This window comes from Lemur catta, chromosome 1 (genome assembly GCF_020740605.2).
Source record: "Lemur catta isolate mLemCat1 chromosome 1, mLemCat1.pri, whole genome shotgun sequence".
Classification (NCBI taxonomy): Eukaryota; Metazoa; Chordata; class Mammalia; order Primates; family Lemuridae; genus Lemur; species Lemur catta.
The window spans coordinates 210,752,854-211,041,211 of record NC_059128.1 but is presented as its reverse complement, the minus strand read 5'-3'; the positions used below and the strand labels follow the sequence as shown (position 1 = coordinate 211,041,211).

Below are 288,358 nucleotides of genomic sequence, written 5' to 3'. Positions count from 1 at the left end.
TGCCTGACAGAGCCAGATTCCAACTATGATCTGACTATGATCTGCTTCCCTTTGGACCATATTTGACATTCATAGCAAGCAGAGACTTTGCAGCCAGTGCAGGGGCAGAGAAGGCCAGGGAGGCACCTCCATTTGCACAGAATCACTGAAAGTCTTTTTATTTAAAGAATCTCAAAGAAAGGAGCTGAGGGAGGGCTGAACTGCCAGCTTCTGCACCCATTTGGTCTGCATTTCTTTCTTGCACGAGGGACCATCAGAGCCATGGGGCTTGGGACTTCCAAAATGAGCAGTGAGAGCTTCCATTCCTATAAGATTATTTGAGAAATCACACCCAGGTCCTCCCACATATCATAATTTTCCAAATGAAATAGCAGACCTCCTTTACACCCCTGCCTCCAACACACACACACACACACACACACCTACCTTTTTTTTCCTTCTAGCTCAGACAGTGTGATTACTTGAGGGAGGGGAGGACTGGTCTACACTGGTGTTGGGAAGTCTCGGTAGTGCTGTTCTTTCTCTAAGGGGGAAGAGTGTGGTTCTGGAGAAATCCAAGTGAGCAGCTATTCCCAACGGGACAGGACAGATCTAGGTCTTACCACTTACTAGCTGTGTGACCTCGGGCAAGTTACTAATGGAAAATGGGGGAGAATAATAGTGATAGCTGCTATATATTGATTTCTTACCACAAGCTAATACCCTCGCTGAACAACTCTCCCCAAATTAATCTCATTTAATCCTCATGATGATCCTGTGAAGAAGATACTATTATTATCTCTTCATAATATACTTTGTAAGGGTGGAACAGCCAAGAAATACAAACATATTATCAGGGACAAAAAAGTATATTGATTGATGTTTTAAAATATTATCCCATAAGAGGGAAGGACAAATTCTATTTGTGGTTAGCACAGTGTGCCCCCTCCATCCATCCACCCATCCATCGGGGACTTCACAGGCCTCATGCTACTGTTCTGCAATGCTCACCCCATCAATTATTGATGCTAAATTTTAGTATTTCAGGTTAATAGACAGAATTGAATGATCCAGAGACAAACTTGACATTTGCCCAATGGGTAGGCCAATTTATGGTCCAATAGTTCTAACAGAGGGCCAAGGAGAGAGCTAGAGTGGCCAGCTCCCCAGAAATTGTACCTCATGGCCTGGGGCAGTGGAAATTGCCACCATGGGGAAAGTCATCCCTCCTGGCCCCCTCACGGTAGAAGAGCCTCCTAAGTCCTAGCCTCTGTACATGTGATGAACTGATTTAGAAATTATTCTTCACCATCATCTTTCCCTAAATCTCTGTTGGGAATAGAATTGTAGGTTTTAGATAGCAGCCTCACAGCCTTAATTTTATTTATCTGACAAGTTTGACTCTGGGGACACCAGCTATAAGTTTATGCAAAATAGCATGAAAACTATTAATATTAACTTTTCAGCCAAGGGTTCTATACCTTCATAACAGAACTGCAGGGCTGATTGTGACAATCCTCAGAACTTTGGGAAAAAAACTCACCTGACCCCTGCATAAGAGGCTACCAGGGAAAACTGTGAGGTTGAAATCAAATTTCCTAGAAAGGTATTCTTACCTGGCTTTGTGGCCCTGTTCATGCCCTCTGAAGCCCCACCTAGGAGGAAACACCTGTCCCCGTCACGTGGTAGAAGAGCTTCCTGAGGTTGGTGTGGGGGATGGGCTTGCCACGCTATTTATTAGGCTTTCTATCCCCGCCTCTGGGGATGGCAGGCCTAGAGCAGGAGAAGCAACTGGAGATGAGACTAACACTAACAAAAGGAAGTAAAATAAAAAATAAAGTTAAGGAGAGAGGGATAAAAATAGAAACAAGCAGAGCTGGTTTCCTGGGCAGGTTGAAGTACCTATATATAGAGGTTAATGAGCCATTATGATCGGATGCTAACGGAGCTCGGGCTGAAGACGCTCTGAAGTGGACTGGGCAGGAAAGGGTTAAGCAACAGGAGGGGTGGAGCAGGTGCTGGGGGAAGGTGGGAGGGGATGGAGAGAACAGCCAGGCTGGAGGGACCCAGTATCCAGAGAATGTGGGGGCTGGCACGGAGCAGATAAGGGGAGCAGTGAGTCTGCAGCTTCAGTAGGACCTGGTAAGAGGTGGTAGGTGTCCAACAGGTGAGAGAAAGGGTAGAGTCTCACAACAGGATTCTCAGAGAAGGCAAGCGGATAGGACAGCAGGGGACAGGAAAGAGGACTAACAAAAACAAGGGAAGTCCAAGGCTAGAGACATTGGGCAATTTTCCAGAGGAGATACAACAAAGACTTAGACATGGGCACAATCCAACAATGAAGGTGCAATCAGATTTGTCAGAGCCAGAGCCACAAGGTCAGAGTGACGACAGCAGCCAAGGCATGGATGATGGGCCAGCACAGCTGCCCGGGGCTCCCCAGCCCAGCTTCCCAGACTGAGCTCGTGGGCCCAGAGCCTGGGGCCAGGACTGAGCTTACAGGGGTGAGGAAAGCAGGTGAGCAGGTTATCAACTGGGGCTAGGGTGGAGGGGCTTCAGGCTTGTCACCTTATTTTGAAGACTTCGCGCACAAAATTGCTATTGCTTAAAGCAGTAGTTGTCAGCCCTCACTACCCCTTCAAATCACCTGGGGAGCTACAAAATGTGTTGATATCTAGTCAATCCCCTTTCTCCAAGCGCCCTCACCCCACCACTGCATATCAATTAAAGAGGATCTATAATTGGGGGGGTGGTAATCCCATGTCAGCCAAGGTTGCAAGCCACAGACTTACAGGCAAGAGTTGCATTATCTGCATCCACTGCAGATGTGCTGTGCCATACAGTGCCACTGTCAACATGTGGCATCCAGCATTTGAGATGAGACTAGTTTGAATTGAGATGTGCTGTAAGCTTAAAGTATACACTGGATTTTAAACACTTACTCTGAATTCAAGAATGTAAAATATCTCATTTATAGTGAGATACTTGTTGAAATGATATTTTGGATATAGTGGGTTAAATATATTATTAATTTCACCTGTTTGTTTTGATTTGTTCTAATGTGGCTACAATGCTGATTTATGTGATTTGCTTTATATTTCTTTTAAACAGTGCTACACTAGAACTTCTTTCAGTTGTGATTCATAAACCACATAAATGAAATTGCTTTTCTAATATTGCTGCTGCAGACAGTAATTCATTGGAAAAAAATCACTTATCACAATTTGTAATGATATATTAATTTGTGTTTTTACTTATTTAGGATTTCATTTCCTCAGTGGACCATCTGTCTTATTTCCCTCTCTATTTCACCACATAACTCAGTGTCTAGGGCATAGTAACAGCTCAATAAATATTTGTTAAATGAATGAATTGAGGAATGAGTGAATAAGTGATTAGATGAACAAATATATCTCTTTTCTGCTGCTGTAATCCCTAGACATGCAGGTTGATCAGCAAGAGTCTCCTGCTTAAGCTAGTACTGCAAAGAGGGGGCCGTTTGCAGAGAAGGGCAGTGCTGCAGCAGAGGTGAAGTGCAAGGGCTTTGGAGGCAGATGAACCTGGGCTCAGGCACAGGCTCAGCCAATGCAACTCACTCAGCCTCTTGGATGCTGTGATTTCTCTTATCTACAAAATGGAGCTAATACTACCTCACAGGGTTATTGGTTGTGACAGGCGTAGCACAGTGCCTAGCACAGGGAAAGGCAGTTATTGGGTTAAGAGAGGGGAAAGAAAAGGACTAATCTCTGGGATGCAATCTGTTCTCCACAGGAAGTCAAAACAGCAGTGCTTTGCCTCCCAGGGAAAAACATGCTGCCCTTACCTGAACTAAGTATACTTAGTTCTTTAAAGCCTGATTCATTGTGTCTGTGGGCAGTTTATGACGATGGAGGAATTTCTGGAGGAATTAAAATTTCAAGCGACTTGATGCTACCTGAAGATGTTTGCTTTGGTTAATAGCACAGCTAAGGTCATTGGCTCTTCTCAGACTGCATCTGTCTTCTTCCCCCGTCGACTGAGCAGTCTCCTTAGACAGCGATTTTGGACAAGGCCTCAGCCCCACATCAGAAGCTTTGGAGATGGCAATGTGTCTTTTGCACACATACCTGGTCTGGTGTGAAAGGAATTTTCTCCTCACCTTGCTCATGGAGCCCTTGACACAATTCATGCGGATACAGAGATGTTAGGAAACATGAGACCTGACTGGTGTGTTCCAAAATGTTCTAATCTGGCCAAAGAGTATAACAAGAGCTGACCTATTTCTAAGGCTCACAGTTGAGGAGGGAGCAAGGAGGAACTGTCAAGAAAAAGAAAGCAGTTTATTCTGTTCCTTGGGGGCTATTTGTAATTAATATTCAAACTAAATTTATATAAAGAAAATGCTATTCGTATGGACATGTTTTGGTAATTTACGTGTCTCTTCAAGACAGGCAGAAGCATATCTATGTGCCAAGGCTGACACAGTGATGATCAGCAAAAGACCTCTACAAAACCTCATTCCCAGGTTTAAAATACTCTACAGCCATAGGGACATACATCTTACAGGTCCAGTCTTAAACTTGTAAAGCCTACAGAGTTATTAATGCTGTCAAAGTCCACATTGTCTGCAGTTAGCAGACGTAACAAAATATCAAAGTGGGATTCAAAAGAATAAACTGGCCAAGATTTGTGCAGAAACTGGACTGAAGAGGCCAGATGCACTGCCTATGGCTCTTAGGTTGATTAAGTCTACAACAAACAAATTCCCAAAACTTGACTGTCATGAAATATTAATGGAGGAGACTCTAGTTTCTTTCTCAGCAGCTATGACCAGCAGCACATTCTGAGCCAGATAACATTGTGTTATATTGCAGGCCACCATCAAGGGTGTCAAGAAATCATTCATAGGCTCACAAAACTCTATCCACCCATATAGACAGATGGGGCCATGATGTAAAGCCTCCTGCCTACTCAAGTTTCACCAGCAGAAATCATTGCTTAAACCTCCTTGGAAGGGGCCTTACCAAGTGCTGTTGTCTAAGAATGCACTTTGTAGTGCAGAGGCATTTGTCTTGGATCCATGCCTTCCACTGAAAAAATGCATGGAACACAACACCGAATTGTTGACCTTTATTTTTCTCATTGATACGGGCATTGATGACTCACTTCTCACTTGCAGACTCATCTGGATTGCCCGCAAGAAGCTCTTGGCAGTGACCTGAAACCACACATAAGTTGGCCAACCAGTTCTAACCATGACCTGCTGACTGGTAATTCATCCCCATGTTCCAGATTTGTCCAGCAGCCACCCTGAGCAACCCAGTTCCATCCTGCAACTCTCAGTCAGGCTCAAGAAAAGCTCCAGTGATGGCACTTAGCCTGTTTGACTCCATTTGACTCTCTCCAGCTTGATTCTAATTTGTCAGCTATAAGTGCAGACCCACACTTGCCTCATATGTTGAGATTTAGCCTCATCCACCTCTGAACTGGAACCAGAATCTATAAATTTTTAAAGGCAGAATGCTTGTGTTGATTCTGTATCAGTCAGGATGGGTAACATACAACCACCAAATCTCAGTGGCTTAAACCACAATAGTTTATTTCTTGCTCACCAAAGATGTCCAGGTAGTAGGAGCTTTGCTTGACATTTTCCTTCCTCAGCTACAGTGTGTGGGACAAACACCCCTACTCATGTCAAGAGCATGTAGGAAATTCTGGAGTCTTGGAGTCATGTTCCCTGGGAAAGAGACTCTGAGGCAGGTATTTGTGTGCAGGAGGTGTGCTGGAGCTTGCTCTTGGGAACGCCCCCTGTAAGGGAGTGAGGGTACAGGGGTGAGCAGAGAGAAGAGCTCAGCTGTGATGCAGATGCAACAGAGGCCTCCCCCAATTCTACAGGGTGTCCTGGAGCTGAGATGGTCCTGAATTGTCCCAAATGGAGGCAAGGGGCCCTAGGCTTTTGGACCAGAAGCTCCCTTCAGCGAGGGGCAATTCCTAGAAGGGCTCAGATGTGAGCAGTCAGCAACCAACACTCATGACAGCTAAGGAAGGAGGGCCCTGGGCCGAGAAGGAAAGATCTGGGTGACACCTTAGAGCAGCCACAACAGTCCACAGCTTACACTCATCAAATCTACTGGCTTTTCCCACCTGGGAACAGCTTTTCTAGGGTTCTGGATGGCTTCCTTACCACTTACAAGAGAAAGACTAGAGGGATGGTCTATGACCCGAGTACCTGCAGGTGGCCTCAAGGCCACCATTACCCATTGTCCATTCCTCTCACTGTTGACTTTGCTAGTCAAGGTGTCTAATGTGGTGGGATGACCCAAACCATCATCCCTGAGTGTCTGGTCATTTTGCTGTTCTCAGGCTATGTATGCTACACTTGCCAATTTACCATCAAAAGTAGGCAGGCGAAAAGCCTCCGCAGAGCACCTGAGGCAGCCTTCACTGTGTAACAGCAGCCCTACCTCTTCCTGACAGCAAGCATCAATCACCCTTGCTAGCAAGCAGTCTCCTTCCCTTGCCTTCTACTCTTTTGGCACAAGGACCTCAATATGACTAGGCAGCAGCAAGGCTTAAAGTTTAATGGAACACTCACTGTGGCCTCTGAGGAAACACTAATGGTACAGTGATGAGAAGCATTAATTGCCAAGTGAGACACTAGGAATAGTGGTATGCAGGGCCTTCCCTGCCTCCACCCCTTGGTTCCTGGACCCATGTATTCTGCCTATGGGGGATACCAACTCATATGATGGTCTTTGATTTAGGCTGGAGCCCCATCTTCACAGACCTTAGTGCCTCTTCCATGGTAGATGCTTCCTGGTGGACATTGACATGCAGTGCCAAAGTCTTCACTCCATATGGCCACTCCTATAGTCTACCTACATGCTCTTCCCCCAGTTCCCAGCCTTAAACTTTTTCTCCTTTCAGGCTCCTGGCCACTCGGCCTAGTCATTTCCCATAGCCCTGAGTTGCATATTCCTACATCAGGCCACTTCTCTTCCCACACCAAGTGGATGTGCTCTGCTCCATGAGAGGATTTCCCCTTACCATTGTTTTCCAAGACCACCCTGGGATGGTAGTGCCATAGCAATTCATTTTTGGTCAGCACCCCCAAACGTTGAGCTAATCTCAGCCTTTTTCCTTCTTTATTGCTTGTCTGTAAGCGCCGTGCCCCACAACCCCCACCATGCAGCCACAAGTTTTACCTAAGAGAGAGACATTGGTACAACAGCCATGGATGCCATGGTGGTCTGAGCCATCTACTAGTGCAGCTCACATTCTCTCTCTGGCCCTGCACACACCTGGTCCCGTATGTCCTGCTTCCATTAACACAGTTGCTGTTGGGCCTGCCAACCTTGTGATATGGTAGGTTGGAAGCCACTTGGCTCATGATGGATAGTTTTCACCACATGGTCACTTGTCAGATGCTCCATCTCTATCAGGGAGATGTCACTCCAGGTGCTGCTTTCCAATGGTGGAAAGGTCTCCTCTGCTGATGGCATGGCCTTGCTCCAGAACTCGAGGGTCAACTCTATGATTCTCTTACTGGGGCTTGCCATAAGCTCCACGTGGTGTCTTCATCCACCACAGATAACTATTACCGATAAGATCTTCTCAATCATTTGACCAAGGAGTATGACATTTTGCATTGCACCCTATACCTGCTATGACTCAAAGCTGACAGCCTTGTATGTTACCTGGTAAATGAGTTAGAGCAAAATCACTAAATACTGCCTTCAGAACCAGAAGAAACCTACCAGGCATTGGGCTTCTTTCTCAGTCGTGGGAGGTGTGAGATGCAATAATTTGTCTTTTATTTCCAGAGGATGTTCCTTCATGCCTAAAACCACTGGACCCCTAAATATTTCACTCATATGACTGTGGTGTTACATCCTTCTCAGGCCATTATATCAGGTGGTACATGATGTCAATATGTGTCATTACTGGTGATGTTAACTTTGACTACTTGGTTAAGATGGTATCTCCAGGTTTCTCTTCTGTAAAATTAAATTTTCTCCCGGTAATTAATAAGTATCTGATGAAGAGGTATGTTGCTACTATACAAATATCCTATTTATTATCATACTTTACCTACTGATTTTAGTTTCCATTGATGATCGTTGCCAACAATAATTATTATTGTGGTATTTGCCTGAAGGTAATTTTTCTATTTCCATATTTCCTCTACATTTATTAATTGGAAATACTCTATAAGGAAGAGATGTCCTTTCTTCCTCATTTTTTTTGATAGATTTAAGGAGTACAAGTGGTTTTTGGTTACATGGATGAATTTATGGTGGTGATGTCTGGGTGTTTGGTGTATCCATCACCCAAATAGTGTACATTGCACCCAATAGATAGTTTTTCTTCCCTCACCCTCTCCCAACCTTTTTTTTTTTTCTGAGTCTCCAATGTCCATTGTACCACTCTATATGCCCCTGCATACCTATAGCATAGCTCCCACTTATAAGTGAGAACATGCATTTCTGAGTTACTTCCATTCCTGAGTTATTGAATACTTCACTTAGGATAATGGCTTCCAGTTCCACCCAAGTTGCTGCAAAAGACATTATTTCATTCTTTCTGTTTTGTAGAGATAGAGTCTCACTATGTTGCCCAGGCTGGTCTCAAATTCCTGACCTCAAGCGATTCTCCCACCTCAGCCTCCCAAAGTGCTGGGATTATAGGTGTGAGCAACCATGCCCAGCCTATTTCATTCTTTCTTATGGCTGAGTACTATTCCATGGTGTGTGTGTGTGTTTGTGTGTGTGTGTTTGTGTGTATGCATATATATATCCACACACCACATTTTCTTTATCCACTCCTTGGTTGATGGGCATTTAGGTTGATTCCATATCTTTGCAATTGTGAATTGTGTGGTGATAAACATACGCTTGCAGGCGTGTTTTTGATATAATCCCATTTGTTTATTTAATCAATTATTTTATTTATATCTCTATAAACTCATGAATATTGCTTATGGGTTACAATCCATTACTCTCCTTACTCAAATTATCCCAGATTTGTCCATTGAGAGCTCTTTCAAGTTGTCCCCCATCATTTTTCGAGCACTTCCTGAAAAATAAACACTATTTTTTGCAATTGGTTGAAATCATTGTTTTTTTCCTTTGCAACTTCTCCTCCATCATATTTCCCTCATGCCAGTAAGTGTTGTAGTGCCCATGAACATTTTGGTCACCTGGTTAAGGGGAAGTTGAGTTGAAGGCATATTAACTTATATTTATTGGAATATAATTGTGTGGTTTGAAATCACCATCCCTTCCATATATAGATGAGTTATTGTCTGCTGTCTGTTTTATAAATGGCTTCCAGGAATACTTCTGCCCAAAATGTGCAGGACCAGAGGTTTCATTTCAACATGAATGTGTCTTACAGCACCCAGCACTTGAAGTATGTAGACAGTGCTTTGTTTACCATTATAAATCTGTTCAACAGTTGACACATGAATACAACAATCTTTAAAAGATTGTAAAAAATTATTTTTGAAGATTCAGAAGAGAAATTTGAACACAAATTAGAAGCAAGGTGTTTACTTAAAAGTTTATAAAGCTGAATAAATCTTTTTAGTTCAATTTGGAAAGACATTTTTGGAACATTTCAATAAAAGAAATAAAAGAGTACAGACTCCCAATTTTGGCATATATGAAGGGTATATTCTCTTATCATCTTTAAATATGTCTGTTCAGGAACTGAGGGAAAATTCGGAAAAAAGTTAATGAAGCAAAAAAGAAAAGAAATGAAATAAATAGAAATTATTCTGGCTTAAAGGATAGAATTATAACCAGAAAATATTTAATCACATGAAAAGCAGTAATTCAGTAAGAGGAAGAGATAACTTTCCATTTGAATGATAATGAATAGACTCTTGGATTCTTTGATAATTTTGTTAATGAAAAGAAATGAATCACATGAACGTATTGGAGAAAGATTTACAATTCTTAATGCTTTAACGTGAAAACTGACTCTTATAAGCATAACATACAGCCCATGATATATCTACACAATGAAGACATGGATGACTAACTGGCTAATGACTCAATGAGTAATTCTAAATTCAAAGAATGTTTAAGAAGAAGCCTGCAGAAGACAGCTTGATACGGTCTGAAGTCTTGCAATCATAAAGGAAGAAAATTTTGTTACAAGTCTTCCCCAAATTTACAACAATCCTAAACATTTACATGGCATTTTCAATAATGAGTCATAAAGCTGAAAGAAACCTTTTGAAACAATCAATAAATAAGAAAAAAATTTCAACCAAACATTCTAGAGACAAGACTAACTTGTCTTCTCTCTGCAGAACTATTACAAAATTGTTGCCCTTTAAAAAACTGCTCTAGAGAGTGTGTGGCCCAAAAAAGTAGGAAGAAAATATTTTAGTCATATGTCAGCCAGTTAATAAAATAGGCCATTTTATGAATTTTGTGATATTTATGTTATCTGTCAGAATTTTTAAGATTTAGAATTTATTGTGATTTCTTTAATCATTCTAAATAAATAGTGACTTTCAAATCTCACCTTGTAGTCATAATTTGGTATTCTTTTTCTTTTCTGTTTGTTTCTTTTTTTCTTCACGAACATCAGGTTCATCTCTGAGTTATTCTTTTTCTTAAAAGATCCCCAAATTGTACATGCACCAGGCCTTACAATATCAGAATCTGCCTCTTTTCTGAGATCTCAAAAATGGCAAGTGTCTAAAAGTATGCCCCACCCCCTGGAAAGGGCTTCCCCCAACCTGGGGACCAGAGTCATGACTTTGCCCCCAGTGCATGTAGACACAACACATGCTGGAAGTACGTAGGGTCATTCATGTCTTGCTCATAGCTGCCAGGCCCAAAGGGAGAGGGAATCCCAGCAAAACAGCTCTCAAATCTCCTATTGTGCCTTCCATCCCACATCCATTAGGCATAAAATAATTGCCGTGAGTATTTATGTGTGTTTATCCAACAGGCCTGTAAGAAGTATGAAGCTCTGTTGGCTGCCAGTTTTATTTTCGAAATGGAAACTTGGGGCGGGGGGTGGGGGGCAGTGCATAATAACAAGAAATTGTACCAGGCAGAAGAGTTTATAAATACCAATATTTCTCACCATGATAAATGAGTGTCCTCGGGGGCTCTGAGGGTCTGACAGTTTTTATTTGCTGCAGATGAAGGCCTCACAGGGCCTCTGCCTTTCCAGCCTGGGATGAATTTGCTGAAATCACAAACTAACAGCATCTTTAAGACCATGGGTCCTTATAAAATCACATCTTAAACGTGGAATTAGACTAAAAACACCCCAGTACATTGTTTACATTGTTTTCATCTTTCTATCCCATTGTTCTGTCTTCAGTTAGGGTGAAGCCTCATTATTCTCATCTTAACCTATGCTGTGATTCCCCCTAGAATGGCCTTGTCCCAACTCTGCCTTCCCCAACCATATCATCCTTCAACAACCAGCTCTAATTGCCGCCTATTAAAGAAGGCTACTCAGTGACATTTTAGGCTGGATGTTTACAAAGAGAGAGAGAGAGAGAGAGAGAAGAAACCTACTCAGGTACCACCATACCCTTATCTCCCTCTGTGTGCCATGCTTTTCTCAGTCCTTTCAGGCTGCTATAACCAAATACCACAGAGTGGGTGGCTTATAAACAACAGTAATTTATTTTTGATGGTTCTAGAGGCTGGCAAGTCCAAGACCAAGGTGCTGACAAATTCAGCATCTGATAAGACCTGCTACCTGGTTCTTAGATGGTGCCTTTTTGCTGCATGCTTACATGTGGACGGGGCAAATGAGCTCCCTATGGCATATTTTATAACGGCACTAATCCCATTCATGAGATCTTCCCTCTCATGACCTAATAACTCCCCAAAGGCTCCACCTCCTATACCATCACCTTGGGAGTTAGAATTTCAACATATGAATTTGGGGGTGGGACACAAATATTTAGACCACAGCATTACTGTGTCTATTCCTCTCCAAGGGAGCAACTCTTACTGTCTGCCTCAAAATATAGTTATTTATGTGCATAGTTTGTTCCTCCAAGACTAAAAAATTCTTGAGGGCAAGGCCCAAGCCTGTGTCACTGCTGTGTCCCCATCAGGATCAGCAAAGTATCTGTTTTTGACATATAAATGTTGAATTAATAGTTCCATTGACTTTTCCTTAACTTTTCTACCATGTGCAAAGTGCTCAGCCCAGGTCCCGACTCATAGCAGATGCCCAGTAAATGGTAGCTATTCTTGTTTCTATACCAGCTTTCAATGCATCTCTAGGATGGGCCTAGCTCATCCTAGAGCTGCAGGAGGGCAGTACTGAGTTGTAGTTAGGAGTATGGATTCTGAAGTCAGGCTGCCTAGCTTTAAATCCTGCTCTGGGGCTTACTGGCTGTGTGACCTGGGACAAGTTATAACCTTTTTATTCTCTAGTTTCCTCATCTGTGTAAAGGAGTGATAATTGTGAGCCACTGTCAGGATTAAATGAATTAGCGCATATAAAACACACTTGCACACAGTTTAAGTGCTAAGTCAGTGCTAATTATTATTATTACTGCTATTATTATCTAGTGGTTCAGGACTGGTGCCACCATTTTTTGAAGCCTCTAAGAATTCGTCCCTCTTGGATTGGTGCATGAAAGAATGTGAACTAATAGCAGACTATGATATTGTGATACAATAAGAAATACATGTTTGATCTCTGCTGCTGGTTCCTGGCACACAGCTCCTAAAACCCTTGGTGTCTCTGAAGTGATAACTGTCTTTCCGTATGCCAGTGAGAGGACAGAGGGCTGGGGACTCCTGGACAGCCTCAGGATGGGGGCTGGTTGCCAGGGAAGCCAACCACATGATTAGAAGTTTGGAATTTTCAGTCCTACCCTGTCCCTTCAACCTCCATGGAGGGGAACGAGAGCTGAAGGTTGAGCTAATCACTAATGGCCAATGATTTAATCACCCGTGTCTAAGTAATGAAGCCTTCACAAAAATTCAAAAGGACAGGGTTTGGAGAGCTCCCAGGTTGCCGAACGTGTGCAGGTGCACAGGGGGTACATACCCGGAGATGGCATGGAAACTGTGCTGCTTCCCCCTACCTTGCCCTTTGCTGCTCTTTGATTTGACTGTTCCTGACTTGTGTCCTTTGTAATAAGTGAGTAAAAGGAAGTAAAGTGCTTTCCTGAGCTCTGTGAGCCATTCTAGCAAATGATGGAAACCAAGGAGGCAGTTGTGAGAACCTTCACTGTATAGCCAAATTGGACAGTCGAAGTTGTGTGTAACCTGGGGACCCACTACTTGCAATTGGTGTTTGAAGTAGGGAGCAGTCTCGCGGGGCAGAGCCCTTAATCTGTGGGGTCTGCACTAACTCTGGCTTATGTCAGAATTGAATTAGATTGTAGGACACTCAGTTAGTGTCTGCAGAGCATTAGAGAATTACTTAGTGTGGGGGAAAAAAAAATCCACATATTTTGATGACCAAAAGTGTTGCGAGAGTATAGAAGAAAGAATAAACAGTTGGGTTTTTTTCCTATAGACAGACTGTCTCTCTGCCTGAGCCCCTAAAAATTATGGCCTCCCGTTCTCACTCCTTTAGCCCACGGAAAAGAATGCAGGCGGCAGGCATAATCACTAACTCATGTATCTGAAGGGCACTCATATGGAGGAGTGAGGATTCACCTTTGCTTCACAAGACACACCTTGAACCAGGGGTGGAAGTGACAGGGAATCAAAACCAGCTCAGGGAAAGCAGCACCTGGGAACAGGGTGGCCCAGCAGCAGGCGGGGCTGCGCCGAGAGGCAGCAAGGGCCCTGCCATGGGAGTGCTCAGCGGAGCCCATGGTACCTTTTGCATGGTTGCTATGGAAAAGATCGAGAGTCCTGTATTAGTCATCTATTGCTATGTAACAAAATGCCACAGAACTTAGTGGCTTAAACAACACATGTTTATTATCTTGCAATGTTTGTGGGTCAGGATTTCAGGAACGGCTCTGCTAGGTGGTTCCGGCGTGGGTTTCTCATGAGGCTGCAGTCGTTGTGGGTTGGCTTGACCAGGGCCAGAGGATCTGCTTCCAGGGTGGCTCACTCACGTGGCCATGGGGGAGAGGCCTCCGTTCCTCCCCATGTGGCTTCTCCACAGGGCCACTTTAGTGTCCTCATGACATGGCAGCTGGCTTCCTGGAGAGTACATGATCCAAAAGAGAGAGCCAGACAAAAGCTCAATGTCTTTTATAACCTATCCTTGGGAGTCATATTCCATCATTTTCACTACATTTCATTGATTAGAAGTGAGTCACTGCAAAGAGCCTACACTCAAGGGGAAAAGAATTAGTCTGCATTGAAGAGAAGAATTTCAAATAATTTGTGGACTTATTTTCAAATCACTACAAGCCCCTTAAGTGCTGAGTTATTGTGGTGACTTATGCATGCTCAGGCCAAATATAGATGTGTTTTTAATTAGCAGTGATGCTCAGCTCTTTTGCTAAAGTTACTCAGAAACACAGTAGTCACTGCATTAATCCATCTCTAGTAGGTGGCTTAACCAGCTCTATCTAGTCCAGTGTAATACAGACTTAGCAGTCACTCTCTGCCTCTAGGGCCTGGCTATCCTCGCCCCAAACCACTTCTTAGCTTTGCCTACTCTCCTAGCGTCAGAAGAGCCCATCCTCCTCTGGAGGCCTAGGCCTTGGCAAGTAGGATGACAGTGGAAGGGTGGAGAAATGGAGTCCTACTAGGCACTCAGGAGGACTAGCCCCCAGTGCTGCCCTGCCCTGCAGAGTCCTTAAGGAAGAGAATGAATGGAAGGTATCAGGAAGGAGCCGAAGCTCAAAAAATGACCCACCTAATGAAAAAATGAACAGTGGATTACTTGAGATCTTGAGCACACTACACTATATCATGGTTATCCACATCATGAGCATATTTAAAAGATGCTCCCCCTCCTTCACTGCAGTGCCACAAAGCCTTTAAAATAGTAGATGGTTTTTGTAAGGTAGTGTGGCTGCATTGTTATCGGGTGGAAATCATGAATTATACAGTTGCCATGTTTAAGGGTTAGTTTGTTTAATAGTAAAATTCCTATAAACCATAGGGTGGGGTGGTGGCCATAGCTCAGAAGGTCTCAGGGGGCCATGTGTGTCCAGTGCAATGGCATCCATTTATCCTGTCTTGCTCTGTTTGGTAAAAGGGCACACTGCTGATGTTCTCAGTAAGGGGTCAGTAGGGAAGGGAGATAGAAGTGGTAGCAGAATGTGCTTCCTTAAGTGACACTAGTGGAGCATGTGTGGGGGTGGGGTGGCGGGAGTGGTAAATGCATATTTAGCTAGAAAAACTGGCAGGCCTTCCCTTATGGTGTCTCTAAAATTAATGCTCATAATGACTGTATGAAGTGGGTATTATTATTATTTTCAGTTTAAAGTGATGAAACTCTGGGATTAGCATAAAATAAACTAACTATATTGCACGTATGTGTCAAGTAAAAAGGTGAGACAGCTCCCAGTTTACAAACACCTGACTTTAGCATTGTCCATTCTGTGGGTAAATTCCTCATTCTCACTGTACGAGAACAGTTGTAAGGACCCAAAAGCTTCAGAGCTTTCAAAGAACTGGAAGGTGATAGCATAATGAGGGCAAAAAGCAGATGTTGGCCAGGCGTCATGGCCCACACCTATAATGTTAGCACCTTGGGAGGCCAAGGTGGGAGGATCTCTTGAGGCCAGGAGTTTGAGACCAGCCTCAGAGAGACCCCATCTCTACAAAAAATAGAAAAATTAACCAGGCATGGTGGCATGTGCCTGTAGTCCCAGCTACTCAGGAGGCTGAGGCAGGAGGATAGCTTGAGCCCAGGAGTTTGAGGTTGCAGTGAGCTATGATGACGTCACTGCACTCTAGGGTCAACACAGGGAGACCCTGTCTCCAAAAAAAAAAAAAAAAAAAGCAGATGTCAACTGGCCAGGAAGCCTCCCAGTTCTGACACTAGCAGTGTGACCCAGGGCACATGGATTTCCCTCTCTGGGTCACTGGTTCCTCATCTGTAAAAAAAAAAAGTATGTGTGTATTGGGGTAGAGTGGGGATTGGCTGAGCACAGGAATCACCTGGGAGGCTTCATAAACACACAAAATGCCCACCCCACCAGCTCTGCCCTTTGAGTCAGAATCACTCTGGGTGGGGTACGGGTGTCTGTTCTGTTAAACCACTTCCCTGGGATTTGCAGTCACACAGCCCCAGGCACACACCAGTGTTTGGGTACCATGGGCCTGATGATCTCTAAGGTCCCTCTGAGCTCCAGCATTTAATTCCATCTTAGGACAGGGAAGGGGAAGAAGTTGTGAAAAGCTGGAATAGTTTGGAAACACTGATTTGGTAAAGGCTAACCTGCTCACCATCACCTGGCACGCTGCTGGCACTTCCTGCTTCATTTTCTTTTAAAGCCTTACTCTTAACTACTTGGAGACATATTTGAATGAAAAAAAGAGCTTCTGAAAAGTCAAATATCCCAACCAGCTTGAAAAGGTTCTCATGGGTCAAATCTGAGCCAATTTGAGAATCAAAATAAATAATCATCCTAATTTATTACAACCTATTGAATACAATAGAAATTCATGAGTCCATGTTTATATAAATAAATGAATAGATAAATGGAGGAGAAAGAAAAGTTTTCTCTTTTATATAGAAAGCCAACTAAATTTTCTAATTATAGAAGAAATGAGAAAGTTAGAAAATCATCATTTGGCAACCATGATAGCAGTCATGGATTCAGCCAAGCATTGTCAACGGATGCTGGAACTAATGGGTGAGAGTTTGATGAGGACTGGAATATTTATATGGTCTTACAGTATATCCCTATAAAATTCTTACTAATTACTGACAAAATACTTACTAACTTTACAGAGAAACCTGGCAGAAACCATCTTAACCCAGCGATGGAAGCTAAGAGTTCCATTTGGGTCAAGTGTGCCCTGCCTGGCAACTGATGGGACACACCAGGACACAGCATCACTTCAGTGGTGTTGCTGCCAAACACATGCAACCCAAATCTAAACATAAGAAAACCTCAGACAAACCCAAATTAAGGGACTTTTTGCAAAGCACTTGGCCTGTACTCTTCAAAAATATCAAGATGGTGGAAAACAAGTAAAGACTGAGGAACTGTTACAGATTGAAGGGACTACAGAGGTGCTATGGTGTGAATGTTTGCTCCCGTGGAAACTGACATTGAACCGTAATCCCCTTTGGAATAATATTAAGAGGGTAGAAAATCTGATGATGGTATTTGGGAGGTGGGACCTTTGATAGGTAAGTAAGAGTAGATGAGGTTATGAGGGTGGGGCATTAGTGGCTTTACGAGAGGAGGAAGAGAGACCTGAGCTAGCATATTAGTACGCTCAGCACTCTTGCCATGGGATGCCTTGCGCCACCTCAGGACTCTGCAGAGCATCCCCACTAGCAAAAAGGCCCTCACCAGATACGGCCCCTTGACCTTGGACTTCTTAACCTCCAGAAACATAAGAAATAAATTTCCTCTTTAAATAAACTACCCAGTCTCAGGTATGCAGTTATAGCAACAGAAAATGACTAAGACAAGAGGCACAACAAATGAATACCGTGTGTGATTATGTATTGCATCCTGGACCAGAAAGGAAAGGGGAGAAAGGAAAGATGTTGTTATTGTATTTCTATGAAAGATACTATCAGGATAATCAGCAAAAGTTGGGTGCAGTCTGTAGATTAGAGAGCAGTATTATATCAATGTTAATGTACTTATTTCGGTGAGTGTATTGTGGCTGTGTAGGAGAATGTTCTTGTTCTTGTTCTTAGGAGATCGTCTCAGTCTATTTTCTGTTGTTATAAATGAATACCTGAGACTGGGTAATTCATTTTTTTAAAAAAAAATAACTATATTTCTTATAGTTCTAAAGGCTGGGAAGTCCAGACTTTAGGGGCCTTATCCGATGAGGACCTTCTTGCTGAAGGGGAAATTGCTGCAACCTTGAAGTGGTGCAGTGCATCACATGGTGAGGGGGCTGAGTGTCCTCGCTCAGGTCTCTCTTCCTCTTATGAAGCCACAAATCCTATCATGGGGCCCCACCCTCATGACCATATCTAATTGTAATTACCTCTGAAAGGCCCCACCTCCAATCAACATATGCATTTTAGTCAGATTTCCCACCCTCTTAATATCATCACAATGGCAACCAAATTTCAGCACATGATTTTGGGGGAACAAATTCAAATCCTAGTGAAGATTTCAATTACACTGAAGTATTTCAGGATACACTTGCAACTTACTCCTGAATGGTTCAGAAAAATGTGTGTGTGTGTGTGTGTGTGTCTGTGTGTGTGTGTGTGTGTGTGTGTAAAAAGAGAGAGAATAAAACAAATGTATTTTAAAACAGAATACATAAGTTATTTTTAAAGAGGTTAGAAAAAAATTAAAAATAAAATACCCTGAGATGGGTTACTGGGTCATCAGTCATTCATATCTTAGTGTGAATTAATCTAATCAGATTACTTTTCTCTTACTCTATCTAGTTGACAGCAGCTGCCCTGAGGAAATGAAAGTTCACAGGGTCATGGGACAAGATAAGCAGTTTGAGAACTTGAAACACTTTGTGGGTGGACAATAGTCAGATAAAATAGGGCTGCTACCATGGGGAACTTAGAAGTAATAAAAACACAGAGAACTGAGGCACAAGGACCCAGGGACCAAGGAGGTGGAGTTGAGAAGACATCGCTCTGACTTCCCTTTCTCAGTCATACTTTTCTCAACCCAGGTGCAAATTAGAATCACCTGGGGTGCCTGAACCCACTTCTGAACAATTAAATCAGAGCCTGGGGAGGGCTGAGCTTTTAAGAAGCACCCCAGTGATTCCTGTGTGCAGCCAGGATGCAGCGCCTCTGAGCTGCACTGTGGGGTGAACAGGGCACTTGTTCATTGAAGCAGGATGGCCTTCCATTGGGCCGTCCTACTTCCAGCCTCGCCCGCTCTGACCACATCTTCACACTATCACCAGGCTGGTCCTTCTAACACATAGATCCAATCATGTCAGTCTCTCATTAGAGAAAAGTTTCCTGAATTTCTAACGTGCTGACCGTGGTATCTGAGGCTTCGCATCATCTATCCCTAACCAGCCTTCTCTACCACTATGATCATGTAGGTGCATGATCCCACAACCACTATCTTCTTTAAAATTAAAGATTCATTATGTTATTTTAATTGTTTTTAGTGACACTATTGTTCTCAGTTGCCCAGACCTGATGTACTTTCTCCTGCCTCCGTACCACCTTGCTGCTGTCACATAGCCATTCCCTTCATCTTGCTTCTAATCTGAGACCCTTGAAATCCTCTCATTTTTCAAGACTCACGTCAAATGCCACTTCCTACATGGAGATTCCCTAGATCATTTCAGCTGGGTTTAAAGCTCTTTCCCAGCACTCTTCATACCTCTACAATAGCACACAATTAGAATCTGCTTTTTTATATTACTATTTGTTTACAAGACTGTTTCATTCATTAAATCATACAATTATCCATCCAAGGGTGAGGATAGAGCCTAAAACGATGCAAAGGGCCAGGGCTTTGGAAGACGGTTATGGTAGTTTTAAAAGGTGTCCACAAATTCTTTGATACTCCTTCCTTCAAGAGGTAGAGCTTAATTCCTGTCCCCTTGAGTGTGGGCTGGACTTAGTGGTTCATTTCTAACAAATAGGATAAGGCAGAAGTACAGTGTGACTGAGACTGGGTCATAAAAAGGATGGGGACTTCCTTCTTGCTCACTCTCTCTTGAGGAGTGGATCAAGGCGATTCCAGCTGCCATGTTATGAGGAGACTCAAGCTGCCCACACAGAGGCCGTGTAGTCTCTGGTCAGCAGCAGGGAACACTGCCAACACCCATGAGTGACCATCCTAAAGTGGCTCCTTCAGTCTCAGCCAAGGTCGGGACCTTGAGAGCCAGGCACCAGGCTAGTTTTCCTGGGAACATCTTATAAGCCTTGGCCCCCTAAGTTCCATTAAATAAGGTCATTCTCAAATATGACAGTCCAGGCAAGACATTGGTTGCATAATTGATTTTCCCAATTATATTCTGATTTTTTAAAAAAGACTTTTTTTTTTTACTGAATTTATACAAATAACTATATTGCCAGGAAAAATGAGGAGACTTGAGTTTCTGATTTCAGGGGGATCAGCGAGAATCAGTTATCATTTCAAAATGTTACATTTCAGTATGTAAAAGCAGAGTCAACTAAACCATTATGGATTACAGAGAGTTTAAGAAGAAAAAGAAAGTGCTTGCTTGCTTTTAAATCTGGAAAATAGGACATTTCAACATCAACAATATTCTAAAACAATAACTACAATAAAATTTTTCTCATCATTCAGTCTGATATAATTAATTCCTGTTCCACTGGATCTTGAGTTAACAATCTCACGAACCTATATGCTTTTTAATTGAAGAGAGTCCTGGAAACCCTGACTCAGCCCACTGGGATGGCCTGCAAGTTGTCTAAGTGATGCATCAGAAGCCTGTATCTAAAAGTCTCTTCTCTGAAGTGTCAATAAGTAGAAGTCCCTAGTACAGTCCTTTGCCATGGGGCTTTGAGATGGTCTTTCTTTGTTGGAGATACAGACTCAGGCCTGTAGCATTAGCAGAACCTTCAGGCCAGCATTAGAGTAAATAAAACTATCTTATATTACAGAGAAAAATATCTGTGGTAATTTATTACTAATACTTTTCAAATGTAAAGGCCTGATGAGAAGTTATAAGAATAATGTAACTGACAAGGAAATTTGATTGCTTCTGCGGCATGTATAACAAGAAGATAAAACCATTCCAAGACAAACTTTTAGACAACATGTCTCTAAGAATAATGATTAAGCCTATTTTCAGAGAAGACAGTGAATGTTACATCTGATTTATAAAAATAAATGCACACAATTTTATAGAGGAAAAACCTTTGAGTTATAACATAATAATCCTGAGATATAATATAATAATATACCAAGATCATAGCAAACATACACTAAGAATATACTAAGAATATGGAGAGATTCAGTAATTTTGGCATAGGTCCTAGACATCTATATTTTTATATACCTCCATAGGTAAGTACGGTGTGCATCCTCAATTGAAAATCAGTGGTGTAGAATATACTAGGTTCAAATTAAAGAATTAAGGCTGTGACAAAGTTAACATTTTAAATAATAACAGAAATTGTGACTAATAGTATACTGTTATTGTCCAATACCATCAGACACCACACCACCATGATTCTGACAAATATAAAAAACCTCAAGGGTTTAGGTTAATGTTTCCTCTGAAGTTAAAACATATGTCATGCAAGTGCACTGGCAAATATCCAGGGACTTACCATGTATCATATAATTTCCAAAAATCTTTATACTAATAAAATATTTTATCTCTCCAAATTTAATTGTCTCTTCTGATTTGACAACTTTTCCCCTGACACTTTACAATAGTAACATATCCACAAACCCTAATTATCTCTAGCACTTCTTTTCCTATAAAGTGAAAGGAATAAATCTTTGTGATTTTTCCAGGACCCTCTGGGAAATCTCAAAATAGATTTTGATGTAAAAGGTATTCTGAAACATTCTTTTCTTTCCCCCTACATTTCTATATTTGGATCTGATATTGAGAAGACAAAATTCAAAAGTTGTCAGAGGAAATTTTGGACATTTGATTAAGGGGCTATATCTAGGGATTATGGGCACCTGAAAATGATATTTAGTTATCTATTTAATCAAGATAGCAATAATTTTTTTAAAAAACCATAGAAAGTAACATGATTGTAAAGGACATATAAGTTCTTTTATAATTGTGATTTTTTTCTTGAACAATCAAGGTTATAACAAAGTTAATGTAAAGAATCTTTGCTCTCTAGGCAGATTACACAGAAAGTGAATAACTCTTCATATTTTTGGCAAAGGAATTAATCAATAAGTCAAGGAAGCCATCCGATTACAGCAGACCAGACTTTACTAAAATTTTAACACCTTCCATAGTTTCTTTTAAGAATCAGGTATTACAAAGCAAGGCAAGCAAAATTCACTTACCAAGTTTTGTTCTTCATTATGCTCCTTCATATTTTGGAACAATCTAACACTTTAGGCCAGATCCCAGAGTTTCATGAGGTCAGGACGAATTTCATAATAACTATACTAAGATGTTATTCTGTTAACATGCAATGTGTTCCTCATTGCTGTCTTCAGATGAAAAGAAGTATTTTCATATTTTCTCAGTTTTAATATCTAATACAGTAAGTATTGATAATTACCACTCACATAGACAAAGCTTTGGGCTTTTGTTTAAAACTGATTTTAATGGTGTACAGAGGTCCTGAGGCTAAAAATTTGAAAGCCACACCTCTAAATCATCTGCCATCACATGGTCCTGGGTCCTCAGTCGGCAAAAGATATGGGTCCAGAAACCAAGGGAGAGAATAAGGAGTTGCCCCACTTACCATCACTCCCACCGACCCACTTGTGGAATTTGTTTCCCATTCCTGTAACTCCAAACTTTATGGATTTAGAGGTTCTGGTTTGCGGAGAAAAAATGCTTCCACCAGGAGATCCAGCAAGGTTCCCATTAAATGTTTGGCTGTGGCTGTCAGTGGGCCACTTTTGACTCCTTGTGCCAGCAGTAAACAGGGAAATCTGTCACCATCCTGGCTCAATTATAAGGAGGACGTAGGGCTGCTCTCACACAATGAGGACAGAGGAGAAAATGTTCAGCATCCAATTTAGATAACACATGGAAGTGCAGCAGTCAGGGCTATGAGGTTCAGGCCCCTCAGGTAAACATCTGGTCACCACATCAGATAAGCCACCTAGACCAACAAAGTTGCCACCTGCGGATGAGGGGATCCGAAATGGTAGCCAAGGAGGGAGACGAAGAGTATCAGTTGCAACTTCTATATGAACTGCAGTGGTGGGCTGTAGTTCCTTCCATTTCCTTTCTCTTGTAAGTTTCCCCAAGAAAAATGACCCACCAGCATTCTGGAGGAGCTGTTCCCAGAACTCAGTCTACAAAGCTCATGGGTCCAAGTGGCACACGGAGTGGGTGGGAAGGGATGCTGTGGCACTTCCCCACTTCCCTCTTTAGGGTTATGGCACTCAATCTCCAAATTGTTGGTGGCCTTTCTCAGAAATGGGGACTCCAGCTGAGTTTTTCTCCAGGAATTGCCTTCAACTGGACAGAGCCCCCAGCCCAGGATCACCGCCCCTCCCTGGAAGAAACCTGGAGATGAGGGTTGTCAATGCTTGGCCCCCTTGCCTCCGGGGTGGACAGTTCTGAAGGGCTATTGTAGCTTCTAGCATAACGTCTATCTTTTGACTACAACGTAGTTCAACCTCTCCCTCTACCCAGAGCTATGTGTCAAACTTGAGACCACCACGCAGTAAGCGTCCCACACAAGTCTTTACCTCAGGATTTGCTTCCTGAGGACCTGATTGAAGGAAAGGCCTATTCACTATCTTGTTCCATTTCAGTTCTACATATTTTTCAAAATTATACATTGGACTTAAAATTTACATAGATAAATATACCCTAAAATCAAGATCTGAGGAAGCATCAGGCAAGTTTTCTGTGTTCAGGTAACTTTGGAAAATGCTTGGTTAACGAAAATTAAAGCAAATTTCTTTACAATGAAACTTCTCAGGGCTTCAAATATACTGGTTGGAAAGTGAATATCCAAGAGGAGGCCTTTGTAGTAAACAAAACCCTCCCAAAGTTTTTTGACCATGGATTTAAGATTTTTCATTTATTTACTTATTTATTTTTGCCGTATACCTATTAACGTCTCCTAGAAGCAGCTCCCTACAGGACACAGTTTGGGAAATACTATTCTACATGTATACATAATTATCAATCATTCTGTGTGGCATCATTAAAAGTTAAAATAGTTTTTGGAGGATGCTCTTTATAAGTGTAAGTCATTTATAAACGCTGTTCGAGGGAGTTAGAGCTGATGCCTACATTTGCTCTCAACAAATGGCCCAGTAACAGAGATATTGAAAATCAATCCACTGAACTCTGAACAGCCTCAAAGCTGGAGTCATTACTTTGAAAAGTTAGCCCCACCTGGACTTCAGTTGTAACAGTTTATAAAGATGTTTCCTAAGAACAACTGTACTGAAGCAGTTGAAGGTGTTCACCCATTAATTCATGAGGGCTCCATGATGCCTGGCCCACAGGTGCACTTTGGCAAAAGGGACTCAAACAGGTTCCTTCCTGCATCAGTTGCTGTGGCTCTTGCCAAGGGAACTGAGTGACACAAGCCTGATGACCTCACCCCAAAAGATGTGAGGGGGATTGACTAAATATGAGGAGGGCTAACGCCACAGGGAGGGTTGGCATGAATCACTTCCCTGTAGAAACACTCCACGTGGGTGGTGGCCACCTGACTCAGTCAAATTCTCTGTTTTAGGAAGTCTAAATGCCAGGGCAGATCTCTCAAGCTAAAGTTGCAACCCAAATAACCCTGAGCTTTTGTTCTAAGGGCTTTTTTCTGGTTCCCCATGAGATTTATTGTACTTCTCTATCTTAGCAGCACATGGACCCCCAGTAGTTAGGCAGCTAGGGAGCGGCTTCCCTTGTTACTCCACCAGTGCTGTGCATCTTTGTATAAATTCCCCATACCAAAGGGGATCTTTGCAGTCACAGAAAAACCTGACTGATGTAACAGTATTAAGATTGGAGTTGCAACAGACCCTCAGGGAAAGTGAGAACTAGATTAACCTGCCACTGTGTGGAGGAAGGTGAGAATATCCACATCTTGGGGTGAAAGGCTAGCAGGTCCATGGTGTGTATCAGTGAAACAATTAATTAAACTCTCATGGTTGGGTCTCAGGATCTAGGTAAGGTACCCACCAAGGATGCGGGTTTGAGGCAATGACAGAGGCCATTTCATAGGATATGGAGAAGTGTCCAGGTAAGGATAAGTAGGCTGCCTTGGATGGCTGCAAGTAACTTCAGTTGGGAAAGGAATTGACTCTGGTCCTAGATGGCACTGCTCCAGGCAGATAAGGATTCTGACCCCATCCGAGAAGTACTCTTTCCTGGTGATTCGTCTCCTTGTAGACAGCTGCAGAGTGAAATCAGAAGCTGATTAGATTTAGAACTTGAGTGGAAGCCAAATTCCTCGATACAAGTGGCTACAGTCAATGTTATGGCCCTAATTGGCATAAACAAGAATTATGAAAACTAGAGTGATATCTGGGAAGTCTTGGATGAGCTCATGATTAGAAGATCCCCAACACAGCTCAAGTTACTTCAGATAATTCATCACCTCCTCATTTCCATTGGATGTAACAATCCACTCCAATAGAAAGTGTTATTTGTGATTGTGAAATAAGTGTAGATTCATCCAGCATACTATGTAAACGTCAGACCAGGGAAGAGAAAAATTATATTCAGAATTCATTGCAGGACTGTTGAGAGAGATAGATTACCAGATTCCAGGGGGAGTGTGTGGACCTGGGCATTAAGACCACATAATTGAGGTAGAGCAACAGCATAGTAACGTCGCACTGACTTTAAAGCTCTAAAGCTGACAGCTAATGTTGACACTGATGCTTGCCTGTCTGGCTGACGGCAAGGAGCCAGACCCAGCGCTGCCCCACACTGCCCAGCATGCGAGAGCCAGGCTGCTGCTGGCTCACTGCAGAGCAGCACTGCTCACACTGGGATGCCTTTCTCTAAGGTGGTAGTTTAGATACCTCTCAAAAATGCTCGAGGGCCCCCAAAGAGTTTTTGTTTATGTGCATTGTATCTATTGATATTTTCCATATTAGAAATTAAAACTAACAAAAATTTAAATATTTATTGATTACTTTAAAACAACAATATTAATAAAATCCCATTATATGTTAATGTAAGAAAACATATTTTATGGAAAAAACTCTACATTTTTCCAAAACAAAAGCTTGAGGAGGCACTGTTTTATATTTTTATAAATCTTTGATATGTGACTCAAATTAAAGACAACTGGATTTTCATATCTTCTCTGCATTCAACCTGTGAAATATATTGTTCAGTTGAAACATATGAGGAAAATATGGCCTCACAAAGATATGTTGTAGGATAAAAATAAGAGTATTTTAACAGTCTTTTCAGATAAGTGTGGGTATTCTGTGATAGACCAAAACATCACACTGTACCCTATAAATATAATAAATTATTATGGATTAAAAATAAATTAATAAAATAATTTTAAAAATAAAAAATAAAAGAATTCAACAAGTGTTAGTTTCTTCAAAGTTAATTGCAATGTGGAATCTGAAACTATGCCAATAAACTTTTCATACTGTGTTACATTAAAATCTGTTTGTCTGTCTTGCACTTTGAATTGATCTTTTACTATGTATGATTTTATAACAGCATGCATTGGTCAATAAGAAAATATTGGTTTACTGAGTTATGCAGATCTTCCAAATAGTGACATATTTCCTTATAGAATATCAAAAAGGTAAATTCATCAATATCACTACTATCTTATCAGAAAAGACTTTAAATATTTGGAAGCCATTAAGTTCATACATACAAGTTTTCTAATTTTCATTTGAAAACTTGAATTTTATCATTTGCTAAAAACATTGCCAGTTGTTTCTCTGGAAGCATCAAGCTAACTTAGCTCATTGGTGAGAAAAATGTGTCCAAAACACCTAAGTCTGGGCAACAATAGTGTGTCTGTTAGTAATTCTTTCAAATAAGTGTGGTGCTCTATGAAAAAAGCAGCTAGTTTGTCTCACAACTCAACCTCATAAGAGATTTGGCTCAAGACAATATCTCACTTCAGTATGTAGCAGAAGTGCTTTATGTGTAATACTCATTTTGTTGCTCAGAATATTATAAAGTAAAAACATATTTTTACTGCTTCATCATGGCCAATAGGTAAAACTGGCTTTTTTTTCTTTACAGGGAATGCATCATGATGAGGAACATAATGCCTTCTGGAACAGTTCGGTGCTATCTCCAGAATCTAGCAGTTTTACCCATTGCTATGATCTGAACCGTGGTGTCCCCCAAAATTCCCACATTGAAACCTAATAGTCAATGTTGTGGTATTAATCAGTGGGGCCTTTTGAGAAATGATTAAAGCATAAGGGCTCCCCCTTCATGAAACGGACTAGTGCCCTTATTAAAGAGCTTGAAGGGAGCTGCCTTGTTCCTTCTGCCATGTGAGGACACAGCTAGAAGTCACTGTCTGTGAGGAGTGGGCACTCAGCAGACAGAATTTTCTACAGCCTTAATCCCATATGTCCCAGCCTCCAGAACTGAGAGCAATACATTTTTGTTGTTTATAAATTACCCGGTCTAAGGTACTTTGTCGCAACCACCATTGCTTTTGCACCCTCAGTGCAAATGTCAACAGTGTGAAAAAGGCAAATAATATCTTAGTTTCATTGCAAACATGGTTTCCATCATGTAGACCCCAGTAATAGGTCTCAGGGTCCCCAGGGGATCCACCAACCACACTTGGAGAACCACTCATCTGAGGACACTTTGAAGTTTCCTGAGATACCCCTGAGAATTCATAAATTTTGTGTATTCATTATTATGATAAACTAAAATATGTGTATACAGACACATTCTGGGCCACCTCCCATTTCGAACAGTGCCGCATCCCCCAGGGCCTACATTATACTATGTCTGGCTATGTTGGCGTGATGTTTTGAAGTAGTTCCACTGGCGAAGTACCTGGAAGTACAGGGAGGCTGAACTAACAAGAAGCTGGGCTGTGGCAATCCCACAGTTTAAATGCCAGAGTCTTGAATCTTTTCCTGAAAAAAAGAACTGCTTTTGATTTCTGCCAAAGCCTGGTAATGGTGAGATAGAGTCTCTTAAGTGGAGAGGGGGCAGATGGAGACAGATTTAGACCATAGCAGCCTCCTGGGACACCCACCAAGAAATTTTCAAACTCAGCTGGTCAGCTTCTTGGGACACTTGGCCTCCAACACTCACATTAAACCAAGAAAATATCCTAAAGTTAGGATGGCATCTGCCTGGGACTCTGGCTGGTATCACCCACGCAGGGTGCCACCCATTTACATTGATACCAAAGATGGGAATTCCTATCGCAAAAGTTGAAGAGGATGTCACTGGCCCTGAGCCCAGAAGAGTCCCATGGCTCTTTCCCTGCTCGTGGCCCCTCCCAGTAGGACTGCTGCGTTGACAGGCCTGATCTGCAAAGCCCCAACCTCCTTGCATTGGCAGAACAGTCATTCTGAACCAGAGCACCCACTGTTTCTTCTTCCTTTGCCGAACTGCCAGTGTCCTCCTGGCTGCTAGTCCACGGAGTAAACAGGGCCTTCTCCGGAGACAGCTGGGTCCTTCCCAGAAAGACCCCACAGCAGACCCAGGACTAAAAGGTCCTTCGGTCAAGAATCATAGCAAACACACAACCCCCCTACCCCGCCCAGATCAAGCCAACGCAGGATTTATTGCCTTTGATTTTCCTGCAAAAGGCCAACTTATCTTCCATTCTTTCCCTGCCCCCTTCTCTGGCTGCAGAAGCTATTTTTAAATCACCCTAGCAACTGGAGGACACAGGCTGGGCCTCCTGTGATGCCTCAGTCACCAGAGACTGAGCAGGAGGGTGCGGGGAGAGCGTGGCTGCCCTGCCAAGAGCCACAGCCTGTTTCTCTCCTTCCCTGGAGGAAGGATGTCTTCACAGGACAAAAAGACCCAAGTTCTCTGCCCGCCTCTGCCTTTGTTCCTAACTTGGCCGTTGTCAGTTCATTCTGAGAAAACTTCTCAGACTTTAGGTCCCAGGAAAACCTGTGAACGGTACTCAGAAACATGCTCTGCTGCAGGGGTGTGCTAGGCAGGGGGTGGGCAGGGCTGATAGTGGGAGTTGCCCACACCCACGTAGTAAATAAAAGCATACGTTGTCTGTAGAGCATTTAAAACCAATAACGAAACCAACTTAAAGCTGCTTTGCTCTTTCCTACCATCGTGGGGCAACATTCCTTTGTCAGCAATAAATGTTCCTTGATGGTCCCCCTCCCTTGTATACCTGCTACGTTGGTGGCTCCCCTTCTGCTGGAAAGCTAGGACACTCTTCAGATCAAATTCTATCGAGTCCTTTGTGCTAATGCTTGGCTATGAGAAACAGAGACCTCCTGGCTGCACGGACAACTGCAACCACACACCCGAAATGTGAAGCGTCTGCAGTCTGAGGAGCCCTTCTTTCCACCCCCAAGACAAATGAGTTACAGGGAACGAGCCCTGCAAAAGGCCCTCTCCAACCCCTTGTGGGGGTGTCCAAAAGCCTACTGGTAGAGACTCACTCCTCTGGGTCTCTGTGAAAGGGGTTACCACTTGAGCCAAAGGCATTCATCCCTCAAAGGGGGTTAGATTGACCACAGGAGAGCAAAGAGAGGTGAAAAGGCGGGCATTGGAAGAAGTAGTCACAATAAATTTCCATTTGCTTGAAACTTTGGGATGAGGCCTATTTCTGCATTTTTTAGTTTTAACTGAGACCAAACATGTAAACACAACAAATATATGCTAAATGAATTAGATCTTACTGCATAGCCAAATTTCATGCCATACCCCAAAGGGATATTTTATCAGTGCAGTGAGCTCCGAGGATGCACATGCATGTGCTGAATTGGAGCCTCTGGTGGCATTTACTCTTTAAAGGAATTATATGCTCTTTTTGCATTTTTGTGCTACCCCATCTGGAACTGTTCCCTTAACCTCCCTAATATGTCCCTCAGTTGAGCTAAATTCTCTCTTACTTTGGTAAGAGCACCATTCACATCGAGGTGCGTAAGACGCAGGAGTTCAGGACCTTGGCAGTCTGAAAATACACTTGTGGTTTGGATTAATATTCTCTCTTTCTATTTTTAATCCTCTTGCATATTTACAGAGGACTTCCCCCTCTGAGGTTCCTATTGCTTCTCAGCTGTGATCTGCTCTCCTTCCCAGCTTCTCCTAGAGTGGTAAACGGGTATTGCTACACCACTCAGGACCAAGGGGAGTCCTTCTTCATACAGTGAACCCAGGATCCTTCAGAGCTAAGAGCCCCTCGCTCCCCACCCCAGGCAACCTTGGGCTTGTCTCTCCTTTTATCTCTGTCTACCTCCCTTGTTATCTTGTACTAGGGTTACTTTTATAACTCTCTGTTTTAGTCGCCATTGTCACTTATGACTATTGGCTGGGAGCAGATAGAATGATTGAATTATTTCATGATCAGTACAGCACAGGCACTGATTAGTCAGAACGGACCCTGCAGGGCTGCAGCAAGGTCCTTCCGGGCCACGCGTTCACCCTGTAGTGCTGGAGAGGGCAGAGCTCTGGGGCGTCCCAGTGGAGGAGCTGGGGCAAATGGGGTAGCTGGTGGCACTCTAGGTAGTTCAGGCAGTAGTTCTTTTCCAAAGGGTACAGAAATATTTCAATGTTTTTAACAATGGGGGCAGTCTTTCCTGTGTGTGTTGCCCTGCCGGAGAATAAAGCTTGGAATTCTTATTAGATATCCCTTGAGTGAGAGACCAAAGGTAACTTACTCAATTCGCTTGTTGGTTTTATGAAGCTAGGAGCCTTGCATACGTTTTTCCTTGAAAGGGGTTCAGAGCAGCCATTCTCTTCTCTGTAGTTGGCCCCAAAAGTTGTGCCAACCCTGCTTTGTATCTCCTTCAGTTGAATTCGTGTTGTACCTGGTTGTATCGCGTCCTCCTGTCTTTTTCTTCTCTTTTGTGGGGGCACAAGTAGCCTACTGAGGATTAGAACTACTAATACACAGCAATAGCAGACCTGGGTTTGTTACTTTGTATGTACTCCATACCCTTAGCACTGGTCAAGGATAAAGACACACTCAAGAAATACACTTTGCTTTCAGGAACTTCATTTTTTAGAGGAAGAAACTATATCGAGACAGCTCTCAGGACAGCTGTGTGTACAGATACAGCACTACAGAAAACCAGCCAAGCAGAGCCAGAGAGATGTCACCCACCCAAGACTGAGCTCTAGTTCTTCTTGTGTAGTCATGGTCACCACTGACCAAGCACTGCCCATCCACCCCTCCCTTCAGCCCGTCTGGGACCATCAGAGCCTTCTTAAAAGGATTCCAGAAAGAACTTATTTTAACACACTTGGTTTTTGACCACTCATTCTGTGAGTCTAATTACTCTAATCACAGTGACCTCACAAGAACCTAAATATGCATTGGGTTGCCTTTTGTTGCACGTTTCAAGTGATTATACTACCAAACTATTTGCATCCAGTGTCTTCTATTGTGCATGTAGCCACATCATTCCAATTGCACTTTCATTGTTAATTGCCTGAGCATGATATTGTTTTAAATTCTGAGCAAGATTGCAGTGATTCACTTGTGTGCTTGTTATAACTATCTAAATATTTCAGTGGGATCAAGACAGTGGTTAGCATAGGAATGTCCAACTGATGAACAGGCATTTGAGATTTCCTTTCTCTGGAAAGCCAGCCAGAACCACTGCTGGAAGGGGAGGGTACCACCTTGGGAGCTGCTTGTTCATTTCATTAGGAGGTTGGCATGGGAAAAGTAAATCTGCAGAAAGCTGTTTCTTCCAAATGTAAATTCTAGACTTGACGAACTGTGGCTGCTCCAACAGTATGAGATTCCTCAGAACTCAACAGAAAATTTACCACTTTTTTTTGATCTGTTGAATGTGAAAGGAAATTTGTTTGGCTCTTGGTTTCCTGAGACCAAGATGGCAATCAGCCCTTCCATGATATCATCCTGACAACGTTTGATTCCTTTAAGTCAATGGGTGACTGAGCCCAAAAGTTTATTAGCGAATTCTTATATGAAATTGTTCAAATTATCATTCTTGATCTCTTCATAAGGTAATGACATTCATAGCTCTAGGATCTATTGTGCATGTATTTTTAAGCTTCACTGGATCTTCCTCTACTTTCTGGCATTTTGCAAACATCAGTTCATTCTCTTCAGAAGGTTAATACTTTTATAGCTGACCATATTCCATATCAATCCTTTTTATTTCTAGATTGACTGCATTTTTTAAAAACCTAGCATCATGTGACAGTATTTCTACCCCTACATAAATCCTTCCACTCCACTGTGTCTTCCTTAACAGGAAGGTTCAGGATTTGGTTCACAGTCTCCTAGTCTGGAGGCTCCATGGTTTTTATAATGAGAGGATAGTGTTTCTGATTCATATCCCATTCAGAAGTAGCTCACATCCCATTAGGGGAAATTGGTGTTGCCCAGCCTGTTTTACTCATTTTGGCTACACAAACTCTCTAGAGTCCAGAAGCTACTTTCTTTTGTGAATAGGATGACCCCCAAGTCACTGCCCCTTGTCTTAACTGGTCCTTTGGTTGTCTATCACCTTATAAATATAATCTGCCTTACCTAAAACACCCAGATTTATAAGATTACACAGTGTTTGGTCTCATTGGATTGACATTCACAAACCAGAGATGTTTAATATCAGTTTTCTTCTTTTCCACATGACACATAAAAATGCTGACTAAGGCCAATGCCTTAATTGAATTTCTGCTTTTTCCAGTTCATCACTAAGAAAAATGTCTTTTATTTCATGCCTTTTACTTCCTGTCTGTTAGGCCCATCCTTGGACATAATGGGGGAAACTGAGTTACCATTGATGGGGGAAGAATAGTGATAAGCTTTTCACAGACCTTGTTACAGGGTTTTGAAAATACCAACAATGTCCACTCACTCATTTTCTCATGAATGTCCTTTACGTCTCTAAAAGTGGTGTGTAAATCTGGCTTCATTTTAACTTTTGAGAAATGTCCTTCTATTCCTTTACCACCCATAAATTATATTTACCTAAGGGTTCAGTAATTTTATCCTTCAGTCTACCATCTATGAGCTCACCTAAGGTGACCGCAACCTTCTATGTTTCAATGCTGGAGCACCAAACTTTCAAGTTTTTGTATTTTTTTTGCTGAAAAGAACACATAGAGCACCTGGACCAGGTTTCTCACTTTATGGATGTAGAAATTGAGGCCCAGGATGCTGCAGTGACCTGATTAAAGTTGCCAAATGGGTCATCTCCAAGATCAAGTTTCTCACTACCTCACCAGCATTTCAATAGGATCATTTAGGTTTTCAGGTGCCTGTCATTCAAACATTCTGACTTGGCATTCCTGCCATATCTCTTACTAGCCAGTTGTCCAAAGGGATGGGTCAGCTAGTCACTTCTATTCTTAGCCTATCATATAGCTTCTTCCAGAATATTCTAGTAGACACTTGGCATGAATCACGAAAAGATTCAGACTTTATGCTTGTTTCTCTCTGCATCATATTTTAGTTATATACTATTGCCACATATTTCTCCTACAGTAGATGGTAAACACCTTAAGACAGTGGTCCCCAACATTTTTGGCACCAGGGACCGGTTTCACGGAAGACAATTTCTCCACAGACTGGAGGCGGGGAGTGGCAGGGATAGTTTGGGGATGATTCAAACACATTGTATTTATGTACACTTTATTTCTATTATTATTACATTATAATATAAAATGAAATAATTATACAACTCACCATAATGCAGAATCTAATGCCGCTGCTGATCTGACAGGGGCAGAGCTCAGAGGGTGATGTGAGTGATGGGGAGTGGCTATAAATACAGATGAAGCTTCGCTGGCTCGCCTGCCACTCACCTCCTGCTGTGCAGCCAGTTCCTAACAGACCATGGACCAGTACCAGTCTGTGGCCCAGGGTTTGGGGACCATAGCCTTAAGAAAGTGGTTATTCATGATTATATTATAGCAGGTACTTGAGAAATCCTTAAATAACTGAATGATTGATAGATTTATCATAAGCACGTAGGTAAACACATTGTAATTAACTGTATGTGTAATTAACTGTCCAGTAAACCTATGTACCAGTCATTCAAAGTGGTTTTGGCAGTTGATATCTGGGACATCCAAATATATAAAAGAGAAATTTAATCCTGGCTATGCCTGGCATTATATACAAAAATTAACTTAAAATGAATCATAGATCTAAATGTAAAACCTGAAACAATAAGACTTCTAGAAGAAAACATAGGAAAAAAACTTTATGGCCTTAGATTAGATGAAAATTTCTTAGGTATAACACCAAAAGTATGATTTATAAAGGAAAAAATGATAAATTAAATCTTATCAAAGTTAAAACATCTGCTCTTCAAAAGATACTGTTAAGAGAATGAAAAGACAACCACAGAATAGGAGAAAATATTTGTAAAACACATACCTGATAAAGTCTTTAACTCTGGAATATATAAAGAACTCTCCAAACAATAATAATAAAGCAAAAAATCCAATTTTTAAAATTGGCAGAAGATTTTAGTAGATGCTTCAGCAAAGAGCATATGCAGATGGGACGTAGGTACATGAAAACATGTCAACATCATTAGTTACGAGGGAAATGGAAATGAAATGCACTTGAATGACATGAGTCTACTGTATAAGTCTATTCAAATGACTGGAAGCAACAAATGCTGGCAAAGATGTTAAACAACTAAAATTCTCACACATTCCTGGTAGGGATGTATAATGGTATAGCCACTTTTGAAAACCATTTGACAGTTTTTTATAGTTAAACATACACTTACCACATGATCCAGCAATCCCACTCCTGGGTATCAAAAAAAAAAAAAAGATTAAAAACTTATGTTTATATAATAGCCTGCAATAGAATGCTTATAGTAGCTTTATTCATAATTGCCAGAAACTGTAAACAATGTTCTTCAAATGTTCTTCAACCAGCAAATGGATAAGCAAACTGTAGTACATCTACACAACACAATGCAATACTAATGAGCAATAAAATAATTGATACACCCAACAAAGTGAATGAATTTTAATTGAATTATGGTAAGTGAAAGCATCCAAGTTCAAATGGCTACATACTATATAATACGTGACATTAAGGAAAAGGTAAAACATAGGAAAAAAAACTGATCAGCAGCTGACAAGGTCTGAGAACGGAGAGAGGGGTTGACTACAAAGAGACACAAAGGTATTTTGGGGGGTGATTTCGGCGGCAATTACACAACTGTATGCACTTGTAAAAATTCATAGAACTGTACACTACAAAGGTAAATTGTATAGCAAATAAATTATATTCCATTATCTTGACTTCAAAAACAGTGTATTTGGTTTTTCCTTTGTTTTTAGGTCCCTAAGTTTTGAGAAGCCCAGTTAGGTATTATTAGACTAGGAACATCAGAATGGGGTGAATGCCCCTCCACACCTCAGGTGAACACTGTGTTCCAGGCTTATGGTTACCCAAACATCTGTTAAATAATTAATACCCAGAAAATTGTTATGGCATGTATACTTTGGGGGTACAAGACCCTAAAACAATTTCATAACAAATGTCATGCTTAGCTTACAGAACTGAACCTGTTAAAGCTACTGATATTGGTTGTGAAGAAAACTCTCAGCCTTGCCAGTAGCTGGGCCTTCAGGCATGAGCCACGGCATAGGACTGTTTTGGTGCCCTTTATTGCTTTCAATTTCTAAAAGCGTAAATGTTCTTACATATTTCCAAAATTAATACATGCTGGTCATAGAAAATATTTAAAAATGCTGAAAAGTTCATGTGGATACACACATATACAAATAATTAAACATCACCACTTTGAGCATTTATTGCATGAGTTCCATTCTTTTTATAAATGCATGTGTATAAATATTTTTTCACATTCTTTTACTAACATGGACTCATCCTACTTCGCAACAAGCTCTTTCCACTTAATGATATTTCATCATCCCAGATTCCTCTCAGTCTGCACCCACCGAAACGGACCCAGCTGTGAGAGACTAAAGTGCACTGTCGCAGCCTGCACATTAAGCAGACTCTTTCCAGTGAAAATTTTCTAGGCTAATGCAGGAAAAATGTGTAATTAAGATAAATGCCCCCTGCTGTTTTCCCAGAATGCCATCCAGCTTTCCAGAGGCTTGAGCAAGAAAGAAGATTCTTTCCTCTATGTAGCCCCTGACTTACCTTTGCTATTACTGTGTTGCTTCTTGTGGAATCTGCTTTGCTGGAAGGGTTCAGGCCTTTGGGAAGCACCTGGGGAAGCTCACTGTCATTATGTGCTCAGAAGGTTGTTCTCGTCTAGACCCGTAACTCACCTCTGGGGCCCGAGGTGATGAGTTTGGCTCAGTTGGCTACAGGCCACCAAGAACTGTTCATAAAGCTGCCACTCTGTAAGGACAACCCAGATCACCTGAGTCCTGAGAGCTAGTTAGCTCTGTCCTGGTTGCAAACTCAGTGACTATGGAAACCACCCAGCATTCACACACCTCCTTCTTGGGATCCCTGACCTCTCCTACCTGAGAACTGTGACCAGACATATGACCCAGGAGAGTAACTGCTTGGGCAGCGGCTGACTTGAGCAGTTAATGGTCTGAGCTACATTTTAACCTGGCAGGTGTGTGCAAAACACCATGGAGCCAAAAGGGCTTTGAAGACCCTTTAGTGGCCATCAGGACAGTCCAGTGGTGAGGGAAAGGAAGGGCCACTGGGAGAGATGTCCTTTCCAGTGGACAAGAAGGATAAAAGTTTAGAATAATCTTTATTGCTTTGTATTAATATTACTAAAAATTTAATATGTGTTCATGGAAGGAGATCTAGAAAATATATAGAAACAAAACTAGATCATAAAAATCATTCATAACTCTACTACTCAGACTTAAGCATTGTTAATAGGTATAGAGTCTTCTGATCTTCCTGTGTATATGAAAAAATGGATTGTGCTGTTAGGGTGGAAAGCTCACTAGGTGCTCACAGAGCAGGTGGAGAAAGATTTCTCATGCAGAGACTAAGATATATAAAAGTAAAAAGTTTACTTTATCTTAGAGGAGAGAGAGAGAGTGAGAGTGAAAGAGGGGGAAGGGGGGAGAAGAGAGCAGTGAGACGGCAGGGCATCCCAAATAAAGAGAAGGGAGGTGCCAGCACTGAGGCGAGGTGGCTTGCTGATTTTAAGGGGGGCAAAGAGAAAAAAAATAGTGAGGACTGTCAGGTGATAATAAAAGCAGCGGCAGGATGTCAAAGTCCAAGAGTTGGTTTCCCGGCCTCTCCTTGGAGAAGAGATTATCCGGATCATCGCAGGAGATGTGACTCTGCCCTCGAGATATGGTTGAGGCTGTAGCTTGTTCTCTTGCTGTTTACTCAGGAACTCTGTAAAAGCAGATTCTCAAAAAACAATTTTAAGAGGAAAGATTTACATCCCTCTTCCATCCATTCAGCTCTTTTCAGAAGCTGTGCAAAACAGAACTCCCGTGGGGTACCTGTTAGTGGGAGAACTCACAGGGTTGATCTTTAACTGTTACTAGGAAACTGTAGGATTAAGTATTTCTTGTTATTTTTGCAAGGCCCTTTCAGTACTGTACACACTATGTTATAACTTGCTTTTATTTACCTAATTAGAGGGAGAACATCCCTCTTTGTCGTAAATGTCAGTAAATGGACAAAATGGACAAGTGTTGCCTTCAGCTCTTCAACACCTCTTTCTTTTCTGCCCTGTCTGGGTCCTCCTACCCAGGTCTCCACACTCAGACAGCTGTCAGCTCGCCTCTGATAGAGTGCTACCGTTTCCAAGGCCATTTGCCTTTTCCAAGAAAACATTAAGAGTAGATAATCTTCACACGCCCCAAATTAGTCACTAATGGCAGAAATATCAGGGTGGAGAGATGTTTTGGGTTTCTCAAAACTGTCTACTCTGTCAACGCTGGTTGAGAAGGCATCTGCAGATAACAGGAACACCCCGGGCCCTTGGCGAATGACGTAGAGATGTCTGACTTCTCCTACAGCCTGACAGGATGGTATAAGCTAATCCACCAGTGCATTAATGTTTGTTGCCTGTGGGGGAAAAGCATGGGACTTGGAGTCACACAGCCACAGGCTAAAATTCTGTCTCTGTAAATTTCTAGCTGTGTGATCCAGGGCAAGTTACTTAGCAACTCCATGCCCCAGTTTCCTTACCTACAAATGGAGACAGCAACACTTCCCTCACAGGGTTGCTTAAGAATTAAAATGGGGTAATATAATGTCCCATATACTTGTATTGAAATGGGATAATGTATGTGAAGCATTTAGCCAGTGCTGAGCACTCAATTAAAGGTAAATATTAATCAAAAAACAACAAAAATAACAACACATAGCTTTTGAAAATATTTTGGGCAGCGGTGAAGTATATAGGCACAAACCACATAAAGAAAATTTGATATATGAATATCTGAACTTACATAACAAAGTAAGGTGTGATTGGTTATACCATATAGAATAATTTTCTTTGCAAAGATTCAGTTAGTCAACAAATATTTATTGGATATCTACTATGTGCCGAGTATAATAAACTAGGTGTTGGGTACATAGAGGTGCATAAATCAGTCTCCCCTCTCAAGCTCCTTTCCTTTTAGTAGGGAAGACAGATAACTAACTCATGCTTTCATACTTGCAGCCATAGGTTTTGATATATAGATAGAGACACAGATATAGATACATAGGCATGAATATATTCCTCCTTGGTGGTAGATACTATGAAGAAGACAAAGGAGGACACTCTGGTGGAGGACAACTGGCATAGGATGCTTTAGCTAGAATAGTAACTCTGAGAAAGTGGCTTTGAGCCGAGACCTAAGTGATGAGGAAGCAGCCACATGGAGATTGGTGGGGAGGACAATCTTGATTTAGAGTTCTGAAGGCCTACATGAGGAACATGACTTTATTCTCAGTGAGGGTTTGAAACAGAGGAGTGCTAGGAACTGATCTGCACTTGGAAAGGATTGCTCTGTTCTACGGAGGACAGGCTGGGAGGTGAGAATGGAAGCAGGGCCTGGGAAGGAGGCTGTCAAAAGAGCCCAGTGAGAGATGCCAGTGGTGCAACATCGGAGCAGCAAAGGTGTTGAGAAGTGACCAGGTACTGATTATGTACTGGATTAGAACCAACACAATGACAAAGGAATTGGATGTGGGAGATGAAGGAAAGAGAGAAATCAAGGGTGATTTCTGGGTTTTTGGCTTTAGCAACTTGGCCAATGATGCTACATATACTGAGATGGGGACACTAGTAGAGAGGTATATTTTGAAGGATGAGACACAATATATCACTCTGGCCCCTGTTAAGTTTGAGATGCCTCTCAGACATGCAGCTGGGAATGTCCAGCAGGCAGTGGTATCTGCGCATCTAGGACTCAGGGCAAGATCCAGCTAGAGACAGAAATCTGGGGGTCCCCAGCGAGCAAGGATGGGCATCCTTCAGATTTACCCAGGAAGAAGGAATTGAAGGCAGGAGGACCACAGGTAGAGACGTGGGTCCCTCAAGTACACCGAGATCTGGTAGAGGCAGGGAGGACAGCAGAGGAGGCTGCGAAGGCACAGCCAGAGACTGAGAAGGCAAGCCAGGTCAAGGTCAAGGCGACACACCCGTTTCAAGAAGGACACCAGGGTCAACTGCATTGAATGCTCCTGAGTGATTCAGGTAAGAGGAGGTTTCTCCCTAGGATTCACTTAAGGAGTGAATCTGTAACTGTTAAACTGTTCAGGACACTTAAAATATAATTCGATTTACAAAAATCCCCCAAATTCAATTTACCCTCAACTTCTTGGTAACACAAATCTACTCAACACATATTGAGTTACTACCGTGACTCACCTTTTTGCTTAGAAATCATTGGGACAAAGGCATTTTAGCAAAATGTCTTAAATTAAGCACCCCACATTTAGAGGGAGAAAAGCCAGATAATAATTTTTCTTACTTCAAGGGCTGTATTGGTAATAAGGGAAAAAAAGAGCCAGTTTTTGATTATCTATGTCAGTCAGAAACAGACAGGGTAGGAATAATTGAATCCATCAATAATTCATAAAATCCACAGGTGATCTCTTTTTGGGCAATGGTTTCATCTCTTTCACCATTTAGATTCATCTTTAAATTAGAGAAGATAAGAAAGCTTTAATTTGAGCTTCCCTTTCCTTTTCCCTTACCGCTTTTGGGAGGGGTTGATAAGAAATGAACCGGGCCCAGGGTAAGGAAGAAGGACCAGCAGGCTTCTAGGTGGTCACCCTTCTGGCTCTCCAGAGCAGCAGCAGGTGCCCTCACCCACTGTTCCCTGGGGCCAAGGGGGGCTGCGAAGGTGCAAGCCAGGCATGCACCTGGCCCTGCTGCAGCAGCTATGCGCATTTCCTGACTTGCATTCAAAAGGTCGTTCTTTCCGACCCAATCTGGCCACCGGCACGAGGGCTTCACTGCCTCACGCCTTGTTCCTTTCCTCATTTCAATCCTCTCCCTCCCCCGACTCTGATTCTCTTCTTCCTGCCCCCAAGAAAAGCGGATAGGCCTCCGGAGGCCCCGATGGTGCACCGTGAGCGGAGTACCTGTTCTATGAAAAGAATTCTACAGCTTTCCCCAGCTCTCGCCTCAAACAGCGAGCTCTGCAAGGCCTCCCAGGGATCAATGAACTAAAAATAGCGGAGGCTTGTAAATGAACTGGAACCTTTTCTGCTGCGTTCTCAGACCTCTGCAGCCTGGGCAGGGGCACAGGGGAGGCGCACAATCCAGGGCTGTTTGTTTTTCCAGCCATGCCTGTTGGAGCAAGCGCCCCCACCCCCTGCTGCTCCGTGGATTAATGATGGCATTTCCACCCTCTAGCTTCCCGTCTCTGTGAAGTACAACGTGTCCTGTTCTGGAACGACACTTGGCATTCCTCCTGGAGGAAGTGGATTTTGAGCAGCATTTCAAAAGAAATGTAATGTCACACTGATATGCTCTAAATTAGCGATCTCACGCGGCAGTCCCCCCTGCTCCAGTTCTCCCTGAGGACACCTCCTGCCTGGGAGTGCAGTATCCCGCCATCTATCCTGTACTATTTTTGAATGCCTATTAGGTGCTGTATACCATGTAAAATATTGCTGGGTACTATCCCAGATGCCTGGAGTTCACAGATGAATAAATGTGGTTCATTTGTAATTCCTCATTTGCCCTGAGGGATACGGATGTGTTTCTGGGGTCTTTTGGCCCATAGCCCAAGAGGATGCAAGGCAGAGAGCACAGAGGGGAGGAGGCAGCCAAGGCCATCTCCAGGGGCTGCGGTAGGGAAAGTATTTTCCTCAGGTCCAAAGCCCCTGGGGATGGCCTTGGCTGCTTGTGTATTACGCTGTATTTTGGCACCTGTTGGGCACTCGACATATGATGATACAGTATAGTGCTTAAAAGCATGGGATTTCAGAGCTTTTGGAATTAGACAGACTTGGGTTGACACCCGCCTATGCCACTTGCAGGTGACCTAACTTCTCTAGGCCTCTGTTTCTTCATCTGTAAAACAGGGCTAATGTTAGGGTGGAATGAGACAATATATCCAAATTGGTTGTTCTCCTGCCTGGAATAGAGTAAATAAACAATAAATGGTATTGTTTAAAAATATAGTGTGTTAAGAGAACATGTGAGGTACAGTAAGGCAAACAGACCAGGAGATGATCGCCATTAGAAAGGTAGTTTGTTACTCACAGTTCCCCAAAAGGGGAGCACGCCATGTGGGGGGCACGTGGATAACTGTCAGGAGACAGAGGGAGAGGGAACCCCGGGCAAGAACCTTTGTTGTGGTTTCCCAGGAAGGGACAGATGAGGCAGGGTAAACAGGTTTAGGATTGACTAGTTTAAATAATGCCAGTGGCTCAGGTGCACGGGGGCTGTTTCTAGTTGCCTGGTACCTGGCCCTGGGGTGATTAGGGCAGGTGGATGGTGATGCAGCGCGTGACAGCCTATAGAGGAGGTGGTTGGGGTGGGCTTTGGCTTGGTTGGTCTGCATTTGTAAGGCATGCCCATGGACAAGTTGTTTGCCTTCTCTAGGAATGGACTTAATCCTGGGAGGGGCAGTCCCTGCAGGGTCAACAAGGCCCCAGATGATGAAGCATCCAGAATACAGAAAGTAATAGACATGATTAATACAGGTGTCTAGTATTTTTCTATACATATGTATAGAGTATGAAGCTTAGTCCATACAATTGGGACTTTTCTATTAAATTAAATCTGGCTTGAAGACTTGATTCTATTGGAGCTCTTCCCTTGTTCTATGATTTCTACCTCTAGGGAAGACAGCAAAGGCCTCTGGATTCTAAAGCAGAGCGAAGGTTCTGAGAGGCCTCCCTGGCCTTCAAGCCATAGTGATTCCTTCTGAGATGCTCACTGTCCAGGCCCTCTTGGTCCCTTGGGCCCAGGAAGTCCAGGAGGGCTGCTGTTTTGGTGCCACATGGACGTGAGGGTGTGCAGAGGCCAGGAGTCTCCCAGGTGCATGGTACAATCCTCTTCTAACACCAGGAAAATGTGGGCCACCAGCCCATAGCTGCTCCCTAGAAGCAGAACACAGATGTGGGTGTCAGCTGAACGCCAGAGCCTTTGCCCCACCCCATCCACACCGCCTGGCCCTCTTCCTCAACAGCTTCCAGAACCACTCCTCATTCTCTTTCCGAGTCCCTGTTGTTTCTCTGGGTGGGCCATGATGTTTCAGCCCTCCTTCCCTCCTTGCTATTCTCTTTGTCTAGAACCCACCTTTCTCTCTTCTTTGTCCACCTAACTTGAATTCACATTTACCTAACATTTACTGAGAACCTACCATGAGCCAGAGCGTCTATGTGACTCTACTTTACCTCATTACATACAGTAATTCTCACAACAATGCTATAAGAGGGGTACTCTTACTGATATTCATTTTATAGATGACAAAAACAAGGCTCTGAAAGGTTAAGTAATTTATTCGCAGCCATACAGCTAGCAAAACCCAGCTCTATCTGACTGGAAAGCTGCTGTTCTGAGCCAGCGTGCCAGACTGTCTCATGCCAAGGCTGCCTCCTCCAAGAAGCCTCCTCAGATTTCTCTCCCAACTGTAAACTAACAGTCTATGTTAGTTCAGGGCCAAATTGCTATTCACCAGACTATTTCCTCTTTTACCTGTACACAAAACTAAAGAATATTTCTCAGCCTTCCTTGTAGTTAGGTGTGATCATATGACTGTGTTCTCGCTAATAGAAAATTATTAATAGAATGTTAGTGGAAGTGGTAAGAGTTACTCCCAGCCTGGCTCACAAAAACCTCCCACGTGCACCCTTTCCACATCCACTGGCTGGATACCTCTTTCCCAGAGCAACCTCGGGGCCACATGTTAAACATAGCAGAGCCCCTGGCAGCCTGGTCACAGTGTTCATTGAAACACTTTCATGCCCACCACCCAACAACTCTGGGGGCTTTAAATTCTAGGATGCATAAAAATTACCTTGTAGTTAGGTGTGATCATATGACTTGTTACACCACACATTCCTGAGGTGCTCTTTCCCCAGGTTCTAACTGATTGAGTTGCATGTGGAGTCCAGACATCTCCATTTTCGATAAGCCTTGCCCATGGTCCTGAGGCACGTGGCTCACGCACAGATCAGATACCTGGACAAACACTTCTGTGATGCCACCTCTGAGATTTAGTTCCGTGTGTCCTGCCAACAAGCTGGGGGTGGCAGTCAGAATCCACAGGCAGCATCCATAGGGCCAGGGGCCTTAGTCTACCGTTAGGATTCTTGGCAACTACTTTATGAATGACACAGCATTCTATGTACTGTTTTCAAATTTAACTGCAATGCATGTAAGTGTTTCTATGGGAAAATGAGCTCCGGTTTAAGTACAAGCTAACTTTGGAAATAAACCTACTCTTAGTGAGTAACTGTCTACACAGGTAGAGAAGGCATATTTGTTGATACCTGGGTCCAGTGTGAGGCTTCTCTCAAGGGACGGAAATAAAGCATATACAAGGGCCCTCTGAGTGTTCACCCTAAAATCAGCTCGTGGATAGATGATCTGACGGGTGGCATGAGAATCCACCTTCAAGAGACAGCCCAGCACTCGGGTCTGGCAGACTTGACTGGTACCCAGTCGTGTGTGTTACTTCACTGTTCCCTAAGCTTCCATCCTTGTACCATCTTCTCAATTCCTGAAATATCTGCCTGTCCCCTACACCATTATTTTTGTAATATTTACCTTTAAATTGATGCACTCACACTTATACATTTTAAACTTTTTAAATACTGAAAAGGAAACTCTTGAATAATGGGGAAATATGTGTATGAACATTAGGAAGGATCCTGGACCCAGAAAGAAAGTGACGCCTCCAGAGTGAGCAGGCAGCGATTACAAAGAGGGGGAGCAGGGGAGCTGCAGCTGGTGGGGGGGAAAGGACAGGTGACGGGGGACGGGGCAGACAGGACAGAAGGAAAGAACTCCGACAGGGGAGGGCAAGTTTGCTGGGAGGTCATGGAGGAAGAGGGGGTCCGCAAGGCCCACCTGGGGTAGGAACCTTGGGCACTGGGAAAGTGCAAAGACCAGGAGCCAGGGGAGAGCTAGGGGACAGCTGAGGCCAGAGAAGGCAAAGGCTGGGAGCTGAGGAAGGGGCACAGCAGGGCGATCTGTGCGGGTAAAGTGTCAGGGAGCAGCTGCAGGATGTGGCCCCCACAACACTGGGCTGTGGGGGTGTCTCTCTGGGATTAGACTGGTGCTGCCAACAGCCAGGGGAGAGATAATGTGTTGGCATCTGCATTTCATCCTCGGGGAGAGGCTACATTAACACGTCCCAGGAAAACATCTGTGACGCAAGAAAGGAGGGCCGCTTGGCATAGGCTAAGGAGAGGGAGAGGGGTAGAGAGAGCAAATGCCAGCCCTGCTCACTCCCAGCACCATCAATGTGGGGCAGGGGAAGGACTTGCCCTGTCTGGTCCTAGAAAGCCCTCAGCTGCCAAGCTCACAGGCCCCTTTTGATCCATCTGTCGAAGGGAGAGAAGCCCGTATCATGCAGAACACAGATTCCATTCTGCAGGGACGGTCACACAGTGCCTTGGAAAGTGCACATCTCTTTTCTAACTTTAAGTATCAACCTTGGAGACAAATCCATTCTCAGTATTTTGGCAAAACCAGGCTTCTTAGTCTGCCAGATTAATGTTTGGCTCTGGACCATGAATATTATGAAAATAATAGTAATAAAATACCTACAATTACTGAGTGTTTATTCTATGCCAGCCATTGTACTGCAGGCTTAACATATATTATCTAACTTGATCCTGGCCATCGTGTGAAGTGACTCTATCACAGGGGTGAGGTTCCTGCCTGAGTCCACACACTGGCAGGTGGCAGCACTTGAATGCTGGCAGTAGGGCACACTCTACGTTCAAACATAGCCATGTTTCTTCTCCCCGTCTGCACTGACACCCCCTCTGTAGTATGGGCCCCCCTTAAAACTTTCGCAGGGTAGTGAAGGAGCCCTGTACTGGAGAGAGAACCTGGATTTGACTTTTCTTTCTAAAATTTGTTGACTGTATAGTTTTGAGCAACAAGTCACAGCTTCTTTATTCTGTTGCAAAATAGAGGTAGTGATGTTTGCTCAATGAATGAATGAATGACTCCTCCGCCTCACCTCCTTTGCAGTTCTTAAAGAAATAAAATAGATAGTGTAGATGACAACATGGAAAATATAAAACATTGTTTGTGTTTAAGGGATTATAATTACACAGCCTCAAGTTGTTGTTGTGATTGTTTTGATGCTAAGGGAACAGCATTGCCTCTTTCTCCTCCTGCACGGAGCCCTGACTCAGGATTGTCTGTCAAAGGAGTCTCCGGGTAGTGGCCCTGTCTCAGTGGAACTCCATCCAGGAGGGCTCTGAATCCGGGCAGGTGAGGACCGCAGGAGGCCAGAGGCAGGGAGGCAGGGAGGAAGGAGACGTCCATTTTCCTTCTGAGGCAAGGGTGGAAAATTGGCAACCCTCTCAGAGGAGGGAATTCTTGTGGGGGCCCTCCCTCACCTGACCCTATCTCCAGGTAAACCCAACTTCCCTGTGGCAGGGCTCTTTCTTCTGGTAATAATGGGACATCCTGACTCTGACCTGCTGGGCTTACGGGCTGAATAAGAGAGCCTGGGATGCTGCTTCCCAGACGCTCTACACCATCCTTAGATTTTCTGAAACACCAGGCTCAGGGCTGGATGCAAAGCCTGGTACCTTCTGTCAAGCTGGAGGCCTGTCCAGCCTCTGGTCACCTCCTGAATGTGTCCACTGGGCCAGGGGAGCTCGTGCTGTTCCCTGAAAAACCCCAGGCCTTGGCCCTTCTCTTCGGGGAGGCAGCCTTCACCTAGGAGTAGACACAGCCATCACCCCAGAGTGACACCTTATCTGTTGGGCAGAAACCTCAGGCTCCTTAGAAGCTTAGCTTCAGCTCCTGACCTGTCTAGCTGTTTTCTTTTTCCACTTAAAGGGCAAAAAATCTATTGCCAGGCTATTTTAGGTGAACTCACTGAAGAAAAAAAAAGGGAAAGAAGAAAATCAACGTTGGGACGTCACAGCTATTTTTGGCTAGATCTCCTCTCCCTCCTGGACTCAGGCTCTATCTGGGAACCTTGTGTCTTGGTGGGCAGCCAACCTTGTGTTTTTTCACAGAGTAATCCCCTGGCGTACGGCACAGGCTCCTGGTCCTTCTCACTCTTTTTATGGAGAGCAGTTAGTGGTGTTTTTATAGAGAGCAGGCCCTCTGTCCTGGCCTTGTGCTCAGTGTCTGTTACACTCTGCAGTTGGGACCACTGTCCTGCCTCTCCGGGCTTCAGACACACCAGGACGAAACAGCTTTTAGCAAATTAATCAGGTTGTGTCCAGGTCACATGTTGTTATGAAGAATCATTCATTATTCACTAGCCTAAGAATCCTGGTTAACCTCAGAACTAGCATCATGTGAGATGTTGCGTGATTGGGGACCCTTGCTCTCAGATACAAACGCAGAAAGTCACAGACGCCTTTAATTCAAGCAGAAGAAGCTACTTTGGTTCTGAGGTGGGTCACCATGAAAATTGGGGGAAAGAACAAACGTAAACAACTGAGATTGAAATCCAGGCCAAGGACCAGACCGAGGAGAGGTGAAATGTAGTTCAGGGAGGCCCAACATTGGTGAGAATGAGATTTGGTGTTGGGGTGCTCAGGCACAACACAGGGTCCCCACAAAATGGACCATGGAGAGACCTGATATCTGGGAGTCCCATCCCCAGAAAGAGCCCAGAACGATGAAGTCCTGGTTTCCCAGTTTCTAGTTAGAAGTTGATGGAGTTAGATGTTTCTGAGAATCAGATCTTGCTCATCAGGTATGAGCGACAACAGATAAAGCACTCAGAAATGCTGAGTATTTAGCCAAAAGGGACAATATTTCTTGGGGTACAAAGACCGTTTATTTTTCTTTTCTGAAATAGAAGTGGATTTTTGCTCCAAATATAAAATAATTTATGTGCATTTGAAGAGAGTGAAAATCATCCCAAACCCCACCACCCAGACATAATTATAGTTACCATTTTCAGGAATAACATCTAGACATGCATGTAAACACACACATATACAACTATCCCTGAACAGGTTCACAGAATTTTGGGAGGATGGCTGCATTTTGAATGTGGGAGATCCAGTTATCTGCTTTTGACTAAGTCAGAGAGGCAGAGGGGCCTACGTTCCCAGCAAGCGGCAGGGGGACAAGTTTGCTTTTCTTGACACCATCTACCACAGTGCAGTAGTTGGGGAACCGGCCCATTTACTTGGAGGGAGCTGCTTTTCTTTGGAAACACACTGATCCCAACTCAGCCCTTCCTCAGTTCTGTCTCAGATGAGATCTGCTCTTGAGCTGGGTGGCAGGGAGGACTTTTATTTCACTTTTTCCAGTGGCGGCTGGGAAGTCCTCCCTTACTCAGGTGCTGCAACACAAGATAGATGCCACCCCAGAGCTGGCCAAAAGGGAACCAAGGGCCTTAGAGTTCATGCACCTGGGACCAGAATGGCCATGATTTAAGGGCCTTTTACCATTTTATCTAGTAGCTTAGTGATGGAGTGGGAGAGGGAGAGTCTCCACTTGCGAAAGGGCTGTGGGCAGAACTCTGTGTTTGCTCAAGCAGCTGGTATTTATTTCCCTGAGCTACCCTCTGACCCAAGGTCATCCAATAATGGTAATAGTTAACATCTGTTAACTACTTACTTTACTTACGATATCTCACTTAGTGCTCACAGGAATCGTATAAAGTTGTATTATCCTCATTTTACAATTAGAAACTAAGGCCCAGACAGGTTAAGTGTCTTATCCAAAGTCACACAGCCGGGGGTAACCCCAAGTCCATATCCACCTAACCCCAGAGCCCAAACCCTTAACCACTGTGTTATTCTGGCTGCCTCAGCAGTGATGGACAGCATGGTTTGTGATGGTTAATTTTCTATGTCAATGTAAGGGCACCATAGGATTCCCAGATTAAAAACATTGTTTCTGGTGTGCCTGTGAGGGCGTTTCTGGATGAGATTAGCGTTTGAATCTGTGGACTCAGTATATTGCCCTCCTTGGTGTGGTTGGATACTCTCCAACCACTGAGGGCCTGCATGGAACAAAAAGGCAGAGGAGGGAGGAATTCACCCCTTTTTGCTTCCTGCCTGCCTGCTATGTCAGCTAGGATGTAGGTCTTCTCTTGGACTGGGACTTATGCCGTTGGTTCCCCCTGGTTCTTGGGCCTTCAGACTCAGACTGGACCTGCGCCACGGGCCCTCCTGGGTCTCCAGCTTGTTGACTGCAGAGCTAAGGCTCAAACTGGTTCCACCTTTTGTCAGTGGGAGAGCCTTCAGTTTGGCTTCTGGGTCCTTTTGACATAACCTCAGTAGTCTTTAATAGCTTTGTTGTTCTCTATATAAGATATTCTAGGCCTATCTTATATATTTGCTTCTGTACACCTGTAATCAGTCATTTCTCCAAGGAGACCTTGTTTCTTTTCATGGGAAACAGAAATTAGGATTCACAATCTGGGCATTAAGGATGCTCATTGCTACTGGTTGGTCATTGTTTCTAGTCTTTTTCAGTGGACTAGGAAATATACACTTTTATTGTGATAAAATGGATCATGAATTCACACCAATACTTTAATTCAAACTTAAGACTACTACTATATTGAATTGAACCTTATGATATTGCCATTTTGTAAGTCAAAAATAGTTAAATATGGGTAATTTCATTAGTTTCAAACTAATAAAGTTCACATGCTATTCTTCAGTGATAATATATGATACATAATTTTCTCCACCTTGCTTTTTTCATATAAGACAATAAGCTCTGTTTATTTTCTAGTCATCCTAGACAAAGCTCTAATACTTCTGGAAATCAGTAAGAAAGACCAAGAATTCAACAGAAAATAAAGGAAGGTTATTGTCATAGTCTACTTGGACTGCTATAACAAAGTACCATAGATTGGGTAGCTTATAAGCAACAGAAATTTATTTAAATTTATTTCTCACAGTTCTAGAAGCTGAGAAGTCCAAGATAAGGCACTGGCAGATTTGGTGTCTGGTAAGGGCCTCTTACGGGTTTATAGATGTCACCTTTTTGTGTCTTCACATGGTAGAAGGGTGAGGGATTTCTCTGGGGTCCCTTTTACAAAGGCACTAATCCCATTCATAAGGGTCCCACTCTCATGACTTAATCACCCTCCAAAGGCCCCACCTCCTACTACTAGCACACTGGTGATTAAGTTTCAACATGTCAATTTTGGGGAGACACAAACATTCAGACTATAGCAATTATTGACAAATAGCTTACATAAAAGAAAAAAATATGCTCAAATTTACTCAAATGAAGTGAAATGCGAATTAAAACTACCATGAGATACCATTTTTCACATAATCAGTTTGACATTACTGTAGGTAAGTCCACAGAGTAAGAGTTACTCTCTCACACTGATGGTAGGAACGGGGAGTTGGTATAACAACTATGGAGGACCAGGGGGCAATATCTACCAAGATAAAATATGCAAGCCAGCAATTCCACATCTAGGAATGCACCTTACGGATAAATTTACACAAGTGTAAAATAGCATATGCACAAGGTTATTTATGGCATTGATGTTTGTAATAGCAAATATATGGAAATAACCCCAATGTCCCTCAATAGAGGACTAGCTAAATAAATTGTGATTTAAAGAAAATGATGAATCTCTCTGTTTTCTGATATGGAAAAATATTCAAGATACATTAGGTGAAAACAACTAGGTCAGAATTATAAGTATACTCTGAAATATTCTGGGTAAAAACGGGGCAGGGGGATAGAATGTATTTTTAAATATGCTCATGTACGTTAGTGATATTCTGAAAAAAAAAAAGAGACATTCTGGAAGACAATACAAGAAATTGATGACAAGGATTGCCTGGAACAGGGATTGTGTGGATGAGGGCTAGAGATAGGGGAGGGACTTTTTGCTATATATATTTACATACATTAATTTATAAACCATGTGACCATATCATATATTCGAAAATAAATGAAAAAAGAAGTAAATTAAGTAGTTAGAAAGAACAGGAGGCCCAGCCCAGCTTCATTTCTGCAGCCCAGTCATCACTGCCGGGCTTCAGTGGCCACCTAGTGAATGAAATGCCGACCTTTACAAACAACAGGCACCGAACCATGCAGTGCATAACTAACAGAAATAAATTAAGTTTGTGGAAAATAATAACATAATTAAAAGTTTAGAGAACCTGAAGCAAGTTTTTGCAAGGGAAAATCATAAGCTCATTAATTTTCTCAAGTTATTAGAGCATTAATTAAATACCCTGTTATTGAAATAGTTTATTTTTTGAAAGAAAGTTGCTGAGAGGAAATAGAAATAGTGTTAGCCCACCATTCTTCTCACTGAACACACTCTTTGTGAGAATTTTTTTTTCCCTCTCTCAGTATTCTTCTGCATTGTGACGTGCTCTGGGGAAGTCTCCAGCCCTCTCTCCATGCTTCAGACTCACAGCAGTCTACTGGACTTCTCCCCCCACGTATCTCCCAGGCCCTTCAAACTCACCCTGTCCAAAGCTAAACTCAGTCCACATCTCCAAAGCCTGCTCTTTGTCACTGTGGGTAGTACTGCCATCTACCCAGTCCCAACAGTAGGAGCCTAAAGGTGGTCATTTATTCATCTCTCTTTCTTCTCTCCACCAATCATAAAATCCCAAAGAACCTCCTCAGTATTCCCTCACACCTTGATAAATCCCCTTCTTCCTCTTCTTACCTGTCACCACCACCATCACCTCCATCCCATACCAAGTCTCTCTGTGCTATCTTAACCGCCTCCTAAGTGGTCTTCCTGCCTCCAGCCTGTCCAGTCCATCCTGCCAATCCATCCTCCACACTGGTGTCAGGATGACCCTTAAGAAAAGTAGGTTCATGAGGCACTTGGGGGCAGGGGAGGGTGGAGGGGTTGCCAGCTACCCACCTCCATCCTGGTTTTCTTTGCCTCCTGCTCACAACTGTGTCTGAGCAGTTTAATAGGGTTGCCATGGGAACCTGCATGGTAGAAAGAACAGAAACAAGCTGTCGGAAGACTTGGGTTTGAGTCCTAGCTCTGCTGTTTTCTGGCTGTATGACTTTGGCCGTACTATTTAATGCCTACCACCCTCCCTCCACAATCTGAAAAATAGAGACCCTATGCCTTCCCTGCCCACCTTGTAGAGTTGTGGGCTTTGCAAAATACGCACATGAAAGCAATCTGTGTAATGTACTCTCCAAACATGACATCTTGTAATGTGATTGTGCTTGCTTAATGTAACCAGAATTTCCTAGAGCCACCAGCCATTAGTAGCTACTCTTCACGTTTCACTGGCTGCTACCCTCATAGCTCAAGCTGGGCTTTGGCACCTATAAAGAGCCATTTACGGACTTTTCACACTCCCTGGGGACATCCAGCAGGCACCTCACAGAATCTGAGTCTATGGGTACAACTTCTGCACTTCATTCTGCATCTACATTCTCCTGAGCATGCCTCGTTCCTCTCCTGCTCTGGGGCTGCCCCTGTGGCCATGCTGCCAATGCCCAAGGACCTCCTTGGTACCAGTGCAGCACTGCATCCTTCCCTCTGCTTCTACCCCATGTCCCATACTTGGTGCCCACAGAGCCTTACATAGGAACAACTCCTGTAGCCTTTCTCTCCCTAGGGTTCACACTCCAATCCCTGGGCCAGGTGGGGGACAGATATCCATCTGCCCTATTCTTCACTTATTTCTCCGCATCAGAATCTTTAGCATAAACCTTCCTTTTAGCCAAAACAAAAAGGCCTTGGGCAAGTGAATTTCACAAAAATTAACTCTTGCACGTGCTGTCCGCAAGTTACCCAGACATGGTTGGAGAAATCTGGATCTCATTTTGAGCTGAAGGTGGTATGCTCTACAGTAATATTTATTATGAGTCACCATTTTTATTACTGCAAGTAGCAACATCCCCTTCTGTGGTTCTTGAATTTAGTTGGAGTGATCCTGGCGGTGGGCTAACTACACCCCACACCCCAGGTGTGGCCCAGGAGGCAGCCCTTCTGTAACACCTCTGAAAAGAACCCAGGCCTCAGGACTGCACTCTGGCTGCGATGATGATAGAGAAGAACATGTGTGTCTGAAAGTTCACCACAAGGGATTTCAACTGAAATTAAAGGGAGTGGGATGAAAACTCTGGAGACCCATGGTTACCAGGATGGTTTTGTGTTGGTCATGGTTTCTTAAACCACAGATTCAATCTCATTAGTGTGTCATGAAATCAGTTTCGTGGGTTGTGACTAGCATTTTAAAAGATGAAATAGGATAGAGTATAAATATTTCAGTGCATTACATATAATAAGGGTAAGTATTATTTCATTTTTGTTTCTGTTTTACATAAAGACTAAACTATAAGAAGTTGCCATATTTTAGGTCAAAACAGTCAAATATCTGCAGTTTCATATGGTTCACCTCAACAGGTATATGTATATATTGGCCATAATGTAAAAATTTCTTTCTGTGAATTACAATTTAAAAATTTGAAAAAGACTATCAGATTTGGAGTCAAAAAATTTGCATTTCAATTCCAGCAGAGCTCCTCACTACTGCGCACTCTTTCAGCCTCGTCTCCTTCGTGTGCACAATGGCCTGATCAGCCTGCTTGATCTGACCAATGTTGAAAAGTGTGGGGGAGAACACGTGTGCTCGCACACAGCGGGTACTGCCCTCGCTAAGTATCAGCTATGTCTGAGGACAAGAGTCGACACAGAGTGCGTGTTGGTCAGGAACCTCTCGCTGCAAATGACAAACCCAATGCAGAGCAGCTAAAGAGAAAAATACAAGTCCAGGCATGGGGTGGCCTTGGGCATAACAGGATGCAGGGACTCAAACAATGTCGCCAGGTCTCTGTACCTCCCTCCGCACCTCAGCTCTACTCTCCTTTAAGAACGGTGCTCCCTTATACCCCAACCTGGAGGAGAGAGGAGCACTGCTGTCACAGTTTGAGTCTGTATCACCCCAATAATGATTCACAGGTGCTCACAGGGAAGGACTCCAACCCAGATTTGTACATGTGCTCACTCATGAGCATGTCTCTGTGACAGGACGACGGCATGAACCGCCCAAGCTACTCACCCTCCCCTTCCACCATGGTGTGGAATGTTGCAATTGAAAGTCCTAGCAGGGACACAAGGGATGGGTGGGGACAGTTTCCAGAGGAAGAGGGAGGTGTTATCTCCAGAAGCAGGAGAAGGAAAGGAACACTGGGCAGACCAAAGCAGCAGACATCCACCACAACAAGATGAGTAAAAGGACCCACGATGCTGGCATGGAGAGCCTGCCACACTATTTCTGATTACAGATGTCTAACATGTCTACCCACACATTGCATAGAGCAGAGGGGGTGAGCAAAGTGACACAGGTTACCCACAGGGCAGCCCATATGCTCTTGCATGGTTCTCTGGTCACAGTGATATGGGCCTCAAAGCTGAAATAGGACCATTTAAAGATAGGAGATATTCATAAAGAACGTATTCATTACCAAAATGTCAGAGAAGAGATGGAAGCCAAGAAGATTTAGGGCTACATGGAAATTTACAATGCTCCCAAGAGTAGCACCAGGCAAAGGGGCAAGTGGCTAAACCCAAGATGGCAATAGACGTGGTAGCACGTGGTGAGACAGAGGAAATGGAAGAGGCACTTCTGATACAGACCACAGAACTGGCCCAGTGCGGAATACTGTAAGATGGGAACTCGTGCCCTTCCGACCTGCTGGAACATCACTTGGCTAAAAGCAGAGCACCCCACACGTTCATGATTTACCTTTTTGATGATATTATCTCCCAGAGAACAAAGGAGGCAACAGATAAATTTTCTAGACCAAATCCCAACCCATAAGGAAGCTGAGACGGTGACGTGGTGGGAGGAGGGGAGCAGCTGGAGAGGAACTTTGTAAGAAACTTCTAAGGAGTCTCACAGTTAGTTCATGATAACAGGGAGGAGAGAGTGGAACAAAGATCCACCCTGACCAGGGACAGGCAGATGTCAGTGTTTGCAAAAATAGGTGTGAGTTCAAGGCTAGGGGAGGCTGGAGAGGACTGGCAAGCCTCAAAAACACAGTTCTGATGGCACAAGTACAAAAGGTCCTCGGGAGGGGAAAGATGGTGGGGTCTCAGGAAGCAGAAAAGGTAGACAAGTCACATAAATGATTCATTTTCTTTTACAGTGGAACCAAGTTTTTAAAAATCATTTTTATCTTCATGTTAGCTTCCCTAGTATCTGTCTGCAATCCGTGACAGTGCTGACAGCTTAATCTCTCTCTCTCTCTCTCTCTCTCTCTCTCTCTCTCTCTCTCTCTCTCTCTCTCACACACACACACACACACACACACACACACATGTTGGTTCTCCAACAACTAGATTCCCTGTTTCTCTAACTTCCCCTTTCTCTACTATTGATGGGAACCTTGGGCAGTCACTAGTTTTATTATCATCTTACGGTTGCCATTCAATATTTTGAACATATTTATTCTAAAAAAAATGATTTGTTGTCTGAAATTCAAATTTAACTGGGCATTTTCTCTATTTGTTTTTGTTCTGTGTGTGTGTGTGTGTGTGTGTGTGTGTGTGTACACTAAATCTGAAGCCCTTCCCCACCCTCACCTCCAGCCCCTCACTCTGGGAGGCTGGGATAATGGAGAGGACCCTCCTAGCAGTGGCTGCAGCAGAGAGCTGGGCGCTATCTCCAGGCTCTGCAGACCCCTAAGACTCCAAGAAGGGGGCAGTTGCAGCTCCTGCCCTCTGCAGCCCCTCACTCCCCCTGGCAGATCCTCTCCCACTCTGTGCACCCAGGTGCCCCCTGGGAGGGAGAGCTTCTCCAAACTGTTGTTTTAGCTACACCACTCCTAGTAGACTGTCTCATTTTCTTGTTCACAAACAAATAAAAGCTGTGAAGAGGCAGAGGTTTTGCTCAGCTCACAGAGCAGGGGGACTTGCTTCCATCTCCTGCCTTGGAGCATTTCTTCTCTGGGACCTCCTGCCAGGATTCTGCATGCCAGGCCCCACTTCTCCTGGTGGTAAGTGGGCATCACCACCACACCCATCCCACCCCCTACCTCTTCCAGCTGCTCGAGATGGAGCCCCATCCCCTTCTTTCAGGGTTCTATTCTAGCCCTTCAAATGGTTATTGTAGCTTCCCTTTCAACACTTTGCTGTGCACTGCTAGACCCAGCGCTCTAGGAAGGACCCCGGAGGAGGCAGCCTCCAGACCTACACAGACAAGTCTACCATAGACAGTGACAGAGGGGCTTCCTAGAAGACAAGATATCACTCCCTACTCTTTGGTTTTAGGCTTCCTCTCCTGTCCTGCTCCTTCTTTCACTGAGTATCTAGGGACTGGAGTTATTTTATGTAAATGATCTCTATTCCCCCTCCTCCAATCGAATATTCCTTAATTAAAGTTAGTAAATACAACTGTTTTCTGGGCATCTACATAACTCATATACAGGTTCCATATTCGCATGAACACTTTTCCATCTCCTTCATAAAACAAGTTTTTCCTATTCTGACCTAAATAAAAAATAATTGATTCCATAGAAAACAAATCAAGGAGACTTTATTATATACCAATTTAATGAAATTGAAAAAGTCATTTATTCTTAGGAAAGAATTTTATGTATCTGGAAGAAATATTTTGGTGATGATTAGTGAGGTCAGTTGGGGTGGGAGGGATGGATTTTTTTCAAAGGCCTATTCAAGTATCAAATGGTTGTCACTCTATTGCCTTTGAAGAAAGTTCGGTGGGTCTAGATGGCCACTCTGTTTTCTTTAGTCACAGGATGAATGTAAGTCTGTGAAGCTAGGAGCTCTTATAAGAGTAGTTTATAAATATGATGGGGTGGGGTGGTATCTAGGAAGAAGGAAAGAAAAGCCAGGGTGGAAGGCAGAAACCTCCAGCCACATATGGGCTTCTAATTGAACATAAATCAGAAATAGTTAAGAGATGTGTTTATTAAAGTTATTTGCTGCAGGATATACAAGGTAAATTCTTTCTTCCATCTTCCCTGTGAAATCTTCAGTTTAAGTCTGCATTGCTCTTGTTGCTTTGGAATGGACCAATTTTTCTTACAAAACACAAAGAAATGCTGAGTTCTGCAAATGGATTGTACAGGGAACAAAGAAAATAGGACAGAACTGGAGGAATAAAGGAAATCCAACATATGGATTACACCTATGAATCATTCCAACATTAGATTGAGGAATTTTATGCAGCCATTAAAAATGGTGTTTTTGAATAATTTTTGATAATATGAAATATGGCTTATGATAAGTGTTAAATTTAGAGAGCAAGTTTTAAATTGTATATAGCCTATGATCTCAGTTACATAAAAATTATAGAGAAATTACTGAAAGGAAATGTACTGGAATGTTAGTAGTGACTGATTCGAGATGGTGGAATTATGATGACTTTTTTCTAAAATTTTATGCTTTTATATACTTTCCAAGCTGTATACAATGAACATGTAATACTTAGAAATCACATTTCTCAAAAATTCCATTTGATCTATAGAAAGTTTTGGTTCTCTCTCTCACCTATGTCTCTAATGGAATCTAGGGGAATATGCTGAAACCCCAGCAACCTGGGTGAAGGAAGGGTTGAAACCTGGTGAGGTGGAAGTTGGGAAACCCTAATTCTGTCCTGCGGTGCAGACAGATTGTCTAAGAATATAGGATGGAGAGGGCACAGCCCTCCGATAACTAGGGCTGCCCATGTGCCTGTAGGGCCCAGTGCAGTGAGCGGTTGGAAACTCACATGGATGGTGATCACAGGTAAGCAGTGGATGTGAGGGAGACCGTGGACAGTGCTTTTTGGTATTGCAAATGACTCTTTGATGGAGATGTGCAAAAGTTTGTCCCAGCCAAGCTCAGAACAAAGATCCAGAGAGAACATGTGAGACAGGGGAACAGAGAGGCTAAAATTTAATCATATAGCCAGAAAAAACATTGGAGGATATCCGAAAGTTGTGATTTGGAGGTTATGTGGATGGATGTTCAGGGCTCATTCCTTTTCATTAATTCTTTTGTTCATTCATTCATGCATTCATTCACTTATCCATCCATTCCTTCATTCATCCAATATGGATTGGGCCTTCTGTCCTAGGTACTGGAGACACAAATCAAATAAGAGATTGTCCACAAGTTATTGGACTTATGCCAGGTCCTTACACTAAGGATTTGTGTGGTCTTGACCAAGTTTGTGGATAGAGCACATCAGTGACTCCAGTTTAGGGGGGCTAGGAAAGGGCTTATATCCATAAACCCTCCCTTAGATCATCCACACCTTGTTGCACTGCTTCTTGTCACACAGAATCAGAGAAAACTAGCATTGGAGAATATCAAAGCAAGCAAAGGCCATAGAAGTTTCTCCCAACCTGACCCTTCAGTGCATTTCCTAGGGATTGTGCATTGATATCAATAGGGATCTGCCCAGGATTATGTCCAGAAAGCACAATTTAATGAAAAATAATAAGTGGTCCCTAACGTGCGCACTGAGCTTTAAAGGTAAGAAACAGCTCTTAAGTCCATTATTATATCATGCAGTCCTACCATGACTGCTGTGAGCTAATCAGGGATTATCATTCCCATTTTACAGCCCAGAAGACGGCTTAGTGAGGTTAATCAGTATTACCGGGCAGAAATCAGTGTTTACAGGGACACATTCACTCTGCTGGCTCTAGGGGAGAGTTTTTCCTTTGCCTCTCCAACTCCTGGTGGCTGCTGGCCTTCCTTGGCTTGTGGCCACCTCATGCATTCTAGTCTTCAAGGCCAGCATCTTCAAATGGCCTTCTCCTCGTGTGTGCCAAATCTCCCTTTGTCTCCCATGGATAAGGACAAATAAGACAGCATTTAGGGCCCACCTGGATAATCCCGTATAATCTCCATTCTCACAATTCTTTACTTAATCACATCTGCAAAGACCCTTTTTCCAAATAGGGTAATCTTTCCGGGTTCCAGGGATTTGGACCTGGTATGTTTGAGGAACATAACTCAGCCCATGACACTAGCGTGCCGAATGTCCACCTCCACCATTCTGATCTGGGGTGGTTACATACTGCTGGCAGCTTTGCCACAGACTCAGCCACTGAGACACCACCAGTGAGGAAAAATGATGTTGTTTGCCTCATCAAAGTGAGAGCACGCCAGACAAAGAGTCACAAAGGGTGACCTTGACAGCAGCCATCGAAGGCCCCCCACTTGACTGCAGGCTTGCCCTCTGTTTCCTTTCAGTAGCCCTCGCACATGTCGGGAGTCATACACAGGATATTTGATGAAGGAAACCCCATCCTGCATTATCTATATTGACTGGTAAGACTCATGGCTATTTGCAAGGCCGACAGCATAGCCTTGACCCAGAAGGACTCCTGCTGTTTAGTATGCTCCACAGTATCCCTTCCCCACCAAAGCACATGTGGTTCATCCCCCGTGCACCTGTCTGTCCAGCACCCCAAGTGCTCCCAGAAGTACCACCCAAATCACAGATTCACTGAAGTGTTTGCCTTTAATACAATCCCTTACTTCCTTGCATAGAGTGAGCAATAATCTCTAGAGCAAGAAAGTAGAATAGCATGTGAATGTCAGTCCTTCTTTGGTGCATGGTGCTTGGGAGGTGCTTACAAAATGTGCGTTCAATGAAGGGAATGAGGGCTGGGGAAATACAGATGTGGAAGTGCCTCAGTATTTTCAAGGCCACATTAACTACAGTGCAGGGAAAGAGTCAACCCCAAACCTGGACAGCCTCCAGGAACAGAAGGGCCAACTCAGCACTGCCAGACCACACATACAGCTTCCTGGGACTACAGGCTCTCAAGACAGCCACCAGGCAGGCCTCGGTTGGATGGACTTACACAAGACAGTGGCACATGTTAGTACCTGGCAATTCTCCAGAGACTCAATTTTAGGGTTTTTTAAAATATCCTAGTTGCCTCCATGAGGACAGGGTCAGCCCATGGCAGCTATATCTCCTTGAAATTTTGGATGGTGACTCAGAGATTAGCCTTAAGCCACACCACATCTTCTGCGGGCACAAGGCTTGGGCACTGTGTGTGCCTGGCAACAATGTCCCTGCCACTCTGCATGAATTCCAGCCTAGATACAAGGAGAGACCCTCAAATTCCAGCCAGTCAGAGATTCAAAGGCCAGTTTTAAAGAAATTGCTATTTTACTTGATCAAAATCATACTCTGTAGCAAATTCTGCTGGTTGTCAAATGAACTTCCTAACTGAATTCTGATTTTATTCAGGCATCCACCTCATTACCAAAATGGGGCATTCCACAGTCATCTGTTACTGGTCCAGGGGTGGAAATGTGGAATGCGTTTCATTCAGAAAGGACCTAGCATCTGATGCCATCTTTGATACACAGATCACATTACGCCTGGGGCTCCAGTTATGTCAGATAATACATTTCCTTATTGTTTAAGTCAGTTTGACGCAACATGTTCTGTTCCTTATAGCCCAAAAGATCCTAGGTGAGATGCTCTGTAAGGCTAGCTGAGGAGGAAGACTCTCCATGTGGAGAGAGGTAGAAAACAGCAGCCCAACTCTCTTTCCCAGAGGTTGGCCTCCCATGGTGACCTCAGAGGGCACCGCTCCTCCTTAATGCCCTAACCACAGCCCTTCTCTTAAAAGCTCTCCTGCTCATAGACCAGAGGAGACGAGGGGGAATTTGAACAATGCTTCTCTCAAGGTTCAGGGAGGGCAATGAGGAAATAATCTTAGAGAATAATTTGCAAGTAGATGATCTGGTTTTCAAGATATGGCTTGGTTTTCTTTGGGTGTGGCTCTCATTTTCATTCAGTCTTTATATGGTGGGCTCCATCTAGCATCCCAGAGTCATGCCTTTGATGTTTAGTCCAGGGGGAGAGAGAGAGAGAGAGAGAGAGATTTCTCTCTTCCATCTTCTCAATTCCTGGCTCAGGTCCTGCCTCTTCTTACAATAACTGACTCAGGAAAGGCCACATTTGCCAAGTATAAGAAGAGGCTCTACTTAAGGCCACAATAGCCGCAATGAACATTTGTTGAATGATGAATGAGAGGGAAACTCCATCCCAGTACAATGCAATGACACCAGCACTGATACAGGAGCTGGAAATAGGCCACAGGGGGATAGGACATGCAGTGGGCCATGCCTCTTCACCTACCATAGACCCGAGAGCAGCAGGGCCTGTGCCTGCACAGCCCATGATGAGGACAACATGAAAGAAGCATCACCTCACACCCTCCGTTCCCACATTGGCAGTGCAGTGTGGTAGGGGCAAAAGAGAGGACCCAATGCCTGGGCCTGACCTCATTTCTGCCACTTGCTTGTTGTGTGAACTTAAGCAAGTCATTTAGTCTCTTTGGGCCTCAGTTTCTTCTTGTGCAAGCCTATTATATATGTTGCCATGATGATTAAAAAGATAAAGTATACACCTGTGTCTGGCACATTAGTAGTTTCCCAATATGTAGTAGTTTCAATTATTAGTAACCACTCAGCCAGTTTCCCACTTCTTTCTTTGACCTGTTTCAGAGATTCCCAACTATGTCTTTGCAGCTCATTCTTCTGTTGATCCTCCATATCGTCCTCAGATTTGGCACCCAATTTGCTCTTTCCCACATTACAACACTGGTGGGACTCTGTCCTGACAATGTCCCACAGACATTCTTGGAGAATGGCTTCTGGTTCCAGGTCCCAGGACTCTTCCTATCTAGATGTGACTCCCTGGGTGTACCTCCATCCATCACTTTTTCCTCTGTAGAGCTGTCTACAGGGCTCTGGTGTAGCCAGAGAAGACTGTCCCCAGGGAAAGTTGAGCTCATGAGGTAGCCCCTTGGAAAGGTTGGAGTGGTGCATGGCTCTCACTTGAGCCTTCACCATCTCAGCGATATGACTGCAGCAAATAGCAAACCATGCCAGCTTGGGGAGGGAGGCAAGTCTGGGAACTGCCAACATAGTAAACAATTTGATCTCTCTTAATAAGGCCCACGTACCTGGGGTGGACAAGACCCTGCAGAATCTCCTGGGGCTATTACAGCTAGATGCCTTTTAACGAGTCTGGCCATTGATCTTAATAAATACAAGAAGGCAGAAACTGGCATGATAAATCAAAAAAATCCTGGCCTGAAAGTCTTATATTCAGAAACCCTCACCATTTCAAATCAATTCACCCAGCATTTGCAGGGCATCTCCCATGCGCCAGTCACTATTCTAGGCACTGGAATTAGGATATGAGTAAGATGTACTTCTATCCTGGAGGGGCTCAAAGCCTGTGGAGACAAGAAAGGGTGTGGGCAGGTGGGGCAGAGTAGGCTATAATCTATTATAAGTTCTAAGACAGGGGCACAAATAGGCTCCAATGGGTGCACTAAGGAAGGAAGTGTCCGTTCTCCCGAGAGTAGGAGGTCAGAAAAGTCTTCACAGAGGAAGTGACTCAGGTATCAGTTTCACAGTATTTATTGACCGTTAACTGGCACTAATTTCTGTGTATTAAAAACTCCTGTGAGATAGATAATATTCCTGTGATTTTCAAAGATGAGGAAAGGTAAGTCCAAAGGTCACATGGCTAATAAAGGATGTTGGAGCTTGGGTAGAATTTTAACTCTCAGTCTGACCATCCAAGGAATGGATGCCCTGACTTTGGGGGCCTGTTTTGCTTATGTGCACAAGCTTCAACTATGTGGGTGGATACCCAGCTGTCTCCTCATCATTCTGGTAACAGAAAAATATGTGCAAGTGAAACCTGCAAACAGAAGCTAAGGTAAACTTCCCTCCCTCACATCCCCATATCTCTCTCAGTTTGGGAGGACTTGAACTTGACAAAAAGAAATTCTTTGCCTCCGGAATCACTATGCTTCTCTAGTTCATCACATTGGCCTTGCAACTGACAAAGAGCCTACTGCCATGGAAGCTGGAATAGGGTGGGCTGAGAAGAGAGGGGATCTAGGGGGGACAGGGAGAGGAATGGAGAGCAGGGGGAGGACAGCGTCCCACCTGGACTGTGAGGACCAAGGGCTAGAGCAAGCAAGGAGAGGGTGAGTGTGGAGGCAGAGGCACAACCAAATGGGGAGAAAAAGACATGGGCGAATGAAAAGAAGATAGCCTAGAGACACAGGCAGAATGAGCAGGAAGAGCCATAGCTAGCCGCAAAAAAGGGCACAAAAGGAGGAGACACACAGCTGTATTCTCTCTCCTGAGATGATTTCCACATATTCAGTCAATCCTGGTTACTCTTGCCTTGATCCTTATGTCCCAGATCTGCAGGCCTTTGTCAGGGATACTGTGCTGGTTCCTTAAAAATACAGAGTCAAGCAATGAAGTACTGGATTCTGGTTTCACTAAGCCTCAGGCTCTCCATCAGTAAAGGAGGGGATGGGCCAGGTTAATCTCTAGGGACCTTCCTAACTCTGACATGCCAGCCCATCTCCCCTGGATTTGGTTGGAGAGAGAGGAGGCTAAGAGCCTGGCTCAAGTTCCAACTCTGCAGGGGCAAGGGAAGAAGCAGCAGATTTAAGCCAGAATTGATACACTGCCTCGGGGCTATGATCACCAAACATGGTATTTAAGGAAGGCTATCTTGGACCTACCCTCATTCGTGTAGTTTTCTCAAAATTCTCTTGTCACCATATTGTATTTCTTTTATCTCAAGTATATTCAACTTTAACTGAGCAACTACCCAGAGGCAGAAGAGTTCACCATGGTATGCAAACTCTACTGTTAACCTACCCCACACCACCTCCACCATGACCACTACCACCACATAATCCTGGGTGTTTGCAGTGTAAGCCTGTGCTTTGTTGGGGTCACATCTCACTTGTTATTATTTCTTATGAGAATTCCCAATCTATAAATCTCCAAGCATGGACTAGCAAACTGTTTACTTTAGGTACTAAAAATTTAACCCATGAATCAGGGATTTGGATTAAATGACCTCCCAATTCTCTTCCAGCTCCAAGATTCTTGCGGCAGGGATGGGGCCGGGGGTGTTTGAGTATGTGTGGACACTCACACCGGCCCATAAGCATGGAAGCAGCCAATTCAGCCTGGTATTCATCTGTCTTTCCATGAGAATTTTGACAGAACCTAGATTTAGCATCTGTAGAAGGAGACAAGGCATAATTCAATCCCCTCCAATCTCATACCATTCAGCATTGCCTTATAAGCCAGTGACTGTCCCAGGAATTCTGCCTGTGGCAAAGCTTGGGGGTTGTGTGATGTAAAGGAAGTCATCATGGAGAATTAGAGAAGACTGGTGTTAAAATCTCTTAGGCTACCTACTCGCTGAATTACCTTAGTTAGGTCACTTTTATCTCTCTCAGCCTCAGTTTCCTCTACCTGGAAACAGGGACAATTTTGCCCATTTTCTAGTATTACTGAGAGGCAGAAAAGAAAAGACAGCATGTGGAAATATCTGCTGTCAAGTCTGGCACACAAGGGGTGATGGTTCCTTCCCGCCTCTCCCCTGCTGCTCTGAGACCCTGCAGTCTTCAGTTGCTTGGAGAGCACCATTCTTGGTCCAATCCTTGGAGACAGTGGGCTTCCTGTTCTCAGTTCTATCTCAAATGGCTCTAAAGAAAGAACACAGTGATCCTGTAAAATGTCACTGAATCAGAAGCTCTACAGCTTTGCCAACAATCTGGGGGAGAGGACTCCAGAGCAGCTTTACAGGGAGAGTGAGAGGACAGTCCTGGGCTCCCAGGACTTTCATCTTTTCCTCCGGGACAAGAATGCATATACCAGACACAGGGGCCAATCCTAGTGTTGAGACAGAGGACAAGAACAAGCAGGGAATGGGATCAGAGGCCCCAGAACTGTGTCCATGGGCCTTGATTAATTGACTCACAGCCCACATCCAAGTGTCACTGCCCAGGCAGTGGCTTCCGCTGCAGTCCTCAGCCTCACAGCATACAGATGAGTGGACTGGCGACCTCCCTGCTGCTCAGCAGGGGTCCTCCCTCCACTTCTCTTCCTCTGTCTCTGCGTGAGAGTATCTCTCTCTCCTCCTATTGGCCTCAGCTAGGCTGGCAGGGCCTCCCAGTGGGGATTGGCTGGCCAGGGGGCATGGAAGGGCAGGCTGGAGCTGGGGAGGCATTTAGAGATAATGACTTTGTGACAATGACCTCCCCTCTGTCCCAGCTGCTAGCACTGTCCTGCAAAGCCCAGAATCAGCTTGCAGAATCAGAGTGAGGGACCCAACGGGGTCTGTCTACTCAGCAACCGTGGCACTTCCTACAAGGAGCCTTCCTACTTCCTTTTTAGCTCACAGGAGTGTGCAAAGGGAATAAATTATGACTAAACCCTGGGGTCCATGTGTTGGTATCCACTGGATGTGGAAACTTCACTAATACCCTGAGCCGTGAATTTGATCCCTGTTCTGCTACTTACTAGCTAGATGACTTTAGGCAAGTTACTTATCCTCTTTCTTTATGCCTTGCTATCTTAATCTGTAAGAGAGGAATAAATAATGACATCTGTTTAAGAGAGTTGTTGTGAATTTAAATGAGATCATTTAAATGAGAGTTACTTTCTGGCACGTGAAGACTTTCTAGTGTTCTACAAATGTTAGCTAATGCTGCTCGTACTACATCTACCTCCACTCTCCACCATGACAACAATCACTGTCATTATCAGTAAGGCTTGTTAGAAGAGTTAACCCCAAACCACAAAGTTAGAATCAGCTTTGGTTACCACGTAGTTAGCACCTACTATGTGAATGCTGCTGGGTTAACTCTTCTAACCCTCACAGTTAGTTTATGCAGTGGGTCCTATAATTTCCCACCCATTTAGAGATGAGAAACCTCAGTGGAAACTCATCTCAGGGGTTTTCCCAAGGTCCCAGGGGAAGCGGAGATATGGAAAAGAACTTTACATACTCTTGCTCTAGTTATTTATGCCTTGCTTCATTCCAAAGAAGAGTTGAGGGCATCCACAAGTCATCCACGTGCCAGCCAGCAGAGTGCCCTACATAGTGTCAAAACATTAAAATTGGGAAGGCTGGATTGAAATCCCAGCTCCATCATTTATTAGCCAAGTGTCTTAAGTATGTAATATAAAACCTCCCTACATGTCAGTTTCCACAACCCATGGATTAGCTATGCAAATTAAAGGGTAGTCATTATTGTCCCCATTTTTCTGATGAGTAAATTGATATTGAGAGATGTTGAAACTTGACAAAGTTTATAAAACCATTAGATAAGCAAGGAATAGAGCCAGATATTGGCCCCTCAGGTTTATCTGATTTCAAATTCCAAAGTTCTCCCTATTATTCTGAGTGACACGAATGGTGACCTTCCCAAGTACAGAGCTAGGATTCAAACACAGTATAGCACTTCTTATTACATTGTGCTGTTGTTTTTCTAGGGGCATTGGACTTAAGGGGAAAAAAATAAAACAGGTCAACAGACTTTCTGACTGCTCCATTTGCTCTTGCCCCTCCCAAATGATTCAATACTTTCTTTCAAGAATCATTAAAAATAACACCTCCTTCATAATATGGATGAAGTGGGAGAGGATGGGCTAGTGGAAAGTGAAGCATCCCAGATTATAGCTTAAATTACTGGTTTGTTTCTCCTTCATCTTCTGTTCCGTGTACCATTGTAGCCCCAGCACACTAAGGAAAAATACTAATTCAATGTCATCATTGATCCCCTGGTTGTCAATCTCATGGGCCTTTCAAACACTTCCATCATAGAGTGCAGAATATACACTAACAGTCTGCTGTGCAAATGCACTGTGCCAGGTGACTTAAGGATTACAAGAGTGCCAGGCCTCAAAGAGATTATAGTCCATGGTAGAGAATGACAAGAACTGTAACTAGAATGCAAGGCAGAGTAAGAGACACAGAAGTACAGACAGTTGTGAGGGTTATCCTCATCTACCACCTCTCCCACCATCCTTCTCCTCACCCTACTCATCTTTTCTGTGTGATCTTTCCATTCCCATGAATGAATCCCTCTTTGGCAATCACTCCCCCTTCAGCACCTTCAGCCCAGACCTCTCTTCCTAATCAACCCCTAATCATTTAGTTGTCACTTTGATGGCTGCAGTGGTTAATTTTAGGTATCAACTTGACTGGGCTAAGGGATGGCCAAATAGCTGGTAAAACATTATTTCTGGGGGTGTCTGTGACCGTGTTTTCAAAAGGAATTAGCATTTGAATCAGTAGACTGAGTAATAAAGATAACCCTCCCCACTGTCGGCGGGCGGCATCCAATCTGTTGACAGCCTGAATCGAACAAAAAGGGAGAGGAAGGGAGAATACTCTCTCTCTCTTCCTGAGTGGGGACATCCATCTTCTCCTGCCCTTGACATTGGAGCTCCTGGTTCTCAAGCCTTGGGACTCCAGCTGAACGACACCACTGGCCTTCCTGGTTCTCCAGTTTGCATATGGCAGATGTGGGACTTCTCGGCCTCCATAGCCGTGTGAGCCAATTCCTGTAATAAATCAATCTACATTGGCTCTGTTTCTCTGGAGAACCCTCACTAATACAATGACTTTCAAAACCAACATGCTCAAAGCTACATTCATCATCTTCCTGCCACCAGCAACACCTTTTTAGTGAAAGGCAGCATTGTTCACCAGTTGTCCAAACAAGAAATTTAGGTGCTCCCCGAACACCTTTCTCTCCCTCATCCCCCAAATTCAATCAGCCTCCAAAATCCTGTCAAATCTTCCTCCTGGATATTCCTTGAACATACCTGCTTTTCTCATCTCTACAGTCACTTGGTTTAATTCAGGACCCCCTTTCTCTTGTCTGGATTGTTCAATAGGCCTCCCAGCTGATCTCCTTGCCACCTCTGATCTACTGCTCACACTTTATCACAGTGATCTTTCTAAAAGCAAAAAAATATGAACTTGTACTTCCCATGCTTAAAATCTCCACTTCCTTCAGTATAAAAATCAACACTCCTGAGCCTGATCCACAAGGCTTTTCCCAGCTCCAGTCTTTCCCTCTCCTCTCTTCCCTTCTCCCACTCCACATCCCATTACAGTCCATAATTAGGGTGACTGAATACTTTTTCATCCAAACTAGGATACTTAGTGAAAGGAGGCTCTAGTCATAATTATGCTGGGATAAACTGGGATTCTCCAAGGCAAACTAGGAGGTATGGTCAGTCAGTCCATAAAGACCATCCTAGCACTCAAATCTACATGTTTTCCTCACTCTTCTCCAGAGCTAAATGAGTCTCTTGGCTAGGTTTTCAGAGCTAGAGAATCCTTTTGTCCCAACTCCTCTTCTCAAGGCAAGCCCAAGCTATAGCTGTTGGCCAGCATCTAGATTTGTTGGCTGCCCTTGTGTCAGGTGGCCAGATGGACCAGGCAGGGGTGTCAGTGTGTGGGCTGCCTGGTGGTACAGCACACGGGTACGTGCATGTTCATGGCCACTCACTTAAGCAAGGCCTGTGGGTGAGGACTCCCTTAAAAGGGGGGGCGGGTAGAAAAGCAGGTACTCTAAAATCTCTCTAGAGCATTAGGAATTCAGCAAATGTTTGTGGAATGAGTACATGAATAAATTTTAGCCTTCTGCTCCTAGACTATCGCCCCCACACCCTAACATCGCTCCTGGTCTCTCATTCTCTCTCTGTCACTAACATTTTCCATGCTAAGGCCAAAATTTCAAAAGCCCCAGGACCAGCTGAATGTCAAGCAGGAACTATCCCTGGCCAAAAACGACACAGACGGGGTTGGTCTTGGAGGCTATATATAAGAGGTGATATAGGGCAGTGGTTAATAGCAAGGCTTCACAGGTTTGAATGCCAGCTCCACCATTTATTAACTGAGTAACTTTGAGAAAGTTACCTCACTTTTCTCACTCTTGGTTTTCTCAAATGTATGAGATAAGATTTATCCTAAGAGATTTATACAAAGATTAAATAAAATAAAGTATGATAGTGATACCATGACATTCACTAGCCATCATCATTAATATTACTATTGAACAAGGACAGGTTCAACCCAGTGTGAACTTATGACATAGCTAGTCATTCTCCCAAGGGCCTATAGATGACACCTTCTGTGTACCCCAAAACAAAACCTACATAAAACTTACCCCAAATAAATGAGAAGCCTGGTTTTCTCTGAATAAAACACAGGAGGAAATAAAATGCATTGAATTCTGCTTGAAGCAGGAGGAGATGCATTCTCATATTGTACAACTCAATATCAGAGACCCAGAGTCATAGAATAGTCAAATTTTAAGGGTTACATCTAGTTCAAACTCCATTTAAACTGTTGATATTTGAATTTCCCCTACAGCACTAGTATCAAAGGGCAGTCCAGCCTCTCCATTAACTGGGGGATTCACTACTTTCTGAGGCGGTGTATTGTGTCTTTATCATTTACAGCCATTAGGACTTTTTTCCTTATGCTGAGCCAAAATGTATTCTCTCTAACTTTTGCCCTATTGTCTCTGGTTCTACCCCTTGCATCCTTTAAGGGAGCTCTGTGGAACTCTTGTCCTTGTATTGCAACCGCATGGATCCAGCAGGAGCTGCTATGAGCTTATCCTCCACTTAGGCCACAGCTGATTGGTCCAAGAGTGGGCATTTGTCTCAAGTCAAGCCAATCAAAATCCTTCACTAGGATTTTTAAAATTGAAACCAAGACAAAGTATCATTGTTTTCTGCCACCCAGAGAAAGTCAGTCTGGAATGTGAGAGGATGAGGGTGAAGTTCAGAAGGCAGCAGAGATAAGATTGGGTTTGGGAAGAGAGAGAGAGAGAAAAAGAAAGAAAGAAACAGAAAAGGATGGAGAGATGGAGGAAGGAGAGGAAAGAAGAGGAGAGATCAAGGTCTGGTGATATCCAATCTCTGGTTCTAGCTATTCACGAGGTCTATCTATTTCCCTTTTCTTTCTGTGGTTTGGTAATTTGAAGGTTTGGTTTGCTGCTATTTCTTAATAGAGTCTTGATTAACATGGGGCCACAATGGATAGGTCAGACCCTTCTTCCCCAGGACGACCCTCAAATGTTTGAAGCTCTTGAGTCCTCCAGCCCTGAATCACTCCTGCACAGTCCTTTGGCTCTGTGCAGCCACAGGGTTCAGAGCAGCCTCATCGGGGCTACGTAGAGCTTTGCCTTTTTCTTACTACTGGGCTGATCTGTAAGGCTTGGTGTGAACAAAGGATTCTGTAGTTACAAAATATTTGAAAACAACTGCCTTTGATTTTAAATTCTTTGGGGCAGAGCCTATATTGGGTTCATTTTTGTATTTTTGGTGTTTAGAATTGACCATGGCACACAGTAGAATCAATAAATGTTATGAATGAATGTACTATTAGGTTCAAATTTCTTCAACACCCAGGCCATTCTCTTTTGAATGCACTGGCCTATAAGTCACTGGAGCTGTCTTTATTTACACTTTATAAACCTCCTCCTTTCCTTGGGAACATTTGCCTGGAGGTAATAGGCCTGGACTGGACCCTTCTGAGGACACACAGTCCTCCAACTCCAGCCTCTCTGCCCCACATCTACCAGCACAGCCAACTCATCAGCTGGCTAACTTGGAGAATGTCCTTTTTCCCCAGATTTTCTTCTCTCTTCCTTTCAAATCCTGCTGTGCTGTTATTCAGTAATGGAAACAGCAGAAATCATTTTAGAAAGGAAGCCAGCTGGTTCATTAGTCTGATTAAACTCAAGCAATGGGATCTGAGCACAGCTCACATGATGAATGATATGCTTTCTCCTCGGCCACAGTGAGTTTTGCAATAATTATTAATCTTGGGGTTCAGTCACCCCTCACATCTGCAAAATCATGTGGTCCAGGGAGAAAAGACATGGCTACAGTGAGCTGATGTCAGGGCTTTCTGAGTCAAAGTGGCTCAGTTTCCCACCCTCCCTCATTGCAGGCCTGGTGGACTCCACAAAGTATGCCAGCATACCCTAGTCTGTCGGAAAGACCCTGATCTTCAGAGTTAGTGAGATTTGCCTCTAAAGTAAGATTTTGCCACTTACCAGCTGTGTGATTTGAGGCTCAGGTTCTTCACTTAAAAAGGGGGATAAAAACACATGTTTTTAGGGGAATCACAAGGACAGATAACTACTTAAAGTTCCAAATGCAATAGTTCAAAATGTGTGGTACATAGGCAGGAGGGGAAAGAGGTGAGAAATGAGTCAGAACAAGGTAAGCAGGGGCCAAATCACAAAAGGTCTTATAGGTTGGGCAAAGGAGTTTAGGATTCTGTATTGGGGAAATTGTATTATAAAAAGTTATAATCATAGGAAAGTGATAGGATTTGATTTGTATTTTGGGAATCTCACTCTGGCTGCAGGACAGAAGATATAGATTGGACTGGCACAAGACTTGTGGCAGAGAAAATGACCAAGAAGCCAGCAGAATGATCCAGGGAAAGATGACAGGAGCCTAAATGAAGGCAGGAAGTAGAGCAATGACGAATCTCCTCTCTAGCGGCAATTTGGAAATCAACAAGGAAGCAAAACAAACTGTCATTGCTGAAGGACTCAAAGTGGAAGGGGACCCAGGAGAGAAGGAGTCTACTCAAAGTAGAACCTGTCCCTGAGGTTTCTAGCTCAGGTGGTTCTGCAGAGAGTGGGAGCCATTTCCTAAGGAAAGGAACACAAGTAGAGAAGCAAATTTGTGGGATACAAGGGGACAAGTTGAGTCTGAGACATGTTGAGATTGAGGCACAATTTTTTAAATTTCCATTTAATGGCATAGGCCCTATTTCTGAGAAGATAAATAGCCAAACTAACCAAGACCAATCTTTGTTTATCCCTCCAGTTTGCAGGTTTTCCTGGGAGGTCCTTTTGGAGGCTGGAGCAGCTATGGCTGGGTTTAGAAATGCTTCCAAGTTTTCTACCAAGAAACTTCACTCACTGTGCGCAACACCAAAACCTACCATGTTGTATTTTGCCCTCACCCTCCAGGTACACCCATTACAAATATGCCTTCTCTCTGCTGGTTCCAAGCGTGCAAGGGGGAGGGCAAGGCAGCTGGTTTGTGCATCTACAGAACGAGATCAACGATGACTCCAGAGGATTGTTGCTACTTAGTAGAAAAAAATCACAACAATGGGGAGGTTTCAGGGGAAAGCATGGAGATGAATGATAGGCACAGGCAATAATAAAAAAGGAAAAGAAAATGTGCCAAGCAACCTATATACCAAGAAATCTCAAATGGTCTGCAATGGGTGAGAGAAAGGAAGTGGACCTCAAAGTTACCTACAGAGGATGGCTTGGCATAGTGGGAAGAGCACAGGTTTTACAGCCCTGTGATCTTTGGTTCAAATTCCAGGGGAAAACCTAGCTGTGTAGCCTTCAGCCAAGTCATGTGAGCTCTCTGAAGCTCAGTTTCTTCATCTGTAAAATGTTTATACTAGTACCTTCCTTGCAGGGTCAGGATGAGAATTGGCCCAGCAAAGTGACCAGTGCAGGGAAGGCTGATTTCAGTAGTTGTCGCTGCTCTTGTTGCCCCCATTTTCCCTTCTTCCAGCTGCCCTTGAGCCGCCTCTCTCTACTTCACAGCCACCGCAATGATCCTGCCTCCCTGCGGGATACTCTCTGGCCAAATGCCCATGGCCCTAGGAGGACACTGACTGCAGGACATCCCCTGGACATATCTTCCCACCCAAGGAGCTCTGGGGGCCCCTCTTGGTTTGTGAAAAATGAGGTTTGGCAGCAGCTTCTCTGGATTTTGAAACCTCTGGTGAGCAGGAGGAGAAGCAGCATGGTGGAAGGAACATCGATCTGAGAGCTGTGCCCTCCTCCTGCCACTGCCACCCCACGTGCCTGGTTTGGGGCAGCTCACCCAACTTCCTTGACTTCAGGGTCTCATCTCTCCCTTAAAGGATGGTTGTGAGGATGAAGTGGCATAAGTCACGAGAGAGTGCCTGGCTCACAGCAGGCACGTGATGCGTGTCTTCCTCCTTTCCCTTCCTTTCCTCTCAATATCTTTGAGATTCCAGAGAAGATGAGAAATTAAGTATACAACTGCAATGGGCTAAATGGCATCAAACAATCTCTTAAATTACTCTTAAATGTAATTGTCATCAGAAGAGAACAGAAAAACAAGCATCCAGAATCCAACAAAATAAGCTGATTCTGACTTTGTGGATTGATGGCAAGTTGGCCGAGTTCCTGTTCCTCCCTGTTTTTAATGTTGCTGAGATGAGGTAACACCAATCCTCAGGCAGCAGGAGAAAATGTCTCAATGTATTCATTTTTCGAGCTTAATCCTTTTCAATTATAAAAACCAGAGAATCATCTGGAACAAAATAGCCTAATGATATTTAGCCCTTATCAGCAACTCAGCGTTGGGAGTTCAACTTGGGGGCTCTTCTCTATTTCCATTCACCACCCAAAAGCAAGAGGATAATAAACCACCTATTTCTGCTATTTATTTCTCTACTAAGCAATCATGAAAAAACCGTGGAGTTGAAGCCCAAATTTTTATAAATTTTACTGATCAAGCATGGTGGCAGTAAGAAATCTGAAGCTTGCAGTGATGTCCTCAAGTTTGGCCTCAAGACCTGAGTTTATGTTTCGCTGACAGTGGTATCTCTAGGAAACGTTTGAGGAGAGCTGCGTGCGAGTCATCTCTACCTTCTGTACCTCTTCACCCTTGGGAGAACCCACTGTCTGAAGCCGGCTCACTGTGATTCTGAACATGGTGCCACGACCCATCATCCCTAGCTAGAGACTCAGTGGGACTTCCATCAAAGGCCCCAGTGAAGGACGGGGCTCACTCTGAGAGTCCCCAGGAGTGTTACCCAGGAGCTTGGTGGAGGTAGGAATAGGAAAAGTCGGCAGCCAGTCACATGTTAGAAGCTAGGTTGTATCTCTTTCTCATCCCTGTGTTAGTTTCTACACCCCCACATCGGGGATAGAATGGCAGGGTAGAACCAATGTGTGCTCTGGTGGGGGTGGGGGAGGGGGAGTCCTGATTTATAGCATTTTCAGATTACTGCGATGTAAATGAAATGCTCCCACCATGGCTGGTTTGAAACTAGCAACAGGTGTTACTGAACACAAAATTGGGAAGAGGTGAGCACCACTGCCTCCAGCACACCACTGGGTAGGGCCTTGGGACCACCACTGCCTGTAATTGTCAGTGGGTCCCACCGTCTGTCACAGAAGGGCAGATGCAAGCCCCTGATGCACCTTCAGGGCACAGATAGGGCATCATCACCTGCCTCTGAGAAGTCCCCTGCCCCACCCTGCTGGACCTCCTGTGCCTCTCTCCCAGATCGCTTGTGAGGCCACAGTGTCATCATCTGTCCACATGCCAATTCTCCCACGTAAATGCAGGGCTCCAGTTTCATTTTCATTCCCTCTGCACCTATCAAAGTTCCTCGGGGGAGCAAGCATGTAAAGAATGTTTGCGAAATAAATGTTTATTGCATGGATCCTGGAATGTGTAAGTGAATGCTCCATGGAAGGGGAAGGGGAGAAACATAGAAGATGCCGTCACACATCTGCAGAGATGCCTCATAAAAAAGGAATGTGACTTATTCTTATTTATCCTTATGGATACCCAAGACCAGCAAACGGAAGTGGCAGGGAAGCAGGTTTAGAGTCTCTGTGGAAAAAATAAATAGAACTCCTAGCTCCTACAAATCTATACTATACAGGATCCTCTCTGTCTTCCACCTTGCAGTTAGCATCTTCTCTCTCAACCACTTGAAAAAACAGCCCTAGTCTACTGCCCCTGCGTCCAGCCTTACCTCCATACCACAGCACACGGAGAGAAGTATTTGCCACAAATATTGAGGGAATATCTGCTGGTGAATATCCTTAGCCTAGCAGAAATTGGGGTCATTTGAAGTAATAGAGGTCACAGTCCTGAGTGTCTTCTCCCATTATATAAATGCACAAGAAGAACTCCGAAGGCGTGCTCAGGTTTCTCTCTCATCCTTCCTCCACAGACCACCTGACTCTCTTCCCTTTAGACCCTGCAGCACCCTTCTCACCCTGTGAGACCCTGTAATTTTTGCTCCATCTACTAGACCATGAGCCCCTCGGGGACAGAAAGTAACACTCCTGCCTGAACCCCCAATGCTTAGCACAGCGTCTGGTCATTGGAAGTGCCCGAGAAGCATTTGTTAAATGAACAAATTCACAAACGAGAGGAAAAAAGTCTACTTCCTACACCCCTAATTTATATATCCCAAATTGGCAAAACTCCCAGAAACATCTAGAAACAATTTGCAGAATAAAATAAGCTATGAAGCTAGCCAGAGATCTGTGAGATGGCGATTTGGAAAAACTCAGATTTCTGAGTTTTTCCAACACATATCCTTCGAGAGCCAATTGTAAAAACCTTTTTCTCAGAGACAGATAACTACAAAAACTTTAAAATACAGACAGTTCCCTACTTAGGAACATGTTGTATTCTGAAAGCCTATTTATGAAATTGTTGTTTGAAATTCAGAGCACACTCTCTCATAGAGCCACGTTCAGAAGAGTAGCCGACAACATGACTCCAACTCAAGAGATTTGCAAGGGAAATGATAGGAACCAATAAAGCTGTACTGTGGAGTCAAAGTTTGCCTTTAAACACCATGAAATAGACATATGGAATGTGTCAAACTATACAGTAGCCTTTAGACAAGGGGCAATACTTGGAAACAATAAAATGAAATTTTAAATGGTTTCTTTTTGTTTATTATGGATGTAGACACTCGAGAAAAAGCAAGTTTTATTTGGAGCAGTTGTAGAGGTTAACAGAGATACACTTAGCCCCAGCTATGGTGCTTAGACTTCAAGGTCTGGATGAGTATCTGTAGGGCTTGTTCAAAATGCAGATTCCTGGCCTCTCCCTGCAGAGAGGCAGATTCAGTGGGTCAGGGCAAAGCCCAGGGATACACATTTTAGCAAGCACTCAGTGACCCAGGCGATGTGAGGACTACACCTATAGAACTGCTAGCCCAGACAGGAAGTCACATCACCTACATTTGGGCTGAAGACTCTCCTGCCTCCATCTGTTTGGTATAGGGCCATGCCTCTCCTTTTGTCTTCCTGTTTCCTTCTCCAGTGACAGAAGGAGGCAAGTAACTACCTGTCACTTCACAGGGTACGTACAGAGCAGGGATTTAGGGTTCAGAGCATAGGTGACAGATGAAAAAGACCCCATGATTCATTCAACATACATCGAGGGATGAGATTCAGCTGGTGTGCTAACAATTAAAATAACAAAACATTTTTACAGAGTTGAAAAATAATCTCTGCCCTGAGTAGCCCTGTAGGGCTCCCCTGTCCCCTGCCAGTAGCTATCCCAGTTAAATTCTCTGTGGAATGGGATTAATGACATCTTTGTAGAGTGTGTGTGTATGTGTAAAGTGCTAAATGCATCATAAGTGCTGGTTCTTTATTTCTAACAACTATATTAAAATCTACTTGGAGAATCAAGACAAAGACGCCGAAAACTATAGCTAGGCAACAATAAGCCAGTTTTACAGAATACGGTTCAATTTGTTCACAAGTGCTGTACAATGAAAATTAAGGCAAGCCCAGTGTGGGAGAAGCTCTCCTAGAGGAAGCAGAGACTGCACACTGAGGCATCTGGTTTCTAACACCGCCTCCACCTCATACTGGCTGGGAGATCCTGAGCCATCCGCCTGTCTGTAAAGCGAGGATGATGGTACTCTCCTTGTAAGGCACCTGGAAAGGTCAGCGTGCACGTGGTTGGTGCTCAATGAGAGGTAGCTCTTTAGCAAAACTTGAAAGTGAGAGTAAGCCTTCCTGCAATTGCAGAATCTCAGAGCCAGTAAGGATGTTTAGTTGTCTTCTTTAAAGTCAATTTGAAGTGATTGATCCCCTACTATGTGCAATACTATGTGGGTGATAGGAAAATGATTAAGATGTAGTCCAAGAAGGCTAACTTGCTTTCCATGGATGGGGCAGGGCAGTGGGTATGAAGCATATGCAAGCAATCGTAGTACAAGACAGCCTGCTGTAAGTACTAGAATAAATTATAAACAAACTACAATGGAAGTATAAGAGAGAGAATAATTAGCTTCAACGAGGTGGATCTAAGAGGTGGCACTTGCTTTCAGAAAGTATCTCTGGCAGCAGCAAATGGGAAGAATGGATGAAAGAAATGCACTTAGGGGCTCCCTCGATTTCTAACATATTGTGACATTTTGTCTCCTCAAAATGATTAACAACAGATAAAGAAATGACCAATGTTTCTAAAAATGGACTGATCCTTTCAAAAGTTTTGGGGGTTGGGCAGGCTTTGAAGCGTATAGTCATTTATGGAATTGGAACCTTTTCCTCCCTGTGGTTCTCCCAGCACAGTCCCCATGAGAGCTTCCCCTCCAGGGACAACAGTGAAGAATTCCACAGCAGTGTCTCCTGACCAGACGTAGCAGGAAACACATCCAGAGAAATGTAGTGAACCCAAATTAGCCTCTTTACAAGCTTATTAAAGCATAAAGTTTAGCATCCATTGCCCAAAATATAACAGAAAGGCAAAAGGCTTTCCTTTCTTTTCCTCCCTACTTACTCACACCTCCCTTCCCCTCTTTCCACCGTCCATCTCCTGAAAAGCAATAATCAGAGCAGGATCTGGGTGGGTGGGTGTCTCCTTCATTTGCAAGTGAACGCATCCACTGTGAGCAACTCCAGTGACACTGCAGAATTCCAGGCAGGGACAGATTTGCAGCCTGGTAGTCACTCCTGAAGTCCACGGGTTCCTTTCATGTTAAAATATTACTATCTTTAGGAGCATGGAGACAGAGTTGTTGACCTGAATTGCTGTTTCTTAGGAAGTAGACAAGTGAGCAAGCAGTATAACAATTAGGCTGTTTTTTTTAAACTCACTGTCTTCGGGGAGCAGACTGTCTTTAATAGCTATACATTTTTTGCATAGCACTTCTACAATATATAAAATGCTTTCAAATATGCTTCTTCATTTAATCATTATCCTACCCAGGGATGTACATATAACTATTCCCATTTTACAGAAGAGAAAACTGGGACTTAGAGAGTCAGACCTAAGTCTTTCAACTCCATCCAAACAATCTATTGATTACTCTTAATCCTTCTCTTTTGTGCTTTTTCCCAAGCTTATCAGTTGGTATTGTGGGAATTTTCCCAGCTTGCCTTGCTGAGGGGTCCCATCCAGGTGATTGCGCAATACTTACAAGTTGTTCAGTTGACAGTACTTAATAGAGTATCAGAGTCAGAAAGGGTTGTAGAGACCGTTTCCGACCGCCTTATTTTACTGAGAAAACTGAAGCCCACAGAGGAAATGACTTGCCTACATTCCCCCAGCTGGATCCACAAACCCCATTCACAGCAAAGTTGTGACCAGGAGCAGAGTCTCCTGGGTCTCCTGTCCCCTTGCACAGTCTCACGATCCCCCTGAAGCACAGCCATCACAACCAGTGCCAGGAAAGTTAAGGCCAGCACTTGGCTAGTATTTGTTCCTATCCTGTCATTGTTTGATAAAATGAAAAGATCTTATTGATTATGAAATCATAAAATATTAGGTGGGAGGGGGCTTGTAGATAATCTGGTGTGATCCTTCGTGTTCTGTATGTGAGAAAAGTGAGGGCTAGAAAGGCAAGCAGAGCCCCCAGAGCCTGGTCCCCAGAGACTGAGTCCCCCTTGTGCTTGGGAACCCTGAACTCCACTGTGCTCAAGGCATCAAGTTCTGCTCACCCAGATTGTCACAGAAGGTCTGACTTAAAGATTTCCAGACACAGGTACTTGACTCAGCCCTCACTTTGCCTTGGCAATGTAGATCAGGCATCAGCTGCTGGCTTGGATGATGTGTTCCCAGAGCAACATAGTGAGTGTGAGCTGCCAACATTGAAGTGTCAGAGAATGTACAGTGTTGAGGCAGTTAAACATCCAAAAATGCCCTGTCTCAGAAACAAGGGTGACTCATCAGAGCACTTGGGCTACAACTGGAAAGGCATTAGGGTGTCCACAGGGGGTAAAGCCCATGCTCGGAAGCCCTCAGCTTCCCTACCTCTGACTCTTTGCTTACATCTCCTTTCTTCAACAACACAAGCTCCACTCCCAAACTCAACCCTCCTCCTCCATGAAGCCTGCCTTGACTCTCTAATCCTGGTGAGGTCTCCCTTCTCAAGCTCTGAGAATGCTCTATACAATCTGACAGTTGATTCTATACTGTCTTCTATTGCTTCTCAACCATTTTGAGTATTTTATAGCTGACCCAGATTGCACATGCTCAGAGGAAAGGAACTAAGCTTCTTCCTTGGTACCCTACAGTGCATCTCTGAGGATCACCAAAGAGCTGAGATGTGCTCAGACTCACAGATAGATCCTACTTCAAGATTTTTTATGCTTTACGTTGTGTTTGCGCACATAGTGAATGCTCAATACATCCTCATTTGTTTCACTGTGGCTTCGGCCTTTTCAAAGAAAACGCTCAGCAGCCATGTCAGCCCATGCCAAGCCTCTGTGCAAATTAGAGAGAAAGTGACACAGCCCTGCCAGTGTGCATGGCTGGGCAAGTGGAGTGTGGGCTGGATTTCAGCTCAGCGGTGTGCCCTGTGCAGTGAGCCACATGCACCCCCTGGTCTCTGTCTCCTTGTAAAAGCAGCAACAAGGTCTCTCTCTCCACCACCCTCTGCAGCTCTCCATTCTGATGGGGAAGGCCTGCCTTGGGAAAGCTGGCATCAGATGCTTCCCAGCTTGTTTCCCAGCTCCCTTCCTGTCAAAACCAAACAACAACAACAAAAAACACACCCCTGCAATAGCTCCTCGCCATGGAGCCTGGGGTACCTGAGGTCCAGATTCCTGGCAGGGCATCTGGAGACCCTCTACACTACCATCCCAACCTTCCTTTCTTCTGCTGCGAAGGCCCGGTATGCACCATGAGTTGTCCGACTTCTCTGTTTTGCTTTCTCCCAAACTAGATTGCCCTTTTCTTGCTCATCTCTGTGTCAGATCCTATTCCCCGTCCAATTCCTATCCCAGCCCCTGCCTCCTCCCTGTGCTTCAATCAGCACTAACTGTTCTTCTTGGTGCTCCTCCACTCACCCCCCACTTCTCTTTCCCTTCCACATTCAAACTCTATTTCATCCTTTCCAAGATGTTATTAGCCTATCAGCCAGTGGGCAGCTGCCTTTTGGTCCTGTGTCCACTCAGGCTTCTCTGCACTCACCCTACTGCAACCCAGATAGATGCCTAACTCATTACCACTCTAAGTTCCCCAAAGCAATCCATTCACAAACAAATTAGTGCACAATGTTGACTTTACAAATGATTTATTTCACAGGAGCACAGTCTTTCATAGTCCCCCCCACAGCAAACTGTTTACCAATCTTTGCAAGCATTCCTGCTCTCAATTCCTTGCTTGGCAGCCCTGTCCTTAGAGCTACTTCTCTCTCACCACCCTTCCCCAATGTGCTCCCAGCCAAGTTGAGTCTCCACACTCAGTCTCTGTATGTCCTTCCCATTTGTCCCACCCAACTTATTTCATTCTTGTTTTAATAGGCAGAACAACTCAATGTTGCCTCAGCTCCTACCTGCAGACATGCAACCCAAATCCATCATGATGCCCAGCCAAATGCAGGCTCTCCTTCAGTTTAGCCTTCTTTAAAAGCAGTCAGACACAGACAGAGCCAGAATGCTTTTCTTGTAACATGTATGGGCATTTTCCTCCATAGAGAATTCAGTTCAGAAAGCAAGGATTGTGCCTTCCACAGTCACTTAACCTAACAGTGAAAATACATACAGTAAGCCTGTGTCAGAGGTTCTCCTCCACTAGGGACAAGGGACAGTTCTAAGCCTTTTCTGTCTCTCAATTCCTCTTTCCTCCCAAGTAAGGCCCAGGACTAGCATCAGGGAAGGTGCCTGAAGACACAGGAGGAGTTTAATAAATAGTTGTAAAATGAATGATTCCGTGAGTGAAAAGGAAACAAGAAAAGATATAAGAACTACAAGAGTATCCTCACCACGATTATTTCAGTCTAGCTGAAGGGAACTTTGAGAACTGACCCAGGATGACAGAATGAAGTGTGAACAGTGAATGGTAGGATGAAGCGTGAACACGGGGTTCTGATATCCACACTGCCTTCATCACCACGTGGAACCTTGAGGAGATCTCTGAGCCTGTGTTCCTCATCTGCCCCATCAGCCTGCCTGCAGATGGCCCAGTATGGACACTGACTATCAGGGTCCCCAGGGCTGTTGGAGGCTTCTTCCCCGAGTGCCCAGACACACAGGGCCCCTTGGTGCCTCTGTACTCTGTAGAAAGCTTTTCTTGGCTGCAGTACTGGCCTGGGGACCTTCATTGTTTGCTGGCAGAAAAGAATTCTCCACTGTGGAATGGGCAAACTCTACATATTTTACAGATGAGAGTCTAAACTCCTAGTGACTCTAAATGTGGTGTGAAATGGACAGAAGTCATCCTGCTGGTGTGACATGCCTGAAATAGTGTCACCACCACCACCAACCCCAACCCCCACCATGTGGATAAACAGGTCATGGAAAGAGAGGAAACAAAGTCACAATGTGTTGGCCAATGCTCTCCCAACCCCTTTTCTATATTTTTAAAAAAGAAGTGATCTATTTTTTTTTCTGCAGGAATACAGTCCAAGGTCATCTAAAGGCAAAGGAGAAAGGGAATTAACAACCCCCAGCCTTGAGACCTGACTTTGCCATAAGAGCCCAGCTCTGGCTGGCTGTGCCGGACTCCACCACAGCTGTGGACGGGGAAAACATTTTAGGTTCAACTGCCAGCAATCCACTGCCACCGGGGTCAGGGTTGTCAGAAATGTCCCCCCGGACAGGGACAGTGGTTTGAAGACTAGAGACATTGAGTTCCTGGAAAACAAAGAAAATTTGTTGATTTTATATTTTTATTTTTTCTCTGATTTGGTCATGACGTTAAGGCAGCCTGGTCCCAGGTGGAGAAAAGAAAACTCCCAGTGGGTATTTTATTTGTTAAACAGTCGTCCTTTGCCTCTGGGGTCAGCTGATCTCTGGTGCCCACCACTGTTGCATCCTCTCCGCACCCCTAAGCGCCTAACTCCTCCTCCCAAGCAGAAGCCCTGTCAGTAAGAAGCGTCCTACCGATGCCTGCGCCCAAGTTGCACCTAAGAGGCTCGGGTTCCCACTGAGCACATTCACATTCGTGTGTGAGAGCGCGCGTGTGTGTGTGCGCGCGTGTGTTTGTGCGTGGCTCGAGTGTACGCGCGCGCGGGCGCGCGGGTGTGTGGTGGGGCGGGCTTTGCGCCCGGGGGGAGGGCTCCGCCGTGAGAGTGGCAGCTGGACTTGCCAGGCTGCGAGGGGCAGGGCACAGAGCCGCAGTGCCGTAGTAGCGGGCAGCCAGGATAGACCTCTTCGGAGCTCACATCCCCGAGTAGAGGCGGAAGACCCCTGCGCTGCCTCACCACAGCCTGGCCTCCTGGTTTCCCCAGCGCCCACTCGGGCTGCCATCCCCCTCCCCCGAGAGGGCTGCGCGGGCGGGAAGACGTCCAGACGCCAGCTTCGGTCCCCTTGCTGTCTCTCGGTTCCTCTTTCCTCCCAAGTAAGGGAATAAACCGCGAGGAAGGAGCGCCCCGGGCCACCGCGCAACCAAGTGTTGCATGGTGAGGTAAGACGGCGGCCGGTGTGGCGGTGGGGGTCTCCTGCTCCGGGGGCGCGGGGCAACTTGGAAAAGGAGGGCAAAGCCAGAGCCGGTCCCGTAGCCTGGGAAGGGGCTGCAGCCCAAATCACTGCTCCCACCGCGACAGTACCACCTGCCGCAAAGCCCTGCAGGCAGGGATGCCCCACTAGAGGGGTGCGGGAACTGGGAAGGGCGCCGGATGGGGGGCCGGCTCCCTGGGCGATTGGGAGGCCCCCCAAACCCCAAAGGTGTGCAGGTGGGAGGCAGCCTCGCTCCAGGCAGTTTGCTGAAGCAATTGGATGGATTTCTTCCTTCTGGACTTACCTTGGCTCCTTGACATTCAGTTCTCGCTCCAGGGTGCACAAGGGCGGCGAGGAGCAAGGAACGCTTTTCCCAATGTCTGGCTGCCAATGCCTTGGACCGTCCCGCAGGGTTCTAGGACTTTGGGGCACTCCACAAAGCCTCTGTGCAGGAGGACTTAAAGGGAAGCTGAAGAGAACACACTTTGGCGAATAAAGGAGGGGAGGGTCAAGAAGGGACTCTAAGGCTGACCTGTTTAGTCTCGGAGTCACAAGATGTGTCCGTGTGTATGTTTGTGTCTTGACAGGTGCGCATCCAGAATCACCTGTGGGGCTCTCACAAACTCCACCGGTCCACCTCCCCATGAATGTTCTGAGAATCTCTTCCTCAGAACGAGTGGACTAGAATTTGGGGAGAGGGCTGTGGAGTTCTACAAGCCCTACAGGTGATTCTGGTGCGCTGTCCCCAACCCCACCGTCACTGCAATGGAAAGCATGGGACGAGAGCCAAAAGACATCTCCTACACGTGAGAGATCCAACTGCGGAACTCAGGGTGGCGGTCGAGACCCCTCCCCCAGCCGCCCCCAGCAGCAGGAGGGTCTGCGGCAGCGCAAGGTGATTTGTAGCTGCGTCGCAGTGGGCAGTGGCGCTCGGGAGAATGTGAACCCGTGGGCGCGCTCGCAGGGGCTGAGCCGCTGTCTCCCCGGGGCTTCATTAGCATACGATGACCTCGCTGCGTGGAGAAGGGCCTGGGAGCGCTGTTTGTCATTCCTTTATTTCGGGGGCTTGGGGGACGCACCTGGGATGTAGAGGTGAACACCAGGGCAGTCTTGAGGAACAGCGGTCAGAACATAGGACTGGAAACTGCCCAAAGGGGGGGATCCGACCGACTTCTTTATTTCAGTGATTAGGATTTTCTGTCCATAAAATTCAGCTCACAGGGCCACTTGCTGGAGCACAGGGCACCCTAATTGTCAATGAAGGACATTAGATTATAGGGGCAAAAGTCAAGGTTTGGTCACTAACGCGCGCGTGCCCAAACACACACACACCTTATGCCCCTTTCATTCCTGGGGTGTGTCCTAAGTGGGAAGGCACTTCACTGTTTGCCATGTTAAAAAGGCTGTATTTGCCAGAGATTACACTCCAAATATAAATTATACTCATTAAATGAAGCTGCAACTAAGCTAACTACCTTGCTGTACTCCCATGTAGATCCTTTTTGCCAATCACCCTTAACACTTATGTCCAGCACTACAGATGTTATTACAGGTATTTTTCTGGGAGATGCCTGGGGGTGGGAAGCTAGTAGATGAGTCTTTCACATCTTAAAATTTTATGCAGTGTTTGGTTCAGATCAGCTAAGACTTGGGAAGGAAAATGATAAACATTAGAGTGTCTTGGCATCTAGACTCTCAGAGAGGGAGTAACTACTGAGATCATCTGTTCTAGCTACCACCCCACCACACAGCTCTCGACTGCCCACACGACACCATCAACAGGTGGCAAGGATCCCTTCAACCCCGACACTCCCAGAGGCCTGGGCTGTGCATGTGTGAGGCTCTGCCAAGGGGAGAACCCAGAAGGCAGCAGCCCTTCCCTCTCCTGCTGATGGGGGTGGGGGGATGCTGGCCCCTATTTCCTGTCCTGGAAGGGAAGGGGGAAGAAGGAAGGGAAGTACCATTTCATTGTGATAAAACTCTTTTGAAAAAATATCTATTGTATTACATTATCATGATATGCTCTTTTAGTGTAAAAGTAATTCATGTTCATTGCAGAAATTTTGGGAAGTTGAAAAGTATGCAGAGAATTAAATCACCCATGATTCTACCCCCTAGACTGAACACTTAATATATTGACATATTTCCATTCCCTCTATTTTTATGTCTTGAAATCATACAATCCATAGAGAGCCAGCATTTATTGGGTACCTAGTAAATGTACTTTGTATGGTGTTACTATTTTATATTCATTATGTCATTTAATCCTTGGAAGTCCCTCTGAGCTAGGTATTATTATTATCACCCCCATTTTTCTAAGGTTGCATTTTTCTAGAGTTCTAAGAATTCAGGTGACTAGCCCAAGTTACACAGCTAGTAAGTGGCAGGGTCAGGATTCAAACCCAGGATGTCTGACTCCAAAGTATGGTTGCTTAGTCTCTGTAGCTATTGTTTCTTTGCTTTTTTCTTTAATTAGTGTTTTAGCAAAAGGTTTTCACGAACATCATTTTCCTGGCTACATATTATTACACTATTAGTCATTCAAGTTTCTTCCTGTCCTTAGCAACAGCAAATAACTCTAGGCAAAGTCTTTACTGCACACATTTCCCATTACTTCCTTTGGATAGATGCCTAGAAGTAGATCACTGGGCCAAAGGGCACAAATGTTTTGAGGCTCCCAATATATATGCAAAGACACTTTTCAAAAGGGCTACACCAATTTATGATTCCATTCACCAGGGGCAACTCTGCCATAGTCAAAGCAGGTGACCCTGAGGGATTCACACAGGCCAGGGCCTCACACAACCAAGCCACATCACATGAGCATTCCCCAACATCACGGGAGAAGGACTCACACGTATCACCCTACTTTGCACATTCAAGTGTGATTATGGAAACCATACAGTATAAAGTTGTGCCTGTTTTTATGTGAACAAATGTCAGCTGCAGAATGCTCTGGCTAGGTGTCACATACTAACTTTGAACAAATCAAACTATTGTGTTAAATATATAAGTGTGCATAACATCCCACTTCTCCACACAAGCAATTATAACAACCCTCACTCATCAATATCACAGCCAGATTCAGCAAACGCAATCAATCAGTAACAGCTTCTTCACATAGTGGCTGTATTCATGGAGTTGTTTCCTTACACCAAATATCAGAATTCCACAACCAAACCATAGTGGGAGTTGATGTCACCTTATAAGTAACAGAGTTTGATCAAAAAATTGAAAAAATTAAAAATCAAAGTTAGTAACTACCAATAAAACAGTTAAAAATAAGGTATACATATCATTAACAAAATGTCTGCAGGTAGAAGAAAATGTGGCTGGCAGAGAGAGACTGAATTAGGGGACTACAAAAAAACACAAAAGGCCAATTTAGAAAAAAACAAATTGGTTCTAGCTATGAGTTTTTCCTAGAGCCATGTTCACCTCTAAGCCATCTCTACGACCAGCAGTGGGCTTAGTAGCCCTGGAATATAATCTGTTGTTGTAAGTGGAATATATATCAATTAAGCCCCCACCTGAGATCTACTTATACAATACTCAGCTTGTGTCCTAAAACTGCTTACCTGGGTTAGAGACCCCTAGGCTGTGCCTACAGCACCTATGCATATGCTTACCTCACTATGGTGAAATCACTTATTTGCATATTTCCCACTAAATTGTGAGCTCCCTAAAGGCAGAGACCATGCCTAATTCTTCCCTGCAGCCCCAGCACTTGAGATAGTACCAATGCATAGTCAGCAATTAAATGTGATGAATGAACAAATAAGAGAATTTTCCAAGTCCAGTACTGGATGCTTTAGGTACATTTCTCTGTCCGTGTATCTTTATTCTGCTCGGGCTGGTCAATCTCAGAAACGTACCTGAAAGATGTCTAGAGCTATGCTGCCTAATTTCACATTTGACTGTTTCCATGTTCATTTAATTCATTGAAATTCAATAAAATAAAAAATTCAGTTCTTTTGTCACATGAGTCACATTTTTAGAGCTTTAATGCCACACGTGTCTTCTGGCTACCATAGCGGAGAATGCACATGTAGAACATTTCCATCATTACAAAAGTTCAACTGGCCCATGCTGGTTAGAGCATAAGCTTGATGGAGGTAAGCGTGTGTCTATGTCCATCTTGTTTTCCACTGTATCCTCTGCAATAGCACAGTACCTGGTCTGGAGAAGACTGAGAGAGGAAGAAAGAGAAGGGATGGCAGCAGTAAACGTCATAGTAATATTAGCTATAATATTTATTAGGCACCTACTCCATGTCCCATATTGTGCTGTTTTATAGATGCATTGTCTCACTTGATATTCACATCACTACAAGCCTGGTATCAACCCCACCTCACAGACAAGAAAATAAAATCTCAGAAAGTTTGAGTAACTTGTCTGTGGTCACAAAGGTGGTAGGAGAGACTGAGTTTTAAACTCAGGTCCACATGATTTCAAAGCCTACTCTCTTAGGCCTTTTGCTTTATCACTTCAATAATTGCTCTGTGTGGTGACATTGATGTGAATTGCCACCATCTTGGCTTCCCAGGAAATCAGAAAAAGGTACTTTTGAAGGCTTTCCAAGGGAAATAATTGGTATAATTTGTGAATGTGAATGACATTTGAAGAGGACAAAATTTTGCCCAGGGGCCCAAGAGAACTTGTCCCTGGATGAGTGAGGTAGGGAAAAAGGAATCTACCTGTAGCGTGGCCTGACCAGAGGGCCAAAACCTAGGAGAGCAGGCCAGCCAACCACCATGGTCTGTGCTTCTCTTTGGGGAGCCCTGTCACCAGCTCCTGAAAGGAATACTTGACCCACATCTCACAGCCCATTGATGGTGTGACCTGGCTCTCCACTCCCCAGCCAGTGTCCTCCCCACTGCTCCACTGTGCCTCATAGGCCATTTGCTCTGGTGCCCTCACTGTTATTATCACTCTTATCCTACGTTTCTCCAATTGCTTTATTCTTGATGAATAAAGTGCAAATAAGTTTCAAGGGAGGCCTAAGCAGCACTGAGAAGACTGAGATTACCACCTACTTTGTAATACGTTTCCTGTTTCTATTAAAACTCTTTAAGGTCTAATTAGGAGTCTATGCCATTGACCCCTGTTGAACTTAGTATCAACTGGAATAACCCACTTCTCTTTTAAACTTACTCTTAGACTATGTTGCTCATCCCGTCACCCCCACCCTATGCTGTACAGATGATACCTGGAGTGCAAATATAGAACTTTGAATTATTCCTCATTTTATCTTGTTCAATTCAGTCTATCCTGTCAGCTTGCCCAGATATTTCTGTCTGTAATTCTTTCATCCAGTGGTTTTACTGTCCCTTCCAGTTTGCTTCCTGCCATCCCTGAATCTGACAATCATGACCTCTTCAACTAAGTCATCAATAAAACACTACTTGGAGTCATTCCACTATATGCTCTTTAAATATAGATATTAATTCAATAATTAAACAGCACTCTTTTAGAAAATTTATTCAACTTCTTGTACTATCATTCAGCCCATATTTCTTGATCTTTTTCAAAAGATTTTCAGAGGAATCTTTTCAAAGTTCTTAATAAAGTTCAGATACTCTTCATTACTAGTATTTCCTTGATCTGCTGTTCAATAACTTTGTCAAAGATGCTGATTTTGTTGGTCTGCCATGAACTACTTTCAGTAACTCATGTTGGTTCCTATAAATCATCACTTCAGTCTTTAAGGCTCATTCTGCATCCCATTCCAGAATGTTTCCTGCCTAAAATCAATCACTCAAGTTAAGAAATTTTTATAAATTATTTTCCCACTTAAAAAATACAACTGCATTTGCCATGAAGGTGATAGTAATTGTGATGGTGTTGATGGTGGTGGTGATTGTGACAATGATGGTGGTGGTGTTGATGGTAGTGGTGATAGTGGTGTTGGTGGTGGTGGTATTGGTGATGATGGTGGTGGTGGTAATCTTAGGGGTAGTGGAGGTGATGGTGGTGGTGGTGATTGTGATGGTGGTAGTGGGGGTGGTAATGGTGGTGATGGTAGTGGTGGTTGTGGTGATGTTAGTGGTGAATGATGGTGGTAGTGGGGGTGATGATGGTGGGATGGTGGTGGTGGTGATGGTAGTGATGGTAGTGGTGGTGATGGTGTTAATGGTGGTGGGGGAGGTAATGGTGGTGGTGGTGGTGGTGAAGATGGTGGGGTTGGGGACGGTAGGGGTAGGGACGGTGCAAGTGATTATGAGGGGGTTTGGTGGCAGTGGTGGTAATGGTGGTGGGGATGATAATGGTGATGATAGTGTCTTCCTTAATATATGATTCTGGAAAGATTAATGAGCATGCAGTTACCTCAATTGCATATTGTCTCGGCACGCTAGGATGTTATTCAATTAGGAGAAGAGACATATATTAATTTGGGGCAGACCGAAAAGTTTCTAGCATCATAAAAATTGAGATCAGGGAAGGAGCTGAGACAGCATCTGGTTCCAGACCTTCATCTTAAAAAATAAGGAACCCCCTCCATCCAAAAGGGTACCTGCCCTACCTGGAGTTATGCTGCCAGAACAGGAACCAAGATCTCACCACTCTTGACCAGTGCTTTCTCCAAGGCATAACGCCTTCTTTTCAGAAGAAGCTTAAGGCTTTCTTTCCTGAAAAAATAACCATTTCTCTTCTTGGAATTAGCCTCTTATGTTGGAGATGCTTCAGTGATAATTAAAGATTCTTCCCTGGGATCATGATGTGAAAGGGGAAAGGAGGAGAGAACTTAAGGGCTCTCAATTTCCAGGTAGGAAATGGAGCCAAAAGGTCCCCAAGGTAGCACAGGGGCACAGAGAGAAGAGGTTCAAGTTAGAAAATATTTTTATGAGAAAAATGGCAATAATATAATAATAACCATCCTTTATATGTGTACCACACTCAGAAGATGGCAATGTCTTTACATCCATGATATCTCCTGGTTCCAGTCACAGGCATGTGAAGCAGGCAGCATGGCTGTCACTAGCCCCATTTCAGTAGTGGAATGACACCAAAATGAAGGCTATGGGATCTAGAAAAGACTACTGTGGCAAGAAAAGGAATGAAAGAGCAAAATCCAGTGGCCACATGGCAGCTGATAAAACCTGTCCAGCTAGCCATTTAGGCCCATTACTCCTTTCTGTGTGGTCTGTGTGGGCAGTTTTCTCCTCTTTTAGGGCATAAACAGTGCCATCTACACAGGAACAGAGTTTTCACTTTCCTGATACTGATCTGGTGTGAAAGTTCCATGTGGCCAGAGGTCAGTGAGGCCACTTTGATTCTTAAATGCTGAAATGCTTGAAATGTTTTGGCCTCAATGTTTCCATTCCCTGCTGTATTTCCCCACCCCTCTGCCCTGGGAACAGTGGCCCACAGCTGCCTCCGTGCCCCAGCCTTTTGGTTAAATAAGCTAGAGAAAACTTCCAGAATCCTTAAGAGCCACACAAAATGGATGCTTTTATCCAGTCCCCCACACTCCCCATCTTAAGTCTCATCAACAAGAATGCCCTGATCCCCAGACCCTGACAAGGACACCCACTGGTAGAAGTCAGTCTCGTCCCTTTTCTCATGCCAGCATATCCAGCAGGTGTTGGGTGATCACAAAGTGATCCTTCCCAACTCTTGGAATCCGGTAGCCATATGTTCCTACAGGCTGGAAAAATCCTGCTGTGCCCAAAAGCCCACAGTGTTCCTAATCCCTAAATCATGCAAATCATGGCAAATGCACTCCTGAGGAGGCTCAATCATTTAAATGATATTAAATCAGCAAATATGTACTGAGCACCCACTCTGTGCTAGTCATAGGGCTAGTTTCTGGGGTTAGAACCAACTGGGTTTCCAGGAACTGGGTGGAACCGAGTGAGAAACAAATATGATATACCATTATCTTTAGATGAGAGCCAGGGGAGGGTCGCCTTTCCAGACTGGGAGGGGATTGGACCAAGAAGGTCATCTCTGGAATAGATGGGCTTGAATGAAATCTAAAGTTTGCACAGAAGTTAAGTGAAGGAGTATAGGTAATACATTCTAGCTAGAGGGAACAGTGTAAGCAAAGGCTCAGAGGCAGTTCTTGTCGTCTACAATCACTGCTGCTGGAGCAAAAACTGTGAATTAGGAAGTGGTGGAAGATGAGTCTGGAAATATGAGCAGGAGCTGGGCTGGGGAGGGTCTTATCTGTCACATTAAAGAGTGTTGATTTCTTCTTGTAGATAGTGGTGAAGTCATAAGTGGGGACTGATGGGGTCAGATTTTAACACCAGAGCAGTCCCTTGGGCAGTGGTGTTGGGACAAGAGAAGATGGAAGCAGCCTGGGAGGCTTTTGTGGGAGTTGAGGGGATATGCAGGCTGAAGGAATGGCAGTAGAAGCAGAGGGAGGCACAGAATCAGGACAGAACTTGCAATTGAGTAGATGTGTGGGGACTGAGGGAGCAGAGGAACCAAAGTTGGCTCCCAGGCTCCTACCTTGTGCACGTGGGAGGATAGTGGTTTCATAGGCCAAGAGAATCGAGGAATAGGAACAGAAGTGGGGTTAGATAATGAGTTCAATTTGGGGCACATTAACTTTGAGGTTTCAGGGAGAAACCCAGATGGAGATGGAATTGGATCGATGGGCTCTATGGCTGGAGGCCCAGATTAAGTAATCCTCAGTGCAAGTGGTGGGTGAAACTGTGAAAACTCATGAGATCACAAGAGAGTCAATTTTCATTTATCTTGATAAATGTGTTGTCAGCACCTGAAAGATCTATGTCAAGGATCTTTACTAAGGGAAGAAAGTGTTTCACAGCATCGTGAGTCTGGGCTTGACAGCTGAGCTGTGCCAATAGCCAGCCATGAGCTGCACTCAGCTAGACCAATGTCCACTTCTGCCTGGTGAATGGTCAAGAGTGGAGTGTTACACAGAAACACTTGTATTGCTCTTCCACATAAGAGCTTCACAGATTTGTAAACATGCTTCTTCTCTCTAGGCCAGTGGGTCTCAACTCTGCTTAAACATTTAAATCACCTGGGAAGCTCTAAAAAAATACCAACTCTAGTATCCCACTCCCACTGCTGATTTAATTGGGCTGGGATCAGGGCCTGGGCCTGACTATTTTTTTAAAGGTCTCCTAGTGGCACCAACTACACCAATGTTCATAAGAGTTAAGAATAATTGCTAAAAAAAATTCTTTCAGTGATTCCTCAAATTAAAGCGTTTTAATTCCTTAGCTCCTACGGCAAATCCTTCCTATGCGTGTGTGACAATTTCTCTATAAACCACTTTAAAGTGTCAGAACTTGAGCTGGATCTGCATGCCAGCCAGGGTCTTGCCGGCACATTGTCCCTGTCTTTACATTCAACAGTTTATCTCCCTCTTGCCACAAGGCTCATGAAAAATTTTGTCAAATATTCTGCACTCACAACCACTGTCTACCACATCTCTCTGAGTCATATAACTCATGTCCTTGTCAAGAAGATATAAGAATCACCTGCTATGACTTCTTCTTAGTGAACCTTGGGATCATTGCTTTCTCTTCTAAGTACTCACAAGTCACCCCTCACCCCAGCAGCTCTCAAATTTTCTTTTGCAATAGAATTTCCTGGAGATTTTTTGTAATGAAATACGGATTCTAAGGCTATCTGCTCAGAGATTCTGAGTCAGAGGTGTGGATGGGGCCTCAGAACCAGAATTTTTAACTGGTACTTAGGGTGATTATGGTGCAGAGATATGACCTTTGAAAAATTATGATCTTAAAAATAAGAAATGAAGTATATACGTTTAATTCCTACCCCTTTGATTTTTATTAAAATAGCAAATTAGTATATATATACTTGGGGATATTTATTATAGTACTAACAAGCAGAAAAGGACACCAATATAATACACGTCAGATATTTTGACAACATTCCATAATAAAAAGAGTTTACACAAGACTGACTTCAGGGAAAGGCCTACCAACCCATAAGTCCTCAGAGTGGAAGGAAAAGTTGGCCTAGAGATTAAATGAAAGGGACTCTGCATGGACTAGGAGACAATATTTGCAAATCACATATCTGATAAGGAATTACAATCCAGAATATATAGAGGACTCCTAAAACTCAACCACAAAAAAACCAAACAACCTGATTCAAAAATAGACAAAGGACTTGAAAAACATTTCTTCAAAGAAGATATACAAATAGCCAATAAGCACATGAAAAGAAGCTCACCATCACTAATCATCAGGGAAATGTAAATCAAAACCACAATCAGATACCACTTCACACCTATTAGGATAGCTATTACCAAAAAAAGAACAGAAAATAACAAGTGTTGGCAGGGATGTAGAGCAATTTGAACCCTTGTACACTGCTGGTGCAGCCACTATGGAAAACAGTATTGTGTGCCTCAAAAAATTAAAAATAGAATTATCATATGATCTAGTAATGTACCCCTGGGTATATATCCAAAAGAGTTGAAAGCAGGGACACAAAGAGATATTTGTACATCCATGTTTATAGCAGCATTATTCACAATAGCCAAAAGGTGGAAGCAACCCACGTATCTATTGATGGATGACTGGATAAACAAAATGTGGTATATGCATACAATGGAATATTATTCTGTCTTTAAAAATGAATGGAATTCTGACACATACTGTAACATGAATAAACCTTAAAACAATATACGAAGTGAAATAATCCAGTCACAAAAGGACAAATACTGTAAGAGTGCACTCATTATGAGGTACTTACAGTAGTCAAATTCATAGCGATATAAGTAGACTGATAGTTGCCAGGGTGTGGTATGGGGAAAGAGTGGGTAGCTATCATTGAATGCTACAGAGTTTTAGTTTTGCAAGATGAAAAATTTCTGTGAATGGATGGTGGTGATGGTTACACAACAATGTAAATGCACTTAATGCCACTGAATTGTACACTTAAAAATGGTTAAATAACTTTGATGTTATGTATATTTTGCCACCATCAAAAAAAATACTTTAAAAAAGTGTCAGGGGCTGCAGGGGTTCTAGGTAGGCAGGTTATAGGGAACACATCTCAATCATATCATCTCAGTTGAACACGCCAAGTGCCTCCTCAGACGTGCCTTGTGCCAGGGCCTCAGGACTCACTCTCAGTCAGCACACGGTGGAGCTCATGAAAACAGAATCTAGTGGTTCAAGAGAAGGGTGACATCTAAAGATGCAAAGCTAATCCTTCCTGTAAAATGGATACTAAATAAAAAAAGACAACTTTTTAGCTACAAGTTATGTTTATAGAGATTAAAGAGGATATATATGGCAGGAACCATCAAAAGGGTGAAATCTGAAATTTGGAAACTTAGCCTGCTTTAAAATGAAAAATATTTTGCAGAATTAAAGTCATGCAATGGAAGTATGAACATCGGAACAATGCAGAAAACTAAAGATGAGTGTAAATTCTCACAATACTAACCAAAAAAACATAAAAAAGTGAAATAATGAATGGAAAAAATGGAGGATATGATTCAACACATTAAATTTATAAAGACACAATTTTTCAGGAAAAAAGGAAATGGAAGATATTGCAATTACAAATATAGAAAAATATTTTCCTGACTTTAGTTCAAAACAGTTTATGTGTTCCAGGGAAAATCAAAAGTATATTCTGGTGAAAATTATTAATTATAACAATTAACAAGTCTATTGGTATGAAATCAGAAAAAAAATATTCTCAAAGAAAAAATAAGCAAGTTTCAGACATTCTGCTACACTAAATATCAGAAGGAAGTTGAGATATGGCTATGGAATTTTGAAGTAATAAGATTACAAGCTAGAATTTTGTATTCAGTAATACGTGAAGAAAAAAGAAAGATATTCTCAGACAAAAAAGTACCCAGCGAGTAGACCACTGAAATCCTCTACTAAAAAATTTATTTAAAATATTCTGGTCAACAGGGAAGTTAATGAACATTAAAAGTTGGGAATGGAAAAGATGTGATATAAAAGCTGTGGGATGAACAATAAAACCACTCAAACATAGGCTTAATTTTTAAATGTTATTAATATGATTGTGAAAAAATGCAACTGCCCAAAATCATTCTTAAGACTATATTTTCAGGGATCATTTCTATAGTTCATTACAAGAGAAGTTTCTCTGAATGTGTGGAGCACAAAAAGAAAAAAAAAATCATTCTTAACAAAGAAGATACATGAGAAATTTAATGATAATAATCTGTGTCTAAAAACTCAGACTACTCAAGGAAAAAAAACCTTGAAGTACTGAATTTCTTACTTTGTACTGTGGAAAGCATTGGATATTGCTTCATTGTTGACATAAAGAAATATAGATTTAAATACATTTTTAAATAAGAAAGAGAGTAGATGAAATCAAACTAGAAATGTGATGCTTCACTTCAAAATTAGGAGGAAGATTTGGAACATTATAGCCAAGATTAAATACTAAAAAAGGAAATAACAAGGAAATATAAAAATAGAAAGTATAAAATAACATGATAGAAGTGAGGTCAAACATATAAGTTATCACATTAAGTGTGAATGGTTTAATCATTTCTATTAAAAGACAAAGAGCCATGCATCAGGCAAAAATTAATTCTAAATGTATGCTATTTTAAACAAAATGGTACAGAAAGAGGGAAAAAAAAGGAAAGAGCATAATGTATCAGTAAAATGCAAACAAAAGAAGGAAGGGAAATATTAATATTAAACAAAGTAGAATTTAATACAAAAAACATTAAATGTGGCTTAAAGATATCCATTAGAATATATAATATTCATGGGTATTTTATTCTGAATAGCAAATATCAAAATATATAAAATAAAATTGGCAAAACACAATCTCAGAGGGAGACTTTTGCATACTTCTATCAATCTTCAACAGATGGAGTGACAAAAACAAATTAGTATATAAAGAATTTTAAGGCTATAAGGAACTTGATGGAATGGACATCTACAGGACTTTACATCTAAAAACTGAAAGAATGTATATCTATTAAAATGCTTCTGAAATATGGAGACATTTTGATCCCATCATAAAGAAAATTGTGATACATTCCAAAAAGCAAAAATTATTCTGGCAGCAGAAGAAAAATAAAATAAAAGTATAGTTACTGTGGGATAATATATTCTTAAAGCTTGAGGGGGGTCGGGGACCTCTGCACATGGATTTGCCACTGCTGATGGCAGCATTCAGTGAGAACAAGACTAAAGACCTGGTAACTGACAAGCACCACGTCTATGAAATGCTTCCTTCTTTAAGAATGTATAGAGAGTAAAGCATATAGCAATTAAGGAAAATGAAAAATAAGGAAGTAAAGACTAGCATATAGAATAACAACGAGCTACTCCAGCTGAACCAAAAAGAACATTTTAGTCGCCTGGAATCCTCATAAGAGAGCAAGAAGGCATGGCCTTTACAAATCAGAAGACAACAAGAATAAGGCTGAGATGAAAATGAAACATGGTATTCAAAGCTATAAATGAAATATGGAAGGACTGCAAGGAAATTCAAGCACAAGAGCAGAATTAAAATTCACTAGCTGGAATTAATAAGCAGAATATTCTATGGAAAATCAAATCAAGTATGGAGAGGAAGTGATAGTATAAAAGACAGGCAGTACTTTGGCTTTTTTTATTGTTCTCCAAAATTCTTTAAAGATTAATGAAAGTGATTCAGTAGCCTCCACTGGAAGTTCTCCTGGTTATCTTCACTCCCAGGCAGTAGACCAAGCTGTTCTTTGCTCTTCTTGCTCTAAAATTAACCAGCCCACTTCCCAAACTTCCCCCAACCTTTTTTGGCTCGTAGTGGGGTTTTTTTGTCGCTTAGTATTTTCAGATCATTTTGAGCTATTTTTTTCATGGTATAATTTTCATGTATAAGTTTGTGCCATCTTCCTGTATATTCTTTGGTTGTGTGCCTTTCTTTTCTTTTTTCCTAAATGTCCTTTTCAAATATGAACTACCCTAGGTTAGTCCTGAAGGCTCTTTTTTAAGAGAACCATTTCTCTCTCTTCTTTATTAGAATTATTTTTGAACGTGTCCCCGTTTTGGAGAACTTCAGTCTGCCTCCACTTCAGAAACTCATACAGTCATACTATCATTTTTTTAAAACTTTTTGGAAATATGTCTGTCTGAATCAAGAGTTCCTGGTTATTTATTCCAGCGGGCTTCTCCTTTTTGACAATCGTGGCCTCTGAGTTGGAGTGGCTTCTTTCTCTTAAGATGTCTCTTTTGCCTGTTTCACCAAGCAGGGTCTTTCTGTTGGTCACAATAAGGGCCAGAGGAGTTTATTTAGTTGATTCTTTATTCTGTGTCAACAAGGAGAATGAAAAGACTTGTCTGATGTTCTATTTTTAGCCACAAGAGGCTTTCTGCAAAAGTTTAGCCAGCACAAGACCACTTTCACTGCTCCAACTTCCCTTGTGCCAGAATAGTAGTGGCTAGGAATAGTCCTCCTTGTGACCAAGTGCCTGTAGAAAACGCTCACGATGATATCACCTGTATTCCTTACCCTTTTCTATGCACTCATGAGATATTCTAGGTGCTCCATCCTTAGAGTTATGAATTCCCGTCATAAACCTATTTTTGGCCCAAAGCTATGCTGCCATGTAGATGCATCAACCCACAAATATAGTTTCTAGTATTCTTTGTAATTATGTATGCATTATGTGTGTGTGTCACCTAGCACTACACTTCCCCTGTTTGTCTTAGTTTTAACAGCAGTTCTACACGGTGGATGCAATCATAATATCATCCCAGCTCTTTGATCCTCTTCCTCATCACCTCTAGGTAAACACATGCCCCCCATGCTTATGAGAGATGGGTCTTTCATGACTAGACATAAACTCACCCTTCCAGCTTCTGAGTAAATCATGGCCCAGAAATCTACAGCCAGTTATTGACATCATTCACTTCTCGTTTATCCCAGAATCCCAACTGTCAGCAGAAAGAGTGGATGACAACACCATCCCTATTTCCAAGTCCTTCACTGTCTTGCCCAAAACCAGTGAGAGATCGGGTCAATGACAAAGGACCATGAATGCCTGAGAAAGGAATTGAACACAAACTGATAGTCAGTTTAGTTCTTGAGTTAGAAAGTAATTGAAACTAGTGGTTTTGTAAAGTGCTCGTGTGCAAAGCAGACTGAAATGAATGAGGCAGTTATGAAGACCAGAGGCAGATGCTAGGGCCAATTGGAAAGCTGTTACCCAGAAATTGGAGGTGCTGTTACAAGGAATGAAATGGAGAGAAAGGGGCAGAGCTGAGAGATAACACAAAACAAAACTTGGTAAGTTAGTATCTAATTTGGTCTTGAGATTTCCGGAAAGGGGAAGGAGACTGAAGGTAAATAAAGCCCATGTATCAAGCCCAGGGAATGTGGAGTATGACATTTCCATCCCAAAAGTTAGTTGTTTAGTTTTGGAGGTAGAGGTGGGAAGAAGATGAGTTTGAGAGTAGATTTATTTATACATTTAAAAGTCACACCTAGTAAATGGTTGGAGGAATGAATAAATGCATGTGATTCCATCAGGAACAGGGTGTCTTTCTGACCAAACTAAACTCAGCATGTGATTTCACACTCTGATCAAAACAATGTCAGTCAGTCAAATAAAATGATTTTTTCTTTCTTTTTCTTTGGTGGTGGCTGCTTTCTGTTGGCTATTTTTGCCTAGTTCCAAGTGACTCAACCAGGGAGGCCAGTCCCTCAGTGGATTGTAATTTATTAAACACATGCAGCCAAATGACTAACTGTGTGCCCATCTCCTGCCCCCTCAAGCCCACGCATTCAGCCACTCCTAACCCCTGCAAGTAGATGGTGCCACAAAGTGCATAGTTTTTTTATTCATTAATTGCTTCTGGGGTCAAAGATGAAAATTTATACTGCTTAATCTTTTACAGCTGATACTGAAAAGCATTTTCTTTCCTTCCCATCCTCCTCCTTAAACTGAACTCCAAGGTTTTTCATCTCTAAATTCATACCTTCTCTCATCTTAAACCCCTTCTCCATTTTATGAGGGCACTCAAGGTATCAGGGAATATTTGCACATTTACCTGTGTCTGCTAAGGAAGAAGGAAAAGCAGTTAATATCCACCGACCCCTGTGTGCCACGCACTATGCCGGGACATTTATAGCCATTATCTTTAATCCTCCTCCATAAGGTGATGCCACTACTACCATTTGCAGATGAGGAAACTTGGGCTCAGAAGATTACGTAAGAATGAATGACATGCTCAAGACCATAAATACAGGAAATGTCATGGATGAGATGCTGATTCAGCTTTGTTGGATCCTGGGTTTATACTCTTTTCTGTTTCCTGGCAGATATCGATTTCTGGGCACATTGTTCTTTACATCAGAAACCAGTAGTACCAAGGAGTAGTCAAAGAGAAGCCTTTTACATGTCACAGGAACCCGTGACTAGTAAAAGTAAATTCCATTCTCTTTTTACATGGGGAAACTAGGGCTATGGCTAGGTAAAGATTTTAAAAATTTCCCAAAGTCGCATGGCTAGTAAGTACCAGAGCTAAAGTGAACCAACCTATCCATGAATAAGACATTTATCCATTTATTCAGGTTCCCCTTTATTTCCCTCTACAAATGTTTATAGGTTTCCCCATAAAGGGGACGTCAATTATTAGGTTTATTCCAGGGTACATTCTACTTTTCATTAAAATTTTGAAATATATCTTTCTATATTATGCTATATTTTCTTTTTTTTTTTTTTTTTTTTTTTTTTTTTGAGACAGAGTCTCACTTTGTTGCCCAGGCTAGAGTGAGTGCCGTGGCATCAGCCTAGCTCACAGCAACCTCAGACTCCTGGGCTTAAGCGATCCTACTGCCTCAGCCTCCCGAGTAGCTGGGACTACAGGCATGAGCCACCATGCCCGGCTAATTTTTTTGTATATATATTTTTAGTTGGCCAGATAATTTCTTTCTATTTTTGGTAGAGACGGGGTCTCACTCTTGCTCAGGCTGGTCTCGAACTCCTGACCTCGAGCGATCCACCCGCCTCGGCCTCCCAGAGCTAGGATTACAGGCGTGAGCCACCGCGCCCAGCCTATTATGCTATATTTTCTATTTGGCTATTGCTAATATCAAAGAAAGCCATTAATTCTTTAATATTGATTTTATATCATTTACTTTGTGGGGAGATCCCTTAACAATTTATATTTATTTGATTCTCTTGGTTTTTCTAGGTATACTATCATATTTAAAAATTGTGACAGTTTCATCTTTCCTAGTCCCATTTGTATACCTCTCATTTCTTCTTCTTATTTAGTTGCATTGTCTAGGACCTCCAGTAGGTTGTTGAATAGTAGAGGTCATAACATGCATTCTTATCTTGTCCTTGGTTTTAATGGTCATATTTATAGTATTTTGCCATTTAAGTATGAAGCTTGCTGTGGTGTTTTGGTGGATAGCTATTATGAAGTAAAGGATGTTCTATTTAACTTCTGATGTGCTTAAAGGGTTTTTTTTGTTGTTGTTGTTGTTGCTTGTTTTTCATCATATTTGAGTGTTGAATTTTATTAATTTTTTCTGGATATATTAAGATGGTCATATGAATTTCTGTCTTTTTCTGTTAATATAGTATATTGATGGGTTTTATAATGTTGACCCAGCCTTGCTTTACTGGAATAAACTCTATGTATTGTTCTTTTAATACTATACTGGAACTTACTATTTTATAAGGGGTTTTACTTAATTTAGTAGGTGAGTTTAATCTATAATTTGTCTTTATTTGTGCTCTTTGTTCAGTTTTTGTATCCAGGTAATGCTGGCCTCACAAAATAAATTATAACTTAACATATTTGTCTATGCCCTAGAATGTTTATGTAAGAGAAGAATTATCTGTTTCTTGGTTATTTTTAGAACTTGCCTGTAATATTATCTGGACCAGGAGGATGGGACAAGTTGACCTTTCAATATTGATTCAATTTCATCTATAATTATTGGGCTAGCCAGGCTTTTCTAATTCTTGTATCACTTTTGATAGTTTATATTTTCTCACAATTTTCCCCTTTCATCTATAATAGGTTTTCAAGTGTAATGCTATAAAGTTGAATATAGTATTCTCTCACAATTTAATAAAATCTCTTATATTTATAGTTATGTCTTCTTTTTCATTCCTAATATTGCTACTGGTTCTTCTTTCTCTTCTTCTTTTTCTCTCCTCCTCCTCCTCTTCTTCTTTCTTTCTTCTTCTTCCCCTTCTCTCTCTCACTCTGTCTCATACTCTGCCAAAGGATTGACTATTTTATTGGGTTTTTTAAAAATAGTACTAACAACAAAAAAGTCTTTGATTTTAACCAAACTGTCCAATTGTGTTTTTTTGTTTGGGATACTAGTAAATTCATTAATGTCTGCTATATCTTTATTACTGCCCTCCTTGGCTTTACTGAAATTTATTTTGTGTTCTTTTTTCTAGCTCTTTGAGTTGAAGGCTTGGATCATTTTTGTTTTCATGTACCATGTTTTCTAAGAAATTCATTTAAGTCTACAGAGCATCTTTTAAGCAATGTTATAACCAAATTGCATATCTACTAAACTGATATGTAATGCTTCCATATTTTCATTTTCTTTTCAAGCGAGAAGTTACTAACAATGCATGGGGCTTCTTCTTAATTCCCATATTGCTACAGATGAAATTTCCTGGGATGCAGATTCTGAGATGGAGATTGCTGTGCAGAGTCTTATTAGTTTCATTAGAAAGTGCTCTTGGGAATCACCACTGGGAAGGACAGAAACAGGACTTGGTGAAGGACGAAGCTGGACTGGGATGGTCCTGAAGAGTTGCTCCCAGCTCTGGGGAAGGGCCAGACCTCTATACCCCATACCTCTGTATCATTCAGTAATTGGGTCTAGGCTGGCCAAGGAGGGGGCATGACCTTGGGCAAGGCAGCTCTTTTCGGTTAAGGCAATTCCTGAAAAGAGTTGACAGCTGAAAGCTGTCTGCCAGCAGCAGTCTTAAGCAGATGCAGAATCTGGTTGGCACAGTTAAGCACCTAGTACAAACATTTACAGTTTAATACTTTGGATGTACATATCAAAATGTATTTAATAATCTTATATTGTGTGACATTTAAATTGTTTGTATTTTTGCTATTATAAACAATGCTGCCAGATATATCCTTGGAGTTGAAATCTTGTAGAAGTAGTAATAGGAGTTGCAGAAGTAGTGCTGTTATTATTGTCCATAGTTACTCTCTTAAGATAAACTTATAGAAGTAAAATTTCACAGAAATGTACATTTTGAAGTTACTGATATGTAACATTACTTTGGCTAATTTACTTCTACACCAGCAGCATTGGAGAGTTTCTGTTTCCTTGCTTTCTTGCCAACAAAGATTATTACCAATTTTTAAATTGTTAACAATTTGATAGGTAGCAACAGTATCTTACTATTGTTTCTATCCAATGAAGTATGGGTTAAATGAATTTTAAAAAATGGCATTCCCCAACCTAAAATGATGGCACCAGAGACCATGTGGCAAGAGCAAAGGGTTGATGTCTAACATTTCTAGAAGGAAGCTTAAATATTACTGTGCTCTCCACAATAATCAAATGAACAACTTGAGGTATGGAGATTGGAAGTGACTGCTCAATGTCACCTAGCTACTAAATATCAGAACCGCGATTAGACCCAAGGGCTACAGATCATACTACAACACCTCTTTGATTTCCTTGGAAAATGAATTTGTTCTTCTCCCCGGTGTGCAAACCCCATTAAGCTGTGTTGTTTCTGAAATGGATTCATGAGCCCCCCTGTGAAATGTTTTCAATGTGTGCTTTATTAATATGACAATATTTAAAATTATTATAAATATATTTGTATTTTCTTGACGTCTATTTTAGGCCAAGTACTGCCACGTGATTTCAGTTCCCATTATCTTTGTGTCACATAGCATATTGGTGGAAAACAGCCTCAACTCAGATCACCTGGATTTAAATCCTGGATCCATTAATTAATAGCTATGTAACCTAGGAAAAGTTACTTAACCTTTGTGCTTCAGTTTCCTCACCTTTAAAATGAGCATAATATTTGTATCTACCTCCTAGATTGTTGTGAGGAGGCAACCAGGTAAATCATGCAAGTTGTTTAGGATAGTCTGGTGCATTGTCAAGTTCAGCTATTATTAATGAGACATTTTATCAAACTGGGTCCTAGACACCTTTAGGGTAGAGGGAGCTACCCAGGGACATATTGTCTGGGTAGGTGTAAGGTGTACGCACCCCCAGATGCTGTTGTCCCCGGTGCTGAACCATGATTACATGAACCATTAGGACACTGCTGGTTCTATCAAGTTGGTGGAGGCAGAGACAACTGACTTCCAAGAGCCTTTTTATGACTGAATCCTGGGCTTCTGGAATGAACCACAGAATCCATCCCCAAGCAGTTTGCAATCTAGAGATGGTATTAGCAACCTTCCTAGGTCTGAGAACCAGTACAGATGCTGGGGGGAAATGGCTTTGCACTCAGGCATACATGAGTTTGAATGACGGCTCAGATGCCTGCAAAGAGTCTGGTCGTAGGGGCAGCAGTATCATAATACTTACCCTGAAAGATTATTTTGAGGATTGCATCAATGTAGAACAAGTAGTAGATTCTCAAAACAAAGTTGCTGTTGTTTATGTTGTTATGGGAAGCAAGAAGGGGAGGAAGAAAAAGAAAGGAGAATTAGAGAATGTGAGATGAGGGGGTGGCAGAGGAGAGAGGGGAGGGAGAACACAAGAGAATCATGAAGTGGAGAAAGGTGACAGGCCACAAGTTCCTCCTGGTACACGGGGCTTACCACGCTGAGCATGATTTTACATGTTGTTCCAAACTTGAATGTTGTCTTTCCAGTGTGGTTTTGTTGTGGTTATTGTTAAAACTCCCACACACGCACACGGGCACACACCCAGCCACCACAGTACCTGGCATTGTTTTTTTGCAGCGCCATCCCTGTAGCCTGGCTGAACCCTGTGCTCGTGCTCTAGGACTTGGAATCGGCAGCGTCGCTTTTCTGACAGTTCCATTGCTGATGCAAGAAAGAGCTGCTGGTGATAAAGGAGCTGTCAGCTTCTTACTTTCTTGGATTTTTAGTTTTTGTTTTTGTTTCTTGTGCATTCACTTTATGGTAGGAAACTCTTATCATCTGTTCTATGCCCTGTCTAGATGACATATTTGGCATAAAATGTCACAGAAGGAGAATGAAAAAGAGATCAAGATTGGAAAGAAAGGAAAATTCTGCAGGGAATATAAGTCATAACATGAGAATTTTAGGAGCGTGGCAGGATGAGGTTTCTGGCAATCATGGGCTGCTTGCTTCCCTGTAATGTTTTCCTGCCTCAGGAAGTGGAGCTGCCTTGAGAGATCCCGGATCTGTCTGCTTGAGGGCCCCTTCGGGGAGAAGGAATAGCTCCAGGTACTCCAAGTTTTCTTCTCTCAGTCCTGTGACTTACATTAACATCAAGCAGCAGTCACAAGACACAGGCATGTTGCTGGGCCACACTGAATCTCTCTAGGTCTAGGGTGGGTGCTAAGAACTGGCTTTTCTAACCTGTTCCCAGGTGGTGCTGGTGTGGGGACCACACTTTAAGGAGCATTGATACCAAGTTTTACTTGTGATGGCTCTCAGAAACATTTCTTAGTCCATTTTCTGTTGCTTATAATATGATATGTGAAACTGAGTAATTTATTTAAAAACGGAAACGTATTTCTTGTAGTTATGGAGGCTGAGAAGTCCAAGATCGAGGAACTGCATCTGGTGAGAGCCTTCTTACTGGAGGGGACTCTGCAGCGTCCCAAGGCTGTGCAGGGCGTCACATGGCGGATGGGCTGAGCATGCTAGCTCTGGTCTCTCTTCCTCTTCTTATACAGCCGCCAGTCTCATTCCCATAATAACCCACTAATCCATTCATCAATAAATGGATTAATCCATGCACAAGGGCCACGCCCTCATGACCCAATCACCTCTCAGTACTGCCGCACTGAGGATTAAATTTCCACATGAATTCTGGAGGGGGCAGACCTTCAAACCACAGAAAACGTTATACAAATAATCCTCATAACGACCTTGTGAAGCATGTTACTAATATTATCATTGTTCCCATTTAGAGATGAAGAACAACGTGTCTAATGTCACACAGCTGTATGTGGCAGGGCCAAGATTTGAATTCTGGTCTGTAATTCCAAAGCCAGACTCGTGCTTGCTGCTTTGGGCAGGCATCTCCCCGACACTGAGTGTGAGTCCAGGAAGACACTTCCCGGGGTTGTAATGTCACGAAGGAGGCCTCCACTCACGACCCGTTCCCCACACCAGCCCCTCAGCGCCGGAGTCCAGCATCAGACTTCCTTGTGGCCATTCACAGCCCCGCCTTTCCTAACATGTCCGCTGCAGCGCCCCTGGTGGCAAAGCTCAGTGCACGTCTCCCGGGCTCCACACGTGGCACCAGAGCGCGAGCAAGGTTCTCTTGAGGGCTCATGTTTTGCCTCAAGATTTCCTGCATATTTTGCATTCTATTCTGGCTTCTAGTTTCCCTCCCATTTTGAGGATCAGTGTGTAGGATCTCTACAGTCGGCTCATTGATGGCATCAGCACTTCGCACAGGGACTGGCACTTACGTACTCAATGCCTATTCATCCAGACGTGTAATGGTGAAAGGAAAAACCATGGGCTTTGGAACTAAACAGACTTGGGTTCAAATACCAGTCCTGTCATCCTGTCACTTACTAGTTAAAACCCACACACATGCACACAGGCACACAAGAAAACTTGAGACAGAGAATCGCTCCGGGCCTGTTCCTACAGCTGTAAAATGGGTATAGAAATGCCTTCCTTACGTGTGCAAAGCACCAGATGTGTTGTAATCTATAAATGGAGGTTGCTGGTATTGCTCATTGTGACAATGATTTGTTGAACAGGTAAATAAATAAGTGAATTAATGACCCATCCTCAAACTGTGATGCCCCTGAGTATAACCATTCCCCAGACCAACACTGTCTGCCTGTGCTAGAGGTAGGCCCCTGGAGTAGCAGTGCTCAACTTCCTCTAAAGCCTTTTCTAGGCACCAGCCACCCCCACTTCCCTACCCATACCTGGGAAGCTTGTTCAGCCTGATGTTTTCGTGACTCCCTCAGAGCAGAGAGTGTTATGTTCACTCTGAGGCCACTAATGGGGTACAAAGTGCTCCTTAGATGGAAGTCCTCTCTGAATTCTTATGGGTAGCATGCAATTCCAAGAATTTTATTTTTCTGTTTGTTTAAGGACTATATGTTGGCAATCTACTAAATGAGTTATTGGGTATTACTCATATTTGCTATTCATACACTCAAATTAGCTCATTACTAAGTTCCCTGAGGGCTCTAATTCAGTTATCTGTGAAGTCAGGCTGCTTCTCAATGCTCAGAAGCTACAGCCCCCTCACTCAAGCAAACGGTTAGAATCCTGTGACCTGGGAAAGGCTATGTTGTTATTAATATTATTGCATGTCAGTCTTGCTTTAAGTTGGTTGTGGTTTTCAGCTACTGCTACTCTTGCTTTTTAATTAGAAATTATGGTTCATTTGACTTCATCATTATCCTATTAGTTAGTAAAGGATGTTTGGTTAACCCCATAGCATGCAGTGATACATATTTGCATCAAAGATATTTTTAGCCTGTAATTTTCCAATTACTAGATTTTAAGACATGAATAAGTTGCAGTTCAAGCATGAATCATGCATATCCTGTTGCTAAATAGATACATACAAAATCTGCACCCAAAGGTGCTTATGTAGTTGTTTTGGTTATCTATAACTGCATAACTAACTACTCCAAAATTGGAGGCTCAACAACCATTTCATTATCCTGCATGGCTCTGTGCACTGGCAATCCAGACAAGGCTCAGCAGGATGGGTTATCTCTGCTACGCATGATGTCCATTAAGGCTGTAAAATCCAAGTGGTTTCTTGTCTCGCACACCTGGCACCATGGCTAGAATGGCTTAAACAACCAACGGCTGGCTGGGATGGCTTGACTGAGGTCTTACATCTGAGGCTTCAGTTCTCACGATTAGCTGGGTTGCTCAGTTCTCTCCATGTACTGTTAAGTCTCCCTTCGTCCATGTGGCATCTCCATGTGGTCTCTATGTGATCTCTCCACCAAAGTAGCTGAACTTACATGGCAGTTCGGTACCCGCCCAAGAACACAGAAGGAGCTACCAGGCCTTTTCAAGGCTTATGCCTGACACTGGCTCAGTGTCACTTCTACTGAATTCTCTTGGTTAAGACAAATCACCGGCACAGCCCCTACTCAGGGCAGGAAGCATGGTTTTGGGAGGACCACCAATGTAACAGGCAACCACAATAGTGACAGTTCATTGATGAATTCAAGCAACTTAAATAATTTGCTACATACTATCAGGTTAAGCATAATGCTCGTTTACAAGTATATAGGTTATAGCTTTCTAACTCTGATAGCCTATATGTTTATAGGTCATTATTTTAACATTACAATGTGAGTATCATGCATATGTTTTATTAAAAAATAACTCATAAATGATATTGTCATTATGATAACATCATAAATGATATTTGCTCCAACTCATGTCTTTTTTTCTCTCCAATTCTTTGTTATTACCCAATTCTTTTTCTGTAGGGATGTTGCAAACAGATGTGGTAGGATCTTCTGCTCCATGCAAATGGCCTCAGTCAAAAAAGGTTGAGAACTACCCTTCTAGTGGTCAATAAATGAACACTTAGAAATCTTGTAGTAGGTAGAGCTACAAAATGTACCGAACACTGTTTTCTTCCCTAAAAGAGTTCAGATTCCTGCAGGGAAGAAAGTTGACAAGGACATGCAGTGTGGTAAATGCTATAATGGAAAAAAGCCCAAAGTGCTAGTGGAGGGCAGAGAAAATATGCCCAGCCTGCTCTGGGCATTAAAGGGAGCTTCTCTAAGGGCAATTTGCACTAAAGTCCCAAGCATACATAAGAGTTACAGCATTGAAGAAAGAATCTAGGATTAAAAGCCAGCAATGGGGCAAGTGTCAAGTTGTGACTTGCCATAAGTCTGAGAAGAGAAAAAGGTTCTTAATCTTTATAGCTTTTAGTCTTTCTTCCCTTATAAAAATGTACTCATTATGGGTTTGTTATAAACCTTCAGATGCATATAAATAAGCTTCCCCAATGTGATGTCACACTCATGAATTGATGTTTTTAGGAGAGCAAAGAGGAGATGAAGAGGTGTTTGTTCCTGGATAATTGGGTATGACTGATTCATTCGAATGAATAGAGAGACCTGGGGTGCAATTCAATACTCATTGAATTTGCCGTCTTCCTTCTGACTTGTGATTTCCATGCTGACATCTGTACAGAACAAATAGAATTTGATCCAGCATATAAAATTGCAGAGCTAGGAAATGTGTTAGAAACCATTCTTCCCACCCCCTCATTTTATAGACAAGGAAACTGAGGCCCAGGGAGCTGAAGCAATTGCTTAGAGTGACATCGCTGTGGTGACATAAAAGACTCTTCTCCCACCCAAGTCAGACAATACCCAATCTGAGTTTTATTTAGAAAACCTTCAAACTTGTTTCTCTCAGGAAAGATGCTCAGGTAGGTAAGAAGAAGATTGTTCGTACTGTCAAGAGCCTCCATGCGGGTGGCGGGGGGACCGGGCAGGCTGCTGAGGGAAGCACTGAGTTCTGTGAGCTGGAGCAAGCCCCCCTGTGTGTCAGCCTTCATCTCTGTCAAAGGGCAGAAACCCTGGGATACTATATGGAGAGTAAGGCAGTGTTTCAGGCCCCTAGCTTTTCACAATGGATTTAAAGAATCCATAGTGGCGACTGCTTCCACTATGCAGCCAAGCACTGAGCTACAATGGAACAACAGTGATATTAATATGAATGTCTGCTGAGTTATTGCAACATATACCTCTTCACCTCAGTCCCCTCCTCAGCAGGGGCATCAGCTCCTTCAGGAAGCTTTTCCTCCCCTGTGCCTCCTTCAGAACGTTAGATGCCCATAAATCCCTGAGCATATCTGTACCACTACCCTTGTTAGCTTGAGTGTTAATTCGCTGTGTGGGTGTCTGGCTCCCACCAGAGACCATCAACTACCACAATAGAGAGGTAGAGTTTTGTGGAACACACCTAGGAGAAAGGCAAAATTGTTCAAAGAGTTCCAAAACATTCAGAAGAGATGTGACCTTTTTATCTGGAACCAGACAGGTGAGTAGTGGTTGCTACGGGAAGGAAGGAGTGAGGGGCATTCCAGGTAGATTAAAAGCGTGGTGTATTTGTCAGTTCATAAACTAATGTTTATGGGGTCCTACCACGTGCCAGGCACATTGCTAGTGCTAGGAGAAGACAGAAGGTCGATTTGGCTGGAACATGGCACGTGTGGGGCAGGAGGTGATTGGGGTGACAATGGGGAGATGAGCTGTCACCACAGGTAAAAGACTTCTGGAACTGGCTAAGGAGCCAGCCCTTTATCCTGGAGGTCAGGAGGCCTTGGAAGGGCTTTAAGCAGGTAAATGTCTGAGTCAAATTGGTTCTAACTAAGGAAGATCTCAGTGAAAGTGTGCGGAGTGATTCATAGGGTGTACTGTTAGGTGAAAACACAGTGTGCAGACGACAATCCATAATCTGCTTTTTGTGTAAGAAAGAAGGGAAATAAGATATTCTCCATGTGTTTTCTCACTTGTGCAAAAAAAAGATAAACTTGAAACTATAAGGGGTGGGTGCGAATAAAATGGAAAAGAGGGCGTGGGAACAGAGTAAAAGGAATAGGGGAAAATGATGTTTCCTTAAGTATATCTTTTTACATAGTTCTGACTTTTGGAACCATACTAAAAAAGAATCAAAGGGAATGGAGAAACACCCTAAAATGAAAGACAAACAGAAACAAATGGGAGTGGGAAAGAACTAAGCTAAGTATCTTTTGAAAGTACCATTTTGAGGATATGCTGTGGGCAAAAACAGGAGAACTGTAAACAAATCTTGAACTCCATTTTGTTTTTCACAGAGGTGTGGACTAGCAACTTTGAAACTACCTTCTGTGTATTGAGCAAATAAGTATATTGTAGATAATGAAAACAAAATTTGTTAGAGAAGAAAGTTTAAAAATAGGGAGTGAAGGGAAGGTTACAATTGACATGGTAGTGTGGACTGGAGTTGGAGGTGTGAGTATGAACTCAGGGTTTTTTAACATAGATAGACAGACAGAGACAAGGGGTGTGGGTGAATATGCATGCACATGTTTTCTAGCTCTGTCCCTGAGAGGACCTAGAAAGAATGACACCCCAGTAGCAATGAGCACAGCTAGCATCCAAGCCTTTGATTTCAAACACCATTCTCCACTGAAAGGAATCAGGGCTTCTAGGATAACTTGAGCTGAGGAAGTATGAGATGACACTGAAATATCTTATAGTGCCAGAAAATAAGGACATGCTCAAAGAATGATGGGCATGTGTCTACAAAACAAAGAACCACCTTGAATAAGCTTCCGCAGAGCAAACCTGGGACAATTTGAGAATCAAAGATAGCAACAGATTTTAACCCAGTGAATAAAATAAGAATCCATGAATATAAATAAATATGTATTATATATAAATGTAACATACTTTTATATTTATTTATATACATATTTATAATTACATACATTTATTTTTGTATATTTATAGTTTTTATTTCTTATATTTTATATTTATTTATAGTATATACAGTATTTATAATATATAATGATATAAATAAATTAAGAAAGAAAAATTCTTTCTTACAATCGACTCCCAACTAATAAATGTAGAAGGAATGATAAAATTAAAAAATCACTATCATGGTAACAATTAATCCAAGCAAGAATCATCAGCGAATGCTAACACTAGTGGCTAAAAGTTTGATGAGTGATTACAAAATTACAATAACCTGGAGCAGGATAAGAGCCTTTTCACCCAATTACTGTCAGTCAGCTGGTTATTCAAGCCATGTTGCTAAGTGTTGTATTTGCAATAGGATGATAACAATAATTGAGTGTTCACTATGTGATAGGTGGAGATTTAGGGGGGGTTTGGCTTTTGCATATGTTAACTCACTTAATCCTAACACCAACCCAGTAAACTTTTGCATTAGTATCCTCATTTATTTAGATGAATGAAACAAAGTTCAAGAAATGGAAAATTTGTTTGGGGTAAAATAGCTAAGGAAAGGCAGAACCCAGATTCAAATACCTGCTTTCTGGTTTTGAGTTCAGTGTTGTTCTATCATGCAGTGTGTCTCTGGATCCTCTCAGATCTCTGTGCTTTGAAAGTGTGCAGTATGATTAGGCCATAGAGGCATTCATAAACCAAAGGATTGGTGGCTGCTTCTTTCTCCTCATCCTATTTACTAAACACCCAGCCTCATTTTCTTCATCTGCAGAATAGAGACAGTTATACTTAATGTTGTGGTGGGGACTAAATTCAATAACGTATGTAAAACATATATATATATAGTACAGTGTAAAATAAGTATCCATTAAATGACAGCAGTGCCAATGATAATACTGGCTGTAATGTTGAATTCCCTGATATGATGAAAAATGTCTCTAAAGGGCACCCCTCACTTTTGGACTAAATTGATAATCAAGAGCCAGATCGTAAAGAACTTTGTGTATTATGAAAAGAAAATTACATCCTATTCTATAGGCAATAGAAGTCACTGAAGAATTTTATTACAGCGACAGATGTGACCTGGTTGGCAATTTAGAGAGCAGACCCAGGTGAAAAGAGCAGCACCCAAGGCAGCAGGAGGCCTCAGTCAAATAGCAGGCAAGAGACAATGAAGGTCTGAGTTAATGGGAGGGCTGGTGTGATGAAGAGGAGGGAACACACAAAGGGCAAACTCCTGGATTGGTTTCTGCAGGGGAGCAAGGGGAAGGAGTTTATCTGACCTCGGCCTCTGGCCTGGGCACTGGACCTCTCAGGTATGACCAGAATGCAGCAGAGGAGTGGTTGATTGCAGATCTGGGATGGTTTGGGACATGCAAGGGAGTCACAGTAGGCAGTTGAATATTCAGATCTGGATTAAGGCTTCTGAATATCTGGAGAGGAAAGCCTCAAAGGAAAAGATGCTAAGTGTTTGTTCTGAATATCCAGATCTTCAGATGCAGGAGAGAGCTCAGGGCTGGAGCAGTAGCCCTGGGGGTCACTGAAGCTGTGGAAGTGGATGGGATATAGAGTAAGGAGAGGGCTCAGGATAGGATTTTGGAAACACCAGTTTTTAAAGATGGCCAAAGAGGCTGAAGGAGACTGAAGAGGAACACTCAGAAAGATGAAAGTTCGAAGGTGGGAGTTTTCTGCCACGTCAAAGGCTGCAGAGAGAGCAAATGCAGCAAAGGAGGACTGAAAGGTGCCTGTTGTATTTGGCAACTAGGTCCACTGGTGACCTTGACAGCAGCAGGTGCCGAGAAGCAGTCTAGCTGGCCAGATAAAGAAGAGAGTCAGACTATTAAGGAGAGAAACTAGAACTTGACTATTCCCGGGATGCAGGCACCCCACTCCCTTGCCATGCATTCCCACCTACTGTGGGAGAGCTATGGCTGGTGGAAGATCTTCCTTCCAGAGCTGGAGTCTGTCTCCCCCCAGCATCTTCCCTCAGCTCTAGTTAAGTCCTCCAGGGCCACACCTGGCCTACACACTCCTCCAGAGACTATCCAAATATGCCTCCCACTGGGTCATCTTACCCAGCATTACCGTGTGCTCCGGACTCCCCAGACTTGCCTTAAATTCAGTCCCCAGGGTGGATCCTGTTTTATTAAAACTGAGATTGTGCTTTGGTAACATTGGAGCCTGTGTTTCAGTTGGTCTTTATTTCTCCTCCTATTAGACTGATGGCTTTCCGACCATTGTTCAACCTCAACCCAGAATAAGAAATACACTTCACAGTGTGTTCAGTACACATACATATGTGTAACCGAAAGAAAAGTCTCATGACATAATACTTACCCTAACTATGGCAGATAGATGCACTCTAATATTTTCAACTCCATCCCATTTTATTTTGTTCTAGTTCATGTTTTTAAATGCTGATCCTGACCCATTACATGAATTTCACAACCCACAAAACTGATTTAATGACTGAGGGTATGAAACACTCCGAGCTAGGAGAGGCTCAAAGGGAAAGATGCTAAGTGTTTGTCTGAACCCGTCCCCTTCCCCTCCCTCACCGAGGCACAGGCCTTCCCTCTAACCTTCTTTTTATGGCTCTGAGAATCGGAGAGCTGTTTCAGTCACTAGATGTTAGCCAGCCTTGGGAGCATTTGAATTTCCAAAGTGGCTCACCAGAGGCAGGTAAGCAGCTATAATGGTGGAATTTAGAAATTAATGGAGGGGAGATGGCTCACCTTTCAAATCACTGCACACAGGCTACTGTCCCTGTAATTACTCATGAAGCATCTAGCAGCCTTAGGCATGTTCATGCCACAAGGATGCCCTCGGGTAGACCTAATACCATTTCTCATGTGAGACATTTAACACTTCCCAGAGTTTTCGAGGGGCCCATCTATTCACACAGGCCACCATTTGCCACTCAGCTCCCACCCCTAGCCAGGCAACTAACTGGAGTCCTGCTGGTCTGTTCTCCATGTGCCCTTCAGACCTCCCTGGGGGGAGATCCCTCTCTTACGAACCATTGAAACATTGTCCCCTGTCCAGCAAAGAACATTTGGAATTTTTTTTTTTTACTCTAACATTCTCATTTGCAATGTCTTTTCTGCTTCTACCTAGGAAAGGCCAGGATTTCTGAATCTGCCTGGACTACAGACAGGAGGATGTTGCCTGAGGAATAGCAGAGGTCTTTTCTCATCTGCTGAGAGGCACCCACTGCTGCCGTAGACATCGTTACGTGCATGCGAAGAGCCAGGCCTGGGCTGGGCCACGGCTCTCCCCTGGTGACACCACTCCATCCCTGGCCTCCAGGCACTTGCACCCAGTTTAAAGATGAGTGAAGAACTGTGGGTTGCCCTCACCCCTGAAGAATTTGACCAGCTCCAGAAATATTCAGAATGTGAGTAAATAGATTGGCACACCTGGGATGGGGTTTCTTCTTTGCTGGAGAGGTTATTGCTGGAGAGCAGAGTGGTAGTATCATTGCAAAGCCACAGAGAATGTGGTCGGGCCTGACAGCTTATATTTCCTTATAAACACAGAATGTTAAAAGATAAAAACACAAGTATCTTTAGGCTGTATAAATAATACATGCTCACCATAGAAATTTGAAATTACATAGAAGAAAACAGAGTAGGTTACACTCCATGAACAGTTTGGAGCGCTCCCCTCCTGTGCATATTGCTTTACATGGTTGAGTTCACTCTGTATGTACCTTTTCTTAAGCCTGCATTTTCCACATAACATAATATCGTAAGTATTTGCTCAGGTCATTAAGACCTCTTTAGACTATAATCTTGAAGGGCTGAAGGCTCCATGGTTACAATGTTACTCAATCATTTACTTTAATATACTCTTGCATTTGGAAGAGTGTATTTATTTTTCAAAAACCTGCTTTCAGTAAGATAATGAATCCCAACATGTGTTTCTGCACTTCATTCTGGAAAGGCCTGGGCTTTTACTTGGGGCTCTGGGTTTCCCATCAGTTGGGCCAGGAACCATCTCAGTGCCAGACGTGGTGGTGGTGAGGTCCGCATTCACACACAGGCACACAGCTGTGCCCTCTCAGGCCACTCCTGACACTGACGGGTGACAGGAATCTGCTCAGGCTGTGGCAGAACACTGCACTCTGCACACACAGAGGCCCATGTGTGGTGCCAGCTTTCTGCGGAGCCCTTCCCCTCTGCCCCACCCCTGGCTCTGTGGCCTCTCCCTTCATGTCCATTGCGCTGGTACTTCTGTAAATCACTAGGCCTAGAGCGTGTTGACCTGCCCTACAGTGCCAGCACAGGTCCCCCCAGGTGCACTTGGGCAGCCCCTCCCTGCTCCCCACAGGGCAGCAGCCCTTGTCCACAGCACTGGTCTAAAAGTCAGGGCATCCTGTTCAAGTGCCAGCTGTGTCCCTGCTCTCTGTGATACCCTGAGCCTCAGCGTCCTCTTCTGTACAGCAAGAGGTTGGACTAGGTGTTCTCTCCCTGAAGTCCCTTCCAGGCCTAACACCCCCGTGCCTCCATGTGCTCCCAGGGTCTATAAGAGCCCCATAGGGTTATTGGCCAGTGTCCCTCCTGGTGCCCTGGAGCCTGTGGTCTCTTTTCTGGCCACAGTGGGTTTAGAGAAACTCTGATACATTGACGAGGAGCAAGGAATTACTCTCCAGGGTAAATGCAATTTAATTCAGCCTGCTCTGTAGGTCAGCAAAGTACCAGGCCCTGTCAGGGATGAAAGAAGGGGCCTACCCTCGAGGAGCCAGACTCTCGCAAGGGAGTCAGCGGTGTGCTGCGACACCAGCAGAGAACGGCTGCAAGGCGGCAAACAGCTCCAGTAGAGCTGGCTAAACCAAACCGAGCGTGTAAATGAGAAGGGAATTGGAAACCAGAGGAAACCGGTGCAGCAGGGTGTGTTACTTTGCTAGGCTGTGAGCAAAGTACCACAGTGTGGGTGGATTGAAGAACAAATTTATTGTCTCAAAGTTCTGGAGACTAGAAGTGCAAAATCAAGTAGTCGGCAGGGTTGTTTCCTTCCGAGAGCTGTGAGGAAAGAATCTGTTCCAGGCCCACCTGCTGGGCGTGTGGCTGGCCGTATTCCCCCTGAGTCTCTCCACACAGTATTCTCCTGGTGTGCCTGTCTCTGTGTCCAGACTTCCCTGTGTTATAAGGACACAGTCTTATCAGATTGGACCCGCCCTTCTCCAGTATGACCTCATCTTAACTAACTACACCTGCAACAACCCAAATAAGGTTACATCTGGAATTACTAGGGGTTAGGATGCAAAACATACGAATGGGGTGGTGGGGAGGGACACAATTGAACCCATAACAGGATTTAGCTGGGTGAACTCTGTGGCGGAAAAAAGTTTAAGGTGTGGGCAGCAGATGGGTGAGGGAACAGTGGAAGCAAGGGAGAGCGTGTATGGGGAGTAAGGACAGCTTCTAGGCTAGGCGAGGGCAGGAGCAGAGGATGGGGAGGAGGACGTAAGGAGGGATGGGGAGAGCAGAGGAGGCCTTGGGCCCTGCATGTCAAGGTGTGGGCAGTATTTAGAGCCACGAATCTGGAGGCTCAGATCCGGTAGCCACTGGGTTGGGGACTCAGGCAGGATCCTTTGGGTGAAATCTAGTCTGAGCTGAGGAACAAAGATAAGATGGTGAGTGTGGCAAAGAACAAATGCAAATTTGTGGGAAATTGTGGTGGAAATAGTATCAAAACTTACAGAACAAAAGGAAGCCACCAAAAATACCTCACAGACTGGCCCTGTAGAAAATGGCACCATTAGGATGTAGGACTGGTGGAGACAGTGTGGGAATGCTGACTTTGAGATGTTGACGACACGTCCATGTATGCATTCGTACGTGCCAGGCTGCAGGGACCAGCAATGAATGAGGCACAGTTCCTGCCCCCCAAAGCTCACAGCCTCACAGGAGTAGACAGACAGGACTCGAACGAGGATGTGACAGTGTAGCAGGGTCTCAGGAGTGTGCAGCATGGGGGAGGATGTCCAGGCCAGCCTAGTGGGGCCTTCCTGATGCAGGGTCATTTTCAGACTGCAGGAACATGAGGAGGGAGGGGGAAGGGCAATCTAGGCAGAGGAAGTGGCTTGGGCAAGGTCAGGGAGACGAGGACAGCAGCTCACAGGCTGGGAGCCTACAGTTGGTGCTGGTGTGGGGGGAGCAGGGGAAGAACCAGAGAGGTAAGTAGGACCCCAGCATGGAGGACCTTGCTTTCTAAGTGACATGTCATGTAGGCCCAGGAGGGTTGTGATGGGATGCGAGTGGGAATGAGGAGTCAGGCTACAGCTCTGACTTGGGAATCGTGTGTGGAGACAGCAAGGAGAGAAAAAAAGAAGAATGAAAGCACTTCTAGGAGCTAGAATGTTAGAGGAGAAAAGGAAAGGATGGAGAATGGGCCCAGGGCGTGCCTCAGCCAGGGGTCCAGGAAGAAGAGGAGAGGAAGAAGACACGGAAAGGAGAATCAGGAAGACGACTAGGTAAAAGAGGGTCTGCATGGAGAGAGCCAAGGGAAAGAGGGGTTCTAAATGTGGCAAAGCAGTTGAGCAGGCAGAAGGACGAAAAGAAGCTGGTCTATTTAGTAGGAAGGGGTTCTTTTTGGTTTGGGCCTTTTCCTCAACCATCGTCTTTGTCCTTCTCTGACAACTTCCTCATATTGTCCACATCCCGGGACTGGACAAAGCTCTCTGCTACCACTGTTCTAACAGGAGAGGGTAAAAAAAGGCACAATTCTTAGAAAATGATTAATCTTCAGAGAAAACCCTGAAAAAGTCACTTCCACCAATTTTAGACGCATTCTGGTATTCAGTCGGATTGCATTGCCATAGCAACCACTCTCTGTAACCACATAAACAGGAGCTTTACAATAGCAAAATAATGAAATGTACAGCCTGAGAATTGAGAACTTTCTCTGGTGGGGTTACCAGGCAGGAGAGCCTCGTGGTGTTTTCCATTTATATGGCGTAAAGCCTGAACCTTCTCTGGTGGCCTCCTATGGGCATGGGGGAGTCATCTTAAAACACTCTTGGAGACATATATGTTTATTTTATATGTATACATACATCATATATACACACACAGACACACGTAGTTGACAATAAGCTTAATGTGAATCAACAGTGTAAAGTACATGTCAATAAAACTAATGTGATATTAAGAAATTTTAATATTAAAAAAAGTAACAATTTTGAAAAACAGAAAGATGAAATTTAAATCTACCCATGATCTTATTTCCACATGATAACCAGTACTAACATGTTTGGGTATAAATGTAACTATAAATATAAATATCAAAACACACACATACACACATACATATGTAAAATAAACTTGGGAGTACACACACTATGCCATTTTGTATGCTGTTTTCTTCACCCTAACAATATGTTTGACTTATCTATAGCTGCGTCAAAACAGCTTCAAAACCGTGAGTTAAAACAAGCACCACTTTGTTTTTCCCATGATTCTATGGGCCAGGAACCTGGACAGGACCCAGCAGCCATGGCTAGTCTGCTCCACAGTGCCTGGGCTCAGGTGAGAGGCCTCAAACAATTCAGGACTAGAGAGTTGCACATGGTTTACTCCTTACATGGTGGTTTCTCAGTGTTCCTCCGTGGAACCTTGTTCCCCAGCACTCTCTTATCTTCCAGGCCCTCTCCATGTGGCCCTTCTTTTCAGCAGGGTAGCCTGAACATCCAGGCTCAGGGCTCCAAGAGCATAAAAGCAGTAGCTGCCAGGCCTGTCAATACCTGGGCTGAGAAGTCCTAGAACAGAACTCCCTTCACAGTCCATTGGTCAAAGCAGACACAGGCTCGGCCCACATTCAGTGGTGTCTCCCCATGAATGGACTCCACATCTCATGGAGCAGTGGCCCACACAGGGAGGGAAAGAATTGACGGTGGCCATCTTTGGGGACTGACTAGCACATAGCACATGATGAGGCATTCCTATGTCAGTCAATATGCTTTTGAAGCATGGTTTTTAGTGGTTTCGGAGATTTTGATTTCTTTCTTTCTTTTTTTTTTTTTTTTTGAACAAGGATTCTTATTTTATTTATACGAAATTTTTTTTTCTTTTTTTTTTATTTCAGCTTATTGAACACGTTTGCACTATTTCATTTAACCAAACCGGTGATTGCAGTCTGAGGATATATTAATAGATTCATAGTATCTAGTTAGGCAAACTGATATCCATATTCTATCCTACCCTGATCAGACCTCTCCAGAGAACTGAATTTATTTCTGGGCACAACAGTTTACAGTGGATTGAGAGAACCTGGAACTTGTTTGGGAAATGCCTCTGGCATGGTGAGTGAGGGGCCCCACAGGCTGATTATGAAGAAATGAATATGTTGTGCATATTTGCTGGGGAAAGGAAGGGAAAGGTGAGGGAGAGCTTGTCGTATTGAAATAGCTGACTGCAGTTGTGGGGAAGAGGTGTTAAATTAATTTTGAATAGCTTCAAGAGGAAGCCCTAGGACTATTGGGAGGAAATTATAGGAAGAATTTAAAGTATGGAATACGTTAATTCCTGATGGTCAAACCTGTCCAAGATGGAACAGAATTCACTTAGAAGTGACTGAGTTTCCTTTCCCTGAAACTGTCTGGACAGGGAGTCGGCTGAGAAACTGTAGTGGAGATATGATTAGTTGTCTAGTTGATTAAATGACATTCATCAGCCCTTCCAATACTTGGTTTCTATGTTTAAACAGATTTCTATCCCACCCCAGTTAAAAGTCCCACGATTTATCAAGGACAGAAACTGTTCATTTATTCAGAGAGGGAAAAAAGGAAAAACAACTGATGAAGCAACAATTTAACTTTTAATTGTCAAAAAAATTAAACCAAACATTTCCTACAGCAGCCAGTAGTCACTTAAACTATGTAGAATCTTTTTTTATTTATTTTATTTTATTTTTTTGTGAGACAGAGTCTTACTCTGTCACCCCAGCTAGACTGTATAGAATTTTTAAAGCTGGGCGAGATCTTAACCATCATCACTTCCATTTGTAACACCCTTTACAAATGAGAACACTGTGTCCAGAAGAGTTCTGTGACTTGTCCAGGGTCACACAGAAGGTCAGTGGTAACATAGGAATAGAACCAAAGTGTCTCAATTCCAGTGCAAATCCAATTTGTTTTGACTCATTTCCAACAAATTAAACAAAAAGTACCCCTTGGATCTCAATCTTTAACCATACATTGGTTAAAAAATATACATATATATATATATATATGTGGGGTGGCAGGGGGAGAGAGAGAGAGCAATTAAATATAAGAAAGCAGAATTTTAAAGTACATTTAAAAACAATGAATCAGTATATTGTGCTATTAGGAAACATATTTCAATAGAATCAGATCATGGCAAATTTTCTGACTTTAAGATGTAGATACAGCTCAAAATTCAAAGCTATCAGAGTTAGAGAAAATGTTTAGGGCTGGTTTGTAGAACAATGGAAGGCTCTAAGTAAGTGTCATTGAAACCTTGCCGTTTATACTGGCTGTTAGACTGAGACCTAATCAAATGTTCGTGCAGTCCTGGGCCCATAAAGGGTCATATCTAGTTGCTTCTATCTTGGAGGGATAATCATGGACTATTTCTCACCCACATCTGTTTTATCACAACTGGCCGCCTTTTCCCTTAGTGATGATGAGGACTCTACCCAAAAAGAGTCAGAGAATCCATGGACAGGTAGAAATTTCTATGGAACAGAGACTCTCAAAGTGTAAGGTACACACCAGTGTCCCAGAGAGCCTGTTGAAATGCGGGTTCTGAATTGGTAGGTCTGGGGGAGTGCTGAGATCCCGCATTTCTGCCGAGCTCCCCGGGGGTGCTGATGCTGCTCGTCCAGGGCCACACTTTTAGTTGCAAGATGGTACAAGTCGTCCAACCCATTCCTTCACCTTTACTTGAAATATGACTGATGAGGCCAAACTACGTGGAAAAAAAGTGGGAAATTTTGCTAGTAGTATAAATTTTACTTACAAAATAAGCCATACCAGTCATTTGGATCATTTATAATGGCAGGAAATTTTAGTATCCCCAAAAGGGTTTCCTTATATCAGCCAAAATTCCCTCTGCTTCAATGTAAAGTCTTTTCCTCTTAGTTTATATGTAACATCTGTGGCAGAGCCATCACTTCCACAGGTCCATGGTCCTCAGCGTTGGCTGCACAATCACATGGAAGGCTTGGAACACTTCCAATGCCCTGCCCACACCCCCCATACCATTTTAGCACAGTCTACAGGCATGGGACTGAGGCATTAGTATCTTTTTTAAAGCTCCCCAAGTAATTCCAATATGCAGCCATAGTTGAGAACCACTGGTCTACCTTGTCTCCCTATGTCTCTGGGAATATAGGACACATGGGACAAGTATGACCAGCCCAATCCCTTTTCTAGCCCTCATTCATTCAATAAATATTTATTGAATATCTATTTTATGCCAGGCAATGGGCTCATGTTGGGGATAAACAGTGAACAGGAAAAGAAGTTTAGCTGGGAGAATGTGTGTGTGACAAGTGAGTCAATGCTGATGAAGCTGAGCTTCTCACATGTGCTTCCCACATCCTGCTCTGGGGCCTGGCTCCTGGCTACAGAGGTGGGCCGTGTGAGGCAGTGCTGCTGGCCCCTCTGTTTTGACGTCATCCTTTATCTTCCAGGACCCTCAAGGAACCCTGCTCTTGTTTTTGTACATCTCGTGTTCTTGACTCCCTGGAGTAGTTAGAAAATTTATTCATATATCCCAGCTTTCATCAGAAGAAAAAAAATCTAGATTCTATTTTTTTCTTGTGTACCAACTTCCCCTTCCCCCCCTCCCCGTGTCTTCCCCACTACCACTACCACTGCCAGCCCAGGTTGAGAGTCACTTACGGCTTTTCCAGTCTGTGGAATATGTTCCTCTGGCCTCAGCATCATGGTCTTTTCTAAGTTGTGGCAGGCGACCCTTAGCAGTCAGCCACAGACCTACAGGGATGTTGCTTAAGGCCTACTCATCACAAATGAGGTCCGTAGACCTGCATGATTGGTGTCACCTAGGATCTTATTCAAAATGCATAATCTCAGGCCTTGGCCTAGACCTACTGAACCTGCATTTTACCAGATCCTCTGTGATGTACATGCATATTACAGTTTGAGAAGCTCCTAGACGATTTTGAGGAATGGGGAGTTATGATGCACCCTAGAATTTCACTCTCATACATAGGTTTTCAGATTCGCTTTTGAAAATGTTGATTCATACTTTTTTCAAAGTTTAATGATTTGATGATGTAGTAGTCAAATATCTAGAAGACAGACCATCAACTTTGGGTGCTGGTAAAGTTTGCTGAAGTCTCTGATTTGGCTGCTTGTTCAGATGGAAGGCATCCCTGTCCCACACCAACGTAGTAACAAAGGTGAAAAAAATTTTTTTTCCCTTAAAAAGGTTTTGAATTTTCTCAAATACTAGGAGCAAGTGTTTGGTTTAGGTCTCAGAGTTCTTGGCACATAAAGTATAAAGAGACAATCTTGGGCTGAAAACTTCCTAGGGCAGTTGTTACCACTAGCAACCTTAATCACAGGGAAGAACCTTCTAACCACCTGGTTTAGGGTAGAACTGAATGCTGAGAGTCCTGCCAGTCTGGGTTAATGCAAAACATGCCCCTACCTTGCCAAGCGGCTGAATAAGTTGATCTGTGGGGTAGAGTTCTTTGGTATTGTTCGCTTAAACAATGAAGAATGTCTGCCAAGCACAGCAATTTTAGATTTAGCAATATTATAAGCACTTTTTTTCCTTTGGCAATAATCATCCAACAAGTTCAGCCACTTCTGAAGACAGTCTTCACTTACAACAATAAAGTCACATCATAGAACAGCAGTTCTCAACCTTGGCTGTACATTTGAATCCCTAGGAAGCTTTAAAATATACTGTTTCCTGGGTTCCCCAAGAGATGCTGACTTAATTTGTCTGGGGTAAGGCCTGGGCTTCGGTGTGTATAGGGCTCCCCAGGTAATTCCAAAATGCAGACAGGTTTGAGAGCCACTGTCATAGAGGAAGGGTCTTATCTTCTGACTTACGAGTGTTTGGGTATCCAATAAATCTAATTGCTGTTATCACATTATTTAGATATGTTAAAAATAAGGGTGACTCACTGGTTGTGTACCCTTCAAAGAATCACTTAAATTCCATAAACTTCAGTTTCCTCTTCTCTAAAATAGGAATAATTATCTCCTCTTCTCTAAAATAGAGATAATTGTTACACTGGGGTAGTTTTGGAGATTTAAATAAACTATATAAGGTGACTAGAACAGTGCCTAGCATAAAATAAGCACTCAAAAAACTGAAAGTTGTTACAAAGAACTGTGGACATGACCCTATTTTGTATACTCAGAAATGGAACATGATGTCCTCTGCATCTGGTGGTGGTATTATAATATTATGGTATTATGATAAAGGCTTTGGCAAAGGAGTTTTCTACTGAGGTTATGCAGTTGGGGCCACAGATGACACCTGAAATAAGATCAGGAAATGTTCCAAAGAAGTCTCTCAGTGTTCTTATCTGTCTTAAGATGAAACAAAATGGAGCAGTGATTGGCAAAGCAGATTAGTCATGCATAATACCCACTTACTCCTCATGGGAAAAAAAAAAACCCAGCCCAGAAATCTGTTGAAAAGAAAACTGTCATAAAGTATCAAAGGACATTCAAGGAGAAAGGAATGTGTCCCAAATTTGAGAATTAGGTTATTTCCCTTTTTAAAAAAGGTTTTGATGCCATGAGCCTATAAAAGCCCATAAAGTAAAGTGAAGTAAATGTATGATGAGTAATATACTTCACAGAAAACTAGTTAAAAATCTCTTGGATTATTTTTTTCCATTTAATTTTAGGCTATTAATCATATATCTTAAAATAAATTTATTTTCTATTTTTCCTTTTTAAAATCTCTGTTTATGTGAACATATGATGAAAATGTGTGCATACATTTATATCTATATCACACATTTGAATATAAAGCAGGATTTTGGAAATAGAGCAATGGGACTTCAGAACCAAAGGATTTCTGCTACAGTTAACTGTGGAATATCCAAAATGCAACAATATCAAAAGAGTATAAATTAAGCCAGGCGTGGTCATTCACACCTGTAATCCTATCACTTTGGGAGGCCAAGGCAGTAGGATTGCTTAAGGTCAGGAGTTCAAGACCAACCTGGGAAAAAGCAAGACCCCATCTCCACAAAACAAACAGAAAAATTAGCTGGCATGGTGGCACTCACCTGTAGTCCCGGCTACTTGGGAGGATGGGGCAGGAGGATCTCTTGAGCCCAGGAGTTTGAGGTTTCAGTGAGCTGTGATGATGCCACTACACTCTAGCCTGGGCAACAGAAAATGCTGACTCTACACTCTCCTTGTAGAAGCCACACTAAAGGTACCCATGTTCTCAAATTTGCATTTTTTTAATTTGGCCACTTTGGCTGAGCTAAAAACCTCCAATTAAAATAGACTCTTAAATGTAGAATTTTTTTCTAAATAATTAAACTGCTTATAGAGTAATTTAAATATATGTGTGACATTAACTGAGCTCTGGCCTAATTCTAAACTTTCTTCCACTCTGTTTCCTTAGTGGTATTTACAAAATAGAAATCTGGTTATGTTATTTCACCATTCAAAAAATCTTTAACCATTTCAAATCAATGTCCTTATCTCAGCATTCAAGACCCCCAAAAGTCTGGCCCCATACTACTCTGTGGTTCTAACTTACCCTAAATGTTCTGTGGTGCCTATCCCTGCATCTTTGCTGACTATGTCTCTTCTGAGAATACCCTTTCTACTTATGCCTGCCTTTGAAAACCTAACCCATTCTTTATGCTCCAGCTCAAATGCTACCTCCTCCATAGGACATCCTCAGTCCCCATCCTAACCCCACTTTCATCCTAATTTTACTTCCTCACTTGGTGTTTCATAAGGCTTCATATTATTGCTACAGCATTAATTACACTTTTACTTGTCTTTGCAAATGTTTGGGAAGCAGTAGTGAATAATATGTAAGGGAAAAGAATATAGACTTTTGAGCCAGTCTAAACTTGAGTAAAAACACTGGCTCTTGAACAAGTCAATTAATTTTTCTGAATTTTAGCTTCTTCATCTGTAAACTGAAGAAAATATTACCAAATTTGCATGGATTAGTAGAGGTGAGAATATGCAAGTGAAGGCCCCCAATGAGGGGTAACTATTATTACCAAAATTATTCTACTCATCTTCCCCACTAGTTCATTAACTTGTGTATGTATCTTGCAGTGTCTTGCCCTCCATAGTGTTTTCTGAATTCAATGGAAGCAGTCCAAATTGACGGCATCTGCTGCCTGCATCTTACTGAGCTATTAGTTTTTGAACATCTGTTTTGAATTTCAGAAAGAAAATTCCATTTTTAGGCAACAGCAGCATTTTCATGTGGCATTTCAATGTGTCTCAATCCTGAAATGATTATAACTTCTGCTTGATTTAATCCAAGTCAGCAAAGCCATGGAGAACAGCCCAGCCCATAAGTACATCAACTTTATCTAGGTCTAAGAGAGCTTAACCCTCTGTACAAAGAGCCTGAACAACAAGGAACACTGTGTGAGCTTTTATATGACATTGCCCTTTGCTCAGGTGTTTAAATAGCAGCAATAATGGAGCTTGGGAATCTCTTAATTATCCACAATCCTGAGATACAGGGAGAGCACAGGTCATAGAAACCCTGGTTTGCTTTGATGTCTAGAGTACTGATAACCACACAGGGTGCACTCATGATGTGTTTCTAATGACAATTATTTAGCCCTTTTTCTTGACTCCCAGTTTCCTTATAAAACTCCAAAAGGAAGGAGCCACTATGGTCTCGACTGGTTTCTGTATTATTTCCTATGGAAAGTAGAATTTTCTAAGCCACCACGCTTCATGAATCCTCTGAGTCTTTCTTTGTCCCCTTCCAATATAAATGTAACTTATAGAGAACATTGAGGGGAAATCATGGGGGGTTGAGAGGGCTTAGTTTCTAGAAGAAAAAGTACCGGCTGCTAAAAATATGTTAGAAATACCATAGGAACATAAAATCAACCGTGCTAATTATGAAACATAATTGAGGTTATGTTTTATGTGTCAGAATGAATAGCTCAATTTCCCCTATCGAACTAGAAAATAAAAATCAAGAAAAGGGGGCAGAGTTGTCAAGATCCCAGAATTAAAAGAAACCTCCTTGCTCTATTGTGCAATAATGTTTCAGCACCAAGGACAGAGCCTTGTAGAGCTTAATGCCCACCCATCCTATATAATTAACAATTTTTTAATGTTTTAAAATTTCCATTTAGATGTTTATACACTCATCTATGTATTGTTTTTCTGAATTCTAGTTACATGTCAAACCTTGGTATGATAAACAAAGACTCACCAGCTAATTACAGCTCTCAAGGTAAAACTGGTGCAGGAGATGAGCAAGATAGATAAGTAGCACTATAGGACAGAAGCTGCTACAGAGTCGTGTACAAGTCACGTAGGAGCCAGAGGAGGGAAAGCTTAACCTTGACTGGTGCAAAGGAAGACTTTACAAAGGAGTTGACATTTGAGCTGGATATTGTAGATTGAGTGAAGTTTGCAAGACGGAAAAGAATCGCCATGAAAGAACAAACAGTGTGTTCAGGAATGTCTAGAGATGTGATTTGATATGGCTGAAATGCGGGGTGAGTCAGGTAATAAGGAATAGGCTAGGTCAAATCACCAAGAGCTTGTATCCCATGTAAGGGGATTAGACTTTGTTCTAGGAAAAAAGAAAACCATCAAATGGCTTTGAGTAAGGATGTGATCTGATCAGATTTGTGTTTTAGAAAGATAATTCAGGTAGCAGGAGAAAGAACAGACTAAAAAAAAAAGAAGTGAGCGGGCAGAAGGGCAGACAAAGGTGACATTCTTCCAGATGGTCCTGGGAGTGAGGGACTGCTCCACCATAATCACGGTTAGAGAGGGAGAATTTATTTGGCCCACCTCCCATTAGCTGTTCACCAGTGTTTCACATGTGAATTGTGTCTTTCCAGATTCCTCAAAGAAGATAAAGGATGTCTTGACTGAATTTAATGAGGGTGGGAGCCTCAAACAATATGATCCACATGAGGTAAGAACATTTCCATTTCAAGCCTTTAAAAAAAAACAACCCTGTTTTCCAGCCTTCCCATAATATGTTTTCCTCTTGGAGATTTAGCTTGCCTTGAACAGCTTGCTCCTCAACATGTTTTTTCCTAAGTCTCAAGTGATCCATTAGTGTTACCTGGCATTATACATTTCCCAAGTCCATTCACCCCCTCCACTGTCCTAGACAACTACTACTTCTTCTCTGATCATAGTTCTCACTCCTCCTCCCCTCTTCATTCTCTATTGTGTGTTCTGCTTCTTTTGTTTTGTTTTGTTTGCTTTTTTTTTTTCTGGTCAAGTTTGTGTTTTCTACTGCACTGAGAAAACAGAAACAATCAGAAAAGATCTTCTACAAACTCCCTCACTCCATGTGCCCACGTGCCTGTACCTTTTCTTCTGTAACTAAGGATGAGCTCTCCATGCTCTTCTCTGGTCCAACTGTTCCACTCGTGCACTCCATCCCATCTTCTCTTGGCTTATTGACAGGCATTGCTTCAGCAGCACAGCTCCCTCTGCCCCTCTCTTTCCTTCCCTCCTCCTCCCTCTTTCTCTCTCTATCTCCTTCACATAAGCTCTCCTCTATATATTAGATTTTTCCCATCAACATATAAACAAACTGTTATTTTTCCTATATTAAAAAATGTTCTCTTGACTCCACTTCCCCTTCCAGCTACCACCTCATTTCTCCCCTGTCCTTTATAGCAAAACTGTGCAAAAGGTTCATTGCATCCAAGTTCTCTTATTCATACTTTCTTGAAAACCCACCAGTCAGTGTGTAACTCCCACTCCTCCACTAAAACCACTAGTCAAGACAGCCAAGCACCTTCATGGGGCTAAACCTGATAGCCATTTTGCTCAATGCCATTGGGCATGGTTGGTCAAATCCTTCTTCATTTCTTCACTTGGTTTCAGGGCACTAAACTTTCCTGGTTTTCCTCTTTCCCCTCTACTTTACATTTCCACTTAAAAATCAAATAGGCATCTCAGGCTTAGCATGAGTTCAACTGATGTCCTTGATTTTCCCTGTAAAACCTATTTTCCAGCAGTCTTCCCCATTTCAGTAAATGACAACTCCACTCTTCAAGTCATTCAACCTAAAATTATGGAGTCATCATTGACTTTTCTCTTTCTCTCATCTCCTACATCCAATTCATTGCCAAATTCTGTCACTTCTACCTTCAAAATATATCCAAAATCTAGCCACATCTCACCACCTGCACTGTTACCATCCTGGCCTGAGTCATCACCACATTATGCCCAAATTATTTCAAAAGTCTCCTAATTGAGCTCCTTGCTTCTGCCCTTGCCCTTTAAGTCTATTCCTCACACATATCCTGAGCAATCTGTTAAACCTTGTGTTAGAGTTTGTCATTACCCCACTTGACAATGTCATATGATTCCCTCCACCCCCTACTCAGAGTAAAAGTCAAGGTCATTACAATCTGCACCTCCCCTACTTTCTGATATCATCTCTTGCTACTCTCCCCCTCCTCATTCCTTTCCAGCCATATTAGTCTTCTTGATGCTGTCAAATAAGCCAGTGTCACTGTAACTTCAGCACCATTGCACCTGCTGTTGCCTCTTCTTGGAATGTTCCTCCCCAGCATACGCACCTTGTTCACTCTCTCACCTCCTTCAAGTCTGTGTTCAAATCACCTTCTCAGTGATTGTCACCTTCTTTAACCTTGAAGCCCTCTTTCCTATCCCCCTGACACTCACTGTCCCCCACTCTTTATTTCCTCCTTAGCACTTCTCACCAGCTCTCACACTATATAATTTACTTAATTGATTGTCTGGCTCTCCTACTAGAATATTTTTATTCACTGTTGTGTCTCCAGTGCCCAGAAGAGTATCTGGCTTATTGAAGGCATTCCACGAATATTTGCTAAATAAATAAGTGAATGCAAAACCTCCCCCCACTTTCAAATTCAACTCATCTAACATTGCTTGGGCATCTAGGCACTGTTCTGGGCACTGTAGAAGGTATAAAGATGAAGAAACACAGGACATACTTCCTACTGTCAGGGTCAAGTTCATGACCCTGTAGTCACATGGTCTTAGATTAGACATCTATGGCTGTCAGGCTGTCATCACCCAGCAATGGGGCCTTGAATAATATTTCACCTCTTTTTTTTTTTTTTTTGAGACAGAGTCTCGCTTTGTTGCCTGGACTAGAGTGAGTGTTGTGGCATCAGCCTAGCTCACAGCAACCTCAAACTCCTGGGCTTAAGCGATCCTACTGCCTCAGCCTCCCGAGTAGCTGGGACGACAGGCATGCGCCACCATGCCCGGCTAATTTTTTCTATATACATTTTTTAGTTGGCCAGATAATTTCTTTCTATTTTTAGTAGAGACAGGGTCTCGCTCAGGCTGGTCTCGAACTCCTGACCTCGAGCGATCCACCCGCCTCGGCCTCCCTGAGGGCTAGGATTACAGGTGTGAGCCACCACGCCCGGCCTATTTCACCTCTTTGACCCTCACTTTCCTCATCTGTGAACTGAAGATGACAAAAAAATAAAAACCTTGAAGTTTGTGGGAGAACTTCTGCAAAGTGTCTAACACTTTACAGGATACTTTAAAAATGGTGCCCATTATTGCTCCTCTTCTATCCCTTTTCCCCAGAATGTGTTATACTCAACTCGCTTTTCCCTGCCCTGGAGTCCTTTTATGAGGGCTAATTGCAGAAAAGTGACTGATCAGCAGGACTAACTTAAGGAGAGGCTGGCCACTTACTTATTCACATTGTCATCATCCATTCCACAAACCTCAGTCAGTGCTTTCTCTGCTGGACACTGTAAATGAATCAACAAGGCTTGTGCCCTGAAGGTACACCTGAGAGGGGCTGTGGATCAAATGCACCAATCACTGAGAGAAAGAAGCAGGAGGGAGGTTGCTGGAATAGGGGTAGGTTGAGAATGAACCATTTCAAAGAACATTCCTGAGGAGAAGGCATGCAGAGAAGATGGCAGAGCCAGCAAAGAACTCACTGCCCCACACCTGCCACCTCCAGCTCCAAAAACATGGGAACAAAAACCTGGCAGGGGCTGCTAATCGGCCTGTCTGGCCCGGGGCTGATGAGTGCGAGGGGAACAATTTGGTGAGGACCACCGCTGGTGTGAAGGCCATGGGAGCTTTCAGAAGCTGGGAGCAGCTCGGATGTTAGAAGCACGCGGCCGCCCTCACCTCTGTCAGGGCTGGCCTCCACTTATTGTATGCCTGACACTGCTGTGTCCCAGGGGAGCTCTGTCACTCTGATTCTGTTCTCTCACACAGTGCAGCTGACTTCTAGTAGGTGTAATGTCATGCCATAGGGATGGGGAAACAAGGGTTTAATTTCTCTTGAGCTTGATGGCTTACTGCTGCTAAAATGTCTCAATGAGAAACAAGTTAGCTGTGGGAAGGGGCAGATTGCTAGAAAAGCTAGGACAGAAATAAAAGTTTGCCGAGTAGGGTGACTGCATCTGGCCATGGCAAACATGCTCTTGCCTGACACCACCAAGTGATTCTCTGGAGAAAATAGCAGTGGGAGGCAGCCTGAGCAAAACCCAGCAGAGCAGAAGAGGCAGGTGGCTTGGCGGTGCTGTGAGCCTGGACTCAGATACACCTGAGCACAAAGCCCAGCTCTGGCACATGCTTTATGACCTTGAGCAAGTGATTTATGTCATCAGAATTTGTTTTTCCCAGAAAGGACCATAATATTCCCCCTTCATACTGCCGTCTTGAACATTAAAGTGCCTGATGGGTGGTACACTCTCCACCTAGATCTCCTCCCTTCGTGACCTGTGTAAGAATTGACACACTGTCTTTAAGCAGGTTGCAGCCGCAGCAATTGCCCAGCTAATTCCTGCATTAAAGCTGCTGGGGGACAACAGGGTCCCTTTGGCCTGGACGACAAGGGTGCCTGTGATGTTACCCTGGGGCTCAGAGAATTGCCAGCATGGCTCCTGGTGGTTTGGGTGTGATGCCCAGCCACTCCCTACCCAGTCACCCATCACGCATTTACTAAGCATCTACTCTGATCCTGGCCTGTGCTCGTAGAGAACTTTTTGTGACCCAGATGTCACTCCGAGAGTGGCACAGAGTCACATTTGTTGAACTTGGGCTTGGAGGGAGTGGCAGGAAGCACTACACCGGCTCTGGGATCTGTAACAGACATAGTAGCAGGAGCACTGGACTAGGAGTCAGAAGATCTGACTTCTTGTTTTCCTCTGCTGCTAGCTCACTGGGCGAAATCACTGAATCTCCCGAGCCTCGATGGCATGAGGAGACTCAGTCCCCTCTGAGGCTCTTCTGATTTGAATGCTCTAGTTTCTGGGTTTATTCTATGTCATCCTGTTCTCCAGGATAGGGACACGCATAATTGGGCATGAGTGTCATTGTCACTATTTTCTAAGTTGTCATTAACAGTTTGTCAATTCTTTTCCTATGGCACTCACTGTTAGTGACTACGTTTTGTAATTATTAATATTTCAATACCTTTATGTCTTATATATAACACTGAGTCTCTTGAAGGAATGGACCCATGTCTAATTTATTGGTGTGTTCTCCATTGGTGCCCACACTCTGCCTTGTACTTAGGAGGCTCAGTATATATACACACACACGCATACATATATATCTTTTTTTTTTTATGAAACAGATCCCAGAGTAATCAATGACAGCCAGGGGCCAAACACCAGGCCATTCCTGAGGTGTTCCAGTTAGAAACCCGTCATCCATTCAAATACCTAGCAAGAAACATTATAGTCGGTGATACACGGGATACAAAGATGAAATAAGACATTCTCACTGCCTTCCAGGAGCAATGGGTCTAGTAGAGGAACTAAGATATTAATACAGAGAAGCAGATACGAGTGTCACAAGATAGGAGCCAAGGTGCAAAGTATAGAAATTCAGGAGATCATATCAGGCTTCCTGAAAGAGGCGACATCTGCGTTGGGCCTTAAAGCATGACTGGAAATTTGAACAGCTAGAGAAGGAAGCAGTTCATGCAGAGTGAAGTACATGGAGGTTTGGTTATGAAAAAGCACAGAGATTAGTGTGTACAGAGTGTATAGGCACACATAGGGAATAATAGAAGAAAATATCAGAATTGTCTTAGAGCTTGAAGTAACTACAAATCTAGGTTGGAGGGAAACTAGAGAGGTTGTGAATCGCAAAGGTCTCAGAGAGGATGGTCCATTGGACTGTAGGAACACTACATATTAGACCTATTTACATTCATTTTTTTCTCATCTAATTTTCATTTTCTAATTTTTTTCATATATTTTATAATGACTAGTATAGGAGCACAGTAGTACAACTGATCTCAGCTCTCCCATGGCAATTAGAAGCCATGGAAAGTTTTGAATAGGGAACCAACCTTAGTAGAGTAGTGCTCTGGGAAGATCATGGTAAAGATAAGTTGGCTGAGAGGACCAACAGATGGAGCTGGGGGCAGGGAAGCCTTGGACAGGTATTGCAATGGTCCAGGTGAGATGCAAGACACGGAAGTCTGGAACCAGAAACTTGGGACGTGGCAGCAGGGGCAATGGACATAGAAAAGGTCTGGATGTGACAGAGGTCACAGAGGAACAGTGGACAGAGGAAGGGACAAGAACTGATATCAGATGACTGAGAGTTTCAAGCTGATTCTAGCACGGTGGGAATATAATGGTGTCATTGGTATTAACAGAAACTGTAGGAAGAGGAGCTGGTTTAAGGAGAAGGCTAATAGAGGTTTAGAACTTGAGATCTTCTAGTCCAGCACTCACAATTTGCTGAAGAAGAAACCGAGGTTCAGAAAAGGGGGGAAATGTGGTTGATCTGAAACCAGCCATGTGGTCTTCCAGGTCTTGTACTCATCTTGTTTGATAATCTTTTGGCTTTGGTTTTTTATAGCATTATGTTAGTTTGTTTAACTAAACTTTCTTTTTATTACATCATTCTGTTTTCTAGAAATATTTTATTCCCATAACTTTCATATAATGCTAACCAAAGGAGATTTTGAAACTCAAAACTACATTTTAAAACAGTATTTGTCAATTAAAATGGTGCAAAAGAGTTTTTGAAATAAATTAATGAATAACAATGCCATTAGCAAATATTCAGTCAAATCAAATTAGAAAATGAAAAGAACCAAAACAGAACAACTTCACAGGAAATAGAGAGTTACAGAAAGAAGAGAGGATGAAATGCTGCAGAGAAGCCACAAATGAGAAAGTCTCAAAAGAGATGATTAAATTTGTGACCTTCAAGAGAGCAGGTTTGAAGGTAATGAATGGGCTAGGATCCAAACCAAGTGGGATTAAGGAGGGGAGGAGGCTGATCTGGTCTGTTAGGAGAAATCTGGAGGGAAGAGGAATGGGCTAGCAATTCTAGCAGACAGCAGTTTCTTTGGGGTAGTGGCCATGGAGCGTGCTTGCAGGTAGAAGAGAGGCAAAAGCTTGCAGTTGCGCTCAGAGCCAGTGAGGGTGGAATCAGGAGTCATAGGAGGTGGATTGCATTTGGAAAGGAGAAGGAAAATATTTTGTTCTTGTGTACCAGGAAATTGGAGAAGGATTTGTGAGGAAGGGACATTCTGAAGTGATGATGCTGTGCAGATAGAGAGGGACAGAAAAAGTGTGAAACAGACACAGAGACTCAGAGACAGAAAAGGGACAGAGAGAGACGGATAGCTGTCGCAGGAACGGTGAGTCCACTATTTTTGTAGAGTTCCCTTAATCGGGTAATGGCCTCTGTCCAACTGAATCAGGCTTCCTCCACCCTGCAAAGGGTATGTATGGTACAGCCCAGCCTGCGGCTAAACAGAAATTGCTTTGTGAGTTTCCAGTGGGTGGGGAGGGCATCACTTGCTTTTAGGGCCAAGACTTTGAACCCAAACTTGATTATACACATGCAAGCCAGCTTCTGGTTCTGGGAAGTCTCCCAGATCTCCCAGAACAGACAAAAGGTTAAATGCTACCAACATTTTGGTGGGAGCACCAAGCAGGCCACCCCCCGCTCCCGCCACCAAAAGAGATTTTATTCTCACAGCTATTATTATTCACAAAAGCCTGCACAGCAGATCTCAGAGTAGTGCTTCCTCAAACGATTTCCAGGAGCATCTGCCGATTTGATGAAGAATTTGATGCCATCACAGCACACGCCAGTGATGACTCACTGCGAACTGTTGTTGAGTGTTTGCTGAGTGCAGCAGCCCTTCCTGGCAGGGTTGCTCCCAGCCTGGGACCAGAAGCCAGGCGGTACTGGGAGAGACACAGCAGGAAGAGGGTCTAGTTTTTGGCATGTCTCTTGGTTCCACCTTCTGTCCTTGGCTTCCTGCTCTTCTCCTGGTGCGTAAAACCTTCACAAGGACATGTTTGGGGGAGCAGCTGAGCCAGACGCATGCACTCCCCTGTTATCTTGGGGTTTATCCAGGGAAATCAGGATTATGAAAGTAATGAAGGATAGAGTCTGTTCTTTTCTCCTCTAGGCCTTTCCTATTTTCTGAGACCTTAATACTCAGGAATCACATCTCTCATGGCATAAAGGAAAACCAAGGTACCACAGAAGAACCATTTCTTTCCAGCATATTTTCAACTGCATCCTTCTTCATCTTAACTAGGATTCCAAGGCATTGACCTCGTCCCTGTTCACTGGAGCCACATCACTCACATGGACCTGAACTAGGGCAGAGCCCTTCACTCCCAGCTCTCACCCTCCCCTCTCCCTCATCATCTAAATTCAGACCGTATTATTACAAAAGCCTGCCCTGGTCCTGTGCCCCACCGAGCTCCAACATGCATCCACCAGTGTTTTCCCGTCTTTACCTCCCATCCCTGCCCCTGTCTGTCACTCCCTGTTGCCTCCCTGGTCTTTTCACTTCTGCCCCCATCAGCTCCTCTGCTTCCTTCTGCTTCCCTTCCCACTTCTTTCACTTACCATCTCCCCAACTCCTTTTTCTTCTCTCCCTCCTCTCTGGCCCTTCACTTCTGTCCACTGACTTCTCCCTTTTTGCCCCTTCTCAGCCGATTGGCTATGACGTCTTCAAGCTATTCATGAAGGCATACCTGGAGGCGGACCTTCCCCAGCCACTGAGCACTCACCTCTTCCTGGCCTTCAGCCAGAAGCCCAGACAGGAGACCCCTGACCGCCCAAAGGAGGCGGCCAGCAGCAGCGAGGCCAACGGCCCAGGTACACAGACCAGCTTTCCCCAGATGGGAGGACGTTGTGCAGCTCCCCTGCCACAGGCACAGGCTGTGTTTCTAGAGGGTCCCCTGAGCATTGTAACTTCCCTATGGAGTGAGAATGGGGACCAAGGGACCAGGGTTCCTTCCCTCATAGGACCTTATGGGAAGCCTTGTCTGATGAATGTCTCTGTAAGAGGAATAAAAAGGGAGCATAATTCCTGCCACTCAGGATCAGAGAGTAGGATGGGGGAGGAAGGGACACAATTAATGTATGGGAGGGGGAAGAGAGCCTTCAGCAAAGGCTGCTGGTCCATGGAGGGAGCACCTTCAGCTTGTGTGTCCAGGCTGGGACTAGCCTGGGAGTGTCAGGCAGGGGAAGGCATGGGCACCATCTTCCCAGAGCTTGGGCTATAATGGGGGAGACACAGTCAACCCCAGTAAGCGAGCATGAACCAGCTGACAGTCACCTAGAGACAGTCACCTAAGTGAACCGGCTCACCACCTGCCCCTCCAAGAAGCTGGAGGGCATGGGCTGGTCATTAAATCTTCTTTTTGTCCCCCAGATCCTAATGTACAGAATGTCGATAATGCTGCCAAAGCAGACGAGGCCTGCGCCCCTGACACTGGTAAGTCTTTGGAATATAGGATTTGGGGGAGAAGTGGGAATACCTCATCCCTGGGGAGGAGTGTAAATACCTAACCAGCAGTTTGTCTCCATATAATTGTGCACCCCTATTCAGATATTGTCCTGCTGCGACTTTCAGAGCCTCCATCTCTGGGGCTGCTGTCACTCGAATGTCCTGGGATTCTGAGTCTGGGTTTATCTTCACTTGCCCTGGAACAGGGCAGGTCAGGACTGGAGACATCTCGCTAGATGTTTACCTCTGGCAGGTCTGCCTGCCCATAAAAGGGACAGTCTTCTCAGGAGAAAGGGAGGGTGTGTGTGTGTGTGTGTGTGTGTGTGTGTGTGTGTGTGTGTGTGTGAGAGAGAGAGAGACAGAGAGAGAGAGAGAGAGAGAGAGAGAGAGAGAGAATGTGAAGAGGCAGTTCTAGGGCTGAGTGTTATATGGAATAAAGGAGGCATATTCTGACATAAACCATTCTCATGGTAGGAAGGAAAGGCTGAAACTAGGAGCTTTGAGGTTTTAAATTCCCAGCAAGAAAATCCACGGTGAAAAGCATCCCACCCCAAATTCTTTACCCAGAGACTTTCTCAGTCCAAGTATCTGGAACTTCAAGAGGAACACGGAAAAAGTTACATTTCATTCCTGAGGTTCCCAAATTGTCTGGGCAGGGTTTGTTTTAGTGGCTGAAGTTGTTGAGGTACCAAGGAAGAACTTCCTGGGGATAAGTCATTATGTGATATTTGAGAAAAGATGATCGATGACAATAATGGAAGTCAGCTGGCTTATTTGACCATTATGCTTATTTACAAGAGCTGTATCATTCTTGGTCTAAAAGAGAAACTTCCAGAGAGTCCCTGCCGAAGAAGTGATTTGTGATGCACCACTTCCCTTGTGTATGTGAAAAATCACCCCTTGTGGTCAAATCATGAAAGGGCAATTATCTGACTCTTGGCTCATGGAGGTATATAGCATTTTTTTCATATTCTTTTGAGACTTGAGATATAAAGGAGAAAATCCTTTTCCTGCTAGGTCCCCTTCCAAGGATGTCTTAATTAGATGCCCCTGTTCACCAGAAACAAGAATGTAGGGCCAGGTGGACACCACAGAGAGAAGCCTCTGCCCAAAAGGAAGAGCCAAGTCCTGGAATCACCTTCAATCTGGCCATCTGTTGGAAATTCCAACCTTTCCTACTGCCCAAGCAGAAGCCAGAGGAAGAAACTAAATTCTTATTTGATATGGCCTGTCCAGGCCTATCAGATCAGTCTCCAAGGTCAGATCTAGCACAACCCATTGCAAAATATTAATTCCCAGGGCCAGGAGGGTACATGCTTGTGTCCATAAGGACAGTAGAGAGGGGTTTTCACAGAGTCCAGGGGTTGGCTAAGAGCCCAAGCCGTCTGTCATCATTGAGTTGTCAGCTCGGGAAAGGCTGAATCCACCCTTCCCTTCATGAAGGCCCAGGACTAATTGGGATGAACTAGGAGAACTTCAGTCTCCCGGTTTGTAGTCAGTTCCTCAGGCTGGTGAGATGTTTCAGCAACTCAGAATATTGGAGTGTCAAGGAAGTCCCTCAATATTTTGTTTTAGTTGTTCCCAATTATAAAAGTAATACACTCACATTGCAGAAAATTTAAAGGGCACAAAAAAGAAAGAAAGAAACAACAGAGATCAACAACAAGGATCAGTGGTTGTCAGGGGTTGAGGAAAGGGAGGGATAAATGGGCAAAGCACAGAGGAATGTTAGAGCAGTGAAACTACTCTGCATGATATTATAATGGTGGATACATGTCATTTGCCCAAACCCATAGAATGTACAACACCAAGAGTGAGCCCTAATATAAACTGTAGACTTTGGGTGATAATGATGTGTCAATACAGGCTCATCAGTTGTAACAAATGTACCATTCTGGCGGGGAATGTTGATGCATGATAGGCTACGTGTATGTAGGGGCAGCAGAGTAAGTCCAGAATCTCTGTACCTTCCTCTAGTTTTGCTGTGAACCTAAAACTGCTCTCAAAAATTGTCTTTTTTTAAAAAAAGAAACAATAAAATCGGCCATAATCCTACCAATGCAATTACTTGTGTGCATGTGTGTGTGTATGTGTGTGTGTTTGTGTATAATTTTCTTGTAATTTTTTCTATAAATTTTTATAGAGCTGGGATAAGACTATACTATATGTTATATATTATACACTGTATTATATATTACATATTAAAATATATATTTTTAAATATATATTAATAATTTTGGATCTAGTTTTGTTTTTCACTTAACATATTCACAAACATTCCTGTCATTCAAGACTTTGGGTAAACATCAGTTTTAATGCAATACCCTCTTTTAATAGGAAAGAAAACTGAAGCTGGGTGTGGGGGAGTATCCCTGTTTGTGCAAGATCACACACTATTTCACACAAACCCAGTGCTGGAATCCCAGTCTTGTTTTCTTCTGCTGGCCTGGTGCTCCTTTCACTATGCCATGCTGCCCAACTGGAAGGCAACAAGTAATTCAGATACTAAGAGAAAAGCTGGAATGAATCAGGTCTGCCCAAGATCCCTCATGTGAAAGAGTCTATGGCATGACACCAGGACAGAGCCTCTGTGACGTGGAGGGGGCTGTTAACTTTTTTTACTGGTGGCACCTGAGGGATGTACTCAAGTGGCTGTAGGTCAGGGCTATTTCATGCAAGGCAGCAAGGGGAGGAAGGGCACTGATGGGACAGAGTCAGTGCCACTCAGCCCTCCTGGGCCCCAGCATCCCATGACAGGAGTGGACAGTAGACCTCCGTGAAAACTAGAGCCATGGCTCAAGATCCAGCCACAGCTCTAGTAATTCAAGGATCTTCAGAAAGGGCTATAATAATGTTAAGACATAATTGGCATAAAATAAATTGCACATATATTAAGCATACAATTATTAAGTTTTGACATATATACACACCTCCAAAATCAGCATCATAATCAATATAATGAACATATCCATCATCTCCAAAAGTTTTCTTTGTAATCCCTTCTTCCTGCCCTCTCTACCCACCCACTCCTCATGCCCATGCAACCACTGATCTGTTTTCTGTCACTATATATTAGATGGCATTGTCTAGATTTTATATAAATGGTATCATACCATATGTACTTTTTTGGGTCTGGCTTTTTTTAACTCACCATAATAATTGTGAGATTTATTTATGTTATGTGTATAAATAAATACAATAGTTCACATATTTTAGTTGCCAATTAGTGTTCTAACATATAGATATTCCACAATTTGTCTATTCACCTATTGAGGGACATTTGGGTTGTTTCCAGTTCGGGGTTATTATAAATAAAACTATTATGAATATTCTTGTACTTTAATGATGCTGAGTATCTTTTCATGGGCTTAACTGTTTATTTATTTAGGTCTTATTTATTTTCTTTTTAATATTATGGGGTTCAATTTGCTAGAATTTTGTTAAGAACTTTTGCCTCTATGTTCATGAAGGATATTGATATTCATATTCATGTGTCTTGTCATGTCCTTGTCTGGTTTGGGCTTTTTAGAGTAATGCTGGCCTCACACAATGGGTTGGGTAGGATTTCCTCCTCTTAAGTCCTCTGAAAGAATTTGTGTAGAATTCTTGTTATCTCCTTAAATGTTGGGTACTGAATATTTTTGTATACCTACAAATATTCTTGAGCTTTGTTTTAGGATACAATTAGGTTACTTGGAAATAGTCTGTTTGGGGTCTATCTCTTTTTTTTTTTTTTTTTTTTTTTTTGAGACAGAGTGTCACTTTGTTGCCCTGGCTAGAGTGAGTGCCATGGCATCAGCCTAGCTCACAGCAACCTCAAACTCCTGGGCTTAAGCTATCCTACTGCCTCAGCCCCCGAGTAGCTGGGACTACAGGCATGCACCACCATGCTGAGCTAATTTTTTCTACATATATTTTAGTTGGCCAGATAATTTCTTTCTATTTTTAGTAGAGACAGGGTCTCACTCTTGCTCAGGCTGGTCTTGAACTCCTGACCTCGAGTGATCCACCCGCCTCAGCCTCCCAGAGTGCTAGGATTACAGGCATGAGCCACCGTGCCCGGCTGGTCTATCTCTTAAGCTTCGTTGGACAGGACCAGAAAGGCATTTACTCCAGGGCTAATTTTGCCTCACTACTGAGGCAAACTCTTCTGAGTGCTCTGCCGATGCTCCGTGAATTATGGGGTTCTACTGTGATCAGTGGGAATAGGCATTATTCCTGGTTCTTTTTGCATTCTAGGGACTGTTCTCTCTAATGCTGGTTCTCTCCCCAGCCTCGGCTTCCTCGCATGAGTGTGCTAATCACTAATCAGCTGAAAAATTGAAGGGAACTCTGCTGATTATTCAAAGGGAAACTTCTACATCTCTCCAGAGCTTTTTCTCCCTGAAGCTCCCTCCTTTCCAGTGCTCTGCTCTGTGAACTCTGGCCACCTTGGGCTCCCCGGACTCCTGGCTCCACCTTACCTGAGAGAGACTGCCAGGATCTGCCTGGGATCTCCCTCCCCTGTGCTGCAGCCCAGAAACTCTTCCCAAACACTATGATGTACCACTATGATGTCATCCCACCATCTCAGGATCACTATTTGGTGCTGCCTGATATTCAATGTCCTAGGAACTGTTGTTTCATATCTTTTGCCCAGTTTTTTAGTTGTTTCAAGTGGTAGAGTAAATCTGGTCCTTGTTACTTCATTTTAGTCAAAGTGGAAGTCGTTGACAGTGATTTGATGGATGAATAATCTGAGGATATAGCAATAACTTAGGGTATAATGGACTATGCAGTACAAAGGACTTCTCTCATTTGTCTTCTACATTGTTAAGTTATGCTTTTCCATAACTTTTCTTCCAATGATGATTTTAATACCTCTGTTGCATATGTAATTTTATTACAATCCTCCCCTATCTCATTATCCCTGTTTTATCTCATCCTATTATATTTTCATCTCTATTTGTTCAACCCTGAGGTTTTCTGCTCTTGTTTAGTAGAGGTTATATCTTCCTGCAACCTACTGAGGTTCTTGTCCAGTAGAAAATTACTTTCAAAAATCTGGTCCTCTGAGACTTCTGGATGAAGCTTCTTTTCCTTGCTTTGCAGCTTTGTTTCGTAGGCTCCACCTTGGTCACTTCATGGGGACCTTTGTAACACACAGAGTGCATCAGCGACCTGTGGTCTCTCCTACTATCCATCTGGATAATGGTTAACTCCCTTCTCAGACCCACAACCTCACACCAAGGACCTGGCAGGCTTTCATCAGGCTTGAGAGGGAACTTTTGCTCCCGTCGCGTGGCTCTTTGGTTCTCTGAATGGAGAGTGTATGGGTAGCATTGCCTCCCCCAGCGGGCATTACTGTCAGGGCTATCTCCACCACTGCCTGTGCCTCCAGCACTTTATTGCTTGGCAGTATTACAACACCTAAGTTGGATTCTCCACTGCCCATCATCCTTTTATTCTCTGGTTCATTGTTTCTGTGAGTTGTACACTCCTGGTGGGATGTTGAGAAATCATCTCTGATGAGCATGGAGATGGGGGGCTGAGGGAAGAGAGATAGCACTCATCGTTTCTCAAAAAATAGAATTCACACAGTAAAACAGAGATGCCCACTCTTCTTGTTAGTAATAGATCTTATATTTCTGAATCAGAGGACAGAGTGTGAAGAGAGAAAGTTTTCCTACCTGAAAGAGGAAAAATGTAGAGGGAAAAGTTACTCTATTCCTGTGGTACAATAAGTCAATTTCTACATTTTCTTAATCACATTGATTAGGCTTGCAATTGGTCAAAGTTCTTCCTGTTTCTAGAAATTGGTTAATTATCAATCCCTGGTTTTTCTTTTGAATATTCATCTCTCTATATTTGTCTTCACATGTATTTGAGAAGAATATTGTGAAAGAGTATGTTAGTAAATGACTATTGTTCATTTAACCATTTTGAAATACCACTCAAAATCACTTCTACAAGTTGGGTGTGTTCCCCCAAAAGAAGGTTAGATGATATTTACCTGTAGACTGACTATTGCTCGTACCAAAAATCACTATCATCTTCTCTGAATATTCAGAGTACAGATGAATGTCTTACAAAGAAATATACTCTTAAAATGGTCAGAATGGGGTCCACTCAGAGAATATGAACCCCGTAAATTGGATTTCTATGGCCACTCATTTTATTATATCTATGTAACCAAAGCTTTTGAAGACACATACAAATTTGTTGCCTTGACGATGAAAAGGATGGGGCAACAAAGGGGGTTTAATAACTTACTAAACACGAAGTGTTCCTTGATGCTTTTCTTTTTCTTGGCACAGAATCAAACATGGCTGAGAAGCAAGAACCAGCTGAAGATGAGGTGGCTGCAACCCTCCTGGGAGCGCCTGCTGCTCAGTCTTCAAGCTCGGAATCCCCCATAGTGTACCTGAAGGATGTCGTGTGCTACCTGTCCCTGCTGGAGACGGGGAGACCTCAGGATAAGCTGGAGTGTAAGTGCTCACCCTGTCAAGGGCTTCAGCTTTTTCCTAGAGGAAGATCTGGGGTCCTGTCCATTATTCCCAAACACACTGGAGAGTGATCTGGGATCAAGGTTATGGGTCCTGCCTCTTTGGGGGAGGTTTCTTTGTCCTATCACCGGCAGTGATATGAACATCTCTTCCTAGAATGCACCCTAGGACTAGTACCATATAAAGTGGGAAGGGCATCTAAGACCTAGGCATTTTGAGAACTGGAATTTGGAAAGGAAGAGGGGTCTCATCAAGAAGTCAAGGTCTCACCCAAGGATCAAGACTTCCTTGCTTTGCTAGCAGAGCTTCCTGAAAGCCTCCAATCAGAAAGCTGCTGCCTCCTATTAATGGATTTTTCAAGGAAAGATATCCAACGTCTGTCCTCCTTTTTCTATTCTGTGCCTAAGCAATGCTTTAACTATGAGGAATTCTTATTTTCTTGAGATTTAATCAACCTCTATCTATTAAGGCTTTTTCCATTTCTCCTCCCAACCCTCACCCCAAGCTCTTTGGCCTCTAGAGAAAGAGCTAGTTAATTAATGGAGTTGAGTTTGGTTTCATGGTGCTACTAAAGTTGATTTCAAAAACACATCTTTCAGAGGAGAATAAAACCTGGTAGCAGAAAGGAAAGTTTGCAGAGGCTGAAACAGCCTACAGTCTTGTAGATGGCTCAGTCCAGGGATGGTTTTGCTGGACTCTGTGAACCTCCAGGCATACTTTTTAAAATAGAAGATGATAGAACCTTGTTTAAAAATTTGTGTTGTCTTTGCTTCTCTTGGGAACTTAAGTAAAGAAAAACATGTACATTATAGCAAAAGTCAAAAATCCAGTTAATAAGACTAGTCAACAACAATACTTAAACGTTAGCAAGGCAAGTCTGCCAAAGGTTAACTCTCGCCAAAAACAAAATGAAACAGTTTGCTCATTAGCTGAGCTTAAAATCTCCCCCTTAGGTTTGAGGTGTTAACAATTGCAAGTCTTAAGTGCTAATTTGGTAGCAAATGTAGCAGATTTCTGTTTTCTTCTGGCTAAAGTTAAAAGTGAAATGTCAAATTATTTTCAACATTTAGCTGGATTTTGAGTTTTAGGCATTATATTTGTTAATAACTGCCAAAGAGAATGTGGCAGATTCTTTATATTAGTAACTGTCAGACTGAGTTTGTAATGACAATGAAAAGACACTTTAAACCTTTTGTTATAAAACATTTCAAGGATAGATAAAAGTAGAGGGTATAATGAACTTCCATGGCCCCATCATCCAGCTTCAACAATTATTGACTCATGGTCAATCTTGTGGCGTCTCTACCTCCCACCCATTCCCTCTGCCTCAAGGTATTTTGAAGGAAATTCCAGGCATCATATAATTTTATCTGTAAATATTTCAGTACATACCTCTAAAATCACAGACTCTTTTTCTTTAATATAACCACAACACCATTATCACAGCTAAAGAAAATTATTCCTTAATATTATCAAATATTCAGTCAATATCCACATTTTCCCAATTATCTTAGATATTTTTTGTTTGTTTGAATCGGGATCCTAGTGAAGTACATAGATTGCCATTGGTTATTATGTCTCTTTGCTCTCTTTTAATCTTTTGCTAATTCTTTCCCTATAATTTTTTGTTGCAGAAACTTGGTCATTAGTCCTATAGATTTTTCATTTTGGTTTGGTTTGTCTTTTACTAAGCCAAATCAATTTAAATCCTTCCCCTTAATTTTAATGATTGAAAACAAGCTAAGCTTTTCCTTTTCAAAACCCAGCAGTTTGTGTGTGTGTGTGTGTGTTGTTGTTGTTCTTTTAAAATAATAGCCTGAAATCCCACCTATTGCCAATGCAATAATAACAATGATAACTCTCATCATTAAAAACCTTATATTTGCTAAGCACTTTAAATGCATTGTCTCATTTTAACCTCACAATAACCCTAAAAGAATGACATGATTATTCTCATTTTATGCATTAGAAAACACAGGAAGGTTTAAACACTTGCCCAAGGTCACACTTGTAAAAACTAGAATTCTTACTCGGGCCTTTCTAGTTCTATTGTTCATACACAGTAGAACCCATTAGAGAGCTGCCTAGGCCTGGAGCCCTGGAAAGATGCGGGTAGGAAAGGCCGTCCTTCTTTATGTCCTTGGGCCATCTGTTTGGTGAGTCAGCCGCACATGCTGTGAGCCTCTAACACTCCGAGGGGTCACAGAGAATCAGAAGCCGATGGGCCCTACTTAGACTCCACCCACGGACACACCACTGAAAAAACACAAGGTGCAGAGATAGTAACACTTCTAGAAGGAAATGACGAGCTGGGGGCAACTCAGGAATAATGTGACAAGGTGGGCACATGCTGAGAGGCCTGATGGGGTGTGTCAGGGGAGGACCAGTTGGAGGAGGGTCCCCAGAGAAAGCAGACATGATGATGGGTTTTAAGGAACAGGAGGAAAATGAAAAAATGTTTCTCTCTGCTACTCACCCTGCTGACTTCTGGGACCACAGACAGATCTCTCAGCCTTTGGGTGGAAGGAAATACAGGTTTCTAGGTCCCATAAATGAACGTTTGCCCCTTCTCCAAATTTCTTTCCCAGATCTTCCTTATCCCACACCACCTCCCTGCAGGTAGAACATGACTGAAGCTGTTACTGAATAGTGTATTGACGCTTTAGGGGGAAAAAATAATAGCTTCTGTAGTAGTAACTACCTCATGGCATTATTAAAGGTTAATGATGATAAAGTGCATGGGACAGTGCCTTATACCTATTAAATGCTATATATAAGTGTTTATTAATAAAAGAAAATAAAAATAAATAGCATCTGTTGAGTGCTTTCTACATTCCAAGCACTGTGAATTTGGCATATCAATTACACATTAATCCTCATACTAACAGTAGGAGAAATAAACTATTACTATTATAATCTCCGTTTTACAGATAAGGAAACTGAGCCCAAAGGAGTTAAATAACTTGTTGGACACCCCAGACATGATAGGACAGGGCCAGGATTTAAATTCTGCCTAACTCTACACTCTCTCTGTGCACAATAGAAGCAAAGGCCCACCTGTGATTCTGGTACCTCTGCCCCACCACCAGCGGGGCATTTGCTCTGAGTTGTGTTCTAGTGATGCTGAGAGGTGTTCATGCTCTCCGGGGAATCACACTTGGGACCTGGCTCTCATCAACCACAGAATTACTGTTTAGACAGGTCTGGAAACCAGGTGGCTTGATTCTCCTCCCTGTCCCACCCTCTCTGTAAGGAAGTCCAACTCTGTGCTTGGAGGGAAGGTGAGCTGGCTGCACCCCAGTGACAGCCAGGACTGATCTAAAAACTCAGCAGCATCAAAACCCCAGCCATCCCTGCTTTCTGGAGGACACTTCAAGCCTTACCTCTGTTTCTTGCAGTCATGTTCCGTCTCTATGATTCAGATGAGAACGGTCTCCTGGACCAAGCGGTAAGCTCTCACTCTAACTATCCCTCCTAGGTCTGAGAAAGGCTGGGGGAGCGGGGAGCAGAGGGAGGAAAAATCCAAAAATTTTCAGTTCCATCTTTGTAAGAATAGCAACATCTTAAAACTGGCTGCAGAAATCAGAGTAGAACCCTCCACCTCCTATTTTTAAAGAGCCAGCCTTGCAGAGAGTGAGCACCAACTTACCTTTTCATTCCAGAAGCCCAGGATCATAAAGTCTCAAATGGGGAGGTGCTTTAGTATTTCCTCTGGTTTAACTTCCCCATCGAGGTGCACAAACTCCCCCGGGAGTTTTCCGCTGGAGTCCTGGGACCAAGAGGAGAGGTGTGGAGGAGGCAACAAGACCACGGGAGAAGGGCAAGGGAAGGGAGGTTGTCGGCTACTGCTGGTGTGCTCTGACATCGCCCGTGGCTTCTTCTCATACTCCAGGGCACGAGCCCAGGAGTCTGGTTCTATCTGCTCTGAGCACATGATCTTACCCCATTGCACCTGGGAAAACCTGAGACTCACCCCCACCCCTTCAGGAATAGTCAGGGATCATGGAGTGAGAGGCAGAATGGAAAAGGAAGAAGGCAAACACAGTCAGACAGGCCTGTGGTCATGACTGGCAATGTCAGAGACAGGGCTCATTAACGGGACAGGCCTGAGGTTGAGATTCATGGGGCTGAGTCAGACCAGAGGAGAGAGGAAAGGGAGCTAGTCTGCTAGACCAGCTGAATCATCCCAATTCCTTCTAAAGCCCAGGGTGCCTGTACAGGATCCCTCCAGCCACATTGCAATGCTGGGGGTTGGACCATTTGAGGGAACCACCAGAGAATCACAGAATCTCAAGCGTTTGGTCACCACGTATTTACTGATTGTCTACATTATGTCACGTGCTCTCTAAGCACTGGGGAGAACATCAGCGTAGCCAACTGACAAAATTCCATGCCTGAAGCTTTCACTCCAGCCCAAGCATAGAGACTAAACAGCATAGTAAAATATCTGTTAGGTAGAAATGGGTACTAAGAAGAAAAATAAAGGAGGAAAGGAAGTATTGGAAGGCGTCACGGCTTTAGCTAGGGGAGCCAAGGAAGGACCCCTGAGGAGGGGGCATCCGAATGGACTTGCAGGAGGTGAGGGAGTAAGTCATGGGGGCAGCCAGGGGAAGAGCCTTCCAGGAGAGGGAGCAGTGAGTGCACAGGTCATGAGGGGAGCCTGGGATGCTGGGGCTTACTAGGGCCCGATGTGACTGGAGCAGAATGAGCACATAGATGAGGTCAGAGTGAGGCAGTAATAGGAGATGAAATCAGAGATGAAATCAGGAGATGAGGAAGGGGGAGTGGGGAGTTTACAAAGCATGTTAAGCCTTATAGGTGATTAAAAGGGTTTATCTTTTACTCCGGAGAAATGGAGAACCATTGAAGGTCTTGAGCAAAGGAGTGGCATGACTGACTTGTGTTTTAACAGAATCACTCTAGCTGCTGGGTGGGTATAGACTGCAGGGATGCAAGCAGGGACCAGTTAGGAAGCTATTGAAATAATCAAGGCATGAAATGGTGGTAACCTTGCACGGGGTAAAATCGCTGCCAGTGGTAAGAAGTGGTTACAGATATAGTTTAAAGGTAGTATTGGTGGATTAAAGCAAATCTCAAAATAGTTATCTGATTCAACTTCCCATCCAGAATCCCTCGTAGATGGACTCCCAAGCTCTTTTTGAACACTCCCAGTAGTGGGGAGGTCACCCGCTACCTTGAGAGCCACTCCAGTGTTAGATCGGCTTCCTTCCTGCACACAAGGCACCTCTCCGTCTGCCAGGCAAGGGTTTCAACACAAAGCCTGCTTCTGCCCTCCTCTCCCCCTCCCCCGACCCAGCAGGGAATCCAAAATAAGCCAACCCTCAACTCCTCCCTTCCCTGCGTCCCTGGGCTTCCTTCTGCCCTCTTACCTGATAAGAACAAGTGGAATACTGATTCTACACAATAGGCCTTCAAGTATTTGGAGGCACTATCACATCTGTCCTAAAAACTCCAAGCTGAAATGTCCCAATTCCAGCACTGGTTCTCATAAGGCAGTCTTAAATATCCACTCTGGACAAGCTCTGGTTTGTCAATGTTGTTCTTAAAATATGGCACAGAACAGAACCCCCCCTCCCCGACCCCACCATGTGGCCTGACTAGGGTAGACCTTAGGAGCACTGTTCATCCTGAAATCTGCCCACTGCTTCTATTTACACAACCCGAGACTGAGTCTGATTCTTGGTTCCTGAATCACATTTTTTTCATTGAATCTTGGACTCAACTAGATTCACAAGCTCTTTTCCATTGGAATTGCTGCCAAGCCCTGTCCCCACCTTTCTGCCCACTCTCTTGCCCTCATCTACTGCCCTATCCTGTAGTTTTGCAATAGATTATTTTTTAATTTAAATGAAATGTAATTTTTTAAATCCCTGTTGGGTTTTAGCATGCTTGTTTTGACCTAGAATTCTACCTGGGGTGGGGCGTAACACTTTTGAATCTTTCTTCAGTCCACCAACATGTCCTCCCAAAGCAGTCTTACCACGAACATCTCAGATGGTGCCCAAGTGATGTTCACTTTGACACCAAACACCTCCTCAGTCCCATGTGTTTCAGTGTGGCTCTTAGCACACTGACTCATTAGCATCCAGCAATGCTGAGGTTTTAAATGCAGCCTGGCCTTGGTACTAAAAAGCAAACACATCCCCATGAATTTCCTGTTCACAGCATCCTGGGCTCAGGACTAGAGACCATGATGCAAAGGAAACAGAGGAGATGCCAGAAGAAATCTAAGTCATAGTGTGTGAACTTGGACCAATACAGTAACCCTCCATCCAAGGGAAACTGACCCCTAAGGGGATACACGGATCCCAAGTTGCTAAAGCCATGGAGATGAGGGGTGATAGGAAGGGGGAGAAGAGACTGCCTTGGTCTGTAAGGGTTTGTGGGAGCTACCATCACAAAGAAGGATAAAAGTGCTTTCTATGCTTTCCAGAAGAGGGGAAGGAAGGGGTCCCGCTGGGTCCAGGAGGTCAGTGTTCAGCAAGCTGTGTGCATACCTCTGACTTACCCACGCTCTGTGCTTCTTGTGGGCTTCTATTGTCCCCTGAGCTTTGTGGTCAGGACAGAAACAGTGAGCTCCCCTTGAAATGCCATTGTATTGCACTAGCTTCTTTTCATGCTCCACCCTGCCCGTCCTCCCACTGAGTTGGATTTTGAGTTTTGCTCTTGATAGCACATCTTTGGTGGTCTCCCCTTGATGTTTTCTCCCCTTGATATTTTCTAGGAGATGGATCGCATTGTCAACCAAATGCTGCATATTGCTCAGTACCTGGAGTGGGATCCCACAGAACTGAGGCCTGTGAGTGTCCGCAGGGGGGTGACTTCAGAGTGAGCTTCTCAGCTGAGAGTGGACCCCACTCGGGACTTGATGCAAATGCGTGCTGTGCAGGTGTCCCCAGACTCATCTCCGCACAGGCAGCTTCTCTGGAGTTCTGCACCTCACCTCCCTCTTCTCTGCTAGGGAAAATGTAGGCAGCGGGAAAAAGTGTAGACACAACTGAAATAATAATTCCCCTAACCTTTTCGCCAGAGCTAAAATTTTATAACAGGAATTCGTATGTCAAAGAATTTAGATCTAGAAAGGATTTCTGAGATTTTTCCCAACCATCAGATAATATTAACAATAATAATAATTACGTTTGGGGGCTCCTATATGTCAGATATCATATTAGACAATTTATATTCATTTTATCTAATCCTTGCTACAGTGCTACAAATATAACAATATTATACCCATTTTCACAGATGAGCAAACCAGGACCCAGAGTGTTAGGGTGACCAGACGAAGGCCCAGGGCAGAGCCAGACCTAGGTGCCTGGCCTCCTCATTCACATCTGCTCTCTCCCTGCTTCTAGTAAGAGGGGAAAGTTGTAAAACACAAACCAGATAACGCAAGACAGAGGAGAAAGCAGAGGGTGGACGGGAGGTAGAAGAGCTGACTGTGGAAATGAACAATTGTTGCTCTCTGGATCCCACAGATATTGAAAGAGATGTTGCATGGGATGGACTACGACCGGGACGGTTTTGTGTCTCTACAGGAATGGGTCCATGGAGGGATGACCACCATCCCATTGCTGGTCCTCCTGGGGATGGATGACTCTGTAAGTCAACAAGGTTGAGTTCAAAGAGTCTTGCCATTTGGGGACATCAGCTCCACGTTATCTATGTATCTCCCTGGATTCTGCCCCAGACTCCCAAGGGACGTTCCAGGCATTCCAGGCCAGCTCAAAAGTCCTCTCTGTTCTCACCCCTTTTACCTATTGGCGTCCTAAATGTACTCATTCAGTCAACAGACATTTACTAAATACCATTAAATAAAAAATACTATTCTGCATGCTGTGAGAGAACACAGAAACACAGACACAGTATTTGCCTGCAAGAAACTTATACTCAACCAGGCAAAGGGCAAAAACCAAAAAAACTTCAAAGAATAATTCCATCTTTTCAACAAATTAGGTTTAAAAATGCTAGGAGAATTGGTGAAGGAAGGGAAGAAAGAAGGGAAAGAAGTAATGAGGGAGGGAGAGAGAAAAAAACAGTGATCTGTTGGGGGGGGCTTTCATGAATGATAACTTATTTAATAATCAAAACAACTAGATAAAGTAAGTGTTTTTATCCTAGCTTATACAGATGGAAAACTGAAGTTCTGAGCCTAAGGAGTGAAAGAAGTTTGCAGGATTTGTTCTTGACTCCAAAGATGCTTCACTTTCTAACATCCCACACATGAGAGCTAGCCCCCTGGGAAGAAACCCTGGAGCGTGTTTGACTTGTCACTGAAGAGTGCTTGAGATTTTGATATCCCATTGTTGAGAGTAAAGATCAGGTGGGAGGACCTAGAAGAATGTTTGATCTGGCTCTCAAGGATGGATATGACTTGACTATCAGAATGTGATAGTAGAGGAAGTTTGTGGCTAGGAGAACAGCCTGATCAAAAACGCAAAAGTTCAGGGTGTGTTATAGAAATCTCCCAGTTCGATCAGAGTAGGGCGTAATATGAAATCAATGTAAAGGCTTAATATGAAAACAATGGTTATATGTGCCTGCATCTGAGCCACTCAGTTACTGCATTTTCTGCTTATTTACATGTGAACTAGCTTCTGTACATAAAGTAAGGAAGATTGGACTAGCAGAAGTACAAATAGTGACATTAAGCATTTACCAGGACAGTTGCCTGGGTTGTGTGACAACACCTCTTTGAGATTGCAGAAGTGTCGTGGAGAGGAATAGAGCAAGAAGTGCACCTGGGTGGGCCTCTCACTGGCTGTCATTGCCTGTAATATCTGCATCTGACAGTTCTGCGATTCGGGACTAAAGCTGAGCCTTCATTTCCAAAGCCCAAGAACTAAGAATTCTGTGATCATTTCATAGCATGCCCAGTTCTTCCCAAGTGCTACGTAGAAACCAGGGAACCAGGATCTACACAACTCCCGTCTTACTCCTTAGAAGCCTGGAATGTCAGAGCTGGAAAAGACCTTGTGTCTGACCCTTTCCCCTTCATTTCACAGACTGAGGCCCAGAGAGGTAAAGGGACTTGCCCAAGGACACACACCAAATTAGTACCAGAGGCCACCCACATATTCAGTAACATCACACCCCTCATTCCACAATCCCCCGCTAAGGAGCTGTGTGTCTATTTCTTCAATATTCTCTCCAGCATCTCCCCCAAATGCCAAATCAGCCTTATAGAAAACTATAATTTACGTCAGGAAAGTGGCAAATGAAAAACAAATGCAAATTTAGTTTTTATTAACTGAAAGTTTTAAGCATTTGTCTTTAAATATGTACTAAATAAGTTGTTAACGTTTACCCTTTGGGGTTTTGGAAAAAGCCCCCATCAGTGTCTTAAAAGTCCTCTTGCTTGTTTGGCTTTTTCAAAATCCACATACAACCACTGCAAGAGTCTGGGGATCTCTGAGTGGGATATATGCAAAGCAGTCCTTCTCCTGGTGAAATTGTAGCAGCAGTTTAAATCCTGGCGTGCGTAAGGAAGGTATTGCCCAGGTTCTGCAGCCTCCACCATGCCGAAAGCAAAGAGCCACATGATGGTGCTATAACCCAAGCAGAAATGTTGCCTCACCCTGAGTCATGGTCCATTTGCTTATCGTGAATCTATAAAAATAGTAGCTGAGAAAGGAGGGGTTTGCTAATTGACTCAGCTAATATTTTCAGATAAAAGGACAGTCCTTTGGGCTACATAAAGAAGGCCAAACATAAAGAAATCTTAAGAGGGCTGTAATTTCCCATCTGTCCATATAGGAAGAGTCTGGTTTGTGGATGGAAGGAGCATGAGCTCTGGGACCAGCATGTGCCCCCAGTTTAACTGGCTCAGTCACTCATCATCTGCGAGGTCTTGGGCTAATTATATAACTTCTCTGAATCTCTGTTTCTCATTCTAGAATAGGAATACATCCACCTCCTTGCATGTAAATACTCTTTGGTTATTTTTGTGCCCCACAGTGTTTGGTACAGAGTAGGAACTTAATAAATTTTAATTTACAAGGTATTAGACACTGGATTAGGAGCTTTCCTTACATTATTTCATTTCATTCTTACAAAAATCCCTTGAGGTAGATGTTTGTCAAATGAATGAATCAGTCTTTTGAGGAATCATCGTCAATTTGTGAAGCTATTTACTAAACCCTCACATAAAAGGGTTTAGTTCTATAAAACTCACATCTTAGAAGAAGCAGGGTTTTGAGGCAGTGAGAAGAAAAGAGCTTAACCTGGCCTAGAGGAGGAGACCAGCCTTGGGAAAAGAATGTGGGCACTTCTGGAGATCACAGCAGAAGTCTGGGCAGGGGACCAGGTCCGGCTGTGGGGATCAGCCCAAATGCAGAGGTGCCTCACACGTAAGAATTGGCTTTGAGTCGGTCACATTGGACGCTATGTCCCTGACCATCTAGCTTCATCACTTTATTATGGTAGCTTGCACTACTCGTAAAGCCAGCCCGAGAATGTTGCTCTGGTGATGGAGCCTGTGGTCCAGGAAAGCAAAAGCGGGAGGGACTTCCTGAGGCCACAGCCTCCAGCCAGGCTGTGCTCCCCCGTGCCGTGGGGAGGTGGGAGACGTGGTGTTCCAGGGAAGGTGTGTGATTGTGTGAGGCTTGGCTTACCTAGAGGGCGAGGAGGATTTCATTTCAGGGCCAAGTCAGGAGGAAATGGTTTGACCCTCTCTCTGTCTCTCTTTTTATTATTTTATCTGTGCACAGAAAGTTGGTAAGAATACATTGTTTTTACAAAACAAATTGTTCTTGATTATAACACTAGTACATATTCATTGTAGAAAAATTGGAACCTAGAGAAGAAAGTAGAAATTAGAGACTAAAATAAATCCATATGGCTGCTGCCAGCCATGGCTAACCTCTGTTAATAGTTAGCGAAATTCTTCCCAACAAAGATCTTATTATATGAAACTGGGATCAGAACATATTGTCAAATTTGCATTATGCTTTTTTCACTTAGCATTATATCATGAGCACGTTCCCAAGCCATTACTCACATAAATCTTTTTGATTGCCACGTAACATTGAGTCATATGGATGTACCACAATGAACCTTTTGGTAATTTTGAGACCTGTAGAATATTTCCAGTTTTTCTTTATTTTAAATAATGCTGGGTTAAGCATCTAACAGAAACAAAAATGCTCCATCTGTCTGTTAAAAATTATTGCTTTAGGAGTTCAAGAAGGGAAATTGGTAAGTCAAAGGTTGTAAACATTTAAAGGATCTTTAGATCGAAAGATGCTAGAGACAGGGAGAAAGAGTGAGAGAGAGAGATGACAGATAGACAGACAGATAGAACTGTTGTTGCCATTTATGCATCCACTACCCATGTAGGAGAGGGCTTGTTTTATCCTGCACATACATATTCCCACGGAGTATTCCTCATTTTTAATATTTGCTAATTTTAGAAAACACACACAAGGAACTTTGTTTTGATATGTATTTAAAACAATAAAAAATAAGAGTTACTTGTCTTCCAAATATGAGAAGAGGGTCTTATTTAGAAAAAGAAAGAACATGTGAGAGGCAGCCGTGGCCTTCCTCTCATGAGGGGCTGCCAGCTCGCGGTCTCACCTCCCACTACTCCTGCAGGGCTCCAAGGGGGACGGGAGGCACGCCTGGACCATGAAGCATTTCAAGAAACCAACCTACTGCAGCTTCTGCCACATCATGCTGATGGGTGTCCGGAAGCAAGGCCTGTGCTGCATTTGTGAGTAGCCTTCCTCCCACCCCCTCTCCCCAGGCATGATCTTGCTCTTCACGTGGTTAGTTGATCCAGTCCAGGGAAGATCTAGGTATTTCTGCTTCCTAGCCTGAGGCACCACCCATGTTGTTCCAGCAGCAGGGAATAAAGGCCTGTATGTCGTGTTTTTACTTTACCCAAGTCAAATGGAGTCTTGTCATGGGCCACTGACCCCCTAGAAAAAAACCATTAAAGTCACACATCATTAAAAAAGCATCTCACACTAATTTTAGTGGGGGTTTTGAGTCAACCTGTACTCCAAGTGTGTTCAGAGGAACCTGGGGTTTTTTTAAATTAATAAACAACATGTTTTATATTCTATAAATGCTATGAGAATTAAAACTGTACATTTGTTTTACTTTATAATCCATTTAGTAAAGTCAGAGGGGAAAGAAGAAAAAAAAAGACAAGTGATAAGAGAAAAAAGAGAGAGGGAGACAGGCAAGGAGAACAGGAGAGAGATGGAGAGGAAGGAGGGAGAAGGGGTGACGTAGGAAGGGAGGGACAAGGGGATCAGGAGGAGGCTTCGCAGGGGCCAGCGTGCGTGGGCACGCAGAGTCTGCCAACCACCCGTGACGGGTCGGGAGTTTCATGTGACATGCACATGTGAAAGACAGAGAGCCACCTCGGCCACAAAAGCCACGGTGGCAGAGCCGGGCCTACTGCCCACCGAGAGCAAGCACCAGCAGGGGAAAGAAGGGCTCCACCACCAGTCTTTCCGGCACCTGTTCAAACCCAGCCTTCACTCAGGTTTCACGGACACAGTCTCATTCCTGTTAAGTTGTAGGCCTGTGGGCCTCTGCTGTTTGCATAATAGTAGGGACAGCAACAACCACTGTAATTTGTGGAATAGCTACTCTGACCCACACCCGTGGTGGTTTACATAAATTATCTCATTTAATGCTGCAAAATTCCTGCAGAGAGAAAGGGAAACCATTTTATTCCCATTTTACAGAAAACCTTGAATTTCAGAGAGGTGAAGCAAGTTAGATCGTGTGGATCATCACAAATGGCAGAACCAGAGGTCAGGCCTGGGCCTGCCTAACCCCAAGGCCCCCTGGCCTTCCCATCCATTCACCAGTGTCCCCTGTGACCGGGCCTTTCTGGGGATGTGTTCCCGCTACGTTCACTCCCACAGAGGAAGGCAGTTTGGTGGGGGAGAGCTGCAGAAGCATGACTGGAGGTGCCCAGGGACGCTCTCCTCAAGGAACAACCAGGGACTGTCCCAATTTCTGTTAGGCGATCTAGCTCCATGTATCCCCTGCCTCTCACTGGCCATCCAGAGGGAGGTACAGGCCTTGGCTGGGGTGCAGGGTGGCTGGGCCTTTCCTACGTAGTCACAAGCACCTTCCTTATTTTTTTTCAGACTGTAAATACACTGTTCACGAACGCTGTGTATCCAAAAACATTCCAGGATGCGTCAAAACGTACTCAAAAACCAAAAGGAGCGGCGAGGTTGGTGACAACTATTGACCTGTTCTACTGCATGCTACCTCGGGCAACATGTCCATCACCACAGATTCCTGGGCAGGAAGGGGCTTTGAGAGCTTTATCCAGTCCCTTCTCTGCCTGGAGGACCACCCTTAAACCATCCTGTTCATTCATCAATCCATTCAGCATCCGCCTGGTGCCCACCGTGTGCCAGGCACCGTGCTGGGGGACACACAGGTTATAAGAGATGGCTCCCAGCCTGCTCGGGAACTTCGCTGTGTAGGGGGAGAGACAGGCATGTAAGCAAAGTGCAAAGTAGAGAGACATATGCTATAATAATGGGGCCATGTGGAATGTACAGTGAGGCATAAAGGAGAAGCCAGGGAAGGTTTCTCAAAGGAGGTGGCATTTGAGTTGCATCCTGAACACAAATCAGGAGGCCTTCACGAGACATGGAGGGCAGGACACTTCAGGTAGAAGAAGGCCTGTATGTAAAGGCCTGGAGACGTGGCTTATTCTGGGATCTGCACTGAGTTTGGTGTGGCTGGGACAGGGGATGCTTAAAAGGAAGTGGCAGGAGATGTACTCAGAACTTTGTGAGATCCAGCCCAGAGAAAGTTTTGTCCAGCCAGAGCATTTAGAAAGGGGTTTCCTATGGCACCAAGGGGCCACTGAAGACCTTCAGGTACATGAAGCTATAATTGAGTTTGCAAATCCAGTTAATCACTCTGAGTGTGACGTAGGAAGGAAATCAGAGGGGGGAAATTCTTCCAGTAGTTGAGGCAAAATGGTAGTGCTGCACCGAGAGCCCGACGGGGGTGGGAGCACACTCACCCGCTGCAGCATGGTCTGTCCTGAGTGTCCCCCAGGCCGTGCCAGTTATTGGCTCAGGTAGAAAAAATGAAGGGAGAGTTTGAGACGTGATTCGGAGGTACCACCACCAAATCACTTGGTGATGGGGAAGCAGAGGATGAGAGAGGGGAAGAGGCAGACAATCTCTGTCAGGTTTCTAACTTGGCCATTGGGTGGCGCCATTCACCCAGTCTGGAAATATAAAATTAGCAGAGGAAGGGCACTTTGCCTTCCTGCAGAGGGAGGATTCCATTGAGGAATCTCGGTGAGTGGTACCCAGCTCTCCCACAGGACTCCTGAGAGAGAAAGGTCCTCCTCAGATGCATCTGCATGCCCCATGGACTCAGCATGGCCTCTCATCTGCTCCTGCACCACCCCATACACACCCCTCCATGTCCATGCCTTTCACCAGGACACACGGTGTGCCGTCTGGGCTCAGGCCCTAAGCCTGCACTCTGGCCACCTGCCACACAGAGAACATAGCAAGGCCACTGAGGGGCCGGCATGGTGCATTCACAACCTTCTGAGCCTGCAGGAGCAAACCAAGCCCTTCACCATCTCTTCAGATCCCAGAGAGAACAGGGAAGGCAGCGTGGTGTGGGGGAGACAGCCTGGACTTGGAGGAGAAGACCTGGCTGTGAGTCCCTACTTGGCCACCACCAGCCCTGGAACCTAGAGCCAGTCACTTAACCTCTCCAAACCCTCATGTTTTCATCTGCAAAGTGGAAATGATAATAATCTCAGAGCAAATTCAATGTGACCATGTAGATGGCAAATTGATTAACAAACTGAGTTCTTTAAACCCTCAGGAGTACAAGGCAGAGGTGAGAAGCTACAAACCAAATGTGACACATCTCCTGTAGCAATAATTTTACCAAACACATCCTGAGGGGAGGTGTTAAGCAGCTTAATTGCTAAGTAATTTAAAATATTTATTCTTATTTAATACAAACATGAATAGTATCATGCAAATATTTCATGTATTTTTAAAATTGTGCTTGCAGTTGGGCACTTCAGGCTGTGCCCCCACAATCCCCCAGAGTCCATATTCACTTCCTTCTGCCATTCAGAGTACCTTGGTGAGTATTTTTGAGAAGTTCTGTAGAATTCTAGAGGGAGAGAATCGAGAGCTGAGGCTCCCAGATAGTGGTGTCAGGAGTTGGTTGCTATCATTTCAGCTGCGTTGACACACAGACAAAGACGTTCCCAGCTTGCAAGTTCTTAGTCTGCCTCGGTGGTATTTCCTGGCCAGGGAGCAGATGCAGCCAGCTCTCCAGGACTCAGGTGTGAAATGCACCAGGGGAACCTCACTAATTCCTTTAGACATTTTTTCAAACTTCCTTCTAAAGTGCTTCTCAATCTTAGCTGCACATTATAATCACCCAGAGTGCTTTAATACATGCTAATGAAGAGTCCCACCCCCAGAGCCTCAATTTATTTGTTCTGGAGTGTGGGCTGGGCATTAGGACTTCCAGAATCTTCCCAGATGGTTCTAACGGGCAGTGAAGGCTGAGCAGGGGGAAGAGAATGACCCAACAGTGGAACCTCCAAAGGGCCAGCACTATGCCAGGCAGACCCTTCCAAGTGTACTATCTCATTGCATTCTCCCAGCAACCCCCAAGGTGGGACTTACTGTGCCAGTTTCTACAGACGAGGGACCTGGGACTCAGAGAGGACCAGGAACTGGCCAAAGGTCACCCCGCTGCAAGTGACTCCAGCCAGTTTTACCTGCAGCCCACTCAAGCCCTCCAGAGCTCCCCTGCACCACGCTGCCTTCCAGAAGAGGGCGCACGCAAGCACATCACTCTGCAAGGAGTTCTGCAAGACAGACAGATGGACTGCCAGACAAGATGCTGCTCAGAGGCTTGCCTGCAAGGATGAACGAGGGGTTCAAAATGCAGGCAAAGAGGGTTTTTATCTACCATGATTAGCATGGTGGTGGTTAGGCAGGGAGAGACCACAGCAAAGCAATTCAGCATCCAATAAGCACCCCCTAACAGGAAACAGCTCCTCTGGCTCCCCCTCCCCTCCTCCTCCAGCCCAGGGCCCAGGGGCGTGGTTCTGCCGCCTTCCCTGGTACCCTTCCCTTCCCTCCTGCAGGTGATGCAGCACGCATGGGTGGAAGGGAACTCCTCTGTCAAGTGTGACCGATGCCACAAAAGTATCAAGTGCTACCAGAGTGTCACTGCACGGCATTGCGTGTGGTGCCGGATGACGGTGGGTTGGCGCCCAAGGCGGCCCTGCTTCTTTTCAGTGTGGTTCTTTGCGTGGTCAAGCTGCAGCCCAGGAACAGTGAACATCCCACCGGAGGGCACGAGCAGAGCCAGGGGAGCGAGACTAGGAGGGCCCCAGAGCCCCCATTAAATGCCCCAACAGTGCTTCAGCGAATCACCAAGCTACCCAGAGAGAGGGCACCCCCAGAACCAGGGGGGTGAGGGCTGCTTAAGAAGAAGCTGACCAGTCCACTCTATGTGGCCTGGCAGCTGGGAACAGCAGGCCAGACCGTGAACTTCCATCACCTGGGTGCCATCTGGGGCTGGGGGCACTGACAGAGTGGGAGAGGAATTAGACACCAGAAGCATCAGAGGAGCAAGCGCCTGAAGGCACATTCCTGAAGGCAGCGCCACTGCCTGGGTCAGAGGCCTGGACCCGCTGCCGGAGCTGCAGCACGTACTGGAGTCCACAGCCCCTCTGGACACCAGGAGCACTGCCAGCAGCCGGTGAGCTGCCTGCCCTGCCCACCAAAGAAAACTCGTGCCATCTCTTGTCCCCCTCACCAGGTATCAGCTGCAAAAAGGAAGTTTCTCCACATCAGCCTGCAGAACTCTCAAAACGCAGAGTTTGAGTCATGGGGTTTACTTTAGCCTCCCATGAGTTTGTTCATGGAGATCTCCTTCCTGCCAGAGTCCCAGAGCCCGGGCAGCTGGTATCCGAGGGGGGCTCTCGCATCAACATGAGGGTGCCATGCTGAAGGGCCCAGGCCTGCTCATGACTGTTTTGCTGTCGTAGCCATGGGCAGCTCTTGGCACTACTGCCCCCCCCCCCCACACACACACACACTCGGCGATCCTGCCAAAGCCTGTAGTGCATCAGGATTCGGGGGGCACTAGACAGTTTGCCTGCCCAGCAAAGCTCTAAACCCTCATAGTTGGTGTTTCTTTGATCACTTTCACTCACTCTCACCATCATTTTTTTTTCCTCCAGTTTCACCGCAAATGTGAATTATCAACATTGTGTGATGGAGGGGAACTCCGAGACCATATTTTACTGCCCACCTCAATATGCCCCATCACCCGGGTAAGTGCTTCTGCCCTGGCCAGGGCTCTGGCTTCTCCGGGTTCACATTTCAGATGTAGGCAGATTCAGACATTCACATCTCTCAGAGGGCTTCCCTGACAGCTCTTAGGGTTTGTGTTTTCAGTACCTCAGTGCTGCACCGGTTAGATTGCAAGAAAAAACTTCTCAGACTAAACTGGTGCCAACTACTGGCCACCACTCTGAAATGGCCCATCAAGGAAAGCACATTTGTCCTGAGCCCTGTGCAGGCAGAGTGCAGCTAAAGAAACCTCAGTCACCATCTGCACGCGGCTGGGCTCCCAGCCTCCCTTAACCCTGTCAGCCTCTCTCCTGTGTCCAAACATGGATCTCCCTCTGCCTCGAGAGTTTCCACCTGGCTGTCTCAGCCCTATTTGGAAATCAAAGCAGAAAAATTAAACTCTTTTCATCCCCACCTGAAACATATCCACCTGTATTGAAGACTTCCCTTTTAAACGAGCACCACTTGTTAACTTTGCCCTCTTCCCTTCTTAAAAATGTTGCAAAGTCCCACTGATTCCTCACATCTCACCCTTGATTAACCAGCAACTTCTTTCTCATTAAAAACCTAAGAAAAACCACCACTTTGGAAAACCATTTGGCATTATCTACTAAATTGGAAATATACAAACTCTATAACCCATTAATTCTCCTCCTGTGTATCTACGAGAAATACGAGCATTTATTCCACCAAAAGACACATACAAGAATGTTTATATTCCTACTTTATTCCTAACAGTCAAAAACTGAAAACAAGCTAAATAACCATTAACAGTAGACTAGATAAATAAATTGAGGCATATAGGCATATGGTATTCATATACTAGAAAACTACATTGCAAGGGAAAAGAACAAACTATGCATAGATGTAAAAACATGGAGAATTGCAAAAACATAATGGTGAACAAAAGAAGCAAGACTCAAAAGAAGATATGCTCTATGATTCTATTTATATGAAATTCAAAAGCCAGGCAAAACCAGTATGGTATCAGGAGTCATAACAGGGTTATGCTTGAAGAGGTAGTAGTTACAAAGGCATATACATACACGAAATTCAGCAAGCTGTGCGATTTATATTTGAGATTTTACTATATGTGAGATAACCCTCAATAAAATAAATAACAAACATTGAAAAAAAAACAGGACAAACAAAACCAAGAAACATGACTTACTATCACATCATTAGATAGTGCTGAGCAGAGAAACCAAGCCTAAGAACTTGCTTCTCAGAGCTCAACCTTCTAAATCAACAAACTAAAATTCTAGCAATTTTGTCGCCCCTCCTCTCATGTCCCTTGCCAGTATCTCAAAGTTAAAGTCAGAGCAAGTGATGGCAGAGGTTTGGAGAGTCCTAGAAAAATTCATAGGGGTGCATGCTTGTTTTTAGGTCCAAAGCCCCACTTTGGAAAAAAAAACTCTCCACACTGTACTGACTTTCTGATCTCCTTCTTTCTATCAGCCATTTATTTTTGATCTGCTCTCTTTCTTTATTTGAGGCTTCTCCCCCTTCCCCAAAACATGCTTGTCTTTTCTCTCTTTTCACAGGACAAGCAAAGCGGGAAGTCTGACGGCAGCGTGCCAGCCAAGGGCGAGCTTGTAATGCAGGTACCGCCAGGAGCCCCGAGTCCCAGCTCTTTCTAAGTTGTTCCAAGGCTGTGGAGGGGAGGACGGGGTTTGGGTTCGGAAGAAATGTATCTCAGCATTTGCTTTCTCATCTCACCCATTATCTCACACAGGAAGACAGTTTGTTTCTGGCCTCTGGAGTTACCTTTGACCACAACATTGTCAGCAAGTGGTGAGAGGGGAGACTGGCTGGTCCCACTGCTGGTCTAATTGACTCGATCACCTTTTTAGGAACAAGTTACATAAAACTTTAATATGCAAACCTCTTAAATAATAACAAAAAGGTGGCCTAAAAATAGACAATGGGTTCTCCAAGATTGCCAAGCTGTCTCCAGAACTTGATCTGCTAAAATGAAGCTAACCAGATCCAAAAATTCTTCTTAATCCTTAAGTGTGTATATATTTAACAACTCATTTTTACTTGGGTTCACCAATGAACATCTTTTTTTGTGCCTTACACAGAACTCCAAGGACTGCAGGAGAGGCAGCCTGGTGAGGTACAAAGAGTACTAGAAAAGGAAATAGGAAACTAAGGCCTCCTCATCTGCCTCTGAGCCTCAGTTCCCTTGTTTGAAAGGGGACCGTAGCAATTCCTGCACTGTCCGCCTCCCAGAGGTGCTGTAAGATTGAATGAGAACATGCAGATTAGTGCGTATTAAAAATTAAAACATAAAGTATGATGATGGGAGAAACTCAGTATGTGAGAAGGCTCTAGACACCTAGAAGGGCAGAAAGTCAGGTGGACCCACACACACACACACACACACACACACACACATGCGTGCCGTGACGCCACTTGTTTACAGCAGGCATCCATCTGCTTGTCCTGCATCCGTTCTGATTGGGCGGTGCCCATGCTGTACAGATTGGTTGTTAAATGTCTTGGACATCATCCCCAGAGGTAAGGGATTATTCCTCAGGCTCCAAGATACTTTCGGGTGTCACATGAACAGTCATCCTGGCCTAGGCAGTTGAGAGAATTTTTTAAAATCATAAAGAATGCTTCTGTCCTTTCCAAACAACATGGCACTGTGTTTTCTGGATCTTTAGTTTGAGACCTGGAAAAGCAGGCATTAGACAGTGAGTGCGGAACAGAGCTGCGTCTCTGCATCAGTGTCCTTCAAATGGTCCACAAATATTCGTTGAGCTTCCACTCCCATGTCTGCTGCCATGGGGTCCTGGGTAGGGGGATTATACACACACTCCCATCCTGCTCCTGATGCACTTAAAATCCAGTTGATGTCTTGAGACATTTACCTAAGAAAGTAAAAAAATATATATTAATACAAATAAACAAGAAAAGAAACTCCAGAAGATAATACATATATTAAGTGCAATAGTTTTAGTTGCAATGATCATGGGAAACTTCATAGGGGAGGAAGCTCTTGAATTGGACATTGAAGATAAGACGTTTTTTAAGAGGTTACAAAGAAGGAAGTGGGCCTCTCAGGGCATGGAGCAGGAGAAGAAACCAGCATGAGCAAACACGTGGTAGGAATGCAGGAGACTCACTCACTAGAGGAGCAAGGGCAGGGCTTGGCTGGACCTGCAGCTGAGGGTTACGAAGAATTAGGGAGTAGCAACAGAATGGGGCTGGACTGAAAAGGTCTTGGATGCCAGGTTAGGAGCTTTGGATTTTATCCTCTGGGCAATGAGGTGTCATTAGAGAGTTTTAAGCAGGAGTGGTGTGGCTGCCCTGATACCCTGGGAAGGAATTGCGTGGGGGCAGCAGATAGGACTTACCTGAGCTAGGAAAGGCCTGAGCAGCATGAGACTGTGACAGCTGCCAGAGACAAAGGGACATTTCAGGGAAAGGCTTGGCAGGACAGGATCTTCCCTGGATGACTGAATGAATAATAACACCTTTGACAGAAGTAGCACTCCAGGAGAGAGGACGAGTGCTCTGGGGAGAGAAGATGGGTCAGGCTTGAGGCATGTTGAGTTTGTACTGATGGTGAGCCTTCCAGCTGAAGGTGCCCAGTGGGCAGTGAGAAATGTGGGACCAGGGCTCAGGAGGAAAACTGGGGCTGGAAATACGCACTTGGAAGGTGCCAGGGTGGAAGTGATGGTTCACTCTGTGAGTGTTACTTATGTGCATGATCAGATGGCCATACCTCCTAACATGGTATTCAGTTGTCTCTCACAAAATGTAATCTTGTGCTGTGGGCACAATGCCATACCATTGTTGAATGATTTGAAGCTACAGTAGCATTGCCCCATCTCTGACCCCAACCTCAAGCCCTCATTGCCACTGGCACTACTTAAAGGCCACTCAAGCTGGAGACATGTAGCTGCTTAGTCCCTCAGAAATCTCAGCCAATGGGCAAAGACCAAGACCTGCCAGCCTAACCTCCTCTCTTCCATGCCTGGGACCACTCCCATCACCTCTCCAAAGCTGCCTTGGCATCAACTCTCATCTCACCCCTCCTGTTGAATGAAGCACAGCTAACTTCTTTTTCTTTTACCTTTTAAGTATAAGATCATCCCTACCCCGGGTACCCACCCCCTGCTGGTCTTGGTGAACCCCAAGAGTGGAGGGAGACAAGGAGAAAGGTATGTTCTCTTCTCGTTCAAGATTTGGGCCCCTCTTCACCTCAACCATAATAGAGCAGACTGTGGTGACAGGCAGACTCCACCCCAGCACTGCCACCTGCCACTTTAGTACTTAGCCCAAGTGACTTCAAGTCTCTGGTCCTCGGTTTCCTCCTCTGCAAAATGGGGATAAAATTAGTAATAATTCCTCCTCTCACAGGGTTATTTTGAGGCTGAGAATAGACATGGGCCTGCCACTTGAGCCATCATTAAAGCTCCCAGGGTCAAACCAAGTTCTGAGATGCCTGTTCCCTCCCAGCCTGCCAAGTGTTTTCTTGGAGATGTGGCAGGACCCACTCATTAGGACCTCCTGGCCACACCCCTCCCTGAGAAGGCAGGGCATCCACCTCATTCGTTTGCTGGTAGCTGGTGAGTTGAGCAGCCCCTTTACTAAGTCTTAAAAAGGCAATAATGGTTAAGACTGACCATGTTTCTCTACCTAAGGATTAAAAAGAGAGTTAGGATTCACCTTTACTCTCTTGAGCTTCTCTGTGTCAAGCAATGGCCTGGGCATATATTTACAATCAGTAGTGACTTTATTTGAATTTTGGAAACCAGAACTACAATTGCAAACCCATGGAAGTGATAACAGTCTCCAGCTGGGGAGGGGAGAGACAGAAGGGGTACGGCAGCTTCTGCTCCCTGCCCAGGACTGTTTAGTTCTGGGGTGATGAACACATGGCACAGTGATCTGGAATCCAGGTTAAAAAAATAATGATTAGTAGGATTAAAGCAAGAACGATGAGGACCCCATCCCAGTCTAAGGGGCAGGACATCCCTCCCCACCTGACCTGATTAGTCTAAAGCTGGAGCCTGGAAACCAAGCCTGGTTGTGGCCACTGCCTCTCAGCCTTCCCTGCCCCAACCCCACTTCCTGCCTTTCCTCCTTATCCCAGAAGTGCAGGGGGGCCTCTCTCTAGGATGCTTTGTGCCTTTGTACAGTCCACAAAGGGCAGAATCATCCTGCCTAAACCATACAGAACATTTGGGAGGTCTCTGTGGAGGAAAAAGCTTTAGAATGAAAGTTCTGTCCTCTGGATTTCTCTACCCTGTCCTCTCTGTAAGAGGAGATGCTCCCGGGGTTAGAGGGTAGAGCCTTGAATGGTGGGGCAGCCTTGAACCAGGGGGACACATCATGGATGATGTCAGGGTCTTCATGCATCATTCTCCTTTCTCAAGTTTAAATGGACCTTAAAGAGGTGTTTGCCCCAATGTGACGTTCCACGATGACATTTTCTCTGTCTGTCTGTCTGTCTTTCTCCTTTTCTTTTTTCCCCATAGAATTCTTCGGAAATTCCACTATCTGCTCAACCCCAAACAAGTTTTCAGCCTGGACAACGGGGGACCTACTCCAGGGTATGAAGATAATGATCTTTACCCTTTATTTCCCTGCACCCTTTTAATTTCTAATGAGGATGCCCTTCTTTTGGCACCTTTTTCATCTTTCATCTCTCGACTTGTCCTTCCTGCCATTTTGCCTTCTTTCTCTTTTTCTCACATCCTCCTCTTACTCCTGGAGATGCCCGGGACACCTGCTATGGCTCTGCTGTGCCTGATCCCAGAAAAAGTTGTTGATTTTGTAAGAGGGGAAAACTGCACATACCATTGATTTCATTGACAGCAAGAACGGGCTGGTAAATTATTTTAACTTATTTGCAAGGCTGCGTTAGCTGGTATCTTCCTACTGAATCATCAGGAAGGAGAACGAGTTTTCTTATCACTTGTCAGTCAGCAGTTTGGAAATCTGTGCAGTGACTCAGAGTTCTGCCATGTATTCTGCTGTGGGGACATTTTAGGATCAAGACAATTGGTTATTCGAGAGAATCATTTTTCTTTTCTGGATTATCCAATTTTGAGGTTGTTATGCTCCTCCTGGCCCTTCTCCTCCTGCCACTGCCCAGAGGTCTGCTGGGAGGAGCCGGTGCCTGTGCCAGCGGCCAACGCGGTGAGCTGCGGGGCGCTGTCATGGGAGGCCCCTCCAGCACCGGGGCTGGAAGGCGTGGGAAGGCCGGGCCTCCTCCCAGCCGGAGCTGGCGCACTAGAGCCATCTGCTGGCCAGTGCCGGCCCCGCGGCTGTCTCTGTGCACGCCGGGCTGCGATTTCCCAGCACAAGGCCACTTTACCTAATCGCCTAACCGGAATTTCTACTCTGAGTTGAGCAAGATCCCTCAGTAGGGCTGGAGTAAGGACCAGCCCTTCTGGGAAAAAGGGGCTCTGACCCGTCTTTGGATGTCTGACACAAAACTGTTATTTATGGCAGTGGTAGTACAAGACCCAGTTCAAAGGAGAAAGAAACATAAGTGTGAATTCAGTACTCTTGCCATGATTTACTTGTAAAACTAATGTCAGAGCAGAGCCCACCTGTCCTGCTGCGGTTGCCATCGCAGTCGCCGTGCCTGCAGTTCGTGCTGTGTAGCGTAACCTGTGACCAAGCAGCCACCCACAGGCACCTTTAAAGCCCACTCACAATACTTGAATACAGTCCTCTAGCTTGACCGCATCCACCCTGAACTGTTTTCACTCTGATGACAAGGCAAGTGTCTACTTCCAGGCCTGATGTCCCCTGGGTGTCTCTGATGTGCATGTCACTCTGTAATCAGCCAGGCTGCCTAGCAAAGGGAGCCTCCCTGGGAATTCACTCCCCACAGGAGAGCAGAGTTCTGCATGAGAAGTGGGAGAGAAGGAATGGTAGTTTTCCTACACGTGCATCTGTGACTCCGAGAACCCCAGGGGTCTTCTCAGATCACCAGGCTGGGCCAAGGGGAAGCACTGACCTTCAGCTTCCCAAGCCCCAGCCCCAGGTGTCCACAGGTTACATTGGTTCCAAAGGAGAGGCTATTAACTTTTTTGTGCCAGGAACCCCTTTGGCAGTCTGTAAAGCCTATTGGACCCCTTCTTGGAATATTTCTTAATGCATAAAATGAAATAATATAGGATAACCAGGGAAACTAATTATATTGAAAAACGGTTATTAAAACATTAAAAAACAAATTTGTGATATGGGAATATTTGTGCTTTACCAGCACATTAAATAGCAAGATCTCAAAGCAGGTCTAATAACTACTGTAAATTCTAAGCAGTGAGGAGCAGAAACAATAAATAGTAGGAGCTATCAGCCATGCTATCATAAAACAGTAACACAGTTGCAATACTGACTGCTGACAAAGTCACAGGAGTCATTAGTAGCTCTGTGATTTGTTGCCTACATTCACAACTGAAGGAAATGCTAAATTTCAGTTAGAACTTGGAGAAATAAGAATGTAATGTTTTCTCCTCCAAGTTCATGGCCCTCTGAATCCACAGACCCCTTGGAGGTTGATGGAACTCAGGTGAAGAGCCCTGCTCTGAAGGGTTAAGTACTGACCTTCAGCTTAAAGGGTCACAAACTATGGACCCCTCTGCACAACTGGTAGGCAGTTTCTAGAAAACCGTTTTCTGTTTGTGTTGAATGCTGAGTCAGAGTCTCCGCATACAAGGAGGCTGCCTGGGATTTTGCCATATTCAGTGGCACTGCATTATAAGTTCTGATTTCAGAATGTTAAGAGACCCTTTCAACCCCAAAAGGAATCAAGGTCTTAACCTCCCTTTAGGGAACAAGGAAGACTCTGACTCAACAAGGATCAAATGTCAGCCACACCCTAGTCAACAAGCCCATTTTAGCCTTTCTTCTGCTTCCCAGATTGAACTTTTTCCGTGATACTCCAGACTTCCGTGTTTTAGCCTGCGGAGGAGATGGGACAGTTGGCTGGATCTTGGATTGCATTGGTAAGCATGGGCTGGGAGGGCCTTTACTGTTTATTTATAGTAAGCATATTTAAAGTCAGCAGAAGGCAATAAAAAAGAGGAGTGGAGCCCTGTCTTGTTCATCCTTGTATCCACCCTTGGACCAATGCTCCACTAAATATCTGCTTTGGACAGAAAAAAATGAAGAAATAAGACAATGGAAAGATTCCCACAGACACAGAGATAGTAGTTTAGCTTCAGGCCTTGCCTCAAAAACATCCAGACAGATCCGTGGTGGGTCAAGGCCAGAGAAGTCGGCATAGATGCATAGCCCGGGCCAAATCCCCTTGAGACGAACACCTAGAGCCTCGGTCCAGGAAGCCCATCTGGAAAGCACAGATCAGTGTAAGCAAAGAGGGCCACACGGGACTGTATCCAATACACCCAAATAAAAAGGGCAGCAGGGAGGGCCTAGGCTGGGAATCTGGAGGCCTGAGTTCTAGCCCAGCTCTGCCTGGATCTGTATGTCCCTGGACACATCAGCCCCAGTAAGTGATGGAGACTGACTCTGTGCAATTCTGGGATGGGGCTGTATTGAAGGTCTAACCCTAGAGAACCCAGATGAACACTGCAACGTGGAACACAAGGCCAGGAAAGCAGGCAAGGGAAGCACTGGTAGGACAGTCATCAAAGTCAGAGACTGAGCCCAAAGCAATGAGCCCTGGGCTACTTCAGTCTTCCCATCCTGCATTCCACAGATGCTGCCTGTGCCCCTGTATGTGCCCAGCTCTCCTCAAGCACTGAAGACACAGCAATGAACAAACACAAAAATTTGCTTTCATAGAGCTTACCTTCTAGAGGAAAGAGACAGGCAATAAACAATGAAATAAGTGAAACATACAGTATGTCAGAAGGTGATAAAAATATAGCAGGGAAGGGGCAAAGGGCTCAGGGTGGGGGTGTCCAGGCAAGACCTCACAGGGAAGATGACATTTGCATGGAGACCTGGAGGAGGGGTGAGCCCTGTGGATGCATGAGGAAGAGCGATGCCTGCAGAAGGAACAGCAAGGACAGAGGCCCTGGGCTGGGAGCAGGCCTGGCTACCGCAGGCAGGCCAGGTGGCCAGAGCGGATGCGAGGAGAGTTACGGGGCATGAAGCAGAAGTCACTGGGACATAGAGGACACTATATGGAATATGGCTTTTATATGGGGAGAGCCCCAAGACACTGGATGGTTCTGAGCAAAGGAGGGATGTGACAGATTAAGAGAAAAGGACAGAAGCAGGAGACCAGCTAGGACGCCACTGCAGCAATCCAAGGGAGAGATGACCAGGCTCGGACCACGGTGGAAATAGAGGGGTGGTGAAAAGTGGCCAGCCTCTGGACAGACATCTTTGGGAGGCGGAGGGAACAGGACTTGCTGACAGACTGGATGTGGGAGATGAGAGGACGGAGGAGTCCAGGGTGGGCCAGGACTAGACCCCGACTGGGGCAGGGAAAGCTGGGCCTGCAGGGGGTGTGAAGAGACCACCTGGAGGGGTGAGGAGGCTGCACACCTGCCACCCTCTGCTCCCCTACCCCCAGGCGCTTTGGTTGCCATGGACACAGCCCTGCCAAGCAGCCACCCACACTCTCCTGTCACCTCAGGCTCTGGAGTTGTGGGAGGAGGGAGGAGTCCTCCGGAGCTAAGGAAGGAAAAGCTGATCCGCAGAGGGTGGAGGGCTGCAGTGTTGGGCTACTTGCATGGCTCCCTCTCTATCGGGTGGGAAAAAGTGGACTTTGGTGATAAGTTTTATCAAATTCATCTGCAGAGGACACAGGTGATAGAAGCTGCTCAAAACAGAAAGAAAGAAGATGACGTGAGGCGGAAGAAATATTAGGTTTTTTCACAGGTTAGTGGCCCAAAGGAAAAAAAGCAGAGGTAAAAAGAATAACTGCATAATGTGTTCATTCATTCATTCATTCCACAACCACGTGAGCACCTGTTCAGTGCTCTCCAGCACCGCACTGTGGTCCCCTCTTTGATCTGTTTTTCCCTTGCAGCCAGAGCAGTTTTTCCTGAATGTCAGTGGCTTCATGATGTGGGGAAAACACGTCACTGGCTTCCCATTATTGGGATAAAGACAAAAGCCTTTCAGGTGATCTAGGGGGCCCTGGGCAGCCAGCCACTGCCCACCCTTCCAGCCATATTCCATACCTCCATCCCTCTCCTTCTAGACTCCTGCCCTCTCTGACCCTTGGGCACACCAGTCTCCCTCCCACCACAGGGCCTTTGCACGAGTTGCTCCTGACATCAGGAATGCTGCCCCAGCCTTTGCTTGGTCAGCTTCCATTCCAGATCACAGCGGAAGTGTGGCTTCCTCAGGGGCCTCCCCTGACACACCCGCTGGCCTCAGTCACCTTATTATACAACCGTGCTCCTCTCCTTTCCAACAGGAATGTGAAATGGTGCATTCTCCCCTTGAAGACCTCATTAATATCTGTCTCTCCCACTGGGCTGTAGGCACCGTGAGAGCCTGAGCCATGGCTTTTTTGCTCGCTGTCAGAGCTGCAGCACCTGGCACCGCATCTAGCAGGCAGTAGCTTCAGTCAGTGTGTGTGGGGATGAGACCCAGCTCCCCCGGGAACTTATGGAACAAACAAGTAGACAATTGCAAGAGAGTGTGAGGAGGTCATTGCTGGTGCTAAGGAAACATTCTGAAGAGGCCCCAGGTCCAGACCGTGGCAATCAGGGAGGGCCTCCCCGAGGCAGCTTCTGAGCTGAGCAACAGAGAGCTCTGTGATTCAAGGAGGTGAAAGCACTTGCAAGGGTTGCCATACTGAGTGGGAGGCAGGACGTGCAGGAGGATGGGCTAGGGAAAGAGGCAGAGCCTGGGTCCTGAGGCCTAGCATGGCAGGTTACAGGGTCACGGGGAGCCACATAGACGAGAAAGCTGTGGGCTAACATGAGGGGGCTGCAGCCCACAGATTGCCCCTCCTGGGTGGAAGTGTGGAAGACACATGAGGAGGGTGGAACTGGAAGCAGAGAGAGCAGAGAGGAGGCTCTTCCAGCAATACCAGTGGGAAGGAATCATACCCACACTCGGCGTCGCCATGGGGATGGAGAGAAGAGATTGCCTGGATCTGTTAGGAGGCAGCACTTAGAGAGTGATGTGGGCACGGATGGGTGAGGGAGAGGGAAGAACCTAGGATGACCTACAGGAGTCCAGTCTCAACACTGTGGGGATGGTTGACCTGCTGAGCTGGGACCACAGAGGAAGGGGCAGACCTAGGAAATAAGAGCCTTCCAGGCAAAGGGAGCAGCATGTGCAAAGGCAGGGAGGCATAACTTGTATCATCTGATCTGGGAACAATGACGACATCCATTGCGCTGCTCCACTGGCCATCTCAGCCCTTCCAGTAGTCATCTCAGCCCTGGGTCTTGCCTGAGCTCAGCCACTTCAGGCACACGTCACACAACCTGGAGGACCTATGAGCTCCCACTTTGCCGGGTCAGCCTTGGCTTGAGCCTCACCTGCTGAGTCACTTCCCCAAAGCACGTTGCACACATCCAGGGGCACCCTGCGCGCTGGGGTCTTATGTAAATGGCATCCCCTGGAGACCAGCGGGTGCCTGTGCCTCCCTCTTCCTCTTTCCAGCCCAGACCACACGCTGCTGTACATCTATAGCCAGATGAAAACATGCTCCACAACCATCAAGGGACAAAGGATTAGGAATCTGTGTATTGGCAATTCTAGGAGGTGGTGGAAGTGACAAACTGGTATGTGGGTGCCAAATAACTCCTAAGAGTTTTGCTTGTTTAACCAATGTTAGCTTTTAAACATTTAAATTTGAATGGCTTTAAGTGAACATTTTCAATTTTCCAAATGCCCCACCACTCCCTAGTGTCTTAGGCCCACCTGTTTTACTAACCTATGCACTTGCCTAGCCCCTGAAGGGAGGAGAAGGGACTTGGGGACACAGAGATCTGGGTTTTGGATCCTGGCTCTGGAATTCCTTTCCCTCTTTGAACCTCATTTTCTTCATCTACTAGGAGGAGAATAATCCCCTGCAGGGTTGCTCTGAGGGATAAATGGGCTAAGTGCTGTTACCATCAAGGACTAAAAACATACAAACTAATGTTTTGGGGTGTATGCTGCCACCCTAAAGGACAGAATTAGGACGAAATTTGAATTAACATATGCAAGTTACAGGGAGACAGATTTAGCTCCCATATGAAATACAAATTGACACATTTAGCTCAATTTGTAGTGGTTAACACACTGCAGATTGGATAGATGAGTTTAGGAAGTAGTGTGTTCCCCATCAAAGGAGGTATTTAAACAAAAAATGCTATGGAGGGGTCCAACAATCAGACCAGGAATAAAAAGATAACTGGAAGTTTCTGTAATCCCCATGGTATATGGTTCTCTGTTCCTCTGTATGTGTTGCAGATAAGGCCAACTTGGCAAAGCATCCACCAGTGGCTGTCCTGCCTCTTGGAACAGGAAATGACCTTGCCCGTTGTCTCCGCTGGGGAGGAGGTGAGTCCACCTGCTAGTGGCGCTACTCTGGGGATAAGCATTCCAGTTTACGGAGATGCTCTACAGAGCCAGGCTGAACTTACCCTTGTGTGGATCACACTGCACAGAGTAATACTCAACACTGCAGTCATATATAATCCATGAGCCTTTCTCTGCCCTCCCTTCCATGCTGAGTCTGGAATAGGAGCCCCTCTTCTGAGCTCCATATTTACTGTCATCCTGAAACCAGCCGCTTGGTGCTGCCCCCACTGCCCCCAGCAGCACATAGTCAACTTTAGGGTAAGGATCAAGTCTCATTTGCCCCATCCCCAGCACTCATCCAAGTAGGGGCTCACTTAGGTGTCTTCTGTATGAAATTCCTCCTCCCCCAAATTACCGATCTTCTTCTGAATTAGGATCAGAATGCAGACTGAAATGCCACATCACCAGTTACCTAGAGTCGCTTGGAGCATCCAGATTATCCTAGGCCCCCAAGGCTATGGGCTTTCATTTTGAACTCACCCTAAGGGGGAACACAGAGTGGTAACCAGCTTATAGGGCAACTCAAAGGAACTAGGGAGAACTTTGCAAACTGCAGCAGCCCCCATGGAGCTAGCCATGCTCCAGAGAGTGGAGAAGTTCAGCCCAACATGTGGAGCAGGCAGATTAGTCTGGCAGCCAGAGAGGAGTGGGGACTCCAGATGGCTGATCAATTCAGAGAGTGATTCAAGACCAGGCAAGGCAGGTCAGTGTTCAGAGATTACTTCATGCTTGCTGGGCAGGGTCAGAGCAAGCAGGAGCAGCCCTAGGGGCCATCTTAAAATTCTGTCTACCACACTGTCCATCTCCTGCATGACACAGTCCTCAAAGAATCTGCTGTTCTCCCATGCAGAGCTTCGCAGCCATCCAGCCCACCAATTCTCCAGGGCTTGCTTCAGCTACACAGGCCTGCCACCCTTAGCCAGCACCCTCTCCCCGGCCGCTGCTACTGAAGCTTCCAAATCACTGCAGTCTCTTTCTAATTACTCCCAATTGTCCTCCCCTTCTCTGTGGCTCAAGAACATAAGCATCTTCAGCCCAGAGACACACTAGTGAGTTCCCTGGTCACAGACGCCCATGGGCTTACCCACCCTGACAGCTACCTGTGCATCAGCAACAACTTGGCCTTTCTTTTCTGGTGGCAAATGCAATGCCACTATCCACAGGTTACGAAGGGGGCAGCTTGACAAAAATCCTGAAGGAGATTGAGCAGAGCCCCTTGGTGATGCTGGACCGTTGGCATCTGGAAGTCATCCCTAGAGAGGAGGTGGAAAACGGGGACCAGGTCCCATACAGCATCATGAACAACTATTTCTCCATTGGTGTGGTGAGTTGGTCAGGGATTGCCTTTCTGCATGGAGGAGAAATGCCCAGGAAGGGTTCCCATCTTCCATTGTCCCCTCTGAGTCTCTACTCTCTACCTGTCCTATCTGCCCCTAGCCCTGACTTGGATCCAGGCATCCTTGAATTTGGCCTGGGTGTGGACACCCTGATTGCACCCCACTGCATCCCCCACCCCTGGATTATGGAGGAAATTCTTTCCCCTATAATTTTAACTAACACAATAAAAGACTGAACATTTTTCAAAAGACATATTTACCCTTTGGGTAATTTGAAGCAGGTATAGAAAAACAACACCAAGAAATAACCAAGGGGTGGGGTCAGAAGGAAACTCTCATATGAGCTTCAGAATCAGGAATTCTGTTCCTCTGGGGAGAACTGCGTGGTCCCAGGCTGCCTTGGCTGGCTGAGCACTCAGGTTGCCTTCTCTCCTATTCTCTCTCCTCCCCTCCACTCCATTCCACACACTCCAGGTGCTTCCTAACCCTCTAGGGGCGTCTCCTCCCAGCCGGCCCCTCTGCTGGGTGCCCTGCCCCTCCTGTCTTCCCACAGCCCTGTGCTCACCCCGTCAGTGCACTCTCTGCATTACATTGTACCTGTCTTGTGCCCCTCAGCACACACATGCACACACACGTGCACACAGCATATGCTCCTCTTTCAAACCCCAGCCCCCAGCACATCTAGTGCAGCTCAGTTTGTTTCCCGGAACTCAGCTGTGGCCCAAGGAGGACTGGGTAGGTGCTGCTTCCCCAGCCATTGTAGACAGGAGGGTGGGGATTGGGAGGGATCAATCATTTCCATAAATAGAACTGGGGTTTGGGAGGGAGGGGTGCAATAAAGACACTAGCATTTATTGAGCACCTACTGTGTGTCCTCCACTGTGCTAGGCTTTATATATTCTACTAATAGTCCTCACAGCAATCCTGCAGGTCTCATTGTCCCCATCTTCCCCATTTTATAGGTGACGCCTCATAAGGGATAGAACTAGGATGCGCATGGCTGTGCTTACTCTGGAGCCAGGCTCTTTTGTCTCTGTTTCCCTGCCTTTGGAATGATGCTGCCTGGTTTCGTATGCATACGAATCCCTCCAGACCAAGGCTCTGGGCCCAGGCTGCGTGGTACCTGCCCTCCTCAACCATCCGCATCTGTGCCTCTTTTGAAACTTTCAGAGGTTTAAAAAAACAAAAACGAAAGAGAAGGGAAAATGATAGGTAGCTTGAGGGGACAGCAGATTTAGGGAAAGGGTTTTATTTTTTTAATAAGGCTAGAAAGAGAACCACGGGAGAGGAAAGGATTCAAAATAATAATACCTTATATTTACAGAAGGACTTAAAGTTTACCATATTTACAAGTATGTTCTTGATTCTTATGACTACACTGAAGAGCATTATTATCTCTATTTTATGAGTGAGGAAATAGAGACTCAGATTAAGATTTGCCTTCGTTTTCTGACTCCTAATCCAGTGCTCTTTTTCTATTACTAAAACAGAAGAAAGAGGCATAGGCCTTCCTGGGTTCATGATCAGGTTCTGAAAGAATGAAGCCAGGGGACTGGGGGTAAGTTAGGGGTTCCTTTGCCCCAGTCTGATGTATCCCCCCAAGATCTCCTCAGCTGGGAGGCATCTTTCCCTAGACCTATTCTGGGTGCTCCCTCCAGTGACCCCTGCACACACCTTCCCGCCTCTTGCTCGAAGGCGTCTCTCCTTTTTGGACCAGCCACTCGGGCTCCTGTCCCCCAACAGGAGCACATGCAGTCTGCAGACATGACTAACAGGTCCAGATTCGGGAGCGTGGGCCTCCCATTATCACAGTTTTAAAAAACCTATGTCTTTTTCCTGTAGTGATGAGAGTATAACTTGCTGACGTTTATTGAGTACCTACTGCACACCAGACAGTTTCCCTATAGATAGATACAGTCATTATCCCTTTGTGTTTTGTAAGAAGGAACCAAAGCTTAGAGAGATACAGAAAGAAGTCCAGGCTGGTAAGTGGTGGAGCCTGGAATCAGCTTGAGCTCCAGAGCCAGCGGAGCGGACCCCAGCGAGGCCTCTGCATAGCCCCCTCCAAGTTCATGCTGCCAAATGCAACACCACTTGCGGGGGAGGGGTCACAAAATTTAGTGTGCCACAACTCTCAAGCGCCCCTTATCAGAAATGCAAATTTCACCCCCACAACAGAGTCTGATTCATATTCTGACTCAGTGGGTCTGGGCAAGGTCTGGGAATTTGCATTTTTGACAAGCCCTGAAATTATTCTGATGCAGATAGTCCTGACCAAGTCCTCAGTGAGTGAAGACAACCCATCAGAGGAGAGAAGAATGGTCAAACGAAGTGGTTCTTCACAGGCACAGAAACCAGAACTGAAATAAATGGAGAGGAAGCTAGAGAGGAAGGGAGAACGAGCCCCTGTCAGAAACCAGCTGGAAGCCAGCGCTGGGTGGCAGGACTGGCCAAGCTGCCAGGAACTTCTAGACAGCAGGTTACAGCCACAACTGCCTTTGGAACCTTCAGCCCCACATCTTTCCTTTCTTCACACACCCAGCTCTGGCTGACAAAAACCACGTGCTTCCCCACACCTCCCTGTCTGCCCCTACACAGTGCCCTGTGTAAGATGGCGCTCTCTTAGTATTTGTTGAGCAACTGGATTTAACACACCAAAAGGAATAGATAACTTCCCCTCTACTAAATAGCCAGGCCCTAAACCCAAGAGCCAACACTGAGCAGGAATCATAGTTTTAATTTATTCTAGCAAGTAAGTCAGAAAAAAGGAAAGAAGGAAGGGGGGGCGGCAAGCAGGAGGATCAGCTAATTAATTGTCCCTCAAGGAAACACATATAAACAGAATCTCCATCACTCTCGGTGGTCAAGGTATTTATCTGCCCTGAGCTGCCTTATAATAATCTAATCTATTCATCTTTTAAATTATGAGAACTTCACCCTATCTTCCTTTTATTTTTTTCATACACCTTTAGCTTACGCGTGTTTAATGTTATCCTGCCGAAGAGTGAAGAAGCAGGACTGTTTTTTTTTTTTATCTCATTGGTGTACCCTTAGCCTTCTCTCAATAAAACATTTGCAGGGTTTGTGTGCTCGCTCTTTAAAAGTTGGAAAGAGAAATTCTTGAGAAAACAAGTAACCAACACGCAACCCTAACAGAGTCTGGGGCTGACATTTGCAGAAGGTCTTGCTCCCTATTTGACTTCCCAAACTTTGTAAGAGGAGAAGTAGGTATGTAAACCAACCCAGTTTTACTTCCTTATGACAATTAAATGGAGTTGAACTCCTTTGGCAAAGACAGCCCTACAAAAGCTTTGCCTCTTTTGAAGGACCTGGAATGTCTTGCTGATATCAAATGTCTGCTGCCTTGCATTTATAAAGATGATGACAATGACCCCTGCTACAGCGGGTCAGAATTTGCTCTCATGAGTTTACTCGGTTCCCTTAGTGCCAGGAGAACCCATTGAATAGATGGAAAAACAAATAAGCAGAGCCTCCTGGCCCATCCAGGGAGCGACTGCAGCTTCCTTGCTGCCACGTCCCATCCACAGGCCCGCTGCCCACTGGCGAGGAGCTAGGATAGTTGGCCTTATCAGTCCTTTTAACTGATCATATCCACTGGCAAGAGATTTTAAACATAGTCATTCAGAACGCCACTTCCTCCTCTGACTTCTCTGGCCTGCTCCTCCCTGCTCTTTATTTTTGGATTAGCAGAAGTGTCAGGATGGCCAGGTATCAGTGACAGGAAGTTTGGGACTACGGAATAATTCCTGGGGTATGTGTAACTCTGAACTCCCCGCGAGCTCTACTTTCACTGAGCCCTCACAGGATGGGTGAACAGTTAATCCCTTGATTCAATGAAATCTATTTCTGATGCTGGGGAGCCCAGGGGCCAAGGAGAGGCCACAGTCATTGTACTGACCCACGGACCATTTTCCACTTTGCAGATTGTCATTAAATATCAACAGCCACGTTTTCCATAGTGATAAGCCCCCTATCCATTAGGGAATTTGTCCAACAAGACATCATTTTCCCCACAAACGTTTGGCATCTCTCAGCACCAGGTTCTTATCTGTCATCTGTAAGGGCCACGAAGGTACTAAAACAATGGGACTCACTGAGGAATGACTTGGACAAGGGGTCTACACTCTTTTCCATTCCCCACTCTGCCACAGTCTTCAGAACAATCCAAACTTCAACTAATCTGTCCTACTGTCTTCTTTCCATCTTTTTATCTCCATGAGTTGCCAAAATGACTTAGACCTGCGTTATCCAATATGGTAGCCATTAGCGGCATGTGGGTATTGTGCACTTGAAATGGAGCTTGTCCTAATTGAGATGTGCTGTAGGTGTAAGACACACACCAAATTTAAAAAATGTGATATGAAAAAAAGAGTTTGAGATATTTTAATAATTTTTATTGACTGTGTGTTATAATGATAATATTGGGATATCCTGGTTTAATTAAAATACATTATTAAAATTAATTTCATCTGTTTCTTTTTACATTTTTATTGGCTACTAGAAAATTTTAAGTTATATATGTGACTTACACTACATTTCTATTGGACAGCACTGGCCTAGACATTCCAATATCTCAAAATCTCCAAGACTGCTGCTTATATTTGAAAGGGGCCCATATTTCTTTGTCCAACCATGTGTTTGGAGATTTAATTCTGGAAAGAGTAGTCCCGTATCCACACCTCCCATCATCTCCTTTTCACCCTACACCTCCTAGAAATGACCTCAGATAGTGAAGCTGTCAGAAATACCATCATCACTTCCATGGGTTTGCAGTTCTCATCTTCCCCTTGGTGTAATTATCACCAAGAAAGAGTTTGAACTGTTGTAGTTCTGGTTTCCAAAATTCAAATAAAGTCACTACTGATTGTAAATATATGCCCAGGCCATTGCTTGACACAGAGAAGCTCAAGAGAGTAAAGGTGAATCCTAACTCTCTTTTTAATCCTTAGGTAGAGAAACATGGTCAGTCTTAACCATTATTGCCTTTTTAAGACTTAGTAAAGGGGCTGCTCAACTCACCTTTGCTATTTTGTATATTTGCCAAGGGATTGTCAAAGTAGGAACCACATGCTTGTCTGATAATATTGTAAAGGCTGGTCTTTGTGATAAGAAGCTTTGCAAAAACCTAGTTATGGAAAAACCAAGGACAATCAGAACTATGCAGGAGGAGGCCTGTGTATATATCCTGAAGAAATGAAAAAACTTGGAGCCAGTCCCAGAAGTATTGGGGGTAATGAGGTACAAATCGTACCAAGCAACATGGATTGCTTTTATCTTTCCCTTTTTTTTTTAATTATTTTTTTTTTGTTTCTGACAGAAAAAAATTAGTGCTTTTAGTGCTTCAAAGGAACACAAGTAGATGGAATGTTTTCTTGAATACTAGAGAAGCATTTGACCAATGTCACGTGAATCTTGAGAGTGTTTGCTGAAACTCGCTCAGAGAGAGGGAGGTGGGCACCCCTTAGGAGCCAGTTCTGCCGCCTGGAGAAACAGTGCAGGCTGCACAGGCTGCGGGGGCAGAGGCCTCCCTGGGGTCTGCACCCTCCTCCATGCATCCACTGGGTGCCTCACCAAGACCTTCTGCTCTTACTGTGTCTTAAACTAAAAAATAAATCAATAGCTAAAGTTTAATTGTTAAACTTTGAAGACGGTTTCAGCAAGCGATGTTTACCAACCACAAAATAAGCTTGTCTTCTTGACTTGCCCTCCCCACTTTTCAAATGCAGGTTGCTGATAGGGTGACTCCAGTGCCCATTGCAGATCATTACACACAGTACGTGCTCAAAAAAGCTTCTTCAGTGAACTATACACCCTGATGTTAAAAAAAAAAAATCAACACTCAAAAATATCTGAGCACGGTGGCACATGCCTGTAATCTCAGCACTTGGGGAGGCCAGGGTGGGAGGATCGCTCGCTTGAGGCCAGGAGTTCAAGTCCAGCCTGGGCAACATTGCAAGACCTTGTCTCTATAAAAAATAAAACAAATTAGCTGGGTTGGTATCATGTGCCTATAGTCCCAGCTTCCCAGGAAGCTGAGGCAGGAAGATTACTTGAGCCCAGGAGTTTGTGGTTACAGTGAGTTATGTCATGCCTGAGCAACAGAGTGAGACCCTGTCTCCAAAAAGAAAAAAAAAAAAGATTTCCATATTAGAAATGGAATTAATATGCATTAGCTGAAAATTCACTGTATAGAATTTCAGGTGTCTTTTAGGCACATCTTCCAGCAAATGGAGTTCTGTATTTTTTGCTCTTGAGCAAATCTGAATCAACTCCTTGGTTTCTGTCTCGCCCCTCATATCTCCAGCCCAATTAGCATGCTTATTTCTGAAGCCCAGCACCTGTGCCCAATGTGCTGGCATGGGGCCTGCGCGGTGAAGGGGCCTTCTACATTCTTCTGCTGAAAAATAAGAACATTTATGAGGACAAAAGACCAACTTTAAGGAGGAAAGATGAAATCAGTTTTAAGTCTGAAGCTCAGGGCTGGTTCTAGAGATGTACATTGAGGGGCCATCAGCATCTAGAGGCTGGAGACAAGCACAAGCACTCAGGAGATGGCCCACAGTGTGGAGTGGGAGCTGCACGGAGGACTCAGGGCTGAGAAGCTCTGGTCAGAGGCTGGAGCACCCAGAAGCATGGTGTCATGAGCCCATCCCCACTGTGAGTTCTGAGGTGCAGGTGGTCAGTAGTACAACAAAGGGATGTGCTACTAGGACAGCCAATTGTCCCATAGGATGTACTGATGAGACTCTTATTAGCCTTGGAGAGAGTCTTTTAGGAGGAATGATCAAAAGGCAGAAGGCAGAAGTTTAATATTGGTTTGCATTATCTACTAAGCTTGTTATCCAATGCCACTAATTGTTCCTGTTGGTATAGATGATTAAGAATTAATATATAAAAGCACCTACCAATGTCAGGGTTCTGGTCTTGACAACGTACTATAGTTATGTAAGATGATATCTTTCGGGGAAGCTGGATGAAAGGGATATAGGGAATCTGTATCATTTTTGCAACTTCTTGTAAGTCAAAATTTTCCAAAATAACAATTTTTTTTGTAAAAAAGAGTTACATGGCAAGGCATTTCCAAAGACTCACACTCGGCCCCACACGCAGGCTCCTGCTCTCTGACTGCTCACTGGCTCTCGCTCTCCTCCAAGGGCAGCAGTTTCCCCTTCACTCACCTGAACTATCCTGCTTCTCACTGGGCCTGGGACAGGGTGAAAAGGGCAAGGCCTCCAGAGTGAACCGGCATAAGCTCTAGGAGTATTGGTGGCACTAGCTCATCCCCTTAGACGGGGTATTGAGCCTCAGCTGTGACATGGTGCCTCCCCTGGAGATGGAGTCTCAGGGCTGGCATGATTCAGTGAGGGCACATGTGTGTCCCTTCGCTTCACATGGCACAGTCATGAGCACTCACCAGGGTCTGCTTTCTCTTTCAGGATGCTTCCATCGCACACAGATTCCACGTGATGAGAGAGAAGCACCCTGAAAAATTCAACAGCAGGTAAGAAGGCTGCAGGCCCAGCCCACTCTGCCACCCACTCAGTGTGGTCCCCAGACAGAGGCCTCCCACCTGCTCTCCGGAAATGTTCTTGGCCCGGGCTGCCTGGGGACTTGGCCTTCCTGCCACGTTGCCGGAAGGAGGGTTTCCATTTCCAAGAGAAAAAAAAAAAAATACCAGAAACCTGCCACAGCCTGGCCGCCTGTTCCCTCGCAGAGGGATCTGTGCAGAGGGAGGGATTGGAAGGCAGGAGGGGATGTCCGGAACACCCACCTGTGGGGGCTGGGGGGCATCTGCTCTTGGCTAACTGGAAACCTCTCCTGGGGCCTGGCCACTTTCTCATACAGTATCGCCACCTCCAGCCCCCCACAGTTCTTCTGGGGAGGGGCAGAGAGGGTGGAAGGGGCCTCAGCTTCTCTTAGTCTCAAATGGGAGGAGGTGGCAGCTCTGAGGCTTGGACCAGGAGGAGGGGGAGGGAAAGGTGGGGGGGCTGGAAGGGCAGGGGGTGGGGGGCATCCCCTCCGCTTCCCTGGACAGCAGAGGGCAGCAGAGGGCAAGTGTCCCAGAGCTCACCAAGCCCCAGCCCAGCCTGGATACCCTGGGTGATACCTGAATGTTAAGTTAAAAAATGAAAGGAAAGAGAAAACCAGATGGTTTGCAAGCAAAACCAAACCCTTCTTGCTTGGAGGAGAGAATTTGCCAGAACCAAGTCGTACCTGGCATATAGCTACCCCTCTAATTGTTAATTACCTTTCTCCCTTCCTCCTGCTTGCTCTTGGTTAATGTTTATTCTTTCTCTTTGCTATTTGTTGTACTATTTCAAGATGACCACCGGATCCCACCCCCAATCTCAGGCAGGTGGGGAGGAGAGTGGACAACAATTTGAACTTGATCTTTGAACCTGAAGAAATTGACTTCCATTTAGTCACCAAATTCTCTTTAAAGCAGAGGTTAGAATGTTACCTGACGACATTCATTGAAGCCCAGCACCCCCAAAGAGTTCACCATTTTCATTCCTACTCTTTGCCCTGACCCTACATCCTGGGAGGTTAGCCAAGAAAAAGAAGGTCTGTTTAAGGATCAGAAACTGAACATAATGCAGCTACTTCTGCTTCGGGAAGGGTGATCTGTGGGATTTGATAGCAGCTGAATGGACCCTATCAGGGGCTGCATTCTGTCGTCGCATCAGCAGTTCTTGCTCTCTCACACACGCGGACCACGCACATTCACTGCTCACTACTAACAGGTGCACTTCCAGCCCCTACGGCTACATTCACAAGCTTGAAGTTCAATTGCCTGTCCTCTCACGGTCTTTTTCACTCCCATATACACACACAATCACTTTTTTATAAAGTACTCCTCTTCCACCCATTCTGCAGACTTTTAAGGTCCTCTTTTCACCCAAGTACCCTTACACATACTTATGCACATGTGCCCATTAAGATGCCCTATGCTTGTGAAATCCATGGGGGTCTGTTCATTCATTCATTCAACAGTATCTTTTGAAAACATACTACACACCAGACACTGTTCCGTAGGTGTTTTGAATAGACCTGTGTGGGGCACTCAGCCCAGTCGTGGAAACAGGCTGGAAAGCAGATGTGCAGAATGCTTTGTGTTAGTGATGTGACTAGAGGGGACCTATGGGAACACAAAGCAAGAACATAGAAATGTGGCATAGAGGATTTTCCAACAACAGAGATGTCCAAAAGAAGACATAGAAGAAGAGAAGGACAACCCAGAGAGAAGGAACCTAATGCACAAAAAGATGTTAAAAAGTGAGAGAGTACAGGATGCTTGGGGAAAGCAAAGCCTTTTTGGCATGGCCGGTTGTATGGTCTCTTGGCATGGGAAAGAAGCAAAACCTCTGCAGTTTGTAGAGAACGAGGAAGCAGAGGGATGGAGAAATTTCTCCACATTCCAAAAATCAATAAACAGGTTAACAAACGACATAAACAGAGCAAATATCAATCATCCACATGATTAAGTACAATTAGAAAGATACATCTATCAGAAAAAGACTACTCTTTGGGGTTAGGTTCATGTGCTTGAGGACAAGGCAGTGTGGTCTGGGTGACAGGCACATGGATTTGCGTGTAAATGTATGTGCTTGCCTAACAAGTGATGACATGGAAGGATTGAGGTAGCACCTGTTTCACAAGGTCACCAAACACTTCCTATTGACTTTGAGTGCATACGGCTTCTGCCCTGCCTGCCTGCCTGTGTCTAAAATACCCAGGAGTGCCCAATTTGTCCACTGAGAGGCAGGCAAGCAGCCATTTTCTTCAGGCTTCCTTATTTAGCGTTGGAGATGGTTTTAAATAGGCAGGTGGTTGTTGCCATGGTTACCCCATTACACCAGCAGCTAAACTTAGGAAGGGCCACAAGGGATAGGAAGAAAGCTTGATACCCAGGATTTGGAAATGTAAACGATATTATCAAACAAGGCTTCATTTTACTCGGCTGAACTTAGGTTCTTCAAAGAGTAGTCACTGCTTGGCTAGAAGCCTTTACCATTACTGCCCGGGTCTGGGCTCTCAGGGATAACCTTGAGGTTAAATCTAGGGAGCTGTAATTGTTTTGTTTTACTTTGTTTTCAACAAGGGAGTACGACTAGTCAGGGCTAGAATTTATCAGGAAACTTGAATCTTGTGCATTGCTGATTCAGTTTTCTGGGCTGTTCTAACAAGAATTCTTAACCTGGGGTTCAAGGGCTTCAGGGGTTCTGAAAACACTTTGAAATTGTACTAAGATATTACATTTATTTTTCTGGAGAGAAAGTCTATAACTATCAAAAGATTCTTAAATGGCCCCATAACCCCTAAATGGTTAAAAGTCACAGTTCTGAGTCCTCTTTGAATCCTAAGGGCATCACACCTGCGGGGTTTTGAGAAATTCTTCCTCCAGTGGCTTCTCTACACAGGTTGTTGCCAGGGAAGGTAGTTGGTTGTGTAGAACTAAGTTATGTTCCCTGATGGAATAGCTTTCTTAATGGAACAAGAACCAGACCCAAGAAGGCAGGAGTAGGAGCCTTGTGTGATGAGCAAGGAGAAAAGGCCTTTAAGGGTAGGGATGGGCTGTTTGGGGGTCCTTCTACTGCTAGTCATTGATAGGCTAATTATTCACTGTTAACTTGGGAATGTTATGAAAATTGTCATCTCATTGTTGGCATAAAGGAAAGAAGAGAGAATGAATTCAACTGAGATTCTAACCATAAAGGGCAAATAAGACATGGTCCCTATCTTAAAAGAATTCATAGTCTAGCAAAGAAGGAAAAATAATGCTCAAATATTTTTTACAAAATTATCTTAACATACAAGGAGGTTATATTAAGTAGATGATACAGTATACAGAAAGTTGTATAGTATATGGGAACTTAGTAATGGTCATATCCCAAACATCATTTGTAAATGGATTGTTTTGAGTACAGAAATAGTGTTATAAGGGAACCAAACTAAGAACTGTTATCATTTTTTGAGCTCCTACTAGATTCCAGGTGGTGAACTAGGTTATTTAAATGCATTAAATTATGTAAATCCCAGAACAACCTTATAAAGTAAATATTAGCATTCCCCGTTTTACGTATAAAGGAACTAAGGCTGGGAGAAACGGAGTCACCTAACCAAGGTCATGCATTTTTTTAAGCAGTGGGGCTGATTTGAGTTCTGACCTAGCTCTTACCTCCAGAGTTCAAGCTCTGTTTGCTGCACCTACTGTCTCCCATGGATTTCATTTAACAAACACCTAGTAGTAATACCAGACACTCTGATAGGTACTTTATACATGATCCCACTCAGTGCTCATAATAACATGCAAAGGTAAGTGCTACTGGCCCCATATTAGAGATGAAAAAACTGAGGCTAAGTAGTATGGAGCTATCATTGGCTTCATCCACCTTTATGGATTGTCTCTATGGGAAAATGCCTGCTGAGTTCCAAAGGAGAGAAAAACAGGTACACCATCCACTCATACCTTTTGTGGTAGGCATCTTCTCCCTATTTCAATGTCCACAGCAAGGAGCGGGACTGGCCTCTCGATTTGTGTGGCACAGTGCAAAATTAGTGTGGCGCCCCTTGTTCAAAAATTATTAAGAATTTCAAGCTGGTGACAGTAGAGCATAAAAGTAAGCACAGAGTCCTCCTAAATGTGTGGCCCTGTGTAACTGCACAGATCTCACACCCATGAGCTGGCCCTGGCAAAGAGAGAGGAATTCACAAAAGGAAGACACATTTGCCAGAGCTCACGGAGGCAAAAGAATGGAAGAAAGAAGGTTTCAGTTAGGGGAAAAGGAGAGGGACTACCAGTCCCTCAAACAGGCAGCAGTCAGTACTAACCGAGGAGCCAAGGATGCCACCAAAGTCTTCCGATATCCAAGAACTAGTCCTCCATGAAGTTTCCAGATTAAGTCTCTATAAAGGGTTTTGCATATGTGGCATCTATACATAAAGGCTACCTAATTCCAATGTCACTGTCAGTGAGTTTGGAATTTTTCAGAAAGCAAAGTCTAACTGGAATTTTTCATTGTTGGTCAGAAACTCAGAGCACTTGAGGAATGTGTGATTACAAACCTGCTGAGTGTGACCCACTTGAAAATGTCTCTCAGCAATCGAGGCTGTAGCAAGTTATTTCCTGTTAGACTCTTCAAAGGAACCATGACAGTGCTTCATTCTTCTCTGAAGCTGATCACCTTTCCCCAAAGCCCCTGGGTAACTAACAGGCTCTGGAGTGTTAGCTTTCTTAGAGCCAGGGCCCATGGAGTAGCTGGTGAGGGGTTTCCCAGAAACCCTAACATAGCTTGAGTCCATAAGTGGTTGGAAATGTATCTTGTAAATAACTAAGCACTGAGTAGATATTTATAGACAGAGACAGCAGGGTATAGACCAAGTTGGCACCAAAACTTGGCTCTGCCACTTACTAGCTATGTGACCTTGGGCAAATTAATCTTTTTAATCCTTTGCTTCCTCCCATGAAAATCTTGCAAGGTTTCTATAAGTATTTAATGAGGTAATATGTAACATAAGTTCACGGCACCTAGTATGTTCTCAATTAGCATTTTTTGCTGAATATCATTAAATGACAAGAATGAGGGAAGCATCACCTTAAATTGATGATAAAGTATTGACAATCAAAGATTTTTTTGGTCAGGCATAGTGGCTTCAGCCTGTAATCCCAGCACTGTGGGAGGCTGAGGCAGGAGGATCGCTTGAGGCCAGGAGTTCAAGACCAGCCTGGGCAACATAGGGAGACTTCATCTCTACAAAAAAATTTACCAATTAGTTGGGTGTGGTGGCATGCACCTGTAGTCCCAGCTACTTGGGAGTCAGGAGGATCATTTGAGCCCAGGAATTCAAAGGTGCAGTGAACTATGATTGCACCACTGCACTCTAGCCAGGGTGACAGAGGGAGATCATGTCTCTTAAAAAAAAAAAAAATTTTTTTTTTTTGGATGGAGTGACAAGTGGGATTCAGTTATCATAGGATCTTTGCTCCATTGACACAGCCCTTAAACTAAAAAGTTGGAGGACTAAAAGTTGAAGGAGACTCCAGCAGTGATACATCAAATCTATGCACATCCCTGTTCTGGTGGTAGGAAGATGGCACCCATTAAGTTCGGTTGGATTCTACAGAACTAGAGCTGTCATAGAAATTCCCTCCACTGGCTGTATAGGAATCCAAGGGGCAGAGGTTGGGGATCTGAATAACAGAGATTCTAAGTCCAAATGCCAAGTCTGGGCTAGCAGTATAGAGGCGAGACCTCAGCTGAAATGGTATCAGGAAGAACAGGGCAGGAATAAGTAAGGGTCAGATGCCAAGGATGTGACTACCCTTCCCTCACTGAGACTCACTCTCCCCTCACCCACCATGCACCTCTCCTCCATCTCTGCCTTAGACAAAGACAGAGATGGTAGAAACCAGCAAAGCTGACAATGAAAGAGCCTCCTCTGAAGTACCTATGACATGCTCTGCAGTCACGAGCATAAAATATATCGCTATTTACATAAGATTTTCTTCTTTTATCCAAAAATGAAAGTACTCTAAGTTATTCTTTCCAAGAGCCTCGTGAGGCAGCCCAATATTATAGCCCAGATGTTTGACTTTCCCAAAGCATAAAGGTTCAACAGCAGCAAATAGAGCAGGGTTAAAAATCTTTACCATTAAAGTCTTCATCTGTGCTTGGAATTGGGCTCTACCTTTCCTCATCTAATACTCAGCACCCAAAAGAGATCTTCCCTAGGTAACCAGAGGTCCAAACTCTGCACCTTCTTCCCTCAACATATCAAATTACTTTTCAAATATTTGGGATTCTGGAAAAGCCCCCAATGAAACTGATTGTGGCATTTTTTATTTTTATTCCTATCCCTGTAGGTGTTTATAAAGAAAATGCTTCATGTTCAAGTACTTTCGACTGTTCAAGTCAATTCTGAAAGAGCAACTTACTTAATTACTTGAATGTTTATATACTTCCCCACAAAAATGTTTTGTCCCCCATCCTCCCCATCCCTCCTGGGGAGAGATACAGAAAGCAAAATGAATAAAATATGGATTCATGTGCTTTTTTACCAGGCATCTATCATTATGCAACTGCAGAAGTCCAGGGTTTTTTTGGTTGGATTATTTGTTTATAGTCAGCTCTTGATCATTTGTTGAAACAAGAGGGCAGCCACATAGATCGTCTAAAGCAGTGGATAATCGGAGATTTTACTAGGCTATTATTAATATTTGTATGCAGTTCTCTCTACCCTAGCATTGACAATATTTTAAATCATATGATGAATCACATTGATTCTTAGCATTTCCTTCTTTTTCCTCCTGGCGACCCCATCCACATGGGAACAGACAGCACAATTTCTCAGACTGCTACACAGGAGCAGCCTTTGGGGCTTCAAGCCTCCCCCCGGTTTGTCAGAACAGTTCCCTACTGTAGCTTAACAGGGCTTTTTTTCCTAGCCCTGCCAAGCTAGAATGGGAGAGGAATTTTTCATATCAACAAAGAGTAGAATTGGTTTGTGATAATATCAGAAAGAACTTGAGAGCAATGTTTTCAAGACTTTGATAATTCAAAAGTTATCAGTATTTATTGACTGATTGATTTCTAGAAATATTTCCATCAAAGAGCTCAAGATATAGTATGTAAACAACTTCAGAAGGGTTGAGGTTAGTGTGGTAACCTTATGGAAGAAAATCAAAGTACACAAATTCAAAGTAAGGTAGGAACTGGCTGGATCCTTAAGTGGATGTTGACAGTCTGTGTGCTTTCCAGAAGTGAGAGGTCGAGGAGGTGCTGGAACTTTAAACCATGTCTCATAAGGAAAGGCTGAATCTGGGATTGTTTCACCCAGAGAAGAGAAGAATTAAGGAGAAAGGATTATTGGCCTCAAATATTTAAAAGAATTTCATTATAATATAAAGCAGGAATTGGGTTATTTTGCATGATAAATCAATGAAAAAGTGGACTGGAAATACTAATTTGGGCCCCAAATAAGGACATCAATTCTACCAGTTAGAGCCATCCTAAGTGCAGTAGGCTATCATGGATGGGGATGAGTTTTCCCATTTTATGTTCAAGCAGATGTTGGACAATTATTTTGGAGCCAAGTGCCCATGAGTACAGGTTCTATTCTCAGACAACCTGGATTCAAATACTGGAGTTCTCACTGACCACTTCTGTGTGACCTTGACCAAGTTATTTTTCCTAAACCTCAGTCTGCTCACCTATAAAATTGGGGTATAATATTACATGAGTTTCCTGTGGTTGCTGTCACAAACTACCACAAATGTAGTGGCTTAAAACAACACTGTTATGTTGTAGTTCCGGATGTCAGAAGACTGCAATAGGTGTCACTGGGCCGAAATCAAAGTGTCATCATGGCAGCATTCCTTTCTGGAGGCTCTAGGGGAAAACCTATTTCCTTGCCTTTCCCAACAGAGGCTGTCCCCATTCCTCAGCTCCTGGTCCCCTTACATCTTTAAAGCCAGCAATGGCCAGTCAAGTCTTTCTCACATCTTGTCCCTCTGACAGTCTTTCTTCTGTCTCCCTCTTCCACTTATATGGACCCTGTTATTACACTGGGCCCGCCCAGATAATCCAGGGTCATCCCCCCATCTCAAGGCCAGTTGACTGGCAACTTAAATGCCATCTGCAACCTTAATTCCCCTTTGCCATGTAACCTAACATATTCAGGTTCTGGGGATTAGAACGCAGATACCTTCAGGACATTATTCTGCGTACCACAAGTACCTTACCTCATAGGATCATTTTGAGGATCCAATGAAAAAATGCATTTATTACAGAGCCTGGCACATCAATGGTAGCCATTATCATTGTTCTTAATATTCTTATTATTACAAAAAGAGATCCTACATCAGGTAATAGTCACGTTAGATGACTCAGAAGCCCTGAGAACTCTGAAATTTGGTGATTCTCTAAGATGGACAGATAAATAAGGTATGAGTCATCAGTGTAGAAATACATGGCATCTTTTTCTCTTCATTTATCTTGATACAGGTTTTTTCAATAAAATATCAATGCACTTATTATGTAATCATACAGTATTATTACCTAGTACATTTTAATATCATTAAAAATAATTTAGAATGTTCAGAAAAGTTCAAGAAAAAAACCAATCACTCATAGCTCCATCATACAGAAACACAATATTGACATTTTGGTTGCAATATAGAAGTTAACTTGACATACATACCTTAAAATATTTGTGATAATATGCTTCTATAAAGTTAAATGTACTGTTTTTAAATAATTTTTCTTTATACAAGTCACTCAAGCTCATTGTAGAAAAATAAATCATATTGCACCCCTCAAACAAGAAATAAACACTGTCAGCACTATAATATATTTTCTTTCAGCACTTGCATTGCACAATTTTATTTACTTGAGATCACACTGTATACACCAGTTTAAAACATTAACACAGTTGCATTTATAGGTTATGAAAGGAAGATGATAGAAAGGAGCTGATTGGAATGAGTTTATCTATAGTAAGAGTTATATTAGTCTTTTCCTATTAAAAAATCCCAATGATTTGGTTTAGTCAATATGAGAGTTTTAAAGATATCATTACCCAAGTTCCTTTGCAACTGCAACAACTATTAATATTTCATATGTTATGCAACTCTACTATTGTGGAGGATAAACAAAAAAAATTTTATCCACTCAGCACGGTTTCAGGTCATGTACATAGTTTTGCTGTATTCCAATAGAACTAGTTTGTATTTTATTTGACTATCAGTATTAGCAAAAGTTGCCATCTGAACTGTGCAGTGACATAATTTTTTAAGCACGAGTGACTATGAGGGTGTTTACTAAAGTGTTTAGAAGGGTGGTATTCCCAATATAATCAGTTCTGCTCCAACCCATACCAACGGTAGTAGCCATCATTTATTGAGAGCTTTTAAGAATCTCATGTGCATTATTTTTAATTGGCACAACTCACCAAGTATAAGTATTATTGATCCATTTTACAAATGAGGAAATTGAGGCTCAGGGAAATTATGCAGCTTGCTCAAAGACCACACTAGTTAGTAGGGATGCTGCCTATCTGACTCCACAGCCTCCACTTATCCCACTGTACTTCCCTGCCTCTCCATGTTCCCAGTTTGGTGCCCCATGACCAAAGAAGCACCCAAGAAAGAGACAAGAGAAGAGCCACAGAGATGATTAAAGGGCCCATGAGATAACCATAAATAAACCAAAACCATTTTTCCTGGAGAGAAACAGAGAATGTGTCGGGAATGGGCCCAAGTGTGTGAAAGATTCACAGCAGGAAATAGTGACCGCACCGCCTAACTCTTCATCTCAGTTCAGGAAAGAATGAGAAGGGAAAAAATGTGCTTTCAAAGTGAGGATTTGCTGTTTTGGATGGGAAGAGGAATCTTCCAGCCTGGAGACATATTAAAAGCTGAAATGAGTTATTGAGAGTTGCGGAATCTCTTGCAAAAGGTTTCCAGAAACATAAAGTTCCACTCATCTGGGATGGCAACCACCTCAATTCTTCCGAGCCCAGGGTATGCTCAGTGCACCCACCAGATCCCCCACCAAAGGGGAACCCTCTGCCTCCCTCCACAGCTGATGGGGCTGTCCCCTGAGAGACCTCTTATCTCCTGTGTCCCTCAGTCCCCAGTTGGCCCCCAAGCTGTCCCTTCCCCAGATTTCCTCAGCCACCCTGGCCCATCTTGATGCCCTTCCCACTCAGGCCCACCCTCCTGCAGCTGCCCATCGGTCTCCCTGAGACACATTTTTTTGTCCTGTTGCTGCCACAGGAGAAGCTACAGCCATGCCCATGCTCCAGGATACAGGATGTAAGCCCCTTGCTTTGCATTCTGGGCCTTTCACAGCATTCTCCTTCTCAAACCCAGTCCCACCTTCTCATCTGCTTGCTCCATTGCTCTTACCTTCCTCATGCACCTGTTCCCATGCCCTTAATTCCTCAGCCTAGCATGACCTCTCTTCCAGTGGCCCCATCATCACTTGTTTCAAAATGCAGCCCAAAATGTTCTGAACCAACCTCCCTAACCAACCCTTGCCTCCACACTTGTACTCCACTTCCTCTTAGAATCCATCTACCAGGTTCTTGACATTTTCTCCCTGTTTGATTTGTCCTCTTTGTCTTTTATAATTTATTGTTTGGGTGCTAAACTGTTATATCTCCAGCTCGTTCATAAGCTTTCTCACTCAGAGAAGGGTCTGACCCTCTTGGAGACCCACTGGACTAAAACCAGGAGGGTGATGCTGAGCATGTTCCTTCAGCCAAAATGTGTTGAGCATCTATTTTGTGTTGGCACAAGATTGATGGATGGATCTTACAGCCCCTACTTTTGAGCAGTCCATGAGTCTAGCAGGGAAGATGAACACATACAGAAGGTATCAACAACTGTACCAGTGTCCCAGGGCTACCGTAACAAATTAGCACAACTGGCTGGTTTAGAAAAACAGAAATTTATTCTCTCACAGTTCTAAAGGCCACAGACTGAAAGGCGCCAGTGGGATTGGTTCCCTCCCTAGGCTCTGAGAGAGAATGAGTTCCTGCCTCTCTCCTTGCTTCTCGTGGTTGCAAGCAACCCTTGGCATTCCTGGGTTTGCGGATGTATCACTCCAATCTTCGCCTTTGTCACCACATGGCATTCTCCCTATATCGCCCTGGGTCTGTCTGTCCAAATTTCCATCTTCTTGTAAGGATGGACCCACCCTAATCCAGTATAACCTCCTTTTAACTTGATTACTCAAGTTACATTTCCAAGTAAGGTCACATCCACAGGTACATAAAGTTAGGACTTCAATGTATCTTTCGGGGGAGGGGGACAGGGGACACAATTCAACCCATAACATCAGGCCTTCCCCAAAGCTTGACTAAAGAAGGAAATATAATATAATATGGTAACTTTGTTTTAACAAGGAAGCATAAATAATGGGGGTGTTGTGAGAACACCTAACTGAGAAAGTGGGATTAGACTTCAGAAAGAAGGCAACATTTGAGAATTCACCAAGGAAAGAAGGAATCTGGGACATGCTAGGAGGAGGGAAGCAGCCTGGGCAAAAGGCAGAAGTGTGAGACAAGAGGGGACAGGCAAGAGGCTCCAAGGTGAGGTGGAAAGGCAGGTGGGGGCAGCCGCGGCAAGATCTTGGCAGTCTGCACAGGAGTTTGTGCTTTGTCCTGTAGGCAGGTGAGTGGACAGTGAGGGTACTCCATCAATAAATGTTTTTTGAATAGATTAATGAAGGAATGACTTACCTTTCACAGTATTTCCAGAGCAAAAATTTCAGGGCTCTTAGAAACACTGGGACCTTAAAATACTGAACGTTGCCAAAGTGTTAAAATAGTACAGGGTGTTAGGTCAGGCAGAGACCCCAGGAACAAAAATAGGTAAACCCCAAGGGGAGACAGAAAGAAGAGGGATATCAGGAGACAGATGAGGGGAACCAACATGGGGGACTTGGTATATCAGGGCAGAAAAACACTATGGAAACTAACAACAAAGCTTTCTTACAAACCCTGAACTTTAAAGTGTGCTATTTGGTTGTAGAAGTAGAAATGCATATTGGAAAAAAAAATCCTTGTGTCATTCTTTCTTCCTCACCACTGCAATTGCCGATGCACTCATGCAGAAGTCAGCTTAGGTGGCTTTTAAACTTAGTTTAACATGCCTTTTTTGTTTATTTGTTTTTAGATGCAGAGAAAGGAATGTCAAAGTTGATTAGCCTTCTAGCATACTTTACTAATTAGAACTTTGGACAATTATTATCCTTTTGATAAGGGTATTTTTGTGATACAACAAAGTTTATATTTATGTTTAGACCTGATATGATTAGCATATTCATTCCTACATATTTGCTTTAAACTGTTCATAATTGCACACTTTTTTATTAAGAAATTGAGTCAGGCATGGTGGCACACGCCTATAGTCCCAGCTACTCAAGAAGCTGAGGTGGGAGGATCACTTGAGCCCAGGAGTTCTAGACCAGCCTGGGTGACATAGTGAGACCCCATCTCAATTTAAAAAATAAAATAAAATAAAGAAGAAGAAATTGGAAAGCAAGGCTAAAAGGTAATAGATGGCCTCAAAAAAGACTCAAGTAATTAATTCTTTATTTAAATCAACATTTCCTAAAAAAAAATGAATACACTTACTATAATATTTGGCCTAAGGAAATTTTGAAAGCAGCCTTTCACCATACTTATCAGGAAATGCAGCAACTCTCTTCAATGATATAAGTAAATTATCTCTCAAGAAACCCTGGGCAAACGGCTTTACAAGCCTGCCATGTCAGGTCGTATCGCGCTAATGTAAAAGGTAGATATGAATCCCTGTGTCTCATCGCATTCAGTAGCAGAAGAGCTGAGTTTCAGCCCCCGCTCTGCCTCCTACTTACTGTGTGCCATTGGAACAGCTACTCACTCCTCTGAGTCTTAATGTCCCGGTGCGTAAAATGGAAATCACAAGTATCTCACAAGGTGCCCATGAGAATTAGAATAAATAAATAAATGGATTTGAAGTTTTTCAGGTACTGGTATGATGCTATTGATTACTACAGGGATTTGTAAAAAGAACATGCAGCAGTATATATGAGAATACATTGTAGAATATCTAATTTAAATGGATGATGTTATCATTCCTATTTAATAATAACTTATAGAATCTTAGCTTTGGATAGGACTTTAGATTTCAACATCCTTCCCAGTATAAGCATCCCCTCTATAAAACCCCTTTTAAGGGGGAGTCATCACATCTCGACTTTGAAGATTATAGACCTCTACTTTGAAGATTATAGCAGTATTTAAATTGGGGGGGCAGGGTGGTGCTTACCACTTCACATTTTACTAAGAAGTCATTTTCCCAATCTTCTAATGCTCTTCAGTGGAAGAGGGGCTCTCCTCATTCCAAGAATGTACTTAAACCCTCAAATTACTAAGGCCTCAGGGACTTAGGTAGTCACTGAATATTCATGTTTACTGAACCTACACTTAGATTGAAATTCCTCACGGTCTAAGATGTTTTCTATTCTGTTGAATGAAGAGTCCCTTTAATCTTGAAAGTGGGCATTTTTGGAGAGCATTCCAAAGTGCCAATCAAGCCAAGTACCCTATCTTGACTTTGAACTCAATGAGCAGAAAGTGTGCCCGTAATCTCCAGCTTTGGGTTACCACAGGGTAAGAGGTGGTGGGAAAGTCCTGGATAAATTAAAATCCCAAAAGGTTAATCTTGGTGAAAGTTTTATTGGAGCTGTCAGCACAGAGTGTTCTAATTAGTCAGGTTCTCCCTTTTCTCTTCCATACCACCTTGTCCCTGAACTTGAACGGGGAGAGAAATGGCGGCTGCTCATAATCAGGGTTTCTGTGGATATGTGCAGTGTTGGGGTAAAGATAACACAACAGATGCCCTCTGATTTGGGCTGCTGCCCTGGTTCATGATTTATATTTATAATCTGTCCCCACTCTCACCCCTGCAACTGGTAGTAAGTGCACTAAAGAAAAATGAAATGGCCAACAGTAAGTCAGTGGGTTAGAAAAGAAGAGATCTGAAGCACTGAATAATCTACTAACTAAATAATTTGCCCCTTAATAATTAAGACTTGAAAGTATAATCTTAAAATTCATAATAATAATTGTTTGTACAAAGTGGTAAGTTCAGGGGTAAGGTAAACGTGAGATTAGGCTACTTTTCCAGTAGTTAAAAGACAAATTCATTTCTCAGTGTTCCATGATTATAAAATAGTTTATATACCTACCAGGTTGTGCCTTAACTTATAAACACTGAGCAACTGAAAACATTTTTTCCCAGAAGAGGTGGATTTGGATGACATTTCGTTTCTGTGCACATGATCTTTGCAAATGCCAACAGTTTCAGCTCGTACCCTACTGCAGCTGGTCAGCCCTTGAAATCAGATACTAGGACTCATGACCAAAGAAGGCAGCAGCTCGGATAGGAAGGATCCAACTGGGAAAGAAGTGGGGGAGACACTTTTAGGGCAGCTTCCAGGAAAATTCCCAGAGAACAACTACAAAGGTCTATATGAGAGGTCACAAATCCAACTGCCTGCAGAGGCCAGGAGTTAATGTAAATGAGAGAAGTGAGCAGACAGGAGGCTGTTGGGAGTGGTGTGGACTCTAGCATGTGCCTGTGTAAAGGGAGCAGCCAGTACTCAGTTCCAGCCTATTGTTGCCAGGTTGGAAAGCAACCTAGTATTAATAGATCTGATGTCTCAAGAGAAGCTGGGCTCCAGGTGTATCTGTAAAATTTTCCAATTTTAAAAACCACTGTGAAGGCCAAATAAACACATTTCCAGGGCCCATAAGATTCTTGGACCTCCAAGGTGATGCCCAGGAAATATAACCTTAGGGATGTGATGGGGGTCAATTATTTATTTTTCTTGCTAATTATTGGTCTTATGAATGTGAACTGATCTTCTACCAAAGGAGAGAATGAATGGGCTTGAGGAAAATTTAAAAGGCCAGTGTATTTGCATTGATAAAGTGTTCTTAGATGTCATAAAAGAAATGACCCAGGAAGAAAAGGGACTTGGGAGGTCAAAGAGAACACAAACAAAGTTAGAGTCTGATTCATAAATAGATATAACCTGGAAGTAAAGCAGAAATACCCAATCCCTGTTTGGAAAAAAATTAAAAGTATAAGGCTCTGCCCAAGGAGGATAGATCTGGACCTTCTACAAAAGGGAGAACAGAAGAGCTAACAGACTTATCATGAAGTTCAACTCTTTATGAGCCTGCAGAGGCAGCTACCTAGATTGTCTTCTTCTAGCATGTATAAAGTAAGTAGCATTGGTTCAAGTGCATTACACTAGATGTTAAAAGTAAATCCACAGGAAGATGGAGAGGCAGGGTCAATCATCAAATACACTTGAAAGATTCCGAGTTAAACATAATTCTTTTCTGTATGATATCGTAGAGATTTTAACCTACTGAGACCATGCAAAATCAGGATAAAGTATTTAGTTTCCCAAGTTTACCTGACCACAGAATCTCCCCATCCCAGAGCATCTTATGAGACCAATATTTTACTGAATTCACATTGTTGAAAACTCCTGCATTAGAGACACAAAGGAATGCACATGCACATACAGCTTACAGGCTGTTTCTCCTACCTGTCTATGGGCATGGGGGCAAATGACACACCTGGAAGAATCCTGGCTAGTATCTCTGGTGACTCTTAATGTCTTAAGTAGAAGGCAAAGGGACATTGGGCCAAGGCAACGCTTTGGTCTCTTCCTCAGCCATGAGTCATAATTTTAGAAGAAACAGGCACATATGTGGAACACAAAGCAGTTCTGTAGCTGATCTGAGAACGACTGTTCTTCTGGACCATGAATTTCAGTGCTGGAATGAAAGGCCCCTGGCAAGGACTCAGGAGCTTATCACATAAACCAAGAGGAATATTTTTGGCCAGAGACTTGAAGACCAAATGGGAGAGCTTTAAAATGAGATTTAAGGGGGATAAAGTAGAGTGTTCAAATGAAACTCTAAAATCACGGCCCACAGAAGGGCAGCAGGTGCAAGCTAGAAATAAGAGGTGTGGCCAGGGTGGTGCCAAGCAGTTCTCCTGAAGAGCTGGCAGGGGGGACACTGGGGCCACACCTACAGTTGGGACAAGTTTGCCAACTGCACAGGGAGAGGAGCAAACTGGGTGAGTTGTGCTCATTAGGGGAGACACGCATGACCTGTGATGACCTGCGAGAGCAGACAGAGGTGTGGTGGAGTAGAACCCACAACCACACCATGCCAGGTGGGGATGACAAGTTCACAGAAATTGCAGTCACTGCAACGGGTGGTAGGAATGTATACTCAAGTAAAAGAAGTCACAAACGTCAGAGTGGAAGCAAAGTGGAGAGCATATGGATGAGATTTTCAAAAGGACGAAGTAGAAAGGATTTTGCTGGCAGTGTATACTACAGTCTTCTCAGGCAGAACGAGGCTCTGGCTGATGCTTTCCTATTTAAGGTTTTTAAAACTGGCACAGGAAGAAGATGGAATAGGGAAGGGAAGGGGATATTTATCCAAGCATCTGCCCCATCTAATGAATTTTTAACTTGCCTTGCTAACAGTTTCATGGCTTGAAAGGTAGGGAAAACAAGGAGAGAACTACTTACTCTGGACTTAATTCTAGACAGCATCTAACTGATTGATGGTGTGGAAGGCACAGGAAACTAGGGAGGAAATAACCAGACTATCTTGGAGTTTTATGGTTGTAAAAGAAAAACATGATGCGTGCTTCAGTGTGTGCCCTCTGCTACCTTCCCCACGTCTGCTACTTCTCACTTTCCCTTGGCATCCCCAGTCCCATCCTAATCCGCACTCCAGCCCAGACTTCAGGCTCTCCACCAGGGACTCTAGGGTTGAAGAATACCTATGTTTCTTTCACAGGAAGTTAAGGAAAGCAAAGATTCCCCAATTCAAATTCAGCGGGAAAGATGTGCTGCCTATCTTTCAAGTTGGAACTCAGAATCCATGAGGCCACAAAGCCAGTTTTATACATGGTAAAGGGGAGTTCTATTGGAGCCTTTATTTGAGGGTATATCATATGACCCATATAGATTCTTAATATTACCAACAACTCCTGCAAGGTAGGTAGTATTATCCTGATTCAAAGATGAATAAACTAAGAGACAAAGACTAAATGACTTGTTCAAGGGCATATAGCAAGTAAACGACTGAATGGTGCCTTGAACCCAGGCCTTTCCGACTTCTAACAAGAGCTCTTGCTGCTCCTCCAAGCTGTCTCCAAAACTAGACTTTGTATTTTGGGTACCTAATGGGTTAATTGGCCCTTGTGGGTTAGCCTAGGAACCCAACCTCAACATAACATTGTTTCTATGGGGAAATGTGCTCAGAGTGACAAACAACTGGCTTAACCAAGGAACTTTTGTAACCTGACCTATCATGAAGTGAGCACTGCCTCATGTTCCGAAAGGCTGGCCGTGGGCGCCAGAGAGGAGAGCAGCTCCATCAGCCTGTGTCCCCTCGGGCTCCGGGTCCCATTCCAGTCTAGCATTGCACTGGCCAAGGAATCGTCTCAGACACATCTACAAAGTGGCCCTGTGGTACCTGCCACAGGAGGCAGAGTGAGCATCAGGGAGGGTAACCTTCTGTGTATAAAGCCACCAGTGTAGTTCAGGCAGCCAGTAAACATCTGGAAAGCAGGAACTGAGATTCTTCCACCAGCTGGGGGCAGGTGGAGCTGGCGAGGGAGGGCGGAGCTCTGCTGTCTCTCAGGGCCCACCTGGCAATTACAGCGGGGTGAGGCTGTGGACCTGCTTCTGGGCTTTGCCTCTGCTCCCCCAGACAGTTCCACGAGTTAGCCTTGGTTCATCAGGACCCAGGAAATAGCCTTTCTTGGCAAGAGGTTCGATTCCAGCAAAGCAGATGCCTTCGCTAGGCCTTCAGGGCTCCTGTTCTAATAAACCGGCCTTGCCCGCCTGTGTCTTAACTGGCCCCGGCTGCCCACCGATGCCAGCTTCCCGGCTTCCCAGGCTGATGAACGCGTGAGCGCCGGCAACGCGCAGCTAGGTGGTCACTACGGAGCCTCAGGCACACACATTCCCGTGGTCTTTCCCCTTCCCCCTGGGCAGAGATTTCTCTTTGTCCCAGTGTTTGGCTTTGCTCTCTGATAACTGCCCAGAGCCAGCTCATGCGGTGCCCTCCGGCCTCAGCCAAATCAGCCTGAAGGGGATTTTCTTTCCACATTGCTCTTCCAAGGAAGAAAAGATTGCTAAGAAGCAGCCAAACTGTGGGATTTTTTTTCTCTTCTTCCACTTTTTTTTTTGGATGAGGGAAGGGAGCTATTTTCTCCTGGCAAGGACAGATACTGACTGGAAAAATACCCTGGAGACTCAGGCCCTCAGGAAAGGAAGAGGAAAACCCTCCAAGATGGTGCCCGGCCTTGCCTGCCTCCCAGCATTCTCTCCTGAGGGGCTCCCTGCACTGTGGACGTTCTCTGGTCAGGCTTCTGGGACTTCAGAGGGACACCATGGCCTCCGAGAGGCAGTGTCTGCGAGCACGTTCAGGGACAGTGGACTATGAGTCTCAGAGAAGCCTTTTTGTGCGGCCTGTGTGTGTGCCTGCACGTGCACACGTGTGTCCCCGTGTGCTGCGCTGGGAAGGGATAAAGGATCTGATTTCAGACTTTGGCAGGCTTTGCGCTTGGAGTCCTGCCCTTAGGAGGAGATATTGTCAGGTGCCAGACAGAATTCGGGAGAGCCTATCAAAGGAGAATGTGCCCACAGACCACAGAAACAAACTGTCTTATATGGAACAGAAGGGCCACTGTTCAGAGGCAGTAGATTCTTTGGAGCCCAGAATTACTCTTGAAGGGGTGCAGAGGCTACTCTAAACATGACACTCGTGGGTTTGGCTCTTTGTGACTTAGGGGTAAGAGTGGAGACCAGAGACCAATGGGGAGGCCCAAGTCACTGACACTCTGATGGAGTGTCACAGAGTCCCAAGCAACCAGAGCCAGCCAAACACAAGCTGGGATCCTGTGGCCAAGCAGGTGGCCTGGGTGGTAGATGTGAGTGAACCCAGCCCACAGGCATGAATGAGAATGACCCGGAGCTTTGCAGCCACTAGCTCTTGTGACTTCGGTTGATTCTTCTATTTCTCTCAGACACCTCTAGGGTACAGCAACGGGAGCCAGAGAGAGTGGAAAGGTGAGGGGTGCGGACTGGAAGTCAGGAGCTGGGGTTTGCATTCCAGCTCTGTACCTCCCAGCTGCATCACCAAGGACTGATCTCAGTTTCCTAATATGTACCATGAGAAGGCTGCCATGGCTCAGAAGAGAACCGCCATCCAGACCTGGTATACAGTAGTAGTTCTGCAAATACCCTTTCACTATCAAATAGTGCACTATTTTCATTCATCCCCCACCACTCCTCACCACGGATGCCACATTGAATAGATTTTTACCAACCATGACACTGTTACAAGTAATCATTGGTTTTCCCATTTTTATTATTCAGCATCCATTTTCCATTTAATCAGTGCCTCTGGTTACCAAGCAGTAACCAATGTAATTGATTTATTTCCATTCCACATCAAAAAATAATTTAACCCACTAGTTAGCCTATGCACAAATGACTAAATGAACAAATACTATTCTACATTAAGAAATACTGACAGCAATTCATGGACTCCATTTATACTTTGGAAGACTCCTTAGAACCAGGAATCCCTGAACCCAAAGGTCCAAAGGTCCCTTGAGAATGATCTGTGATTTTACAAGTAGCTTTTCACACATGAAAATGACTTAAGCAGTGTCTTCCAGCCGGGTGCGGTGGCTCATGTCTATAATCCTAGCACTCTGGGAGGCCGAGGCAGGAGGATCGCTCTAGGTCAGGAGTTCGAGACCAGCCTGAGCAAGAGCGAGACCCCATCTCTACTAAAAATAGAAAGAAATTATATGGACAACTAAAAATATATATAGAAAAAATTAGCCAGGCATGGTGGCACATGCCTGTAGTCCCAGCTACTCGGGAGGTTGAGGCAGAAGGATCAACTGAGCACAGGAGTTTAAGGTTGCTGTGAGGCAGGCTGACACCACAGCACTCTAGCCTGGGCAATGGAGCAAGACTCTGTCTCAAAAAAAAAAAAAAAAAAAAAAGAAGTGTCTTCCTAGGTCTTAAGAGGATTCCTTCCTTATTTATACAATAAAATACAACATAAGCAAGTTTCTCCTCCTTCCTCAGCCTTTTTTCCTTTATACACCTTCTTGAGCTCCCTGCTCTTTCTTGTTCCCCACTTTTCTGCCTGCCCCTCTTGGTCTCTGGTCTCCAATCATTCACCACCCTAGATTTTTTGGAATGCCGTGAACACCAGTCTTGTCCCAAGTATGGAAAAGAGCCAGGGAATACCTTACCCCTTGAAGCTGAAACACAGCAAGCCAACACAAATCTGTTGGCAGGAACAGCAGGCACAAGAGTCACATTCAGAGGACAAAAAACAGCTATTTATAAAGCCTCCTTCCTGATTGCTGGGTGTTCACTTTCCCTTGAACCAAAGGGGCCACTGCCCCCTCTTGGGAAAGATGATTCCATCCACGGCTCCGTGCCTGCGGGTCACCAAGTGCCCATTCTGATGAGGAGTGAGAACGGGACAGCAGGCAGGGTGGATTAGACGTGATGACAAGTTCTCTGACGGGCCATGGCAGCTGAGTGTGCGGGTGACACAGATGGCCTCTGTAGCACCTGTGAGGTAACAGTCACGGGCCCCTTGTAGGACTTGACGTCCTGGCCTTAGAGCCAAGCCCACCTGCCTTGGCTTTTTTTTTTTTTTTTAAACTCTTGATGTTAACTTTGGTTAACACAATTACTAAACTTCTAAAGGCATTTGGGCTTCAAATAATGTAAAATGTTAACAGGTAAAGTACTCTCAGTATTATTACTAGCATTCATCACTCAGTTACAATTCACCTGTAGTTGCATCTGCCCTTTCTGTGTTTCTATTATACCTGTTTGATTTGCTAGATTATTTATCTTAATAACCTGATACTACCCTGTTATCTTCAGTAGCAGTAGCAATAACACCACCAATGACCCAGCAAACCCAAAATGGTATTAAGTGAGATCATTTGTTTTGTTTTTTAATTGAGATGAACCTTATAAAAATTTATAATTAAATGTGCAGAAATGGCCTGTTGGCTTGGTATAGTTTTCCCAGATGTGTAGGTTTTGGCCTATGTTCTTAAAAAGTTGAATTACTTGCCAGCTCTAATAATCAGTAGATTTTTACATTAAAATACATATTTCTGGATTCTCTTTCAAAAATGTCATCTCTGGCAATCCTTGGGCCCACGTTCCTGCATGGCGGCAGCTGTAGAACACATGGGTTCTCCCATCCTGTTCTGTATTGTGTTATCTCAGGTTGTCCAAGGAGCCTGGAGAAATCTCAGAAGTCAGTAGGTCCAAGCCCTTCATTTTCAGATGAGGAAACTGAGGCCTGGGCATGTGGAGTGACTTCCGTGGTGGCACGTGCTGGTGTGTATCATACCTGGGCTGGAAGGCAAGCACCCCGCCGACTGGTGCAGCATAGCCTCCACTAAGCAGATGCGGGTAGCATCTGCTTCACCAGACCTCCCAACCTAACACTGCCTGACACCGAAGGCCTAACTAACTATTTGAGTCAAGAGCCACTCAGGGAACCTGAGTATCAAAGTCCAAACCACAAAGAGGAATACCTTCACTTCAAGGGCTTCTATTTCTAGAAATAACTGTAGTGTTCTCTGTGTAGACTTCTAAGCCCAAAGAAATGTTTTCATGTTTTGACAACTTCAAAAGTCTATTGCCCTTAAAACTTCCTTGATTCTCAGAAAAGGGCCACCAGAAGCTCAAGGTGGTGGAAGGAGCTAAATACGTTGCCTTGGCCGATGGAGCGAGTGCCCAGCAGCCAGCTTGGTTTCACTTGTGGACATCCTTAAAAAACAGGCTATTCATAGCTGTCAGGATGATGATGGATTCCAACCCTAAATTGCTGACAAACATAAAAGAACATTTTTAGTTAGTCTCATTTTTTCTCTCATCTGTCAAATGAAAAGATTCAACTAACTGGTGTGCAATTGATGTTATTTCCTTATAAGCCAGGGAGAAATTAAGGGAACCCAGAAATAGAGTTGATCCATGGTGTCACTACTGTTATTTGCCATTTCTCCCTGTGGCTGAGAGTCCCTTGGAGCACAGACAAGGATCTTCTGCCTCGAGCATGGGTTCACCTGGGTAGTTTAGAGCCTGACAGTGAACCTAGAAGTTTCGTGGAATTGGAAAACAGCCTCAGAACAACTGGCTAAGAATTAGTCATCTCCAGCTGAAAGGTGATTATGAGAGGGAGAAAAAATGGTGGGCCAAAGACAACTCAGGAAGAGAGATGCAGAAAAAGCATTCCAGCAGTCATTGAAACATTGTTATTTTTATTTTCTTCCAAAAATATTGGCCACCTGGGATAGACCCCCACACTAGTCCTGCCCTTACCCCTGCAGCCGTTGGGGAATGAGTCTCCCAGTGACTGGGTCTCCTAGCAACAGGGAAGAGCAGCTATTGAGCACTTATTATGCATTAAACACCTGCTTGGTGTTTTGCATTTGCCACATAAGCTTCACAACTTTGTTGCATAAAACATAATACTTCCATTTTGTAGAAGAAGAAATGAAGTTTCAAAAAACTTAAATAACTTGCCTGGCCAGTGAGAGGCAAAGCCAGGCACGAGCCCTAGCTCCTCAGCTTCCAAATGCTACGTTCTTATACCACAGAAGATGAAACAGACAAAAACCCGGTGCCACATTCCACAGCAGCAGTCCTCCAACAAGGGCTAAGAGTAAAGTGGCTGGGGAGACATCTGCAAAAGAGAAGAAGGAATATTGCATTCGGACTCTCTGGTTGGCAGAGAGAGTGGGGGCTGCATCTCCCACCTCAAACTGTAGAGGGTCGCAGGACCACAGGCTTTTCCCCAGGCTTTGGAAAGGTGATGGATGTGGCGCTGTGCTGGTGACGGTAAAGGAAAAGGACGAAAAGGAAGACGAGGCAGAGGGGACTTCACTTCAATCTGTGGGTTTCCTTACATATAGCAATAGTACCTACCTCCAGGATACTTCTGAGAGTTGAAGGAGATAGTGCACGTAAAATGTTTAGCGCAAAACCAATGGGCCATGGGGATAGAATGTATTCACTTCTAACCAAAAAGTGCCTGAGTTAAAAGAGGAGAAATAGAAACATTTAGATTTTGAGCACATCTAAAACCCACGTCTCTTATGGGTCAGAGGTTGAATGTTAGGGTCGTGGTGAAGCTATTGAAAGTATATAAGCTCTGTGAGGGCTGGGGTCATGCATGTCTTATTCATCACTCAGCACCTGGCCGGCCCATAGTAGAGCTCAATGAATGTTCAATGGATGGATGGATGGATAGATAGACGGATGGACGGGCAGATGGGCCAAAAATTGCCACTGGAGAACTGATTCCCTGTGCCCCTCTCTCAAGAGATGGTACCTGCCATCTTTCATGCTAAGACAAAAACTTGGGTGTCACTTTGACTATTCTTTCTTGCCCACCCCTCACAACTAATCAGTCCTGTCAATTTTACGTCCTAAATTTTAGCTTGTGATTTCCCCCTACCATTCTCCCCCAATACTACTGTCACCAGTCTTGTTCTGCCCCTTCCCAGTTCTCTCCTGGATTTCTACACCACTTCTGAGCTATTCTCCAAGCCTCCAGTCTATACCTCCCCTTCCAATCCATGTTCCACACCTGGGACAGAATGATGTTTAAATAGCACAAATCTGATCAGGTCACTACTGCCACTACCCCACCCCCAACCCTCAGTCCCACTTAAGGATGGTCCAGGACTCCCCTATAGGCCCAAACAGCTAAGCATGGCATCCCCACCCTTCACGGTCTTGCTCCCGTCTGCCTCTCCAGCCTTACCTGACCAAGCCCCACCTTGAGTTCTATGTCCCTTCCAGCAGGGCTATGCTCTCTCTTGCTTGTCCCATTGCCTGGGCTTCTTCCTCTGCCTGAAATGGTCATCCTCCACCTTCTCTGTTTCCCTTCCTCATCCTTTTGAACTCAACTCTGGCATTGTACCCTAAGATGCTTCCTCCAACTGGCCTTCACTCCACTAAGAATCAGGGCATCCCACCTCCTATATACCCCCTTGCTTAGCTCTTAGCACTATGGTCTACTTCCTATCTGTCCTTCCCAGGTGTCTGGCTCATGGAATGCTGTGTTTTGTTCTTTCTTGTACCTAGCACAGCCCCTCTAGTCCCTGGCACAATGAATGTTTGCTGAATTGATAAATACTTTGTCTCACACCAAACATCTACTTTCTCAGAATCATATTAGCAATCAATATCACATCTCTGGCCAGTCATGCGACCAGTCAAGATAATCAATCAAGGATTAGGGTGTGGCCTATGACTATGGAAAAATCTATTAAACTAGACAAGTGAGGAACATTTTTTTTAACCAAAAGTCAAGACACATGGTCTAACAAATGCGATCACATGGTTTTCTTGTCCAGAAAAATATGAATATATGTCTACAGCTATACAACCTGATCTGTCATTTTTGCCTATTTTATTCAAATATGCCAACTCAAGACACTGAAATAACAATAGCTAATAAGTAAATAGCTAACATTCTTGGCGAGTCTACTATGCATCAAGCATTAGGTGAAGTGCTTTGCTATCATCTCATTTAATCTTCTCAAATACCTTTTGAAGCAGATTTTTTTTTTTTTTTTTTTTTGAGACAGAGTCACTCTGCCACCCTGGGTAGAGTGCAGTGGCATCATTGTAGCTCACTGCAATGTCAGAATCCTGGGCTTAAGCAATTCTCTTGCCTCAGCCTCCCGAGTAGCTGGAACTACAGGGGTGCACCATGACGCCTGCCTTATTTTTCTATTTTTAGTAGAGATGGGGTCTCGCTCTTGCTCAGGCTGGTCTGGAATTCTTGAGCTCAAGCGATCCTCTTGCCTCAGCCTCCCAGAGTGCTAGGATTACAGGCGTGAGCCACTGAGACCAGCTGAAGCAGATCTTTTTCTTACTTCTATTTTACAGATGAGGAAACTGAGGCTTAAAACAGTTAACTTGCCAAAGGGTACACGGCCAGTGATGGATGAGTAGTCCATTTGATCCTCTCAGCTATTCTGCTGTACTGATTTAACCACGACCTCTTAACCTTATTAGATCATCAGAAGCAGCACTAGTGGGCAAAAATAGCTGTGTCTTCTGGAAATATTTATTAAAACTCTAAATCTCCTGGCAATAACTTTCAAAAGTCATGATTCAGACCAGCAGTGATATTTGAAAATGGAATCACAATGCAAGTCTCCTGGCTACAGAGATGCTCTTGCTGCCGGAAGGGAATTCTCAACCTTGGCATTTATGACAATCTGTGTTTTTCCTGTTACTTGGTCTTTATCCTTCATTGGCTATTGAAAGGCACTGACCCTCATTCTGTTCCCCCTAGAGAATCCTCTCCTTCAGGTTTAACCGGTTCTGTCCTTTTCTGGGGTTTTCATTTCACTGGGATCTAGAGCAATATTTCTCAAAGTCCTGTCCGCTGACCATCTGCATAATGATCACCTGGACACTCATAAAAATGCACATTTTGGGGCCCTCTCCCACAACTATCACATAGAATCTCTCCAGATGGGAGCCTTGGATGCAACATTTTAATCACATTCCCCAGGTAATTCTTATGAATACTAACGTTTGAGAACCACAGGTGCCGTCTGCAGATTCTCATTACTCCAAGTGTGATCCCTGGACCAGCAGCATCAGCAGCTTGTTAGAAAATGAGGCATCTTGGGATCCAACCCTGAACCACTGAATCAGAATCTGCATTTTAACAAAATCCCCAGGTGATTTATATATGCACATTACTGTGCGTACAGAGAACTGGTGATGTAGAACAAATATCATGGCATGCATAGGAAACAAAAACATCTGTCTGGTGCGCTGGGAGTACAGATGGGAATGCCTGGTGTGGTACTGGGGCTCAGCCTGCCCCGCCCCAGCCCACTCTGAAGACTAAGGAAATTGGTATCTGAGGCCGACCTGTGCTGCAGCACACTGGTTAAGAAGCACTGGTCTGTTTAAAGTTCTAACTTTTTTCATGAGGCATAATTCCCTAGACCTTGCTTACTCTAATTTCCTTCACCATTTATCATTTCTTTTCATGCATAGTAAATGTTAGAAAAGCTACTTCCCAGTGAACTAGATCTCAGGAATCATCACACAATGGAAGAACACAGTCTCATCTTCAAGGTCTAGGTAGATTCTCGGGGAAATGCAGAGAAAAAGAGTTCTGTCTGTTATTCTGAAGGGTTACCTGCCATGGCCTAAGGAATACCAGGAAGAAATGAGAGCCGTCTTCTCTCTAAAGAACATTCCTTTCCCCTTGGTCTACAAATCTAAAGAGAGAGGATTAGCAAGATACAAGGTGGCTTCCTCTCTCCCGAGTGCCAAGAAGAATGTGATTTTGTTTAATCCTTCCTTAGGAAAATCTGTCACCTAGTAAACTGGACAGGTGTCCCCTGTCTCAGCCAGCCCTGATAATGGGGTGACAGTTGGGGTGGAAGGGATGGAATACCTTCAGAAACACTTCCTGGTGAGACCATCTGATCAAAACCACCAAGTGTCAGGACATACCATCTGACTTTGCAAAGCCCCAGCTAGATGGGAACCCCATTGTTTGTTTGTTTGTTTTCTCCTAAAGTAAAATGTTGAAAAATTTTAAAGCTCCAAGTGGTGAACTCTTACTCTGAAGCACACATGACAAGGCCTATCGTTAAATGAAGGATTGTCAAGGCCTAACCAAACACATTTGAGGAAGAGGGAGGGTAATTATTGCCACCAAACAACTCACCTTTTTTTCTTCTCTTTCCAACTTACCTGCAAATCTGTGTCTAACTCTGTCCACAGTACTTCTCCCAATCAGAGGATACAAGGCAGCATGCATTTCAGCTGGGGCTATCCCTCCTCTGTCCTAAGACTGTGCAACCTTCAAGTCCCAAAAGGTTATATGATCTTCCCTACATACCTCAACCATAGCCCAAACAGGGCTCTGCCTGAAGTCCCTCTGTATTAGCAAAAGCACTGTGGCCAGAGCATACTATCCATATTTTCCACCTCTGGTTTGACTTTTCATGGAACTCTTTCCTTAATGCAGATACATAGGCAGGCAAACCTTTCCCCTGCTCTGACCAGGAAGTTCAGAGAGCAGTTGGCAGATCAACCAGAGTTGCCATGATGTCTAAGAAATGAGTGGATTTTCTTTAAGTTCCTAGCAAGAACGGTTGGTAAAAATTTCTATTCCTTGATCAACAAGTGCTGGAAATGTAAGACTGAGGGATGCTGAGGGCTTGGGCCTCCCAATCCAAATTACACAGCTGTTTTATATGACCATTTCAAGTACAGAGTATTGAGCCATCTCTCTGCTTCACGGTCCAGGATGAAGAACAAGCTGTGGTACTTTGAGTTTGGCACCTCGGAGACCTTTGCAGCCACCTGCAAGAAACTCAATGACCACATAGAGTTGGAGGTAAGTTCCCAACCGGGAAGAAGGCTGTTTGGACCTTGGTTCTGCTCCTGGACTGTCACACACCTGGAGGACATGTCCTCTTGGGTCCTTAAGAGGTGATCCCGATGTTGTTTCTCCATCCTGTTCCCAAACACCTCCACACCTCACTCAGAGGGCTCCATGTGTTGGGCCCACGTTTGCGGGTCCATCCAGAGCGTCCTTGGTGCTCTGGACCAGGGAGGCCCAGAAGACCCAGAGCCACAGTCCATTCCAGCCCTCAGCCCCCCTCTCACCACAGCCTAGCACAGGGAGAGGGGCTGGTGTTGGGGTACAGTCAATGTCCCAAACCTGGTAAAAGTCTGGGAACTGGTGGCCACAGGGCAGCAGGGGTAGGGAGTATGGGGGTTGAGGCCAAAGGTGACCAGACATCCCCCCAGTTCACCTGCCTCGGTTTTCACAGATGCTTCAAGGCACTGACTCATAGGCACCCAGGGTCAGCTCTGTGGGTGTGTAACCTATAGGGCCACAGAGGTCCCTGTGCTCAGAAAGGCCCTCGGTTTAATGTTCTTCAGTCACTGTCTTGAATTTCTTGGTAATTTCTTTAACAAAGAGCCCTGCATTTTCATTCTGAACCAGGCCCCACAAATTATGTAGCTGATCATGTTGGTGCACTTGTGTTTTACTAACTTTTCTGCACTTGTAGCAGCCTGTCTTAGACAGTCTGCCTGTCAGCTCCCCTCCCCTGGTTGATAAGCTGCCCACTTCCCACCCCCTCATTCCACCTCTGCTCTCCCGATGTCCTCTCCCTGATCTCTGTGGGGACCTCTCCTTGGTCTCTGGTCCAAACTTCTACGCACACGGCTCTGTCTCCACTCTGTGAAACTTCGGGCCCATCGGTTCTCTTGCACAGCGTTCTTAGCTCCCAGCCTGGCCTTCCTGTGGGATGCAGGCTTGTAGTCTTATTTGCACTTGAGAAAAGCAAGTGAATGAGGCAGCCAGAGAGTTCCGCCAGGACGGGTCTTCCTGGCCCGCAGCTCTGCCTCCACAAGCAGGCCGGCGGGGCCTGGCGGCCCCCTGAGGAGCACGTGGCCTGCCCGGTGGGAAACCCCCGCACCGCCTGCAGGAAGGGAGCCTGTGCTGCCTGCTCACTCGCAGGGAGTTTTCACAAACAAAACACCAAGCCAGAGGTTCTGCACCGCAGCTCTATTTGACTCATCTGCCCGCCTCTCCCCTTCGGTTGCTGGGTTACTGACACCAGGGTGGGAGGCACCGGCTAATCCCCTGAACTTTCCGCCAGCTTGGTCAGAGGGCAGAGAGGCCCAGGAGCCCCGTGTTTCCAGGTGGTACATGGCCAGTGGCTGCAGCCATCTACACCTGGGAGAGGGTGAGGAGCCGGCCCTCCTCTATTTACACATAAATACCCCGCCTGGGCACTGCGGCTGAAGGAGGAGAGGCCTTGGCAGGGGACTGAGTGTGGCTGACAGATACGTGTGCATTTTTCCTCTTGGCACGGTCGTCTGGTGGGGTCTCTTTAAATATACCACAAGTGAGGGACAGCCCTGGCCTAACCGCGGCCAGCTGCAGGCGCACAGCGACTGCTTGTTCTCCCTGCAGCTGGCCTTGAAATTGTGCCCAGAGTACAGCAGCTCAGCTCCCCTGCCTCTGGCCTGCCTCCCGGCTGCAGGCCCAACAGTCCCCTCTGGGTCTGAGACACAGCAGCTCTTCCTCAACCGCAGAGGGGGCTGGTGGCCTTGTTGCTAAAGACACTGGTGGCCTCTGGAGGGGGTGGGGTTGTTCACAGGGTGGGTTGTTGGGAGCTTTCAGAAGCACTTCCTGTTTTCCTTATCTCCCATAATGAGTCTTTTTAGCATGTATTCATGAGGGTAAGCTGGGGGGTGGGGGTGCGGGTGTCATGTGATGGGCAGCTTCTGACACCCCCCCGCATGGGGGCAGGCACCATTTCTGTGTCCAGAGAATAGCGGGTGGATGGTCCTGTGCCTTGTGATCCAGCGAGGGACTGAGAGAGACAGAAGGGGCAAGCCATGGGGGTGACAGGTGTACAGAGACTGCAGAGCCTGGCAGGGAGATGTTTGAGTACCCAGGGCCTCAGGAGGAGCAGGGAAGAGCAGCTGTGTTAAGGGACCTTCTAGGCCTGTGAGGACCAGCACACAACTCACCAGCGTGAAGTCAGCAAGCCCGAGAATAACCTCGTACAGGTATTTACGCTGCACTTCACCGTTCCAAAGCCCTACCACAGCCTTCATTCCAAAGTCACACAGCAACCCTGTGCGCTAAGTAGGCCAAAGATTATTAACCCCTTTACATGGAGAAGCAAGCTGAGGCACAGAGGTTTAGAAAGGTAAACAGAAGGGAGAGAACATAAAATGGGATGAGAAAAAGCCATCTGCTTGGACTGTCGACCATGACGTCTTCATTTGATACAACAACACAGTGAGACAAGTATTATCACATTTTTAAAATGAGGCTCAGACACATTAAGTAATTTGACCAAGACTTCGTTGCTGAAAACTGGTAAGAGAGAAGATTCCAGGTCTTCTGGAGTGAGTTTAGCTTGGAACCCAGTAAGCAGAGAGTCACCTAACAAGTGCTAGAAACTCAATATATGCTTCAGCATGGGAGCTCTGTTTCTTCCTCCTGTACTGTAAGTGGGACCATTTGATGTGCTCTCAGCCCCTGCAGCTGGGCAGCTCTGCTGAGAAAGGCTTTGCAAAAAACAGAAGACAGTCCTACTGCCCATTTGAGGAAGGAATAGATTCAGGCTGAAGGGTAGGAGAGAGAATCCGAAAGGAAAACTGCCTTAAACTTTACAAAAGGTCTTCTTCCCACACAGCATCTCATTTTATTTTGACCCACAGAGCATGCAGGACAAATATTAATGCCCTCACTTTATGGAGGAGGAAACCAAGGTGAAGAGATTCAGCAACCTGAGAAAGGGCAGGACTGTTAGGAATCAGGGGAACAGATAGTGAAGTCTATTTAGTGTCTTCCCTATTTTTTTTTTCTTTTTGTCACTCTGGTAAAAAAAAAAAAGTTGGATGATGGAAGTTAAAGTTCAAATGTGATATTGCAGGGAAGGTCTTCATTAAAAACCATTCACGTGATCTATAGACTATTTCTCTGACGTGAGTGGCTGGTTGAGACGGAATAGGAGACTTGGTCCTATCTATGAAAAAAGTTTAAGGCCCTGTTGCCGAGAGAGAATAGTCCACAGAACACACACGAGCTGGTTAGTAGAGTGCTTCCTTAACTAGCGCTAAGCAAACTAGATCCAAACAGTCCTGGCAGCCACATGAGTCAGATCACTCTGGACCCTGTTTTTTGGGGCCAGTGACTCAGGCAGAGGAGAAGGTGACTCCAAATCTACTGCTCACCTACAGACACATGGACAGGGCTGGCCCCATGAAAGGGCTCGGACTCGGACTCCCAAGGCCTGTGCTTAGGTTAAGTAACTTGCTGAACTATATGTCTGAGCCTCAGTATTCTCATCTATAAAAGGGGGCAAAAGGGGGTTAGTCTACCTTCCAAGGCCATTGCTAGGATTAAAGTTTTCAGGGCTTTTTGTTTTTGTTTTTTAAATGTAACTGGCAGTGGTGCTAAGTGTCTCGTGGAATCTGCAAAGCAGCCCTAAGTGGCAGGTGTCATAATCACCTTTCCAGAGAATGGGGCCAGAAGCTGAGAGAAGGTAAGAAGCTCACCTGATGTTCACAACCTGTCAGTGATCAAGTGAGGTTTCAAATCCAGGTTTGCAAGAAACCCAGGAGTTTCAATGCAGTACTGGCACTTGGAAAGCTCAGTCTACAGATTCTCAGCCAGGTTTGGGGCGTATCCGATCTGCTTATTATTCAGTCTTTATTTTGACTTTTCAGATACCATTAAAAGCAGGCATGAGATTTTTACATGTATCAAAAGGTGAGCATAAAATAATATTGCAAATACTCGCCCCAGATGCTTCCTCTGTGGGAACACAAAGGAAGGCCTGTGCACATCAGTGCTGTACCTGGAACCTGGGTGCTCAGTAAATTGTTAGAAGTCTAAGTAGGAAGCCAGCATGTCACCTACACCCCACCCCCACTGACTGTCACCATCCCTGGTCTAAGGCGGTCTCTCAGGGTGCTCTCTGACGTCTCTTCCCTTCCAGAAAGGCCCTTACTAATCATTCTAACCTGATTTCACCTGAATAGACAGGTGGGGGGGGGTGAGGGAGGCGCACAGTGAGTCACCTCCCCCCTCCCAGGCCCAGAATAGCCTTGCTAACATTTGTAGATAGGATCAGTTAGGTGGAGCAAACCAGACAGGCTTCTACTCGAGCACTTATTTTACATTCTGTGGAAATGTTTCCTTTTACTGGCTAAAAATAAGAAATTCCAAAATTCCTTGATATTTAATCTAATCTTTAAAACAATGTTCACAAAGGAAGGCTAGCCAGCTCTACTAATATGAACTAATGTGAACGCTGGTAGGGGGAAAACTGAGTCCAAATCTGGAAGCTCCTCCAAAAATCTCTCAGTATATTTTTGGGAACCTCTGCACATCAGTTACCCCTTTTACTTGAGGGTTTTTTGAAAATACAGAAAAGTCTTGAGACTAGTATATAAAATACTCCCATTTCCCCCCCATACAGAATTGATATTTGTCTTACTTCAAGTAGTTTTCAATCAAAGAAATGAAATATTGCAGATAAAACTGAAGTCGCTGCAATCCCTCCATGCTCTGCAGCTTGCCTCTGTGCCCACCTTTGTGTCCTCGAGAGCTCCCCATGTTGATGTGGATGGAGCTGGTTCATCACCCTGAACTGCCCTGTGGTGCTGGGCGCATACCCCACCCGCTGCTGTGGAGGAGCAGAAGTGGGAACTCTCAGACCCTGCTGGGGGAAACATACGTGTTAACCACTTTAGAGAGCACTTCGGCATCCACACCAAAGGGAAAGTGTGTGTATGCAGACCGTGTGACCCAGCAAGCTCTCAACCCAGACCGAAAGAGTTTCCTACCTACAAGCATGAGATGAGCACAGAGGTAGGGTGCAGCATTTTTTTATTACAGCAAAATAGAACCAACCCAAATGACTGTGTTATACTAACACTTTAAAAAGTGAGCAAATGTGCCACCGACACGTTAAAATAGTTAAATTTATGTCATGTGACTTTCACCTCAATAAAAAAAATTTTAATTTTAAAAAAGGGATGTGCTAGTAATATTTAATCTATCTCATAGGGTCCCACCTATGAGAATCCTAAATTCTAAAAGCTAACATTTAGCACAGCCATGTGCGTGTAAAGAAGCTTCCTAAATAACATCAGATTGCAGTAATTTAAGGCTGGGCAGATACCTTTAGATACTCCAATCCAAACCAGTGCCATTATTTTTCAAAACAGAGAAATCAAGGACTTTATAGGTTAAGTAGCTTGACTAAGTTCATCCAGCCAGTATGTGACAGAAGAGAACCCATGGGTCTCGAGCTCCAACTGGGAGCATTCTCTGATTCTGCTGTGGCATCCACCTGCAATATTGCACACTTTGAAATTAGAGTGGAAGAGCTTTTCAGGCCTTGGTCTCTTTGGGCATGATCTGAACCTTCTTCTCAGCTGGGGCAGGTAGAGCCTTTCGGAGCTTGGCGTAAGGAAGGTGGGAGCTGGCCGGCACTCCGCCATTCACCCAGCCACGGCGGATGACGTGGAAACATTCATGGACAGGGAAACTTGAGAAGAGCATTAGAAGGGATTTTGAGTTCTTGGAAAATAAAAGGGGCGACCTGATTACACATCAAACCCTAGAGCCAGGTGAGGCTAGAGAGGTCCTCCTTCCTCCACCCAGGCTGGCAGCTGCGCCCTCGTCACAGCACCATCCTCACGGTGAGACCACCCAAGGCCGCACTTGACACTTCAGCTTTCTTCTTCTTACCTGCCTACCAGTTCTCACCACTCCAGATGCCCCTACCTCAGTTTCTTTCTTCTCCCTCCTAGTATGGTGCTAACTTCCTCTCTTGATTACAAAAGTAATCTAAATTCATGGCAGAACATTTTAAATTACAGAGGGTCAAAAAAGAAAAGTAACTCCCAATCTCACCAACCACAGATCAGCACTATTATAACATTGGCCTCGTTTCAGTCTTATCATATCAGCCTTTATTTCTTTAACATTAGGCCTCCTGAGGACCATTCTTTGGCTTCATTCTTTATTTTAAACACAGCTTTATCGTCCCTGTCTCTCTTCCTCTTTCAACCATGCTCCGACTATAAGTTTCCTTCACTGACGGTTAGAATTGTTTAGCTTACTAAGGAAAAATTGTTTCTGTCAATTTTCCCTTACAAAACTCCATTGTTTCCCTGCACTTGTTTCTGACACATAAAACTTTTTCTCTCTTAAATGACCCTCTTTTTTATTTCCTACAAATGTGTACCCTGTAGTTCACTTCAAGCATCCATTCATCTATGTGCTTTTATTTTCCTGTTCTTTTCCATTTCTTTTGTTCTTTGTGAATTGCTTTGATTTTCTTTTGTCTTCAGACTCCTGGCTATACATACTTTGTGTCTTCCAAGGACTCGGGAGTAACTTTTAAAGATTAATTCTTATGCCTGTATTTTCACAAAGTAGCTGCTGGGTGATCCACAGCATGTCTGTCAGACAGGGCCCAAGGAAGTCTCAGAAGACCAAGGTTGAGGATCACATGACTCAGCAGGTGGGGTTAGAACACTCTCCCACAGCAGGATTCCTTCCAGAAGATCCTCTCAGCTAACCTCTGCCCAGGGAGCTTAACTTTTCTACTGCCAACATCCATTAGTAAAAGAGTAACTTTCCCCAAGCAATGTCTACCAAACAAATATATCCTTAATTTTAAGTTAATAATGAACTGTGAGGCCCTGTCAATGGGAAGTATATTATTTCTCTTAGACTTTTTAGAATATTCAAAGGAATTCATGATCTTCATCACCACACAGGAGATTCAGGAACCTCAGGAAAGAGAAACATCACAATCCTTTTCTTCCTCTACAACTGGGTTATTAAACAGAGAGAGAATATTGTATACAAATATGTCTCATTGGAAAGCTCTTTGTTTTTCTCACTTGGTCTATTAGGTCATAAACTTTCTGACCCTGGCCTTCACTAGAAGAGGAATTAAGAAGGTAGAAGAATTAACTCTTTAAGAAAGGGCGTAGACTCTAACAAGGGATTGGATAAATACTAGACCACATTGTATCCCAAGTCCATTAGGATCAACAAGTTAATATCAACAGCAGCCATGTACTGAGCACTTGCCATATCCCAAGCTCTGTCCTGGCACTTTCTTCCATTGTCTTACTCCCCCTTCATAACCAGTCTGCCTGGTGTGTATTACTCTCATTATTTACACAAGGAAACAGAGTCTCATAAAGATAAGTAAGTACACTCCAAAATCAGATGTGAGCCTAGATCTGGGATCTCAGGCCACGTGCCCCCAACAAGGCCACAGTACCTGCAGTAGGAGACGGGCTCTGCATTGCACTTCTGCTTTCCACCTAAAACACGTGTCTATGCAGCTGATAAAGGGGCTCCCCTTCAGCACTCACCATATTTTCAGGCAATCAGCTTTCTGAAGCAAGAATTTTCTCTTATTCATCCTGTATCCCCAGGCCTAGCACAGTGCCCCCCAAAAATTGAACAAGCATGAAACATTCCATAATTAGTGTAAACACTAATAGAAATCATCACTTGACCAGCCTCAAGTCACACCTTTTTGTTGGAAGCCACCAGAATAAAAACGACCCTTGCTCCATTCATAACACAAAGAGGGAGATGCCTGGCACTCAGGCCTTCTCCTAACTGTGCAGCAAGTGGGAAGACCTCCCACGCCCATCTCTGAGCTGTTGCTGGGATCTTTGAAAGTAGCAGAGGGTCTGGGACAACTGCAAATGGGGACAGGAAATGCCAGGGTTCTCCCACCTCTTTCCCACCAGAGTTAAGACAGTAAGTGGGCAGAGCCCATGTGGCAGCAAGGGTGCCGGGCGGCTGTGGGGTCAGAGGAAGTGACCCTACAGGGAAGAAGGGGTCTCCATTCCAAGCCCTCTCTGGTGGCCCAGAGGCCTACCTGCCCCTGAGCCCTGCCAGTCCTATGGCCATCGGCCAGGCTTTGTCTGCAGGAAAGTTTGCCCCCTCAGTAAGCCCCATCCACCCCAGGTTGGCCTCAGCTCCCCAGACAGACAGCAAAGCCTGTTAATCTGCATCCAGAGCAAGAATGCCTCAACACACTAGGTTTTTTAAAAAACTTGGGGAGGGTGGAGCAGCGGATAGGAAACAGCTTTGCCTTCTGTCCAACTCTGAGGCAACCCACCACCGTGAGCTCTGAGAAATAGCAGTTTTGTTTTGGAAACTGGCACCCAGTGCCGGCTCACTCCTGGAAATGAATTTGGGGCCCCCCCCATCCCCAGCTGCAACGTTCTACTTCCAGCCTGCCTGCCAACACCCCCTTCCAGCTGCCCCTCTCAAAGGCACCATTGTGCCCGCCTGGCACAGCAACAGAGGAGGGCTAAAGAGGAAGAAAATATTTTCTGCTCATGGGATGTTCTTAAGCAGGTTGTGTGTACATGGCTTCAATGCCGCATTCCTTGAGCCCACACAAACCCGCCAGAACTCCATCATCCCTGTCACAGATGGCAGCCACTTTCCAGTCTAACTGGCCCACCACGGCTCACTGTCAGAGAACGCAGAGCACATGGCTGGGAGGACAAGGCTGGGAAGAAGTGGGGGGTCGTGATGACACTTTTTCAGTACAGCACACCCTAGCCTGCCAGAGCAAAGCTGAACAGATACTCAGAATCTCTGAACTGGAAAGGGATTTCCATTCAACACAAGGTTCACTCTAGCACATTCTGATAAGTGGGCATTCAGGCCTCCTCCTAAATACTTCAAAGACAGGAAACTCACTACTTTTCAAGCAGCCCGTTGCATTAGTGGACAGCTCTGACTTTCAGAAAGTTGAACAAGGATTTGTGTCTCCCATTCATCATCATTTCCTTCCCTAGTCAGCACTTAGCACAATGCTTAGAACAAAATAGGTGCATAGTAAGTGAATAAGGGGTGCATGATGGAGCTCCCCATCCACTGGGCCTATTTTCACCCTCAGGGGGCACACAGAACTACACCTCCTCACTCCTCCACACAGCTGCCTTCAGCGGGCTGAAGATGTATCTTCTATGTTGTCTCCTATTTATCTTCCCTGAGCTAAACGGCCCCAGTTCCTTATAGGACTCGATTTACAGACACAGGACTATCATGACCACTCTTCTCTTGGTAGACTCCATTTTTTTAGTGTCCTCCTTAAAATGAAAAATTAAATCCCTGTATCTATAATACTCCAAATGTGTCTCATAGGTAACAAAGCACAAGATTAACAGGCATCAGGTACGTGCTCTCGAAGTTGTCGCTCACATCTCACGCGGGAAACTTGCAGGTTCATGAAGGTTTCAAGGTAACACAAACCTTGAAAAATTTGGAAAAGAATATCCTGCCTTAGTTTCATTAGGTCAAACTTTCCTCATCTGTAAAAATGGGAATACAAATACTGACCTTGCAAGGTTGTAAGGATTAGACATAAAATATATGAAGTACCTGGTGCATAACACTTAATAAATGATATATATTAACATTACATAACATATATGTGCATTAGTATTAACTAATTATCTAACTGCCTAAAATGGACATTGGCTCCTAAAATGACATAAAACAGCCCCTGCACAGGATGCCACTGTCCTGAAAGTCACCTACATGCCAGGCCAATTCTTGTATTAATATGTAGGTAGTACTGGACTGTCTTTCCAATAATGCTGTCACCATTCATCGGTGCCACTCCATATATCACCTTTTCTTCCCTCCCAATACACATCAGATTATTGCCACTAAACACACTCTCTCTAGTTCTTTTCTAGAGAAAACCGTTTGCACTGGCTGTTTTTCTTTCACTCTCAGTAAGTTTCTCTACTGTGGCCACAGGCCCTGCAGATATGCAGATATCTACTTCCTTTTCTGTCTTGTTGCTTCCAGCTGCTGTGTCCTACAGCCTGCTTGCTTGCTGGTGAATCCCTTCCTAACTCTCCTTTCAGTGATGTCATACACCATGGAACACAGTGAGGGCTCCCCCCAGCACCCCTGTGCAGCCTGCCCAGAGCCTGCTGTTAAGCATTTAGCAACACACCATTGCCTCTAGCATTGACCTGCTGTGAACACCTTGGGGACAGGGACTGTGTCCCATTTCTGCTCCATCCCCAGAGTTCAGCACAGTAGGTTCTCATCATTCTTGATGGATCAAAGAGTGCTTTTGTGTTCTTTTAATGTGTCTCTCACATAAAATGTGCCACATGTGGTCTACTCTTGTTACCAGGTGTTTATGAATGAATTTCCTTTAGCTGTGATCAGAAGACTGCTTTATGCAGACTTAGATTAACCTTCCATATCTCTCTTTATCCTGGAAATTCAGTCCACTTTATTTGGTCACTATATTTACCCAGAGAAGTTGGGGGAATTCATCTGAAAGGAAGGAAGCCTTGTTAGATTTCTTCAAAGAACATCTTAGTTTCCATTTTAGGATTTCTCCACACATTCTTTCAATGCACAAATAGTTATAGTGGACACCTGATATGGGTAAGACATGTCAGGAACTATGGAGAACACAGAGCTGTGTGACATATGGCCCCACTTTCTATGAGCTTAAAGTCACCTTGGGGACAGGCAAATATGCATAATACCTGGCAGAATATAAATTCTGTATAAGAGGAAAAAACAAAGCAATGCAAATTCAGAGAAGCAGAAGATCCATTTCTAGCTAGAGCATTGGGAAAAGCCTCACAGAGGAGAGAGCTTTTGAGCTGGAAGGGTAGATTTTAACAGGCAGAAAATAGCTGATGGGCAATTTAGGCAGTGTGTATGGGTGTGCATGCCAGAACAAAATAAGTAGGCCCCAACTCTGTGGCCTCTACTCAGAACAATTCAAGATACCATAATTGGCATTTACTAGGACCTAGCTAACCCTCTTCCTTAGCTACTCTCCTCTTTCCAAGCCAAAGGGGACCCTAAGGGGTCCAGCCTTCCCCCTAGTCTACCTCATATTCCAACTTCCCAAACAAAGTCTCAGAGAGAAACTCTTCCCTCCCTGCTGTAGCAGAAGTGCTCTCACTACAAATGAGCACAGCATCCCCATCCTTACCAAGGCCCCACAGGCCCCTGGGGCTGCACAAGGTGCTTTCTCTTTGTCTAATGCCTGTCAGTGTCCTATTCCCTCAAAATAAAACACAGTGTGTGTTGCGGGGCAGGGGAGGATTTTGGTCAGGTGTATGTCAGCCACCTCTCTGCCTTTTAGTGTCTGTCTCACCCAGGCCTCAAGGGAGGCCACCCTCACCCCCTGCCTAAGCCCCTCTCAGCCCAACAAAACTCCTGTTCAAGTGTGTCAGGATATTGTCCACCTCTTCCTTAGGCCTCTTTCTTCCTCCCCCCTGTAACTGAAATGCAGTCAGAAAAATCCAGAAGAATCTGGGAAATCCTACAGCCTTACTATTCAAAATGTGGTCCATGCACCTATAGCATCAGCATCACCAGGGAACATGTCACAAATGCAGAGTCTCAGGCCCCACCCCTGAATCCTGAATCAGAATCTGTTCTTTTGTTTTTTTTTAGAGATAGGATCTTGCTCTGTTGCCCAGGCTGGACTGAATGCAGTGGCACACCAATAGCTCACTGTAACCTTGAACTCCTGGCCTCAAGCAATCCTCCCACCTTGGCCTCCCAAAGTGCTAGCATTATAGGTGTGAGTCACCACGTCCAGCCTAGAATATGCTTTTTAATAAGACCCTGAAGTGATCTGTGTGCACAGTAAAGTTTGAGAAGCACTGCTCTACAGGACAAATGACCCATTTCTTCAACAAATAAAAGGAAAAAAGAATAGAGGATTTAGATCAAAAGACACCTAAGAGATATATCAACCAATGCAATGTGAAGACCTTTCAGACAAAGCAACTATAAAAAAAACGAGACCATTGAGGAAATTTGAACAATTACTGGATATTTATTGACATTAAGGAATTAGTTACTTTTTAAGAATGATAATAGTATTGGGGTAATCCTTTTTTTTAGTCCTTATTTAAAGACACATACGTCTTTATGGATAAAATTATAGAATCTCAGGAATTTTCTATAAAATAGTTCAGTATGGAGGTGGGAACTGGGGTAGAGTTACAACAAGATTAGCTAAGAGTTGCTGGAGTTGCTGATTGCTGAGGCTGTGTTTGGGTGTATTATTCTTTCTACTTTCCTATATGTTTGGAAATACCCATAATAAAAAGATTTTAAAAAGGAAGACCGAGGAGTCCTCGAAGATGGGAGGGAGCATAGCGCTGTGGTAGGGGTACCCAAGAAAGAGAAAATTTCAAGCTGAAAGGGGACAAACCGTGGAGGCCTGGGTTCCACCTTCCACGTGACCTGGAGGAGGTCATTCCTGAGGCCAGACACAGCCCAAAGGCAGGGCTCTGCAACAGACAAAAAAAAAACCCTGCGTCCAAACCAGAGAAAATCAACCTCATCTGTGGCACGGTGAATCGAGGTTAAAAGAAGGGAGAATTTCCTAGTTGCTAAAAACTGAAACAGGTCATCAAATAAATTGTGGAATCTCCTCCCCTAAGGACCTTCAGAAATAGGACTGGCAGGGCCGGGAAGGAGGCGGCCTGGTCCGCCGCCTTTTCAGGTCGCGGCGGCGGGCAGGGAGGCCCGAGCGCCCGGCGAAGCCGGCAGCGGCGGGGGGAGCGTCGGCGCCCCCTCCCTCTCCGCCTCGGCTCTGCGTCTCTCCCGGCGAGAGCGGAAGGCCTGGCGGGTCCCTGTTCTGCCCAGAATTATGTGGCCGTAGGGATCCGAGACATCAAGGGCGGAGGCGGGGAGGAATGCGAATTCCCTGTGCGTTCCATTTGCACATCAATAACGCTCTGGCCTCCTAACCCGGTCTCGGGGTACCTGCGCGCAGGCCCCCCACAAACCCCACCAGCCATCTCTGGCCGGGAAAGAAAGCGGACCTGGGGGGCATCATTGCCTTCGCCAGGGGGACCGACGTTGAACGTGGCCGCCAGCTGCCGGGGCCTGGGAGGAGGCGCGGACCGCCGCGGCCTGGGTTCACTCGGGCCCCCGAACTGCCTCCGAGGGACGTGAGCGGGGCTGGCCTCGGTGCGCCCTCTCCCCCGCCACGCCCGCAGCACCTGGCCCCGCGGCGCACCGGGAGCACGACGTGTGCGCGCTAGCCGCTGGGGACAAGAGCCCTCTGTTTCAGCCCCACGCCGGGCTACAAATGCCTGGGTTCCGCGGCAGAGCAGCCTCCGCTTGGAGGGGAGCCTGCCCGCCCAGGCCCGGGTCAGGAGGGCTAACGGTGCGCGCGGGGCCGCCGCCCTCCTTCGCTCTCCCCAGCAGCCGCCCGGGTCGGGGCAGGGGGAGGGGCCGGATGACGTCATGGAACAGGCGGAGGATGTAGCTCAGGAACCCGCCGGGGAGCGGCCCCAGGGCCCGCGTTCCATTTAGGCGACAGTGTTTCGGTCTCGGCTCCACGTTCCCAGACAGCACAGCAGCCTTCCACCTTTCCCCAGCCCCAAGTGAGCCTGGGGTTTTGAAGGGAATCAGTGAATAATCCCTAGGCCAAGAACTCCGGAGAAAAGGCATGCAGGTGTGGGCTGGCAAGGCTCTCACCAGCGTGGGTCGAGCCAAAAGGCCATTAAAATGCTTCCAGCAAAGTCTCCTGTAGTGAGGGAGTGATTTCAGGAAGAAATATTCCTCCTGGCACAGGAGTTGGGGAAACTAATGTTAATGCAGACAGTCACGGCGTGCTACTTACTGCCTTCCAGAGACCAATCGACCCCTTGAGGTAGATGTTATTCCCCATCCCTCATTTCACAGACGACAAATTAAAGCCCAGAGAGGTTAAGGAACCATCCCACGATCACACAGCCGGCAGTGACATAGCCAATCTTTCAACCCATATTTCTCTGTCTCCAAGCCTAGGCATGTTCTTTCCAAGACATTGCCTCTCTTTTTCCAAGTAGGTGCATTCCAAGGGTGGGGGACACCAAAGTCACACAGACCCCCCCACCTCTTCTAGTCTCTTTGACCCCTCTACAGTCTACATAAGACCCAAAGAGATAATAGGAGAAGGGAACAAACTGTCAGAAAGCAGAGCTAGGACCGTCTGCTCTTCCAGGGAAAGGTTAACGTTTTACCAAGTTGATAGTTAACACTCGTAGCTGGCTATGGATAGAGATGGAGAAGACAGAGTATACTTAAAACTGCAGTCGGGAATAAAGGTGACTTTGTGGAATGCTATTTGCCAAGGACTGTGCTGGTGGCATACTTTTTTTTTTTTTTTTCCCAAACCGGGCACAGAGACAAGATGTAATAATACTAATATCCAACATTGATGTGCCAGGCACTGCTCTAAGCACTATATAAGATCGAGCAATGGTGGGAGATTTCAATTATTCAAACAGCTGTAAGTTTAATTTTGCTATAAATCTGGCATCAGCAAAATTCCCGATGTGCCTCACTGACTCATCTCCAGCACAGGATCTGGCTTCTGACTGCCTGTGTTTGCAGCCTAGTTCTGCCATCTTGTAGAATGGCAAGTTTTATAGCCTTGAGTAAGTACCTCACTCCCCTGTGAGACCCTGTCCTTTGGGGGTAGCAGTGGTGCCTCCCTCATCATGTTCATGTGAGGGTCCCAGGAGATAATGTGGGTGAATCCCAGCACAGTGCCCAAGGAAGCTCGCACCAAGCAAGAGTTGCTAATATTATTACTATTATTATTATTATTACCTCTCAGAAGAGAGGGGGATGTTTTGACCAACAGTGAATAAATTGAGGTGATGTAGAAGTAACTACAACCAAGAGGGGAAGTGACTGTTCATCTGGAAAGTGATAAGGATAAGGGAAAGTGTACCTCAGTGGGACTCTAGCCTAAATCCCTGATTAAGAATATGTGTATGAAGGACAGTGGTGGAATGGTGGAAGTCATTCCAAAATAAATTTCTAACACATTAATCACATAGAGAAGAAAAGGGAAAACAGTTTGGTTTTTGAGTTTAAATCACTGTGACAGCAGCAGGGAGTGCTGGTTGAGCCCGTGCTTTAAGGAGACTGCGCACATGCACGCAAAGGCAGGGATGGGCATGCAACCAGGTGTGAATACCCAAAAGCGGCTCAGACCTGAAAGCCTGCCTTCAGGCAAACTGAAGGCCAAGTAGGATGTTACACAATGTTTGAGGCCAGAAAAAAAAAAAAATGAAAAGCATAGTTCAATAGCATTTTGCCATTCTGGATGAGTTTTTTACCTTTTCCAGAGAAAGTGGCCCTAAACTAAAAATGGAAGAACAGGTGTTAGAGGTGGCTACCAGAGCCCAGGGTGGATCAATGGAGAACTAACTGACCTTGGAAAACACAAATGAATTTGAATCCAAGTTGCTGGACAAGCCTGTAGATGTCATTCAGGGGCCACTTGGACGAATCTAGAAAACAGAGTAGGTTCTATCCAATGAGAGGCAAACGGACAAATGTTACCCTAGTTTCCAAAAAATGGGAGTAGGGCATGTTCTGGAGAGCACAGACTAATATATTTTATTCTGATCCCTGGCAAGATTCTAGAACAGATAATTAACCAAGTATTTGCCATCTACATACAGATACTGGTGATTTAATATGAGTTTTCATATTCCTTTTCTGATAGAGATTATAGGTAGGGTGGTTATTTAGGGCATGCTATTTGATCTCAGCACAAGGTCTTATGTTTTAGCAGAAAGAGCACAGGACTGAGGTCTGGAGATCTGTATATGTGTCTAGCTCCACCATTAATACGTTAGTTGGATGACCACAGGGAAGTTTCTTAATCTCACGGGACCTCATTTATGAAAGATAGGGCACATTCTCTCAGGTTCCTCTCAACTCTAACTTCTGTGAGTCTGCCTTGTAATGAAAAGGGGGCTGAGTGAGAGTATAGCCCAAAAGATGCAGGCCTGATAAAACAGCCACACCCCAAGGGGTGTCAATCCACCATGTCTGGGGTATCAAACTGACCGAGGGGAGGACTCGGTCACTGTTGCTGCCCTTTATACACACATATAATGACTTAATCCCCAAACAATGGGAGAGCTATGACAAAGGGTCACAGAATAAAGATTTGAAATAAGCTGGGTGGACTGGAGGAGGCCTGGGCTGAAAGCCAAATGAAATTAATTAACATAAATGTAAAGCCTTGTGTCTAAGCTTTGTTTATTTTTAAAACCCTATACAAGTTCAGGATAGGAAAGAGCTGGCTCAGAAGTAGATCATGGGATGAAGGTTGAGTAACTGAGACCACCACTTATTCAAGCTAAAGTGCTGCTGTCGTCTAGCTGCTAACAAAAGGGCTAGTACAACTTTGATCATATTTGACAAAAAGGATAATGATGATGGGTAACATGTATTGAGCTCTTACATGGGCCTTGCACATTATCTCATTTCTGGGGCATGACAGTGTTGTAAAATTCTAGCCTCAGGAAGTGCTGGTGTTGTTGCCACCTGCCCCATCAGATCCTGTTGCTGATGTTGTTTGCAATGCTAGGGACCTTACCAATAGGAGGGTAACCAACTGGAGTGTGTGCAAAATAGGACAGCCAGGATAGCAAAAGGTCTGAAAACTAAGTCCCACAGGAGAGGGTTAAGGGAGTTGACAGTGCTCAATCCAGAGGAGCACAACCAGTGGTGTGAGAGGGAGGAGAGGTAAAGACTTAAGATCTCTTCGGCTCCCTAGAAACAGAAAGAGAAAAAAAAAAAAAAAGATTTAGGCTCTGATTGCCTGCCGTCAAATCTGTGTACTTCCACTCGTAAGATGTGTACCTTTGGGCAAGTTGCATAACCTTGTCTGTGCCTCAGTTCCCCCAAATGTAACTAACTTATAGGATTATTATGAAGATAATAAGTGAGACATGTATAAAATCTTACGTGGCAGGTGGCAATGCTTAATGCAAATGCATAAAAGTAATGAGGATGATTATGGTGGATCTTGCGGGCTGGCCCCATGAGGAGAAAGGGGGGTCATTCTGTCTGGCTTCAGTGGAGAGAATAGGACCAATGGGTGGAAGCAAGAAGAAGAGAGAATCTCGGTCAACATAAAGAGACCTTTCAAATTAGCAGAACTTCCCAATGAAAAAGTGAGTTCCCAGTTACCAGAGAAACTCACCCTATTCCATCTTGTAATTGGGAAAACAAGTCATAGGGATAAGATAGCATAACTTAAGAACTTCAAAGAAATCAGGAGCTGAATCAATATGAATGGCCACAAGCCCTACTTTTCTATTCCTTTTCTGCTGAGAAATCTCTGAAAGTTTAGGTTTGTAGCTAACCTCAAGGACAGTGGATTTTTTTTTTTAGATGGGGTCTTGCTCTATTGCCCAGGCTAGAGTGCAGTGGGGTCATCATAGCTCACTCAATCCTCCTGCCTCAGCCTCCTGAGTAGCTGGGACTATAGGCATGTGCCTCCATATCCAGCTAATTTTTCTATTTTTTTGTGGAGATGGGGTCTTGCTCTCGCTCAGGCTGGTCTCAAACTCCTGGCCTCAAACAATCCTCCTGTTTCAGCCTCCCAAAGTGTTAGGATTACAGGCGTGAGCCACTGCACCCAGCTGACAGTGGGTTTTTATGTTGTATGCCTTTGATTTTTTTCTTTCTAACAATAAGCAAGATAAAGAACATGGACTTTGTAGTCGAATCCCCCAAATTCGAATCCTTGCTCTGTTATTTGTCTGCTATGTAATCTTGGATAACTGAGCTCACCTCTTTGGGTCTGGTTTTCTTCTCTTGTAAATGAAGTAAACTACCTATAATCCTGAGGAATGAGGATCAGAACTCATATATTTCTTGCTGTGTTGGTAAGCATTATGCCAAAGTGAGCTGACTTTTTGAGACATAAAAATCCAAGATTTCTGGCCTTTTGTACCTGGTGGTGGAGATTGGATAAAGAAATTCTGCCGCCTCAGCAAGCACATGTGCCAAAATTGTACTTATGGTACAGATACAAGAGACAGGCAAATTCTGAAAACCTTCCAAATCTTAAAGTCTTGTACTTCTCACAAGAGGAATAAAATGAGAGGAGGGTAAAATGAAAATTTTCTGCTATTTGTTGAGAATCTACTATGTGTTAGATTCTGGATTCAATGTCCCGTTAAATCTTCACAGTGGTTAGGAAGGGGCACAATTGATGATGATGAGGTTGGGCTGGAGAACAGTTTTGCAGTTGATTTAGGAACCATCCCTAAAGCACTTCTAGACCTAAAGATGATCCCTGGAGCCTTGTGCTGTCTTCCCCAGAGCTGACCAGTACTGGACCTCCCCATCTCACCACGGTGGTCAAAGCATTAAGCCTGAGCAGCCTGGCCCAAGATTCAGCTTATGACAGTGTGGCAGGGTGGAGGTTGAGAACTTGTCATGTCCTTTAAGAGAGCCCCCACCACACACACGTGCACACACACACACACACACACACACACACACAGCACCTTGGGTTATGATAGACTGAGGACACTAACAGATGGCCCTTTCTCTCTGTCCCCCAGTGTGATGGGGTTGAGGTGGACCTGAGCAACATCTTCCTGGAAGGCATTGCCATTCTCAACATTCCCAGCATGTATGGAGGCACCAATCTCTGGGGAGAAACCAAGAAGAACCGGGCTGTAATCCAGGAAAGCAGAAAGGGCATCACTGACCCCAAGGAACTAAAATTCTGCGTCCAAGGTAAGCCAAGCAGTGCCCAGTGGTAGGGGCCTTTGGGTGGGTCTGTCAGCAAACTGTTTCAGGGACTACAGTGGGCTCCACAGGGACCTCCAGCCACCAAGGAACCCGTGCTCTGGGGAGATGCTGATTCATCATCCTTGATGTTGCAAAGGCTACAGCCTAATTAAGAAGACAAAATTCACAATTATAGGGTCCTAAATGATAGTCAGTAGTCAGAATTTGGAGTTCTATGAGATTAGGAGTCAAGTGCTACTCCTGTCAAGGTTACCAGTGTTTTCCAATAGCTAAATCCAATAACCAATTCTCAACCCTCATCTTGCTTCAGCTGTCAGTGGCATTTTGACCCAATTGATCACTCCCTCTTCCTGGAAACATTTGGTCCGCTTAGCTTCTAGGACTCACTCCTGGTTTTCCTCCTGCCTCACTGGTCACTCCTTCGCAGTCTCTTTTCTCTCTGACCTCTTGATGCTGGAAGGTCCTCCAGCAGGGTCCTTGGCCCTCCTCTCTTCTCTGTCTGTCCTCATTTCTTTGACAATCTCACCCAGTTGTAGGACTTTATTTAAATACTACATATGTGCTCATGATGCCTCAAGACCTATCTCCAGCTTTCCCTGAGCTCCAGGCCTGTGTGTCCAGCAGCCTGTACTGCACTTACTTCCCTCATATGTTTAGCAGACACCTCAAACTCAGCTGCCCAACACTGAGCTCCCGCTGTCCCTCCCTAAACCTCTCCACCACAGCCTTCTCCATCTCAGTTGACAATGCCAGACTTCCCGTCACTTGAGCCAGAACACTTGGCACCATGCTTGGTTCCTCTTTTTATCTCAAGCTCACATCCAGTCCATCAGAAAATGTTAGCTCTATCGTTAAAGGGTATCTAGGATCCAAGCACTTCTCACCACCTGCATTCCCACCAGCTCGTCTGAGCTGCCCTCCTCTGTTCCCTGTATTCCTGCACATCCCTCTTGCTGGATTCCCTGCTTCTACCCCTGCCCTGTAAAGTCTATTCTCACTAACACATCAGAGTACCCTGTGAAAATACGTCAGATTATGACAGCCTCCTCAAAATCCTACAGTGGCTCGGGGTAAAAGGCAAAGATCTTCATGCGGCCTGGAGAGCCCAGTCTGGTCTGGCCTCCCATGACCTCCCAGACCTCATTTTCTGCTCCTCTCCCCTGCACTCACTCTGCCTCCACTGTGCTGGCTCCTCTCGTGCAGCAGGCTGCTTCCGTGAACCGACTATTCTTTCTGTCTGGAACAACTGTGTAGTATGCCTTACAGGCCATCAGCTTGGCCTTCTGCTTTTAATCCCCCAGAATACAGAACACAGCTCTCTGGGAGTATCCTTAAAGCTACCTTCACTCAACCCCTTACCAGCCACTTCCACCAGTGATCCATGTGGGGACTCATTCAAAGCTCCAGGCAGCTGATTCCCCTGTGGACCGATGACCCTCACAGGTCCCCAACACACTGGTGAGCCGGGATGGGAGAGCCAAGTGCAAGAGCATTGGCACCAGCAGGCAAGGATCCGGGTTCCAGTCCAAGTGCTGCTACTCACCTATTTTTTTGGAGCCTCGATTTTCTTTGCCTCTCATGTAAAAGTTGTGATAGCTAGATAGATGATGTTGAATCAGATCATTGGTTCTTAAACCAGGTCTGCTTATTGAAAATGAAGATTCCTGGACACCAGCCCAGATCTACCTAATCAAAGTCTGGATTGGTTCCTGGGAATCTAAATTTGTAATGAGCTCCCCAGATGACTCTGATGGGCTGCCAGGTTTGAGAACCCCTGATGTAGATAAATGCCCACAGTCTCTTCCAGGCCTAGCATTCTGTGGACCATTCAGGCTGTTAGTGCTAAGGTTGGATACGATCCTACCAGTAGAAGGAGACAAAAGCTGGCTGACTGTCGGAGGCAAGGGTTACTTGCTTGTTTCATACCCGTCTATTAGAGAATCAGACTGTTAGATCCCAGGGCCAGGCCATCAAGAAACATCATCTCCATACCTCCATCCTTTAAGAGAGGACTCGGGAATATTTATTTCTCTGTTGTCCTCTTGAGTCCCCTTTCTTTCACACAGTAAACTTTTCAACATATAAATTATTAAACTGAATAATGTGTTCCTCCTTCCTCCCTAGGCAGGGGAAGTTGTGGGTGCTAGCAGAGGGTGGGGGAAGTATGGAAGGTTATATAAAGTTCCTGCAAATTTTCCCACCCTGGTGCTCCTACCTCAACCCCCACTCCAGCCTCCAGCCCTGTCAGAACAGAGAAGGGAATTAGCAGGGAAGGGAAGCCCTGCCCTGGGGCATGGGGAAGCTCTTGAAGAGATTATGTTCTGGTTAGGACTCAAGGACAACCTTTCTTTTTCCCTAAAATGTCTGACCTTCTTCTATCTTCCCCTTCTTCAAGCAAGAGTATAGCATCTGCTGATGCCTCTTGGCCATCATGTACAGGAACTCTCTTCCCCAAATCCCCCTCTCCACCCCCACAATGTGCTTTCAAAGCTAAAAAATGAAGCCACTTCCTGTTTTTTAGAGGAGGACATGAGCTGATGAGAGTGGAGGCCTAGGAGGGACCCTGGCTTCTGGCTTTGCAGAGACACCAGCACTGAGCTTTCTTCTTCAAAGGGCTGTGATCTTATGGAAGTTGAGTTGCTAATGGGAAAAGGTGAAGAGGCCACTGATTTTAGTGAAAAAGCATTAACCTGGGAGTCAGGAGATCTGAGTTCCAGTCCAGACTCTGCCTCTCACCAGTGTGTAACCTTGGACAAGTCCTTTCACCTTGGGTCTCAGCTTTCCTTATCTGTAAAATAAGCAAGTTTGACATTCCTTAAGGCTCCACAAAATTAAGGTGTAGTCAGACTTTGGTCTACATGGACTCCTTCTTGGACAGAATTATATGTAGATTTATTCCTTCTTTCAGTGTGTTTTGTCTCAGGATTTACAAGCTGGTGGCTGAAGAGGCAGGTTTTCTCTCTGCAGGTTCCTTATTTGTTGGGATTGTTTACTCCTTGGTGGTTTCATTGGGATTGAAGGAGACAGAGAATTCAGGAGAAGGTAGCAGAAGAGAAGAGGTTATCATAGGAAATGCAACAGGAAATGACAAAGAAGGGGTTACTGTCAAATCCCTCTTGTCAAAAATTAGTCTTTCTTCTGGGAAAAATAATCCAAGTAAGAAGGTCATTCAAAATTAGCATGGAATCAGTTTTATAAGACATTAGCTTATGAGAAGACAATAAAAGTAATAAGGAGTCCCAGGAAAAGGACCAGGCTTGCAGTTAGATAACCTGGATTTAAATTTTGGCTTTATGCTTCCTAGTTTTACAAACCTTGGGCATAATATAATACCTCACTTGTTATGAAGATGATGGAAAGTGCCTGGAACATAGTATAAGCTCAAACTTAAACAAAAAAAAAAAAATTCCCCTCCCCTTTATTTCTGTTTTATGCTGGAACATGCGAGTTGATTTTTGATTTTGAAGTTTTTGTATTCAGCATTACTGTCTATCTGTACTACCTCTAAGAAAGAGCAGAGCTCCTGCCAAAATCCAGCCCAGCCTTTGTGGTAGCACGATAAATTTATACCACCAATTTTACCTACTGTTTCCTTTCCTAGACCTTTCAGATTCCAAGGATGGAGACGATATTAAGCATCTTTGTATCCCTGGTGCCTGGCCCCAAGTAGTTACTCAATAAAAAAGGTTATTGGATAAATGAGAAGCACATGGAATTGGTTACTTTTAGTTTTTTTTTTTTTGTTTTTTTTTTTTGAGACAGAGTCTCACTCTGTTGCCCGGGCTAGAGTGCCGTGGCATCAGCCTATCTCACAGCAACCTCAAACTCCTGGGCTCAGGCAATCCTCCTGCCTCAACCTCCCAAGTAGCTGGGACTACAGGCATGCGCCGCCATGCCCGGCTAATTTTTCTATATATATTTTTTTAGCTGTCGGTATAATTTCTTTCTATGTTTAGTAGAGATGGGGTCTCGCTCTTGCTCAGGCTGGTCTTGAACTCCTATACTTTTAGTTTTTGTAACAACAGTAAGAATAGTGAGAAATAGCCTCTTGTATTTATATTTCATTTTGGCTTGCAAATAATTTTGCATGTATTAACTTAATGTCATCCTGACCAGAAACCCATGAGCAAGGTTATACCCAGGACCCTCTGTAACACTATTTCACAGTTGGGGAAAATCAGAGGCCCAGAAAAGAGGTAGGGCTTATACAACTGATGTCCAGTTGTGGCAACAGAACCAAGACTCAAGCCCATGAGTCCTAGCCTAGTCCCATGTGGCTAGTGTCCAACTAGAAAATTTGTTAGCTCTCTGCCAAAGACAAAATAAATAAATAAATAAAGAGAAAAAAGAATGTAAATTTGTTAGAGAGCCTACTGTGCATATTGCACAAGCTAGGCACTTAGAAAAGAGAAAGCACTTAGATCCAGTCCAAGGACAGACTCACATCTACCTACCTGTTGAAATTCTCCTCCTCCTGCAATGGCTACCTAATGGCAATCTCCTTTGTGGAGCTTTTGTGGCCCCCGTAGAAGTGAGCCTGGCCTCTAAATTCCTACAGTACTTAATTTTTATTATTTTTAATTATCATGGCTACGTAATAGTTGTATATCTTTATAGGGAACATGTGTTGTTTTGATACAGGCATAAAATGTGAATTAATCAAGTCAGGGTAATTGGGGAATCCAACACCTCAGGCATTTAATATTTCTTTGTGTTAGGAACATTCCAATTCCACTCTTTAAGTTAAAGTATACCCTAACTTATTGTTGATTATAGTCACTTTGTTGTGCTATCAAATATTATTCATTCTATCTAACTCTCTAATTGTATTTTCTCACCCATTAACCATCCCCACTTAATCCCTCCCCTCACACTACCCTTCCCAGCCTCTGGTAATCATTGTTCCACTCTTTGTCTCCATGAGATCAATTGTTTTTAATATTTATCTCCCACATATGAGTGAGAAAATGTGAGATTTGTCTTTCTGTGCTTGGCTTATTTCACTCAACATAATGTTTCTAGTTCCATCCATGTTGTTGCAAATGGCAGGATTTTATTTTTTGTGGCCATATAATATTCCATTATGTATATGTACCACAATTTCTTCATCCATTCATCGTTGGTAGATGCTCATGTTGATTCCAAATCTTGGCTATTGTGAATAGTGCTGCAATAAACATGGGAATGCAGATATCTTTTCAATATATTGAATTCCTATTCTTTGGATATATACCCAGCTGTGGGATTGCTAGGTCATATGGTAGTTCTACTTTTAGCTTTTTGAGGAACCTCCAAACTGTTTTCCATAGTGATTACACTAATTTACATTCCCACCAGCAGTGTACGAGGGTTTCCCTTTTTCACATCCTTGCCAGCATTAGTTATTGCTTGTCTTTGTGATAAAAGCCATTTTAACCGGGGTGAGGTGATATCTCATTGTAGTTTTGATTTGCATTTCTCTGATGACTAATGATGTTGAGCATTTTTTTCATATATCCGTTGGTCATTTGTATGTCTTCTTTTGAGAAATATCTATTCATATCCTTTGCTCATTTTTAATTGGATTATTTGATTTTTTTCTTTCTAGTTATTAATCCCTTGTCAGATAGGTAGTTTGGAAATATTTTCTCCCATTCTGTGGGTTGTCTCTTCACTTTGTTAACTGTTTCTTTGCTGTGTAGAAGCTTTTTAGCTTGATGTGATCCCAATTGTCCAATTTCGTTTGGGTTGCCTGTGCTTTAGGGGTAGTACTCAAGAAGTCCTTGCCCAGACCAATGTCCTGAAGTGTTTCCCCAAGGTTTTCTTTTATAGTCGTTTCATAATTTCAGGACTTAGATTTAAGGCTTTAATCCATTTTGATTTGATTTTTGTATATGGCAAGAGATAAGGGTCGAGGTTCATTCTTCTGCACATGGGTACCCAGTTTTTCCAACACCATTTATTGAAGAGGCTGTCCTTTCCCCAATGTATGTTCTTGGCACCTCTGTCAAAAATAAGATCATCATAGATGTGTGGATTTATTTCTGGGTTCTCTATTCTGTTCCATTGGCCTAAGTGTCTGTTTTTATGCCAGTACCATGCTGTTTTGGTTACTGCAGCTCTGTAGTATAATCTGAATATGATTCCTCCATTTTTGTTCTTTTTGCTCAGGATGCTTTGGTTATTCTGGGTCTTCTGTGGTTGTATATAAATTTTGGGATTGTTTTCTATTTCTGTGAAGAATACCATTGGTATTTTGATGGGAATTGCATTGAATCTGTAGATTGCTTTGGGTAGTATGAACATTTTAACAATATTTATTCTTCCAATCCATGAACATAGAATAGCTTTCCGTTTTTTTGTGTCCTCTTCAACTTCTTTCATCAATGTTTTATAGTCTTCACTGTAGAGATCTTTCACTTCTTTGCTTAAGTTTATTCCTAGGTATTTTATTTTATTTGTAGTTATTGTAAATATGATTACTTTCTTGTTTTCTTTTTCAGATTGTTTACTATTGGTATATAGAAACACTACTGATTTTTGTATGTTGATTTGTGTCCTACAATGTTACTGAATTTGTTTATCAGTTCTAATAGTTTTTAGGTGGAGCCTTTAGGTTTCTCTAGATATAAGGACATATAATCTGCAAACCAGTATCGTTTGACTTCTTCCTTTCCAATTTGGATGCCCTTTATTTCTTTCTCTTCTCTGATTGCTCTAGCTGGAACTTCCAGTAACACATTGAATAACATTAGTGAAAGTGGGGATCTTTGTCTTGTTCCAGATCTTAGAGAAAAGGCTTTCAGTTTTTCCCCAATCAGTATGATACTAGCTGTGGATCTGTCATACACGGCTTTTATCATGTTGAGGTAGGTTCCTTCTATACCCAGTTTTTTGAGAGTTTTTATCATGAAGGGATATTGAATTTTATTGACTGCTCTTCACCATCAATTGAAATGATCATATGGTTTTTGTCCTTTGTTCTGTTGATATGATGTATCACATTGATTGACTTGTGTATATTGAACCATCCTTGCATCATCCCTGGGATGAATCCCACTTGATCAAGATGAATAAATAATTTTTTTAACATGCTGTTGAACTTGGTTTGGTAGTATTTTGTTGAGGATTTTTGCATCTATGTCCATTGGAGATATTGACCTATAGTTTTCTTTGTTGTTGTTGCTGTTGTGTCTTTGTCTGGTTTTGGTATCAGGGTGATACTAGCCTCATAGAAAGAGTTTGGGGGTATTTCTTCCTCCTTGATTTTTTTGAATAGTTTGAGTAGGATTGGTATTAGTTCTTCTTTAAATATTTGGTATTAATAGAATTCAGCAGTAAAGCCATTGAGTCCTGGGCTTTTCTCTGATGGAAGACTATTTTCTTACTGCTTCTATCTTGTTATTTGTTATTGGTTTATTCAGGTTTTGGATTTCTTCCTAGTTCAATCTTGGTAGATTGAATGTGTCTAGGAATTTACCCATTTCTTCTAGGTTTTTCAATTTATTGGCATATAGTTGCTCATAATAGTCTCTAATGATCCTTTGGATCTCTGCAGTATCAGTTGTAATATCTCCTTTTTCATCTCTGATTTTGTTTATTTGAGTCTTCTCTCTTCTTTTCTTAGATAGTCTTACTAAAGGTGTTTCTATTTTGTTTATCTTTTTAAAAAACCAACTTTTTGTTTTGCTGATCTTTTGTATTTTTTGTTTCAATTTCATTTATTTCTGCTCTGATCTATATTATTTCTCTTCTTCTACTAATTTTGGGTTTGGTTTGCTCTTGTTTTTCTAGTTCTTTGAGATGTATCATTAGGTTGTTTATTTGAAGCTTTTCTATTTTTTTGATGTAGGCATTAATTGCTATAAACTTTCGTCTTATTACTGCTTTTGCTGTATCCCATAGGTTTTGATATGTTGTATTTTCATTTTCATTTGCTGGCACAGCCATCTGTCGGATTCAAACTCTCAGGTGAGGAACTAGAGAGACACCAAAATAATTGTGACCATAAGAGTTCATTGTTTCTTGTGGATTTCTTTTCATTTTTATGAAGCCATAACATAACATGGCCTTGTGGGTTCAAAAGCTGTCCAGGGCCATAGGATCCCAATTTTCCCATTCAGTTGGAGAGCTGACAGTCATAGGGAGCAATAATCAGCCATTACATTTTCAGGTTGAAAGAAAATAAAAGTGATTCTAAAGATTGTGCACTTAACAGAGGTCTCTCTACCCAAGGTCTCTCCTGTGAGCTGGGATGAGCAAGGCCACTAAAGAGCCCCAGGGGTACTAGGAGTGTGCACTGGGACTCCCCTCAGTGCTGGGAAGTAACCATGGCAACATACATGTCATTCCTGTTAAACGTTTCCAGGCCCACAGAGAGACTTTGCTTTGCTTCTCATAGGAAATCATAGCTTTCTTACTCAGTCCTTCAAGCAGTCCACAGTGGAATCAACTTGTCCCAAACTAGTCATTATCTCCCTTCTCTTTACACATCCTCCCCCTCCTGAAACCACTGCCTCCCCCATCCCATGTTCCCTGCCTTGTTAATGTCTCACCTGTTGCCTAAACTAGAGACCCAGAGTCCTACATTTCTCCTCACAGCTGGATCACAGAATTCTCATATAATTATTTATTTGCATGCTGTCTCTCCCACCAGACTGTGAGCTCCTCGGGGAGCCCCAGATGTCAAAGTCCTTTCTATATCCCTGTGCCTGCCACGGTCTCTGAGACCTCAAAAGGGCTTATTAATATTGGTTGACCAAATGCACCCAGAGTCAGAGGCACATGGAGTGGTGAATTAGGGAATTGTTTCTGAATTGGTCTCTCAGCAAAATGGGATTTGTGTGAGTGATGCTGGCATGCAGTTTTCCAGGGCCCCTCTGCCAGCACCAGCCTGTGTTGCAGCTCAGGAGGTCTGCCTCCAGCCCTCACTCTCCCCTCCTCTCAGGCTCCTTTCTATTCCCAGCTGACTCTGGGTCAGGAAGTAGCTGTGATCTGTTTCCACAGGCCTCTCATGGCATCTGGCAGGATCTCCCTTGCTGGACTCTGCAGGGTTGGGCCAGGTATGTTTTTGTAGCTTCCAAACGAAGGCCATACAATGTGGTTCTCAGATGCCAGTTTCTTTAGAAGCTATGATGTTTTCTATGTAGTATTGAAATCCCAGAATCATAGATCACCTAGAAATTTAGAGCCCATTTTGTCCCCCAGATAAGACAGTGAGAAGCAGCAACGTGAAGTAGCTTGCCCTTGGCCAAACCCAGACTGAAATACAGGTCTTTTAGCTCACAAAGACCAGTCCTCAGTCCTCTAGAGTAGGCGTCATCTGGCTTTTTCTGTAAAGGGCCACATAGTAACTATTAAAATAATCAGGCTTTGTGCACCATACAGTCTCTGGTGCAACTACTCAACTCTGTGCACTTAGCATGAAAGCAACCACAGACAATATGTAAACGAATGGGCATGGCTGTGTTCCAATAAAACTTTATTTACAAAAGCAGGCTGGATTTGGCCGTCAAGCCATGGTTGGCTAATCCCTGCACTAGAACCTCCTGGTCCATGACCAGGATTGCTGGCATCGCCTGTATGTGTGTCAGAAATACAGATTCTCAAGCCTCATGCCAGACCGGCTGAAGCAGAATCTGCATTTCAACAGAATCCCCTGGTGATCACATGTACATGGAAGTTTGAGAAGCACTGCACCAGTGAGCTTGGCCGTTCCACCAGAGAGTGCCAAGAAGAAATTTTATAGAGAGGCCCAGGGAGGTTAACTGACCTATCCGAGGTCACACTAATTGATGGATCTGGGACTGGAGCCCAAGCCCTAGGATTCCAAACACAGAATTCTTCCTATGTACATCAGAGTACCCACCCCAACCCTACCCTAGTCTCCCCATTTCTGGCTGGTCCTGATCCAACTCAAATTTACTGGAAATTCAGGTGAAGCAATCGTTCATTCTTCCTGGGCTGGCTTCTGAATGCAAAGGACTCAGACTCCAACTATGTCTCCTCCTCTCTCCCACTCCCTTCTCCAAGACCCCAGAGGGACTGGTGAGGTGGAAATGTGCCTCAGGAGGCCTCAGCATCTGCAGAGGAAAAACTTGCTCACACAGGTGCAAGCTGGAGTTGAACTCTAACTTAATTCCTGCCTCAGGAGGTTTGCTGCTCAAAATAGAATCACAGAGCCAAGGAATCTTTCACTTTCACATGCAGAAGAAACTTTCAGAACTAGGCTCTTTGGGCAGGGCTAGACACCTTAGTTTTTCCCTCTTCTACTTGCCCCATCTTGGCCCTCAAACCAGTGCCTGTTCCCCCTTAGCAGCTCTTAGGCCATTTAATATCCGGCACTTCCTGAGACCCATCCCACAGCAAAACTCCACACTGGCCGGCCATATGCTTTGCACAGCCTAAACGCTGTTGGTCTCCTTGGTCTGTTTTTATTTTGTGCGAGAAGTGCTTGTCTTAGTTAGTTCAGGTGCTGTAACAGAACAGCATAGATTAGGTGTCTTAGACAACAGAAATTTATTTCTCATAGTTCTGGAGACTGAGAAGTCCAAGATCCAGGTGCTGGCAGATTTGGTTCCTGATGAGGGTCCTCGTCCTGGTTTGCAGATGGACACTTCTTGCTGTATCTTCACATGGAGAGATCATCTCTCTCATAGCTCGTCTTATAGGGGCACTTAATCCCACTCATGAAGGCTCCCCTCTCATGACCTAATCACCTCCCAAAGACCCCACCTCCAGTGCCATCACATTAAGGATTAGGATTTTAATATACGAATGGGGGGGGGGGCACAAACATGCAGTCCATAGCAGTGGTTAATCTTTTTAACCAATCAACATACAAGTGCTGGACTATTATTTATCGAATACCTACTTATGAGACAAAGTGATTGGGTCAAAATTGCATAGAGAACACACGATAAAGCCTGGACTCAAACCTGCCTTCAGGCACCTAAGGTGCTCCAGGAGCTGCAGAGGATGTGACAAGAATACGGTGTGGTCCAGGCCTCAAGTAGTTCACAATCACTTATCCATATATAAGAGAACAATCTACTTATCCGCATTTTTATAGAACAATTGTGTTAGTACTGACATAACAGGCAAGCACCATGGAGTATCTGAAGAACGTGGGAGGCAAGAGGGTGCCTCCTTCAGAACTTGATCCCCAGCTGCCCAGGCACCTAGTAGGTGATCAACAAATATTTGGTGAATGAACGAATGAATGCACAAGGTAGAATGTGTGTGTGCTATTACTTGGAGCTGGAAAGGATTTGAAAAGACAGGGGATGAGATGAGGGGAACACGGCTGGGCACTAGCACACAGAAGTAGCAAAAGCAAAGATGGAGAATCTTGAGTAATGTGTCCTGGAGCTTGTACATGATCTTTTGAGTAATAGAAGAGATGACGGTTTTTAAGCCAGGAGCAATAGGATCTGAGAGGCCTATGCAGTTTGGATTAGAAGGGAAAGAAACCGGCAGCAAGGAGATCAATGAGGAGGCTAACACAGAATGCAAGCTTGCAACTCTAAGGCCTCAGATTGGGAGTCAGTAGCCCAAAGAATGGACAGAAGCCAACAGGAAGTGGGGGACAGACAAAGAGGACACTGCCACATGGGTGATTCCTTCCTCCCCACAAACCACGCGGCAGGACCCTGCTCCTTCTCGCCACAAGCCCAGCCTTCTCCTGCCTCCGCACCCAAACCTCTCCCCATCACCAGGGGCTTCTGTTAGAAGAATGGATGTCACAGACCTATGTCACTTTTCACTTCCATCATGCTGCCAGCACCCATCCCTGCCCATCTTCAAGTCAATTCATCCAACATTTGTCATGCACCCACTTGAATTTAGCACTAGATGCTAGAAATAGTTTACATTCATCGTCTCATTTCAATCCCCTACAGTTTTCTGAGAAACACTTTATAGATTATAAAAATGAGGCCCAGTGAGATAATTGCCCTATCCAAGGCTACCTGGTGGATCTGGGACTAGAGCCCAAATCCTAGAATTCCACACACAGAATTCTTTCCACACACACCCCAACACCCTGCCCCACCACTCCATTTCAGACAAATCCTGACCTAACAACCAGAAAAAGTCGTTCCCTGTCACGACCCTCCTTAACGTTGCCTTTCTGGGGTGGGTGGGTACTATACACATCCGTTGAGCGGTGATTCTTTTGTTCCATGTAGATCTCTGCAGTGTACCTCGTATATGTCATGCCTGAGAATCGGGATTGAATTAAGCTGGAAAATCTTACCATTAATTGATTTATTTTATTATATACACTGTACTGGAATTGAAGCTTCTTGAGCTCAGTGGGTAAAGTAATGCCAGATAATACACCAGTATTTTACCTTCAAACCAAAGAACTCAGCACTCCATTTAATAAGATCATGCAGCCGAGAAGCCTTCCCCAAGAGGACCTGACAAGAAGCTCACCCACTCCAAGCTCACCTCCTTGCCTTCAGAGCCCCTATCACCCCTGGGTATTTTGTCTCTGCCTTGAGTCATTTAATCTGTGTTTATTTTGTGAGTCAGACAGACCTTGGTTTGAATTCCTGCTTTACCACATGCCAGCTGTGTTCTATTAGGCAAGTTTCTTAACCTCTCTGAGCCTCACAGTTTTTTGTTTTTTTTTTATTCTGGGATAGTAGTTTCTATGTTTTTATGTTGGGATAGTAGTTTATAACAGAGTTACCACAAGAATTGAAAGAAAAAACTTTGTAAAGCTCTAGGCCTTGCCTAGGGTCTATGCCCAGCAATGGTCCTCACTGGAACTACCAGATCATTCTCACCCTTGTTTCTCTTAGAGGCATGATGATGTCAGACCTTCACTTTCTACCGCACGACCCTGGCGACACACTGCCTCTCCCCCTGAAGCCCACCTCCCCCAGTGCACAGCGCCGTCGTCAGAGCCCTGGCTAACCCTAGGAGATATCACCACACAGAATGGGCAGCACCCTTTTCCCGCCCTGCCCACCACACAAGCAGGCTTTCAGGAACCAACAACAATGGCCACTGTGTGCCTGCATTGCTCGCTCTCCTGCCTCAGCGTAGGGTTGCACTGAGCGCTCTGTCTTCCCCGCAGTGTGAGGACAGGTGAGGTGGCTGCCAGTCTGCCCCTGATCCAGACAGCCAGGAAATCCAGCCTCCATCTGGGTTGGAAGAGCTCAGATAGACCTTAGGGAGAGGATGCCTCCATCCCTAATCAGGGGAAACTGAGGCCCTGAGGAGGGAGGTGATTTGCCCAAGGTCACACAACTAGGCAGAGCCAGAACAGACACCGAAATTGCAGCGCCTGCTGCTGGGCCAACACACTCCCTCCCCTCAGGCCTGCAGTCTCTCTCTGCCTCAGAAAGCAGTGGCTCTTGGCCGCATCTCCTTCCGTCCCTCCACAAAAGGATCACCCAGAGTCAAAGGCCACTCCATGCCCTCCGGCCACTCTTAATGCCTTGATGGGCCCTTTAGACCCTGAGAGTAGAAGAAACCTGAGAGCCAGTGTATGGCACATGCAGGGCATGGCACAAAAGACAGGCGTACCCAGCTGGACCAGGAGTGTCAAACCCATGCCTTAAAGATCTCCAGAGCCTGCTCTTCTCCCTCCTTGCTCAACCCAGAACAAGAGAAGGCACCCTGGACCATGGTGGGATTCTCTCCTCCCTCCCTCCTTCCTTCCCTCCTTCTCTCTCTCTCTCTCTCTCTCTCTCTCTCTCTCTCTCTCTCACACACACACACACACGCGCACACACACACACACACACACACACAGAGAAAGAGCTACAAGGAAAAGAAAAGAACTCCTTTTTAAATAAAAGGCTGAGATTCCTCTGTCTTCTATAGTTAAAAAAAAATAGAAATAAAGATGCTTCACCTGCCAGAGGGGCAGTCACCCTAAATCTCAAGGTCACAGTATCTCTGCCCTATACAGTCTCTGCTTTTCTCTTCCTCAGCACCCGCTCCATGCTCCCCATTCCCTCCTCCCCTCCCCCCTTCCACCCTCCCATCCTCTCCTCTTCCTCCACTACCTTCTCTGAGCTACATAATTACCATCTACAGAAGGCTATGACTTGCTGTGTAGCAAAGACAGAACTTCCCAAGGATATCCCTTTTTAAGGAAACAAAATCACAGTAACACCAGTGTTTCTTGAGGGCCTTCTGTGTGCTGCTCCCACCCGATCCCATCTGCACAGGGCACTTGACGGCGTCCCTTTCAAACCTCACAACAACCCTGCCAGTGAGCTATTATATCTGTGCTTTCAGATAAAAGACAGACTCAAAGAAGTTAAGAGCCTTCTCCCAAGTGACAAGTGAGTGGCTGAGAGTTAGACTGAAACAACCTGTTGCAGGGGTTCATTCTCTGTGCTGGGTTTATAGAAGCCCATGGAACGAGCCTTCCTGCCTGTTTGGTTTGCAGGCAAGGGGCCCTCTGCCCCTCTCCTCGTGACTAGGTCAGTTTCTCTAGGCAAAGCATTCGTCATAGATTATTGTTCAGGTTAGTTATGGTTGAGATACCTGTGGGCCCGGTGCCTTGAGAGGCCAGGTGGAAACATGAGGGGCGGGGATCCTGTCTGGCCAGTTAGCACCTTCCTTCCTTACTCACTCTTTTGTGCCTGGGGAACCCCAGAGCTCCCTCCCCTGCAGAAGATCAAGACAGTCTGTTGGGATTCTTTCCATTTCCCCACCCCCAGGCCTTTTTCAGGCTGCAGTGCCTCTGAGCTGTGCTTTGAAGCTCTTTAGCCAGGAGCAGTGTTTCATCTGTGCAGACAGGTCCCAGTGGGAAGCTTAGATGAGCTGATCAGTGCTGGGCTTTGCTAGGCTTTGGGTGCCTGAGCAGCCAAGGGCACATGGCTCATCTCCATGGAAATCTGGGGCCAGGAGAGGAGCTTGAGGAGATGCCTGCCGCAGCCTTGACAGGTCAAGTCTGCAGAGAGGCCAGCCAGCTACGACACATCTGTGCAGGCTGGGGGGACTGAACCTGGCCCCACTGTAGAGCAGAGTTGGGCTTGTGTCCTTTCTTTCTGAGAAGGGTGAGAAGGTCCCACATACCCCCAGCACATGGCAGCTTCTCAGGAGCACAATGATAAGGGACATTGCTGTTTATGGAACACCTTCATATTCTTTATCTCTTTTGTTCTCAAAATAACCCAGTGAAGTAGATTTTATTATTATCCCTGTTATGGACTGAACTCCTCACCCCACCAATTTCATATACTGAAGCCCTAACCCCAGAACCTTAGAGTGTGACTATAGTTAGAGCCTTTAAATAGGTAATTAAGTTAAAATCAGGCTGTTGGGGTGGGCCCTAATCCAATCTGACTGGTGTCCTTTTTAGAAGAGGAGACTTGGACACACAAAGAGAGACAGAGAGAGACACCAGGGGTGCACAGCACAGAGGGCAACCATGTGAAGAGGCAGCAAGAGGGCGGCCGTCTGCCGGCCAGGGAGAGAGGCCTCAGAGGAGACCAACCCTGCTGGCACGTTCATCTTGGGCTTCCAGCTTCCAGAACTGTTAGAAAATAGATACCTGTTGTTTAAGCCCCCCAGCCAGTGGTAGTTTGTTATGGCAGCCTGAGCAGACTAATACAGCCCCTATTTCAGAAATATGAAAACAGACTCAGAGGGAACAAATGACCTACCCTAAATGACACCACAATTAAGCTGTTAGCCCCATGTTTAAGGACTGAGTGAAGAGCTCCCCAGCTTTTTCCTTTACATTTGTGACTCCAATTTGTCTACCAGAGGCCATTTATTTAGTGACAGATTCCCATTTGCACTTGTAATCAAGAAGATGCATACCCCTGCTGGTAAGATCACAAGATCAACATTAGCTAACTAGTGTTATCCACCGGACTCATAGGATTCCAGCCCAAAGCAATCACAACTAACATCTTAGTTTGCCTGTGCTGCTGTAACCCTGCCAAAGGGATAGTGCCCACAGGTTTCACTGCAGTACGCAGATACTCTAAGGTATGGGGCAGGCCTCCTTGCCACTCTGGTGGTATGGTTTAGAAACTCTCTTAGTTCCGTCATGTAGTCAGGGACTCAGCACCTCCATTTAGGGTTGCTTGATTCCCCAGGCTGGTCCGTTGCAGCTCCCAGACCTGAACCACCCTGGTGTGCTGATGGAAGGGGAAGTGGAGGGGAGTGGGATTGAGGGTAGCAAGACATCCTCTTAGACTAAGGATATCCCGCACCTCCCAAAGGCACTGCAAAAGAAGAGCTCAAATCAGGACACCCAGAGTTTCCCTTGTATCTTAAATGATTGAATTTTCATTAATCTGCACCAGCAACCAGGATGAGAATGGGCAAAAAAGAGACACATTAAGGGAGATAGGTAAAAACCAGGCTGGGTCGTCATTGTCCACTATATGCGGGTTTAGTAAGCTAATTCATGGAAAGCCTGCGACCTAATTCAGCCTGGGCAAGTACAGTCGGATCCCTGTATCTGTGGGTTCTGCATCATGGATTCAACCAACTGCGGGTCAAAAATATTTTTTAAAAAATGGATGGTTGCAGCTCTACTGAACATGTACAGACTTTTTTCTTGTCATTATTCCCTAAACAACTGTTTACTGAGTATTTACATTGTATTAGGTATTATAAGTAATCTAAGGATTTAAAGTATACGGGAGGATGTATGTAGGTTATATGCAAATACTACACCATTTTACATAAGAGTCTTGAGCATCTGCGGGGGTCCTAAACCAATTTCCCGTGGATACTGAGGAGTGACTGTACTTATTATTAATCATTATCTTTTTCCTTCTTTGGACCAAACCTGTCAAAGTTGTTGACACTAAAGCATGTATCTTTTTCAATTTATTCAACAAACATTTATTGGGAACCTTCTATATACCAAAGGCTGGGCTAGTTCCTGGGGGTACAAAGATAAACAAAACAAGAACACAATCCTGCCTTCATCTCACAATGGAGTTGAGGGAGTGGTATGTACAGAGACAATTATCATTGGGTGAGATCCACTAACTGAGCACAAGAGAAGGAACAGGTGCCTAGGATAATCCCAGGAGGCTAAATAGGAGTTCTTCAAGCACAGGGATACTTGCACACCTGGCTAAGGAACTTGGGCACTGTTTTTTTTTTTTTGGCATCCAGAGTTCCCAAAGGGTCTAAAGGGAGAGTGGACAGGTCAGATGTACCTTTTAGGTACAAGTGAGCTGCCAGCCTTTACCCCTCAATGTTGAGCTCTGGCCCCTCCTCCAGACAGTGGGCAGGGCTAAGGAAATAAAATCCAAATGAGCTGTTGAAATAAAAGAAGGAGAAAAGGGAGCAGAATCAGGAAATAGATTAAAGGGGGAAAAAATGATAGAGTGGGATGCTTATTTAATCTAAAGCTCACTTGATTTCCAGTCTTTGCAAAGAGGTTAAAACTATGAAGAACACTGAATTTAAGAAAGTGCTTTCAGCCCTAATATTATGGTTTAGGGACTTGTGAAGGCAGATAGACCATTGGGAGTTGTCAGGGTGAGTGTGGAGAAAAAGAAAAGTGAAACAAATATATCCTGAGTGCCCACTGTGTGCCAACCACTTTAACATAAAGTCTGCCATTTTGAGGTCAATATTATTATTTCAAATTTTCAATTGAAAAAGCTGTAGATCAAAGCAGTCAGGAAGTAACTTGTTTATATTCTTCTTTGCTCCAACTTCTGCATATGTTTTGAGCAGTTTTATTGCCTAAGGCTTAAGTTTTCAAACTTAAGTATGCCTCAGAATCTTCCAGAGGGCTTGTTAGAACACAGACTGCTGGGCCCAACCCCCAGAGTGTCTAATTGAGTAGGTCTGGGGTGGGGCCCAAGAATTTGCATTTCTAACAAGTTCCCAGGTGGTGCTGAAGCTGCTGGCTGGAGACCCTGCTCTGAGAACCACCGGCCAATGGGATGATCCACCCAATAACCTGGCCCAGTGGTTCCCAGACTGTGCTGCATTTTGGAGTCTCCTGGGGATCTTTAAAAACAAATACTCATGCCTAGCTCCCGCCACCACACATTCTGATTTAACTGATATAGGGAAGACCTGGGCATAATTATTGCTCAAATCTCCCCAGTTAAATCTAACACTCAGCAAAGTTTAGGAACCACTGACCTAGCCTCATTTCTCCTTGACTGTAATCCCCATCGCCACCGTCCACTTTAGCTGCCCACCACTGGGACCACAGGAGGAACTTGTCATCGATTAGCAATGCTCACAGCGCCTCTTTCCAACCCTCTCTCCCACCGTTTCAGGACACCTGTTTCTAAAACTCATCGAGTCTCTTACTTGCCTTCTCCCTTTTCATCCAGTATTTCATCTCCTCTGTTCAACCTAGACCCTATGGTACAATAATTACTGCAGCCATCTCCTGCTCATGGCCAGTAGTATCAATCCCCTTGTTCTCTCTTTGACCGTATCTGTCTGGGAGAGTTTGAGAAGTATCTAAATCAAACTGCAGGCAACAGAAGTCCAGGGAAGCTTCTTAAAATTGATGGCCCTTCACCTGGATCTTGATGGCCAAGTGAAAGTGGGAGAGAGTATATGTAGAGTATATGTAAAAGCACAAAGTAGGGGAACAGTGGGGCTTACCTGGGGAGTGACATGCAGTGTATGTCTAGAGCAGGTACTTAGCCCTACATGGACAAGAAGTAAAACTGCAGGAGCAGCCCCTTAACACATGGGGATGGGCCTTAGGCACCAGACCAGGGAGATGTAGCATCATCTTTATAACTATGAAGAGCAGTGGATAGGTTTTTAACATGGCTTTTAAGTTATGACACTAATGCACACTTATAGGAAATAGGAAATGCCCAGAAAAGCAAAAAGAAGAAAATAACAATTACCTTTAATTTAATTACCCAGAACTCACCACTGTTAACATTTTCTATGCATAGTCTTACCTTGTTGAGAGCATGCTATATAAGTAAGTTTATATCCTGCCTTCACAATTAACATTATAACTGGTTGGGTGCAGTGACTCACACCTGTAATCCCAGGGCTTTGGGAGGCTGGGGTGGGGGCGGGGATCACTTGAGGCCAGGAGTTCAAGGCCAGCCTGGGCAACATTGTGAGATCCTGTCTCTACAAAAAATTTAAAAATTAGCCAGGCATGGTAGTACATGCCTGTAGTCCTAGCTACTAGGGAGGCTTGTTCAAGGCTGTAGTGAGCTATGACAGAGCAAGATGCTGTCTCTAAAAAATTTAAAACAAACAAAACATTGTAACAAATAACATACTTAACTGTTCTTGAAACTTTGTAAATATTTTTAATGGCAGCAAAAAATTCCATCATAAGGATACCATGTCACTTTTCCAACTATTCCCATACAGGTTGAAATGAGGGCAGGGAGATTTCACTGTTATATGATGCCACAATGCACATTGTATGCACTTAGGTTCTGTCAATGATTCTTATGATCAATACCAAGAAAGAAATTAGTGTATCAAGCAGCATGAAAATTTTAGATTCTTAGTTTTCTGCTGTTTTACGTTATCAGTGTGAAAGTACGCATGCCACATCTTCTTTTCTCTAGCACTTGGCGTTATGTTGGGGACTTTTGGTGTGGGGAATGACATGACCAGATTTGTGTTTACAAAATTGCATACTGGAGGCTGACCCAAATGGGCCAGCTTGGGATGCTATTGTCACCCTTGTTATTCCTCCTTTGCTTCCACATACTCCTTTTCTCATTTTCCCATTCTTTATCTTCTTCTTTTGCTGGAGAGCGTATACTATGTGTTCGCTGCACGTAAAGCACTGCACAAGGCTTTGTTACCAAGGAACAAGTAAGGGCAATACTGAAAGGCCCAGCTCTGTGACTGCACCAAGCTTATACTGACCCAGAGATCCTCTTCCTCTAGCTATGGCAAAAAAAAAAAAAAACAGTCTCTGGACAGTAATTCTCCTTTGGGAAAAATACTTTTTATATTTTCCAATGAATTCGCCAGGTGGGTTTATTGGTTAAATTAATTTCTTTTCCTCCATCCTGTGACTCTCCAACCCCACACATGATCGTCCGTATGCCTGGAATGTCCTCCCTCCTTCCTCTTTTCAACCCAGCAAATTACCTTGGCATTCATTCATCCTCCAAGACCTTCCTTAAGTAACTGTGACACTTTCATTCTGTAATTTGCCCAGTCAGAATCAGTCACTTGAGCTTCCTTGATCCTATAGTTCAATTACAACATTTTTTGCACTCAACTCTCTTTCTCCCTCTTAGGGAAGAGACCTTCAAGAATAGAACATTTTGTATCGCCAGTTCTTAACACAGTGTCTGGCACATAGTTGTTACTCAGTAACTGCTGAATGAATGAGTGAGTGAATTTCTGTCTTACTAAGGTGCATACACATCCCATCTTAAACAACAGTGAGTTCAAGAGTGTAAAGATAATATAGAGATGACACGGATTGCCAGAATCACACTCTGAATCGTTGGTGCCTAAGGTAACAGACACTGGTTTACCAGATGTCCTGAGCCTGGATCTGTGTCCTGAACATTAATTGTTCTGTATGCCTAGACACTGACCTGCATTCTTTTCTCTTTCATTTTAGCTCCAAATTTAATTTGTACCTAAGTACCTCTGTGATAGAGGAAGTAAAGAGGATTGAGTGATGCCAAAATTTCCCAAAGTGCATTTCAGTCAACAGCTAATATCATGGACTGTTTAAGGTATCACACACAAAAAAGGGTCTTGTGGTCCGATAAATTTGGGAAACAGGGTTAAACAGATTTCTTTACCTCAGGGCTTCTTGGCAGGCATTCTAGGAAGCTGAAAGAAAGATCAGCTAGGCAATAGTAGGAAAGTAGAAGAGCAGTCCAGTCTTGCCTCCGTAGTAGTCATCCTAGCCTCTCTATGCCAGGGAAAATTTGGAGTACAAAATCAAAGGCAGAATGACACAAAGCATGCCACAATCCTAGCCCCTTCCCCTACATTCGCCTCCTCAGTCCTGCATCTGTGTGAGCCCCTGCCCCCACCCACCCACCCATGCTGATGAGATCAGCCTTCATTACTTCTCTTCCAGAGCCAGGAAGCAAGGTAATGTGTGGGAAGTGATAGCTGCAAGGTAATGTGTGGGAAGTGATAACAACTTCAGAGTTAAAGCCATTCAACAGGAAAATTTGTTAAAAGACCAAGACATTGTAAAGCTGAAACACTTGAGTCTATTAAGTCCCCTGCTTCTTAGAACATTTTGTTACCAGCGAATGTTTTGAGGAGGGAAAACAGTGAACTATTACAACACTGCAAGATACCAAAGCCTGGTACAAGAGCAACATTTTATAAGACATCTGTCTCTGCCACTAGAGAATCTTCTAAAAAGTTCTGCTTCTCTTTTCTCCTCCTTTCTCCTACCCCAGCATAACTCCTCCACCCTCCTCACCCCTAGACGCACTCTGTACATTTCTCTCCTCCTTTTCTTCTCTCTCTCTCACATTCGTAGCTCACGTTGTTTTCACAGACACTATTAGAATGACATGGTAAGCTAAGACATCCAATGGTTAGTCAACCCTCTTTGGTAAGAAGGGGACTAATTACGTGACTAGAGGTTTAGACATTCGTTGTTTATTAGGTCCAAACTCCTTCAGAGAGCCTGGAGCATTCTCCTCAACTAACATTACTCTTCCATGGCTTCTTGTTCCAAGTCCAAATGAGATGGAGAGCCTAAAAGAGACAATATTTTTTTCACAAATGTGCAGAAAGGAGTAACTGGAGAAGAACGGGAGTGTTGACAGATGCGGAGGGGAAAAGCCATGTGCCTGTCACAGAAACACTAATGTGATTTGTGTATCTGATGGCAGCTGATGACCGTTAGTGATCATCGGTAGTTTAGACTGTAGCAATGTTGACACATTTGTGGTCAGCCCAATGGTTTGTTTAACTGTCTTCATTAGAAATACATCCGTCAAGAGAGTGTTTTTTAAACAATAGCCTTCTAAACAAAAGAGTAAAGAGGAACCCAAATATCTCCTTGCCAATCTTAACAAACAAACTTAACAAATAAACTTCTAAAGTGCTATACCAGGAAGCACTTTAGAAGACAGAAGCCATGTGTTAAATAAACAAAAGCGTTAACATAGACATGAGTACTCGGGGAGGCTTGTGCCTCCTTTTAAAGTTTGTGGATATTAATAGGACTTTGGTGATTAGCCACAACTTATGAGAAAGGTACTTTTGCCTTGGTTAGGCAAAGGAATGGAAGCTTTTAAAAAATCTGCCTTTTTATTTTGCTTCTGTTTTAAATAAACAAAAATTGTATTGTAACAGTGAGTCTTGGGCTCAACATCAAACATTAATCCTGCCATTGCTTTCACAGGAAACTGGGCAGGGATAATCCAAGCCTTAGGAACTCTGACAAAAACTCCTAGGTTCTGAATCAGATGCAACTGCCACCGTGGGAGGCCATCGATCCTGAGTGACTCTGAACCTGAGCCTCATATTTTCTGCCCCTCCTTTTCTCCTGGGGGCCCACAATAATCTGCTGTAGGTGAAATAGTCTTTTCCTTGGCTTTCATTAGGCACCTGGTGTCCTGAAAGAGGTCACTGACTTTCCCGAGGGTATCCAAGGAGGCTGGCTCACCAGTGGCTTACCACAGGCCAAATTTGAGATTAATTAACCATCCATCATCGCCAGTGGGGCCAAGATGTTATTCAGACCTTCAGAGAAGAGAGACTTGATCTAGCTAGAGATAATGGCCTTCGTCAACATTTCATCCTGTCCTAGTCCCAAACTGATGTGTTTTAGCTGTACTGAGGGGGTCAAAAATTATTTCAGAAATAGCTGGTTCATCACTGATGCTACTCTACACTTGAAGAGGCTTCTTGGTATGGCAGCCTATTTACTGGATGCATATTAATGTTCTGAATCAAAACCTTTTTTCTCTAGAACCAGGTTTCTGTTCATGAAAAGGTATATTTTTTGACCTTTGGGGAAATGCCTTATTGAGAGTGAATATGAAAAAGCTGTTTGGTGGGAGATGAAAAGATACTGACAGACCTGGGCTAGCCATCTGGGGACCAGACTTTCTGGCCAGAATCTGCCTGAGGAACAGAACGATGTGTATGTGCTGCTTTTGCTGTCTCACTCTGCAGACCTCAGTGACCAGCTCCTTGAAGTGGTGGGGCTGGAGGGAGCCATGGAGATGGGGCAGATCTACACCGGCCTGAAGAGTGCGGGCAGGAGGCTGGCACAGTGCTCGTCTGTCACCATCAGGTATGCCTCCTCTCTCCTTGGTAGTCTCCAGGCTCCCCACTGCCCCTTCTTGCAGACAACAACCAGAAAGCCATCTTTGGATTTCAGAGCAGGGAGAGTGGGGCACAGAAGCTTGATAACATTTGTAAAGAACGTCTTCGTACACCATTCCCCAAGCATGATATTAAATAATGCAACCATTCAGGGCATCACCTGGAGGATCCACCACAATCAATTTGTTGTTCTCTTAAAAAAATGATGTGGTGAAATTCTCCAAACAGGAATATAAGATTAAGAGGTCCAGAGAACCAAAGGTCCAACTCCTTGCCTTTTTTACTTTACAAGTTAAAATATTAGATGTATGCTAGAGGGCACACTCATAAAAAACAGGTGTGCTTGAGCCCAGGGGTTCAAGGTTGCAGGGAGATATGATCAGGGCTACTACACTCTAGCCTGGGTGACAGAGTGAGAGACTATCTCTAAAAAAAAAAAACAAACCACCAATTTAAATTAAAAAACAAAACAGGTACTCTGTTCTGCTCTTTCTCGGATAGTGGCCTTGGAAATGCTATTTACTGCATGTCTTTGTATGCTAAACCATCAACATCAGCAAGCCTGTCTTAATTGACGAAGAGGATGACAGGTTTTCAGGGGTAGATCACAGGGGTTAGCCGCTGCAGGCTCCGGGAAGAGGTGGGGTCTCACAAGGGGATCCTCAGATTTCAGTCTCTGTTTAATCAATGTAACTGGTCACATTTTGTCTCAGATTCTTTCCCCACCTGATTGTTTCAGAAGTCTTTATTCCTTTCCTTTTTCCATTTGATTGCTATGTGTCAAATCTATTAATATGCCTTGGAGATCTCCCAGAGGGGACCACAGCTCGCAGGGTTTCCTGAAGCTATTGGACCCCCGAACCCTTTTCTCCCAGAACCTCTTGGGCAAGTGTCATCAGAGAACATTCGAGAAACTCTGCTCTGCTCGTGGCACTACCTTGCATCCCTCAGAGAGGTTCCGCAGCCTGCTCCCTGATGGCGCTTAGCTGAAGGTCTAGTCCACTAACCCCTTTTCTTCGTTCCCTCTCTTTGCCTTCTCTGTCTTTCCTATTCCCCAGAGCTTTGCTCCGCTTTATTTCTGAGCTGTTGTGATGGGGCCCCTGTTTTCCAAATTAATCTCTCTAGCCCTGTCCTTTCTCCAGGACTGTCATACTGAGCAGGTCCAGTCTGGGAGCATATCTAAGCCATAACTTACGCAGACTGCAGAGAACATAATATCCTCATCCCTGAGGAATCAAAGAAGCCGTGGATAAGGGGCAGGAATTTTCCCTTATATTCAGTAGGTCTATTTCCAGATAGAAGCGGAGGGGGTGAGCCAGGAGCCCCATCCTCCTGGGCAGTTCCCAAATACTCCCCTCAGCTCGAAGGAGCAAAATGCCACTCTCTCCTCTTATTATTTGTTTTTATTATTAGATTTATTGCTTTTATTATTAAATATCCTCAGGGTCAGTCAGAGAATCATCACATCAAAACGCAGCTTTGTTTCATAATTTCAAAAACAGGGCAGATGCCAAACCCAGGTGAGGGCTTCTCGGTCAGTGGGTGCAACCTGTTCCCCGCTCACCCAGACCAGAGGCCTCCGAAAGTGCCTGCCTTTTCTCCCAGAGGCAACGTGTTAGGAATTCATAGCTCTTTTACAGAAGGAAGTCAGAAGACCTCATCTCTCTCCTTTTAAGAATCCACATGCTAAAGAAGCCCTGTCCCAAGCAAGAAAGCCACACTTTCTCCTCTCCTCTCCTCCTACCCACGGAGGCAACATTCCTGGATAACCCTCTTTCCCTGCTAAGCCAGGGCCAAGTTCATGCAACCCCAGAGTACACTGCTGTTCAGGAGATAAAAAAGGGTAGCGATTCGGACCAAGTGGAAGGCGAGACACACTCAGACCTGAGCTGTACCTTGTATGGGTTGGAGACGTTACCTCATTGACATGATGCAACCTCTCACTCAACATAGAGACCAGGCCCCTTCCCATTGCAGAGCGGGGTTTTGGCACCAACTGCAGGCCCTCTGGCTGACTGTTTGACTGAGGAGGGTCTGCTCAGCAGTGCTGTCATGCCTGCTGGCCGCTGTTCCCCACACTTCTGCAGATGTCACTGCTTACTCACAGCAGTGTTTCTCAAAGTGGGGTCTGAGGATCAAGGCAATAGAATCGCCCATACTGCTTTTTAAAATGCAGATCCCTGGGCCAGGCCCCAGCCCCAGACCCGCCAGGTCGGAATCCCTGAGGTGGGCCCAGAAATCTATTTTTAACAAGCTCCCCAGGAAAGTCTTAGAGAAACACTACTAGATAGACAGATAAGGCCTTCCCACTTCTGTTTTCCTTCTGGGAACAATCTTGATTCTCCAACTCCAAGAAGCTTACTGTGTTCTTTGGTTTTCTGGGTTCCAGGACTAACAAGCTGCTGCCAATGCAAGTGGATGGCGAGCCCTGGATGCAGCCATGTTGCACGGTAAGTTTTGCCAATCTTTGCAATGAGGATGAAAAGCTTTATTTATTTTTCATATTAAGTCAAACCCCTTTGGGCACTGACTCAATATGAAATCGCTGAATCTCAGAGTTGCAGGGACCTTGGAAGATTAACTAAAGTAGCCCCTCTTCCACTCTATTCATCCATCCACTCATTTACCTGCCAAGCTTTTACTGAATGACTGCTGTGTGCCTGGCACTGTGAGGCGCCAATTACAAAACCGAATGAGACACAGACCCGTCCACAAGGAGCTCATAATTCTAACTGGTGAATTCTGAGACTTCATCCACAGTGTCCTTGACAGCCTCAGCTTGACTCATTCCAGTGGCTGGGAATTTACCACCTCAAAAAGAAGACTGTTCTGCTGATGAACAGTCTAATTGTTAGAAAATGCTTCCTTATGTGGAAGCCAAACCTGCACACTTACCCTACAATTTCCAGCCCGTGGCTCTGACCACTGGAGCTCCCAGGAGAGAATTCCCACGTGCACAGACACACCTTATTTACCACAGGTGCAACCACAGCCCTGAGGAACTACCTGAAAACTCCACTGAAAGACTCACCACACAGGTTATCTATTTTGTTTATGGCATTATCATCCACAACCCAGCACTGTGCCTGGTTTGTAATAGTTGCACAATAATACGTGTTGAATAACAAATAGAGGACTTAACAAATGAACAAACAAAAAAAAAATGGAACATCCCCATTCCCTGACTTACCGAGTCTATCAATATGTTAGCTCTCCTTTTAGCACTACTACAAGAGCCATGCATCCTTCCCTCTTAGTTTGTTCTCAGTTAGAAACCCAGCTTCAAACTCTGCAGTGAAGACAGACCATCGTCCTGATTTTCAGGGACTCTACTGGGACATTATATGAGTAATACCCTCAGTGCTGTCACAAATGTGCAAATTTCAAAAGACAAAAATTGTGCTTCTAGGCTTCTTCCCTCTAGTGGAGTATCCAGATACCTCAATAACCTGCTAGTCTGAGCCCCTCAGAACATCAAGTTGTCTTCTACTAGAGGGAGAGTTTTCATGAGCCTGCTGAGAAGATATGACATCTTCTATAAAAGTTTTCAAAAGTGGCTCACGCCTGTACTCTTACCACTCTGAGAGGCCAAGGTGGGAGGATTGCCTGAGCTCAGGAGTTCAAGACCAGCCTGAGCAAGAGCAAGACCCCATCTCTACTAAAAATAGAAAGAAATTAGCTGGGCATGGTGGCACACGCTTGTAGTCCTAGCTACCGGGGAGGCTGAGGCAGGAGGATTGCTTGAGCCCAGGAGTTTGAGGTTGCTGTGAGCTAGGCTGATGCCATGGCACTCTAGCCCTGGCAACAGAGTGAGATTCTGTCTCAAAAAAAACAAAAAAAAGAAAGAAACAGATGGTCCTACTGGTGAGATTTTCCATACCTTTAGAAAATAAATATTTAGGTAAACTGCTCTATAGTATAGACAAAGGTAGAAAGATATCCCATTCATTTTATAAAATGAAGACAGATACAATAACTTAACAAAAATTACAATTAAAAATAAAAAGATACAGACCAATCTCAAATATGAATATGATATAAGAATTCTAGTTAAAGTACTGGTAGATAGAATTGAATAGTATGTTTAAAGAATCATTCACCCCTCAGAGCATATCAAAGGAATGAAAAGTCTTCTAATATTAATTTAGAATTAAAAATTACATGGTAATATAAGTAGATGACCCAAAAGTATTCAGTTACATTCAACATTTCTGATTTTTAAAGATAAAAACTGCTAGAAAACTAAAATCAGAAAGATACCCCCTATGTTAAACCAATAACTAATGTTTTACTTAATAGTAAAACACTAGAGGAATTCTCATTAAAATCATGGACATGTACACTAACATTATTTGGAAGTTCTAGCCAATACAATATGCATGAAGCAGAAAAGAAATAAAACTATTTGGAAAAGAGTCAAAACTGTAATTATTTGTAGATGATATGCTTATGTACATAGAAAGCTAATAGAATAAACTGAAAACCTCATAGGATAAATTTGTTCAATTAAGGACTATAGAAAAGTAGACAAAAATTAATAGCTTTTCTATATACCAGCAATAACCAATCCAAAGACTATAATAGAAAAAACTTCAAATAGCATAATAACATCAGAAAGACATAAAATACTAAACTGAATTGTGGAAAATGGAAAATAACTATGAGACTTAGCCAATTAAAAAAAAAAAAAAAAGATGTGAACACAGAAAAACATCCCATGTTCCTAAACAGGGATCCCAAAATCCCAATGCAATTGATTTTTTAACTTGACAAAACAATGCAATTCCCAGGGCATTTTATAAAAGAGCTATGAAAAAGGACTTCTCACAAGATACTAAAATAATTATAAAGCCACAATAATTTGAATAATGTGCTATTGGCATGATATTGGATGGATAAATTCATAGTACAGAAGAGAGTCCTTAGAAACCCTAGTATATAAAACTAATGGAGGAAAAAGAAAGATCATGAATTAATTAGAAGGAAATGAATTGTTTAACATATGACATCCAAGAAATTGTCTGTTTGGGAAATATCATTATATACCAACTTCTCACCTCAAACTATATTCCAAAAACAAAACAAAAAAAAACCCCTCCAATTCTGTTACTAGCTCTCAGAAGAAAAAAAAAATAGATGATTCCAATTACACTGTGGGCAGGGACCTTCTAAGGAAAAAAATGACATATTTGCCTATTAACCATTTTTAATTTCTACAAGTCAAGAATCAGTATACATATTTAAAAGGCTAAGAGCAAGATGTGTGCAATAGCTCTCTCAAAGAGCAGGCTAATACCTATAAGGTATAAAGAAACCAGCTCTTAGAATCCAACAGAAAAAAAATACTAACAATGCAATAGTGAACAGACACATTGCCAAAGAAATGCCCTGGGCTAATAAACCTGTGTAATAATATTTAATATCACAAGTTTTTTAAGAAAGGAAAGATTTTAAAATTAAAACAGAAAGCCATGCCATATTTCATTTATCAATTAGCACAGTGTTTTTATTTGTTTGTCTTAAGATAATATTCATTGCTGTCAAGTGTGTGGTGAGACCAGCACACTCATGCAGTGAGGCAAGAGTGTAGACAGGTACAGCCATTCTGGAAAGCACTGGGAGCTATGTAACAAGAACCCCTACAAATATTAATATACATTGATCCAGTTCATTTACTTTGCCCCTTAAAAGTTTTTCATATACTTCTAAGAATTTTTTCTAAGTAAAATACAGATTATCAAAACCATAGGCAGAGATTGATATATAAGAATGCTAATTTCCATATTATTCATCATAACAAAAAATTGGAAATTACTAAAAAGCTCAACAGTTACAGAAAGGGTTCAGTAAGCTATGTGAGAGTCATCATATGGAATCATTTTGAGACATTTAAAATCTTAGTTAATAAATATTTAATGACATCAAAAATGCTTGTGATCTATTAAATCAAAACAGCTGATTAAGGCGCTGATTTCAATTTTATTAAAAACATATAAGCATGGAAAGAAACTGAAAACAGCGTATCAAAAAGTTTAACAGTTATTACTTCTATGAGATTTTTAAATTTTCTGTATTTTCAAAATTCTTAAAAATGAGCATATATTTGTTATACATAGCAATATATGTATATAAAATATATGTTCATTAAGAAAACTTATCTCATGCTTGCAGCACTCTCATGCTTCACCATCACAGTTAGGTAGCATAATTCGAGCTTCAAAATCTAGAATCTTCTCCCAGAGTCAGATGATAGTAGAATCTCAAAGTTGAAAATGATCCTAGTTATCTAGTCCGGTGATTCTCAAACTTGGGTATACATCCAAATAACCTGGAAGAGTTTTAAAATACAGATTTCTGGGCCACATCCCAGATTTTCTGATTCTGTAGGTCTGGATGCCTGAGAATTTGCGTTTTCTAACAAGTTCCAAGGTGCTGCTGATGCTGTGGTCTAGGGACCACACTTTAAGAACCAGTAATCTAGTCAAACTTCCTGACTCATCAGTAAGTCACACACTTCTCCATCCTTTGTGAAACCTGGTTGTCCAGTCACAGTTGAAGGTCTCTGATGGCAGGAAACACTCATGAAGCAGGGCATGCTCAGACCTCAGAGAACCCAGAGATGGCTAAGACCTGAAAGACTGTGCAAACTGTCCCACCTTCCTTAGGCTCACGTTAAGCCAGACTATTTCCTTAACTTTTTAAAATGTTACAGAAAGGATTTGAGGCCTTGCAGGTTTGTGCCTTTCCCTTTCCAGTTAAAATTAGGGCAGACCTCAGACACTTCCCAAATGGTGCGAGAAGGGTCCGCACTTGGAGTTATCGGAATCCTTCGTCCTGTGTGGGCAGCATTCAGGAAGAAGTCCCTCAGTTTATTGCTTCTCTTAAAGTAGTAAAAATGTGTTGATTTGCAGGAAATGCCACCCCAAACACAGTACACCCCCAGCACTAGTGAAGTTTAAAATTTTATTCTATTTTAAAGGGGAAATTACATGCTGCAGTAGTTTTGTGGATTTTGAACTACCATGCAAGAGTCTACTGTATCAATTCTCTCTGTCAGAGAGCAGAAGACTAACATGGTGCTATTGTCCTTAGTGGTCATCAGGTGTTGTGAGTGTTATGAATGGTTTCCAAGAAAATCAACTGTAGTTAACTGTCTGACTTGCCCAATTATCAAAAAAGTTTGGGTTTTAACTACAGAAATGTGGGATACTCTCTATCAGGGGTGGAAAAGGTGAGTTTGGCCATATCCAGCTACCTCCTAAAATAGGCTCTTAACTATTTTACCCACTAGCCCCCTAATTTGGAGGTAAGAGACTGACATCTCTTTGACTGGAAATGAGGATATGATCTTATGCTTCTGTCAGTTCTCTGGAGTAACAGAATCCACAAAGCTGACCAAAATATCATGTTACCCAGGAGCCCCAAACTCCTACCCTATTAAGACCTTTGTCAGAAACGCTGAAAAAACAAAAACAAACTAAAGGGATTTGAGTTTCACTTCCTTCTCTTTGCCCTGGAGGTGCTAACAAGCAAATAAATAGCTCAGCTGGAGGGACAAAAAGGAGAAGCAAAGGTCTTCTATCATCTAAAAGAAATGGGCTCTACCAGTGGGAAATGTAGGCACTGCACCAGCTGCCACCCTCTGCCCCAAACGCAGCCATCTCCACGGCCAGGACAGGCTCTCTCTCCTTGGGTGTACGCCTCAGTCAGCACTTCCACCGCAGGCACTGCCTGGCTCGGGGGAACACTGCCATGAATAAGCCCAAGTCCTTCCCCTCAATGGGCACGTGAGCTCAGGAGTGAGAGGAGGCTTACCACAAGGGAATGTGCCACAAATCACTATCATCAGAGTGCCAAATTGCATGCCACAGATCAGTGCTGTCAGAGACTCCAGTCTATGCCTCACTTCCATGAATTGTGGAATAAACACAACACCCACAATAAGACACACAATACAAGATGGTGTTGATGTAGCCTTGGTAGTCTGGTGACTACCACAAAACAGAAAGACTCACCTCACTTCTAGATCTCCAGGCTGGCAGAATCCAACATGAGGGTCATTTTCAGCTTTCATCACCAGGTTATGCTAATTGTCCACAATGATGAATAATATAGAAATTGGCATTCTTATATATCAATCTCTGCCTATGTTTTTGATAATCTGTATTTTACTTAGAATAAATTCTTAGAAGTATATGAACAATTTTTAAGGGGGAGAGGACAATGTTCTGTCCTTTCCTTTACATTTCCTGGAGGCTTATAAATGTAAACTTGGCTCACAGTAGAGCCCTCTTAGCCAGCCACTCCCCGCTGCAGCTCACCCTGACAACAGCTGTTGAATAACTTCCCTCAAACTCTTTTTCTTGTCCTGTTATTCTCCAGCATGAAAGGCCACCTCTCGTGGTTCTTCATGACTTCACGTGAACCCAGTCTTGCCACCTCCCTTGACAGCCTGCACCAGCTGTCCCAGCCCAGCCACATTCCTCATCCCTTGCCCTTCTCACCTGTCCCTCCACGGCTCCTCTACCCAGTGCCTTCTCTTTCTCTGTCCACCAGCACATGTCCTTCCCTTCCTTAAAATCTTAAAATTCTTCCATTTCTCCCATCAGACTCTTCTCATTCCTTACCCACCTTCTTCTTTTCTTTTTTTTTGAGACAGAGTCTCGCTTTGTTGCCCTGGCTAGAGTGAGTGCCGTGGCATCAGCCTAGCTCACAGCAACCTCAAACTCCTGGGCTGAAGCGATCCTACTGCCTCAGCCTCCCGGGTAGCTGGGACTACAGGCATGTGCCACCATGCCCGGCTAATTTTTTCTATATATATTTTAGTTGGCCAGATAATTTCTTTCTATTTTTAGTAGAGACGGGGTCTCGCTCTTGCTCAGGCTGGTCTCGAACTCCTGAGCTCAAATGATCCACCTGCCTCGGCCTCCCAGAGTGCTAGGATTACAGGTGTGAGCCACTGCGCCGGGCCCCCACCTTCTTTTTGATACCCCCTGGTTTATCCTACATTAATTAAAACTTGTTGATGGGTCTCTCTCTTCAAGAGTTCTCTTGTTCTCCGGGGTCACACTGTCATTTCCACTAATGTAAACACCACGAGAATGGGTTCACAGTTTCTGTTTCTTTTCACATCCATCTTTCTCTTTTTCCTCCAATGTAATTACTTTCCATTTTACAGTGTACAGTGGGCTTTCAGTGACAGTCTATCACATGATCTTTGCAAGAAATATACAACAAATGTAATCATGCTCATTTTACAGTTCAGCAAGCACTGGCTCCAAAGGTTGAATGATTTGTCCAAAGTTTCACAGCAAAGAAGTGGAGGTGTCAGGACCCAAACTCAGGTCTTTGAATCCTAAGTGTTTCCTGCTGCCATGTCATCTTCCTACCCTGAACATGTGCCATACTTGATAAGTATTGTAGATGGACTAATAATGCAGATTATTAAGGTGGCAGTATCACTAGGCCACATTCAGATACAGATTAAGCATTTTGAAGCCATGGCCTGAGGATAAGGATGAGAAGAAAAGCAAAAATGAGACTTCATCAGTGTCTTTCACTTCCAATTAACTTAAAGTTTACAGGAGAAAACACTTTTAAACCCTAAAATTCCTAAAAAAAAAAAAAAAAAAAAAAATCCTTTTAAAAGAAATTAGAGTCTTCCCTGGAAGGCTAAGAAAAGAGGAAACACAAAGGAACTCCCTTGGGAACTCTCCACTTGGTGTTACTTGGTCAGAGGTCAGACTAAAGCCTCCCGGTCAATTGGCTGACATCTCTGCACAGCCTCGGAAGAAATGGCCAGGAGCAATGGTGGCTGGGAATCTGGAGATCAGGGCTCTGGCTGTTCTGCCCTCTCTGTGTGAACGCAGGCCAGGCTAAGGCCCACTGGAGGCTTGGACTCCAATTCCTTTGTCCATCCTGCAGAGGAGTTGAATGAGAAGGTCCCTGAGTCCTCCTCTGGCTGTGACATTCTGAGAGTCTATGAATAGCAAGGACACAAGACAGGTGTGAGCTGATCACCACGTGGGAAGCTCACACCTGTCTCTCCCCAGTGTTTCTGCCCCTCACTTCCAGCAGTGCCAAACTCCAGGCCCAGTCAGGGTCGAGTTGCCAAGTTCAAAGCCATTCAAGGACGGTTGCCCTTCTGCATAGCACTACTTCCAGCCCAAAGCTGGCCTTCTTTCTTTCTCTGGGACTCACTCTCCCTTAGGCTACTGAGATGTGCATGCCACTAATTCATTTCTTCCTCTTTGCCTTTAGATTAGAATCACTCACAAGAACCAAGCGCCCATGATGATGGGGCCTCCCCAGAAGAGCAGCTTCTTTTCATTGAGGAGAAAGAGCCGCTCAAAAGACTAAACGATGTGCCAAACGGCAGCTAAGCCAAGAGTGAAAGCAAGAAACTGTACCTACACACTCGCACACACACATTTATGTGCACACACACACAGAAACACACACACTCTTCTCTAACCAGTGGAAGCAAAGCCACCCTTCAGGAAGAAAACTTCACCTTGCCATACATCCTACCTATTTCAGTAATGGATACACCCTAACAGAGCCAGTGCCAACTTAACATTCGGAATGGACCTTGGGCCCACAAGGGTATGGTTAGCTCATGCAGCAACTTCCACATTCCCACAGGCCTTGAGCAGGACTTTCTGAGACTGAAGGAGAAATCCCCCTTCCTTTCCATCAGCCCTGCAGGTTTCCTCATGGACACTGGCGAGGAGCAGGCTGCAGGTTTCCTGCCTATGGTGAGGTCGGATGTGGCCGAGGGAAAGGGCTCCAGTTCCAGAGAACTTGCACAAAGGTCCCCCTGTACAGAGACAAAACGGCCTCCGGCTCTCAGAGCACACTCCTTGGCAGGGCTCAGCAAGCGCACGTTGGTTTCTTGGTTGTCCTCTGAGCGACAACTTCTCCCTGAACTTGCTGAGGAGGCAGAAAGGCCGTGGAAAGCTGTGTTTCCATTCCTGGTTCTCTGTGTTGTCAGTGGGCACTTATTTTCCCAAAGCCTTCTCCTGGTGACTGTGTGTTTGTTTAGAGGTGGCTCCAAGAGCCCCCAGAGCTGCCTGTGCAGCACACCTTAGATGTGGTATTTATTTTCTTAGTTCTCTGAACACCTGGGAGGGAAAGCAGAGAAACTGGGATTTATTTTCCAAATTGGTGTCATAATATTGTGTAAAAAGGGAAGAAAAAAAAAAAAACCACCCCCAGCTTCTTTCTTTTTCAAGCCAAAGCGTGTTTCCTGTTTGAGTTCCAAGCCCTGGTGGCAGACTATTCCTGAAGGCAGGGAAGATGGGAGGGAAACCAGGAGACAAACCATAGGGCGGTTCCCTCCTGCTCCTTTGCACTCACCACTCCCAGAGTGTGACCCGAAGGACCTTCTGGTGGTCTTACATGTGTGTATATATGTACCATATATATTTATATATATAAAAATATTTATTTACTGATGAACTTTTCCTGATTGGGAAAAAACATAGGTAGTATGGGAACAGAAAGAGGGAAAGAAAAAGCAGCTCCTTGCTCCCCCAATCCCCCATTTCATTGTCAAGGCACATTTCCCTGTGGTGATCATAAGGGAAACAAAAGTAGCTCCTTATCATGAAGAGGCTGAGAACTCCGATTCTGGATCCTCCAAACAACTATGACAGATATGCTGGGCAGGATTTGCTCTCCCATTTGTCATATAAGGAAACTGAGTCACAAAAATGTTGAGAAACTTGTCTATGGTACTGTGGTTTGAGAGTAGGTGCCACTAAGAAGATATCTAATAGAGAAAAGAGCCCACACGTCTCAGAATAGGGTCATGATTGCACTTGGATCTAGTTTGCCAGGGAAAAACTAATGTGCAGCATGTGTGTGGTTGGGACAAGCCCACACGAGAAAATGAGGGCTTGGTGATGCTTTCCGGTCATTCTCTCCGGCCTGAACTGGAGAGAAGTTGGTCTGAGTTTGAAGGCACTAGACAGATCATCAAATGGAACTCTCCACATGTCACCTCATCATGGTCATCATAGTCTCTTAGTTTGGAATCACCCCTAGCTGCAGGGATGACCTCAGTGGAGAGTCACAGGGAGGACTGAGTCACCTTCTGCAAGAAACTGCCAGCCACAGCAGAGGGGTCTCAGCAGAGCTCAGTGGGCTTCATTCAGTTGGCATCACCCTCCTTTCCCAAGGGCAAGTCTGTGTACGGCTTCACTGGGCCTCCATCCTTCTCTGAGATTGCTGAAGAGGAAACTTCGGCCCACTTGACATCACTCCACTGAGCTGCCTCTAGTCTCCTTTGGACAAGAAAGGAAATGTCAAGATTATGTGTACAAATTGAGTATAACTCTGAAGGAAGCAATCATCTTGGATCCAGGACCAAGATCTAGCACCATCCTGCTCGACCTAACAGTGCAGGACCCTCAGCAAGGAGAAAACCAGGCCACCTAAAGAATATCCTTAATAATGGGATCCTTGGTGCTGGGACCAAGCAGCTCCAGAATGACTACAGGTACTATCTTGGAAACCACTTGATTCTGAAATGGAGGCAGGTTCAGGTTGGGGGTCACTGATTCTAAGACATTTATAGACATTTTTGCATGTGTTTCAGCCCTGATCCCCCAAGATGGAGGCTGTTGAGACATGGCACTCTCAACAGGTGAAATTGATTCTCAGAGACTCACAAGTCTCACAAAGGGGCCTGCAGAGACTGGCCTTACCTGCTCTACCCTAGTGCATAGGACTTGCAGTGTTGTTTGACAGACAAATCCCAAGTCCTCCTTAGAGCACAGAGTGTAACAGACTTCAGTGGAAATGCACTTCCGATTTGGTAACCTTAGTAAGTCTTGTGTTGTTTAATCTTACCTTACAAATCATCCTTGAAACACTGTGACTGTGGTTTCTTATTGTAGAGTACACTATCATAGTGACCCTCATAGCAACCTCTGAGGTTAGCAGAGAAGGTATTATCTTGATATCTCAATCTTTATGAGAACAAGGCTTAATGAGGTTTAGTGACTCCTCAAAGCTACACAGTCAGGGGAAAACCCAGGCCCTTATTTCTTGTCTTATTCTGATTCTGGCCATGCTACAGACATGTTCTCACCTGCCCCCACACTCCTATCCCACCAGCAATAAAAACAATAAAACAGGAAATCTTTGGTACTTTGTGTTGTCCCTGAACGGATGGGCTAGGAGTCGCATCTCATTATGGCTTGGTCTTCGTGGGGTTTCCCCAGTGAGTTGAGAGTGGAGATAGACTTAGTAGGATGATTATATTCAGGTCAGGGACTAGCTCCTCTCAAGAGAGTTCTTTCCACAGATGGAAAAGATACGTTAAAATTGCCAAATAAATTAGGAAATACTTGGCAGAACCTGGAAGAGCCTCCAGACTGGCGTTACATAACATGCATATACATTATACATATGCACATTATATAAGGTGACATAGTACTTAATGTGCTGTATATATTATGTAAATTACATATTTGTGAGTAATCATGATAAATATAGAGACCCACTAATCACTTTTTTACACATACTCAGTGACAGATTAGGAAGTTACTTTGCCAGAGAGTCTTAAAACTTACTCTCTCCTGATGCTTTGTTTCCAACTCCTGCCAAAAATAATTGCATCAACTTTTCCCATCTCTAGCCCCCTCTCCTCTTGGCCAAAACCCTCAGTTACCTCCTGTCCCAGCTAGGCTGTGCCTTCCGTGCAACTCTACCACAATTGGGATCCATAAAAATAGAAGCAGGGGGATGGGAGAGATCCATATTCCCTGAGTTACAGGCCTGTACCTCAACACTCCCAGGCAGGGGGCTGCCTAATGCTAACATTAAAGGGAGGGGAGGATGGGCGAGGGGGAGGGAAGGAGGAGGAGTCTACCAACCCTCTGAGGAAGGAGACTTTGTAGTCTTCCTTGGCCACCAGCTCTGGGATCCAACAGTAATCAATCAAGAAATTATTTCCAATGTCTAGTCTAAGTCTCCACAGCATATCTGAAACCATAGTTTCCTAAAATGTGTCTCACAAAACACTAGTATCCATAAAGTGCTCCATGAAAAAAAGAGTTCTGCGGTCAAGTACTAGATCCCTTCTAGGAGATACATTGAGAGGCTCTGAGAACTCACAGTAAAGAACCATAGTGCCCTTTGTCTGCCAACATCTATAGATTAGAAAACAGTGCCTTAAGCCCACCACTTCTTTCTTTTTAGGTCTCTGTGGAGATGGGAACATGCAGGTAACTGTCTTCTGCAATAATATCCCAAAAAGTGCTTTTCTAAGACAAGTCTCCATTCTTAAGGCACGCTTTCTTGTTTCTTCTATGTGATTGTCTGTTTTTATCGTTTCTCTCTATACACTTCAAGCAAGAATCAACAATCTAGACTCTTTGTCTCCTGAGTGGCATAGGGATTGGATTAAAGGGTGGGAATGGAATTAAAGGGAAGACATGATAGCTGCTAGGGGTCACACTTATCTGTATAGCTCCAGAAAATAGAATCAAGTCTAAAGAACACAGTTGTAGAGAGGTCAGTTTTTATTCAATTGAATACCTGCTCTTAGAGCTGGCCTAATATGGAAAAGGCTGCCTTGTGAAAGAATGAACATCCACCTGCTCTGGTGGAAAAGTTTTGACCTGGTTGGATGGGAAACAAATGGTAACTGATCTACCTTGTCCAAAAAGCTGTTGAAATTGCTTTCGTAGGCATTAGTGTTAAATCAATAGATCTATTAATTTCTTTTGAACAGCAATTTCTTGGTCTCTTTTATTTTCTGAAAGAATAAAAAATGACTCCAAGGGAGATTTCTGGATCAGTAGGTACTACCACTTAGATCGGACCTATAATGGCAGGATTGACCTGACTCACTGGCACCCTTGAGGGTAGCTAGTGGTGGTTTTGACTGCTTCCTGCTAGCTGTAAGAGTTGAAGGAGTAGTTTACAGCATTAAAGCCAAAAGAGATTGTGCGTTTCTATTGAGGTTCACATTAGCAGTTTGGAACTCTTCTCCTAGTCACAAATATCAGTCCTCTACCAGAGTTGCAATAGCAAAGAACAAGAAAACATCCCACACCTCAAATATCAATCAAGTTTTAAATAAAAAAGGAGGCAGAATTGTATAGACTTTCATATGGAGCCATTGCTTTTAGCTCAACTTAATCTCTACCATATTGGAGTGCATCTTTCAACTTTCTACTCCACAGAGAAAGTAGGGAAGGGAGATAAGAAAGGGAATTCCCACTCACTGCTTACTAGTTGCCAGGGACTGTGTCAAGATCTTTACATGTGCTATCCCTTCTGATCCTCAGAACAGCCTATGATATGGGCATTGTAATTAGTTCATAAGTAAAGAAATTAGTGCATAGAAAGATGAAGTACCTTGTCCAACAGACAGCAAGGTCAGAACTAGGACTTAACACAGGTCTGTTTTACATCAAAATCTTTGCTTTCTCCACTATATTTTAGTGCCTTTAACATTCTATTCTAATTGTTTCCAACCCTACTAGCATCCTAGGTGACATTACATGTCATTGACAAATTGATGTCCTATATGTTCAACCTCTATCATGTTCCTGCTGAAGAACTTCCAGTGCTTGTTCATATTTAAACTCAACACCCTCCGTAGACAGCTGGATCCCAAAACCTCACCCTTGCAATCAAATTGGCAGCCATCCCTTAATCCTCAGTGTCTTCAAGTTCTAGCTGAATGCAACTCATTTCCCAGGGCTAACCTAAAAGATTTTTTTGTTCAGCTCTGTGAGTGGGAGAGAGGCTTTCTTGGATTTAAATGCCATGGTCAACAGTGACTGGCCAATACCGGGAAGGAGCACTGGGGTTGTTGAAGGGAGCCTCCAGCAAGGAGGCTCTGCATGTGATGCTCATTAGTGATTGGCGTGGGCTGGGCCATCTGTGTTCCACAGGAGAACAGAATGGCAGGCTGCCTTTCAGATGCCAAGAGATGCTATCTAATGGGAAGATCCAAAGAGCTCAAAAAGCAGATAAGCATCTTTCCTCATGGCATCTCAGGAACACAGAAAACCAAGGGGTTTTGGAAATTAGCTACTTAACTTGCTAGGCATTCTACCCTTGCTACCACTTCATTCTTCATGTCTGTGGTGCAGGATGGCAGCAGAGTCCTGCAGCCCCATCTGCTAACTAAAATCCCTTAGATAGAGCCATGGTGAACCTTTGTAATCCTGAAATCTGTGTATGCAATAGCAGGTACACTCTAGCAAGGCATCAGAGTTTGCAATTAAGCCTCCAAGTTTCCCAGGGGTCAGGAAATTCTGCAGAGAGAAGAGACTTTTTAATTGGATGCCCAATGCCCATTCTAGAGGAATAATCAGAAAATATGGAGGGATATTCAAAATGGGTCAGATTAAGAAAATGCAATTTGGAGGCAAAGAAGATAACATCTAACCCAATATCAAACATGGTAATGAGTAAATATTTCTTAAATGAACAAATGAATGAAGAACTAAAGTGGGTATCTGTCCTTCTACTCCGGAATGGATGGGTGGCAGGGAGATAAAAGCTTTTTAACTAACAACTCAGGAACTTGAAACCACAGGATGTAGAGGGAGCTCATGGGGGCCTTTAACTATCCAGACATCTGTTGAGTGATGGATACAGCTAAATATGGATCATCAAAGGGCTTTCTAGGTCACATGGAGGGCAGCTTCATGATTCAGAAAATATGAACTTCAGCTTGGACAGAAAGACAGAAATATTTGCAATCCACTTCTTAGAGATAAGGTCAAAATTGACAAAGAATAAGAGAGCAGCACAGAAGTAGAGTTACAACACAGTAAGAGATCGGCATAATAAGACACAGATTCATACGGTGAAAAGAGAAAGAGAACTGGGGTTTTCAGCAGATTGATTTGGGCAAAGGAGGTGAGCATGCACACTACAGTCCAAAAATAGAAAAAAAAGGCTGAGAAATCCTTTAAAAAATAAGAAAAAGCTTCAAGTTGAGCTAATGGTAAAACAGAAATACCCAAATATTAATGAAAATATTGTTAAATAACATCTGTCATTTATAATCTAGTCTAAAAACTATTCTTTTTATGACCACTTTTGAACTTCACAAGAACCTTATGAAGTTAGTTGGTGCTATATGGTTCTCTAGGTGACAAATGAGGAAATTGAGAAAGGGCAGGTCTCCTAAGGCAGATCCAGGATTCAGATCAGTCACCATCTGCCTTCAAAGCCCATGTCCGTGCCTGCAGTACCATTACCGATTTCTCTGAGCTTCAGGCATGGGACAGGGATTTACCACCCCCAAATCAGTTCCCTTGATGGGGCTTACCTCTTCTCAGACTAGAAACCCAAGTCCCTCTCCTCCTTCTTCCACAGAGCTGGAGTGGAAAACAGCATTCGTGTGTCTGGCTGCAGGGGTACACTGAGGAGGAGGAGGAGCAGCAGGAGGTCCATGGGCACCTGTGTACTGTCTCCTCCTCCTTTCTTCTCAAGTCCTTGTACCCAGGCACCGGCTGGACTATATCCTAAGGCAGCACTCAGGGAAGAAATGGCCAGCATTGAAGAGCTGGTGAAGAACTCAACCAGATCAGAGTATTCACATAACACTAAAGATCGTATCAGAAGATACACAGCAATCATAGCAAAGATCAGGGGCAAGATAAACAAGGTCAGGCAGTCAAACATCAGAACTTAGTAACTGGTATCTAAAGGTGGAGTGGAGATTAGAAGTGACCTTCTAAAAATCTATCAGGTGAATCATAATTGGGATAAAAAAGACTGCCTGTAGAGTAATGCAAAAAATTAAACTTTTTTCCTTTCCAAAAAACAAAATTCTTTTTGAAATGGAATCTTAGACAGAATTACAAAGTGAGGGATAGTAAAAAGCATCATTTCTCTTTATTTTAGATAATAGAAAAGGAAATGGATTTTAAAACCTCACAATATAAGTGGCAATCCAGAAGAAGATTCCAGAAAGTCTGCATTTCCTGTTGTGGGACTAAACAACAGTACTTTCAAAGTAATAAGCGAACTTTCTTTGTCTTTTTTATTTTTTTTTTTTTAAGAAAACTGGTACCAATAGGTTACCAGAAAATGGCCTGAGCTGCAACAAAAGAAAATTTATCCTGGTGAATATTTTCTGTCTCCCCAATATCCGCGAGGTGAAAGGACTGAGAACTAGATCTTTTAACTGAGAGAAGCGTACTTGCACAGAGGATGTTAATAATAGAGGGTGTCACAGAATTGCTGTTTGGGGTATGCGATCATCACTCTGCTACTACCAGGCATTAAGGTAACAATAATAAACCTGGGAGGATTAAGCAATTCCTACCTCCTGTCTGTTTCCTGCCAGCCAGCCTCCTGAATCCCCCACAGGTTAAATATATTTCCTGAGAATAATTTCTTTTTATTATGAAAATGTTCAAACATACAGAAAAGCAGGGCCATGAGTATAATGAGCAACCATGTACCTGTCACTTAGATTTAACATTTTGCCACATCTGTTTCATCTTTTTTTTTTTTTTTTGGCTGAAAATTTTTAAAGTAAATAACAGGTATCATGACATCTCATACCAAAGTACTTAAGCATCCATCATCACAGGGTATCTTTTCTTAAGCATTAAAGGGTGCATAGATCATTCACATTGCCAGAGGAACATTTCAAGGTGGTGTGCACATGGGCTCGATCACTTCTCAACTGACTGAATCCAGCTGTCCCCCATCCAGAAGTTAATCAGGACATCACTCCATCACTCATGAGGAGAAAGTTTTGTGTGGAACTGAAGGAAGGTCTTAGCTGTATTCAAAACATTCCTGATTGATCTGGAAAGAGAAAAGTAAACAGCACATTAACTAAATTCTCAAGACACTAAATTGGGAAGTGTTATAAGCACTAATGATGCCAGAGAGAAAGTGCAAAACACTTGGAGGAGTTAGAAATTCACCTGAAAAATGTGTGTTCTTATTTTTGAAATAAAAACTGTTTAAAGGGGCACAGTATTATTTTGAACTGGTAAAACAATAGAACATCATGTCTGCAGATTCATTTATTCATATGAAAACAGTTCTAGCTTTTGCCCCACCATGTGAAGAATGGGAAGCTAGACTGGGGGCAGGGTTGGGGGGTAGGCTGCTGCGATACACAGACAGATCCTCCCCCTCCACTGGGGCAGAACTGAGCTGGAACTGTGTCAACCCCCGAGAGAACGTCTGGGAAGCCTGGTTGAAAAGCGTTGGCTCACTTATGCAGGGTGAGAGACAATTTGCAACAGACAAAGTGTAAGGAAAGCAGGTATCATTCACTTGCTCTGTCCTTAGCTGCAGGGATCAGGGTGGGCTGACGGCAGATGTTCTGGACAAGATGGTGGGCAAGGTGGTTGGTTAGTTGGCTTACAGAGATCAACCAGCTCAGTGATTCTGCCAAATGAAAGGGAAACAGAAAAAATGAGTGACAGCACGTTGCAGAATATTCAGCCTGTCTCCGTCAATGAATGAAATGAGTTTCCCATTTAAGCACAGCCTAGGCAGAGGCAACAGCTAGAAAACAAGACCTGATTCCCATCCTGTGGATGGCGGACCCAACTGGGCACCCATCTAACTTCCCACACATCAGGAGGAAAAGCTTTCTTACCCATACCCCAAGTGCACAGCTGCATACATCTGAACCATTAAACACCCCCACCTCCACCACCCCTTCCCCCACACCATGGGGTTCATAAGACCAAGCAGCACCTTTTCCTTTCCTGACATTGACATCACAAGGAATGAAAGTCTGTGTTGACTGGCACAGAGATGAAAATTGCTTTCATCATCCTGAGTGTGGGAGCATATTTTCTTCCCAGAGCGCCCCCTCTTTGGAAGAACACAATCCCTTCTAAGCTGCCTCCTCCAGCCTAACCCCTGGCCCCGAAGCCCAGGATCTGCTGATCGGCATGAAAACACATGAGCTCACTGGAGCTTATATAAGAGCTCTTGGCAGGCCTTCCTGGAGACGGGTGGCGGGCTGGGTCTCTGCACATTTGCATTTGTCTTGTCTAGGAGACATATTTTTCTTTTCTCTATCTCCTCAGAACCGAGAGGCCTAGCTGTCCATCAGTCGTTTGGGGACAGGGAAGAGGAAACATAATGTTTCTTCCCATTTCCCCGTGATTAAAATCTGCCCGTTTCCTGAAGGGGGAAGTAAGACAAAGTTCACCTGAAGGTGTTGAGGCCCCTTCACGGCAGCACCGCCCAGTCCTCAGATGTTTCCCAGGGGGGATCACACTGCTTTGGGTCACCACAGAGGAAGGCCAAGCCTCCATGACAGAGGAAGTAGGCCCTAGGGCAGAAGGAGAGAGAAAACAGATGGAAATTCCCATCTTCCCCCAAAGGGGAAAAGAAAGGTACGTGTTCGGAAACCTGCTGGATAGTCCCAAATGTCTGCCATCTGCGGGGAATGGATCCTGCTCTGACTGACCTGGTGAGAAGTCCCCCCTTTCCCAGACTCCATTTCCTTGGAGGAGGAGAGGAACTTTGGAAACTGCATTCAGGAAACTCAGAGACATGAGGAGAGGGGGAAAGGAAGGAAAGGCCATGAGCTCAATCTCCAAATTCAGTGGCTGTTGTGCATGGCTCCCAAGAGGAGAAGGGATGATTTTATGGCAGGATTTGGTTCTTCTCCTGCCACCGCGAAAGGAAAGGAAAGGGTACAGGAAGAGCGAGAGGCCATCCGTCCGTAGTGCCTGGCTCCCCTCTGCTGCCTGCATCACTCCGGGCCTGGCGCTCTGAGTTAGTGCCAGAGAAGATGCCAGGCTTCAGCCTGCGCCCCTTCTCATTCTCCTCTTTCTTTTGCTTCATCGCGTCCCCAGGGTACTTCCTACCCACCCAGCACCGGTTGGGAGATTTGCTCTTCCCTCTGCTCAGCATTGGGGGCCAACTCTGCTCCTACCCTGACACCAATTAGCAACAGGGACTTGGGCAAGTCATCTTACATCTCCCCTTTCCCACATGGAAAATTGGGCTGGATAGGATGACTTGCATTTCCTCATTGATTCATCAATAAATATTTTGTTTTTAAATGATGTCTGTGTGCCAGGCACTGAACCCTAACCTCTTGACACACCTCAGTGCAGTTCCCTCACCTTTTCTCCATCTTTTCCCGTCACATTCTGCTTGTCTCCACCTCCACCCACCCCCAGAACCTGCTTCTTCCTTTTTCTTCTTTCTTTTATTCTCATGACATTTCTCTTCACTTCCCCACCTCCCAGATGCTATTTTTAGAGTGTTCATACATAAAATCAGAGGACCAGAAGGGGTGTTAAGAGGACATCTGCCCACTTTGTTACCTCCAGGCAAACTTGTGCTTACAAGGCCTGGCAAGATCAGGGGACATACTCCAGAGCCCAGCCGCAGGATGCACTCTGGTGTCTCACAAGTTCTCCTGTAAAAAAATGGCCTCAATGCTAACTTAAACCCCTCTGTTCAATACTACTCTCCTTTTCCTCCATACCTCCTGAATCACACCACAGGCCTTTGCAATTACAGAACTGTTGGGAAGTTTAATCCAGAATGATATCGTTGAACATCCTAGGCCATAAAGGACAACAGAATCAAGAACAAAGAAGAGCCAATTAAGTGGGTTCGGCCTCTGTAAAATCAACAAAAACAAAACAAATAAGCAAACACCCACAAGCATAATCCTACTAGAGTCATAGTTTCTAACAGACTATCTCAATTAACATGGAAAGTCTACCAAGCAGGGAGGTCTGGAATCAAAGCCCCCTTAGGTTGGAAAGGCCCTTCCTTAGATGTCATCAAGTCCAGCCTTCTATGCCAAGTTGGTAGCCAGCATAGCAAACATCTGTGCCCTGTTGATTATAGTTGAATAATGAATGGAGGTCATTCACCACTGGGTCCTCCATCAGCATATGCAAAATTCCCCTCCAAAGCCATTTTCCCAGGCCCCTGGGCAGGACACCAGCCAGGTGCACACCCGGACAGGGCCTGATGCCCTGGATGTTGCTGCTTTTGCTCTGTGCTAACCTGCCAAGGTAGTCTACAGTCTTGAGAGAGGCAGTGTGGTCTAGCTGGGGGTCAGTGGACAAGAAGGCAGATTTCAAAATTGCAGCATTCTCTTTTTCTTCTCCAGATGGCAAGAGGCAGGCAACTTGAACTAAAGAGAAGAGGTTTCCCAGTAAGTTGCTGACTCAGCTTACAGCACAGCTGTTCTCTTCTGTAGAATGGGAAGAAGTAACCTTTTATACTTCTCTGCACTGTCAGCCTCAAATCTTGGTGGGTACCTCAGAGAAAGTGCTATTGGTAGCAAGTAGTCACAATTCCAAGAAGCCACTTGCTAAGGGGGTTCTGATGGATGTCTTTCTCTCTCTTTAGAGAACCAGGTAATACCCTCTATCTTGGAGAAGCCTGGCAAGTTTTCCATAGAGGCTGCTATGGAAAGGAGTTGTTTCATGTCCCATGATGGGCTGACGGCTGAAACTCTGTCTGGGAAAGCAAGAGTGGAAGAGGAAGTGGGCTCCAGTCCTGTTCCAGCCACAATCTTGGACATGTCCTTCAGCCTCTGGAATTTCTCTTTCTCTATCTGTCCAACAAGACGGATCCAAAGACCTTCCCACTGCAGTGGTCTTGCCTTTGCCTGGATTAAATGCTGCAGCCACAAGAGAAGAGGCAGGGTCCTTGTCCTTATGGTCTCCCACCAGGCCCAAGACTTCCCCCAGCTCTGCTGACCCAGGAAGGCCACTCCTAGCCCTTCAGCCAAGAATCTACTTTCCTTCCCTCAAGGATTGATCATGCTCAGAAATCAGCTGATTTCGGGGGTCCAACATGAAAAAAACTCTACAAAGAAACCCCTTGGTAAGCTCTCCACACTCACACACACATACACACACACCCCCAAACCCTGAAGTGTAAGCATTTTCCCTTCTGTGTATCAAAACTCTTTTGCCTTTTCTAACTGCCAGTGTGTTGGGAGAGAATTCAATCCCCCAGTTGAAAAGCACTGCTCCCACCTAGGGAACTCAGATGCACCTCAGTGTTTGGGGGTGACCCTGGGCACAGGTTGAAGCTAACAACCCTAACACACCTCAGCTGAGGGCCAGAAATTCAGACTTAACCAGCCACGCCTGAGGCAGTAGCTAATTAGCAGCCTGGCGCCAGGGCCCAGACCCTCCCCTCCTCGCTCTTCCACCCCCACTGCCCGCCCCCACCCATAGCCATACTGTTCTGTAACGGTGGTCGCCTGCCGCAGCCTGCCTGTCCGCCTGCGTAGAGTGCTATGGACTTGTTGTGTAATGCACTGTGTATGTGTATGTCCTAACTGTGGTTTACTGCAAATAAAAGTGACAGCAGGTGGCTGACCTCTGACCTCTTGGTGGTTTCTTTTCATGCCCCTGCTTGAGAAATCAGGATTGGCTGTAGTGCCACAGAGCACTGGGGATGTGCACGTACCTCCAGACTCTTCCATAACCTTTCCACAGTTGCCCACTGCCAGGAAGGTACTGCTGATATGCCAGGACTGGGAGGAGTTGGAATTCTCTGTTGCCACTTTCCTGGAGTTGAAGGAGGGGGAAAGGAAGCCAAAAACCCTATTAAATAAGCCCCAGCTAAAAACACTGTATACACATCATCTCACTGACATCTGAAAACCCTCCTGTGGAGTGGTAAGCATTTTAGACGATGAAACTGAAGGCTCACACTGGCAGTTAACTTGCTCATCATATAACACAATAAGTAACCCAGTCTTGTCTCTCTCAGACCCCAAAATTCATGTTCTTTCATCTAAACTAGTGTCTTTCCAAGTGTGGCCCGTGGACTGGTTACATCAGAAATACGTGATTGGGGTAGGACCTGCTGGGTCCTACCCAGACTTCCTGAATCGTGGTCTCTGTGAGTGGAACTCTGAAATCTGATATTCTGTGGGCTGGGGCTGTGGATGGACCCTCTTGCCAACAGAAGTTTGAGAACCATTGTACCACACCCTGCTGGGAGGGCAGGACCACTTTGGGAGGACCGAGACATGTCAGGGCTTTAGAACAACTCAAAAAATGGAGCCTACAGCAGAGCACCCCCAAACAGAAGAGGCTGGTGAGGAAGCAGGCCTGGAATAAAAACGCCAGTGAGGAGAAAGGCCGTGGGCTTCACATCAGAGTTGCTGGCCCCTCTCCCCAGGGTTTAGACCCAAGAACAAGTCCACCTGCTGGTCTCCAGGCTGAGGCTATTCTGAGCCAAGGGTTCAAGGGCCTACCTACATGTGGCTAGGCAAGGAGGTGTGGGCTCAACACGGCAGCCTCAGAGACTGGGCTACGATGGGGCAGCAGTCTCACAAGATGACCATGGATGCTTCGCAGCTCCGGCGGGATGCTGCTGCCTTGTCAGCCCTACGCCTCCCTGCCCAGCCTGGCCCAGCTGGCCAGTCCCCCTGGATTTGAAGAGCCATTACTGTTGTCTCTCCAGGCTCTTCCTGCCACAAGCTACCAACAAAGCTCTAAAAGCCCCAGAACTCATGACCTGAATCCTCCATCTTCCACATGTCCCTACTGTCACTCTCAGGACTGAGCAAGGACTCCGACCTCAGGGAATCAAACCAAAATGTTACTCATTCCTACCCATTCCCTCCTCCTTCCACCTGGATCTGCTGAGTTCTATTTTGTGCCTTAGAGTCTAGGTGGAAGTTTCTGAAATGACGGTTGGGATGTCTGAGGTGGGGCACTGTGAGACAGATGCATAATTGCTACATGGGGGCAAAAAAAAATCCTGGAAATAGCTCAGCTGCCCACTCAGCTGCGCAGATTCAGCTCGCCTCTCACACTCCCAGCCGCCACACTAAGTATGCGTGAAAAAATATTTGCCCCAAGAAAACGGCTTTTCTGGAGTCAAGAAATAGGGAAAACACCTCCTGAACAGAATTTGATATAACCAAATCAGCAAACCACTTAAAGTATGAATCCAGAAAGTCATTGATGATATAGAATTTTTATCGTGAGAGTTTTCTTGACTATCTGTAGCTAACAAGAAGAATTGTGTAAACTAGGAAAATGCTGGTCCGTTCAAGAACAAAGGCCTTTTGCAGTTGTGTTTGCATATTAAACAATAGCTAAGAATAAGCAGTGCCTGTTCCTTGCTGCAGTATTTACAAGATCCTCTGACACATAGGACCACGTTCCTGCTCCTTCTCCCACTTACCAGGTTACCGTGTGCCCTTTAAAGGAACAAAACTGCTTTTGTTGTAAAATGTTCCTCCCTCCTCCTTTCCATTAAACTGGACTATCGATTATTACGGAAATATTTGTGAATCTAAAACCCTAAAATTATTCTCAGGGGGAGCAGAAAGTTAACAAAGGCACTGAAAATAGTGAGGGAGGCAGATCAGAAAGAAAGAGCACAGAGATCAGAAGGAGATAATTGTGGTCTCAGAACTGGCCCAAACTCTTGGCAGGACTCTTCCATACAGCACCCTGTCCCATAGGCAGCCACCTCTGCTTGAAGACTTCCACTGACGGTCAGCTCACTACTTTCCCAGGAAGTCCATTTGGGAACAGCCCTCCGAGCTTTAGGTGGGCTCCTATTGCACCCAAATCTGCCTCCTCTTGGCTCCCACCATTGGGCCTTGGCTCCCACCATTGGGCCTTGGCTAGTTACACAAAATAAATCTTTCCTCTCGTCTGCAGGACAGCTTTCAGATATTTGGAAAGAGCTACCTTGTCCTAGCTAAGTCTTTATTTTTTGTTTCCTCCAGACTAAACATCCTCCAAATCCTTAAATCATCCCTTATATGTCATGACTCTCAAACCCTGAGCTATTCTTGCAAGTTTCTCTAGAAGAACAACAGTTTTCCAAAGTCCCTCTTCAAATGCGACTCCCAGAACTGAACACAACACAGCACCCCAGAAACGGTGGACAAGTGCAGAGCTGCATCCCGTGCTCTGGATACCACATTAGTTTTCTTTGGCAACCGTCTCACCCTGCTAAGTCATCCTGCTCTCACAGCCAGCAGAATCTCCTAGACTCTTATGAATGATAATAACTACCATTGGTACCATTAGTTTCAGCAACATGCTCTCATTTGTTCCTCACAACAGCTCAGTGAGGCTGATTAAATATGAAGAAACTAAGGTTTTCCAAGTCTGCCGAGCCAGGCCTCAAGGCCCAAGCCTGTGATTCCAAATTCTTGCTCCTCCAAACACACCCATGTTGCCTTTTCACTTGAACCATTATTAAGGGCAAGAAAGGTCTCCCTGGCTTCAATTGCTAGTGTCTATTCAAAACCGGGATTTTTTTTTCCTGTTCCATTTTGTCTTGTTAACTTTTACTCATCCTTTAACCTGTCTATCTGTTTCTGTCACCTGTTATCTTAAAGGGAAGACACAGGGTCAGAGAAAGAAGGAAGCAGAAGGGGATGAGGGACCAGAAAGGAGGAGCCTTTGGGAGGGGGGAGCAGGGAGGGAGCACCTCAGAGAAGACTGGGCAGTGTGGTACAGCAGGTGCTGTGGGATGGGGTCCCAGTCACTCCCCACCTTTGTTGGCTCTGTGCCCCCTTTGCATCTCTGAGCCTCACCTTCTGAGGAGGGGGCTCAGAAATGAGACTAGTCTATTCCCAAGCCCCTTCCCAGTTCTATGAATCTAATGGATAGAAAAGGTATTTTCGTGAATCCAATGGTCCCTGTCTCTTTTAATCCAATAAAGATATTGAAAATCAGACTTCTCTGCAATATTTAGCATGATTTCCTTTCACTAAAGTAGAGAAAAGCAAAGATGGCTAGGGGCCATGGCAACAGGCAACAATTATTATATCTGATGGCCAGCCCTGGTGGGTTTTTTTGGAGGGGGTGGATTACAACAGCTGCTTCTCAAGATACAGGACTCAAGACTAAGGAATCTCAAGGGGGTTGAACAAGAAGCTCTGCAGCAGTGTCACTGACACATCTCCACAGTATCAGTGGACCAGGCATCCCACAATGAGCAACGCTTTCTACAGTAGCCACTTGAACCCTGTGTGGATGGAGAGAAACTTCTACTCGGTAAGCATCTCTCGCGTGCCTCCCCCGGGAGGTCACAGGATAGACATTCTTTGATCCTTGCTCTAAGATAGGAAATATCATCTCATGTTTTTATTCTTCTAGACCAGTGCTGTCCAATAGAAATATAATGTGAGCCACATATGTAAGTTTATATTTTCTAGTAGCCACATACAAACCTAGAGGTGATCCATGGCGTCTGGTACTTCCCCATCATAGTGCTTCTCAAACTACATTGTACTTGGCTGTTTCCTGGTCTGCATTACTCATCAGACTGGGAGCCTTGGGTGGGCAGGGACTGTGGAGTTAACTGGTGTGTTCCCAGCCCCCAGTGCAGTGCTTGACATGGATATAACAGGCCTTCGATGAACACTTGGCAAGGAAGCAAGGAAGGGAAGAATAAAAAGTCACATACATAACTAGTACAGGGGATAGCTCTCGGGTTTGAACCTGTGCCTATCTGATGATAAAATCCACCATCATTTCACTATACAATGCTGCCTCCTAAACTTCAGGAAGCATTATGAAAAGAACATGGTCTTTGGTGCCACGTGTTCTTTGGTGTTAACTTGGGTTCAAATTTCAGCAAGGTGACCAGTGATGGGGAACTCAGCCCAGAGGTTATTACAGTGGTTTTGTTGCCTCTCATATCCCTTATTTCCTCATTCATAAAATGGGGATGATAACATTTATCTCATAGATAACTATGAAGATGACATGAAGCAATATGACTAGTATCTTACAAACATTAGACTTTCTATAAATGTTGGTTTCCTTTCCTGGCCTAATAAAATGGAAATAAATCATTCTTATCTGGCCAAGTTTTAGTCATGCGGCAGCTTTGACCCTATCCAGAAAGGGGAAAGTAATAAAAAGCAAACCAAAATTTGAGAAACGGAGCCAGCTCCTACCATCTGCCTCCTTGTTTGTTCTTTAAAAAGCTCCACAAAATGCAGGTCTATGAGGGCAGCCTATGCATTACAAGAAAGCTAGAGATCACCTTGCTCCGCCAGTAGGTAGATGCACGCTGCACTTTCTTCTAACATGTGCCTCAGGGATTCTAACATTTAAACCTCCTCTGCCCCAAGACCAGTAGAACCTACCTTGCTATTCTGAGAGCTCAGGAGGCTGGAAACTTTAAGAATTGTTCCTGGTGCAGCAGCCCAGGTGGAGAAGGGGCCCAGTAAATGCACAGAGATTCAGTCACATGGCCCTTCCCAGAGTGGAGGCCCAGTCTGGGCTGTACTTTGGTGCCCACAGAAGAAAACAGCACTTTTTTTAACCCAATATCCTCCTTAGGAAGGACAGCTGAGGGGTGCAAAACTGTTGTCTCTTGATTAGAAAGTATTTGTCAAAGTTAAAAACTCTTTCCTAGCAATTTCGCACCATTCACTCCTCCCCTTGCACACTCCCTCTGGAGTTTTCCTGTCTCCATGCTTTGTTGGCACAGCCGCTCCGCCCCCGGGGGCCGCTCCTCCTCCCAGCATATCCCAGTGAGATTGTCTGGCCCCATTTCTAGCACCATCAGGACCACTGCACACACCCGTGCGAACACACACACACCCACCATCACTACCACACACACACATTCACTACCACTTACCACACACACACACACTCCCCACACCACACACCACACCATCACTACCACACACACATATTCACCACGTATTCACCACTGCCACTTACTACATACACACTTCACACATGCACACTCCCACACACACACACATTTCCCACACCACACACACACCACACACCATCACTACCATCATTACTACAGCCACACATATTCACCACCACCACTTACTACATACATACACACACACTCCCATACACATAACCCACATGCACAGAGGCACACACACACCGTGACCACGGCACACACCCAACGCTTGCCCCCCTGCACACACCAAACACACAGACAGAACAATTACCCACCTCAGAACACTTTATCTTTGGAGTTCTGAAGACTCTTATCTTTGTCACCTTGATTAGAGTCATTGATATACAAACACCTCTTGTCTCCTCTTGCTTCTCTCTTCATTTCTGCAACCTCCATAATAGAGCTTGGTACATGGTTGGGGCTTGGAAAATACTTCTGAATGAATAAATGACTCAGCTAATCTATCCATATTTGGCTATAGGGCCTAAACGAAGGGACTAGGGAGAAGCAGTGGTATGTAGCCACTTGTGCAGGCACTGAGCAGGCCTGGCCTGGGGCCTGGGGGCTGTCTTTGGCCCCACTGTCTCAGTCTCATTCCAAGGGAAATATTTGTTCTGTGAGCAAATAAAATGTGAATATGTTCTAATCTGTTGCAAAGATACACAGAGCTGCCTTCAGCCTGATGCTTAGATCTCTGAGGGCACTTCAAAGAACTGCAAAAATAAAATGTCCTCAGTAGAAAAGGAAAAACGTAGTTCTTCCCTTCCCAGAGAGAAAGGCAAATGACAAGTTTCTCCTTCAACATGTGTAAATAAAACCTGCTGTGGGCCTGTCAGGACCCCAGACACGACAGGTAATCACAGGCTTCTCTTTCCTATCATCCTACAGACTTAGAAGTGCCAAACCTGCGATTTGAAAATACACAGCAATACACAACGGTGGCTCACGCCTGTAATCCTAGCACTCTGGGAGGCCAAGGCGGGAGGATCCCTTGAGCTCAGGAGTTCGAGACCAGCCTGAGCAAGAGCAAGACCCTGTCTCTACTAAAAAAAAAAAAAAAAAAAAATAGAAAAAATTAGCCAGTCAACTAAAAATAGAAACAAAAAATTAGCTGGGTGTGTTGGCTTGTGCCTGTAGTCCCAGCTACTCGGGAGGCTGAGGCAGGAGGATCACTTGAGCCCAGGAGTTTAAGGTTGCTGTGAGCTAGGCTGACGCCACAGCACTCATTCTAGCCCGAGTAACACAGTGAGACTCTGTCTCAAAAAATAAATGAAAAAAAATGAAAACACACAGACACATACTCACACCAGACATTGTTACTTCACCTCCACATTTAACTACTGAGGAAGAGTCTTGCTCCCAACAGTACGTGTGTTGAAACACATCTTGTCTGTCTCCCTGGCCTACTGAAGCTAGCCTTCTGCCCACCCAAGTATCACATGCCCTGGGCCTGTCTGCCTACATTTTAACAAACATGGACAATGCTTGGAGAAGTCAGAAAGAAACAAAATTTCTAGTTGCAGAGAATGAGGAAGAAATCTTTGTATTTTGTTTGTTTCCTACGAAGGAATTCTTGGAAGTTCAGAACCTTCCATAATAAGCTGTCATCGGATACACTTGTTTCCGAATACAGCCTCAGGTTTGATTGCAGGGTGTTTGAGCTTCTGACAGAGGGACGCAATGTTTCAGCGCACCATTGGCCCAGCCCTGTCCCTTTTTACAGGCTGGGGCAAAAAAACATAGTGTGAACTATCAGTTATGGAAAGCCAATGTGTGCAAATTAAACCATTTATGAAATACCTGAAGAGAGATGGTTTAAGATCCCTGCAGTTGATTCTGAAAATATAACCCAAGGCGTCCCCTTCATTTCCGTGTTCTGTAAGTGTGAGTTTTCTGCGTTGAGCTGTCCTGAAGTCAGACACCCTTATTTAGAACTCTGGCTTGGAAACAAGCCTTGGCTATCCCATAGGACAGTCTGAGCTGCCATTTTACTGACCCTTACTTGGTGTTTGAGTCCTCTCAACAATCTGCAAGTGAGAAATATTGGTGTCATCATCTGCCTCATTTTGTAACTGGGGAATCTGAAGCTCAGGGAGGCCAAGCAATTTGCCCAAGGTGGCCCAGCCAGGGTCAGAATTCTGCTTTGCTGACTCCAATGCTTAGTTCTGCTACCTCCGGGGAATTGCTTCACCAAGGAAGCCAGCCTGCATGGAACTTCAGGAATAATATTCCTACTAATGTATTATTCAAAGTAACTGCTGTTCTCTACCTCATTAGATCCCCTATTTGTTAATATGTGTAATTTAATTTAAAAACCACACAATATTAACCCAGTCAATTCAAAAGGAGTTTTGAAAACCTCTGTTTCCTTTGAAAATGGATTGGCTTTTAGGGTCCTCCATTACAAAGTGGAATTGCAAGAGAACTCGCTGATGTGTTTACAACATTCCTGTGCTGAGTGTTATCCCCTCTCTCGGAGACAGATTGACAGTCACTGGTGCAGCCCTCCCTTGGCTGACAGCTGTCATTCACAATGGTAAGTCGGCAGTCCTACCCTCACCTGCCGGAGGCGGCAGGGTCTAGCCAGATCTCCTACAGTCATACCTATACTAAAATTTTCACATATGTACACACACACACAGAGATAGATATGCATGGTGGTGTTGTTTTTAACCTCAAGAAATTGGAAACAGACTAATATTCAACATTAGGGCAACAATTAAGTAAATGATAGTATAGCCATAAAAAGGCATATTAGGCAAACCTTTAAAATGGAGTTTTTGAAGTGTTTAATGCCCTGGAGGCATTCCTATGACATAATGTTAGGCAAAATGCAAAGTTATATATTAAAAAATATCTTCATTATGTAAAACAGCAAAAAAAAGACAGGCAGGAAATATGTTTAAATGTTAACAGTATTCATATCTAGAATGATGGATGCTTGTTAGTTTATTTTAATCATTTTCTGTGTTTTCCTAATTGTACACAAGGGATATATAACAATTTTATAATTTGAAATGTTTAAATTTTTTTTTCAAAAACTAAACTCCCAGTTTTGGTGAATTAAGGAGACTGAATAAAAAAATTAACAAAAACAAATACTTTTGGAAAAGCACAAAAAAAGTGAGATTATTAAATATCTGAAACTTCTCTGACTGGAATTAGGCCACAAAGTAAAATGTTGAAGTATCATGATAGATAGGCATGCCTGCCAGTTGAAAGAACAATTTTACTTCCCATCCTACTCCCCTACAAGTAACTTACCAAGTCTTTTAGAACAACAAATGTAACAGCCTGCAGGATTCTGCTACTTGTCTACCATGGACTTGTGCTCTAAATGGCTTGAATCCATCTCTACTGTTCATGATCAACCCTGATGCAGGGCTCTTGGAAGAAATCCCTGGTGGTGGGGAAAGCGGTCAGGGGAGGGGAGGAGCAAATATGGGCCTCCCCTGCCCCCCACTTCCCTCCCTCCATACCTGGTGTGGAACTTAGTCAATTACTCACTGAAGGAATTTAAAACTCTGTTCTGCCTACTCTATCCAAGCTAGCATCTGCATAAAGCAGTAGCAGAGTCCGGGCGCAGTGGCTCACGCCTGTAATCCTAGCACTCTGGGAGGCCAAGGCGGGAGGATCCCTTGAGCTCAGGAGTTCGAGACCAGCCTGAGCAAAGAGCGAGACCCCATCTCTACTAAAAATAGAAAGAAATTATATGGACAGCTAAAAATATATATACAGAAAAAATTAGCCGGGCATGGTGGCACATACCTGTAGTCCCAGCTACTTGGGAGGCTGAGGCAGGAGGATCGCTTGAGCCCAGGAGTTTGAGGTTGCTGTGAGCTAGGCTGACGCCACGGCACTCACTCTAGCCCGGGCAACAGAGTGAGACTCTGTCTTAAAAAAAAATAAAAAAATAAAAAAATAAAGCAGTAGCAGAAGGACACGCTGGGTTGATTCCAAGGCACTCAGAGTGCAGATAGCCTACAGAGAGCCTTCCCTGTTCTTCCTGTGGCCCCAGTCCCATTCCTCTGCATTTAGGGGTGTTCTGGGCCAGGATGAGGAGGCATCTAAAGAATATTTTTTCTGATCCTCCCATCTCTTCCTCCAGGTTCTGGGCTGTTTTTCTCTCACTTTTCTGCTCTGATGTCCTTTAACCCATCCTTTACACCCGTCAGACCTGTCTTTCCCAAATTTCTCCTTCCCACTTGTTACTTCCCTACTCTAGAACTGACGGTGGCTCCCTCTTGCTTGAAGAATCAGACCCAAATTCCTCAGATCCCCAATACACAGCCCCTACCCAACTCCCTCCAAATTCACTTTCCTCTGCCTTACCACTACACCCATCCCCCATCCCTCTACCCCCACCCCCAGCATCCAGCCCTGTCCTCCCCATCCCCTAGGCTGTGTTTCAGTGGCACTCAGAAGTTCCATTAGCTGAAAAGGAACGTTCCTTCACTAAAAAAGAATAATGGAACCTTGTCCAGATTATGCTTAAAGATACATTTTTCTCAATGTTAAGTTTTTCCCACCAATTTTTGTTAAACCTTTGGCACCAGCAGCTCTGCCTATCTCTAGTGAGAGCCCACAGATGGCGAGGTGAAGGAACTCGTCCCGGGCGAATTAATCGCTGAAAAGCCTCGGGAACAACCCATCATGCACGTGTCCTTCAACAGCTTGTTTATTTCACAGACACGTGTTCATGGTTGTGGTTTTATAAGTACCCATAAAATAAATTCACATTTTCTACTAATAAAATTGTTCTTGATTCATGCAGTAGAATTATATACTGCATGCTTTAGTGATAGTCTTTTTAAAATATATATACGTATAGTGTTCTACTAAGAAAATTATGATTGCAATGAGCCAGGACATATCAGTGACTTTGCAAACTATTTTTCCAGACACATCACATCCCTTTTCCCCCAGCATATCACACACTCATGCACATTTGTGCCTTTATCATACCATATTTCCTATGATCTTCATGTCCCCTTTCTTAGCCAGCGAATACTTGGATATTATGCAAGGTCCTTTCCTCCATGAAGGCTTTCTGAACCTCTGTCCTGAGATCTAACAGAACTCCTTTAGTTTCTTCAGAAATCAGTGAGGAAGAAAGAAACACTAGATGTCAGAGAAAAGTAGTTGAGAAGAAAACACGACGTGAAATCTACAAGGGAGAAAATATAATATTGAGAAGGATGGTGTGGGAACTCTTTAATCTATACCAGAGAATATCATTGTGGATCCTACTGGAAAGGTCAATGGTGGTCATGCAAGGTTAGCACCTAGTGGCTGGATTCATGCAGAGAAGAGGGGAGAGAGCAAGATGTATTACATTTCTATACTTTTCCAGACACTCCACGAGATGTTTTCCAAATATTCTATTTATTCCCCTTGGAAACTTTAAGGCTTGCATTAAAATTATCCCTATTTTACAAATGATAAAACTGAGGCTCAGAGAGATTAAATTATTCGCTCAAATTCATCCACTTAGCAAGTTGCAGGGACACGATGGAAACCCAGTTCCACTGCCCACACCTACTAGGCACTAGACATCTTCACATACACTATCTCACTAAATAAGAAAAAGACTCTGTGAGGCAGGAGTTACTGTTCCCAAATTTCAGATAAGAGACTGACATGCAGAGAAATAAAGTGGCCTGAACCAACAGTTACCAATTAGTGATGACGGAGTTGAGATATGATACTAGGTTTTGGCTCCAAATCATGCTCTACTCACCACACCCCAGCTCACAAGGAAGCACAGGTATAATTTAATAGTAGCTTCAAGAGAAGACAGCAAATCTGGGAAGCAGGGGGAGGTAGCTTAACCCCCTGAAGATCTTTGAATAAATAAAGAGCTTCTTCCAGACATGAGTCTATAGAGCTATTACCATATTACCATATGGATTACCTAGTTACCATTTACATTTACAAGGTGTACACATAGTTGTAAATGAATGCTACCCACATTCCCGTCAGGAACGTGTGGGTTGGAATGGGTAAAACATGGATCCTGTAATGAAAAATTACATCTTGTCATTGAAGGTGGTTTAACATATAGGGAGGAAGGGGAAGACCATATTTGGCTTTTAGATTCTATGACGGAGACAGACTCTGTTGGAGCAGGCCCTGAGGTCAGCTTACAGGTTCAAGGCGAGCATTCCTAAGTGGGAAGGTCTTTCTTGGCTGCCCAAAGGAGACCCTCCAGGTGCACTAGGGTCTGTCTCAGGGAAATTAGCAACGTGGATGAGGACCAGGCAAGCCGAGGTGAGGAAGAACATCCTACAGTTTAGCTGCACATGAGGAATTGACAGTCCCTGGATGTGCCAACTATTGCCAAGCCCCCGTGTGTTTGTGTGTGCTGTTCCCTGTGCCTAGCAAGCCCCTTGCTCTGCCCAGCAAGGGTCTAGTAATTAATTAATCATTCAAGGGCTGGTCCAAATGTCAACTCTCTCTGGAGCCTTCCTTGACTCTCACAGGAAGTACTCACTGCTCCTTCATTTGTACACCCAGAACCCATTTACAGGGCTCTATTACGACACCTGTAAACATTGTAAAACAGCTATTTGTTCCTGTGCCCTTCTCGCACCTCCCACCAGATTGTGGGCTCTTCTCAGATAAGTCCCAGGCTGAGGACACTGGCAACTCAACAAATGCTTATGGAAGTGGAAATGAAATTTACTGCTGGGCAAACTCCCATGTGTCTCACCTTAATAAGGGCCTATTAAAAGTGATAGCCCAGCCTCATTTGCTAGAAGGAAGGACCATTCACCTTCTATGGCCAGATACTCTCACCCACTTATCGCTGGAACTCTACAGTGTTATGATGGTGGCAGGGAGCCAGAGGGCAGAAATACAGTGTAGTAAAACTCAATTTGTGGGTTTTTTTTAAGGCTGTAATGCATATACTTAGATATGATTGCCTAGGCAATAGACAATACTTAGAATGATACACAAGAAACCATTAATAGCGCATGATTCTGGAGAATGGGTACAGGCAAGGAGGTGATGTAGGAGCTTGGTTTTTCATTCTACACCTTTCTGTGATGTTGAAATTTTTGTCATGAGTTCCTGTCACATTTCAAAGAGGTAATATATTAAAATGAACCCTGTGACTACATCTTAAATGAATCAATTAAAATTAGGTTGATGTTTACCAAAAGACATGTGCTGGAGTCTCACTAGAATGTTCATAGCAGCATCATTAAAAATAGCTAACACTGGAAACTACCCAAATGTTCATTAACAGTAAACTGGATAGATCAGTTGTAATATATTCATACAATGGAATACTATACAGCAAAGAGAATAAATGAAACACAACTACATGCTATGAAATGGATGACTCTCCCAAACATAATATTGAAAAAAAGAAGCCAGACACAGCAGTATGTACTGTATGATTCAATGTATGTAAAGTACAAAAACAGGCCAAACTGATCTGTGACGTTAGAAGCCAAGATGGTGGCAAAACTTGCGGGGAGCAGGGAGGGGGATTTAGTGAATAGTAGGGGGTGTGAGGGGGTTTTGGCGGGGTGAGGAAGGGAGCCGGCAATGTGCTGTGTCTTAATCTGGGTCCTGAATGCACAGAGATGCTTACCTTGTGAAAACTCTTTGAGATCCACATTTATGATTTGTGTACTTTCCTGTATGTTTGTTACACCTCAATAAAAAATGAACAAACACACAAAATAGGCCAAAATTGAGATGCCTGAGTATTCCCTTCTATTGAGCTGAAAATCCCTCGGGAGAGTCAAGTGCTGACCTTCCAGCCTCCTAGACATCCAACAATGGGGCAGGTGGAGCTAAACTGTGTTCCCTAATGGTTTTATGAGCACTGAGGTCCTGCCCCAAGGCAGAGCCTTAGGGTGGGGAGGAACAGAGAACCTGGGAGCTTTCAGGGAGCCAAGAAATCTGGGCTGTCCTGGGGTGGGATGCTGTTCTCATATTTTACATTTTTAGGCATGTAGTTTGGCTTCCAGATGGGAGAGAGTGCAGAGAAGGGAGAAGAGCAGGGGAGGCTGCCTTCTGCCCCAGGGCCAAGGGCAGGCAGACAAACTGTTAGCAAGAAACTTGACCAGGAGAGGAACGGAAGAGGATGTATACTGATTTTAATCATTACTTGGTTATTTGGTTTCAAGTGGCAATGGATAGGAAGACTGCCTCAGGCTAAAAGGGCATGCAGGCTGCATCCCCCATTGGAAGCCAAAGGATCAAATTCGCTGATGGGGCATTTCTCCTGGGGGCTCCATTACCAGTTTGCCATGGCTGATCTTCCCTTTGGCCAACTCAAAATAAACACAGCCCCCTCCACAGGCCTGGCAGAGCCTCAGCGGAGGTGGGCGCTTACAGACCAAGCCAAGAGCTGAAAGAACCGCCCGCCTTCCCACCCGCTCTCCAGCTGCCACACTGAAGCAGGCCCATGAAGAAGCCACATTCCAGCCCTGCCAACCCCTTAGTCTGCTCTTCCAGTGGGACTGTTGGGAGATGCTAAACAAGGCCTTGTGTAGCTCAAGGCGGGAGAGTTCTGAGTTAGCCTCTCCTGCTTTAGGAGCTAAAGTCTGAGGACGGCACAGCAAGAGTTAACCCCTGGTCACATGACACTCACCACCAAGGGCATAAAAGGAAGCAAAAAGAGGACTCTGAGTGGTCAAAATAGATTTTGCCACTTGTACACATCCAAGTTCGTCCACTTCCTCATCAGAGGGCACTTTAGCTCTCACTCAGAGCTTGTGGACGCTCCATGCCCACTTCACACTCACTTGGTTTGCTGGTTTTTGAGCCCATGGCAGGTCAGAGGCAGAAAGTGACAGTGAATGAGAGGGGCTGGAGAAGCATGTGCTTAATGCATTGAATTCTGATTAACAACCTAACATTAGGAAGAGGAGGAAAATTCTAAAGATCTGCCATGGGATTCCCCGCTAAAGCCCAGTAGCCTGAGGCTCCTTCATGTGGGGCAGGCAGACCATCGGGCGCCCCAGAAGTGGAGTAGGATGTGGCCATGTGACTGGTTCAAGGACCAGGCAGCTCTGTCCCCACACAGCCAGACCAAAGGCCCCAAGTGGCTCAGGAGGCACTGCACGGTCACTCAGGTGCTGTGAAGATCCTGGCGCAGAGCTGGACTCAGTTCTGAAGTCAATAGGAAGCCATGGGAAGTTTCCAAAGATTTCCATCCAATTTTTTTTTTAAGGTTTGGGACTTAAGAAAAAAATCCTTCAGCTGTTAAGAATCTGAATAGGACACATTCCCCCCAGGTTTTCTTGATAGTGGATGTTTCATAAGATCTAAGAATTGAGAGTTAGGAGAAGGAGACAGGAGGGAGGACGTCTTTCAGCTCAGGAAACGAGCCAGGAGAGGAGTGAGGCCCCACTAGGCAGGCTGGGTCAGAGGATGAAACACATGCATTCAGTCAGACCTGACTTGCTCCTTTCTAACTGAGAAAACTCAGACATGTTTTTAAATGTCTCACACCGAACCTCAGTTTTTACATCAGCACACTGGGTATTGTTACTACCTGTAAGAGGGATTGGAGTATTAAATGAGACATTATAGCATGTTGAGTGTCTAGCACAGAGCCTGGCACACTGGGGATGCTCAGTAAACGTAACTTCCACTTTCTTCCTAAAGTGGCTTTCATGAAGGCAAACCCTTGCTGGCCCGGGATAATAATTCAGAAGTCTGGCTAGAGTTGCTGGAGCAAGCTCTGGAGGAAGCACAGTACTCTCACTGGAGTGGCAAGTAAGCAGCCAAAGCCCCAAAGGCAAGATGACGACAGAGTGAGAGATTGCAGGAACTAAGGCAGCATAGCGGAGTGTGTAAGAGCAAGGACCCCATCAAGACCTGCATTTGGCGCCTGATTCCAACTCTTACTAGCCATGTGACCTTGGACAAGTTACCTAAACTCCCTGTGCCTCAGTTTCTTCATCTATAAAGTGGGGATAATAATGGTATCTACATCACGGTGTTGTTAGGAGGATCAAGTGGGTTAAATGAGCAAAGCCTCAAAACGGGACCTGGCACATTAAAGTGCTCTTTCGGTGCTGGCTGCTGTCATTAAGCACACACACATCCATGGGGCTGAGGCAGCACAGCCCAGTGGCTCACAGGCAGGCTCTGGAGGAGCCGGCTTGGGTACACTGCCCCTTTTACTGTCTGCTAGCTATGTGACCTGGAGCAATTTATTGAACCTTTCTGTACCTAAGCTTCCTCATCTGTGAAGAGTAGAGGTGATGATAATAGCACCTCCCTCAGAGGGCCGTTGTTGGGATTAAGTGTGCTAATACATGTGCAGTCTTTAGAAAAGTGTCTGGCTCATATTGAATAGTAAATGTCAGCTATTACTATTCCCTGGCTGGAAGGAACTCTGAAGACAATATGGCCTCTATTTGTTTAAAGAAACATTGAATCTAAAAACATTTTCTTTTCTCCCCTCATTCTTTAGGGACTTTATTTCTGAATTTTAGAAAGGAAGATAGAATTCTTCATCTCTCCCTTGAAGAAAAGAAACACATTTCTATACCTTTTGGACCCTGCCCTCAAGTCCCTTCCCTCCACTCTACAAGAATGGCAAAGGACACCGGGGCTGTGTAGCCCACACTCCAGCCTCTGGGCAGGACTGTATTCACTGCAGAATTTCTGGCAGAGCCACAGCAGGCATTGTCCCAATGTGAG

At 44.2% G+C, this 288,358-nt stretch overlaps 1 protein-coding gene, 1 long non-coding RNA gene and 1 pseudogene across 3 annotated transcripts; 2 read left to right on the top strand and 1 right to left on the bottom strand.

Moving 5' to 3' along the window:
- Window positions 1-13,801: 13,801 nt before the first annotated feature.
- On the bottom strand, window positions 13,802-36,285 carry LOC123630358. Of its 2 annotated transcripts, XR_006732656.1 has the most exons (5): window positions 36,267-36,285; window positions 35,935-36,138; window positions 34,538-34,560; window positions 24,834-25,047; window positions 13,802-14,120 (listed from the first exon to the last, which is right to left on the bottom strand). It is a non-coding gene; the product is annotated as an uncharacterized LOC123630358 (long non-coding RNA). The 2 variants fall into 2 exon arrangements; XR_006732655.1 differs by lacking the exon at window positions 36,267-36,285 and having other exon boundaries at window positions 35,935-36,251.
- Window positions 36,286-93,873: 57,588 nt separating this feature from the next.
- LOC123631031 lies at window positions 93,874-93,967 on the top strand (annotated as a pseudogene).
- Window positions 93,968-112,632: 18,665 nt separating this feature from the next.
- Window positions 112,633-260,216, top strand: DGKG (diacylglycerol kinase gamma). Its single transcript, XM_045539865.1, has 24 exons — window positions 112,633-112,794; window positions 125,436-125,512; window positions 133,518-133,683; window positions 134,243-134,305; window positions 140,614-140,784; window positions 144,201-144,250; window positions 147,548-147,622; window positions 148,302-148,424; window positions 152,419-152,536; window positions 153,936-154,024; window positions 156,953-157,069; window positions 158,057-158,149; window positions 159,713-159,772; window positions 162,264-162,343; window positions 163,664-163,738; window positions 166,062-166,147; window positions 170,538-170,627; window positions 171,812-171,972; window positions 179,443-179,507; window positions 206,965-207,055; window positions 225,634-225,811; window positions 248,882-249,002; window positions 251,424-251,484; window positions 259,295-260,216. Exons 1-24 carry the CDS (start codon window positions 112,728-112,730, stop codon window positions 259,391-259,393), a joined length of 2,376 nt encoding a protein of 791 aa, XP_045395821.1. The 5' UTR covers window positions 112,633-112,727; the 3' UTR covers window positions 259,394-260,216.
- The last annotated feature ends 28,142 nt before the right edge of the window (window positions 260,217-288,358 follow it).

Coding starts and splice junctions, on each gene's coding strand:
- DGKG (XM_045539865.1), top strand. CDS start 112,728: ATGAGTGAAGAACTGTGGGTTGCCCTCACCCCTGAAGAATTTGACCAG. Junction 162,344..163,663: donor GGAGGGAGACAAGGAGAAAG/GTATGTTCTCTT, acceptor TTTTCCCCATAG/AATTCTTCGGAAATTCCACT. Junction 249,003..251,423: donor TGCTCGTCTGTCACCATCAG/GTATGCCTCCTC, acceptor TCTGGGTTCCAG/GACTAACAAGCTGCTGCCAA.